Source organism: Lagenorhynchus albirostris, chromosome X (genome assembly GCF_949774975.1).
Source record: "Lagenorhynchus albirostris chromosome X, mLagAlb1.1, whole genome shotgun sequence".
Taxonomy (NCBI): Eukaryota; Metazoa; Chordata; class Mammalia; order Artiodactyla; family Delphinidae; genus Lagenorhynchus; species Lagenorhynchus albirostris.
Genome location: NC_083116.1, coordinates 91,023,031 through 91,278,831, shown reverse-complemented (window position 1 = coordinate 91,278,831; position 255,801 = coordinate 91,023,031). Strand labels below are relative to the sequence as shown.

At 41.6% G+C, this 255,801-nt stretch overlaps 2 protein-coding genes across 4 annotated transcripts; one reads left to right on the top strand and one right to left on the bottom strand.

Annotated features, from left to right (window-relative positions):
• Positions 1–13,803: 13,803 nt before the first annotated feature.
• CHST7 (carbohydrate sulfotransferase 7) lies at positions 13,804–44,768 on the top strand. The gene is made up of 2 exons (XM_060137522.1): positions 13,804–15,583; positions 44,131–44,768. Exon 1 carries the CDS (start codon positions 14,089–14,091, stop codon positions 15,550–15,552), a length of 1,464 nt encoding a protein of 487 aa, XP_059993505.1. The 5' UTR covers positions 13,804–14,088; the 3' UTR covers positions 15,553–15,583; positions 44,131–44,768.
• SLC9A7 (solute carrier family 9 member A7) lies at positions 43,700–191,424 on the bottom strand. Of its 3 annotated transcripts, none has more exons than XM_060137519.1 (18): positions 191,025–191,424; positions 122,675–122,874; positions 120,657–120,734; positions 114,744–114,820; positions 111,696–111,808; positions 95,503–95,608; positions 95,023–95,169; positions 93,971–94,071; positions 92,623–92,711; positions 92,417–92,530; positions 90,103–90,214; positions 87,047–87,200; positions 78,972–79,031; positions 71,925–71,988; positions 62,861–62,943; positions 54,980–55,085; positions 50,989–51,255; positions 43,700–44,253 (listed from the first exon to the last, which is right to left on the bottom strand). In XM_060137519.1, the coding sequence occupies exons 1-17, from the start codon at positions 191,350–191,352 to the stop codon at positions 51,034–51,036; spliced, it is 2,154 nt and encodes a 717-aa protein (XP_059993502.1). In that variant the 5' UTR covers positions 191,353–191,424; the 3' UTR covers positions 43,700–44,253; positions 50,989–51,033. The 3 variants fall into 3 exon arrangements, with proteins under 3 accessions (XP_059993502.1, XP_059993503.1, XP_059993501.1); XM_060137518.1 differs by having other exon boundaries at positions 43,701–44,253; positions 51,006–51,255; XM_060137520.1 differs by lacking the exon at positions 78,972–79,031 and having other exon boundaries at positions 51,006–51,255.
• Positions 191,425–255,801: the final 64,377 nt, after the last annotated feature.

Here is a 255,801-nt window from a genome sequence, read left to right as displayed (position 1 = left end):
TATTTTTGGAAAGTCATTTCTGCTAATATTACTTACTCCCTCAATAAAAATAATCAGTGATTTGCTTTCAAAGACCAAATGCAAAAGCGCTTCCTGCAGCAGTCACCTATGTGCTTGACACCATGATAAGCTCTGGTATTCAACACCCCTAACCACACAATTTACAAGCTTTAATGATTTGAGTCTTTATCCAAAGGCCCATTGGAAGCCATGACAGACTCCAAGCCCAGGAATGACAGGACTGGAATAAATCACTGATTCAAAATCAGAGGGGACTTCCCTGGCGGCCCAGTGGTTAAGACTGTGCTTCCACTGCAGGGGTCGCGGGTTCCATCCCTGGTTGGGGAACTAAGATCCCGCATGCTGCAAGGCTCGGCCAAACTACGATTCAAAAAAAAAAAAACAGGGCTTCCCTGTTGGCGCAGTGGTTGAGAGTCCACCTGCCGATGCCGGGGACACGGGTTCGTGCCCAGGTCCGGGAGGATCCCACATGCCGCGGAGCAGCTGGGCCCGTGAGCCATGGCCACTGAGCCTGCGCGTCCGGAGCCTGTGCTCTGCAACGGGAGAGGCCACAACAGCGAGAGGCCCGAGTACCGCAAAAAAAAAAAAAAAAAAAAAAGGAGGAGAGCAGAGTGGAGACAGAGACCAGCTAAGCAGTTTTTACAGTGCTCCAGGGGACAGAGGTGCTCACCTGGGCTAGGCTGGTGGTAGTGGCAATGAAGAGACGTAAACAAATTAAAGGGATATGAGGAGGTAAAACCAACCTGTCTTGGTGATGGATTGGATTGAAGAAGGTGGGGCTGAGAAAGAGGGAGGTGCCAAGACCAACTCCTACATTTCTGACTGCATAATAAAATAGATGGTTTTCCCATTCACATATTAAACTTGAGATGACCAAGAGGGATTGTCAAGTAGGCAACTAGATTTCTAGGTCTGGAGCTCCAAGGAGGAATCTGGGCCAGAAATGTCGATCTGGGGTTATTGAAGAAACCACAGAGAAGAAAAAGGGCCTAGGGCTGAGCCTGAAGGAATTCTAAACATTCTAACATTGAATGACCAGGCAGAGGAGGGTGAGCTTCTCACAACAACGACAGTAACATAATCCTTGAATCTCACTCCACGTCATGCTCTGGGGTTCTATTTATATCTAGCTAGCTAGCTATCTGTATTATAAGATTTAATTCTTACAATAACCCTACAGGGTAGATACTATTAGGGTCACTGTTTTACAGAGCCCAGTCTCCCAAGCACTGTGCTGTGAAGGTGCAGCTATGAAACGGGAGGAGAGCTGAGCAAAGGGCATGTTGCCAAAGTTGAAAGAAGAGAGAGTTTGTAGGTGGGAGCTGTCAACAGTGTAAATGCTACTGCAAGGTCAAATAGGCGAGGCATTGAAAATGTCCTCTGGATTCAATAACACAGAAGCTATTAATAAGCTTAGAAAGAGCTGTTTAGGTAGCAATATGGGGTCAGAATCCAGACTGGACTGTGCTGAGAATGAGTAGGAGATGACAGCAGGGAGGGAACAAGTATAGACAACTCCACCGAGAAGCTGGGCTGTAAGGAGCGGGCAGAGAAACTGGTGACAGCAGGTCGAGGGTGTGGCGAGGATGCCGGGCAGGAGGATGCAAGTGCAGGCTGGAATCCAGCCAGGCTCTGCATCCAGCTGTCAACTTGGACCTGGGGCTGTGGCCTGAAGGCAGGGGTGCTTTTCTCACTGTGGTCAGTCCTCCTTTCTGCAATTCCTCTGTCTGGAGGGGGCACCTTCTGATCCCCATAAAGGTGCTGAATGTGTTAGCAGCAGCTGTGCTACATGAAACTGTGAATCAATGGGACTTTAAAAAGAAAAAGAGAGACATTTAACTATGTTGCATTCTCACATTGGTGAGAATAATCTGGTTGAGAGAATGTGGTTGAATTAACAGGAGGGAGAAGTGTTGACTCATGGGGAGAGGGGCCTACTCTATTATACCAGAAAGAAGAAAAAAGGGGTGGCAGGTTCACTAACTTAGGTGTGATAGAAGTCACTTTGTAGAAAACAACTTTATGGGTTTGTTAATTGACTGTTGGGGTGACAGACAAGTGACCTTGATGGTTCCTAGTGTTTCTCTACTCTTAGGGCTGTACAGTTAATCTGGGGTCTTAGGATCACTGGGTTTTGGTTCACATGATTGCCCCTGAGATGTCACCATCACTCTCTCTGTGACCCTTCTGCTGCCTCCCATCTGTAGCTGTCAAGATGAACCATGCAGCCACTCCTCCTTGAGTACTGCTCTTCCCTGATGCGTGGCCAGGAAGAAGAGCTCAGGTACTCTCTGCTCTGGGGGCGTAGACTTTCCTCTCTCCCTTCCCCCACCCCCAGCCTAGGGGAGGGGCCCATGGAGCGCTGCTCTTTCCTCTGCTTCTCCAAGATATTTTATCTAAGCCCTCACACCTTCTCTGTATCAGCTAGTTTTTGCTGTGTAACAACCCCCTAAAACTTAGTATCTTAAAATCCACAGCTGTTATTTCTCACAACTCTGTGGGTCAGCTTGGTGATTCTCCTGGTTTGGTTCAACTTGAATGGGGCTGGACAGTGTCACATCTTTTCAAAGCATGCTTCTCAGACCAGCAGTACCCAGGAGCTTATTAGAAATGTAGACTCTCTAGCCCCACCCTAGGCCTAATGAATCAGTTTTGGCATTTGGCAAAATCCCCAGGTGGGTTACGTATAAAGTTTGAGAAGCACTGATCTAAGATATCCTCCCTCACTTGTCAGGTGGTTGGCATGCTGGTTTGTCTGGGGGCCTCAGCTCGGATGGCTTACTCTTTGATCCATGAGGCTACCCAGGCTTCTTCACACGGTGATCTCAGGGTTCCCAAGAGCAGCAAGAGGGCAACCCCCAAAGTGGAAGCATTTTTCAAGCCTCTGCTCGTTTCATGTTTGCTACTGTCCCATTGGCCAATGCAAGTCACAAGGCAATCCTAGAGTCAGTGGAGGAAGGCACTACCAAAGGACATGGAGAGAGGAGGGGAAAACTTTGTGGTTATTTAAAAAACCTACCTACCACACTCTCCAGTACTGGAGTTTACGCTTTTGGAAAGAAACACCAGCGACCTTCTGCATTCTGCCCAGCCACATCCCTCCCTACAGGTGAGCACAGAGTCACTTACTTGCTTAAAAAAGGAGAGAAGGGAAAAGTGAAAACATAAGGAAGGAAAAAGTTATAGATTAATATTGGAAAATAATATCCTTGCAAAGGAGAAGATGGGTACAGAAGTAAGTGGATATATGGATCTGATAGTGGACAAGTGAGATTCTCCAACAATTTCATATTCTCTATGAAGTAAGAGGTAAGGTCACCTGTTGAGAATGGGGAGGGGGGGTGGAGGGCAAAGAGGGAAAACAGAGTAGACCTCTCCTCAGAGAAGAGGTTTGAAATAGTCACAGTTGAACTTGAGACTAGGAACTGACATGAAAAGCACAGGACTGGGACTTCCCTGGTGGTGCAGTGGTTAAGAATCCACCTGCAAATGCAGGGGACATGGGTTTGATCCCTGGTCTAGGAAGATCCCACATGCTGCGGGGCCACTAAGGCCATGCGCCACAACTACTGAGCCTGTACTGTAGGGCCTGTGAGCCACAACTACTGAGCCTGCGTGCCACAACTACTGAAGCCCACGCGCCAAGAGCCCATGCTCTGCAACAAAGAGAAGCCACCGCAATGAGAAGCCCTCGCACCACAACAAAGAGTAGCCCCCCCTTGTCACAACTAGAGAAAGCTCCCACTCACCGCAACTAGAGAAAGCCCCCGCGCAGCAATGAAGACCCAATGAGGCCAAAAATAAATAAATTTATTTATTAAAAAAAGAAAGAAAAGCACAGGATTTCAGGGACCACTTAGGTTGATACTTATGACTTTATCTTGATGCCAATCTGTCCTGTGGGGAAACTTTTTGCAACAGCGTTGGCAGGCACAGAGAAAGCCAAAATCAGGGACTGGGGGATGTTGCTAAGTGAGTAATAAAAAGACAGAGGGTCAGGGAACTCAGGTTATTGGTAGAAGCGTTACTAAAAATAATGGTCTGGAGCCTGGGAGACCTTCAAGATGGCAGAGGAGTAAGACGCGGAGATCACCTTCCTCTCCACAAATACATCATTAATACATCTACATGTGGAACAACAACTACAGAACACCCACTGAACGCTGGCAGAAGACCTCAGACCTCCCAAAAGGCAAGAAACTCCCCACGTACCTGGGTAAAGCAAAAGCAAAAAGAAACAACAGAGACAAAAGAATAGGGACGGGACCTGCACCAGTGGGAGGGAGCTGTGAAGGAGGAAAGGTTTCCACACACTAGGAAGCCCCTTCGTGGGCGGAGACTGTGGGTGGCGGAGGGGGGAAGCTTCAGAGCCACGGAGGAGAGCGCAGCCACAGGGGTGCAGAGGGCAAAGCGGAGAGATTCCCGCACAGAGGATCAGGGCCGACCAGCACTCACCAGTCCGAGAGGCTTGTCTGCTCACCCGCCGGCGTGGGCGGGGCTGGGAGTTGAGGCTCGGGCTTCGGTCGGAGCAGCGGGAGAGGACTGGCATCGAGAACACAGCCTGAAGGGGTTAGTGCACCATGGCTAGCCGGGAGGGAGTCCGGGGAAAAGTCTGGAGCTGCCGAAGAGGCAAGAGACTTTTTCTTCCCTCTTTGCTTCCTGGTGCATGAGGAGAGGTGATTAAGAGCACTGCTTAAAGGAGCTCCAGAGACGGGCGCAAGCCGCGGGTAACAGCGCAGACCCCAGAGATGGGCATGAGACGCTAAGGCTGCTGTTGCCGCCACCAAGAAGCCTGTGTGCAAGCACAGCTCACTATCCACACCTCCCCTCCAGGGAGCCTGTGCAACCCACCACTGCCAGGGTCCCGGGATCCAGGGACAACTTGCCCAGGAGAACACATGGTGCGCCTCAGGCTGGTGCAACGTCACACCAGCCTCTGCCGCCGTAGGCTCGTCCCGCATCCGCACCCCTCCCTCCCCCCGGCCTGAGTGAGCCAGAGCCCCCGAATCAGCTGCTCCTTTAATCCTGACCTGTCTGAGCGAAGAACAGACGCCCTCAGGCGACGTACACGCAGAGGCGGGGCCAATCCAAAGCTGAACCCCAGGAGCTGTGCGAACAAAGAAGACAAAGGGAAATCCCTCCCAGGAGCCTCAGGAGCAGAGGATTAAATCTCCACCATCAACCTGATGTACCCTGCAACTGTGGAATACCTGAATAGACAACGAACCATCCCAAAATTGAGGCAGTGGAGTTTGAGAGCAACTTTTGCTATATGCGACTGACTAGTTTCTGGTTTTATGTTTATCTCAGTTTAGTATTTAGTTTATTATCATTGGTAGATTTGTTTATTGATTTGGTTGATCTCTTCCTTATTTATATATATATATATTTTCCTTTTTCTCTTTCTGTGAGGGTGTATGTGTATGCTTCTTTGTGTGATTTTGTCTATATAGCTTTGCTTTTACCATTTGTCCTAGGGTTTGTCTGTCCGTTTTTTTTTGTTTTTTTTTTTTAAGTATACTTTTTAGCACTTGTTATCATTGGTGGATTTGTTTTTTGGTTTGGTTGTTCTCTTCTTTCTTTCTTTTTTTCTTAATTATTTTTTAATTTTTTTTATTTTTAATAATTTTTAAAATTTTTTATTTTAATAACTATTTCTTTTATTTTCTTTCTTTCTTTCTTTCTTTCTTTTTTTCTTTCTTTCTTTCTTTCTTTCTTTCTTTCTTCCTTCCTTCCTTCCTTCCTTTCTTCCTTGCTTTCTTTCTCCCTCCCTTTTCTTCTGATCTGTGTGGCTGACAGGGTCTTGGTGCTCCATCCAGGTGTCAGACCTGTGCCTCTGAGGTGGGAGAGCAGAATTCAGGACACTGGTCCACCAGAGACCTCCCATCTCCACATAATATCAAACAGTGAAAGCTTTCCCAGAGATCTCCATCTCAACACTAAGACCCAGCTCCACTCAACAGCCAGCAAGCTACAATGCTGGACACCCGATGCCAAACAACTAGCAAGACAGGAACACAAGACAGGAACACAATACCACCCATTAGCAGAGAGGCTGCCTAAAATCATAAGGTCACAGACACCCCAAAGCACACCACCGGACATGGTCCTGCCCAGAAGAAAGACAAGATCCAGTCTCATCCACCAGAACACAGGCACGAGTCCCTTCCACCAGGAAGCCTACACAACCCACTAAACCAACCTTAGCCACTGGGGGCAGACACCAAAAACAACGGGAACAACAAACCTGCAGCCTGTGAAAAGGAGACCCCAAACACAGTAAGTTAAACAAAATGAGAAGACAGAGAAACACAGAGCAGATGAAGGAGCAAAGTAAAAACCCACCAAACCAAACAAATGAAGAGGAAATAGGCAGTGTACCTGAAAAAGAATTCAGAGTAATGATAGTAAAGATGATACAAAATATTGGAAATAGAATGGAGAAAATACAAGAATCATTTAACAAGGACCTAGAAGAACTAAAGAGCAAACAAACAATGATGAACAACACAATAAATGAAATTATAAATTCTCTAGAGGGAATCAATTGTAGAATAACTGAGGCAGAAGAATGGATAAGTGACCTGAAAGATAAAATAGTGGAAATAACTACTGCAGAGCAAAATAAAGAAAAAACAATGAAAAGAATTGAGGACAGTCTCAGAGACCTCTGGGACAACATTAAACAAACCAACATTCGAATTATAGGGGTCCCACAGAAGAAGAGAAACAGAAAGGGACTGAGAAAATATTTGAAGAGATTATAGTTGAAAACTTCCCTAATATGGGAAAGGAAATAGTTGATAAAGTCCAGGAAGCACAGAGAGTCCCATACAGGATAAATCCAAAGAGAAACATGTGACAACACATACTAATCAAACTATCAATAATTAAATACAAAGAAAACATATTAAAAGCAGCAAGGGAAAAACAACAAATAACGTACAAGAGAATCCCCATCAGGTTAAGAGCTGATCTGTCAGCAAACTCTGCAAGTGAGAAAGGAGTGGCAGGACATATTTAAAGTGAGGAAAGGGAAAAACCTACAACCAAAATTACTCTACCTAGCAAGGATCTCATTCAGATTCAATGGAGAAATTAAAACCTTTACAGACAAGCAAAAGCTAAGAGAATTCAGCACCACCAAACCAGATTTACAACAAATGCTAAAGGAACTTCTCTAGGCAGGAAACACAGAGAAGGAAAAGACCTATAATAACGAACCCAAAACAATTAAGAAAATGGGAATAGGAACATACATATCGATAATTACCTTAAATGTAAATGGATTAAAAGCTCCAACCAAAAGACATAGACTGGCTGAATGGATAAAAAAACAAGACCCGTATATATGCTGTCTACAAGAGACCCACTTCAGAAATAGGGACACATACAGACAGAAAGTGAGGGGATGGAAAAAGATATTCCATGCAAATGGAAATCAAAAGAAAGCTGGAGTAGCAATTCTCATATCAGATAAAATAGACCTTAACATAAAGGCTAGTACAAGAGACAAAGAAGGACACTACATAATGATCAAAGGATCAAACCAAGAAAAAGATATAACAATTATAAATATTTATGCAACCAACATAGGAGCATCTCGATACATAAGGCAAATGCTAACAGCCATAAAAGGGGAAATCGACAGTAACACAATCATAGTAGGGGACTTTAACACCCCACTTTCACCAATGGACAGATCATCCAAAACGAAAATAAATAAGGAAACACAAGCTTTAAATGATAAATTAAACAAGATGGAGTTAATTGATATTTATAGGACATTCCATCGAAAAACAACAGAATACATATTTTTCTCAAGTGCTCATGGAATATTCTCCAGGATAGATCATATCTTGGGTCACAAATCAAGCCTTGGTAAATTTAAGAAAATTGAAATCATATCAAGTATCTTTTCTGACCACAATGCTTGAGACTACATATCAATTACAGGAAAAATTCTGTAAAAAATAAAAAACAAGAAGGCTAAACAATACTCTACTTAATAACCATGAGATCACTGAAGAAATCAAAGGGGACATCAAAAAATATCTAGAAACAAATAACAATAAACACACGATGACCCAAAACCTATAGGATGCAGCAAAAGCAGTTCTAAGAGGGAAGTTTATAGCAATACAATCCTACCTCAAGAAACAAGAAACATCTCAAATAAACAACCTAACCTTATACCTAAAGCAATTAGAGAAAGAAGAACAAAAAAACCCCAAAGTTAGCAGAAGGAAAGAAATCATAAAGATCAGATCAGAAATAAATGAAAAAGAAATGAAGCAAACAATAGCAAAGATAAACAAAACTAAAAGCTGGTTCTTTGAGAAGATAAACAAAATTGAGAAAAAATTAGCCAGACTCATCAAGAAAAAAAGGGAGAAGACTCAAATCAATAAAATTAGAAATGAAAAAGGAGAAGTAACAACTGACACTGCAGAAATACAAAGGATTATAAGAGATTACTACAAGCAACTATATGCCAATAAAATGGACAACCTGGAAGAAATGGAAAAATTCTTTAAAAGCACAACCTTCCAAGACTGAACAAGGAAGAAATAGAAAACATAAACATACCAATCACAAGCACTGAAATTGAGACTGTGATTAAAAACCTGCCAAGAAACAGGAGCCCAGGACCAGGTGGCTTCTCGGGAAAATTCTATCAAACATTTAGAGAAGAGCTAACACCTATCCTTCTCAAACTCTTCCAAAATATAGCACAGGGAGGAACACTCCCAAACTTATTCTACAAGGTCACCATCACCATGACACCAAAACCAAAGGAAGATGTCACAAAGAAAGATAACTACAGGCCAAAATCACTGATGAATATAGATGCAAAAATCCTCAACAAAATACTAGCAAACAGACTCCAACAGCACATTAAAAGGATCATACACCATGATCAAGTGGGGTTTATCCCAGGAATGCAAGGATTCTTCAATATACGCAAAGCAAGCAATGTGATACACCATATTAACAAATTGAAGGAGAAAAACCATATAATCATCTCAATAGATGCAGAAAAAGCTTTTGACAAAATTCAACACCCATTTATGATAAAAACCCTCCAGAAAGTAGGCATAGAGGGAACTTACCTCAACATAATAAAGGTCATATATGACAAACCCACAGCCAACATTATTCTCAACGGTGAAAAACTGAAACCATTTCCTCTAAGATCAGGAACAAGAGAAGGTTGTCCACTCTCACCACTCTTATTCAAAATTGTTTTGGAAGTTTTAGCCACAGTAATCAGAGAAGAAAAGGAAATAAAAGGAATCCAAATCGGAAAAGAAGAAGTAAAGCTGTCACTGTTTGCAGATGACCTGATACTATACGTACAGAATCCTAAAGATGCTACCAGAAAACTACTAGAGCTAATCAATGAATTTGGTAAAGTAGCAGGATACAAAATTAATGCACAGAAATCTCTTGCATTCCTATACACTAATGATGAAAAATCTGAAAGAGAAATTAAGGAAACACTCCCATTTACCACTGCAACAAAAAGAATGAAATACCTAGGAATAAACCTACCTAAGGAGACAAAAGACCTGTATGCAGAAAACTATAAGACACTAATGAAAGAAATTAAAGATGAAACAAACAGATGGAGATATATACCATGTTGTTGGATTGGAAGAATCAACATTCTGAAAATTACTATACTACCCAAAGCAATCTACAGATTCAATGCAATCCCTATCAAACTACCACTGGCATTTTTCACAGAACTAGAACAGAAAAATTCACAATTTGTATGGAAACACAAAAGACCCCGAGTAGCCAAAGCAACCTTGAGAAAGAAAAACGGAGCTGGAGGAATCAGGCTCCCACATGCCACGAAGCGGCTAGGCCTGTGAGCCATGGCCACTGAGCCTGCGCGTACGGAGACTGTGTTCCACAATGGGAGAGGCCACAACAGTGGGAGGCCCGTGTACCGCAAAAAAACAAAACAAAACATAATAATAATAAACTCAAAATGGCTTAAAGACCTTAATGTAAGGCCAGACACCATAAAACTCTTGGAGGAAAACATGGGCAGAACACTCTATGACATAAACCACAGGAAGATCCTCTTTGACCCACCTCCTAGAGAAATGGAAATAAAAACAAAATAAACAAATGGGACCTAATGAAACTTAAAAACTTTTGCACAGCAAAGGAAACCATAAACAAGATGAAAAGATAACCCTCAGAATGGGAGAAAATATTTGCAAATGAAGCAACTCACAAAGGATTAATCTCCAAAATTTACAAGCAGCTCATGCAGCTCAAAATGCAAAAAACAAACAACCCAATCCAAAAATGGGCAGAATACCCAAAGAAACATTTCTCCAAAGAAGATATACAGACTGCCAACAAACATGAAAGGATGCTCAACATCACTAATCATCAGAGAAATGCAAATCAAAACTACAATGCAATACCATCTCACACCGGTCAGAATGGCCAGCATCAAAAAATCTAGAATCAATAAATGCTGGAGAGGGTGTGGAGAAAAGGGAACACTCTTGCACTGCTGGTGGGAATGTGAATTGGTTCAGCCACTATGGAGAACAGTATGGAGGTTCCTTAAAAAACTACAAATAGAACTACCATATGACCCAGCAATCCCACTACTGGGCGTATACCCTGAGAAAACCAAAATTCAAAAAGAATCATGTACCAAAATGTTCACTGCAGCTCTATTTACAATAGCCAGGACATGGAAGCAACCTAAGTGTCCATCAACAGATGAATGGATAAAGAAGATCTATACAGATATATACAGATATATATATCTTTATATATAAAGATATATACAATGGAATATTACTCAGCCATAAAAAGAAACGAAATTGAGTTATTTGTAGTGAGGTGGATGGACCTAGAGTCTGTCATACAGAGTGAAGTAAGTCAGAAAGAGGAAAACAAATACCGTATGCTAACACATATATATGGAAACTAAAAAAAAAAAAAAGGTCATGAAGAACCTAGGGTCAAGATGGGAATAAAGACTCAGACTTAGTAGAGAATGGACTTGAGGATATGGGGAGGGGGAAAGGAAAGCTGGGACGAAGTGAGAGAGTGGCATGGACATATATACACTACCAAATGTAAAATAGATAGCTAGTGGGAAGCAGCCGCATAGCACAGGGAGATCAGCTCGGTGCTTTGTGACCACCTAGAGCGGTGGGATAGGGAGGGTGGGAGGGAGACGCAAGAGGGAGGGGATATGGGGATATATGTATACGTATAGCTGATTCACTTTGTTACACAGCAGAAACTAACACAGCATTGTAAAGCAATTATACTCCAATAAAAACGTTAAAAAAAAACCCCCACAAAACTAAAAATAGAACTACTGTACAACCCATCAATCCCCCTACTGGGCATACACCCTGAGAAAACCATAATTCAAAAAGAGTCATGTACAACAATGTTCACTGCAGTCTATTTACAATAGCCAGGACATGGAAGCAACCTAAGTGTCCATCGACAGATGAATTGCTGAAGATGATGTGGCACATATAAACAATGGAATATTACTCAGCCATAAAAGGAAACAAAATTGAGTTATTTGTAGTGAGGTGGATAGACCTAGAGATTGTCATACAGAGTGAAGTAAGTCAGAAAGAGAAAAATAAATACCGTATGCTAACACATATATATGGAATGTAAAAAAAAAAAGTTTGAAGAACCTAGGGGCAGGACTGGAATAAAGACGCAGACATAGAGAATGGACTCGAGGACACGGGGATGGGGCAGGGCAAGCTGGGACGAAGTGAGAGAGTGGCATGGACATATATACACTACCAAATATAAAATAGGTAGCTAGTGGGAAGCAGCCGCGTAGCACAGGGAGATCAGCTCAGTGCTTTGTGACCACCTAGAGGGGTGGGATAGGGAGGGTAGGAGGGAGATGCAAGAGGGAGGAGATATGGGGATATATGTATATGTATAGCTGATTCACTTTGTTATAAAGCAGAAACTAACACACCATTGTAAAGCAATTATATTCTAAAAAAGGTGTTAAGAAAAATATAATGGTCTGGGGGCTTCCCTGGTGGCGCAGTGGTTAAGAATCTGCCTGCCAGTGCAGGAGACACGGGTTCAATCCCTGGTCCAGGAAATCCCCCATGCCGCAGAGCAACTAAGCCCATGTGCCACAACTACTGAGCCTGCACTCTAAAGCCTGGGAGCCACAACTACTGAAGCCTGTGCACCCTAGAGCCCACGTGCCACAACTACTGAGCACACGTGCCACAACTACTGAAGCCCACACTCTCTAGGGCCCATGTGCTGCAAGTACTGAGCTGCACGCTGCAACTACTGAAGCCCGCACACCTAGAGCCGCCCTCCGCAGCAAAAGAAGCCACCACAATAAGCCTGTGCACCACAGCGAAGAGTAGCCCCTGCTCGCTGCAATTAGAGAAAAGCCCGTGCACAGCAACGAAAACCCAACGCAGCCAAAAAAATTAGTTGATTAATAAAATAAAAGTAATGGTCTGGGGTCTCTTAGCTGAATATGAAAAATTGAGAAGTAAGTGGGGGTAGTGGTCAATGAGGTTGGAAAATAGGGAGGATTTGAACCAGTGGCTGAAAGGAGAGGGAACTGTGGACAAAAAGCAGGATGCCTGAGCTAGTGATTTCAGAGGTGGAGTCGTTGCTGTGATGAAAAAGACTAGAGGAGAAGATCTTCGGAGATATTTCCACTTTTCCAGTTTGAACACCTTCCCCTGGTGGAGATGAGTACATTTGCTTTCTATCGTCATTAACCTTACAACACCTTCCCCAAGGGGGTGTTCATTATCCTCCCGAAACAGAGCAAAAATTAGCGTTTTTAGTTCTCTTGGATTTCAGGCACTCTGAGCTGCCTCTTGGACTTCCTGTCACTTTTTCATCCATCCTTGAGTACATGTTCCTCCTTATGGGTCCTTTTATTTTTTTTAACTTTTTATTTTATATTGGAGTATAGCCGATTAACTATGTTGTGATAGTTTCAGGTGCACAGCAGAGGGACTCAGCCATACATACACATGTATCCATTCTCCTTATGGGTCCTTGTAAACACTGAGCTCCTGAGAAATTCCACCATCCTACCACTCTGATTCTGTAAATGTCTTTTGCTCATGTGTGTCATAATAGGCTAGGTTATTCTGTGCTAACAAAGGACCCCAAAATCTCAGGCTGGAAGGTATGGAGGCACTAAAACTTATCCGCATTTTACAAATGAGTAAACTGATCTTCAGGGTGTCTGTAAAACGTGCATGGCCCTCAGCGGGCAAAACCCTAGGAAGACAACACTTATATTTCCGCAAAGGCTACACCTAAACAATTAAATGCTCTGAGTGAACGCAGTTGTGCTTCCAATTCCTCTGGACCACGATGCACTATGCAATCTGCGTCTTTATGCTAGTGGAGAAGTGCTCCCATCCAGAACTCAGTAACACCCACCCCGGGGCTGACGGGGGCACTGGATGTAGATAGTGACCAGGGGCCCCATTCTAAATAGTGTGGAGGCGAGTCTGCTTACGACAGAGATGGCCAAACAGGGGACATAAAACAGGAGAGACAGTGGAGTTCTCCGGGTGGGGTCCACGTTCTGTCACTGGGTACATTCTGTACACACGAGCCCCTCCCTTGCCTGCACTCAATTCATGAAGACTTGACTTCATCACAGAGGGGTTGGGGAAAGGTGGGGTCTGGCTCCGTGCGCCCCAGCCGGCGTCCCCCGCCCCGCGGCAACCCCTCCCAGATCAGGCAGAGCCCTGGACGAACCCCAGCGGGTAGAGAGGCGGGGAGAAGCTGCGGGGTGGAAGGCGGGGCGGGCCGCTGCCTAGCCGGCCAATAGGCGACTCTCCGGCGCGGAGCCTGGAGAGGGCAGGGGATTCGCCACTAGCACCACCGCCTCCAGAGTTTCCCTTGTGGATGCACAGCCCCAGTGACTCCGCTCCTCCCGGCGCAGAGGGGCTCCAAGAGGCCGGAGGAGCGCACTCGGGACGGGATTTCCGAGGAAAGGGAGAGGAAGGGCGCCCCACCCGCTCTGGAGGGGTTCAGTGAACGATGAAGGGCCGGCGGCGGCGGCGGCGCCGAGAGTACTGCAAGTTCGCGCTGCTGTTGGTGCTGTACACGCTGGTGCTGCTGCTCGTCCCCTCTGTCCTGGACGGCGGCCGCGACGGGGACAAGGGCGCTGGGCACTGCCCGGGCCTGCAGCGCAGCCTGGGAGTGTGGAGCCTGGAGGCGGCGGCGGCGGGCGAGCGCGAGCAGGGCGCCGAGGAGCGGCCCGCCGCGGAGGAGGACGCGGGCCGGTACCCCAGGTCCCGGGGCAACCTCAACGGCGCCGTCGGGGAGGCGGCGTCTCGCGAAAAGCAACACATCTATGTGCACGCCACCTGGCGCACGGGCTCGTCGTTCCTGGGCGAGCTCTTTAACCAGCACCCGGACGTTTTCTACTTGTATGAGCCCATGTGGCATCTGTGGCAGGCGCTGTATCCGGGAGACGCCGAGAGCCTGCAGGGCGCGCTGCGCGACATGCTGCGCTCGCTCTTCCGCTGCGACTTCTCGGTGCTGCAGCTGTACGCGCCGCCGGGGGATTCCGCCGCGCGCGCCCCGGACGCGGCCAATCTCACCACGGCCGCCCTCTTTCGCTGGCGGACCAACAAGGTCATCTGCTCGCCGCCGCTGTGCCCCGGCGCGCCCCGGGCCCGCGCCGAGGTCGGCCTCGTTGAGGACGCCGCCTGCGAGCGCAGCTGCCCACCCGTGGCTCTCCGCGCCCTGGAGGCCGAGTGCCGCAAGTATCCGGTGGTGGTCATCAAGGACGTGCGCCTCCTCGACCTGGGCGTGCTGGTGCCCCTGCTGCGCGACCCCGGCCTCAACCTGAAGGTGGTGCAGCTTTTCCGCGACCCGCGGGCCGTGCACAACTCGCGCCTCAAGTCTCGGCAGGGGCTGCTGCGCGAGAGCATCCAAGTGCTGCGCACCCGCCAGAGGGGCGACCGCTTCCACCGCGTGCTGCTGGCGCACGGCATGGGAGCTCGACCCGGGGGCCCGTCCCGCGCACTGCCCGCCGCCCCGCGCGCCGACTTCTTCCTGACCGGCGCGCTCGAGGTGATCTGCGAAGCCTGGTTGCGCGACCTGCTGTTCGCGCGCGGCGCGCCAGCCTGGCTACGGCGCCGCTACCTGAGGCTGCGCTACGAGGACCTGGTGCGGCAGCCGCGCGCCCAGCTGCGTCGCCTGCAGCGCTTCGCCGGGCTGCGCGCGCTCGCCGCGCTCGACGCCTTCGCGCTCAACATGACGCGCGGCGCGGCCTACGGCGCGGACCGGCCCTTCCACCTGTCGGCGCGCGATGCCCGCGAGGCCGTGCACGCCTGGCGCGAGCGCCTGAGCCGAGAGCAGGTGCGCCAGGTGGAGGCCGCATGCGCCCCAGCCATGCGCCTGCTGGCTTACCCTCGCAGCTGGGAAGACGGCAACGCCGAGCCGGCCGAGGACGAGGAGACGCCGCCGGAGACGGGGGCCGAAGGCGCCACGTAGCCCCGCTCCCGCGCGCCCGGGACGGATCCGGGTAAGGTGGCCCCCGGCAGGGTAGGGTCAGGAAAGGGTCTTGGGGAACTTGGATCAGCCTTCAGGGGGAGGGGAGGGATGCCGTCTCAGATTGATCTCACCTGATGAAAATAGATCCGAGCAGTAGGGGAAGTCCAGCTGGGAGCATTTGGGAGAGTCATTGGGATCTCTAGCATAGCCCCCTGCCTTCTCAGAGGAAGACCCAGAGAAGCGAGAGGTTAATTATGGCTAAGGCGGAACGCAGGTCTCCACACTACCAGTTTCCCCTATGAAGTAAAAGGTAGGATCGTCTGTGGAGAATGAGGAATGGGGGAAGGAGAGGGAAGAGGGATATCACGGGTCTGAGCAGAGTAGAGAAGGTTTGAAAGTCACAATGAAACTTGAGACTGGGAATTGACATGAAAAGTACAGGATTTCGGGGACCATATGAGGTCCATGATTATGACTTTATCTTGATGCCACTAGGTCCTGTGGGGAAACCTTTTGCAGCAGTGTTTGCAGGCACAGGGAAAACCAAAAGCAAAAATTTGGGGGAAAGTTATTGACTCTTATCCTACCTACCCCTAATCTGTTTCATATTTCTCTGCCTCTGCCTCTCTGACGTGTGCAGACTCCGAGGCGTTCTTTCAGATTTACCAAACATACAGTCATAGGCCTCTCTTGCAACAGCTTTTGCACATGTGTGTGCCTCAGGCTCTGGTATACTGGCGTGGAATGGACTTTGCTTTCCCCTGGCTCGAGGGGTGGCTCCCCCCACCTCCCACCTCCACCCCCAATGGCTGGCGCTCCCAGGATATTTGACCATATTCCGTTCACATCAGGTCACAAAAGCTGCCTGGTCTGCTTCCTCTAGTGCAGACAGAACCTCAGGGCTGGGCTTCCCTCACTCTGCCCGATCCACTTGAGAGATGGAACCTTGGATCGGCAGTAGCAGCTTTGGCTGTGACAGCTGAAGGAGCTTTGTGAAAAGACATTCCCTTTCTGCCTCCCCGCTCATTTTTTTCTTTCTCTGTAAAGCATATATCCTAAGGTATCCTAAGATGCCAAAATGGGGCTTAAATGATCTCAAAATGTGTTCAGTGTCTGGGTCGGTCTATGGCCTGTTCATTGGGATGAGGGAAGTTTGTTCTACGTGACGTTGACCTCAGGAGTCTAGTTAGTGGCATGGGAATGCGATTTCCCAAACTTTGTGTGAGCTGGAAGAGTGCAGCCTTCTGCACTGTGCAGTCCAGAGGAGGAAAAGCAGTGCCGGGTGGGCGGAAATGACTTAAGTTTCCATTCATTAGTTTATAGTGTAATTCAGTATTCCTCTGGGATGAAGCTCTGAGGACAATAGTCGAAGACGTTAATGAAGATGGATTTTGTTGTTGTGAATAGAGCCAGGGTTTCAGAGTGATTTCGGAAGCTGATTTTCCTCCTAGTGATCAAGTCGTTTTCTTAGTTTCTGTAATTGCTTAGGAAGTCTGTGTTCTTTCCTGATTTCCAGAGTGAAGGTAAAAGGAACAGGGTGACTTGTCACATTTTAACAAAAACATCCTTTCATCTGCTAATCCTGTATTTACAGATGTAACAAAATGGGTCTCCAATCCTCCTTCACCGGTCTGAGGGAATGCCTCTCGAGGACAAATGGCTGCAGCATTTTATGGTTTTAAGAATTGACAATCTCCCAGAAACTCTGACTCTTTTTTTTTTTTCATTTTTACTAACATTTGGCACTGACTGGGGTGAGGTAAGAAAGTGAATAGAGAGGAGGGTTAGAGGACACAGTCTTCATCCTCTAGGAGGTTAGAGTCTGTGCACGTGACAGTGACTATGGGGCCAGACATCGGTGCTGCTGTTTGGAAGAGCCAATGGGGCTTCCTTTGCAGGGCTGCAGGGACATCTGGGAACAAGCTTTAGGCTCTTTCAAACTCTGGTGACTGAGCTCTTCCTCCCACATATCTGCTGGAATTATCGGGCACTTACCGTGTCACCACCAACTAGTGGATTTATCAAAATGCTTGTATTCCTGGTTCCGAGAAAGGTAATGTTACCAACCAACTGATGAGTTTCCAAAAGTCTGTCACACTCCACTCTAGGAATGGAAAGGGGATGGATCCTCAGGTGCGATGTGTTGAGTTAGGCATTGTGGATATATCATTACTGTGACTGTCGATGAAAATAAGCAATAAACAATCTATAATAAGAATAGGAAAGAGTTTCATTTGAGCCAAACTGAAGACTATAGCCCCGAAGACCGGAAGACAGTCAGATAACTCTGAGGAACTGCTCCAGAGAAGCTTGGTTTTCAGACCAGTTTGACATCTTGTCAGAACAAAGAACACTAAGCAACTCAGGGATCCGTTCCTTCAAGGTTTCCAAAAACAAACAGACAAACAAAACAAAACAAAACAGATCAGCACATACACCGCGAGCCAGTATGTCCTCAGCACCTGGGAAGGGAGTCTTATCATTGAAGGAGTACCAGCATGAGCGTCCCAGGAAGGAAGGCATTTAATCTTTATTTTTAACACAGACATTCTTTACTTCTGGTCAATGCGCCCTTTTCTTTAATAATTAAAGTAGAAGTACCGTGTACGTTTGATAGGCCACAAACAGGCTGTTTTAGTTAGCATCACATTCGGGTTAAATCAGGTATAAGCCAGAATGACTTCCCCATACCTCCACATGTGAACATTTCTTTCATCATGACATATTATCGGTTTTACAGATGAGAAATCAGAGATTCAGAGAAGTCAGGTACCTTGCCCAAAGTCACACCTGGGCTGCTGGGCTGCTGAGCCGAGTGTTAGACCCCAGAGCTCAGAATCTCTCCATTATAACACACCCTCACCTGCCCCCCCCCTTTACCGTCCCCTGGCACCCTTTTGGCACTGCAGCCAGGCATAGTGGCTACTCTAGGGTGAGAACCACACTTAGCTTTATTACTAACAAACACTGAACAAACGAATAAAATATCCCTGAGCGCTGCCAACAGCACCTACACGGGAGAGCCCCTGACTCTATAGCCGGGCTCCTCATGGCTGTCCTTCGCTCGGGGCACCTGAGCACCCTTGGGGCACCCTCGGCTCAGCAGTGAAGAGGGACTGCACGTGAATTAACCTGAGCGACTTCTGGATGCTCCAGACCTGACAGCCAGGATTTGGCAGGGAGGGAGTCAGTGCACTTTTTTCAGGGCTGGGTGGGGACCGCAGCACCAAACCAAGTCACCGAGGACCCCAGGCCCTTTCCATCTTTTCCATCTTCTTGGCTTTCGTTCACCAACTTATCTTCCCACTGTCACAAGATGGTAGCCTCAACAAGAAGCATCATTCCTCACCCAACCACACAGGGTTGTGAAAATGAAGAAAGGAAGGAAGGTGGTTACTAAGGGGTAGCGTTTTCCCTCATGTATCTCTCTTTCCTCCAATCTGGTTATAAAACCATCCCCAGAAACCCCTACCCCAGTCGACTTCCTTTTATGTCTCACCGGCTAGAACTGGGTCACGTGTTCTGCCCTAGCCCAGTAATTGGTGAAGGGGAAGGGGGTTGTCATGATTGGCTTAGACCAGTGCGTTCTCAGCCCTGGCTGAACATTACAGTCACCTGAGGAGCTTTTTTTTTCTTATGTCAATATTAAAAATACTCCATCCTCAGAGATTCTGATTTAATTGGTCTGGGGTGGGATCCAGCTATATAATTACTGTATAATCCCCCAGGGGATTGTATAGTGCAGCCAAAGTTGAGAGCCACCTACCTGGACCCGTCATGCTTCATCCCCTGGGCTGAGCCCTTGCCCCTGGAACAGGATGAGGATGCAGACTAAAGTTGATGAGCAGCGAACTGCCTGCCATAGTCATTTATGTGAAAGAACTTGGAGCTGTGAAATACCAAGCAGCTGTAGGGTGTTAATATGGAAACGTCTTAAATTATTCACGGCTCCATTTATCACCCTCTCACATTCCTTCAAATGCTTCGTTGTCTGTATCTCCTTATCTCTAATCCATCATGGTACACTATCCACTACCATTCTGAACAGACTCATGTGCTGTCCTATCCTTTTCAGCAGGTATCCGTTTGACCTCTGCCCTTGGTAGGACCCAAGATTTCATTTCATTAGGCATTTAAGACATCTTGGTCTTTGTTCTTCACAAGATAGATGGACCCTCTGATTGAAATTAGGAAGGGAGGTAAGTGCGTAACCGAAACCCCAACAATCAGAAAGTGTTCTTTCTAAGGAAACCATCCAAACAAAAAGAAATGAGCAGCCATCACCAAATCCCTAACAAAGCATTTTGAAAGTCATTCGATTTTAGTAAAGCCAAATGGCTTATGTATAAAAATCACTGAAAGGGAAATCTCTTGCTTAAACAGTAGTCTGTACTGCTAAAGAATAGGCATTTGTTAAACATTGTTCCTACCTAGAATTTCTCATTCAACAAAATTTGTTCAAATCCCTAATTGTAGTAAAAGAATGAAGCTAGAACACTCCCTAACACCATGCACAGAAATAAACTCCCAATGGATTAAAGACCTAAATGTAAGGCCAGACGCTATCAAACTCTTGGAGGAAGACATAGGCAGAACACTCTATGACATAAATCACAGCAAGATCCTTTTTGACCCACCTCCTAGAGAAATGGAAATAAAAACAAAAATAAACAAATGGGACCTAATGAAACTTCAAAGCTTTTGCACTGCAAAGGAAACCATAAACAAGACGAAAAGACAACCCTCAGAATGGGAGAAAATATTTGCAAATGAAGCAACTGACAAAGGATTAATCTTCAAAATTTACAAGCAGCTTATGCAGCTCAATATCAAAAAACAAACAACCCAATCCAAAAATGGGCAGAAGACCTAAATAGACATTTCTCCAAAGAAGATATACAGATTGCCAAAAAACACATGAAAGAATGCTCAACATCATCATTAGAGAAATGCAAATCAAAACTACACTGAGGTATCACCTCACACCAGTCAGAATGGCCATCATCAAAAAATCTAGAAACAATAAATGCTGGAGAGGGTGTGGAGAAAAGGGAACCCTCTCGCACTGTTGGTGGGAATGTAAATTGATACAGCCACTATGGAGAACTGTATGGAGGTTCCTTAAAAAACTAAAAATAGAACTACCATATGACCCGGCAATCCCACTACTGGGCATATACCCTGAGAAAACCATAATTCAAAAAGAGTCATGTACCAAAATGTTCATTGCAGCTCTATTTACAATAGCCCGGAGATGGAAACAACCTAAGTGCCCAGCATTGGATGAATGGATAAAGAAGATGTGGCACATATATACAATGGAATATTACTCAGCCATAAAAAGAAACGAAATTGAGTTATTTGTCGTGAGGTGGATGGACCTAGAGTCTGTCATACAGAGTGAAGTAAGTCAGAAAGAGAAAAACAAATACCATATGCTAACACATAATATATGGAATCTTAAAAAAAAAAAGGTTCTGAAGAACCTAGGGTAAGGACAGGAATAAAGACACAGACGTAGAGAATGGACTTGAGAACACGGGGAGGGGGAAGGGTAAGCTGGGACGAAGTGAGAGAGTGGCATGGCCATATATACACTACCAAATGTAAAATAGATAGCTAGTGGGAAGCAGCCGCATAGCACAGGGAGATCAGCCCGGTGCTTTGTGACCACCTAGAGGGGTGGAATAGGGAGGGTGGGAGGGAGACGCAAGAGGGAGGAGATATGGGGATGTATGTATATGTATAGTTGCTTCACTTTGTTATAAAGCAGAAACTAACACACCATTGTAAAGCAGTTATACTCCAATAAAGATGTTAAAAAAATTCCTAATTGTAAATTAATGTAGGTACTGTGTTCGAGCCAGAGGGCTAGAAGTTAGGATGGGGCGTGTGTGTGTGTGTGTGTGTGTGTGTGTGTGTGTGTGTGTGTGTGTGGCAGGGATGCAGTAAGGTGCGAGCAATTTTTAAAAACACATCCACATCCAAATTATTATTGCCCCCTTGTGAGGCTAGTGCTGCCTTTGACCAAGACATTCTTGGAGCTCCCCCTTGGGGCTGCCTTCCCAGGCAGGACCCCCTCAGTTGATGGTGGATTTAGTGTTTAGGAAAAATCACAGCTCATCAAATGTGGTGAGTGAAGCAGGGGAGGAGGCTGGTCCTGCGAACTGAGGTGTGGCCATAGAGTAGTAGCAGAGTCATTCCTTGGCTCATATGAAATCAGGCTTTATATTAGAGTACAGGAACCCAGGCATCAGAGCCTGGCTTTCCTGGTTACTGCATGATTGACCTTGGCAAGTCCCTAAACCATTTTGGCTTTAGTGTTCTACCAGTAAGAAGATGAGGTTGAATTAAGAGGATTTACGAGTTTTCTTGGCACTAAGTGGGGGTGTGTGTGACATTTATCGAGTGCCTATTTTGTGTACTGTGTTACTAGCTTAGTGCATGTTGTCCGAGTTAGTCCTCATCTTAGCTTTATGAGGTACGTAGTATCCCCATTGTATGGATGGTGAAACAAGCTCAGAGAGGTTGGGTAATTGCTAAGGATAACACAGCCAGAGGATTAAAATCAGGTGCTCTCTATTTTGAAACTAGTGTTAAAAAATTTTTAGGAATAATATAAGCACATGGCGAAAAAAGAGTTCAATAGTTTAGGAGGATATAAAATACCTGCCAGGCTCACTTCATAGAAGTAACCACTACGTTTCTTGTGATATATGTCTAGAAATACTTTATGCAAATTCAAACAGAAGTATGTAGGCTTTTGGTACTTAAATCTTTTTAATTCCTTAAAATTTAAAAATTGAGATCTGACATAACATTATATTAGTTTCAGGTGTACAACGTAATGGTTCACTCTTTGTATATATTGCAGTAGATCTCCACAGTTAGTCTAGTTACTATCCATCACCACACAAAGTTACGTAGTTGTTTTCCTTATGATGAGAAATTTTAAGATCCCCTTTCTTAATAACTTTAAAATATATGGGAATTCCCTGGCGGTCTAGTGGTTAGGACTCCGTGCTCTCACTGCTGAGGGCCCGGGTTTGATCCCTGGTTGAGGAACTGAGATCCCACAAGCCGTGCAGCACGGCCAAAAAAATAATAATAATACACACACACACACAGCATTATTAACTGTAGTCACCATGCTGTATATTACATATCCCTGACGTATTTATTTTATACCTGGGATTTTATACCTTTTGACCCCTTCACCCAGTGCCTCTGGCAACTACCAGTCTGTTCTTTGCATCTGCAAGTTCATGGGTTTTGGGGTGGGAGGCGGAGGGCTAGATTCCACATATAAGTGACAGCATACAGTATTTGTCTTTCTCTTTCTGACTTATTTCACTTAGCATAATGTCCTCAAGGTCCATCCATGTTGTCACAAGTGGTGATATTTCATTCTTTTTTTATGGCTGAATAATAGTCCCTTGTACACGTATATACCACATTTGCTTTATCCATTCATCCACTGATGAACGCATAGGGCATTTCCGTATCTTGGCTATTGTAAATAATGCTGCAGTGACCATGGGGGTACAGGTATCTTTTTGAGTTAGTGTTTTCATTTCCGTTGGGTAAATACCCAGCAGTGGAATTGCTAGATCATATGATGGCTCTATGTTTAACTTTTTGAGGCGCTTCCATCCCATCTTCCATAGTGGCTGCACCAATTCACATTCCCACAATTCTTGGGTGACAGGGAGGGGCACTTTGTTGTACTGGATTTCTGCTGTCATCTACTTAAAGTCCAGAAACATGATGGCGAAGATGAAGTTATGAAAACCGTGCCTTTGAGGAAGATGGTGGAGAGAATTCGAATTCGCAAGTCCCAGATTCTAAATGATGAGGTAATCACTATCTTGGATAAGTACTTGAAGTTGTGCTATGGAGAGAACATGGCCATGGGGCACGTTCACCGCTCTCAGCCACCCATCTACCAGTCCTTGGCCAGCAGCTGGGGGCACGTATATCACCTGGGTTTTTTTAATAAGTAAATAAATAAATTTATTTATTTTTGGCTAAGTTGGGTCTTTGTTGCTGCGCGCGGGCTTTCTCTAGTTGCGGCGAGCGGGGGTCTACTCTTCGTTAGGTGCGCGGGCTTCTTGTTGCGGTGGCTTCTCTTGTTGCGGAGCACAGGCTCTAGGCCCGCGGGCTTCAGTAGTTGTGGCTCGTGGGCTCGAGAACCCAGGCTCAGTAGTTGTGGTGCACGGGCTTCGTTGCTCCTCGGCATGTGGGATCTTCCCAGACCAGGGCTCGAACCCGTGTCCCCTACATTGGCAGGCGGACTCCCAAACGCTGTGCCACCAGGGAAACCCTATCACCTGTTTTTGAAAAGTCCCAATACTGACTACATTTAATAACTAAGGGCATATTTTTCGTTCTATAAATTTAGTGAGAATTTTAGGGACTATTTTTCAGTATCTTTTTGCCAGTTAAAGTGGGATGCTTTTTTTTTTTTGGCTGTACGGCTTGCGGAATCTTAGTTCCCCCACCGAGGATCGAACCTGGGCCCCCTGCAGTGGAAGCGCAGAGTCCTAACCACTGGACCACCGGGGAATTTCCTAAAGCGGCATGCTCTTCAATCTAAAAAGCTTAATTTTATAAAATTGACTTACTTTTCTAGACTAAAATTGTATATGCTTTTGGTAATTGGAAACTCTGAGAATATTGGCTGCTGATTGTTGCCGTCATGTTCTTACAAAATTATTTTCCATTTTTTATAGAATGTTCCCACAGCTAGCTGTGTCATAAGGTACTGCTCAGTTCATCCATTTATCCTTTGGCAAAGGGTCAGTAATGTTTAGAGAAAGATTTGTGGGCTTAAACAAGAAACTTAATGCCAGCGAATTGATTTAAAATCCTTTACCGATTAGCATTAAACTTAATGATTAAGTATTTCACTTTTGTTTAGGGATTTTTCTGAGGGTCTTTTGTGAAGAATCTTTTCTAAGTAATTCTTTCCTTTCCTTTTCTGTGTCAGTGTTTCAGAAAATAGTGAACTCGAGTCCTCTGCTTTCTCTAAATCCACTTGTGACAAAAGCTAATTTGTGAGGTATGATTTAAAGGTCAGAGATAAAACTAATGAAACCTTAAAAAGACAAAAAGTTCCTATATCTTCTTTTCAGTGACTGTCTAGTATTTCATTGTAGGAATGTATTGTAACATATTTAACCAGTTCCTAGTCCCAACATTTCATTGCTGCATTTTTAATAGCATCTTTTGCATACATGTAAGTACATCTGTAAGAAAAATTTCTGTAGTAGGGTGATGGTATAGAGCAAAAGGTATACAGGCTTTTTTACATTTTGAGAGGTTAAGTTGTTCAACGTTGCACCAACATCTGCCCCCACCGGCTGTTTCTTGGAGTGTCTGCTTCCTAGACTTTCAACAACAAGCATTTTATCTATTTATTTTTTCAGCATGGCTAGTGTGATAGGTGGAAAACCCTTTCTCCCAGTGCCCTGGCCCTCTCTGACCCTACAGTTCATCTCAGGCGGTGAATAAATGCCTCCCACCTCAGGTTGTGATAACCAGATGCCAAGATGAAATTCATTCCTTAGTCCTTCTTCGACGCACCTGGGTTGCAAAGTGTCACTTCTGTGGTTCTTTTGAAGGACTGGACACATCTTGAAATCAAAGTGATCATCCCTTTATAAAACCACACTTACACAGGACATCAGATTGTAGCAAGCTTCTTACTAAGCTGAACTTCTCCTACTGCTGCTGCAGGGGATTGTACCTAGTGACTTGAACTTCAGCTATTTCGGGACACTATCAGTGGGGAACTGAGGCTGATTTTAAATGAGGTTGAACTCTATACATTTCCTCTCTAGTCCTGAGAGCCCTCTTTATTGGGGGCGGGTGGAGGGCAGAAGTGCCCATTTACAGTTGTTGAGGCAGGATTCAGAGGATTTTCAAAGAGGCTTTTTTAGTCTGGGCAGGGATTTGTTTCCCATGAATATTAATGTAATATAAATAATTGGGAGTGATGCTTTTAAAAAACATTTATAAGCAGCTGGCTTAAAATTCCTCAGTCCAAACAGTACAGAAAAGACTGAAACTGAAAAAAAGCCTGGCCCCTCATCCTCTCACTTCGTAATGGAACCTGAGGAACTTGCTCTATTGAAAGAACCATTTCTGCTCAGGTGCAGTATAAAATAAGAACAGTAGGGACTAAGAAACAGCTCTGGCCCAAGTTCAAGAACACAGGGAAGTGGAGAACTACTGGGGAGTTGAACAGGAAGCAGTTTCAGTCGGAGCAAAGTTGCTGAGCTCAGTGATGTCTGCATGGGAATGGGAAGCCTTCAGCTCTGCTCCAGCCCACAGGCGCCAAGCCAGAGCCCATCAGTCCACTGGATGCTGAGAAGACATTGGAACGGCAGCTGGCAGTGAATGTTTTGAAATCTGGGGGGTTAAGGGGTGGTGGAAGACGACCACCACGTTTGACTTCAATGATGACCGCAGTGAGCAAATTTCTCCTCCCCTGAAATGGATGCAGCAGGGGGCTTGGCTATAGAGTCACATTCTAAAAATAGCCACTGAGGTAGTAGACTTGTGTTCTTCTTTTTTCTTTTTTTTTTTGTCATCATTATTTTTTTTACATCTTTATTAGAGTATAATTGCTTTACAATTGTGTGTTAGTTTCTGCTTTATAACAAAGTGAAGCAACTATACATATACATACATCCCCATATCTCCTCCCTCTTGCGTCTCCCTCCCTCCCACCCTCCCTATCCCACCCCTCCAGGCGGTCACAAAGCGCGGAGCTGATCTCCCTGTGCTATGCGGCTGCTTCCCACTAGCTATCTACCTTACGTTTGGTAGTGTATATATGTCCATGCCTCTCTCTCGCTTTGTCACAGCTCACCCTTCCCCCTCCCCGTGTCCTCAAGTCCATTCTCGTAGGTCTGTGTCTTTATTCCTGTCTTACCCCTAGGTTCTTCATGACATTTTTTTTCTTAAATTCCATATATATGTGTTAGCATACGGTATTTGTCTTTCTCTTTCTGACTTACTTCACTCTGTATGACAGACTCTAGGTCTATCCACCTCATTACAAATAGCTCTTGTGTTTTTCACTCGTGGAATGGAAGCCCTTTCTTTTAAGTGTTACCTTCAGGCAGAGGTGTTAGAAGGAGCCCCGAAGGCACAGGGAGAGTTGTCAGAATGCGGGGCAGTCTCTGGGCCCTGCCAGCAAGAAGCCTCAAATCTGGCCTGAAATCCAAACGCTTAGAGGGCCAGCTTGGACAGATTAATCTTGTGTGATTAAGATGGTTTGGTCACAGTAACCAGCAGGCTGGAAACAGCAGCCTAACTGAAAGGCTGAAGTCGAACATTACAGAAGCGTTTGTAAGCTATGGGGAGTGGGTGGGGACTCGAGACTCTGAGTTCTTTTGTAAAGATGATGAACTGGGGAAAGTTAGGAACAGCACAACTGGGAGGCTGGCTGAAGCAGTCCTGACATACATACAGATCAAGTGAACATCAAGGAAAAAATGTCCCAGGGCTTTGAGGGTCACTTTCCCCATGACTGAGACCAGACATTCCCAAAAAGGACTCATTACTGCCTCGGAGAGCTTATGGGAACAGTAAGCCAAAAATACTAAAACCAAGATAATGTTTTAAAAATAGGACTTCCTTTCAAACAGCCTAGAGCTGGCGTATGTTAAATATACAGATTTTAGAAGGAATAAAATAGATGCTGTCTCTTCCTGTTAAATAAAGGATATTGCTAACAGGGATGTGAGAAGGGAAAACAATACATTTTTCAGGTTCTGCAAACAACAAAAAAGTTAAACTTTGTTGCCTTTCTGTGCACTCCCCTCCCCCACCCCATCCCCCCCAGCTGGGAATTGCCAAGGAGACTATTTTACAAAAAGGAGATGGTTGGCTAAAAATAAACACACAGCCCTACCGAAGACCAACAAAACTCCCAGCATTATCGAATGCCTTTTAGATTTATTTTTATTTCTCAGCAGTCAAAGAGAAGGAGAAATCATTCTGAGCTCAGGAAAAATCCATGTCCTGCTCCTAAGTATGGCAATCTCTGGCAATCCTACAGGCCCAGGAGAAGACTGGTGTACGGCTCGCCAGTGTCCTGTGAGAACGTGAACCTGCTGTTGGCCATGGGGCCATTTCATCCCTGCCAGACTGTGCACAGTGCTAGGAAAGGGTGGCACAGACACAGTGCCTCGCTCCGCAGGGAGAGAGAACCAGAAGTGATGGGCTAGACTTGGGGTGACACACAAACTCTGTAACCTGACTAGCCATCCTAACCTGTGAATCCTGAAGCTGATCGGGAGTGGCCCTAGTGCCCCCCACTCCATTTGGCCCCCTGTAGAGGCCAAAGGGCTGCCTGAATGGTAGGTCCAAGCTTCCCAACCCTGTGCCCTCACTAACCTCTGCCAACCCCACTTGGTAGTTGGCAAACATCTACAAGTGGGCGGTCAAATATATATTATAAAATACTGACTCCGTTCCTTTATTTGAGTTGGGAACGACTTTACTCACAAAAGCAAGTAGGTACACCAATTAAAATTGTATCTTGGAGCAGCTCAATGAAAGGAAAAAACAAAAGTCAACTAGCCAAACTCACGTCTTTCCAAGTTTTATTAACACTGGTTTGGAGCGCATTCCTTTTGTTCTGAAGTGAGCTCAAAAATTTAGGAAAGTTTTAGCTGGGCGTGGGTATGATAAAATTGGAAACGTGTTATTATTTTATTCTCTTCTATTGGGGAAATGTAATGGCCATTCCGTTTTTGCACTGGCTGACTCTGGGTCTTGACTAATGAGTCCCATGGAATGAGGTTTTATTCTGAGTTCCGGAGCAGAGAAGTGAGTCCTCTTCTCCCACTGGAGGCAGGGAGGGATGGAGATGCAGCTCAGCTCTGGACATGGGCTGCCCAGGGTCAGGCAAGTGGCTTCTCCCCTAGTTTCCCCCTTTACTCCCCAGGCAAGAGTTTTGTTTGTTAGTGGGTTTATTTTTAAAGATTTCTTTGAATGTGGACCATTTTTAAAGTCTTTATTAAATTTGTGACAATATTGCTTCTGTTTTATGTTTTCGTTTTTGGGCGGCAAGGCACGTGGGATCTTAGCTCCCGGACCAGGGATCGAACCCACACGCCCTGCATTGGAAGGCGAAGTCTTAACCACTGGACGGCCAGGGAAGTTCCTTATTTTTCTTTTAAACTCAGTCTCTGTTTTCACCTAAAGGGAGAGTTGTTTCATGTATTAAATAGGACTGAAACTAGTATTGACTAATGCAAAGATACTGGTGCCCCCTACCACTGCTACTTAATTTTTCAGATTGAAAGTCTGGAAACGATTTATAACATGTATGCTGCTTCAAGTACATTTCTAGGCTATTTGGGGGGTGTGGTTGTATTAGCAAACTCCATGTTTCCTGTTCCATTTTGCTTTAGAGTCACAGGGAGGGAACGCTTGCACTTTGACATTTCTGGTATTTCAAGTATTATTTTAACATTATCCCTAGGCAGCTCCCTTAAAAAAAAAAGACAACTTAATGGCTCTATTGTCACAAACTTTGTCAGTTATTTCCGTTTTCCTTGGCACTGCATTTCACTAATTTGAGGTGAAAACAGGAAGGTGAAGAAAGCTTAACCAAGGTTAACATAAACTTAGATGGTAACATCACTCACAAGGGGGCTGTTCCAGAGTAGGATATTGGGAGATGACCCCTCACACACACACACACAAAACACGTCACCCTTGAAAAGGAGGCTAATGCCTGTCCTCGGCCCATTTGTTCTGCAGCGGTCCGAGAGGAAGGCTGTTACAATAGGCTGGAAAGTAATTCCCCCATGATAACGGGACCCACTGAATACCCGGAAACCTCAGCTCCCGCAGCCAAAATGCCAGGTCCCTGCACCAACTTTTAGCATCTGTGAAGTGGCTTCTGGTGGAGAACCTGGGGCACCTCACCTGGCACAAGTGTGTGTGCAGGGACAGGTGAAACCAAGAAAACTGGAAGGAAAGAGGGTCTAGTAGAAATCTACAAGTGCAATTCAAGGAGGGGAGGGAGGTGCCCATGCCGGTTCGCAGAGCCACCGGGGACGCCCAGGGATCGGTATCTGACTTGAAACGGGCCAGGAAGGCCACTGAAAGAGGCAAGTTCATTTGGCCGAATCTTCTGTTCTCAACCTTGAAAGCCGGCAGGAAGTTGATTCTTCCTCCTCCCCCATCCCAGCTTCAAACGTTGAAAAAAGTTTGATTAAAATGCTAAGAGTGTGTCTTCCTGGGTTATTCCGCCCGGAGAGCCGCAGCCAAGCCAACTGCAGGCAATCACAGCCTGGAATGACGTTTCCCTTTGATGATGGCAATGAGGCTATTAGTAGGTCAACCAGCTGCAGTTAGGGCCCGGCTGGTCATTTAAGTACTCAGGGGAACTGTAGCAAAGGAGATAAAATACACCCAACTCATGGGAGTATGACTTTGAATCTTTAAGTAAACAATCCATTTTTTAAAAGTGCAAGTGAATTAATTTGAGTATTAATTAAGCCATTAAGGAATGACTTCACACTTCAATGCCACATATTAAAAAAAAGCCTTTTATACATGCTTCACAAAACAATATACAGAAATCTCTGTAATTCTGGAAATTAATTGCACCAAGACAGTTTTTAAAATTATCTATTCTCTATTATCATACAGGATAGGTCTTGAAATAGTTTTGACTTCAGAATGACCAGAAGGGTCTACACCATTTCAGGTGGTTCAGGCAGTAGTAAACATTCTCCCCAGACGCTGGACAAGCGGAAACAATTTTAACCAAGAAGTTTAGTAGCTTAAAATTTACTTCTACGTTGTTAAACATCTAGCAGTTGTAAAAGGGCAAAGCTGGCTACTTGGTAACTGTAGCTGGCTGATAACCTGAGCGTTCACTTTTAAACTATGCATGCAAACTTGAATACTTCATTGCTCCAAATGAATCAGGCCCCATAGTATTAAGAAGAGTGGGGTCTGGAGTTAATTAAATTCTTAATCCTATATCTAAGGAGCTTAAGAATTTGGGGGATCATCACACTAAGAATTCATGGACATGTTAGTGTTTTAAACACAACCAAAAGTAATTAAAATGGGAGGAAATTAACTGATAGTTTTTGTAGGGTCTACTTGGAGGTGAAGTGAGAACTGGAAGGTATTTGAGCATCCCTGCCCTGGTGCGGTGACATTCAGGAACTGAGACCAAACCAGAAGAACAGGAATCCATTTCTGATGTGAAGAAAGGGCCTTGTGGGGTTGCTGCCTGGGCCCAGCCTGGCTTAGCAGGACTTCAGAATTGTTCTTCAAATACCCCAGAGGCAGTAATAGATCTTTGAGAGCACCTGTTTCTCCTCTCCTCCCACCTTGTACTGCTGGGTGATTTGATAAAAAGAAAATTTGGAGTGCCTGGGGCTAGGCCTCTGAGCCCCGCGCCCTCTGAGCAAGGGAAACCGGGTGAAGCACAAAGGAAAAAAAAGCAGTGGAACAACCAGCAAATCTTCTTGGAATTCAGACATGGTGGCAAGAGATGAGAAGAAGTATTTCCTGGGGGCCCAACAGTGGCACCATGCTAAGATTATGTGGTAATAAATATCTATTGTTTTCAAATTCACATAACTAAGTCAAACAGATTAAGAAATAAAAACATATCACCCGAGACTTCCGGGAAGATGGCGGAAGAGTAAGACGCGGAGATCACCTTCCTCTCCACAGATACACCAGAAGTACATCTACGCGTGGAACAACTCCTACGGAGCACCTACTGAACGCTGGCAGAAGACCTCAGACCTCCCAAAAGGCAAGGAACCCCCCACGTACCTGGTTAGGGCAAAAGAAAAAACTAAACAGAGACAAAAGGATAGGGACGGGTCCTGCACCAGCAGGAGAGAGCTGTGAAGGAGGAAAAGTGTCCACACACTAGGAAGCCCCTTCGCGGGTGGAGACTTCGGGAGGCGGAGTGGGGGAGCTTGGGAGCCGCGGAGGAGAACACAGCAACAGGGGTGCGGAGGGCAAAGCGGACAGATTCCAGCGCAGAGGATCGGGCCGACCGGCACTCACCAGCCGAGAGGCTTGTCTGCTCGCCCGCCGGGGCGGGCGGGACTGGGAGCTGAGGCTCCGGCTTTTGTCGGAGCGCCGGGAGAGGACTGAGGTTGGCGGCGTGAACACAGCCTGCAGGGCGTTGGTGCGCCGCGGCTGGCCGGGAGAGAGTCCGGGGAGGGGTCTGGACCTGCCGAAGAGGCAAGAGACTTTTACGTCCCTCTTTGTTTCCTGGTGCGCGAGGAGAGGGGATTAAGAGCGCTGCTTGAGAGGGCTCCAGGGACGGGCGCGAGCCGCGGCTAAGATTGCGGAGCCCAGAGACGGACATGGGACGCTGAGGCCGCTGCTGCTGCCGCCAGGAGGCCTGTGTGCGAGCACAGGTCACTAGCCACACGCCCTTCCGGGGAGCCTGTGCAGCCCGCCACTGCCAGGGTCCCGGGATCCAGGGACGGCTCCCCCGGGAGAGCGCACGGCGCCCTCAGGCTGCAGCGTCACGCCGGCCTCTGCCGCTGCAGGCCCGCCCCGCACTCCGTGACCCTCCCTACCCCCCGGCCTGGGTGAGCCAGAGCCTCCGAATCAGCGGCTCCTTTAACCCCGTCCTGTCTGAGCAAAGAACACACGCCCTCCGGCGACCTACACGCACAGGCGGGGCCAAATCCAAAGCTGAGCCCCTGGGAACTGTTAGAACAAAGAAGAGAAAGGGAAATCTCTCCCAGCAGCCTCAGAAGCAGCGGATTAAAGCTCCACAATCAACTTGATATACCCTGCATCTGTGGAATACCTGAATAGACAACGAATCATCCCAAATTAAGGAGCCCTGTGGATGAAAGGCTCTTGGTGCTGCAGCCAGGAGTCAGTGCTGTGCCTCTGAGGTGGGAGAGCCAACTTCAGGACACTGGTCCACAAGAGGCCTCCCAGCTGCACATAATATCAAACAGCAAAAACCTCCGAGAGATCTCCATCTCAACGCCAGCACCCAGCTTCACTCAACGACCAGCAAGCTACAGTGCTGGACATCCTATGCCAAACAACTAGCAAGACAGGAACACAACCCCACCCATTAGCAGAGAGGCTGCCCAAAATCATAGTAAGTCTACAGACACCCCAAAACACACCACCAGACGTGGACCTGCCCACCAGAAAGACAAGATCCAGCCTCATACACCAGAACACAGGCACTAGTACCCTCCACCAGGAAGCCTACACAACCCACTGAACCAACCTTAGCCACTGGGGACAGACACAAAAAACAACAGGAACTACGAACCTTCAGCCTGCAAAAAAGGAGACCCCAAACACAGTAAGATAAGCAAAATGAAAAGACAGAAAAACACACAGCAGATGAAGGAGCAAGATAAAAAACCACCAGACCTAACAAATGAAGAGGAAATAGGCAGTCTACCTGAAAAAGAATTCAGAATAATGATAGTAAGGTTGATCCGAAATCTTGGAGATAGAATGGACAATAGAATGGACAAATTACAAGAATCAGTTAACAAGGACCTAGAAGAACTAAAGATGAAACAAGCAACGATGAACAACACAATAAATGAAATTAAAAGTACTCTAGATGGGATCAATAGCAGAATAACTGAGGCAGAAGAACGGATAAGTGACCTGGAAGATAAAATAGTGGAAATAACTACTGCAGAGCAGAAAAAAGAAAAAAGAATGAAAAGAACTGAGGACAGTCTCAGAGACCTCTGGGACAACATTAAACGCACCAACATTCGAATTATAGGGGTTCCAGAAGAAGAAGAGAAAAAGAAAGGGACTGAGAAAATATTTGAAGAGATTATAGTTGAAAACTTCCCTAATATGGGAAAAGAAATAGTTAATCAAGTCCAGGAAGCACAGAGAGTCCCATACAGGATAAATCCAAGGAGAAATACGCCAAGACACATATTAATCAAACTGTCAAAAATTAAATACAAAGAAAACATATTAAAAGCAGCAAGGGAAAAACAACAAATAACACACAAGGGAATCCCCATAAGGTTAACAGCTGATCTTTCAGCAGAAACTCTGCAAGCCAGAAGGGAGTGGCAGGACATATTGAAAGTGTTGAAGGAGAAAAACCTGCAACCAAGATTACTTTACCCAGCAAGGATCTCATTCAGATTTGATGGAGAAATTAAAACCTTTACAGACAAGCAAAAGCTGAGAGAGTTCAGCACCACCAAACCAGCTCTACAACAACTGCTAAAGGAACTTCTCTAGGCAAGAAACACAAAAGAAGGAAAGGACCTACAATAATGAACCCAAAACAATTAAGAAAATGGGAATAGGAACACACATATCGATAATTACCTTAAATGTAAATGGACTAAATGCTCCCACCAAAAGACACAGATTGGCTGAATGGATACAAAAACAAGACCCATATATTTGCTGTCTACAAGAGACCCACTTCAGACCTAGAGACACATACAGACTGAAAGTAAGGGGATGGAAAAAGGTATTTCATGCAAATGGAAACCAAAAGAAAGCTGGAGTAGCAATTCTCATATCAGACAAAATAGACTTTAAAACAAAGACTATTAGAAGAGACAAAGAAGGACACTACATAATGATCAAGGGATCGATCCAAGAGGAAGATATAACAATTGTAAATATTTATGCACCCAACTTAGGTGCACCTCAATACATAAGGCAAATACTGACAACCATAAAAGGGGAAATCGACAGTAACACATTCATAGTAGGGGACTTTAACACCCCACTTTCACCAATGGACAGATCATCCAAAATGAAAATAAATAAGGAAACACAAGCTTTAAATGATACATTAAACGAGATGGAGTTAATTGATATTTATAGGACATTCCATCCAAAAACAACAGAATACACATTTTTCTCAAGTGCTCATGGAACATTCTCCAGGATAGATCATATCTTGGGTCACAAATCAAGCCTTGGTAAATTTAAGAAAATTGAAATTGTATCAAGTATCTTTTCTGACCACAACGCCATGAGACTAGATATCAATTACAGGAAAAGATCTGTAAAAAATACAAACACATGGAGGCTAAACAATACACTACTTAATAATGAAGTGACCACTGAAGAAATCAAAGAGGAAATCAAAAAATACCTAGAAACAAACGACAATGGAGACACAACGACGCAAAACCTGTGGGATGCAGCAAAAGCAGTTCTAAGGGGGAAGTTTATAGCAATACAAGCCCACCTTAAGAAGCAGGAAACATCTCGAATAAACAACCTAACCTTGCACCTCAAGCAATTAGAGAAAGAAGAACAAAAAAACCCCAAAGCTAGCAGAAGGAAAGAAATCATAAAAATCAGATCAGAAATAAATGAAAAAGAAATGAAGGAAACAATAGCAAAGATCAATAAAACTAAAAGCTGGTTCTTTGAGAAGATAAACAAAATAGATAAACCACTAGCCAGACTCATCAAGAAAAAAAGGGAGACGACTCAAATCAATAGAATTAGAAATGAAAAAGGAGAGGTAACAACTGACACTGCAGAAATAAAAGAGATCATGAGAGATTACTACAAGCAACTCTATGCCAATAAAATGGACAATCTGGAAGAAATGGACAAATTCTTGGAAATGCACAACCTGCCAAGACTGAATCAGGAAGAAATAGAAAATATGAACAGACCAATCACAAGCACTGAAATTGAAACTGTGATTAAAAATCTTCCAACAAAGAAAAGCCCAGGACCAGATGGCTTCACAGGCGAATTCTATCAAACATTTAGAGAAGAGCTAACACCTATCCTTCTCAAACTCTTCCAAAATATAGCAGAGGGAGGAACACTCCCAAACTCCTTCTACGAGGCCACCATCACCTTGATACCAAAACCAGACAAGGATGTCACAAAGAAAGAAAACTACAGGCCAATATCACTGATGAACATAGATGCAAAAATCCTCAACAAAATACTAGCAAACAGAATCCAACAGCACATTAAAAGGATCATACACCATGATCAAGTGGGGTTTATTCCAGGAATGCAAGGATTCTTCAATATACGCAAATCTATCAATGTGATAAACCATATTAACAAACTGAAGGAGAAAAACCATATGATCATCTCAATAGATGCAGAGAAAGCTTTTGACAAAATTCAACACCCATTTATGATAAAAACCCTGCAGAAAGTAGGCATAGAGGGAACTTTCCTCAACATAATAAAGGCCATATATGACAAGCCCACAGCAAACATCATCCTCAATGGTGAAAAACTGAAAGCATTTCCACTAAGATCAGGAACAAGACAAGGTTGCCCACTCTCACCACTCTTATTCAACATAGTTTTGGAAGTTTTAGCCACAGCGATCAGAGAAGAAAAGGAAATAAAAGGAATCCAAATCGGAAAAGAAGAAGTAAAGCTGTCACTGTTTGCAGATGACATGATCCTATACATAGAGAACCCTAAAGATGCTACCAGAAAACTACTAGAGCTAATCAATGAATTTGGTAAAGTGGCAGGATACAAAATTAATGCACAGAAATCTCTGGCATTCCTATATACTAATGATGAAAAATCTGAAAGTGAAATCAAGAAAACACTCCCATTTACCATTGCAACAAAAAGAATAAAATATCTAGGAATAAACCTACCTAAGGAGACAAAAGATCTGTATGCAGAAAATTATAAGACACTGATGAAAGAAATTAAAGACGATACAAATAGATGGAGAGATATACCATGTTCTTGGATTGGAAGAATCAACATTGTGAAAATGACTCTACTACCGAAAGCAATCTATAGATTCAATGCAATCCCTATCAAACTACCACTGGCATTTTTCACAGAACTAGAACAAAAAATTTTGCAATTTGTATGGAAACACAAAAGACCCCGAATAGCCAAAGCAATTTTGAGAACGAAAGAAGGAACTGGAGGAATCAGGCTCCCAGACTTCAGACTATACTACAAAGCTACAGTTATCAAGACGGTATGGTACTGGCATAAAAACAGAAAGATAGATCAATGGAACAGGATAGAAAGCCCAGAGATAAACCCACGCACATATGGTCACCTTATCTTTGACAAAGGAGGCAGAAATGTACAGTGGAGAAAGGACAGCCTATTCAATAAGTGGTGCTGGGAAAACTGGACAGCTACATGTAAAGGTATGAAATTAGATCACTCCCTAACACCATACACAAAAATAAGCTCAAAATGGATTAAAGACCTAAATGTAAGGCCAGAAACTATCAAATTCTTAGAGGAAAACATAGGCAGAACACTCTATGACATAAATCACAGCAAGGTTCTTTTTGACCCACCTCCTAGAGAAATGGAAATAAAAACAAGAGTAAACAAATGGGACCTAATGAAACTTAAAAGCTTTTGCGCAGCAGAGGAAACCATAAAGAAGACCAAAAGACAACCCTCAGAATGGGAGAAAATATTTGCAAATGAAGCAACTGACAAAGGATTGATCTCCAAAATTTATAAGCAGCTCATGCAGCTTAATAACAAAAAAACAAACAACCCAATCCAAAAATGGGCAGAAGACCTAAATAGACATTTCTCCAAAGAAGATATACAGAGTGCCAACAAACACATGAAAGAATGCTCAACATCACTAATCATGAGAGAAATGCAAATCAAAACTACAATGAGATATCATCTCACACCAGTCAGAATGGCCATCATCAAAAAATCTAGAAACAATAAATGCTGGAGAGGGTGTGGAGAAAAGGGAACCCTCTTACACTGTTGGTGGGAATGTAAATTGATACAGCCACTGTGGAGAACAGTATGGAGGTTCCTTAAAAAGCTACAAATAGAACTACCATATGACCCAGCAATCCCACTACTGGGCATATACCCTGAGAAAACCATAATTCAAAAAGAGTCATGTACCAAAATGTTCATTGCAGCTCTATTTACAATAGCCCGGAGATGGAAACAACCTAAGTGTCCATCATCGGATGAATGGATAAAGAAGATGTGGCACATATATACAATGGAATATTACTCAGCCATAAAAAGAGACGAAATTGAGCTATTTGTAATGAGATGGATAGACCTAGAGTCTGTCATACAGAGTGAAGTAAGTCAGAAAGAGAGAGACAAATACCGTATGCTAACACATATATATGGAATTTAAAAAAAAAATGTCATGAAAAACCTAGGGGTGAAACAGGAATAAAGACACAGACTTACTAGGGAATGGACTTGAGGTTATGGGGAGGGGGAAGGGTAAACGGTGACAAAGCGATAAAGAGGCATGGACATATATACACTACCAAACGTAAGGTAAATAGCTAGTGGGAAGCAGCCGCATAGCACAGGGAGATCAGCTCGGTGCTTTGTGACCGCCTGGAGGGGTGGGATAGGGAGGGTGGGAGGGAGGGAGACGCAAGCGGGAAGAGATATGGGAATATATGTATGTATATAACTGATTCATTTTGTTGTGAAGCTGAAGCTAACATACCATTGTAAAGCAATTATACTCCAATAAAGATGTTTAAAAAAAAAAAAAAAAAAAAAAAAAAAAAGAAAATTTGGACTTACAAAAAGCAGCTTTTCAGGTAGATTTTTAAAAATTTTTTAAAGAAGGTTTTTAATAAAAGGACTTAAAGAGTGCTTACGGGTCCACAGGTTGGGCTGATAGTATCTCCATAAACATCTGTCAGGACATGGGATATGATCAGGCAACATTTAGCACTTGGTTAGTTTTTGACAGAAAGCCACCCTGAGTTACTGCCAAGTGTTCTCAGTCTTTAAAATGACCCAAATGGAGAGCTGAATGCATTGTACAAAGAAAGAGTGACAGAGGAAAACTTTTTATTTTGAAATAACTATAGACTCATGGGAGGTTGCAAAAATGGTACAAAGAGGTCCAGTGTACCCTTCACCCAGCTTCTCCCAAAGGTAACATGTTACACATCTTACACATAGATCAATATCAACACCATGAAATTGACATTGGTACAATCTACAGGCCTTATTCAGTTTTTAACAGTTTTTACGTGCACTCATTTTGTGTGTATGTGTGTGCATAGATCTGTGTGATTTTATCACATATACGTAAACATCACCACAATCGAGATACAGAACTGTTCCATCAGCAAAAAGAAACTCTTATGCTATCCCTTTATAGTTGCATACCCTACCTCATCCCACCCCTTTCCCTGGCAAACACCAATCTGTACCCCATCTCTGTAATTGTGTTATTTCAAGATTGTTATACAAATGGAATCATACAATATATAACCTTTTGAGATTGTCTGTTTTCATTGAGCGTAATTCTCTGGATATCCATCCAGGTTGTTGCATTCCTTTTCATTGCTGAGTAGTTTTCCATGGTATGGATGTACCACAGTTTGTTTAACCATTAACCCATTTGAAGGGCATTCGGATTGTTTCCAGTTTTGGACTATTACAAATAAAGCTGCAATGCATATTTGGGTATAGGTTTTTGTGTGGATGTAAACTTTCATTTCCCTGAGATGAATGCCCAGGAGTGGAATTGCTGGTTTGTGTGGTATATTATGTTTAGTTTTATAAGAAACTACCAAACTGTTTTTCAGGGTGGCTGTACCATTTTGCATTCCCACCAGCAATGTATGAGAGAGAAATTTCTGTGCAGCCTCGCCAGCATTTGGTATTGTTGCTATGTTGTATCTTAGCTGTCCTAATAGGTATGAAGTGGTATGTTATTGTACTCATTTGCATTTTCCTAGTGGCTAGTGATGTTGAACATCTTTTTGTGTGCTTATTTGCCATCCATATCTCCTCTTTGGTGAAATGTTGGTTCAGGTGTTTTGCCCATTTACTAACTGGATTGGTTTTTACTCTTGAATTTTGAGAGTGATTGGTATATTCTAGATAAAAGCCCTTTGTCAGATATGTGGTTGCAGATATTTTCTCTCAGACTGTATCTTGTCTTTTCATCCTAACAAGATCTTTGGCAGAGCAGAAGTTTTAAAATTTTGATGAAATCCAATTTATCATTTTTTCTTTTGTAGATTGTGCATTTGATGTCATGTCTAAGAACTGCCTGTCCCTCACCAGTATCACACTGTTGTGATTAATGTCGTTAGATGTAGCTTAATATTGAATAGAGTGACTATTCCTACTCTATTCTTTTCCAGAAAGGTTTTAGCTATTCTAGTTTTTTTGCCTTTCCATATAAATTTTAGAATAAGCTTCTCTGTATGTATAAAAGGCATTGATAGAATTTGGTAGGAATATTGTTAAAACTATAAATCAATTTGGGGAAAAAATGACATCTTTACTTGAGTCTTCCAATCCATGAACATAGTTATATCTCTCTATTGATTTAGATTGTTTGATTTCTTTTATTGGTGTTTTGTAGTTTTTGGCATACGGGTCCTTTATTGTTTTGTTAGATTTATACCTAAGTATTTAATTTGAGCGATCATAAATAGCATGAGTTTTAAAATTTGGTTTTAAGATGTTCATTTCTAGTATATATAAAGTTGATTTTTAAATATTGATCTTGTACCTGCAAATCTGCTGAATTCACTTATTAGTTCTAGGAGTTTGTTTTGTATTCCTTGGGATTTTCTATGTACATAATCATATAAACACAAATAAGGACTGTTTTCTTTCTTTCCAATCAATATGGCTTTTCTTTTTCTTGCCTTATTTCATTGGCTAGAACCTCTAGCACTATGTTGAATAAGAATGGTAAGTGCAGACACCTTTGTGTTCTTCCTGATCTTAAGGGGGAAGTATTCAGTCTTTCACCATAAATAATGAGGTTAGATGTCGGTTTACGTAGATTTTTTTAAACATCTTTATTGGAGTATAATTGCTTTACAATGGTGTGTTAGTTTCTGCTTTATAACAAAGTGAATCAGCTATATATATATATATATATATACATATATCCCCATATCTCCTCCCTCTTGCATCTCCCTCCCACCCTCCCTATCCCACCCCTTTAAGTGGCCACAAAGCACCCAGCTGATCTCCCTGTGCTATGCGACTGCTTCCCAGTAGCTATTTTACATTTGGTAGTAAATATAAGTCCATGCCACTCTCTCACTTCGTCCCAGCTTACCCTTCCCCCTCCCCATGTCCTCAAGTCCATTCTCTACGTCTGTGTCTTTATTCCTGTCCTGCCCCTGTGTTCTTCAGAACCATTTTTTTTTCTTTTTAGATTCCATATATACGTGTTAGCATACAGTATTTTGTTTTTCTCTTTCTGATTTACTTCACTCTGTACAGACTCTAGGTCCATCCACCTCACTACAAATAGCTCAAATTTCATTTCTTTTTATGGCTGAGTAATATTCCATTGTATATATGTACCACATCTTATTTATGCATTCCTCTGTCGATGGACATTTAGGTTGCTTCCATGTCCTGGCTATTGTAAATAGTGCTACAATGAACATTGGGGTGCATGTGTCTTTTTGAATTATGGTTTTCTCTGGGTATATGCCCAGTAGTGGAATTGCTGGGTCATATGGTAGTTCTATTTTTAGTTTTTTAAGGAACCTCCCTACTGTTCCATGTAGTGGCTGTACCAATTTACATTCCTACCAACAGGGTAGGAGGGTTCCTTTTCCTTGACACCCTCTCCAGCATTTATTATTTGTAGACTTTTTGATGATGGCCATTCTGACCAGAGTGAGGTGATGCCTCATTGTAGTTTTGATTTGCATTTCTCTAATAATTAGCAATGTTGAACATTTTTTCATGTGCCTGTTGGCCACTGTATGTCTTCTTTGGAGAAATGTCCATTAGATCTTCAGCCCCTTTTTTGATTGGGTTGTTTTTTTTTGATATTGAGCTGTATGAGCTGTTTGTATATTTTGGAAATTAATCCCTTGTTGGTTGCATCATTAGCAAATATTTTCTCCCATTCTGTTGGCTGTCTTTTCGTTTTGTTTATGGTTTTCTTTGCTGCACAAAAAAGTGGCTTCTTTAGGTTACACGTATGTAACTAATCACAACCTACTGGTCTCAACATTTTACTACCACCTCAAGTGAAGTGTAGAAACTTTATGTCCATTTAGGTTCCATTATCCTGTGCCCTTTATAATTCTCTTATAATATTTTCTCTCTGTATATTGAGAACTACATCATACAATGTTATAATTTTTGCCTCAACTGTCAAACATAATTTTTTAAACTCAAGAGAATAGTCTATTAAATTTACTTCTATTTTATCCTTTCTGTTCATTCTTCATGATGTTTCAAGTTTCCTTCTTTTATCCTTTCTTTTCTGCTGGAAAAACTTCCTTTAGCAGTTCTTTTACAGCAGTTCTATTGGCAATAAGTTCTCTTAGCTTCCTTCATCTGAGAATGTCTTTATTTCACATTCATTCCTGAAGGATATTATCATGGAATATAGAAGTCTGAGTTGACAGTTATTTTCTTTCAGCTCTTGAAAAATGTCATGCCACTTCCTTCTGGCCTCCATGGTTTCAGATATGAAATCCACTGGCATTCAAATCATTGTTTCCATAAGTAGTGCATCATTTCTCTCTAGTTGCTTTCAAGATTTTTTCTTTGTCTTTACTTTCCCGAAATTTGATTATGCTGTATCTTGGTGTAGATTTCTTTGGGGTTTTGTTGGGGTTCACCCAACCTCTTGAATCTGTAGGTCTTTTGCCGAATGTGGGAAATTTTTAGCCGTATTTATTCAAGTACTTTTTCAGCCTCAATCGCTATCCCCTCTTTCTGGAACTCTGATTTTAAAAAAATGAACACTAGATCATTTATTGTAGTACCACAGGTCCCTGATGCCCTGTTCATCTTTTTTCACTCTACTTTCTCTCTTTTGTTCAGATTGGGTAATTTCTATAGTTATATTTTCAGACTCACTAATTCTTTACTGTCATCTGTAATCTGCAATTTGGCCCATCCAGTGAGCTTTTAAAATTTTGGTTATTGTATTTTACAGTTCTAAATTTTCCATTTGGTTCCTCTTTCGTTTTTATATTATATTTCTTTGCCAGGAATTTTTTTTTTTTGCTTCAAGTGTGTAACTGCTAATTGAAGTATTTTTACGATGGTAGCTTAAAATCCTTCTTGGATAATTTCAGTATCTGTGTTGTTTCAGTGTTGGCATCTGTCAGGTGTCTTCTCTCATTCAAGTCAAAAATCTCCCTGGTTCTTGGTTTGACAAGTGATTTTTTTTTATTGTATCCTAAACATTTGGCATACATTTGAACATATATTATGAATCTCTGAATTTTATTTATTTTAGCAGGCCTCCACTGACAATGTGCTGGTAGAAGAAGGGGTGCATCACCTGGTTATTGCCAGATGGGGGTGGTAGTCCAGAAGCCCTGGCTTCCCCTAGGCCTCTGCTGACAGGAGGGGGGATTTTTTTTTTTTGAGGTGCTTGGGTTCTTTCTAGGCTGACCCTTTCCCTGCCCTTTGGCTAGAGATAACAGGCTTTTCATGGGGCTTTTATGGTCTATGGCCATTGGTATTTCTGGCCTGCTGGTTCTTCAGCATCCATCCTAGGATATTGAGGAGGCAAAAAGAAAACCCAGGCAACTCACACCTGTGTTGTTCCTCAACTCCCAAGGTCCCTAGTCAGTCCAGCTTGTTTTTCCTATCCTTCAGAGTCTTATCTTCATCTTATAAATATATTTGGGAATTTTAGTTACACTTTGTGGGAGGAATAAGGAGCAATGCATCTATTCTACCTTACCTGGAACCACAGTCAGCCTGTCTGGAAATTGGTTTTTATTAAACTAAATTCAACTGAAATTTGACATGCTGGCTCTTTCTTTATGTAAATAACCAGTACTAACAGAATGCTAAAGGTCATGAGACAGGCCTCAAGGCATTTATGAAATCAGTTCTTGTCTAATGCTTAATGTGAATCTTTATTGCACATTTTTAATCACCTTGAAAGTGCTCCTTACCCAAACTCTGCTGCATCAGTAGTTCTATCAAGTTTTACTACATTAGAAAATGATGTCAAATTTGGCACATATCCGGGGTCAGAGGAAGGATCACAAGAAAGCCAGAAACCGGTGGCAGAACTAGCATGAACATCGTCAGTTCACCCTTTGCCGCTCCCATAAAGTGATGCAGCAATGTGTTTTAATGGAAGATGGAAAAAGCCCAGATCCCACAGAGGTAGGAAGCTGGACTCGTTGCTTATATACAGCCTCAGTTTTACAGAACAGCTGATCGTTGTTGGCATGATTTATTTCGCACATACGAACCAGTACACAAGTGAAAGGTGGATGGTTACATGGTCGGTGCCTAAAGGTACAGCTTCAGTCCCAGCCCTTACCCCACTCTACCCAGCAGGTCTCAGAAAGTTTTCTTCTCAACAGGCGCCCCACAGCAGCAGCTGCGGAAAGCACAGTCACACTAAGAGAGGTGCCCCCATCTTTATCCTCACCAAACACCTCTTGGGTCACAAGCAGAAATGATAGATACTGATTCTGTATGGGTCTACAGCATTGGATAATGCAGCTTAGGTAGGGAAGATTATAGGTTTCATATTTAAGAGGCCTTATGTCATCAAGGTTCAACAGGCTTTCCGTGGATTTCTGTGTTGTGAAGTTCAAACATCCTTTGTTCCTTCCCTTCCAGGTCAGTCACCACGAACCAGGCCACTCAGCACGTTGTCCCAGCATTGGAGAAGCCATGCTGTGGAGGCAGTCTATCACACTGTCAGAGACTGGGGCTTGACTTGGTACCAACTGCTGTGCTATTCTGCGGAGCAGGAATATTATGAGCTGTTAAATAATGACTGACACATTGGTTGAGATGAAGTTTCCAGTAAGGAAGTGACAGTGCAATGTGGATAATTATGGCAATAAAATAGGAAGAGCTTTAGTTCCCAGCCTGACCCTGCCTCTGCTGGAGCCATGTCAACAAGGCGTTCTCAGAACAAAGAAGAGACGTGATTTGGTACCATTTCCCATCAGCAGGTGTCTGGACAAAACATCAATGTGAATAAGGTTCAAGTGCAGTCCTGTGTATCTTGATTAAATTACTTAATATTAAATAAAAGGTCTGGGTGGTATTTTTTAAAATCTGACTCATCCAGCTCTAATTCAAATAGCTCCCCTCACCCCGACCCTTGAATGGATTTTTAAAAAGTAATTTCTCTCCCTGGGGTGGGAGAACCCTAATGAACTGAAAGAAATTTTTGCTTTTAAATTGTTCTATATGATGTTTTTGTAAATTATATTATTAAATGACTCTGGAGTCACTGTTAATGACAAGATTTAGTTTTGCTCTGTTATGATGTAGTTCAATTGCATGGTTTAGGGAAAAGCTAGTCTACATACAAAAGAACACAAAGACTATGAAGGAAACCATAGCGAGCTCAATAATCTTAGCAACTAGCCAACACTCAAAGCCTGTTAAAGATGATTGCAGGCCAGGAGAAGTCACAGGCAGAGACCAGGTTTAAAGTGTTTCTTTTCATCCTAAGGCACATTTTTAACATCTAAAAAAAAAATCTGTTGCTGTGATTTTTAGATCTAATTTTAAAACTAAAAAGTTTCAAGCATCTCAATTCGGGGTCAGCAAAAAACTTTTCTGTAAAGACCCTGATAGTACATAGTTCAGGCTTTATGAGCAGCTAGTTGTTCACTGCTGTTACAACTCCTCAGCTCTGCGTGAAAGCAGTCACAGACAGTATGCAAATGAGTGAGTGGAGTGTGTGCCAATAAAACTTTATTTACAAAAACAAGCAGTAGGCTGGATTTGGTCCAGGGGCTGCCGTAATTTGTCAATCTCTGTTCTAAATGAAGTTGGAGAGGAATAGCTTCCACCCAGAACAGAACCTCTCTGTGAGGGAAAGAAACAGACTAAGAACAGGATCATACTGCATTCTTCTACTAACGGACAATACTTTTAGAAATACAAAGCAAGATGAGCTCACCCAGTTAATCTTTTTATTTTGAGTTTTGTTAAAAAAAAAAGCTTTGAGAAAAATGTGTTAAATATCAGTAAAGGCAGGAAAACATGTAGCTAGCTTTATAATATCAATCTAAACATATACACAAAGGCAAACATTAAGTAAAATGCTAGGGAAAGGGAGCACTTTGGGGGCCTAACTCCAGTTTTTCTTATTGCACATAAATAAAGGTTGCCGATAACTCCAAGTCTTCACTTTTTCACAGTTAGACATACTTTAATATTATTTTATATAACATGTTTATATAACATCCTATGTTAATTTTATAAAGCCACCAGTTTGCTACTGTTGAATGGAAGTAAAAGACAAAAATTTCCCCAATTACAGTATGTAAGCTCTCTATAAAAAAATTCCCCAGAAGGTCACATCAGCCCATATTAAATTCATCCTATTCTATTTAAAAAACTGCTTTTCAGCTATTAAATGAATCTTGGTGGCCTTCCCATTTAATCATTTTAATAGACATAGTAAAACTTCCTAAGTAAGAAGTACCAGATGTATTTTATGTAAAAAATAAAAAACCTAGGAGGTGACCCTACCATGAAGTCATACTTCGAATGAGTGATTTCAGGGACAAATTCCAAATCCATAGACTTAACACCCGCATGACTGAAAATCATCCCACTGCTTCTCCAAAGCCCAAAGCTGGAATAATCACAACTAAAGTCAACCCCCAAATGTCCATGCAGCTAGATACTCAGCCAGTAACACTGGGATCTTAACTTTTTTGAAGTGCTTTAGACAGCAGATGTAGAGTTCTTCACGCTGTTTCCAAGTCCTTTTCCACCTGAGTTCCCCCAACACATACAGGCCCAGATAATTTTCCACTGGCCAAGAGTTGAGCTGACCATGACATGTGGCAGTTCTGTGAACCCATTTGAAAAGGTGGCCATCAGGATGAGAAGGTAACCTCTCCCTCTCCCGAGCACTCTCATGTCTGGTACACACCTTTACAAAGGGCAGCAGAACAGGCAGCCCTCCCTTCTCATCTTTTCCAAGGTTCATGTAGCAGAAAACTGGCTGCCTGTGTGTGCCATGTGGGCCATGGTTAGACTATACCCTGCTTACAAAAATAAAACTGACATCAAAAACTTTGGTTTTGCTCTTTACAATTTCTGCTAGCACTGGCTGACAAGATGGGTTTGTTAATTTATAAAAACTCTGCTTATGAAACTTGGAACTGGAAAAAAATGGTTTCTTTCTAGGTCTCGTTTTGAAAGGCTTGTCAAAGAGCCTACTTGCTTTTCCTCGTTAGACACTAGCATTGGTTTCCAGAATATTTCTCTGTAGATTGTTCTTATTAGGTTTTAGAAAGAGGGAAGGTCTTTTGAGGTATCCACATGGTGAAAGCAGCATTCAGGTGGGTCGTTTCTAAACTCTAACTCTTGGCCACTAGATGCCCTCAATTTACTGTATCAGAACGCAGCAATTGACACTGGTGAGCCAGATTCTCATTTAAAAAAACAACAGAAGAGATCAGAATTCAATGATACCAGTCTACTGTATTTGACAGACTAGCTCCTACACTAATTCACCTACAGAAGCAACATCAAAAAGCAGGCACGAAACCTGTCAAGTGTCCCATTTCTGAAGTGGAATAAGGAGTCATATACTTACTGAATCAGAAAGCTGACTTTCCAGATGCTCTCAGTCCAGATTGCATTTTATAGCAGATGGGAAAATCAGCTTTCTGATCTACCTCTTAGAACTCGCAATGGGTACCAAGGTAGGTTTCCAAGCGGATGATTTTCCCCTCTGATGAGTTGCTTGTTTGCCCTGCCAGCAACCTCCCCTGAGCGCATCAGCGGTGTTTCTACATTTAGCAATCATTTTGTTCACATTAAATAGCTGACATGATAACATTAACTTCCACTCTGGACATAGAAAGGGAGAGCTATGATGGGGGGTGGGAGGTGTGTGCGTGAAACAGACTTCTGTTTTGGAAAGAACCATTACTTCTTTGCCCGAGACTGAAATGTTCGCGGATAGCTGAGATAACGTTTTTTCAGGTTTTCTAAAGAGATTTTGTCAACTGAACCATGAAGGACATTTTCAGGTCTAGAGAACACGGCGTAAAGAGCGCCTTGCTGTTTGCTTGATGAAACATTTGATGTCGCAGCGTGATTTTGGGCTGCAGGGCATCAATGCTTTGTCTGGTCACTCTGAGTCCTGATGGTCAGAGTCCACTTAATCACATATGCCCTTCCTATACCTGTTTCCTAGGAAGAAATACCAAATTTCTTTAAATTCCAAATTTCCTTCTTTAGTTCAGTTCTCCTTGTAGTCCCCCAAAAGAGTATGAAAAGGAATTGCAGGCGTTTTTGTCTTTCCTGTGTCAGTGCTACACAAAAGTTTGCATCTCCTTAATCACCTGCTACCGACACCACCCCCACGTGACAGCAAAGTGATCACAACTTTCCACTTAATACGGGGCCTCTGCTCAGGCAATAAATGGGCCCATCCTTACCCTGAGGAGTCCATCGTGGATGCAGGCATGGGGACAAGCAAAGTGTGAAGAGAAAGAAAGTTCACTTGACTGCAATGGGGACTATTAATATAATCTCAGGTTAAACTGCAAAGATACCATCTCAGAAACCTTCACATTTGATTAGTCTGCAGCTCAGTTAAGACAAAACCCCTTTTTTCCCACAGATGGGGGCAAACATGACAGGTTTTTAATCCCCCCCCGCCAAACATACACTCAAGTTGCCCATCTCTCCTTCTCACGCTCTAAGGTTTTCAAAAGTGACCTTTTAGGTTGCACTTTTTTGTGTGTGTGTGTGGTATGCGGGCCTCTCACTGTTGTGGCCTCTCCCGTTGTGGAGCACAGGCTCCAGACGCGCAGGCTCAGCGGCCATGGCTCACGGGCCCAGCTGCTCCGCGGCATGTGGGATCTTCCCGGACCGGGGCACGAACCCGCGTCCCCTGCATCGGCAGGCGGACTCTCAACCACTGCACCACCAGGGAAGCCCTAGGTTGCACTTTAAGAGGTACATTCCTGACTTCTGCAAAGATTAGCATGAAACTCTCACAGCTGCCCAGTCTGTATTACCGATCAACAACTGTTTGTTCCACATGACTAACAACTAAAATAAAACGTTCATTGCTAGGCCATTCTTTAAGGTTCCAAATAGGGTCCACTGCAAGTTCTAGACTAGAGGCTCTCAACCCTAGCTGTGTATTAGAATCCTTGAGGATCTAGAACAAAGCATGGCAGCCAGGCCCCACCCCAAACCTACTGAATCTGAATCTCTGAGGGTAGGGCCCTAGCATCAATAGTTTTAAAAACTGGCCAGGTAATCCTAATGTGCAGCCAGGGTTGAGAACCTGTGCTCTAGAGCATTCGACTACTGAACTGTCATCCCCTTAACCCAGAACAAACATGTTTATAAGATGACTTGGGATTACTCTCTCAGGGGAACTTTCTTCAGCTGGATGTACCATTACTTAGCAGTTTCGATCTGATTTCTGCCAGACTGGCAACACACACTCAGCCTTGAGTGAGGTGATTTCAGGCCTACTTTTTTGCCACTCAGCACAGGCATGATGCTTCTGAGAGGTGGAAGCATGTTGATGAGTGGACTCACTTCCCATGACCCCTGGTAAGGTCAGGATTAATCTCCACATCTTGCAAACCAAAATTAGGACGACAGGTCAGTGATTCACTCTGATCCACTGAATAAAAAATCCAACCACATAATTACAAACCTAGCTAACTTTTAGCCTTAGCAAATCTCCATTTACTTATATTTAAGTAGGTTAGAATAAAATGTTTGCAGTGAAGAGGACAAAGCCCATGGATGACCATAAAATCAAAATGGACTTTAGTGTAGATACGAAGGAAAGAGGGGAATAAAAATGATTCAATTATATTATATTGAACCATATGAAATTGCCCTATTTTTTTTAAATGGTTGAATGTCAGCAATTTCATATGGCTTAACCTAATAATAAAATTTTCCTGGTTTGCATAAATTATCAATTCAAAAACAAAGTATCAAGTAATGTCTTATTTAAAAATTAACCATTAAAAATGCGAGTCAAGAAGATTAAATGACTGACTTCATTATGGGTGTCCTAGACTGAACTGGGCCACTATTTTGTCTGCCATAATAAGAAAAATGCCCACATTTTATGAAAGCATTTTTTAGAAATTGGGTTTTCAAATATACTAGCACTGAAGCATAGAGACATGGGGAGAATCTCAAACTTGGTTTCCAAGAGTTCTCTCAGTATTTCACCTACTGCAGGTGCGGGCAGGTGGAACAGCTCATCCACAAAGAACCCAAGCTAAAAACCTAAATTTTAAAGCACACTTACACATTAAGCTGGTGCAAGGCTCCCCAGATACCAAGAAAATGGCCCTTCTCTACATGGCATTCAATGTCAAGACATCTGGATTCTTAATCTGTCTACAGTAGACAGAACCTTCCATCAAGGTGAATAATGCTGAACTTTTCATTGACTTGCCTCTGATTCCCCACGTGGCCACTGAAATCTCATGTATTTATTAGCTCAAAGTTTGGAATTCTACTCAGTCGTAAGAATACTATCTTGTATTTTTTTTGCAGTTAGTTTTGTTTGCAGTGAGATTTCTTCCCTCCGAATACTAGCTTGTTCCCTCTTAGGCTTCTTACTGCCTTCTCTTCCCTAGGTAAAATTGCACCCCACAAATTGTGGTGTTATTTCTAAATCCACAATAGAACCCAGTCCTATTAATCGTTTTCCAGGCAGTCAGCTCATATGGGAGCCTTCAAGAACTGACTGATTTTTGCGGTGATATCACCATCAGTTTCTAAACAGTTTCTCCTGTCCTCAGATTAATTAAAAACAACAGTATAACACTATTTTGCCTTTGGTTTCAAACATTTCAGTAACTTCTTCTTTATGGAGATTTCCAGAGAAGGAATTGGAATTCGTTCCCCCATGTTGAAATGTTCATGGACATATTTTCCAACCTTCAGTCTAGAGGAAACACAGGTAGCCAAAAAGGGCAGGAATCCTGATAGGAGGGTGCAGTCACGCAGCCTCGCTGCTGGAGCCTCCACTCAAATTGCTTTTTCATGTTTTCTGGCCCGTTTAACACCAGCTTCTCACAATCCTTGGAGGTCCAATCTCAACTGCCTTCCTTCACGGTCTTTTTCTAGCCTGTTCCCCCCCTTGCTATTCCTACAACCAGCTAGACCTGCATCTCTGTATCTGGATATGAAGCCTCTCCTGGGAAGAACCCCCAGGAGTTCTTCAACCTGCCACATCTTGTTCAGATCTGCAGGTGAATGAGTGAAGAGAGCATTAAAGCATGCTATTAGTTTGTTTGTTTGTTTAACTCCGAACAGCGCACTACTATGTGAACAAAGTGGGAATAGGTCTGCATTTGTCTTGATTTAGAGACACTTTAGCCCCACTAGCTGCGTCTTGGGTTAAGTTTTAAATGTGAAGATATCTTCAGACCCCAATAAAATAGAAGTGTTTAGTTCCATTCAGTCAAGGCCCCACGTCAAGCTCGCAGCTATCCTCACCCCGCCAGTGGGCCTACCCTGTCACTCAGGGCTCGGGGCGGGGAGTCACGCGTTATCCTCCAGGGGAAACACCAGGCGGGTGCCCCGGCTGGAAACCTTCTGCTCTCCCATTCCCAGGTCTCGTTCCAGCACCTCCTCGGCGTTCGTGGGGGCTGCGTGGGAGCTTGAGGAGCCGTTCGCAGTCACTGTGCTGTCCCCGTAGGTCAAGGTGAGGTCGCCCTCGGTCAGGATGAAATCAGAGTCTTCCTCTCTCAGCGGCTCTTGGTTCTGAAACGTGCAACAAACACCACAAACATCAACAACAAATGGAAGACCACTATTTTCCTGGGCTGAAGCCAACCCCAACCTCAGCTCCTCATCTGAAAAGAGGGATCATAAAACTTGCCTGCCTTGAGCCTCTAGCATGATAACTGGATGCAAACTGTAGAGTGCTAGGCAATGTAAGGCTGTTGCTGAACCAGCACTTCAAACACCAGAAAGCAGTTCTGATTTTAAATGCCTGACAGCTTGGGGACAAAAAGTGACAAAAGGGAAGAAAGGGAGATCAGCTCCAATTTTCGGCTTCCCAACCCACAAAGGTAGGAAGGAGTAAGGTCCCTGGGCAAACCTACAAATAGGTTTCAGGTCCTCTCTTCTTTGGGAAGGTCTTCCGGGGCTGGAGGCGGCCTCCTGCCCTGTACAAACCACCGTAAACCCACCTGGTTTACAGTTGAACTACTCTTTGTCCTAGTCAGCAATTCAGGGAAGAGGATAAGCCATAATTAGGATTTCCTTCCTGTCCCCACAGAAACACCCTGATGGGAAGGAAGCCCTCAGGTGGATGAAGCAAGGGACAGAGAGGGAGGGGACGTTTTCTCGAGCATCTATTATACGTCTGCCAGGAACGTCACAGAAGGTCTCATTTGATCCTCACCCCTTCCCTATGAAGGGCACAAACACTCGGGTCACAGAGAAGAAAACCTGAGAGAACCCATGGAATTTGCCTGTGGCTGTCCAGCTGCTTGGAAGCAGAGTTAGGATTTATGCTGTCCCTAGACTGGTTCTACCCACATAAAAAATGTGAAAAATCACCCCGTCGGGAAGAGGACTGGTGGGGCATCTCATGCTAGGCAGCGGTGGTAGCAGAACAGACAAGGCTGAGCAAAGCAGGCTAAGTGGCAGCCACTTGAAACTATGGGACTACGGGGAGAGTGTCAGGAAGCAGCGTAAAGTCAGGCACAACCTTTCACCCTCCGATGGTTTAACAAGCAAAGCAAGGGGCCCCCTGCATGGCCGTCAAACACGGGGAGCTTCTTCCTTGAATGGCAAACATATGCTTCCCAGCCGCTCCACGTAAACGGTTCTTTCTCTCCTACTTCCCATCTCCCTTCAAAGTGCATTTGCGGTCCTTCAGCCTCTACACGACAGGGTCTCCTTGGTGTGGGATGCTGAGCCTACCTCCCTGACAGCCATGTGGCCCCCACTCAGTCTCGCTGCCCGAGTTTGGGGTAGATTCTCCCGTGTCCGGGCCGGGGATCCCCATCTACGTGAGAAACCACCGAAGAGCAGTGATCTCCTCCTCTTCCTGGCGCCCTTGCTTGCGCTGCTGACCTCTTAGGAGGTGCTAGACCAACGCCTGTTAAATGCACTGACCTAGGGAGGACCCGTGGGTTCTGGCCCATCTCTGGGCACGTAAGAGTGACAAGCACATGCTTGTTTTCCGCATTGTTTCTCAGTGACGTCGGCTTCTCCACTCTCCACAGTGTGACTCCACTTAATCAGGGCTCCGGCTTTTTTAACAGGCAAGCACGCAAGTCCTCTTGATTGCTGCCTCCATCCCTCACCGGAATGAGGCAGGGAGCAAATGTACAGTTCAATAAACATCCTTGACTCGGGCAGAGCATAATTCTAAAGCTCAGTCCAAACTCCCCAATTTCCTCCTCCCCATTAGTAGTTCTGAAAGTCCTGAAACTCCATCTGCTCCATGATGGTTTTCTTAACAACAGATGACATCATGTTCCCTGTTTTAGCACGTTCCATTTCTGCTGTTCATACATGTGCTAAGTAATGTTTTTGTTCATCTCTGTCAAAATCTCTCTCCCAGGGCTCCTTAGCTCCCAATGTTTAGGAGAAGACTCTCCTGGCACGTATTTTGCTGTTTCGAGGTTAGGAGCCACACGGGGACACAGAGGAATACAGAACAACTGCATGTGTGGGGAATTCTGCAAATGGAGCCAAGTCCCTCCTTCCCCAGCAGCACAGAGGAACCCCCAGATGGAAGCTCCGGTGTGGCCCACTCTGACCCCTCGCAGTGGGAAGCAGGGCCACAATTCACTGACAGGAGAAAACAAGACTGGATATTGTCCCATTCCATGATGAAACTCACAAGCCCAGACAAATAGTACCCCAGGAAAGGTCACTCAGAAACAAGGACGTAGTAAAACCCAGTGGAGAGGGAGTTCCAGATGGAAGCTTAAGAAATGTTCTACGCTGACGACAAAACTATCCCACACCCTTGAATTCCAGATGACAGGATTGACAAAAGTTTTGTTCAGCTGAAGGTTTGTGTAGTTACATAACTAGCTGTCCAGTGAGGGCTGCTATGGAAATGGAGTGAAATAACCCTGCAAACACCTGCAAGCAAGAGTGTCGTGGGAATGTGTGCATTTAAATAGCCACAGATCATTTTCGTTAGGTGGAAGAACACTGTTTTCTAGGCGGTTCTCAAACCTAAATTTCATTTACAGTTAGTGGAAATGAGGAATAACGAACATCTTCCATATCTCCCAAAGAATCCTGGTGAAGTATAAAACGCCCTCCAGGTGATGGGAGGGCCCACCCAAAAGTGTGTCAAACAGCCCAGAGAATGGCTCATCTGATGCCCTCACCCGGCACTAGACTCCACATGGATCCCCCTCCATTCTCTCACCTCTGGCTTCCTCAGTTAAACTTCCAAAGACTCTCTGCTCTCACTCTCTCAGCAGCAGGCCTCTCCGTGTCTGGAGGTGGCTGGGACCCCAGTCAGGACCCCAGCCCAAGGCAGTAACGGCAGAATAGAGGGTGGTTCTTGCCTGTAGCCCAAGTCACCGCATCTTGGGTTGGCTGTGGGGAGTCCACAGCCCAAACATTACCCCAGGAAGCAAACCTTGGGCAGGCTCTGGAAGTGGTCAGGGGAGCACTTTCAATTTAAGTCCCTGGAAGTATATTGAGTTTATGCTGAGTTCAAAGTAGGCCAGATACCCCTAACTGATGTGTGAGGAATAGTTGGTAAGCTTCCGATTAGGTAAGGTTTTTATAAAGTTTTCATAGTGGGTTAGTTACTTTACTATTACAGAGACATGAAAAGTGACCCTTGTAAAACCTAAGTAAGAAGGAAGGCTTTAGAAATTGGTTAAAGGAGACTAGAGCTAGAAGGCAAAGAAACACGTAAGCCCAGTGAAACAAAATCAAACAGTGTAATCAGTTGGAGCTTCTTTAGCGGGAGAAGTGACGATTCCGAGTCACTACCCTTTGTTTCTGATGATAAAACACATCCAAATGGCCCACACTGTCACTTTACACAGAGGTCCAAACTGAGCAAACTATTTAGCATTCAAAATAAGACAGATTTATTAAATAAAATGGGATGGGAAATTATAAAAGTAACTTTTTAATCTATTGGTCTGTATCCTTCCAACATAAAAGGAAAGGTAATTAGCATTATTACCTAGGCTCATATTCCACTAAAAACTCACCATAAGCATTAAAAATCACTTTACAAAACCGGGAGCAGTTCTAAGGAAATGGTGTTCTTGGCATCTGACCCATTTTTTGTAATTTAAAAACAGTTTGTCAGAGGTGGCACGGGAATTCCATTTGTATATGGGGAGGGGCTGGGGAGGCTGGAAGCCTCAACTATCTTTAAGAGAAGGAGACATTGATGCTGTTCTCTGTCACGTTTGGTAGAAATTCAAAGCAAAGGCCATAGCAGAACTGCAGTGTTACCATAGCAACCTGGCCATGCTGTACTTACGTCGTACACCTGGGGACTGGTCAGACATCGAGCGAGCAAGCCACACCAGGCTGGGAGAGTGGTGGTTAATGGGGGGCCACTGTGTGTGAGGATGGGCTTCAAGTAACTTTAAAAAGAGAATTAAGGAAAAGTGCCTGCAAAGAAAACACACACCCAACAAAATGTGTTTAGAAATCCCAAAGAGTAAATCATCTGGCATTCTACCCCCAAAAAGCCTCTTTTCCCCCATTTTACCAGTACAATACAGAAAGTACCTGTAGTCTGCAACAGTCTGAATCCAAGATTAAACTATGCCCCAACAGCCTTAAATGTTACCTGTTAACTTTCAGGTTGGCGGTTCCTCATTTTCAGTTAAAAAGAATATCTGATTAATTCGAACACCCTTCTGCCTTCTTTGTTATGCTGAATGAGAATTTTGGTTTTGATCAGCCTTCCAGCTTTTGACACACAACCAGCTCATGTTTTGGAAACAGGAAATCGTGTAGCGGGAGTGGAGATGTTACAGCCCCTGGGTCCCCTCCCCCCAGAGGTCACATGGTGGAAAAGTTCGAGGTGGACAGGACCTGAAAGGACTTGGCAAAAGGCAAAACGGTTTCACGAAGGTCACTCAGACCTCAACCTCCCACCTTCCCATACAGGACTACTCTTCCCTCTACCTGCTGCCTGTCTCCCAGACTCTCCAGCACAGTTTCTCCACCTCGACACTAGTGGCATTGTGGGCCAGATCACCCTTTGTCGTAGGGGGCTGTCCTGCGTTGTAGGATGCCTAGCAGCATCTCTGGCCTCTGCCCACTAGAGTACCCCCAACACTTCCCTCAGGTGTGACAACAAAAATGTCTCCTGACATGGCCCAGTGTCCCCTGAGAAGCAAACCTGCCCTAAATTGAGCCCCCTGTTCTAACATGAAGGTCAACTGTTCTGTGGAGACCGGCTCAGGGTTTGCCAATCTACGGATATTTGTGCTGGCAAATGTGCAGCCCTGTGTCACATTACGATGGAGCTGGGACCATTTCTGATACCCAGAGCCAAAGCAATGTGGAAAAGGTGGAGACCTACAGGGCCACCTCAAATGCAGGAAAGGCCAAGAGACTTTAAAGGCAGGTGAGAAGGAGTCACAGCTGTCTGTACCCAAGCTGATGACTGCTCCGAGCACCATCACTTCCTGTCTTCATTCAGAGCAGCATGAGAGAGAAAAGGCTTCTCTACAGGAGGAGATGGAAGGGTGAGCCCTGGGTAAAATTCTGACTGGGAATTATTCATCAAAGGAGGATGTGCGGGCTCTGCTGGGCCTCTATAAGCAGAACAAGCCCACTCTGACTGCTGTCCTCATTCCTAGAAACAGCCCCTACAGGCCTATCAGTTTCCTTGTGTCTTCAGCTCAGAAGCTGACAGCAGCTGGATTTGCAGAATGACTAATACAAAAGAGTTCCGGTGAACCCAGAGGCTACCTTTTAGTTCCCTGTCTTGGGCAGTTCAAAGACAAGCTCGCTCTTCCCAAATACAGAAGGCCCTCTAACAACTTCTTTAAAAGAGAAAAAATATTTACAGATAGATTTTAAATATTCAGATTGTTGGAAGGGCAAAATTGAAATATCAAGCCTCCCTCCCACCCAGTCTTTCTGGTAATTTACCATTACAACTTTATAGAATACAGTTTTTTTCACCTATTTCCTGATTTATAAACTGTAGTCAGCTTTTAGCTCCCTCTTATGAAGGATGGTAAATTTAATTCATTTACATTCCTGCCTCTTTTCAAGTTTTTTCCTTTCTAATTTTTATTTATAATTAATTTTATACTGTAGATATATAACATTTGCATTCTGTAACTAATAAGCAAATATCTGCTTTGTCTATGGATTGAGCCTAATGTTAAAGACCAATAAGCAGCACTTGTAATAATGTAATTTATGAATATTATTCACTGTAACCAAGCAGAGTGGTTGGAATACTATTAAAGGAAATGTAATACAATGTCATTTAAACTTTGTTAGAAAAGAACATTTGAGTATCTTGCAAAAAAAAAAGATCTTTTAATTTCTTTTTGATCTTGTTCACTTCTGGGTTATAACAAATCACTGTCCCCTTAGTTGGATTTTGTTTTGTTTAATCCTTATGTTATTTTCCCCCCTTCTTATAGAGTCTGCATGGTGCTAAACTTTCTGAATTCTTGCATGTCTGAAAGCCACCCTCCTTTTTTTTGCTCTTTTTTTTTTTTTGTGGAGCACAGGCTCCGGACACATAGGCTCAGCAGCCATGGCTCACGGGCCCAGCCACTCCGCGGCACGTGGGATCCTCCCGGACCGGGGCACGAACCTGCGCCGCCTGCATCGGCAGGTGGACTCACAACCACTGCGCCACCAGGGAAGCCCTGCTCATTTCTGATTAACAGTTTGGGTATAGAATTCTAAGCTCAGAAAAATTTTTTTCATCCTAGGACTTTCATTTTGTTGATGGTTTCCTTTGCTTTGCAGAAATTTTTTAGTTTGATGTAAAAAATTTTACACGTGTTTATTTTTGCTTTTGTTGCCTGCGCTTTTGGTGTCAAACACAACAACAACAACAAAAAATCAGGGCCAAGACCAATGTCAAGGAGCTTTTCCCCTCTGTTTTCATCTAGGGGTTTTATGGTTTCAGGTCTTACATTTAAGTTTTTAATCCATTTTGAGTTGATTTTTATGAGTGGTATAAGATGAGGTCCAGTTTCATTCTTTTGCATGTGGCTGTCCAGTTTTCCTAACACCATTTATTAAAGAGACTTCCCTTTCCCCATTGTGTTTCCTTGGCATGTTGGTCTTGACTCTATATGCAAGGGTTTATTTCTGGACTTCTTATTCTGTTCCTTTGATCTGTGTGTCTGTTTTTATGCCAATGCCATACTTTTTTGATTACAGTACCTTTGTAATATAATTTGAAATCAGGAAGTGTGATGCCTCCACCTCTGTTCTTTTCCCTCAAGATGGCTTTAGCTATTTAGGTTCTTTCGTGGTTCCATATAAATTTTAGGATGGTTTTTCTTTTTCTGTGAAAAATACCATCAGAGTTTTGATAGAGATTGTACTGAACCTGTAGGTCGCTTTCGGCAGTGTGGACATTTTAACAATATTAATTCTTCCAATCCATGAACACAGGTATCTTTCCGTTTACTTGTGTCTTTTTCAATTTCTTTTGTCAATGTTCTTTAATTTTCAGTATATAGATCTTCACTCCTTGGTTAAATTTATTCCTAAGTATTTTATTGTGTTTTTTTTTGCTTTTTTTTTTTTTGCAGTACACAGGTCTCTCACTTTTGTGGCCTCTCCCGTTGCAGAGCACAGGCTCCGGACGCACAGGCTCAGCGGCCATGGCTCACGGGCCCAGCTGCTCTGCGGCATGTGGGATCTTCCCGGATCGGGGCATGAACCCATGTCCCCTGCATCGGCAGGAGGACTCTCAACCACTGCACCACCAGGGAAGCCGTATTTTATTGTTTTTGATGCTACTGTAATGGATTTGTTTTCTTAATTTCTTTTTTGGATAGTTCATTGTTAGTATATAGAAATGCAACTGATTTTTGTATGCTGATATTATCTCCTGTAACTTTAGTGATTTAGTTTAAAAGCTTCAAGCAATTTCTTGGTAGAATCTTTAGGGTTTTCTATATGTGAGATCATGTCATCTGCAGAGACAATTTTACTTCTACCTTTCTGATTTGTATGCCTTTTATTTCTTTTTCTTGCCTAACTGCTCTGGTTAGGATTTCCAGTACTGTGTTGAATAGACGTGGCAAGAGTGTACACCCTTGCCTTGCTCCAGATCTGACAGGAAAAGCTTTCAGCTTTTCACCATTGAGTATCATGTTAGCTGTGGGTTTGTCATATGTGGCATTTATTATGTTGAGGTACATTCCATCTATACCTAAGTTGTTGAGAGTTTTTATCATAAAAGAATGCTGGATTTTGTCAAATGCTTTTTCTGCATCTATTGAGACAATCACATGATTTTTATTTTGTTACTGTGGTGTTCACATTGATTATGTGGCATCCCCCAAGGATAAATCCCACTTGATTATGATGTCTGATCCTTTTAATGTGCTATAGAATTCAGATTTTTAGTATTTTGTTGAAGATTTTTACATCTATGTTCACCAGGGATACTGGCTTGTAATTTTCTTTTCTTGTAGTGTCCTTGGTGGGCTTTAATATCAGGGCCATGCTGGCCTCAAAAAATGAATTTGGGAGTATTCCCCCATCTTCAATTTTTTGGAAGAGTTTGAGAAGGGTTAATTCTTTCTTTCTTTTTTCTTTTTTTTGGCTGCACTGCACGGCTTGTGGGATCTTAGTTCCCCCACCAGGGATTGAACCTGGGCCCTCAGCAGTGAGAGCCCAGAGTCCTAACCACTGGACCTCCAGGGAATTCCCGGATTAATTCTTCTTTAAATGGTTGGTAGAATTCACCAGAGAAGCCATATAGTCCTGGGCTTTTCTTTGCTGTGAGGTTTTAAATTACTAATTCAATGTCCTTGCTTGTATTGGTCTGTTCAGATTTTCTATTTCTTCATGATCCAGTCTTGGTAAGTTGCATGTTTCTAGGAATTTATCCATTTCTTTTAGGTTATACAATTTTTGGTGAATAATTGTTCAGAGTAGTCTCTTAGCCTATATATTTCTGTGGTATTAGTTGTAATGTCTCCTCTTTCATTTGATGTTATTTATTTGAGTCTTCTCTTTTTCTTAGTCTAACTAAATGCTTATCAATTTTGTTCATCTTTTCAAAAAACCAACTCTTAGTTTCGTTGATCTTTTCTATTGTTTTCTGAGTCTCTATTTTATTTATTTCTGCTCTGGCCTTTGTTATTTCCTTCCTTCTACTAATTTTGGGCTTTGTTCTTCTTTTTCTAGTTCCTTGAGGAGTAAAGTTAGGTTGTTTGAGATCTTTCTTTTTTCTTAACGTATCACTTAATGTATCACTTATCACTATGAACTTCCCTCTCAAAACTGCTTTTGTTGCATCCCATAAGTTTTCCTGTGTTGTGTTTCCATTTTCATTAGTCTCAAGATAATTTTTAAATTTCTCTTCTGATTTCTCCATTGACCCATTGATTGTTTAGGAGTGTGTTGTTTAATGTCCACATATTGGTGAACTTTCCAGTTTTTCTCCTGTTACTGATTTCTAGTTTCATACTATTGTGGTCAGAAAAGATACTTGGTATGATTTCAATTTTCATAAATTTGCTAAGACTTGTTTTGTGACCCAACATATGATCTATCCTGGAGAATGTTCCATGTGCACTTGAGGAGAATGTATATTCTGTTGTTGGATGGAATGTTCTGTATATGCCTAAATGTCATTTAGTCTAAAATGTAGTTCAAGCCCAATGTTTCCTTATTCATTTACTGTCCAAATGATCTATCACTTTAGCATTTTGTCACTCTCCTATGAACTCTCTCCAATTTTCTCTACATCCTTTCCAAGCCCAGTGAGTAACATGCATTCTGAATTACAATGTAGACAAAGTTCATATAACTTAAAAAATCCCTGGGGGGTTCTATTTTAGTTAATAGCAAACAAGGTAATTTGAACCATCTTTGCAACTGAGGCTAACTAGAAAAGCTGGGAAAATAAAACACAACAAAATTTTCTGCTTAATGGCATCAGAAAGCTACCATGGCAGTGAAGAGGGCCAGAGTCTGGAAAAGGAAATCCAAGAGGTGAGCCCTGCACACGGTGAGCCACGTTTTCCCTAAAAGCACCTGAGAAGCTAAGCAGAGCATCTGGCAGACTCACAAAAACAGAGTGAATCTGACAAAAACTGGAGTCCAGGGTCTTCTGAGGAAGTCTACATAAATACTCTAGGCTCTAGGTTAGAACCCTAGAAGAAAGGGCACACAGAAAACAGACTAACCCTCACAGGAACTGAAGCCCAGATTCATATCACCTTTATTCCCGATTGGATTAAAGTGATCTGGAATTGCTCATTCCCCTAAACTTGCCACTGACCAGATGCAAGGTAAATCACCTCTGAAAGATGGAAGATGATAACCTCATCTAGAGCATCTCAAATTTTCTCTATACTTTTTCATTGCTCATGTCTGTCACTTATTTAAAAAAAAAACAAACACAGATGTACAGAAGGTAAACAATAAAGCTCCTAGAAGATATCATAGGAAATTGGCTTTATGACTTTGGAGTAGACAAAGATTTCTAAAACAGAACACAAACAATAATAACCGAACAGATAAGATCAAGAAATTGGATTGGACCTTTTGTTCATCAAAAGATTCTATCTAAAAGTGAAAAGGCAAGTCACAAGTAGAGAAGATATTTTTTATCACATATAACTAGCAAAATACTAATATCTAGAATACAAAGGAACTCTTAAAATCGGTAATAAAAAGGCCAATGACCCAAGAGAAAAATGGGCAAGAGACTTGAACAGGCACTTCACAAAGGAACATACCAAAGGGTCAGTAAATATATGGTAAGGTGCTCAACCTCATTAGTCACTAGGTAAACGCAAATTAAAACCACAAAGGAGTATAATCTATAAAAATATTGAATCACTGTGTTGTACACCTGAAACTAATATAATATGTAAATCAACTATACTTCCATTTAAAAAAACCACAATGAAATACCACTATAAATCCACTAGAAGGGCTAAAATTAACAAGACTGGCAATACCAACCATCAGTGAGGATGTGGAGCAAATGGAACTCTCATATGCTAGAGGTAAGTGTGAAAAGTGGTACCACCATTTTATAAAACTGTTTGACACCATCTTCTAAAGTTGAACCTTTGCATGTCCTATGACTCAGCAATTTCACTCCTGGGTATATTCCCAAAAAAATGTATGTAAACATGCGCCAAAAGACATGTATAAGAATGTTCACGGCGGTATTTTTCATCATAGCTCCAAATTAGAAACAATCTACATGTTCATCAACAGGATGATAAATAAATTATGATATAGTCATACAATGAAATACTATACAGCAATGAAAATAGATGAACATGGATGAATCGCACAAATAATGTCAAGCCAAACAAACCAGATACTAAAATATAAACACTCTATAATCACATTTATACAAAGTTCAGAAACAGGTAATATTATTAAGTGTTGCTAGAAGTCAGGAGAGTGGTTATGTTTGGGGAGGAGAAAGGGGCAGTAATTGGGTTACGGCATGAGGGGAACTGGTAATTTTGTGTTTCATGACCCGTTTGGTATTGAGTGTACTTATTTTGCAATAACTCGCAGAGCAATTATGATTTATGTACTTTCCTATACGTATTCTTTACGTCAATAAAAAAATTTTAAACACTTTCAAAGTCTCCAAAGACCATATATAAGCTACCTACCCATTTGACCGCTATGTCAACCTAAGAAACCATGAAAGTGTAACTTTTTGGTTTTTAATTTTTCACCTGGGACCAAGTGAATCTACTAGAACAGAGTCTGCCTTGCATGTGGTCCAGTTAAGGCCAGGATCAGACTTGGCCAGACTCGGTTCAGCCAATAGGAATCATCCTCTCCACATGGATTAACTGGCCAACCTCCACTTCCCTTCCTGACCACAGCATGGTTCAAGTGGAATTTTAACTAATTCACCTACACAGGCATATTTCCCTTGGACACAAAGCTCTGAAGTGCCACGTGAGTCTACCAGGCTGTGGACTGGCTACCCTAATGATGTGCAAACATTCTTCTTGGCCAGAGAGATGCTAGTTATGACTGCCTGTGGTTGAATGATCATTGCATGTGTCCCAAGAGAGGACTGACTACACCTGTAGCAGCAAGCACACATCTTTCCTTGCTCATCAGAAGTCATTCACTGACAACTCAACAAGAGGATTTCATCATTGATGTTGCACAAATACAGGGAATCCTCTTAAAAGGATACTTGTGGTCAAAGCCGTACCACAGCCTGAATAGCCATGCACTCTCCTGCTTTGTCCGGTTTCCTCTGGCAGTATCTGGACCATCCTAGGAACAAACAAGAAGAAAGATACTTAGTTGCAGAAAAGGGATTGAAATAGGGGGAAAAGCTTCCCTTTTAACCATAACCTTTAGAGATTTTGAGTTCAGAGTCAAACACCCTGTATCACCAAAATTTCAAAGATTTATCGGGAGGTAATATTTTAAAAGAAATCAAATAAGTCCAAAAGGCAGACAAATCAATCCCCAAAGAAACAGGCTTGGTTATGTCTGAGAGTAGACCAACTCAATGTAGTACAAAATTTCTTTTGGCATTTTTACTGTAATTTTCCTCAGAGTGCCTTTTAGCAGGTTAATTACCCTAAAGTAGTCTAGATCCTAACAGGCCAAAATTGATTTATAGAGAAGATTAAAGAAAGCATCTGTAAAACCAACTTTCCAGGTCCCCCACAGCTGGCCTGGGGAAATCACGCTTGGTTGAGTTTCCTGACAAACCAGCCAAGGGCTCTTTGTGGTCCTTACCCAGGCACCTGCATTGTGTTCCAGGCAGTTAGTAACTTGCCCTCCCAGCTTTAGGAAGGGGGGGTGGTGGGCAGGGGAAAGGGAGCCAGAATCAGCATCTCTGTTATTTTCTCTGCCCTCAAGTAGTACGTTCCTTTACTACTCTTCGCATGCCTTTCCAACTCAAACATCCCCATCATTTCATTTTCAAAGTAACTGGCACAATCAAACATTCATTTGTGGTTTAGGAAATCTGTTCTGTGTGAGTAGGATAAGCAGCACAATTAATATTAAAAAGTGGACTGATGGCAGCAGTCTGAGGGCAGTGCTGGGGTTCTATGTTGCTGGATGACAAGCTCTGAAAGTACAGGCTGCTTGTGAAGTGCAGCCATTTTTATCATCCTCCTCTTGAATGTTCTAGGGAGAGGCAGCTCTACAAGTAAGGGGCAATCAAGAATAGCCAAATAGGGCTTCCCTGGTGGCGCAGTGGTTGAGAGTCCGCCTGCCAATGCAGGGGACACGGGTTCGTGCCCCGGTCCGGGAAGATCCCACATGCGTGGAGCGGCTAGGCCCGTGAGCCATGGCCGTTGAGCATGCGCGTCCCGAGCCTGTGCTCCGCAGCGGGAGAGGCCACAACAGTGAGAGGCCCATGTACCGCAAAAAAAAAAAAAAAAAAGAATAACCAAATAAAAGTTGAGTCAACGATTACAAGTATGTAGTTCCAAATCTCAGTGGGTGTAAATGCTACCTGTAGTAGAGATGCCAAGAATGAGTCAGAAATCTCCGAGAAGGTAAGATACAGACAAGCTTAGGGAGGGAAGTTAGCAAGCACTATTTAAATTCCTAATATTTCCAACGGCAAAGATGACTTTTAAAAACAGGGTCCCCCACGGTCTTTGAGGAATGTTTAGTGACATATATGCAAATGGCTTAGTTAAATGGGCCCTCCTGTGGATGAGGAAATAAAAAGGAGAGACCCCAGAGACCAACTTTATTTCACATTTTAATAAATCACATAGGGAAAAGGGGGCACAGAAATGTCTCTATTTGCAGATAACAATCATTCCTTCAGGTAATTAATTGCTAGCCCAATGACAACTCTAGGGAGATTTCAAAATGCCACACGACTGAGTGGAAAAGCGGTAGATGACTTTTTTGAGAGATGACCATTTTACGAAAAAAATTAAACGCTTCTTTATAAAGTGATAGGCTCTAAGCTCTTGGTTCTAAGTGTCTGTAGAATCTTACTAAAGAAAAAACTAGCAAGATGATAAACATCTTCTGGAAGGATGCTATAAACCATTGGGCATAAGACAAGTTCCCCAAAGTCACTTGTCTGCTCTTCCACTAAAATAACAATAAAAATGGCAAACCCCTATTCTGTCATCCTAACCTCTGCATTATCAAATCACAGTGCATTCTCATCACCTGCAACACTTAAGTTCTTGCCATCCCACCTTAAGGAAGCTACAGGAGACTGACCTATATAAGCCCCAAGAGGGACAATGAAAATGAGTAAAGCAAGGGAAAGGCTGTTTTCTGAAGGCAAATTAAGAAAAGGTCTTCTCAGGCTACAAAGAGATATGCCTACAGTCCACAAATAAGATAAAGCGACCTTAGAAATGTAAGACACTAAGAGCCAACCCTGAAGGGTTACAAATTCAGGGCAAATAAAAAGTGCAACTCTGTAACGGGGGTGTTAAACAACTTCTTATTCTAAGAGATGGGGCCAGAAGCATGATTATGTACAGGAAGAACTTGGATAAATCCACATATAGAGGCTTTGGGGAAATCGGGGAGGGTCTGTGGAACAGGACTGATTTTTTTAAGCTGACCCAGAAGACAACCAACAACTGCTTCCTAGCATGATTTGGGCGGCTACCACTCACAAGCCAGCCAGCCATTCCTGCAGGCTCCAAGCAGGGGTCAGTGTGGGTGCAGGTGATCCTACAGTAGGTGGGCCGCCTGCCTGGGCTGCCCAGAGAAAAAGCGGGGACTTGGCTCTCCCACCATGCCCTCCTCAAAACCTCCATCCCCACCAGGACGGTTCACACCCCCATGTCTTTAGTTCAGGCTGCTTCTAGAATCCAGAACACCCTTGCATATTCTCACCTTCTTCCACCCACAACACCTACCTGGCTGATCCCTATTCATCTTTCAAGGCTGTGCACAAGGATGACATCTCTGAGAAATGTTTCAAAGGCAATGGAGTGCTCCAAGAGGCGTAGGTGTAACCATCACAGGCTTTCTCAACAGACTACCTGGGCCCAAGTCCTAGCTCTACTCCTGACTGTGCCTTTGCCCTGCTGTGTGACTCTGGGCAAGTTTAAATTGAGACATAATCGACATATAACATTGCGTATGTTTAAGGTGTACACCAGTGTTGGTTTGATATGTTTATATATTGCAGTTTGATTACCACGGTAGGTGAGCTAATGCCTCTATCCTGTCACATAATTACCATTTCTATTTTGTGGTGAGCACAATTAAGATCTAGTCTCTTAGCAACTTTATAGTTTATAATATAGTATTGTTGACTACATTCACTATGCTGTACATTAGCTCTCCAGAACTTGTTTATCTACTAGTTGCAAGTTTGTGCCCTTAAACATCTCCCCAAATCTCCCCCTCCCCCATCCCCCAGCCCCTGGTAACGACCATTCTGCTCTCTGTCCTTATGAGTTACACAAGGGATTTTAAAACATTTTACTGAAATTGTTAATAGAGAAGCCCCTTCAGGAAAATAAATACCACTAGCTCTGCTTATCACCAATTTTTGAGCATGAAACAATGAACGGCTATTTCTCCTGCATTCATTAAGCACCTACTGTGTGCCAGGTACCATGCTGGGTGCTGGAAACACAAAGAGGAATGAGACCCAGCACCTGCCACTTGAGGAGCACATTTCCAGAGGGGGAGACAGACAGATACATATGGGGTGAAGAAAAAGAAAGCAGATTGAAGACCTGGGGAGTGGCAAAAAGGTCCTATTTTGAAATAATTTTTCTAGAACTAATGAATAATGATTTCTGGGTAGAGTTATATTTCATTCCATTCTTATTGTTAAGAGATGTATTTTTTATGTTAAGGTCATTACAATAATGAGAACAGCTTATTTTTTTTTTCAGAGATGGAGCAGAATACTGCCCCTGCCCCCCAAAGATTTCTACATCCTAATCCCTGGAGCCTGAGTCTGTTAACGTTACACGGCTAAAGGAGCTTTGTGGGTGGACTTAAGGTTTTCCAGGTAGGCCCAGTATAATCACATGGGCCCTGAAAAGTGGACAAGGCGGGCAAGAGAGTCAGAGAGATGCAGTGGGAGAAGAGGCAGGAGAGATTCAGAGCATGAAGTTTTCATAGTTGGAAGTGGAGGGGGTCAAGAGCCAGGAAACGCGGGTGCTTCTAGGACCTGAGCCTGACTCCCGGCCAATGGCCAGCAAGGAAACAGGACCTCAGTCCTACAAGCACATGGAAGGGAATTCTACCAACAACCTGAAGGAGACTGGAAGTGGCTTCTCCCCCAGAGCCCAACCCCACTGACACCTTGATTTTGGCCTTAAGAGACCTAAAAGAGAGAAACCAGTAGAACCCACCAGACTTCTGACCTACAGAACTATAAGACTGTGTTGTTTTAAGCCACTGAGTTTGTGGTAATTTGTTACAGCAACGATATGAAACTAATGCAGAGCAAAAGAGTACGTAATTGATGCAACCCGATTTGGGTCTTTCTCATGTCCCTGGGATGATGGGGCCAAGATTTCTCAGAAGCGGGTAACACAGGGTTTAAAAACAGGGAATTAAGAGCTCCACACTGCCTCCACCAGGGCTTCTCAAATTGTAAAGTGCACACAACCCTCCTGGGCACCCTGTTAAAGTGAACATTCTGATTCTGTGGGTTCAGGTGGGGCCTGAGAGTCTGCATTTCTAACTAGCTCTCTGGTGATGCCCAGGCTGCTGTCCACGGGGACACTCGGAACAGCAGGGGGGAGGTTCGCGGTCCCTCTTGGAGAAGCAGACAAGGCCCTCCGCCATCTCATCTCTGCCACTCTCCACCCTTATCCTTCATCACATTGTCACCAAACCCTTAAGGACAGAGATTCATCTGTCGTGTTTGCAAATGTATTCCCAGAGCCTGCAAGAATGTTTGAAATATAACAGATGCTCCATAAATATTTGTCAAATGAATGAATAAATGTTAATTTTGAACTTCTAAGACAAAAAAAAAAAAAAGAATAGCAGAAAGGGAAATCAGGGGCCAAGGGAGGCCATCAGAAAACCAAAAAAGTGTGGTGGGGAAGGCAGTCAGAGAGTAGTCATCTGAGGAAAGGCACTTCAGCAACTGTTTGAAGTTAAAGATTTAAGGGACTGGATGTTAGATTTTAGCCTGGAAGGAAACTGGGGGAGGACCCAGGAACAAACAAATCCAACTTGCTCAGAAAGGTATATGTGAATGCAACTATAAACAGCTGAGTTTCTGCAGTTTTCAGGTACGTACACACACACACACACACACACACCACGAGCACAGTGGTTCCCTTCCCCCACATTCCACTAATATCCTGCTTGTGACCTTGTCCTGCTGAGATGACAGAGGCGGGATACATTCAGATTCGTGTTCCTGCCTACTCCAAAGCGGCCTCATCAATGAGCGCGCTTCTGTAAACTTGGGGAAGGAAGTGCATGATGTGTCTGCGTGTCCGGCCAACATAAATCTCAGCTGCATCTGGCATGAAAAATGCCCCCTTGAATGGGTTGGGAGGCCACCCCCAGGCCCAGGCAGCTTGCCTCCAGCTGGGCTTGTTTTTGTTTTGGTTGCAAAGTCACCAAGACCTCCACAGAAACAAAGCAGCTGAGTCTTTTGTTTTGTTTTGTTGTAATGAGTCAAACTTGCCAGGGACATGAAGCTTAAGTCTATCCACAATATTCTTATGCTTCCCTCACATAGAGCCAAAAGTTCTGGCCAACAGCTCCCTTCTTTCGCCCACATGAGCTAATATTCTGTGGCTCTGTAGCCATGACTCTGTTTATAACCTTGGGCTTCTAGGACCGGTGAGGAAAATCGTGCTCCTTGTAAATTGTGCTTTCCCATCAAATATCACTTTTTTGTTTGTTTGTTTGCTTTTAGCAAGATGGGGAACAAACATCTGGACTTCCCCCACCTCTGATTTCAGTTTCATGGCAACATTGAGCATGTGATCTGGATCCATTTCAGCGGAAGCTGCGAGGAACCCAGGGTTTCACCCAAAACTGAGAAGCCCATTTAGTTCTCTGTTTTACTGGTTTCTCATGACCACTGAGTGCTCCCAGCCCTGTTGTTAATGGCTTACTGGATCAAGAAGTCAGGCCAGAAGGACTTGGAAAAATGAGGCCCTTTCTGCATGAGGGCATGAGTCATTTCTCAGAAGGTGTCCCGAAGAACTGAACTTGAAGTTCGCCTTTTTTTTTTCCAGTCTGACAGCAATCTTTTTTTTTTAACATCTTTATTGGAGTATAATTGCTTTACAGTGGTGTGTTAGTTTCTCCTTTATAACAAAGTGAATCAGTTATACATATACATATGTTCCCATATCTCTTCCCTCTGACAGCAATCTTGAAAGACTTTCAAAATGCCAACAGAACTGCCTTTGAGGGCCCTCTGCACGACTGCGTATGAGGTTTGGAAGGAGGGCGGTTAAAGCAAAGGTGTGACACAGCTCCTGACCAGGGCCGGCCAAAGGGGCGCCACTGGGAGTGCAGCGGAAGTGGCTACCACCTGCCTGGTCAAAATTGGCCCAAAGGGCGGTTTCCAATGTTTGCCCTGCCTGAGGCTGGGGGCGCTACCTGAACTATCACTGCATGGACTAAATGTACCGCCAGAACCCATAGCATTTAGGACCCACTGCTTTTCAAACATTTCCACAGCAAGTTTGTTACTAAGTCTAGTTACAAGCCCACTGTCTCTGAGACATAGTAAGTTCAGCTACATGAAACCAACCAAACCATTTCATGTATTTCCTTTCACAGATGCTTGAGTCCAGAGGCAGGAGCAATGGAAAACAGCAAAATGGCCGGGGGGAGGGGGTCGGTGTTGACCAACTTGGAACTGTCAAGATGAAATTGCCCCAAACCCTTGATATCCACCTGGCAGTGACCTGTTTTTCTTACAAAATTAACTTGACAGGCCACAGGTCTATGGAGGATGTGTATCCTACCAGAGCCATTATTTTCCCTTCGGTGAAATGAGGATGTCCATCATGAATTTCACCCAGGTTTCCTCAGATCCCAGTTTGGGGGAACCCAAACTGTCAGACTCTAAATTGGCTGCTAGGTGCACAGTTCCTGAACCCCTGTTTTCTAAAGTCCTTAATCAAAGCTTAAGTCAAATAGCAACTTTTCAAAAAGAGCTTCTCATTGAAGCCACATGTCCCCACTGGCACAATGGCCGATTCTAATATAGCCGCAAAGGTCTTCTGGAGCACCGTTAAAGTGGGCACCAAATCTCCAAGTGAGCTCACTGAAAGCTCTTCCCAAAATGCCTAGAGGTCTTTCAGAGGTCATGGCTTTGTGTCCCTTAAGGGGCATCAACCCAAGAATGGCTCATCAGGCTGTAGCCACCCTCAGAGAAGGCTGTGGTGGCAGCCCTGGGCCCCACACGGCCCCACAGTTTGCAAGATGTGTTAAATCAGATTCGGTAGCTGGAGTCATTTAGAAGATCCTAGGGAATCTAAGACGTGCAAACTGGATTTGGGATTAAGTGCAATGATGAGTGTGATGCAAAGCGGACTGAAAGAAAAAGAAACACTCAACATGGCTTTGTGGACAACACATGCACGTGGTGAGTGAAGCTTCCCATGCCCTGTGCTGCTCTCGCTCCCCCATCTTCCCATCAAATACCGATCAGGCCCCCCCATGGACCAGGCACTGTGCTCAGCACTGGGTATTCTATGCTGAACAAAACAGTTCTTCACTCCCAAGGCCAAATAATAACATTTTGGAAACACATCTCTGCTCCTGTTGTGCCTTTCCCTTCCCCCACCTTGCCTGCCCAGGAAATGCTGGTCTGGGGAAGGAGCAAAACCTGGAGGCAGGGCTTCCCTGGTGGCGCAGTGGTTGGGAGTCCGCCTGCCGATGCAGGGGACACGGGTTCGTGCCCCGGTCCAGGAGGATCCCACGTGCCGTGGAGCAGCTGGGCCCGTGAGCCGTGGCCGCTGGGCCTGCACGTCCGGAGCCTGTGCTCCGCAACGGGAGAGGCCACAACAGTGAGAGGTCCGCGTACAGCAAAAAGAAAAAAAAAAAAACCTGGAGGCAGAATGAGCCCACCAGCCCCACAACAGGGCTGATACAGCAGCTTTAGAACATGGCTGCCACTTCGCTTATGCTCCTCCCATCCAGAGGTGATGGTCTCTATCTCCTCCCACTGAATCTGGGCTGGCCCTAGCAACTTGTTGTAACCAAGAGCAAGTCACGGAAGTGATGCTGTGTGACTCCCAAGGTTAGGCCAGAAAGGGCCACATAGTCTCCACCCTGCTTGCTGGGACACGGGCTTTTGGAAGCCTGAGCCATCACATAAGAAGTCCCATACCCTGAGGCCATGGAGAAGCCATCACAGGCATTCTAGTCGCAGGTCCTAGTCTGAGTCCTCCCAGCCCAGGCGCCAGACATATGAGTGAATGAGCCTTTGGATGATTCCAGCTCCCAGCTGTTGAGTTTCCCCCAGGTTTCTTCATGGAGCAAAGGCAAGCTGTCCCGACTATGCCCTTTCCAAACCTAGAGAATGCATGTGGATACGAAATTGTTGTTCACTTTCCTTCCTATGTTTGGGGCAGTGCATTATGCTGCAAGAGTGACCGGAGCAGATGGCAAAACCAAGGACCAGCACGCGCCTCTTCCCCCACCATCCCCACCCCCGCCCCACCCCGGTCTCCATCAGAATTCTCTGTGGCAGCAGGAACTCTTCCCTGCTGTCACACGAGATGCGGCCATAGCACTCTTGCCCTCACCTGCTTCTACAGCTTCCACTCCAGGCTGTCACTGCCACCACGATCCTGCCCAAACCTTAACCGTTAGCCTTGCTGTGACCTTCATCGCCTATGGGGCTGAGGGCTGCTGCTCTGCTACTGCCGCGCCATCACCCAGCGTCCCTCCTCTCTTGCTCAGATTCCCTGGGCTGCAGAGTTGATCACATCCCTCTCCTTCCCAGAACCAGTTACCGTGAGCCAATCACCGATGTATCCATATATCCATTCTTGGAAGGTAGGGATTCAGCTTAAACACACTTTTTGGCCCCTTAATATGTTAAGAACAGGGACTTTGGACTCAAATCCTGCCTCCATCATTTTCAAATTCTCTGACCTTAGATGACTCACTTCAACTCTCAAACTTCAGCTTCTAATCTGTAAACTGGGGATAACAGTTCCTACTTCATAAGGTTGTTGTCAAGACCACAATGAGGGAATCCACGTAAACTGCTTGGCGTGTAGTAAACGTTCAATAAATTTTAGCTATTTTTAATAACACCTCCCTGGGAAGAAGCATCTCTTGTGACTTACCCCTTGTAAGACTTGGAAGCTGTCATTGTTGGGTGGTGGGTCTTGATCTGGATCAACACCAACTCTATAAGTCATCAGAGAGAAAGACAAGGAGAAAAACAGAGAGTATTAGCTTGGACCATAGCGGCCAGGCTGGCTCAAAGTAGCCAAGAGGCTGACCATCTTCCCAAGGTGGAAGGAGTGGTTAGCTAAAAGAAGGGAAAGGCTGTCATGCAAAAGTCGTGCGAAAGAGGTCATACACCACATCAGATCCCAGGGGTAGGCCGGGCAATCAACCTGTGTGCTGACACCTTAAGCAAGACCTCTGGAGAACGGCAGCAGCGGGCAAACTGTCTGCCTGCCCTCCTGCACCAGATGGCCCCAGGTAGCAAAAGGTGGGTTCCTGCCGTCCCAGGCCTCTTCCTCTCTGCTGCTTCCTTACTCCCCTCTGACCTGCTTTTATTTCCTAACCTTTTGTTATGGAATTTTTCATATATCCAGGTAAGTTTTGAAAGAATTTATAGTGAATACCTGTATACCCCTCACCCAGATTCTACCATTAACATTTTGCTGTATTTTCTTTATTACATACCTAGCCCTCTCTCTATCATCCACCTTATTTTTTGGATGAATTCAAATAAAGTCGCAGACATCCATACACTCCCCCTAAATATTTCAGCATGCATATCATTAACTTTCTATCCTGGTGGCCCCGCATCCCCCTGCAGCACAGATGACCTGAGAACTCACACGTTTGAGATCAGCAACTGAAGACAGAAAGAAAAAGCAAGGTGGCACAATCCACTTATAACAAAATCCATGAAAGCACTAGGGTAAGCTGACTTGGCTTAGCAACATACCAACCATTGCCCTATGTATCTGTTAATTCTTTATCCTTGAACCTTCCTCATTGTAAGGCAGAGAACCGTGGCACTGATGACACGGATAACATGGGGCAGCGGAGGAGGAGACAAAGATGCCAGGAAAATTCTCTACTTTCCTTGTTCCCTCCAATATTGCAAAGAGTGGCTGGGATCATAAAAGCCAAATAGAAAACACAGCTTTCAGCAGGTCTGATTTGAGCTTGAAGAGAGGTGCTGAATGGCCTTGACCATGTGTGTTATTTGCTGTCTGGCACCAGGGCGCTGACTCCGATGAGCACACAGTGGATGTGCAAAGCCCCACGTGTGCCTCATTTTTCCTCCTCTCCCTCCCGCTTCTCCACCTGTGATGCCCAGGATATATCTTGAGAAAAGAGACTAATGGAAAGGAAGAATAGAAGACAACACAGACATACTGGCAGCCTCCACTCTGTTTTACTCCAGGCTTGCCGAGCACTAAGCTAAGGTGCGTGCCCCCTGGATGGGGGTGAGGAGATACAGAAGGAAAGGGAACAGTCACACCATATTTTGCTGAAGGCAAAGTTTAAAACCCACGAGATGAATTCATGCATTCAGCAAATATTTACTGAGTGCCTACCAAGCCAGGCCCTGTTCTGAGCACTCTGTTAAAACCTATAGTGTACCTGGCACCAGATTTCCTCCCCACAGGTCTGAGGTTTGATGGAATCTTTGTAGTGAATTAGATTGACTTCACTGTGTCTAGAGGTCAATTTCTGGCAGGAGTTTCTGAGGCCTGGAGGCTTGACCTCATAGCTGGACATTATCCAGGGACTTTTTTTTTTTTTTTTTTTTTTTGCGGTACGCGGACCTCTCACTGTTGTGGCCTACTCCCGTTGCGGAGCACAGTCTCCGGACGCGCAGGCTCAGCGGCCATGGCTCATGGGTCCAGCCGCTCCACGGCACGTGGGACCTTCCCGGACCGGGGCACAAACCCGTGTCCTCTGCAACAGCAGGCGGACTCTCAACCACTGCACCACCAGGGAAGCCCCTATCCAGGAACTTTTGAGCAACAAACCTCACAGAGATTTTTTTGGAAATGAAATATTCTGGGGTCCCAGGACTACCCACAGAGGTCACACGAGAGCCTCAGTGCTTCCAAAGTGTCTAACATACTGCAGTGGTAGAGGAGAGGTCACACTGAATTCCTAGCTGTTCATCTTTAACTCTCACCTGATTTGAGAGTCTCTAATGTACGTTCCATAGAGAAATGTCCTCTATATGGTGTCAGATCTGTAAGACCAACAGCTATAGGAATCCAACATTAGGTCTTGTTCTGTGGATTCTACAGCCGCATGGAGCCACTTCATGGCAGACTAATTTGCATAGATGAGCTCCCCAGTAAAGCCTCAGAGAGAGGAGCAGAGCACTGGTTACCAGTCTGTCTCCCAGACAGCCTACCGGAAAGCCTGGTGACACAGCAGCCTTCTGCCTAACCACAGAGAGGCTATTGTGGGGCAGGAGCAACGAGATGATGTGATCTGAAGGGCATGGCGGGCAGGATGGCGAAGAGCACAGCAGCTCATACCTGCCACGGACAGTCTCTCCTTTCTCTACTGTGAATTTTGAAACAGGTGTATTGCCTTTGTAAGTGGCTTCCATGCAGTAAAGATAAAACATATGGATTTTATCAGCCTAGGTGAAATAGGAACCCTATGGGTAAGAGAAAAGGCTTAAGTGTGCCTTGTCCTACAATGAAGAAAATAAAGCCAAACATAATAAAAGCTTCCAAATGAAGTCTAGCCCCCTCTATTCTTTCAACTAACCTCTGCTAGGAGAAAAAAAAATTGTTTAACAAGAATTAAAATAAATCCTGTTTAACAAGAACTGCTTATAAAGACTAGGTTTTGACTATTTTCATTCAAGTCCTGGAAACATAAGAGGAATTCATCTATTATCCTCGGCCCACATGGCCAGGCCAGAATTCAAACAATGGAGTACGAAACACTGGAATAACCTGATAAACTCACAAAATCAGGGCCACCCTAACCTCATCCCAAACTGGTTCGACATTTTGCTTGGGGGAACTTGAGGATGATTCTAGATGCACATCATCCAACAGAACTTTCCGCAGTGATGGCAGTATTCTAGATCTGCACTGTCCAATGTGGTAGCCACCAGCCACATGTGGCCACTGTGCACTTGAAATGTAGTTAATATGACTGAGGAACTGCATTTTAAGTTTTATTTCATTTTAGTTAATTTAAATTTAAACAGCCACATGTGTCTAGTGGCTACCAAATTGCACAGTGCAGATTCTAGAAAGTACTAATTCCAGCCATGTCTCTCTAGCATCACTTTTTTCTCTGCCAAAAAAAATGACAACTATCTGCTTCCTTCTGCCTTCTCAGTGATAATACCCAAGATTCCTGCTGGGATCCTGTGGAGACGCAACTCTGTAGTCCCACACATATTAAGTAAAAATTTGCTTGAACTGATTACTTAGACAATGGAGAGATTTCTCACTTCCTCGGTATAGAAAATAAGATTGAAAACCCGCTGAAAGCTCTTCTATACAGATACTTGTCATAAACATGAAAGGAATGACAGGATTAGAAAATCACCACTTGCCCCTCACAGTGTAATAATTGTTCTGAGACAATTTTACCAGTGGGTAAAAGGTTGTTGGGAATCTGACTATTCATATGATGTTAAAGGATCACTCTACAGGTAACTTCTTAGTTACAAAGGGAAAACAGTGCTTTTATGGAGAGACCTGGCGTCTAAAGTGATCAAATTTAACATCACTAATAAAAGGACAGCCTGACAACATGCACCACCTGATATGATGCAACAAGAAAGTATAACATCACTTTTACATTATTTTTGCGCCCCCCAAAATGATTATCTATCTCTACTCAAGAGGAAAACAAATTTAAAAAATCCACTTTGTAGGGCATTATGCAAGACAATTATCCTGAAAATCCTGACTCCTTAAAAAAAAAACAACCCTCAATGTCATAAGAGACAAAAAGAAGGAGGGGAGGATTGTTCTAGATTAAAAGAGACTAAAGGGGCTTCCCTGGTGGCACAGAGGTTAAGAGTCCGCCTGCCAATGCAGGGGACACGGGTTCAAGCCCTGGTCCTGGAAGATCCCACATGCCGCGGAGCAACTAAGCCCACATGCCACAACCACTGAGCCTGCGCTCTAGAACCTGTGAGCCACAGCTGCTGAGCCTGAGCGCCTAGAGCCCGTGCTCCGCAACAAGAGATGCCACCGCAATGAGCAACGAAGACCCAAGGCAACCAAAAATAAATTAATTAAAAAAAAGAAAAAAGAGACTACAGAGGTGACAACCAGGTCAGTCAGAGCACACAGTGACAAGGAGCGGGGGGAGGGGCACGGAGCCACCACGGGCCTGAATTTAAAAAAAGATGACAGCCAAAGGAAACTTTGATTGGATCCTGGATGCTGTGTGTGTGTATAAAATTCATGTTGCTTTCTCAGGTGTGATAAATATACTGTGATTATGTAGAAGACTAGATTCCTAGGGGATACATGCTGAAGTATTTAGGGGTAGAAAGTCATGATGTTTATAACGTACTCTGAGGCACTCAGAAATGGTTGAGAGAGAGAGAGAAAGAGAAAATGACGCAAAAATGTATGACAAAATGTTAACAATTGGCACATCCAGGTTAGAACTTGGATATTCATTGCTCCATTCTTTCAGCTTCTTTTACAGATTTAAAATTTTTCACAACTTAAAAACAATATTTAATTATATCTTTGGTGAAAATGTTTCACAAATACGTGAGTACAATTTCCTGTCTCTATAATTTAATCTAATTTACTAATAATGATGATTCGGGATCCTCATATTACTCCAGGGTCTGAAAAATCACAAATTGTGAAGATTCATGGACATAGGGTGCTATAATAGGTAAATAGGTAGATACAGTCTAATAATTACACGGGTTTTTTAATCCCAGATAAATCTTAGAATATTCTGTTGAGGTTTTCCTCCTAAAAGTGAAGGGCAAGGAGAAAAATGCTAGTTAACTGAAACATATGGTTAACTAAATTCCAACCAAGACAGCCATCCTCAGAGCTGGTTGTGCACATCCCCTGGAAACCCACAGTTCTGAGCACAGGCCTACCCAGAGTAACTTGGGAGGGCCCCTTGGAGGGTCTCGGAGGTCCCTGCTACTGACATAAGTGCTGAATAGGAGAAAGTAAACCTGCTTCCCAGCTTGCTACTGGGTTTTAAATGCCAAAAGAAAACAGACCAGGGGACTTGCGACACAGACCGTGTTCTGCGATTTCTTTCCCCATTCAAGGCTGTTTACTTCAGGACAATTGAATGATTACTTTTCTGGCAGAGTTGAGGGTCTCTTGGACCAATTCGCAAGGATGATAATGGACCCCTACAAAGGGCCTCACCCTTGGGGCAGGGTGTGTGGTGGTGTGCTGGGCAGCAAGAAATACCAGGTACAGTATTTTAAGTACAGTGCTTCAGAAGACTTAGGGTTCGTTAACTTTCTGAAATTCCTGGTTTTAGGAAACTGTCCACAATATATATTTCCCTCCTGACCTGTTATAACGCTTTTGATCTAGACTACCATATAAATCTAAAACTTCTGTGCTGTTTCATTACATCATATTTTAGCACTCCCCTGATACATCAGGGTTGAGCTCATCTAAGCACATACAAAAGTCTTTTCTTCCAGAATGAACTGAATTATCCTTACTTTCATTAAGAATAAGACAAATGTGGTAATCCCATACCAAATGAGAAAATAAAGCTATCACACTGATGTGCTCATTCTGGAATGAATACAAAAAGTGAATCATTTCCCTTTTGATATAGTATGTACATTCTGATTAACCACCATATAAAATGCCATGAAATCTCAGAAATTTTAGAAGCTAGATTTAATCAACAGGTTTTTACTTTTTAATTGGAATGGCTGAGGTCCTAAATTATTTGGGGAATATGAGACACACATGTTCACATAAAACATTGAACAACAAACAGATCATTATCAGAATTCTCTCATGTCCCAAGTGTAATAACTTGCACTTTGCCTGAGGGACCTTCCTTCTTGAAGGTTGAGGGAAGGTTGAAGGAAGGTTGATACCTTCCTTCTTGAAGATATTTCAAAGGAAAGGATTTCCCCTGCTACTTAACTGGTAGTTACAGTCAGGTCTCTGAAAATGAATTTGTGTGTGTGTGTGTGTGTGTGTGTGTGTGTGTGTGTGTGTGTGCGCGTGTGTGTGTGTGTGTGTGCGTGTGTGTGTATTTTAAGCAAGAGAAAAAAGTGTGAATCCAGGGAACTTAAATGCTTCAATTAACTGTATGCATGTCATTATAGTTTACATTGGGGCCTGGCAATATCCCAAGATTCATGCTCCATGACAGGTACTGCTGCTTTTACCACTGTCCTCAGAGAGTAAAACACTTTCGCAATGAGAGAAGAACAGAGTTCAAGCCTGTTTTGTGTCTGATTTATCTACCAGCACCCAGAATCAGATCAGGAAGAAAGCATGCCAGTTAAAGATATGGAAAGGAAAGAAGAAACACTAAAGTCTTTACTCCGATAGCCCCAAATCACCACCCTTAGGCATAATCAAATGATAAACTTGGATGGACACTGAGAAACAAATTGCATTAGAAGAGTCTTTCATTATCTTCTGATTTAAAGAAAAATCTGTGTTTTGTATTTTCTGATTCACCATGATAAGGTACAAGTACACAAATTCATACTTAAAAGTAAAACGGCATTGGTGCTTAATTACAATGGTATAAACCATAGCCCAGTCATGGCTGAAATACAAAATTCGAGTTCTCTTTATGACTTAAAAGCCTTGTTTACTAGATCACAAGCAGAATTTTGTGGGGAAAGCATTTGTGGCTCTGAAAATGGGCTGCTCTTAACACTAAGCTCAGCTGTACACGGAGAGACTCGCCAACTCCAGCTTTGGTGCCACACACTGTCCAAAATGGGGCGAGGGGGGACAGACTCTCAAGAACACCAACACATTAATCAGCCCAGAGGAGGGTAGAATAATGATTAACCGGACCTCCTGCCCCTTTTCGAAAAGGGGCAGACGGTTGGCGCACACGGGGAAGGAAGAAAGAGACAAACAGCATAAAGAGAAACATCTCAGGTTAGAAAGAGGAGAAAAGCCAGGCCCAGTTAATTTGTTTCTGAGGACGCCCTGTGTCACCTGAAGTACTGCCAGCGGTGTTCATTCTGGTCCTCTTCGGAGGGCTCCTCGACGCCAACTCTGGGCAGCAGAAGAAGGGAACGTGAGTGTGACGGGGACAACAGGGGAACTAGGAGCTCTGGGCACATGACCTGGACCACGTCCATCAAAGAATAAAATCCGCACCCCCTCTTAAACTGTCCCCCTGTTCTCTAAAGCCCAGAGAGGCTGCTAAATTTACATCAAAAGCAACAATGTTAGCAGCCACGTCAAATGAGGATTGATTAGGAATGAAGACAAGCCTCTCAAAATATAACGTAATGAAATCAGAGTAATAAATGCAACTCATAGAAAATGACTTCATACAATTTTTCAGGAATTCATCTGTTTTATAAAGCAAGACACATCCATACAAAAACTAGAAAACAGAAAGTTGTTATTAAACGTATATTTGAAGTGTTTACATGCAGTTTTACACATATTTGACAGAAAGAACACTGTATCACTGAAAACAGCAAAAACAGAAGATAAAATGGCCTTTTTTTCTAGACAAGTAATCACACTGTCCATGGGTTGTACCCGAAGGTCAGGAACCCAACTTCTGCTATTCTCTTTACCTTATGGCTTCAAGAGTTGACACGGTCTATTTTCACCTCCCTTAATAACTGCTGGCTTATTCAGACTACAATTTGAATTACACCATCATACTAAGAGCAGGGTTTCACAACCTCAGCACTACTGACTGACATTTTGGGCCCTGGCCTCTACCTGCAATATACCACCAGTAGCACCCCGCTCCAGCTGGAGCAACCAAAAATGTCTCCTGACATTGCCAATGTCCCGAGAGGGCAAAACTGCCCATAGCTGAGAACCTCTACTCTTAAGTCCTGCATTCTCAGTGGGGGGTGAAAATTGGTTCTTATGGGACAAAAAATTGTTTTAGATATTACAGTGGTTTGTAGCCCTCTAAAGCACCACAGTACATAAACAGATACATAGATCTGTGGTATGAAAATTTCAGTGGAAGAGGTAGATAAAAAGAACATTTTTAAAGGCTCTTATTCAGAGGGGCAGTGATGGAAAAAAAAAGGTTGAGAAACACTGTGCTAGATAATGCCCAAATACTCATGCTACTAATATGCCCTGAAAAAAGCAAGTGAGAACATGATGCTTCTTAAGGTGGTACTTTTAATTAGGTATATGTTCAGAATGTGACTTAAACCAGACTACAGTATTGAAAAATTGTAACAAATTCCAGAAAAGCAAGCTGGATTCCATTAATGTAAGATTCACTAGTAATAATAATAGTAATAGCAGCAGTATTAAGGTTATGATTAGCAATGATAATGTCATAGCTAAAATACACTAAATGCTTTCCATGTGCCAGATGGTACATTTAATGGCAGAATTCTTTATCATGTTTATTTGGTATCACATTTTATCTTCACACTGTTGTCATCCCCATTTACCCAGACAGGAAACTGAGAGCAAGAGAGGTTAAATAAGTTGCCCAAGGTCACAAAGGTAGAAAATGATGGAACCAAGATTGCAACTGAAGCTGTTAGATCCCAGAGCCCTAGGTCTACCCCTTACAGGATATTGCCTTTGACTACAAGGTGGCGTCTTTAAATTCTTTTAAAATATCCAGTAACAAATGCTATTACATAAAGATCTCAGGGCTTCTCCCTGCCTTTATTCCTTAATTTATCTTTAAAGAGCTTTATCTTAAACTCTCAATGTGACAGGATTATACCTAGCAGAGTGACCTTACTTGTCCTTGAGTGACTGTATTGCTGCACTCTGGAGTATGAAGGTTATCCTGTTCATGTGGCTGCCTGGGTGTATGCCATTAACCCTCCACAATCACCACCACTTCATTGGTGTGTCACTTGAAGCTGGGCCTTCCAAGAGGACAGCCACCATGCCACCAAAATGTGCTCAGGACATAGATGAGGCTCATCTGCTGAATCTGCTCATCTGCTGAATCTGCGCATCTGATGGTTTTTTCAAGTTGCCAAAATTACAACCTTTGTGAATAACAACAACTTGCTCAAGAGACTAAGAAAAATAGTATGTAGTTTGTATATTACCAGAAGGCAATTTGAAGTTTGTATATTACCAGAAAGCAATTTGAGCATTTTGCCATTATGTTTTAAAATAGCAATCACATGCTCAACATCACTAATTATTAGAGAAATGCAAATCAAAACTACAATGAGGTATTACCTCATGCCAGTCAGAATGGCCATCATTAAAAAGTCTACAAATAATAAATGCTGGAGAGGGTGTGGAGAAAAGGGAACCCTCCTCCACTGTTGGTGGGAATGTAAATTGGTGCAGCCACTATGGAGAACAGTATGGAAGTTCCTTAAAAACTAAAAGTAGAATTACCGTATGATCTAGCAATCCCACTCCTGGGCATATATCAGGAGAAAACTATAATTTGAAAAGATATATGCGGGAGTTCCCTGGTGGCCCCCGTGGTTAGGATTCCGGGCTTTCACTGCTGTGACCCCAGTTCAATCCCTGGTTGGGAAACTGAGATTCCACAAGCCGTGTGGTGTGGCCAAAAAACAAAACAAACAAAAAAAATACACATGCACCCCAATGTTCATTGCAGCACTATTTACAATAGCCAAGACATGGAAGCAACCTAAATGTCCATCAACAGAGGAATGGATAAAGAAGATGTGATATACGAACACACCACACACACACACACATATACACACACACACACACACACACACATGAGATGCAATATTACTCAGCCATGAAAAAGAATGAAATAATATTTGCAGCAACATGGATGGTGAATCACTTTGCTGTACTCCTGAAACTAACACAACATTGTAATAAATTAACTATACTTCAGTTTTTTTAATGGTTAAAGAAATAATAAAAAAACAAAATAGCAATCACAAAATTTCAATTTAAAAAGATAAGTTGGATTTCTGGAAAGCAGTGACCTGGCTTTGGATTTGTGGTTATATTCATTTTATATTATACACAGACTAGAAATTAGCCATGGTTAAAAGTCATAGCTGGGCTTCCCTGGTGGCACAGTGGTTGGGAGTCCGTCTGCCGATGCAGGGGACACGGGTTCGTGCCCCGGTCCGGGAAGATCCCACATGCCGCTGAGCGGCTGGGCCCGTGAGCCATGGCCACTGAGCCCGCGCGTCCGGAGCCTGTGCTCCGCGACGGGAGAGGCCACAACAGTGAGAGGCCTGCGTACCGCAAAAAAGAAAAAAAAAAAAGTCATAGCTAACTCCTAATTATTTATGGAGGAACTCCAAGTCCTACCCTGGGCTTCTGACTTCTGGGCAGCCACTTAGCAGCTGATCAGGACCTCTGTCAGCAGCCTGGAGAAGTAAGAAACAACTAGGTACTGATCTTACTGAGGTCACAGATGTCAAAACACCACACTGAACTTCAGGGGGTTTCCGAATCATTTTAGAATAAGAACCTGGTCCACATAAATGATCCGTGGCCATTAAGTAACACCATAAGCCCAAGCCACAAAAACCAATCAGTCTCATTACCTTATTTCTGAGGGAATTTCTTTTAATGTAATCTCCGTAAATGTCAGTTTCTACCTCTAACATATCACTATTTATACACATCTGAAAAAAACGCAATGAACTGACACCATATGTATTTTTCACCAATGGCACACTTTGCTTCATTACACTATCTGGGTAGAGTTGGACAGAAAGAAGGAACTAATATAGAAGCAGATTGAAATTGAAAACAGAGAAACAATACAGAAAATCAATGAAATAAAAAGCTAGTTCTTTGAAAAGATCATTAAAATTGACAAACCTCTAGTAAGAGTGAAAGAAAAAAAAAGAGAGAAGATGCAAATTACCAATACTGTGTCATGAATGAAACATGGGATATCACTACAGATCTCACAGACATAAAAACAATAATAAGGTTATGCTATGAACAACATAAACATGACACTTAGATGAAAATGACCAATTTCACAAACTGCCACAACTCACCAATATGAGATATAGCTGTTAAAGAAACTGGCTTCATAATTTATACAATAAAACTCCTGGAAAAGAAGACTCCAGGACCAGTCGGTTTCACTGGAGGATTCCATAAAACCTTCAGGAAGAATTAACACCAATTCTAAACAACCTCTTCCAGAAAACAGAAGAGTAGGAAACATGTCCCAACTCATTTTGAGAGGCCAGATTACCCTGATACCAAATCAAAGGCAGTATGAAAAAAGAACACTACAGACCGGTATCCCAAATCCTTAACAACATATTAGTTAATAGAATTCAGCAGTATGTAAAACATTTATTTATACACCACAACCAAGTGGGGTTTAACAAGCAAGGGTGGTTCCGTATTTGAAAATTACTCAATGTAACCTATCATATCAACAGGCTAAACAAGAAAAATCATATGATCATATCAATTGATACAGAAAAGCATTTGATAAAATTCAACATCTGTTCATGATAAAACTCTCAGAAAACTAGCAATAGATGGGAACTTCCTCAACTTGATGATGAACATCTACAAAAACCCTACAGCTAACATCACACTTACTGGCGAAAGACTGAATGCTTTCCCCTTTAAGATCGGGAACAAAGCAAGGATGTCTGCTCACATCACTCTTATTTAACATAGTACTGATGGTCCTAGCCAGAGCAATAAGTTAAGAGAAGGAAATAGCACACTGGTTGGAAAGGAAAAAATGAAACTGTCTCTATTTGCAAATGATCTGATGGTCTACACAGAAAGTCCCAAAGAATTTATAAAAACAAAAACAAACTCTCCTAGAACTAATAAGTGAAATTGGCAAGGTGTCAGGATACAAGGTCAACCTACAAAAACCAGCAGTATTTCTATATCCTGGCAATGAACACACAGAAAGTGAAACTGAAGACAGAATAACATTTAAGATAGCTCAAAACCAAGAAGAAATACTCAAGACGTAACTCTAACACACACAGGCATTCTATACTGAAAACTATAAAATACTGCTAAAAGAAATCAAAGAAGACATAAATAAGTAGAGAAACGTGCCATTTTCATGGATTGGAAGACTGAATGAGGTAAAGATGTCAATTCTCCCCAAATTGATATACAGGTTTAACACAATTCCTATGAAAATCCCAGCACAAGTTTTTTTTTAAGATGTAGTCAAGCTTATTTTAAAATGTATATAGAAAGGCATTAGAAGAGCTATGACAATTTTGAAAAAGAATAAAGTGGGAGGACCCACTCTGCCTGATGCTCAAGCTTATTATATAACCATAGTTATCAAAAGTGTGGTACTGGTGGAGGTACAGACACATAAATCAACAGAACAGAAGAGAAACAGACCCGAATGCATACAGCGAACCGATTTCTGGCAAAGGAGAAAAAGTAATTCAAAGGACAGTCTCTCTTACAAATTGTGCTGGAACAACTGGATAGCCATAGTCAAAAAAAATAAAATAAAACCTCAACCTAAACCTCATGTCTAATATAAAAATTAACTTAAGATGGATCACAGATTTAAATGTAAAGCATAAAACTAAAAAACTTTCAGAAGATAACACAGAAGAAAATCTTTGGGACCTAGGGCTTGATGAAGAGTCCTTAGACATAACACCAAAACCATGATGTTAAAAATAAATAAGTTGCATTTCATTAAAATTAAAAGTTCTGCTCTACGACAGACTGTTAAAAGGGTTAAAAGACAAGCTACAGACTAGGAGAAAATATTTGCAAACCACATATCTGATAACAGACTAGTATCTAGAACAAATAAAGAATTGACAAAACTCAATTAAAAAAACAAATAATCCAATTAGAAAATGGACAAAAACCTTGAACAGATATTTCACCATTGCTTATTTGAATGGCAAATAAGCACATGAAGAGATATTCAACATCATCAGCCATGAGAAATGCAAATTAAGACCACAATGAGGTAGCCCCACATACCTATTAGAACTAAAATAAAAAAGTGTCAACACCAAATGCTGACAAGGATATGGGAGAAACTGGATCCCTCATGCGCAGTCATTTCCTGACCTCTCACCATGTGCTAGCTGTTATGTTCTAAGTGCTATATATATCCCATTAATATTTTCACAATCCAATTATTATATGTGTACATATACAGCTTGCACACATCAGGGAAAGTAGCCCCCACTCCCGGCTCTGGGTAGGACTACTTCAATGGCCCATTTTTTGAAAAGGGTTATGAGAAGTGCAAAATGTCACAAGTCAACTGTCTACTCTCAGTGGAAAGTTATTTGGTCCTGTATGTGTTGTGGGGCGGGGGGGCGGTCAGAAAAGAACTTATGAAATAGCCTGAAAAACAAACACGATTTAACCAGGCTCTAAGCATCCAGGGCACCTACTGGGTAACCAGAAAAATAGGAGCAGGAAGTAATTCAGAGAGGTCACCAAATGCAAAGGTTCTCAACTCTGTGCAGGGTAAACCTCCTTTCTTGCTCTTATTCTGCTACACAGAACAAAGATGATACCATCTTATGTCTCAAGTTTAAAGCCAAAAATCTGTACATTTTCCAGATTTCTACTTCCACAGATGAATTATCTTCCTTAATATGACTCGAGATTCACGCCAGGAAACTGAAATTTTAATCATCCTGAATTTTACAACATGAAAACGGTCCCTAACACAGCAAGCCTTTCGGGCAGTATAGCACAGTAGCTAAGAGTGTGCCTGGGTTCAAATCCCAGCTTGCCCACTTAAAGCTTTGTGACCTTGGGCAAGTTATTGCTCTGTGCCTCAGTTTCCTCAGCTCTAAAATGAAAATAATAGTAGTAGCTCCCTTATAGGAATGCTATGAGGATTATCTTAATGTACGTGTTGGCATCTCAACCAACAACTGTGCACAAACATTAGCTACTGTAAGACTCTTACTGATAAGCTCACCCAGGTTCTGCAGACCCACTCAGATCTGAGGCTGAGACCCACTAACCCAGAAATGGTGCAGCCGGCAGTGGCCACGCTCAGGAATCCCTGCCTCCCATCAATATAAAAGTTCCAGAAGAGGGAGACTATTCTCTCAAATCCCAGTTTTCTCCCTGACCCCAAGGATGACTGCAAGATCCTTGTCGGTTTCTCCCTCCTTCAAGCTAGGTGTACTCCGCAGTTGTCAGCCCTGAGCAAACTAACAGCCAGCAGAGAAAGAACAAAAAACATTGCCATCTTGTGGCTTTTCAGAGAATTCTTCACACCTATGCGCCACCCAAGTCTTCTCATTCCCAGCATGTTCACCCTTTGCAGATCTGAAACTGAGGCAAGTGGCAAGAGCACTTTCGATGACGCAGAGGACACACTTAGAGCTGCAGGGACCTGGAGAAAAGGTGACAGCACGCTTTTATTTAACGTGAAGGAATACAGAGGCTGAAAAGACATGAGGAGCTTGTCTTAAACCAGGGTCAGAGTTAGGCTGTGGGTCTCCTGACCCCTGTTCCAATGTCCTCTTTACTGTAAGGTGCTGGAGCTCACAAGCACAGTTTGCAATTCAAATGCTCTTAAAAAAAATCAAACTTGGGTCAATGACCTTCCATGCTGACACAGCTACAAAACCACAGGCCGGGGATGTCCATGAGGCTGCAAGAAGCGAGGGTTATGCAGGAAATGTCACCTCTTCTGTGCACTAAAGCAAGAAGAGACGGCGGCATACAGTTTCCTCCTAAAACAAAACTCTAATGGCCTCCCTTTATTTCCAGCTGATGAGCTTATTTTTCAAGGCCTTAGGTTTGATTTCAAAGGAATGTGAAATGCCAGACATTGCCAGCAGCTATGTCTATTCTCTCTCCTGCAGCTTTAAGACTTTTTGAATTCTTGCCCTAATGTCGTGGCACTAGCAAGGTCCAGGTGTTTCTAATTCCTTGTGTTTTTGTACCCACAAACAGTTTAATGATTTTTTTTTCTCGTGGAAAATTCAATACTCTGAATTTTTATTTATTGTTTTTAAATTTTTAATCTTTCCCCAAACAAAACAAGAAACTATAAAAGCCTTCCATGCACTAAGCTATATGTAGCACCCCCTGCACGGGAATAGTGACATAGTTAGACACAAAACTGGCCTTGGTTTCAAACCAACCTTATATTAAGCCATGACAACATGGGCGTCGTGCCTCCACCAATGATCCAGACGGTGAAGAAGACAATGAGGAGGGTGGTTGTGAACATCATCTGGCGTGCGTAAGATGCCGTGTCTCGAATAGCCAGTGCAAATGCCATCGCTCCCCTGAGGCCTGCAGGGACCAAAGAGGAAGCTGTCCTGTCATAAGGATAAATAACAATGTGTCCTCAAATCCACTGCTGCCACCTGGGGCTAATAAATTGTATCTGCTTATGCTTCAGAAGTCGAGTTGTTTTATACAGAAAATAACTTTAAAGGAATAGGATTTCCTCCTATTTGAAGTTTTCTTTTGCAAAATGCCCAAATGCAATGAGAAAAACACTGCACCGCTTTGTATAGCACATTTTAGAATAATACTCTTTTATTACTGAAATAATTCTCCTGCTAATAACATGAACCAAAAAGAAATATAAATAAGAAATAATCATATAAGCTCTCTAAGTCTGTGATCCAAGTACTACCCCAGCACTATACAGTCATTATAAACTTAAGAAGCAGGCTAGGTATGAGTATGTGAAATGCACAAAACAGCTCAGCATTTCCTGAGCAAAGCCAAGCAGAGAAGTAACAATATAACCTGATCTATATCAGGAGTTGGTGAGTTTTCTGTAAAGTGTCAGATAATATTTTAGGCTTTGTGGGCCAAGAGGAAAAACCAAGGATGTTATGTAGGTACTTACATAAAAGAGAGAAAACAAATTTCCACAAAATTTTATTGACAAAAACCAAGAGCATAATAAGTACTATAAGTATAATATATAAGTGCCATGTTATAAAACTATAATAAGTAATTATAATAAGTAATAATAATTATTATAATAATGAGTTCAATTTATTGTAATCCAGGTCTACTAGTGAAAAGAATGGAATTCTTCTGGGGGTGGGAGATTTCAGTTAATTGGGTTTCAAAGTTAGTGTCCCCTATCATCAAATAGGTTGCAAATATTCATCTGTAAAAGCCATTCTTAGCCCGTGGGGTAGATGAAAACAGGCAGCAACCAAATTTGCTGACCCCTGGTCTACAGCCACATTTTTATGTTCTAGAGCTTCTCTCTCTAAGCTCTTTTGTTCCTTCCCCATACCATGCTCCTAATTTGTTCTATAGTAAAGACTTAATCCATGGTCTTTAATAGCTATCTAGTATAAATTCCTATTCACCATGCGTAAGACTGTGTGTATATTATGAGAATGAAAAATTAACACTCATTATATTTCTTCACATATTTTCCCACCTTTTCCAATAATTTCACAATTTCATTAACCTGAGAACTTCACAACAATTCACTAAAGAAGAGTGATTCAGCAAAATATACATTAAAAAATAGAGCAAAGTTGATGTTCTCTATTAATCTGTCCTAGTCAAATATTGACACACATCTAGACCATCCTACAGCCAGCTATGACACCACTTAATATTTAAACCTTTAAATGGACGTTGTCTCAAAGAAGAAAACTTGAGGGCCAGAGAGAGACAACGCATGCTCCATTTTTCTTTATTAGGTAAACACTGTAAGCAATACGAAGGTGAAACCTCAGGTATTTCTTTCATAGCCTTGAAGAATGAGTTCCTTTTGAAAGCCAGATTTCTCCCAGCAGAAAATAATTTTGATAGGAGATATCTTTAACAGCACTGTGTACTTCTCAGTCTTTCAGCACAGAAGATAATGAACACACTTAAAAGTTTGTCTAGGTGACTGAGCTATCTCCAATTAATCTTTCTCTTTCCACTGGCATTTTTCTAATACGTATGGACGATCTGGTCTGTCATTGCCCTCCTCAGAAACCTCTAACGTTTCCCAGCTGCTCTTGGATAAAAGGCCAACTCTTTGGCATAGCACTGGAGCTTCTCCGTGATCTAGACTCCAGCAATGATTCTTGAAGTGTGGTCCTCAAACCAGCTGCAGCAGCAGCAGCAGCCGAGAAGATGTTAGAGATGCAAATTCTCGGGGCTCACCCCGTACCCTCAGAATCACACTCTGGTGGTGGGGCCCAGCAATCTGCTATTAACCGGCCCAACAGGTGATTCAGATGCAACCTGAAGGCTTGCACCAGTTTACATGCAATTTCCCTTTCCAACCTCACTCTCGTTCTGCATTATCCCATGTGTCTCACATTTAAACCAGACTGCTACCCTTCCCTGAAAAAGCCACACACAGCAATGCTTTCCTGCCCTTCCAACCTGCCACCTCCTGAAATGCCACTGCATCCAAGTCCAGTTCGAAGGCTACCCCTTGGCGAAGATGGCCCTGGGCCCTGCTTTTCTTTTGTGCAATTCACTAGCCTCTCTTGTGCAATTCACCAGCCTCTCTTGGGAGAAACTTAGCTCTTTGTACACCTGTCTCCCCACAGTGGACTGTGAGCTCCTGGAAGGAGGTGGGTTTCTGTATCCTCCACAACCTTGAAGTGTGACTTATATAACAAGGATGCTCAACAAATGTGTGTCAGAGTGAAAGGAAATCATTAAGGCGGGCTGTGTACTTAAGTGCAGATGCAAGCAAGGACTAGACAAAGCAACTGCTTTGCTGAGCAGTGCCTGCTGGTGTGATTTCAGTATGACTCTCTGAGGCCTCCAAGAACTACTGTGTGGCAGTAAAGGGCTGCTACTCACGTTGCCTCTTGTACAGCCTCTCCCCCTTCCCGGACAGAGGCACCTTTAAGGGTCACGGTGGCCTTTTGCCTATCTCCTCCCTCTGCCCTATAGAGGTGCTCTTACTTGGGTCTCGTCTATAAAGTCGGATGCTTTCCACTCTCACTGCACCATCTACCTCATGCCAATTGCTCTCTCCTTTCTTTATCTCTACATATTTCTTTATTGTCCTTTGTCCCCTCAGTGGCTTCTCCACTCTTCTCAGCTTTGTAGTGAAGAGGAAGCATTTGGGAGACAGTGTAAGTCAAGCAGAACTATCACAGCTGTTATCTTCCAGTTTGGGGCTCATCTTGCTAATGTGAGTATATTTTATTTCTTTTACTCCATAGAAAGTTAATAAAACTCATTTTATTTACATTTTTTTTACCTGAAAACATCATCATGTGTTGAAAATTCCAGCCAATCTTGTGCCTTCTGCCCAAGTTGAGGAAGAAGGAGAGCGGGTAGATGTGTGCAGCTCTTCCCAGGAAGATGGCAACCTGGCCGCCAGGTGGAGGTTAAGGGCCCAACAGGTTTCCAGGATAGCACTTTCACACAACCTGTGACTGAGCAGAGAGTTTTAGGAATGCCATGACACCTTGCTGTGATCAGGAGAGTTGCACAGAGAAGGCAGGCTGTCTCATTTCCCACCAAACAAGTCTCAGCAGCAAGTGGGATTCCACTGGCCAATTTTCCCAACCTCCTGGCTCACAGAGACAATTTTTGGCCTGTTAAACACACTGTTGTAACTTCTTGATTTGATTAAACTGATATGGACCAAGTCTCCGACCTACCTAAAAATGAGTCCAGAAATAAGCTAAGGTGCCGTGGCTGGGGTGGGGAGTTAAGAGAAGCAAACAGCGTGCTGGACTCTATTGGAAGAAAAAAAATCACAAGAAGAAAAAATTACTAACCCCTGAGTCAAACTATAAAGAGAAAGCTTGGTGGGTGAGCTTGTAAGCTTTGGTTGGAAGTAAACATCAGGGGTTTGTATGACCAGGAAGATACTACAAATAAGAGGTGGGGAAACTTACAGTATTCCTACCATGAAGACATATTCATATTCCTCACAAGGATCACCCTGGGGAGATTTATCTGCCTAAGTGGCTAACATATCTTTGGGGAGGTAAGAGATGGAAACGGAGGAGTGTGGAAGAGGAACTCTTACTGTGCAAACCAAAGAATTCAGGGAAACCGGTCATTCGTCACTTGCTGAGTTTAGAACAGAGCCCAGCAGAGAGATGCACACTGCCCTGGTCATAGGAGGAAACCACTGTGGGAGCCAGAGGAACAGGGAGCTTCCGTTTCGACCAGCCGGAGCTGCAGCTGTTTCAGACAGAAGCGAGGGCGGGACTGTCTTCTGCCTTCTCTAGCATAAAATACTAACTACTTTTCTTCTTTTCTCGCTCTCTTTTTTCCCCCTTTCTGCTATTGTTTTGTTTTCTTTTTCACAGAAGGAAAGAGGTCGTGCTTATAACATTCTATCCCAGGAGCCACGCATAAGTCCGCAAGTGGAAGCGGCCTTCAGGATTCACAGAGGCCCCGGCTCCCCCTTGAACAAGGCCCCCTCGCTGTAAACAAGGCAGCACTCTCACTATCTCTCACAGGATGCCGCGCTAAGAATGCAAATCAAAATGACATGCCAGGTCTTTCTTAAGAATAAAAACACTGATCCGCTGGATCTTTAGCTCGTGGTCTGTTGAGTGTGTAAATCTAAGAAATGAGCCCCAGTTGAAGCAGATAACACTCTAACTGGCAGGACTCTGGCATGGCATTAGGCCACTGTCACTCTCTAGCTGCTTGGTGAGTATCATTTATACCTGCACAATAAATGAGAAGCCCAGAAGAGAAAAATACTCCTTTTTGGGGGGGCCAGCATCCCAAGATCTAAGGATACCCATGAGACCTCAGAAAAGGCAATAGTGGACTCCTGCTATAGTTCCAAGGCCCAGAAGAGTTCACTTTAACGAAAACAATAAGGATCTGAGGCCAACTGAGCAAAGCCCTCAGCTGTCCACGTACTGCTGGGCATTTGTATCTCTCCTCACTTGAGAGGAGCCAACCCCCAAAACTGTGTCTCTCTTCCAAAAACTGCTCTCACGATGGGACTAAATCAAAGAACCCAGTATTTCTCCATTTAATCTGCCCTTCCTCTCCATTTCTTTTTTTTTTTTTTTGCGTTAAAGAAAAGGGTCACCATACGGAAGCTTGGGTGAAAGCGTGCACACTGCCTGTGGGCTGCCCTGGGCGGTGAGAGGAAGGGCTGCTTGCAACCACGTGCAGCTGAGAGCAAGAGACACAGAACCTTCAGGTCTTCCAAACGGGGAAGCTCCTGGATTGGAATTCACGTGGCAATGAGAAAAAAACAATTTGGGGGACTGATACCGGTTGCTGATTTTTAGCTCTTCTAGGAAGGGTGCTTTAAAAAACAAACTACCACCTGCCAATCACCAGTGTAACAGAAAGGCCACCTTACACAGAAAACGCAGAAAGGGCAACCCTAGAATCAACACCGGTCCTTGAAATCAAATACACTTAGCTTTATATTTACCACTTAAGCCTTCTTTTTCTCATCATAAAAATACCATGAACCAGTGCTGGCTCAGTCACCTCCCCGCCAAACTAGAAATTATTGTTGTTACAGCTTCCGCAGCAGTGGTTGTCTTTCCGTGTAGAAAATGGGGGAACCAAAAAAAGGATACAAAAGCTCCAATGATGAAAACGGGGCTGAAAACGTGCTTCTGGAAGGTAAACAGCGCCAGGCCCATGTAGGAGAAGATGAAGTTCTCTGCCAGGAAGTGTAACACCTCAAAGAGCTGCACAAAAAGGGAAAAGGAAGCCGTAAACCCTGTGGGTCCCCTCCCTTGTATTCGCAGGTCACTTGTGGGGACACAGGCCTCTCCCTCACCTGCTTCGTTCGACTTCTTGATTCCACCGACAGATTGTTGTAGGTGTAATGAGCTTGTGTGATTCCACAGAAAAGGACAGCTACAACGCCTGGCAAGAGAGTTTAAAAAAAAAAAATCAATGGAGGGAAAAAAAGAAGCAGAAAAAAATCCTACCTGAAACAAAAAGTTAAGGTAGTCAAGCCCAGCATACCCAACTTCCTGAAAGTTTTTGAAAATTTCCTATTACTGAAAGCTCCCTCTGCCCACACTTCTCATATCAACCTTTGCTTCTCCCAACCCTGCCCTCCTTCAAAGACAAGGCCACTGATTTACCTCTTGTTCCAGATTTAAGAGCATTCTCTCCCCTCTTCTAAACTCCTACTGAATTGGCCATCTCTATATGGCATGGCATTTAGCATTCATTCCCTCAAAGAGACTGTGAAGTGTGCGCCCATCACACGCTTTTGTCATATTCCTCTCTGTTCACTGAATGAATGCATTTAATTTCAAACCAATGCTTTATATTTTTGCATGGTCTAGGGCTTCAGACAAAATGGATCCAGAGTACTAGCCCAATTATCCTGGCCCTGATAATCTAGATTTCTGGTTAACGGTGACTATTTTGTTGTGTAAGACAATTAACACACCTGGGACTTTGCCTATATATTTACAGATGATTGTCAAGTTTTAAAGGAAGTGGGGCATATAAAGATATGCTGCAATATTTTGAAAAGACGATAAAAAGGACTTCTGAATTACCTGGATTATGTATATATAGTAACTGTACTTGAGTTTTCTAATAGAAAAATCCAATGATTTATTTTTTTTAATGAGGGCATGTGAGGAACTAAAACCACATGATCACTCCCACTAATAATCTATGAAACGGGCACCATAAAAACACAGTATTGAAAAGCAATGATTAAACAGACCAAAAACAAAACAAGGAAAAATTGTGCTCACACTCATCTGAGTAAAAGCAAAATTACCTTTAAAAGGATATATATTTTGCTTGTTATTGCTACTGTTTGTAAAATAACGAAGCAATCCAGGGGAGGATACAAATAAGGTGTTAATATATTCAGTAACTTTTGCAGCTAAGTATCTACTTATAGTTAGAACGAGTACTCAAAGATGTAACTGAGTTTGAAACAATAAAGCTTATCCTTTAAAAAATATGTAGCTCTGGGAAACTAAATTATTCATAAGGCGGAACACCAGCCTTGCTCAGCAGTCCTCCATATGGACACTCCGTGAGTGGTTTATCAACTCCGGGCAGCAGCTATTTAAGAATTCTTCGCTCCCCTCAAGCTCCCACAGCCTCCGCCACAGTGAGGGGAAGGGTGGCCAAGGGCAGAGGAAACCCACCGGTAAACCCACAGGCTTCTGCCAAGAGGAAGGTGCTCCACGACATCAGGAAGAAGAGCGCCGTCTCCAGCAGGGGGAAGCAGTGCAGCTTGGTAAACTTGGTCACGTCAGCTCCAGTCAAGGAACTGTCTCCAGCAACAAGCATCAGGGTCACCGAGAACCACACTCTCTTAGCCCAGGACCCCTCCCTAAGGGCTACCCTTTCCCTTCGGCTCTTCCTTTGGGGCCCCAGAGCTGCTGCTTGGTTTTGAAAGTAAAGAAAATGAAGCTTCCCAGTAGAATAGAGGTTTCCAAGGGCTGGGAGAGGGGAGGATATAGGGATCATATTGTTTAATGGGCACACACTTTCTGTTGGGGATGACGAAGAAGGTTCGGGAAACAGTGGGGATGGTTACACAACATTGTGGATGTACCTAAGGCCACTGAATTGTACACTTAAAATGATTAAATCTTAACCTGTGGAAGGCTTGCCTGCTCATTCTGCACTTTGCTTTTATGTTGGTTGGTTTGTTGGTTGGTTGGTTTTTAAGGCAATATTGTGCAGTCCTCGGCTTAAGGAAGGCCACCTTGCTGTAATTCCCCCAGATAGTCCCTGGCTACTTACGGCCACGTTAGTCCCATATGGCCTGGAACAGTTGACAACAGCAGTCAGGCTGCGGCTGAAGTACTTCACAGCCTGCTTCCTCCCAGCCTCCTGAGAGGTGGTCCCTGATTCCCAGCCTCCTCCTGGCTCTTCCACTCTTTCAGCCCCCCCCCCCAAAAAAACTGACACTTCCCCCAAGCTCCTATCTCCGACAGGTTTATAGGGAGGACAGAAAACACAAAGGTGAGGACAGAGCTAAGCCAAGAGCTACACTCTCAAACATTTTCTCAAACTCTTAGCTAGGCCATCGACTGTCATGTTTCACCAAAGGGTGACATTTCAGGAGCCCCCAGCCCCCAGTGGAACAATTAATTTAAGATTCATTTCTGAAAGGAAGAACTGAGAACTTTCTTTTCCCAAGTGCAATGCCACATAGTCATACTTAGGCAGGGGCAGAAACTACAAAAAGGATATTAGAGCAGTCACAACACCAGTCACAGCTCCCATGGTAAAAGAGCCACTAAATATACCTAGAAAAATGCCAACTGACTTAAAAAAGGCAGCAGCATCAAAGGCGTGAGTGTTCAGCCCCGCTGGCTGGTAGGCAACAATAGACCTGGAGTTTAAAGAGAGAGTTAAAAAACACTAAGCTGGTTTTACACCATGGTACTTAACAAATATCGACAAACATAGGCATCTACACTCTGCAGAGCACTCCCCATGGTGTATTCATTTAATTTAATCTGCAGTCACCATGTTATGATGGTATCGGCATTCCAACCGCTGCCAACTGGACAAAGCAACGTAACTTTATCAACTAAGTCGATAAACCTCATTTAGAAGAGCACCCAATTCAAAATTTAACACTTTTAAGATGGGCCTCTGATTTTAGCCCAGAGCATTCAGGAAGCCAGAGTCTCTCTTCCCAGGCAGAAATATTGTTACTTACGAGGACAGTACAATGGCAACAGCATCATTTAGGACACTTTCTCCAAACAGAAGTGCGTAAAGGTCCACATCTGCATGCAATTCATTAAATATCGCCAGGACAGTCACTAAAACATGGGACAAAAGCATACAAGTTAGTTTCGGTTTCTGACTTTAAGCCACTGATAACAAATTCATAGAAGCAATTCTTATCTTTGGTGGGACAGGGTGGTTTGGGAGACAGGAAGGGAGTCAAAGATGGGTCGTCTGTCTATGGCAGAAATGAAAATGGCAACCTTCCTAATCTTAATGAGGAGTGATATGATGCTTGATTCTAATAACACTGTGCTCTCAACTGTAATCTCATCACACTTTGAAAACACTTCTATTACAGAACGTAAAAAATAATCACAATTAATGTGACTTGGCTCTACTGGTGGGGTGAAATCTCTTTGAAGGCAGAAACCCTATTTTATTTTTTATTTTATTGAAGTATAGTTGATTTACAAAGTTGTGTTAGTTTCAGGTTACAGCAAAGTGATATCTGAATACACACACACACACATACACACTCTTTTTCGTATTCTTTTCTATTACGGTTTATCACAGATACTGAATATAGTTCCCTGTGCTAGTTTATCCATTCTATTGATATATATAACAGTTTGCATCTGCTAATCCAAATCTCCCATTCCATCCCTCCCCCACCCTCCTCTCCTTTGGCAACCACAAGTCTGTTCTCTATGTCTGTGAGTCTCTTTCTGTTTCATAGATAGGTTCGTTCACGTCATATTTTAGATTCCAAATTAAGTGATATCATATGGTATTTGTCTTTCTCTTTCTGACTTACTTCACTTAGTATGATAGTCTCTAGGTCCATCCATGTTGCTGCAAAGAAACCCTATTTTATTTTATTTTTCATTTTAGTTTTTAAATTAATTAACTAATTTATTTTTGGCTGTGTTGGGTCTTTGCTGCTGCGTGTGGGTTTTCTCTAGTTGTGGGGAGCTGGGACTACTCTTTGTTGCGGTGTGCAGGCTTCTCATTGTGGTGGCTTCTCTTGTTGTGGAGCACAGGCTCTCGGCGCGCGGGCTCAGTAGTTGTGGCGCACAGGCTTAGTTGCTCCACGGCATGGGGGATCCTCCCAGACCAGGGATCGAACCCATGTCCCCTGCATTGGCAGGTGGATGCTTAACCACTGCACCATCAGGGAAGTCCATAAGCACCATTTTAATCTCAAAATCTTAGTGGTAAAGCATTGGAAAAAGGACTCCGCACATGGAAAGATCATAAACCTGGGCTCGCTGGGGATCTGAACAGCATGTAAACTTGGTGCTAGCTGGCTCTGCCATGCTCCCAAACTAGAAGATAAAAGTGCAGGTTCAATTTCCTGGTAATTTGTCATCGGCCCAGACTTACATCTTTTAAGATCCAAAAGATACAACAAAAAGTTTATTCAAAAATTTGTAATATAAGAGAATGGACTTGAGGATATGGGGAGGGGGAAGGGTAAGCTGTGACAAAGCGAGAGAGTGGCATGGACATATATACACTACCAAACGTAAAATAGATAGCTAGTGGGAAGCAGCCGCATAGCACAGGGAGATCAGCTCGGTGCTTTGTGACCACCTAGAGGGGTGGGATAGGGAGAGTGGGAGGGACGGAGACGCAAGAGGGAAGAGATATGGGAACATATGTATATGTATAACTGATACACTTTGTTATAAAGCAGAAACTAACACACCACTGTAAAGCAATTATATTCCAGTAAAGATGTTAAAAAAAAAGAATATAATCTGGAAAAAAATAACGTAATACTTTGCTGTACACGTAAAACTAATGTAACATTACATATTAACTACAATAATTAAAAATTTTTAAATTAAAAATAAAAAAAACATAATGGGGGCAAAATGCCTATTTCTGGTCATTCAAGTTTGAGTTTAGAGCTAACAAAATCAATTTCTCTTTAAATGTCTGTTAATGACCACTAGGAATAAAAAGAAAGAACATGGAAATAGAAACCCTATTTTATTGATCACTGTGCTCCAGCATAGGGTCGGGGTACAGTGAAGGTTTAATAAAGGATTACAAAATAATGAAGTCTTCATTTATAACAGAGTATACATAATTACACTTCTCACAGTTTTCACATTTCATAGACATTTAAAAATCAGCTATTTTCCATTATGAACCAAGATGGCGGAGTAGAAGGACGTGCTCTCACTCCCTCTTGCGAAAACACCAGAATCACAACTAGCTGCTGGACAATCATCCACAGGAAGACACTGGAGCTCACCAAAAAAGATACCCCATATCCAAAGACAAAGGAGAAGCCACAGTGAGAAGGTAGGAGGGGTGCAATCACAGTAAAATCAAATCCCATAACGGGTGGGTGGGTGACTCACAGACTGGGGAACACTTATACCACAGAAGTCCACCCACTGGAGTGAAGGTTCTCAGCCCCATGTCAGGCTTCCCATCCTGGGGGTCCAGCAATGGGAGGAGGAATTCCTAGAGAATAAGACTTTGAAGCCTAGCGGGATTTGATTGCAGGACTTTGACAGGACTGGGGGAGACAGAGACTCCACTCTTGGAGGGTGCACACAAAGTAGTGTGCACATCAGAAACCGGGGGAAGGAGCAGTGACCCTGGGGACGACTGAACCAGACCTACCTCCTAGTGTTGGAGGGTCTCCTGCAGAGGCGGGGGGTGGCTGTGGCTCACCATGAGGACAAGGACACTGGCAGCAGAAGTTCTGGGAAGTACTCCTTGGCGTGAACCCTCCCAGAGTCTGCCATTAGCCCCACCAAAGAGCCCAGGTAGGCTCCAGTGTTGGGTTGCCTCAGGACAAACAATCAACAGGGAGGGAACCCAGCCCCACCCATCAGCAGACAAGCAGATTAAAGATCTACTGAGCTCTGCCCACCAGAGCAACACCCAGCTCTACCCACCACCAGTCCCTCCCATCAGGAAACTTGCACAAGCAACTTAGATAGCCTCATCCACCAGAGGGCAGACAGCAGAAGCAAAAACTACAATCCTGCAGCCTGTGGAACAAAAACCACATTCACAGAAAGAGAGACAAGATGAAAAGGCAGAGGGCTATGTACCAGATGAAGGAAGAAGATAAAACCCCAGAAAAACAACTAAATGAAGTGGAGATAGGCAACCTTCCAGAAAAAGAATTCAGAGTAATGATAGTGAAGATGATCCAGGACATCGGAAAAAGAATGGAGGCAAAGATCAAGAAGATGCAAGAAATGTTTAACAAAGACCTAGAAGAATGAAATAACAAACAAACAGAGATGAACAACACAATAACTGAAATGAAAACTACACTACAAGGAATCAATAGCGGAATAACTGAGGCAGAAGAACGCATAAGTGACCGGAAGACAGAATGGTGGAATTCACTGCTGCAGAACAGAATAAAGAAAAAAGAATGAAAAGAAATGAAGACAACCTAAGAGACCTCTGGGACAACATTAAACGCAACAACATTCGCATTATAGGGGTCCCAGAAGTAGAAGAGAAAGAGAAAGGACCCAAGAAAATATTAGAAGAGATTATAGTCGAAATCTTCCCTAACATGGGAAAGGAAATAGCCACCCAAGTCCAGGAAGCACAGAGAGTCCCACACAGGATAAACCCAAGGAGAAACACACGGAGACACATAGTAATCAAATTGGCAAAAATTAAAGACAAAGAAAAATTATTGAAAGCAGCAAAGGAAAAACGACAAATAACATACAAGGGAACTCCCATAAGGTTAACAGCTGATTTCTCAGCAGAAACTCTACAAGCCAGAAGGGAGTAGCATGATATACTTAAAGTGATGAGAGGGAAGAACCTACAACCAAGATTACTCTACCCAGCAAGGATCTCATTCAGCTTCCATGGAGAAATCAAAAGCTTTACAGACAAGCAAAAGCTAAGAGAATTCAGCATCACCAAACCAGCTCTACAGCAAATGCTAAAGGAACTTCTCTAAGTGGGAAACACAAGAGAAGAAAAGGACCTACAAAAACAAACCCCAAACAATTAAGAAAATGGTCATAGGAACATACATATCGATAATTACCTTAAACGTGAATGGATTAAATGCTCCAAGCAAAAGACACAGCCTTGCTGGATGGATACAAAAACAAGACCCCTATATATGCTGTCTACAAGGGACCCACTTCAGACCTAGGGACACATACAGACTGAAAGTGAGGGGATGGAAAAAGATATTCCATGCAAATGGAAATCAAAAGAAAGCTGGAGTAGCAATATTCATATAAGATAAAATAGATTTTAAAATAAAGAATGTTACAAGAGACAAGGAAGGACACCACATAATCATCAAGGGATCAATCCAAGAAGAAGATATACAATTATAAATATATATGCACGCAACATAGGAACACCTCAATACATAAGGTAACTGCTAACAGCTATAAAAGAGGAAATCGACAGTAACACAATAATAGTGGGTGACTTTAACACCTCACTTATACCTATGGACAGATCATCCAAAAAGAAAACAAATAAGGAAACAGAAGCTTTAAATGACACAATAGACTAGATATATTTAATTGATATTTATATGACATTCCATCCAAAAACAGCAGATTACACTTTCTTCTCAAGTGCGCACGGAACATTCTCCAGGATAAATCATATCTTGGGTCACAAATAAAGCCACAGTAAATTTAAGAAAATTGAAATCATATCAAGCATCTTTTCTGACCACAACGCTATGAGATTAGAAATGAATTACAGGGGAAAAAACGTAAAAAACACAAACACATGGAGGCTAAACAATACGTTACTAAATAACCAAGAGACCACTGAAGAAATCAAAGAGGAAATCAAAAAATACCTGGAGACAAATGACAATGAAAACACGACAATCCAAAACCTATGGGATGCAGCAAAAGCAGTTCTAAGAGGGAGGTTTATAGCTATAAAAGCCTACCTAAAGAAACAAGAAAAATCTCAAATAAACAATCTAATCTTACACCTAAAGGAACTAGAGAAAGAAGGAAAAACAAAACCCAAAGTTAGCAGAAGGAAAGAAATCATAAAGATCAGAGCAGAAATAAATGAAATAGAAACAAAGAAAACAATAGCAAAGATCAATAAAACTAAAAGCTGGTTCTTTGAGAAGATAAACAAAATTGATAAACCATTAGCCAGACTCATCAAGAAAAAGAGGGAGAGGACTCAAATCAATAAAATTAGACATGAAAAAGGAGAAGTTACAAGAGACACCACAGAAATACATAGCATCCTAAGAGACTACTACAAGCAACTCTATGCCAATAAAATGGACAACCTGGAAGAAATAGACAAATTCTTAGAAAGGTATAAGCTTCCAAGACTGAACCAGGAAGAAATAGAAAATATGAACAGACCAATCACAAGTAATGAACATGAAACTGTGATTAAAAATCTTCCAACAAACAAAAGTCCAGGACCGGATGGCTTCACAGGTGAATTCTATCAAACATTTAGAGAAGAACTAACACCCATTCTTCTCAAACTCTTCCAAAAAATTGAGGAGGAAGGAACACTCGCAAACTCATTCTATGAGGCCACCATCACCCTGATACCAAAACCAGACAAAGATACTACAAAAAAAGAAAATTACAGACCAATATCACTGACGAATACAGATGCAAAAAGCCTCAGCAAAATACTAGCAAACAGAATCCAACAACACATTGAAAGGATCATACATCATGATCAAGTGGGATTTATCCCAGGGATGCAAGGTTTCTTCAATATATGCAAATCAATCAATGTGATACACCATATTAACAAACTGAAGAATAAAAACCATATGATCATCTCAATAGATTCAGAAAAAGCTTTTGACAAAATTCAACACTCATTTATGATAAAAACTCTCTAGAAAGTGGGCACAGAGGGAAACTACCTCAACATAATAAAGGCCATATACGACAAACCCACAGCAAACATCATTCTCAATAGTGAAAAACTGAAAGCATTTCCTCTACGATCAGGAGCAAGACAAGGATGTCCACTCTCGCCACTATTATTCAACATAGTTTTGGAAGTCCTAGCCACGGCAATCAGAGAAGAAAAAGAAATAAAAGGAATACAAATTGGAAAAGAAGAACTAAAACTGTCACTGTTTGCGGATGACATGATACTGTACATAGGGAATCCTAAAGATGCCACCAGAAAACTACTAGAGCTAATCAGTGAATTTGGTAAAGTTGCAGGATACAAAATTAATGCACAGAAATCTCTTGCATTCCTATACACTAATGATGAAAAATCTGAAAGAGAAATTAAGGAAACACTCCCCTTTACCACTGCAACAATAAGAATAAAATACCTAGGAATAAACCTACCTAGGGAGACAAAAGACCTGTATGCAGAAAACTATAAGAAACTGATGAAAGAAATTAAAGATGATACCAACAGATGGAGAGGTATATCATGTTCTTGGATTGGAAGAATCAATATTGTTAAAATGACTATACTACCCAAAGCAATCTACAGATTCAATGCAATCCCTATCAAATTACCAATGGCACTTTTTACGGAACTAGAACAAAAAATCTTAAAATTTGTATGGAGATACAAAAGACGCCGAATAGCCAAAGCAGTCTTAAGGGAAAAAAACGGAGCTGGAGGAATCAGACTCCCTGACTTCAGACTATACTACAAAGCTACAGTAATCAAGACAACATGGTACTGGCACAAAAACAGAAACATAGATCAATGGAACAAGATAGAAGGCCCAGAGATAAACCCACGCACCTATGGTCAACTAATTTATGACAAAGGAGGCAAGGATACACAATGGAGAAAAGACAGTCTCTTCAATAAGTGGTGCTGGGAAAACTGGACAGGTACATGTAAAAGAATGAAATCAGAACATTCCCTAACACCATACACAAAACTAAACTCAAAATGGATTAGAGACCTAAATGTAAGACCACACACTATAAAACTCTTAGAGGAAAACATAGGAAGGACACTCTTTGACATAAATCACAGCAAGATCTTTTTTGATCCACCTCCTAGAGTAATGGAAATAAAAACACAATAAACAAATGGGACCTAATGAAACTTCAAAGCTTTTGCACAGCAAAGGATACCATAAACAAGACAAAAAGACAACCCTCAGAATGGGAGAAAATATTTGCAGACGAATCAACGGACAAAGGATTAATCTTCAAAATATATAAACAGCTCATGCAGCTCAATATGAAAGCAACAAACAACCCAATCCAAAAATGGGGAGAAGACCAAAACAGACATTTCTCCGAAGAAGACATACAGATGGCCAAGAAGTACATGAGAAGCTGCTCAACATCACTAATTATTAGAGAAATGCAAATAAAATCTACAATGAGGTATCACCTCACACCAGGTTGAATGGGCATCATCAGAAAATCTACAAACAACAAATGCTGGAGAGGGTGTGGAGAAAAGGGAACCCTCTTGCACTGTTGGTGGGAATGTAAATTGATACAGCCACTATGGAGAACAGTATGGAGGTTCCTTAAAAAACTAAAAATAGAATTACCATATGATCCAGCAGTCCCACTACTGGGCATATACCCAGAGAAAACCATAATTCAAAAAGACACATGCACCCCAATATTCATTGCAGCACTATTTACAATAGCCAGGTCATGGAAGCAACCTAAATGCCCATCGACAGATGAATGGATAAGGAAGATGTGGTCCATATATACAATGGAATATTACTCAGCCATAAAAAGGAACGAAATTGGGTCATTTGTTGAGACGTGGAGGGACCTAGAGACTGTCATACAGATTGAAGTAAGTCAGAAAGAGAAAAACAAATATCATACGTTAACGTATATATGTGGAACCTAGAAAATCGTACAGGTGAACCGGTTTGCAGCGCAGAAATTGAGACACAGATGTAAAGAACAAATGTATGGACACCAAGGGGGGAAAGCGGCAGGGGGGTGGGGATGGTGGTGTGATGAATTGGGCAATTGGGATTGACATGTATACACTGATGTGTATAAAATTGATGACTAATAAGAATCTGCTATATAAAAAGATAAAATGATATTAAAATTTTTTTTAAAAAATCAGCTATTTTCCAGACCAGCAGCTCTCATACTTTTGATCTCAGGACTTCTTTACACCCTTAGAAAATTTTGAGGCCCCAAAGAGCTTTAGTTTCGTGGGCTATAGGTATCAATATTTACTGTATTGAATAAAACAAAAAATTAAATATTTATTCATTTAAATTACTAGTAAAACCATTATATGTTAACATATTTTTAATGAAAAATAATTATATTTTCCAAAACAAACAAAAAAAATTGTGAGAAGAGAGCCACTGTTTTACATTTTCTCAGATCTCTTTAACATGTGAAGTAATGGAAGATAGATGGTTCTCATATCTGTTTCTGCATTCGATCAACAGAGAGTCAGTATCACACATTATATAGCCCCCGGAAAACTCCACTCAATGGTACACTTGTGAAAGAACATAAGTAAAAAAGACAAATGATGTACTACTATTATTATTAAATCAGTTTTGACTTTATGGACCCACCCGAAAGGGCTTTGGAGTTTCTCAACTTCAGTTCTACTGATATTCGGGGCCATATAACTCTGTCGTGGGGGCTGTCCTGTGCCTCATAAGACAGTTTAGCAGCATCCCTGACCTCTACCCACAAGATACCAGTAGCACTGCACATTCTCCCCTGCCAAGTTGTGACAACTAAAAATGTCTCCAGACATTGCCAAATGTCTGCTGGGCAGGGGGGTGGGGGGAGGGGTGTGGCACAGAATCACCCCCGGTTGAGAACCACTGCTCTAAATGTACACATGCAGGCGGGGTTCTCTTTCAACACTCACACCCAACTACCTTCTGCTTTGTTAGTTTCTGCCATAAGGACCTGAAAAACTAAACTCACTTCTTCAGCTTCCCTTGTGGTGAGTGCCACTTTTGCTGCCTGGAAGAGGGAGGAGACTGGACGCAGTGCCGTCATCTTGCCTCCATGGGGCAACTAAGGTGTGTCTGAAACCCAAGGGTAATGACCTAGAAAGACTGAGTGCCTGGATGCCTGACTGTAGTGGCAGCCATGGCACCAGCTCGGAGCCGTTAGCCAAGTTAAATAGCTCTCTGTTTAAGCTAGTATTAGCCAGATTTTTCTGTTATTTGCAGCCAAGTGCATTACTAACTGATACTATTGGAAAACAAAACGAAACAAATATTTAGCACTATTATAAGCCAACCACTCTTGTAACCATCATCCAGTTCAAGAAATGGAACTTTGCCAACCCCCACAGAAGCCCCCCACAATATGTTCCATCCCACTCTCAAGCCCCTTCCTTCACTCAAAAGTAACCAGTAACATGATTTATAGGAATCATTTCCTTGCATTTCCTTATAGTTTGGCCACTGATGTATATTCCTTGACACTATCATTCGGGGTTTACCCATTTTCAAATTTATTGTTTTAATACTTTACATCTCTTTTTCTCCATGGGTTCCCCCTCCATTCCTTTCTGTCAGCTCTCTTTTCATAACGCCCTATTGTGTAGTCCTCTCATTTCTGAATTTTCCAATCCTGATGTATACAGTTCTTTTATAACTTCTATCATTTTCTTAACTTACTTTAGCTTCTGTTGGAATGTTAATAAAGTTTCATCTGCTTTGGGACCCTCTTCTTCTGGTATGACTTCATTATCTGTAACTTTATTATTCATAGGGGTTATCCCCATTTTTTCTTATATTTACATGAAGTTCAACCTCAATCCATTTCTGCTGCCCATATTAAGTGAGGTGGGTAGGGGGTAGAAGGCCCAGAACAGCTTTTCCAGTTTCATGGCTCTAGGGCTCCCTCTTCTGGTTTTACATTGAAGTATTAAAAATATGGTCCAGAGGTGTAGCCACCCAGAGGTGTAGCCAATACTCAGATCGACTTCCTCTGGCCTTCTCCACCATTACTATCTGAGCTTTCTTTCTCCTTTAATGCCCAATCAATCAAGGTCTGTGCTCCGAGCAGGTCATTTTTAGGCAGTGGCTCTGTCCTTGCAGAGAGATCTTCTACAAGGAACTTCCTGAGAGGTCTGAGGGCCCAGGTCACTCCAGCAGCCTCACGCCTCCTCCAGTCTCCTTGCCCTCCCCCACAAATTAGAGCCTGAAAAGCCTCCTCTCAATATTCACTGATGTTATCCAATACAACCATAAAATTCTTTGCTCCCAGTGGGGATCCCTCCTTTTGACTGTGAATACTTGTGGGAAATTTCTAGGTTCCCTGACAATCAAAATGACCAGCAGCCCCTCTTTCCTTTGCTTCCTCCAGCACAGTTGCTGTTCTTATTCCTAAGGCTCACTGCTACAGGTAGTTTGACCCCCCCAGTTGATAACTGGGGATTCATGGAGATACTCTGTCAGCTAGTAGAGTCTGTGTTTTCTTTTTTGCTTGTCTTGCTTTCTCTATTTTTGTTAGGGATTAAGGGAGATTCTGAAACCACTTCCCATCACGCCTTTCTCTTCGAAAAGTTCAACTCATTTATTGAGAGTAAACAAAAAATAATTTGGAGTTGAAAAATGTCAGCTATATCATGAGGCTGCTCCAGATAATCGTAAATCTAGGCACTAAAACCACTACTCTAAGCTTTCAGATGCTAACCAGACATCAACAGGGGGCATCACCAGCAGGCATACTTCCTAAAGGACAGACATGTCATCTGCATAAAACAAGACACAAACAAGGTCAATCTCTTTCTTCCACCCTTGAAAACAGTTTGTCAAGTTACACAACAGGAAAAATCTTCAGGGATTAGGCTAAAAAAAGTTCTTGTTTTCTGGATTATTTATTACATTAACGATATGTGTGGCTCCTTACATAAAACCTGTGATGGTTAATTTTACTTGTCAACTTGACTGGACCATGGGGTGCCCAGATATTCGATTAAACATTATTCTGGATGTGTCTGTGAGGTTCTGGATGAGATTAACATTTGAGTCAGTAGACTGAGTAAAGCAGATGGCCCCCCTCAATGAGGGTGGGACTCATGTGGTCTGTTGAAGGTTTCACTAGAACAAAAAAGGCAGAGTAAGGGAGAATTCACTTTCTCTGCCTGTCTTTGGACCCAGACTGGAACTACAGCATTGGATCTCCTGGTTCTCAAGCCTTTGCACTGCAGATCTTGAGACTTCTTAGCCTCCATAATCACATAAGCCAATTCGTTACAATCAAGCAGTCAATCAATCAATATGTCTCTTTCCCTCGCCCCCTCACACACACATATGTCTCCTATTTATTCTGTTTCTTTGAAGAAACCTGACTAATACAAAACCTCTACTCTTAGTTTATCGTTATATGACACAAGAATTGTCTTGTTTTGAACCCAATGTTGAAGAAAAATTAACAATGATAATAATAACAATGGTTAAGGTCTTACCGGGAAGCAGGCACTATGCTAAACATTTTACAATCTCATTTAGTCCTCATAAAAACCCTAGGAAGGTAGTAGTATCATATCTCCCAATTTAGAGATGAGAAAACAGGCCCTGTGTGGTGGGCTACTTTCTGCTGCTGTAACAAACTTCCCAAAATCTCAGTGGTCAAACCCGAGAGAAATTTTATCTATTACTCATACAGTACGTCCACTGGGGGTTGGCACCAGAGGCCTCTGTTCACATCAGTCAGTCAGTCAGTCAGGGACTCAAGACTGGTGGAGGCTAATCTCAACGAACAGAGCACAGGGCTGGCAGCCCAGGACACCTGGGTCCCAGGACTTTATCAGCGAGGGTTCTGGCAGGAAACAGATGAGTAATTTGAGAAGTGTTTATAAAGGCATTATTTATAGAAGTGTGTAGAGAGCACGGGAGAGGGGGAGGGCAGTACCTGTGGCTGAAAACAGGGAGCTTTTATACCATCCCTAGGCTCAAAGAGTCCAGGGAAGGAGTGGTTGCCAGAACCAGGAGCTGTGTGGAGAGGGTCACCCAACAGGAGCCGTGACCTTTGTTCAAGGGACACAGCCAGCCCACAGGGACCCTGCATGTCTAGCCTCCTCCCAGTCTCCCACTGGTGCTCTCCCCGCGGACAAATCCAATGGGAAAGTAGAAGGCAAAGGAACCTTTGCAATCTTCCATACCAGTCAGCCTCCCAGTGCCAAGAAGAGAGTGGGGAAGGGTAGTGTGGAAATGTGGAGGGGCAAACGGAAGCCATCCAATAGTGCACAGCAAAGTCCAAAGGCAGAGTAAAGCGAAGCCTTGAGTACATGATTTTCAAAAGCCCCTTTGACTTTTAAACACTATTTTCCTAAAATACTACTGTACCAGTAGTAAAAAAAAAAATAATGTGTAGTTAACTCATTTATTTACGACAATAAACACTAGCTCTGCATAATTAATAATTAACACTTTGTACTGGTCTGAATTTGGCTGTTCTGAATTTCAATTTCTCATTCTCCCTGCCCATCACCTTAGAAAGCAAGGCAGGAAGTCGGCCATGTCCCTCCTGGGCAAGCCTGTGCCCAACCAAGATGAGGACTACGGGTGTGGACAACCAGAAGATGATGCAGGGGTGGGGGTAGGAAGGGGATGACAGACTGGGTGAGTGGCTCCCCCCACAGCTGGACCCTTGCAATCAGAGAGAACAAGGTCACAGCAGCTGTTTCCAACTGGACATGGACTGAGAAATTACAATTCACTGACTGAAGACTGCTGGTACAGGTATCTAAAAAGCAGTGGGAAAAATGAAAGAACGGTGGAAAGAGAAAGAAGGAAAAATCAAGAACCTGACTTTGTTCCTTCAACTAACTTTCCCTGAACACTCCATCTGTGTACTAAAGAGTACTTAGCACTTGCAAACGCTCAGCACAAAGCGGCAAGTAATGTTATGTAGAAAATAGACCTGACTCAAGAGCTGTGGGAGCTACTGACTGAAGCAGTAAAGGAAGAATAACCAGGCAGGTGGCAGATTTGAACTCAGTCTCAAAGACTAAGCAAAAGACTGACCAGCCTGGGTGGTGCAACTAGAGAATTACTCTCTGACAACACAGATCACAGCTTTTGAAACCTGTGAGTGGGTCTGACTGACTCGAGGGGTATAAAAGTGACAGGATTCCAGTGAGAGGAATCACTGCATAATGGCTCACAAGAAGGAATGGCGCTCATTTTCTCTGGTAGCTGCTTATGAATGTAGCAATACTACAGGTTGGAAACTTATATTTTCTTTCCTGAATTGTGGATCCATTTAAGTAACAGTCCACAAAGATGGCACGTGGCACCCATGACACATAACCACGGAATGGAGAGGGCTCCTGGTCACAGAGCAGCCTATAGCATACCACGCACAGGCTGCCCCCATCAACGGAAAGACCAAACACAAGAGCCAAGTACAGTGAAATCAGGGACAAGGACTCTTACTCTTTGATATCCATCAATACCACTACATATCCCAATACCAGAATTTCTGTTTGATGCACCAGGCACAAGAAGTCAATTTGGTCTTATGGTTCCCCTCTAACTCTGCACTTAAAGTTTTTATTTCTTTTATGGCCCAAGTTCTCAAACAACAGATTTTTAGGAAGCTGGTAAAACACTTTTTTTTTTTTTTTGGTAAAACACTTTTAATTTACAAAAACATTTTACATTTCAGAAAGATTTCCATTAAAAAGCAGTTAAAGTTAATGTCCTGATGTTTAACAAGTTTAAAGTTTCAATTTTCTAGAACTTTCATTTCTATAAAACCTTTACTGTGCCAATCTTCACAGGACAAATAAGAATGGTGTGTCATGGTAATGCCTTCCATTATTTTCTACCACAGCATGGACACATTAAAGTGAAGTAAACAATTACAAAGATAATCTGGAAAAATAAGCCTTTCTATCCAATTAAATGAAGCGACACTATGGCTCAGAAAACAGTATCAGTAATCTTTATGTTACACTAACTTCCCTTTGCTTATTGGTGGTACTAATAAGATTTTAGTAATAAAGTTATAGATGAGTATAGTTAGTAATATATTTTCAGAGACACTAAACACCTTTCTTAAACTTATATAGAATCATTTCTCAACAGACACACATTTGGAGATGTCACAGACATTGTAGTGTTAGAATAATAAAGCTACTTTTCACAGTGCTTAGGTTAAGTGCTAACCTGTTATTACACACACACACACACACACACACACACACACACACACACACACAAAGAGGTAAAACAGAGAAATCTCTGCCTGAGTCAGAAGATGTTGATAGAGACCAACATAATCAGCCGATGCTATGCTCAACACTTTACATGCATTATCTCATTTAATCTTCACAGTAGCCCTTCACAATAGGAAACAGGTACCATTATTCCTACTTCATAAATGAGGAAACTGATGCTCAGGAGATAAAGTGTGCCCAGGCCACCCGCTTACTGACTGGCAGGGCTAGAACTCAAACCACCACCTGCAACTCCACATCCCACATTCTTCTCACAAACAAGGGTGCTTCAACCAGCCAAGTCTTCAGTATCAATTTACTTAGAGTGTTTGTAAGAAAACAGGGGGGTGAGAGGGACTTCCCTGGTGGCCCAGTGGTTAGGACTTCACACTTCCACTGCAGGGGGCATGGGTTCGATCCCTGGTCAGGGAACTAAGATCCCACATGCCTCGTGGTGCGGCCAAAAAAAAAAAAAAGGAAAAAAATTTTTTCAAAACATAAAAAAAAAAAAATAGGGGGGTGGTGAGAGAGATCAACGGTTTTTGGATCATCAAGGTTTTTCAGAGCTACACAACTGTCTAGAGCTGTGCTATCCAATGCGGTAGCCACTAGCCACATGTAGCCATTTAAACTTAAATTACTGAGCATAAAGTTCAAAAATCAGTTCTTCTTGCACTATCCCACATTTCAAGTGCTCATAGCCACACGTAGCTACTGGCTACCATAAAGGATTGGGAAGACTATAGAACATTTCTATCATCACAGAAAGGTCTACTGGGTAGCGCTGATCTAGAGGACCCCCCAAGAGGCACGGTGAAGTGGAGGTGGGGCATGGTGGGAATCTGTATATCTTAGAGATCATTACTGCCCAGAATGTTAGAGGACATCATAGACAATGAAAAGACCTTTCCATCTGTACTGTAAGAACAAGATCAGCTCTTTCTCCATAAATTCTTTCCCTGCAATGGCACTCTCAGTAGTTAACACTAGAGGAAAGAATAGCCGTAACTACTTTATGTGAACCGATTCAATTATGGGTTCCAACTTGGAGAGGAGAGCTTGTTTGTTTGTTTTGAGCTGCAGGGGAGGAAGGGTATATAATAATTCCACTTTTAAGAACTGGTTCAACTAACACTTGAAAAATACAAGGTAAGAGATTTATGAATAGGAACCACATCACAGTGTGCAGGAACATTGCACAAAAAGGACTTTACAAATTAAATTACATTCACTACAGGTACCGGTGTGCATTTCTACTAAGCAAAGGTATTATTTAAACCAAATGATAGGTTTCCCAAAAGAATGAAAAAGCACAACACTGAGAAAAAAGACAGTCTAAGTGTAAAAATTATGACTAAATTAGACATTCTAAAATGAAAGACAAAAGGGAAATACAGGTGGAAGCAACCCAAGGGCTTGTTGGCAGATGGATGGATAAACAAGATGCGGTATATTCATACAATGGAATATTATTCAGGTTTAAAAGGAAGGAAATTCTGACACGTTATAACATAGATGAATCTTGAGGACATTATGCTAATGAAATAAGCCAGACACAAAAAGACAACTTCTGATGATTCCACTTATATGAGGTATCTACAGTAGTCAAACTCATAGAGACAGAAAGTAGAACGGTGGTTGCCCAGGACTGGGGGGTGGGGTGGGGGGAGGATGGGGAGATGTTGCTTAATGGGTATAGAGTTTCAGTTTTGCAAGATGAAAAAATTCTGGAGATTGGTTGCACAACAATGTGAATATACTCAACACTGCTGAACTATACACCTGAAGATGATTAAGATGGTAAATTTTATGTTGTTTTTTTTTACAATAATAATAAGAAGAAGAAAAGGGAAATGCAGGCCCTTAGAAAAGCTATCTAAGTCTGTTAGACCACTTACTGGTCTCTTCCTCCACTGTTCCATGTTAATACTACAGTCTCCCTACTGTAATGAAAGTTAATGATTGCTCTGAACTTTTTAAGATTTAAATAATAAAACATCATAATGATAAGGCCAAATATGCAAATACCTGGGTCAGTAGCAGAGATAACTGCTCCAAAAAAGAGACAATCCGTGTAGTAAAATTTATCCGAGAGCTGCCCCACAATCTTCATGAGCTTCACCACACCATACATGAGATTTCTGTAAGAAGGGAAGGTAAACTATGTCAGAAGGAAAAAAAAAGAAAAGAAACCCATCTAATCGAGTAACCTGGCAAATGAGCAAGCAGAGGAGTACTAGAATACTGTACTTCCAGAGAGGTTTGTGAAAACATCGGGCAGCTGCCGTGCTTGGACACTTACCAGGAACATGTGCAAATAAGACTTTGGCACCAAGTAATGGTCTGCAGTTAATGTCATCTTGCTGAAATATCTGAACACTCCATTTTAAAGAACTGTGCTGATGTACAACTATAAAGTATGATCCTTAATTAGCAACAGTTAGGGCATTTTAAGCAACTGGGTAGTAGGGAAGAAAGGAAGAGAAAGAACCCTGCAAAATGGGTAATGAATTGCTACAAAACTCCCAGGATTCTAAGACAATGCATTTAAAGTCATGGAAATGAGTGGACTGGATGAAGCTGGAGAGAAAAAAAATGGGTTGGCCACAAAGATCCAACTGGTCAACCTTCTCTGCCAATAATTATTTCAAAGAAGGGAAGAGAGGCAAAGCTCTTTGAACATCCCATTAAAATATCAGCATACTCATGGACATACCTGGCTTCTCACTCTTTGAATGGGTTAGGCAGGCCAGCAGCAGCCCTCCTTATACTGTGCAGAATGTGATATGGCCCAAGAAGGACCACCAAGTTAATATTTCAACTTGGCCAGAGCACATTTCCTACAGGACAGCTGACAAATTGGGAGGAGTGAAAAGTGTTAAAAGGCCTAGTACATGTTATTAAGGGTGTGTGTGTGTGTGTGTGTGTGTGTGTGTGTGTGTGTGTGTGTGTGTGTGTGTGTGTGTGTGTGTGGGTGTGTGTGTGTTGGTAACAGCTGTAGGGATTAGGGGAATAAAAACAACCACAGAATAAAGAGAAATTAAGAAAATCCCATTTACAATGAAACTGAAAAAAATAAAATGCCAAAAATAAATAGCCACAGAATAGACTCATTGTACCCTACAGCCAACCCCCAATAATAAGATTCTTAAAGGTCAAGACCGTATCGTTGCTCATCTTTGTACCTTAGGTGTCTAGAACAGTAGATTGACAAAGCTAGAAGTTCAAGAACTATTTGCAGAATTGAATCCTTTTGAGAATAAATAGCTATAACTTAGTGTTTGCCTACTGTGTGCCAGACATTGACACTGTTCCAGACACCTAAACAGTTATATTTCAATTCATAGGAATTCTATGACACAGAGTTGATTTGCTCTTTGTTGCTTATCAAAGGCTTCTTTCACCTACTTTTTAAATATTTCTTGAAACTTAGACCTTCCTCTCCATTTCCTTCTATCATAAGCTTAGATCTGAGCAATAGACTTCTCCGTGGTAGCGTTTTCCCTATAGTCACCGATACCAGTTATCTAACCTGTCACTCTTCAGTGGCTTGTCTCTCTTAAAGGACGAAGTCCAAGCCCCTCCTGTTTTAGTGGCATAAAAGCCTCTGCTTTTATCTCCAGCTTTCCAGCTAATTTTTTTTTAATTAACTAAAGTTCACATTTCAGTCACATTTCCTTAGTTTTTACCTAATATCCCTTTTCTGTTCCAGGATTCCATCCAGGATACCACATTACATTTAGTCATCATATCTCTTTTGTCTCCTCTTGGCTGTGACAGTTTCTCAGACTTTGCTTGTTTTTGATGACCTTGGCAGTTGGGGAGGAATACTGGTCAGGTATTTTGCAGAATGTGGGACTTGTCTGATTTTTTTTTTCTCATGATTAGACTGAGGTAATGTGATTTTGGGAGGAAGACACAGCAGTAAGCGCCATTCTCATCACAGATATCAAAGGTACAGCGTATCAACATGATTTACCAATTTTGGTGTTAACCTTGATCATCTGGCTGAGGCAATGTTTGCCTGGTTTCTCCTCTGTAAAGCTACTCTTTCTTCTTCCTTTGCATGCTGTACTCTTTGGAAGGAAGTCACTATGCACAGCCCACAGTCAAAGGGGGGAAGGCCCAAGCTTCATCTCCTCGAGGGGGGTTGTATCTGCATAAATTATTTGGAATTCTTCTGCACAGATTTGTCACTTCCCCCCCATTTATTTATTCATCCAATCATTTATTTATATCACAGTATAGACTCAAATATATTTGTTTTATGCTTTGGGTGATGATCCAAAACAATGTTATTTCTTTTGTTGTTCTTTAGCCATTAGGGAGGGGGGGTTTCAGGCTGGCTCTGTGTCCCTTTGACATGCTCCATATCCTTTTTGTTTGTTTTCTGAGCACTTCCTTACTCTCTGACACTATAAGATGCTCCATTGTCATTTTGTATATTTGCTGCCCCAGCCCTAGAATCAGCCATTTCTGCAAGGGGTCCTGGTTCTTTTCATTGAAGAATGCTATTAGAAACTAAGATCTGGGGACTAGGTTTTATTTTATTTCAGTGTTAATGACTTAATTTCAATTTAAATAGCCACATGTGGCTCATAGCTACCACACTGGACAATGTAACTCTAGATCTTAATTACAATCATCATAAACATCAAAATACTGGAATCCGGCCCTTGCCAGGGGCTGGGGGAGTGGGGGAAATGGGGAGGTGTTGCTCAAAGGGTACGAACTTCCAGTAACAAGATTAATAAGTTTGGGGATCTAATGTACAACATAGTGATTATAGCTAATGATACTTTACCACATACTTGAATGTTGCTAACATGTTCTCACCACAAAAAAAGAAATGGTAACCATGTGACCGGATGAAGGTGGTAGCTAATACTATGGTGGTAATCATTTTGCAATTTATAAATGTGTCAAATCAACACACTGTATACCCTACACTTTCACAATGTTATGTGTCAATTATATCTCAATAAAGCTGGGGAAAATATTGGATTCTGTGGACCCATGTGGATCTCATCTCTTTGGAAGTGTGGTAATTTGGTTATATGACAAAGAGTCACTTACCCGATAATGAAGCAGGAAACGGCAGTCCCCAAGAAGGCATAGGCCAGAATAGACCCAAGGTTTCTGAAAAAGTGTCTCTGAATAAAACAAAAAAGCAGGAATCACATTGTGAATTTTGACAGTGAACATTAGAAACACTACAAGTCTCTAAAAAGTGAAACTTTACTTACTGCTTCCATTATATTAATTAACAACTGAAGTTACTCCTGAATAATGCTATTTAGCCTTAGAAAATCATGGTTTTAAGATATCCTTTGTCCTACCAATCAGTAAGCAAGCAAGCAAGGCCTTAGTAAATTTCATAAAAAACTACTCTGGCTGATTATATTAAATTACATTTTGTGTGTTTTGTGTGTGTGTGTGTGTGTGTGTGAGAGAGAGAGAGAGAGAGAGAGAGAGAGAGAGAGAGAGTATTATGTGTGTGTAAGTAGACCAATCATTTTCACAGATTTAACCCAAACTATTTTACCCTAGTGATTCAACTAGTCACTTCCAGTTCTGGTAGTACTTTAGAAGAACATTACAGATATAAGTTTGAAACTAATAAGCTATGAACGTGCTAAGGAGCTTTCTGGTTAACTCAGCATCGGAGGCGTCTTCTGATATTCATCTGAATTAATCTTTGGAGCCTGGGAAAGAGGAAAAATAGAGATAGGTGTGGAGAAACAAGAAACAGGTAGTTCATCTAAGATGGGCAAATTTAAAAGTATGTGTACACACACACACACACACACACACACGAATTTACTTCTCATAAATCACTGGGCCTGTGGATATTCTGATGGGGAAAATCCATGTTCTTGGGACCCTGAGACATGATCCTTACTTCTCAAGGCATAAAGCTGTTCACACTGGACAATCATAACTATTTAACAAAAACAGACAAACAAAATCCCCTAAACACCCTAATTAAACAGGAACCAGGAACACCTTATCTAGAAATTTTAAAAGGCAGGAGAGCCCCAGCATGTGAGCTAAGCACCATCGGGGAAAGAGAGGGCACAGAAGAAGCACTCAGCCTGGATCAAGCAGCCTTCACGAAGTCTGATCAGACAAAGGGCTCAGGCGACCACTGGCCTGCATTCCAGACAGAGGACCTAAGACCTTGGCTTCAGCTTTCCCCAATGCCTGCCCCTCTCTGAGGCTGTGAAGAAGGCATCAAAGAACCCCTAGTGGCCCTAAACCACCTGCTCAGAACAGAATCCTTCAAGGGCTTCCCACACTGACAGTCATCAAATGAAGGTACTGCCTGTACATATTATAGACACACTATGTTTGCCTCCTAAATCAGTCATTGTCCTCAGTCTTTTTTTAATGCTAATGCATTTATATGCCACTGTTTTGAAAAAAAAATTAGGCTTCAAAAAAAAACCAACAACTGTGACCTACTTGCCTTTAAAAGCTCCATCAAGTGCTTAAACCAGGGAGGGAGTGCATCAAGGACAAGACATGAGACCAATGAAACCCATGCGAAGTATCCAGGAGCAAAATTTTAACCCTAGATGTGCTTTCCCTTGCCACTCGGCTTTCTTTTGGGTAATCATTCCTATGGTTGGTTTGAATATATTAAGTAAATTTGTATTTATGATATTAGCCAAAGCAGAAAATTAGAAATGTAAATCTACCACCAAAAATGCATTCATGATATATTCTAAAATCACACACACACACACACACACACACACACACACACACAAATTACCCATCCCATTCATATCTGTTGATATGAACTGGAATTTTATTGCATCTTGAAAAGGTATAACATGCCACTTATTTGTATATTATTACACCTAGTATTTCATTATATACTTCATAGTTTACAGAGTACTTTCGCATATTAGCTCATCCAATTCTCACAACAACCTCATCATGAAGGTGTTTTTTGGACCATTTTATGAGAGACAACTAAGGCTCAAAAGTGTGATGTGAGCTGCCTGAAGTCACATGTCTACCAAACCGCAGCACCAGAACTGGAAAGCAGGTCTTCTGACCCCAAGGCATTGCACTCTCACCGCACAAGATGCCCTTCTTGATTCCCACCACATCCTTTTAGGGAAGAAGGACAGGAGGTGTCTAGTGGAATCCTGTATCTTTCATCATCTTCTTATTTGGCCTTAACAGTTCACAGTCACGTGTGGTTCACATGGCCATGACTGGTTCAGTCTCTCCCTTCTTTTCCCTTTCCATTATAGAATGGCAAAAAGAAACAAAAGGAGATGGCATGCCCTGGTAAAGCCTTTGAGAATACAAACCTAAAACAGATCAGGATGAGAAGGTTTGCATTCAATGGAAATCCACCCGGCATCCCAATTCCTAGTTGTACCATTCTAAGCCTTACATTCCTACTCCTTGGGAAACCTCATCATCGCCCATTCCCCTGACAAATTTGAACATGGTGTGTGTGTGTATGTGTGTGTGTATTGGGGGAAATGCACAAAACATGAAAGCTTCTATAGGTGAATTCTTTCCCTGCCAATGCCCTCTAAGCAAACTGAGTGGTAGCACAAAATCAGAGCTAAGACCATGGTACTTTTTTCAAGTTAGAAAAAAGAAGGCCCATGTCTGAATGACAACTACATGTACATAGGTCAAAGGGTATGAATCTGTTTACATACCAGAGGTTAAATGGTGAAACACTTATTACACATTTAATTGGGAACATTTAATCAGAGATGGCAACCACATAAGTACCAACTATTTAGGTGCCTGATTAAAAAGGAAAGAGACTAAACTAAGAGCTAATAATAACCTTTAAGACTAGCATTTCAAAAACAACTTAAGTTGGTAACTGGCAAAGCCTGTTATTTGTTTTTCTTCTGAGAAAATGAAGCTGACAAAGGGAAGGCTCTGCAAACACTAAGGGTTTTTTTAGCCATTAGAGTGGCTTTCACAACCAATGGTTTGGTTTCTTTTTTTTTTTTTTTTTTTTTTGTGGTATGCGGGCCTCTCACTGTTGTGGCCTCTCCCGTTGCGGAGCACAGGCTCTCGACACGCAGGCTCAGCAGCCATGACTCACGGGCCTAGCCGCTCTGCGGCATGTGGGATCTTCCCAGACTGGGGCACGAACCCGTGCCCCCTGCTTCGGCAGGCGGACCCTCAACCACTTGCGCCACCAGGGAAGCCCGGTTTGGTTTCATTTTAAAGCAACTATGACCTTGATTATACATTAAGTTTAGTTATTTAAAATACCAAATTATTCATCACCCATTTGATCTTAAGAGCAGCTCCCAAACTCTTTATTCAGATAAAGAATAACATTATTTATACCTGTAAGATCATCTACCATTTTTTACATGTCAATAGCTGACATATAGATTCAGATTACTCTGGCAACCTCATAAATAAGTCTGAAAAAGGATACTTTTTCGGTACAGAAAACCTATATCTGGAAAGAATGTAACACAGAGGAACAACTCTAGGCCCTCCAGTCAGACAGACAGGCATAACCTTGACTCAGTCCTGCACCACCTACATAACCTCAAACGTCACTTAATCGTTCTCAATTTGGCTTCATCATCAGTAAAATGCAGGACATTCTCTACATGTCTGTGAGTGTCCAGATGTGCGTTGGGCTGGTGTGCAGAAACACAGCCTCCTGCTCCTCAAGCATCCATTGTGGAGAGGGGACTTAAGTTCCATCCCTCCTCCCTTGAAGGTGATGCAGTAAGAAGGGGCCATGTGATCTCTGAAGGGCGAGATTGGCTTGACCCTGACTTGTAGCCTTGACTCTCTTACGGAAAGTGGGGGAGTGCTCTTGCTCCTATGGCCTCCATGCTACGAGCAAAAGAGGCAGCCTTTGGTAGGCCCAACAATTTCTACGATCTCTCCATTTCAGCCTCCGTATCTGTGACTGTGACCGACTTGGTGGCTAAAGGGCATCTGTCTTCAATTCATGAGGTCGGCAGTAAGGAGCCCCATTACCAAGGGCTAAACTATATCATCCAAGATGCGTCACCAGGGACTTTGGGTCATAAATTGATCATTCAGTTGCCAGTTAGCTCCTTGTGTCTGTTTATAAATGAGTTGGAAACCTGGGGGAGAAGGGGTGTGAGGTAATCTACCACGCTCACATTCTTACAGAGTTTCTGTGATGATCAGAAATAATGTATATAAAAACCGAAATAAAGGATATATGCAAAATTCTTTATATCATATGCTCCATAAATAACTATATTTGTGTGGGTTGGGAAGAGTTTAAAAACCTTCTGAAAACTGCAGATTTGCTTTGACAGAAGAACCAGCCTGATGGGCAGGCACCCTCTCATAAAATGAGTTGTAACTGTTCCCTCCTCTATGTTCTGAAAGATTTTGGGTAGGACTCATTATTTCTTCCTTAAATGCTAGATAGAATTCACCAGTGAAGCCATCTGGGCTTACATAAAGGTTTTTAACTATGAACTCAGTTTATTTCATTAATATAGGGCTGTTGAAGCTTTCCATCTCTTCTTGGGTCAGTTTTGGTAATTTGTGCCTTTCGAGAAATTTGTCCATTTCACCTGGGTTGTCAAATTTATTGGTACAAAGTTGTTCATATTATTCTCTTATTGTCCTTTTAATGTATGAAGGGTCTATACTGATGTCCCCTCTTTCATTCCTAATATAGGTAATTTGTTTCTTTCCTCTTTTTTTTTTTTACCTTGATTGATCTATCTAGAGGTTTATCAACTTTGAAGGCATTCTCTACTTCCTAAGGATGTTACTGAGTTTTATTGGCAGCCAAGATCTCTCTTCTCTAGGCTCACTGAAAAGGTTTCCTTTAGTCCCCTTTCAGAAAGACAGCTGAAACAAGGTCCTTGGCTGTTATCTGAAGTAGGCCCTTTTGAAGGCTAAATTTTCACAGAATAGTCCCACAATGGGGAGGAAGGGAGCCACTCACACTATTTATAAAGGTATTTGGTATTTTAAATATTTAGGGGCTTAGGCCCAACCTTGCTGCTGAACACAATGACCCTCCCTCAATAATGGTATTTTTTAAACTTTTTACTTTGGAGTAATTATAGATTCACAGAAGTTGCAAAAATAGTGCAGAGAGGTCCCATGGTACCTTCACACATTTTCCTCCACTGGTTATATCTCACATAATTGTAGTGCAATATCAAAACCAGGAAACTGAAATTGGTACAATGTGTGTGCATAGTTCTATGTCATTTTATCACACGTGTAGATTCTTGTAACCACCACTGCAATCAAGATGCAGAACTGTTCCACTGCCATGAAGATTTCTCTCATGCTACCCACTTTATAGTCACAGCCACCCCCTCCCCTTCTCATCCCCACCATCCCTAACCCCTGGCAACCAATAATTTGTTCTCCATCCCTATAATTTTGTCATTTCTAGAATGCTATATAAATGAAACCATATAGTATGTGACCTTTTGAGATTGGATTTTTTTTTCACTTAGCATAATGCCTTTGAGATCCATCCAGGCTGTTTTGTGTGTCAATAGTTTGTTCCATTTTATTGCTGAGTTGTATCCATGGCATGGATGCTTGTTTAACTATTCACCTATTGTAGGACATTTTGTCTGTTTCCAGTTTGGGGCTATTACAAATAAAGTTATTATGAACAACCATGTACAGTTTTTTGTGTAAACAGTAGTTTTCATTTCTCTGGGATAAATCCTCAGAAATAAAATCACTGGGTCATATGGTAATTTCAACTTTAGTTTTATAAGAAACTGCAAACATGTTTTCCAGAGTGGCCATACCATTTTACATTCCCACCAGCAATGGATAAGAGTTCTAGACTTTAAAACAGAAATGAGTCACTGATGATGAGTCAACTGTAGTCTCTGAGTGGGTATAGAACACAGTAATAAGCAATCTGAGAGAAGGAAAAAAACTAGAATATTGTACAGGAAAATTAAAGCAGAGATTCCCATGCTTTAAGAAATACTGGCAAAAATTCCTTACCTTCTTTAAACTGTATCCAGCATGGAAAATAATTGGAGGCAGCAGAATGTTGAAAAAGACCTCTGGATCAAATGTTACCTAAAAGTTTAAAAAGAAAAAAAGCCAATTTTTTTGCTGAATACCAATTGGTGCCATAATATTTGCTTAATATTTTAAGCCACTGACTAAAGTTTGAATATTTAAAACAAATGACATAAATGTGAAAAATCACAAACTCAGCACAGTAGAGAAGCCACAGCTCCCATGAGCACTGGCCTGTTCTTCTCCACACGGTACTTCTGCCTTCTACTCTTGGTGTGTTGTTGAATATGTATTAAGACACAACAATTCAATGCAATTTTGAGAACTCACAGAAAGCTTCTGGTCAATGTTCTTAAACAAGAAATGAAAGCATCTTGATTTTTATCAAACCTTTATAAAAGTTCAACTACAATAAAAGATGCAGTCGTGAGTCTTTATTAATTTTCTGTATCCTACCACATAATGATTTATAGACATAATCTTACTGAATTTAAGTCTCTTTTGAGTGACCAGCCATTTGTGATAGGTAATGTGGACTAGATCAAAGTCTCCAGTGGTGCTAGTGACTTCCTGAATATCAACATAAATTCATCAACTCTAAGGGGACTAAAACTACCTGTAGGCAATCAGGGAAATCACTCTGGAACTATGAGCAAAGCCTTATCACATCCAGAAAAGAATTAAACATTGTATAAAGCCTCCTAAACTTTTTTTTTTTTTTTTTTTTGCGGTATGCGGGCCTCTTACTGTTGTGGCCTCTCCCGTTGCGCAGCACAGGCTCCGGACGCGCAGGCTCAGCGGCCATGGCTCACGGGCCCAGCTGCTCCGCGGCATGTGGGATCTTCCCGGACCGGGGCACGAACCCATGTCCCCTGCATCGGCAGGCGGACTCTCAACCACTGCGCCACCAGGGAAGCCCCCTCCTAACCTTTTTAAAGAATTTGTTCACGTTGGTAGATTAACTGGCTCTTATTTCAATTAATTATTTTAAATCTCCATTCTAATTATTAAATGTAAACAGCCATTAGTGTGGTATTACACTGGGTATCTTTCTCAGTTGCATTTAATTTCACAAATGTTTATGGAAATTCCATGCATTCTTATGAAGGGTTGAGAGGACCGCCCTTAGGGACAGAGAGAAGATGGGCATGTTGAACACTCCAGGTTGAGAATAATTTTCTTTAAGGATTATGGCAGATCCTGAGAACAATAATAATTTAATTTTTGGAGCACAGGCTACACTCTTTGACTGCAAGCTTTCACATATTAAAGGGGTCTCACACAACTTGGATCCCCAGACTTTATACGGAAGCCCTCCTGCTGATAAGCCCGGGTCTATAAGGTACTAGAATGTATGTGGATAAATACAGATCTTGTGCTTATCCTGGAAATCACCCAAGTGAAATGAAGAGATATATAATCCCTTTTCCTGTGGAGTATTTTAGCTACCCCCAACATTAAATGAAAAACAACATGTGGGCTCAAATTCTAAGACAACAAGACATTTTTCCTCTGAAGACTCATTAAGCCTTTGGCACCAATCACCAATGAGAGTGGGAAACTCAATAAATGTTTGTAGAATATGGTAAAATAACCACGAAGAAGTAAGAATAACACTTCTGAACACTGATTATAACAAGCTAAAAAAAAATAAGAAACCAATCTTAATTTAAGAAAGAAACAATCTCATCCCTAAACCATAACAAGAGTAAGAGACATAATCAAAAAGAGATGGGAGTTGGACAGAGGAGCTGAGTGGGATGTACGAACCCACTGCACCATTGGTGGCCCACATCAGTCTGACAAAGCTAAAAGGCTCAAGTTCAAATATGGTTCCTTCTCCTCATCACAGTCCAAAAGCTTCCTAGCCAAACTGACAGCCAGGAATGTTACTGATGTTCCAGGAGTGTCAAAAGATTTCTGTTCACAAAGTTGAGACAGAATCGGAAAATCAAAAACCACGTCAGGACCAAAGTGGCTGAGCGGCCCGAGCTCACCTTCCTCAGCATGTCATTCTGCTCTACACTGTTGACCTTGCCAGGGCTGATTTCTCCTTTCAGGGTGTATTCGAAGAACTTCCCGCTGACATTCACTAATAAGGTGCTGAAGGCCCTGTCTTCCTGAGTGCAGCTGAGTGACTTGTCATGACCACTGGTGGCAGTGGTGCCGTACCTCAGGATCACCCCGACGATGAGCCCTGAAACAGAGTGGAAGAAAACATCAGGCCTGTGGAAGGACACAGAGAGCATGGGAATAATGGCAACAACTAAGAAACTCTGAAGTAATCTTAGAGACCAGGTAGGTGATGTGTATTTTAGGGACAACTACACAGTCCTTCAAAAGGGTTAAGAATCCATCTATTCTGGTTTGAGTCCCTCAGCCACCAAGAGGACAAGGTAGGACAGTACCTTTCGGGATTATGACAGTACTCCGAGTACTATGAACCACTGATCATGTCTCATTTCTCAGGTTTCTGCTGGAGGAAGATGGGGTGATAAGAGGCAAAGGTTTTTTCTGCCTAGCACAGCACAAAGCAGAACCACTGAGCTCTTTGATTTGCACCAGCAGCATTCCTCAGGCCATCCGCCAGTGAGGACAAGGCCTCGGGAATTTCTAGTTGTTACAAATGCAATTTGTTTTGCCACACACTAGAGGAAGGGAAAAAAAGAAAAGAAATGCTTTTGCTGAGGTCATTTCAAGTATTGGGTATCATGGAGAAAATAATTACATCCCTTAGGGAGCTAAACAGCACAGTGCCAATTTTCACAGTCATGATTCAGGGACTGGAGAGCTGGCTTCTTGGGGCTATGCCATTGACACAGCTAGCATAATTAGCTGCAAGTCTTTCCGTCTCATTCTGTTCTTAGCAGGGTTTTCCCTTTAGGAGGAAAAAACCAGCAAAATTGTGTGTCAGCATTTAATTCCATGAGTTATGAAGAAATGTTGCTCCCCTGGTCCCGGACATGAGTCACACATGCCCAAGTAAAAGTGAGGGAAATGTGAAAAAAAAGAAAACATAAATAACAACCAGACACTTTCCACAATTCTCTCTTAGGTGGAAAACTTCAGACCTCTCTCTATATTCAGTTCTTTGCTAGCAATATTAAGAGAGAGAATGGTAAAATGCTCCCCCATCTCATTTTGCCATTAATGGAGAAAGTTATATGAGAAAAAGAAAGAAAATGTTTATTATATCCTATGTATAATGTTCTACAATGTCTCTTATCACCAAGACATATGAGAACTCACAAGACATTGCTGAAGAACAAATAATATATAAAATCCAGAAAGATATAGTTTTTTAAGCCAAACTCTGTGCTCTGTGTCTGTATTGCTTTATTATTGTGGTGGTGGTGGTGGTTGTTAAATACCTGTACTAACATGCTTGAACTTTGTTGACTTTTGTGAACAAATAAAGTTGTAAAATTTTACTACAGATTAAAAATGAGGTTCTTAATAATCTCAATTTGAGAGCTTGGTCTCCGCGCTCTGGAAGGTACACACATGGTTTACATTTGGCAGCCAATAAAATAGACTGGGGTCCTGAGCAGTCTCTTTTTCTGGCTTGGCTGTGCCAGCTCTAAGGGAAATTTGTCATATGAGGTGCCCATAAGGGGCCTTTGTCATCCTCACCTTCGTTGTGTCAACCTGTACAACGAAGGTCCTTTACTCTCTTAAGACTATTTTGGGGAGTAAACTTTCTAGATCTTGTGAAGGCTGCATCCTTTGCACTCTCTTGTGGGGACGCCTCTAGCGCGTTATTCATTTGTGTCACTATTAACATATCTCATCAATGGCCAGACGATGGATCCTTTAAATTGGGGAAACGTCTAAATTGGTGAATTTTTAGAGCGCTCTCATAAACAGCCATTTTACTGGTACCTATGAAAAAACAAATTCGAAGGTGGTAAAAAAAAATAGCTAACCTAAGAACTCCCTCAGTTTAAAACAAAACAAAACAAAAAAACCAGTTTGGGAAGCCTCATTTGTGGTCTCAACTTACCCTCAATGGGTCTTACAGATGCTAATGAACAGGAGATTAATTGTTAATTAGGTTGATTAACAGGAAAATGAGAACCTGAGAGAAAGTCTATAGATTTCTTTCCAAAAAGGTGAAAAATTTAAAGGGACTCGTCCCAAAAGGATAAAAATCTTCAGATGGTTATTAAGAAATGGGATAAATAAAACAGATGTTAATGGGATTAAAACAAAAGGTTTTGATACAACACTACCTAAGGTTGGATGGGCCAAAGGGACCCCCTATGGTCCGCAACATTAAAGGGCCCCAAACAAGTCCACTCTATTTACCCCAGTTAAATATATATATGCTTTTTACCCAATTGTAACCCAATTTTTACCCAATGTGTAACCAGGCCTCTTGATGGCTAAACATCTTGAGATAGTAGATAGTAGATCATACATTTAACTCTATATAGAATTAATTGTAATAGTGCAACTCTAGATGTGGGAAGAAGCAACAAGGGAAAACATCCCCTGGATCATAACAGACTAGTAAAACAGAAGATCCAGAGAATTTTAGGTTACTAACAGGGCCTAATGCAAAATTTAGCACATTGAGTGGCCTATCAACACAATCCTCATCTGATCTAGGAATGAGCCTTCTTAGCACCTTGGGACAAATTGGTCAAGAAATGCCTCCCAAACCTTGGTCTAATTTATGACCAAGAGGGGGTGCTGTGGAAAAAAAAAATGTTGCCTGCCATTCCAGTAAACAAAGAATATTGCTGGCCATAAGCTGCCAATGTAACCGCGCCCCCCACAACCCAAGGTGTGCCCTGGGGAGAATTCAGATGGAGAAAAACATGATGTGAACATAGATAGTTAAAATGCATATCAAAGAAATAATTTCAATGAGCCAGACTCTTGCATCTTCGCAGACATAGAAAAGTGCTAAATTCATTAACTTGACAGGTCTGGTTTTTGTGATTCGTGGTAATCTTTTGATGTTCGACTACACATTTCGGTTTTTTTTTCCTGCAAAAACTCCTATATATCCTGGCTCCTCCCTTACCTCTTTGGAACAGATCCTCCGAGCTATCTGAGAGGCTGTTTCCTGGGCTGTATAGTACTCAGTAAGGTCCCTGAATAAAACACGTTTCGCTTCAGTTAACAGTGTCTTCATCAGGAAACCAAAGTAAAGTCATTTACAAAAGGCTATCCTTCTCCCAAATCAATAGCTGCTTTACATAACTCACTGTTTCTTTTCAGTACTAGCTTCAATATTTGCAGAGCTAACTAAAAAAATAAACCACAATAGCACAGGGTCTTCACAATGACAACTATTCTAACAAAAGAGGAGTTGTGATACTGTGATTTATAATAAGATATATTTGGTCTTTGTCCCAGTTTCCTGGTACAGAGCTCCTAACCCCCCCCCCGCCCCCCCAATCTCTGAAGTGCTAAGTGTCTTTTTGTATGCTAATGAGGTGGCTGGTGACTGGGGGTTCCCGGATTAGCCTCCGAATGAGGGCTGGTTGCCAGGGGAACCAACCAGGTGATTAGAGAGTTGGAACTTATTTATTTATTTATTTATTTATTTAGGCTGTGCACGGTCTTCATTGTGGCATGCGGGATCTTTTTAGTTGCGGCATGAGGACTTCTTAGTTGCGGCATGCAGACTCTTAGTTATGGCATGCGATCTCTTAGTTGCAGCATGCATGCGCGATCTAGTTCCCCAACCAGGGATTGAACCTGGGCCCCCTGCACTGGGAGCACGGAGTCTTACCCACTGGATGACCAGGGAAGTCCCCAGAGTTGGAACTTTTAATTCCACCCCACCCCCTGACCTCCATGCAGGGAAGAGGAGCTAGAGGTTAAGTGGATCACTAATGGCCAATGATTTAATTAATTACACCTATGTAATGAAGCCTCAATAAAAAGTCCCAAAGTACACAGGTTCAGAGAGGTTCTGGGTTGCTGCACACGTGGAGCGCCAGAGAGGGTAGCTCACCCGAAGAGGGCATGGAAGCTCCATGTCCCTTTCCACATAATTTACCTTATACATCTCTTCCATCTGGTGGTTCCTGAGTTATATCCTTTGATAATAAACCAGCAATATAGTAAGTAAATGGGCTTCCTGAGTTCTTTGAGCTATTTTAGCAAATGATCAAAGCTAAGGAGGGGAACATGAGAACCTCTTATTTATAGCCAGTTGGTCAGAAGTTCAGGTGATAACCTGGACTTGTGACTAACCTCTGAAGTGAGAGGGGCAGGGGTCTTATGAGGCCTGTGGGATCTGATGCTATTTCCAAGTAGACAGTGTCAGAGTTGAGTTAAATTGTGGGATACTCAGTTGGTATCCACTAGAGAGCTGGAGAACTGCTTAGGTGTGAGAAAACTCCCACACATGTGGTCACAGAAATGTCCAGTAAGAGTATTGAGAGCAGAAGGGAAACAGGAGATTTTTCCTTACAGGAGGCTTTTATTTGCAGACAAATTCCTCAACTACAGGAAATACCCTCGCAGTCTCTGTCCGTAATCATCACCATCATACCTAGAAGCATTATTAGATGACGAATATTAAAAATAATAATACATACTTATAAAATCTTTCCCTCCCTACCCGGGTCCAATGTGCCCATGCTAAAGATGTGATGGAGACAGTGAAGGTGATGATGCTGCCCCCTTGTGTTAAAATATGGCAACAAAGCCCCCTCACAGCAAAGATACAGGTTAAAACGTCCTGATTGATAGTTTTGACCAAAAATATACCAAGCAACAGGATTTGCTGCTAATTCAAGGTAGAGTTTGAGTAGCTCCTCAGACATTTAGATTCATATTTATTACCACTGGAGTCCATGGCACAAAAGGACAGTCATTGCTATATTAAGTTCACGTGTGGCATCTTCCACTTCAAGAAAGAATAAGACATTAGGACTGCAGAGGGGTATTTTAGTGAGAATATAACAAAGACTTGGAAAAAACATGAATGGCATATTTCCATCTTCTAGATATGGAAGACATCCTCTGACAGGGAACTATAAAGAGGTCTTAACTACAAGGAATTAGAATTTGACATTAGATATTTTGCAAAGCTCAGAAACTTCAGTATTCCCCAAAAAATGATGGAGAACAATAGAGGCATTAATGACTTTACTGGATCAACATCATAGTGTTCCAGATTACAAAGAGCAATAATCTACTGTGTGTGGGCCAGAAAAATATCACATGTCAACTGATGAAAAGAGACTCACTGATTTCACAGGTATATGACTAATGCTAGGAAAGAATTTAGTTTTGAACTTTTACAGAAAGCAAATATACATGAAATTCCTTTGACATCTGATGTGGCTTAAAGCAACATGGTGAACTCCAAAGGTGCAAAAATTCAAGACTTTTTCAGTAGAAAAAACTCAAGACTGTTGCAACTTTTGAGTATGAAAAAACTCCTGTATTTGCATATTGTGCTGATGGTATACAACTGCCAACTTTTCTAATGTTTAAAAGAAACACATAACCAAAAAAAGAACCCTATATACAATTTATGCATGTGCCCATTGGTGGTATGAGGAAGGAACTTAATTATGGACAAAGCATTGTTCAAAAATGCTATGAGGCCATTAAAGGAACTAGCCCCACTAGTCTGGTGCCAGTTTCCGCTTTTGTGACTCAGGTTGTTGGGAAGACAGTTGAACAAATCGACACTCAGCTGTAATTCTAGACAGCTATCCACCTGCTGCAATATTTAAATGTCTCTATTAATAAGCCTTTGTTAAGGAGTTGGGAACAGGTGCATGGATGCACTGTTCTCTAACGAGACTCCACCTTCCCTTATATGAGCTACTGGGAGCAGATGATCATCAGTTCGGTTTGGCCACCGCTATGGGGATTTTTACAGCACTGTAGGAGTTGTTCTGAGTTCTAAAGCTTCATCTGAAATTCTGAGAAAAGAAAGCGTCCCATTCCACATCCCATTACACAGTGTTTGAAGAGAGTGATAACTATTTCTAATTGAGCAAATAAAGAGGATGCAATGGGTGCCAGCAGTGACAATGATTTTTCAGGTTTCAGGGTCATTTAAGCGACTCTTGTATTAAGAATGTATGTTACAGCCTTTTCAATATCCTTTTCTACTTGTTCTATTACTTATTATGCAGCTGTGCTATTCATTGATATATTCGTTTCAAGGAGAATTCATTTAAAATATTTTTGTTACTTGTTTTGAATATGTAGTGAAATACTTTTTAAAAACAATTTTTGTGTGTGTATGTGGTACGCGGGCCTGTCACTGTTGTGGCCTCTCCGGTTGCGGAGCACAGGCTCCGGACGCGCAGGCTCAGCGGCCATGGCTCACGGGCCCAGCCGCTCCGCGGCATGTGGGATCTTCCCGGACCGGGGCACGAACCCATGTCCTCTGCATCGGCAGGCGGACTCTCAACCACTGCGCCACCAGGGAAGCCCTAAAAACAATTTTACTGAGGTACAATTCACATACCATAAAATTCCCCATTTTAAGTGTACAATTCAATGATTTTATTATATTCGCAGAGTTGTGCAATTATCACAATCTAATTTGGAACATTTCCTTTTGCAGTCACTCTCTGTTTCCCACTCCCAGCCCCAGGCAACTGATCTATTTTCTGTCTCTATAGATTTGCCTTTTCTGGACATTTCATATAAATCATACAATATGTACTCTTTTGTGTCTGGCTTCTTTGTCTTAGCATACTGTTTTCAAGGCTCACCCATTGTGGAAGAAAGGTATTAGTACTTCATTACTTTTTATTGTTGAATAGTATTCCATTGTATGGATATACCATATTTTGTTTATCCATTCACCAGTTGATGAGCATTTGCGTTGGTTCCACTTTTCTGCTATTATGAATAATGCTACTATGAACATTTGCATACAAGTCTGTATGGACATATGTTTTCATTTCTCTAGGGTTGAAACCTAGGAGCAGAACTGCTGTGTCATATGGTAAATCTATCTTTACTACTTTAAGAAACTGTTGAACTGTTTTCCATTTGGGAAACTGTATACCATTTTATACAATTTATACCCCCACCAGCAAAGTATGAGAGTTAAAGGTTGTTTACATGCTCTACAACACTTGTTATTGTCTTTTGATTGTATCTATTTCAGAGAGTGTTAAGTGATATCTCACTGTGGTTTTAATTTGCATTTCCCTAATGCCTAATGATGTCAAGCATACTTTTGGCTATCACAAATAAGGCTGCTATGAACATCCATAAAACAGGGTTTTATGTGAACATGTTTTCAATTCTCTAGGGCAAGTACCCAGCGTGGGATTGCTCAGTCATTGGACAAGTGTATGTTTAACTTTATAAGAATTGGTCAAATCATTTCCCAGAGTTACTATACCATTTTGCAACAATCTACCCAGTGCCAAGCAATGTATGAGAGTTCTAGCTGCTTCAAATCTGATAACTCTTGACAATACAACAGAAAATCTGTGAATCACCAATCAGCCAGCCAATGCTATTCTGATAAAGGTTGACTTTAATTAAAGAAATAAACTGAGTCTGTAGCCCTTCAAGACAAATGTTCTGTCTTGCTTCCATCAGTATATGAGATACTAAAATAGTGAAAATCAGGCCCATCAGCCAAGAGTTCAACCTCCTATCCAATGTTCCTCTTCTTCAACAGCTAAAATTCCAAAGATTTGATTAAAACCAACATGGAACAAGTTTATGTGAGTCAAAAAACACCGTAATTGCTAAGTAGTTTCCCTAAATATGGAATGTCACAGTTAAGAATAAGAGGAAGAAAATGACTTTAAGTCTTAGATATCTACTTGGGAAAACAAGATATGGAAAACTCATTATATTGTCCCATGAAGTTCTTGGGACACCAGGAACATCTTCTCATCATTGCTGTGCTGCACAGCATTTCTCTATGGGTGACCAGATACCACATACCTTCTGACAGTCTTTACAAAATGGAGATGCCCATTCTAGTATATAATGGAAGAGTGGGAGAGTCTTTCATTGAAAACTAGGAACCAAGGAGGCAGACTTGGACTCGATGACTGAACTTTTTAAAAAATAGATCTTTATTGGATTATAATTGCTTCACAATACTGTCTTAGTTTCTGTTGTACAACAAAGTGAATCAGCCATATGCATATATATATCCCCACATCCTCTCCCTCTTGAGCCTCCTCCCACCCTCCCTATCCCACCCCTCTAGGTCATCACAAAGCACCGAGTTGATTTCCCTGTGCTATACTGCTGCTTCCCGCTAGCTAACTATTTTACATTTGGTAGTGTAATACATGTCGATGCTATTCTCAGTTCACCCCAGCATCTCCCCCACCCCGCCCCCGTGTCCTCAAGTCCATTCTCTATGTCTATGTCTTTATTCCTGCCTGCCACTAGGTTCATCAGTACCATTTTTTTTTAGAGTCCATATATATGCGTTAGCATATGGTATTTGTTTTTCTCTTTCTGATTTACTTTACTCTGTATGACAGACTCTAGATCCATCCACCTCACTACAAATAACTCAAGTTCGTTTCTTTTTATGGCTCAGTAATATTCCATTGTATATACGTGCCACATCTTCTTCATCCATTCATCTGGATGACTGAACTTTTAACTAGAGTCCAATATGGTACCCAAGTACAAACTGATTACACTTGCCTCCTTCTAGGAGGGGCCTCTGCTGGCTCAACACCTCCAGGGCCCGGAGAGATTATTTCTGTCTAATCCAGGGCTACAGTCTCAGGAAGCCATTGTTGCCACACACCCAAACCACACTCTCCAAGCTCTATCTACCTGGCTCCTTTATCTCCCAATTGGTTCCAAATTTTGATAACAGAGAGAGTATCACTAATTCAACCCCTCAAATCCCAAGCAATATGGATGACCACTCAAATTCTTAAACATATTTTCTTTAAAATGCTTTTAAAATAAAATTCACAGATTTTGAGAAGATAATGGGGGGCTAGCAGATTCCTGGATAATGTCTAAGGACCTTAAGTCAGGTATTTGAATATTTGATTCTGCCTCACACTCTGACATTTCCCAAAATCAAGGACAGTGTACTTGTGGCTGAATCATCACTCAACACATTTTAATTGCTGTTTTGTGTATTCCCCCTTTAATTAAAACACACTAATCAAGTTCAAGTCAACTGCCAAAGGACTACAAATGTTACTACAGCAGTTTATCACACATTTTCCTGACCCATTTGCCACTCTTTAAAGGTCCAGGACAAGACTTTCAGCTAAACATCAGCTACCTTTTGAAATAAATTAATCAATCTTTCCTCTGAGCCTCTGCCTGGAACTCTCTTCCCACTCTCTGCTCCCTAACCGTCTTCAATGGGTTAACTCCTACTTGTCCTTCAAGTCACAATGTAGATATCACTTCTTCCAGGCAGGGAAGCCCTTCCTGATACCACAGGACCGGGTTGGATTCTCCACAATCAGGGCTGCCCTCACAGACTTCAACATGAAAGAGGCTCCCTGGAATTGTTCAGGGCACAATGTACACAACCATATGTGGCAACCCATCTCATCATGCATTTCCAGAACAGTCTCTGATAGTGACTACGTTATCAGAACAATGATTGCACTGCACTGTGACTGCCACTTAAGTGCCTGTCCCTCATCCCCAGGGCTAATTTTCCTGAAGGCAATGCTCAATGAGTACTCGCCACCCATCCCTGCATCTGACTACCACAACCACTCAGTAAACGACAATAGACTACGGAGACATTAGCCAGTAGCCATGTGTTAACAAGGAATTACCCCATTTGAGTTATAAGAAAAGAGCCTTAGTTCTGATGCCTAAGGAAGCAACTACATATTTTCAGCCTCTTACCTGCCATTAAATTCAAGGATGCCCACCTTTATCAGCCTTTATAATTTGGCCTAAATTAATAAATAAAATTCAAGTACTCTCATAGGGTAAAAAACTTCCAATAATTTTGAGGCATATTACAGAATCTACTCCCTAGAAGCCCTGAATTTAAACAACACTGCAAATAAACAAATGCACTAATCACAGTTATCTTAGAGAGCCATGAAACTGGAACACATAATAGTAACTACATTTGCTGCTCTACTTACTCCAATTACTAAGGGATGGTTGAGTCTTAAACTGAAATACATGCAAATATACAGATATACACAACTGAAAAGGGCAGGTTTGGAGAACACATGGTAAAATAAATGAACAAAACAGAGCTTGTGTGTACTTACCTCAATTTCTGATGGTATATATTTTTTTAAAAATCTATTTAAGAATTCACCTGAATTCAAAGACTATCAACCAAAATAAACTATCTGCAATGGACTGACTGTGTTCTCTCAAACTCAAACTCAAACTCTCAAATATATGCTGAAGCCCTAACCCCCAAAGTGATTGTATTTGGAGATCAAGGTTTTAGGAGGTAATTAAGGTTAGAGGAGGTCATATGGGTGGGGTCTTAATCCAATAGAATTAGTGGCCTTATAAGAATAGGAAGAGAGATCTCTCTCTCTCTGTGCACATGCACAGAGGAAAGGCCAAGTGAGCACACAGTGAAAAGGTGGCTTATCCAACAAGCCAGGAAGAAAGGCCTCACCAGAACCCAACCGTGGTGGCACCCAGATCTCAGACTTCCAGCCTGTGAGAAAATAAATTTCTACTGTTTAAGCCATCTAGTCTGTGGTATTTTGTTATGGCAGCCCATACAGACTAGCATACTATCTTTTTGAGAAACTGCAGATGGCTTCTCTGGACCATCAGCAATACCTCTACAGCTAATTCACATCCCACCTCCCAACCAGGAAACATTTCTTTTACAGATGAGAAGTTAAGCTCTCACTGCTGTAATACAGGGTCCCTAAACCCTACTCCAGAAATGTCTTTTGCTTATTTGTTTTGCTTTTCCCATACCACCATCATGAGTTTCCTTAATCTTCCAAAGGAGACTTACACCATGTTGACCTCCTGACATGAAGTCCCACTTTTGTAGAAAGTATTATCCTATGGCACTAACCAAGAAATTACCACACCTCTGTTCTCCCTGATCAAACCTGATAGGGCCAGACCCAAGTTTAATTTTCATTAATGCTTTTAAAACATCACACACTTGGGAAGATCCTGAAAATGTTTAGAAATTTAGTCATAGTCACACAATACATAATTTTTTACTTAGGTGACCAATACAACAATTCAGAAAAGGGGGACGGGACTTCCCTGTTGGCACAGTGGTTAAGAATCCACCTGCCAACGCAGGGGACACGGATTCGATCCCTGGTTCAGGGATCCCACATGCCACAGAGCAACTAAGCCTGTGCGCCACAACTACTGAGCCTGCGCTCTAGAGCCCACGAGCCACAACTACTGAAGCCCGCATGCTCTAGGGCCCACGTGCCGCAACTACGGAGCCCGTGAGCTGCAACTACTGAAGCCTGTGCACCTAGAGCCCGTGTTCTGCAACAAGAGAAGCCACCACAATGAGAAGCCTGCGCACCGCAACGAAGAGTAACCCCTGCTCGCCACAACTAGAGAAAGCCTGTGCGCAGCAACAAAGACCCAACGAAGCTAAAAATAAATAAAGAAAAGGCTGGGGGGGGGACAAAGGTTTAAGTTCAAATTGATTAATTACATATATTAGTAAGATAACTATAAAACTATAGGGCATCCTTTAAAAAAATTTTATTATGAATTATATCAGATACCTAAAAGTAGAGGTATAGTATATATAAGGGATAAAGAATAATATAATTGGGAAGGAATATACAAGGGGGTTCAAAGGTACAGGTAATTTTCTGTTTCATAAGCTGGACAGTAAACACAGGTGTTTATTCCATTTTTTATCGGTATATAAGTTATATATAGTATTTCAAATATTTACTATATTTCACAAGAATTTATTATGACAAGAATGGTCTGCCAGTCATCTACATAGCTTTCACTCAGCTTAATCAACAGTGCATTACCAAGAGAGCTAAGAACCTTCGTACTCTTCCCAATCAATCCCCCCACTTTCTCCCACTCCACTGCCTGGAAACCACTAACCTCAATCTGGTGTTTATTATGACCTTAGAGTTTAAATTACAGATAAATATATTGTTTAATTTTGCATGTCTTTGAATTATGTATGGTATGAGTTATCCTGGAACTTGCTTTTTTTCACCCCTTAGTATGCTTGTAAGCATCATCCATATTGACATGTGGCTCTGGTTCATGTGGTCTTGCTGCTGTGCAGTATTTCAGCATATGGGTACATTTTCCTTCTGCCTCTCTGTGCCCCTTCCTGGATAATGCTTCAGATACATCGTCTGGTTCACCAATTCTCTCTTCAGTTCTTTACCCTCTCCATTGCGTTTGTAGTTTCAATGACTATTTTCAATTTCTTGAAATTCTATTTGGTTCTTTACCAAATACACCTGACTTTCTGTGTGTTAACAGAATCTGGACTAAGAGTTGAAAACAGTATCTACAATCCTCAGCTCTGCACCCTGTGGCTGCTGCTCACTTATTCCCATCTACGTCATGGAATGGATAACAACACATTATTATAAAAGGCCTACATGTCTCCTCCAAAGGGTAATGGCTAAATAAAGTCTGACCCCCTCACAAAGTCGGGAACACGGTCATCACTCAATAAATGTTTGCTGAAAGAATGAGATAATGGGAATCAAAAACTATAATTTGACTACAAATAATATTAACAGATTATACACATAGGGAAGCATCAGTTCCCTAAATTATGAAGATAATGCCTTTTTCCCTTGTAATTTATGTCTGGGTTTTGGCAGGCAATGAAACAGTATCTGGAAAGATTAGATTTCTGTATTTTTGTTGCAATTTCTTGAGTCATGAAATTGGTGTCTGGGAAGTATCAAAGTCAACACTAATGACACAACAAGAAACACTTCACACCATATACCCAGCAAATTTCTTTATGTGTTTATGTGAGCAGAATAAAATGTAATTACTCACTGGGTTTAATTCAGTCCAGCTGAAAACTATACATTATTTAACAGCCTACTTGATAAAATTATTTTAAAACAAAACACAGAGTGGAGAAGAAAATCTGATTTTCTACCAGATTTTCTCTGATAGAAAATCTGTTGTTCATCCTTCTAAGAGTTGGTACCAAACAGATATACTCTGCATTCCAAGAGGGGAGGGCTCTGGGCTGGGTGCTGAGGAGACTGAGCTGGCTGGGACACAGCACCTCCCCCCTCAGCCCCCCACCAGCCCACCCTAGGGAACACATAATTAACAATGAATTCAGAGGCATAAAAAGGCGGCACAGTGAGGAACAGAATGAATAATTCTTTCAGGTGAAAAAATAGTTCAGGAAAACTTCACAGAAAAGGTGACTTCTCAGTTGGGCCTTTCAAGATGAGTCAGACTTATTTTGATGAAAGAAGAGGGGGGTGTGAACTATACTTCAGAGAAAGCCCTCAGCATGAGGTGGGAAAGTGAACACTGACTAGAACAGCAAGGCTGGGGAGAAGGGGGAAGGTGGAGACTGAGCATCAAGGAGTGAGGAAGATGGTGAGCCATCTCCTTAAGCCAAGCTCACAAGAGCAGACTTCAGCCCACAGGGCCACAGAGACTTCTGGGCTAAGAAGGGGCATGATCGGGCCTGACTTTTGGAAGATACCATAGTAGCAATACAGAGAATTAACTGCTGGAGAGAGAGGCTACAAGAACAAGAACTTCATCAGGCTTTCCTAAAAACATCTGCCTCTCAGGGGAAAAATATCAAAATCATTCCTCCAACTAAGAAGATCCCTACATTATCCCATCGGCCTCCACCTCTTTCTTTCATTCAAGTGCTGGTTATCATTCGGGTTCACACAAATAGGACCCAGAATGCTCTGAAAAGTTACCCACCCAAACCTACAGATTAAGACAGATTTAGGAGCTACAGAGACAAACCAACCAAATGTAGTTGTAGGGACCTTATTTGCATCTTAAATCAAATTGCAAAAAAAAAAAAAAAGAGTCAATTGGGGAAATGTGAACTCACCAGACATTTGGCAAATATTATGAAATTACTGTTATTTTTGAAGGGTGATAATGTATTGTGGCTATGTTTTTTAAAGATTCCTTATCTTTTGGAGATAAATGCAAAAATATTTACAAATAAAATTTGGAATTTTGTGTCAGTGACGTGGGGAGGGGTAGCCGTGGGGGATATAGATGAAACATGATTGACTATGAGCTGGTAATTAACAATGCTGGGTAATGGGGACATGGGGTTTGGTTTATTATACTTCTCTGTATGTGTGTGTTTTGCATACCACCAAGCAATTCTCCAATACCAGCTGGGTTTCCTATAATTCAACTCAATTCTGACACTATCTACCTAGAGATAGTATCAGATACCACAGGTTAAGGGCTCAGTCCCACGATACTCCCCCAAACCCACTTCAGATACCAATCACAAGTCCAGGTTATTCACCTGTCCTTCTGACCAACTAGCTATAGATCAGTGGCCTCCACAACACCCTCTCTGGGTTGGATTAATTTGCTAGAGAGACTCACAGAACTCAGAGGAACATTTTACTTACTAAATTACTGGCTTATCATAAAAGGATATAACTTAGAAATAGCCAGATGGAAGGGATGCTTAGGGCAAGGTATGTGGGAAGGGTTGCAGAGCTTCCATGCCCTCTCTGAGCACGACACCCTCCCAGCACCTCCACATATTCACCAACCCAGAAGCTCTACAACCTTGTCCTTCTGTTTTTTTAATGGAAGCTTCATTATATAGGCATGATTGACTAAATCATTGGCCATTGGTGACTGAACTTAATCTCCAGCCTCACTCCCCCTCCTCAGAAGTCAGGGGGTGGGACTGAAAGTCCCACCCCTATAATCACTAGCTGGTTTCCTTGGCAACCAGCACCCACCCTAAGGTGCTTTCCAAAAGTCACCTCATTAACATAAACTGAGGTGTGGTTGAAAGGGGCTTGTTATGAATATCAAGATGCCATTCTAGCTCTTATTACTTAGGAAATTCCAAGGCTTTTAGGCTCGGTGCCAGAAACAAAGAAACCAAATATATATTTCTTATTATAAATCACACTATCATAAGTTTTTGTTATATTGTGGTTTACTGTCTTGACATTTATGTGTGAAATTTTCCATAATAAAAACTGAAAAAAGTCATCCACCCAACTTGAAGCTTTAAAGCAATGACTCTAGCAACTATAGTTCTAAGACAGTCTTCTCCCCCATGCTCCAGAACCTTATCCAAACTTCTGCTCCACATCTCCCTAACACCTCTAACTCAATAGGTCCGAGAGGTGATTCTCACTCCTCCCTGTAAACATCACTTCTCGCCCCCATTCCCTGTCCCTGTGAGACCAGATACCTTCAAGTCATCCTCATCTCATTCATTCACAAGGCAGTCAACTAGTTCTGCACAAGTAGCAACAATTCTTCTCACATAAACTTTTTTTTTGACAACCTCCTCACCTCCCTGCACCCATCTCATGCTCCTCAGCAGTCCACCTCAAAACCACTGCAAGGATGGCAATTTTAAAATAAACATCTCTGCCAAGCTTCGAGCCTTCTGATGGCTCCCTGCCATCTACAGCACAAAAGTCTCCACTTCTGAGCAAAGCACACTCTGTTGATTTCTTTGTGTTTACAAGGTCCTGAGGTTTTCCTGATACCATCTTAGTGAATCCAGTTCTCACAAAGGACACGAAACCCATTTTAGAGCTCATTATCTGACTAGTGAGTGGCACAGCCTGTTCACCTCTGACAGCCACAGTCACAACGAGGGATCTCCTGAGGCGGAGTGGCCAGACAGCCCTTACCAGAAAGCCAGTGTCACCATTCATCCAGCAACCCCCCAGTTCTATATTCATGCCGTGGCCCCCCCGACTGCCCCCACGAGAGATGGGACCCAAAGCTCATATATTCACAGCGGCTGGCTGACTAGATAGGCAAAATGTGGCCACAAAACAGAATTTTGCTCTGTGTGACTAAATGATCTATTTAAGGTGCAAACTCAAACCCAATCAACTGTCCTCCTCCTTAATATCAGAGTGACAGCTCCTAAGCAAAGGAATCCAGATATTAACCATAAAAGGAGGAGAAAGTAAGCCACTAAAAAGGATATACTTTCTGGTAAGAATAACAAATAGGCGTATGAATCACCTTTATAAAAAGCACTCAAAATAGGTTAGCAAAATTCAAGTGGAGAGTGTTTGGAGAATATGCCAGCCACTGGAGAGCAGAGCCCAAGATGTCTTTTTCCAAGACCATCCACTATGTTGTCTATTTCTTCTTTCCATGTGCCTCTCAGTCACTCAGCCCCAAACTATAGCTTTTTTTTTTGTAGACAGATAAAAAATGTCTCCCTAGCCTCAAAGCATTGATACTAAGTAACACTGAACAGAATGAAGTGAAATCTACGATTGGTGACAATAATCAATTTAATGACAACACACACAATGGTACGTCTCCGGATTATACATAAAACAAATATTCATTGAGTAGCTTACCACATGCCAGGCACTGGGAGTACAGCATTGAACAAGAGTGACAAAAATCCTGCCCTCGTAGGGCTTACAGTCTACTAGGGGAAAGAATGTTTTAAAAACAAGATAAATAAGTTAAATAGTACATTGTAAGTACTGAGGAGGAAATAAAGGAGGGAAGGAGCACAGGTGGTGTTGTGGGTGGTCCTGGGGTAAGACAGTGATGCAATATTACAGAGCAAAGAAGAGGTGATAAACCGTCCTAAATATAAAAGGTTATCTGCTCTTCTCCTTGCCATTATATTCTCCACCAGTTATGTCTGTCCATGTTTTTAAAAACAAAATGCCCGCATCTTAATTACTGAAACTAACAAAAATAAAAGTGTTCATCTCATCATTTGACAAACACATATTGAGAACCCACTCTATGTATAAGACTGTGAAAAGCACTACAAGGGACAGACCAGAAACAGTACACAATGACTCCTGCCCTCTGAGAGTCCATAATCCATTTGAAGGCAAAATGCAGAAAAGAAAAAAAGCACTAGAGAGACAATGCATCTATCATCCTTCTAGTTATATTCCAGCAGTGGACGCTCATGGTTCTCAGAAGAATCATGAAGCAGTCAAATGCTGTGTGAGCAGGGAGGTAACCTCACTGTCTATCGGGGTGCCGATGGCAGCCTAGTGTAACAGAAAGGAAAGGCCTGCTGCAAAATACACCGTGAAGAATAAGTCAAAGGAATATGATGATTAAGAAGATATGAATGAGGCAAAAGGTCAAAAGGGAAATAAAAGAAAACACCAAGGCTTTGAGCTTAGGTGGCTGGTAAGATGTGGATACCATTTATAGAAATGAGAATGTACAGCGGGAAAGCTGGTATTAAAAAATGAAAGGTGCCCATCCTTCTCAAACTCTTCCAAAAAACTGTGGAGGAAGGAACACTCCCAAACTCATTCTATGAGGCCACCATCACCCTGATACCAAAACCAGACAAAGATACTACAAAAAAAGAAAATTACAGACCAGTATCACTGATGAATATAGATGCAAAAAGCCTCAGCAAAATACTAGCAAACAGAATCCAACAACACATTAAAAGGATCATACACCATGATCAAGTGGGATTTATCCCAGGGATGTAAGGATTCTTCAAGATACGCAAATCAACCAATGTGATACATCATATTAACAAACTGAAGGATAAAAACCATATGACCATCTCAATAGATGCAGAAAAAGCTTTTGACAAAATTCAACACCCATTTATGATAAAAACTCTCCAGAAAGTGGGCATAGAGGGAACCTACCTCAACATAATAAAGGCCGTATACGACAAAGCCACAGCAAACATCATTCTCAATGGTGAAAAACTGAAAGCAATTCCTCTAAGATCAGGAACAAGACAAGGATGTCCACTCTGGCCACTATTATTCAACATAGTTTTGGAAGTCCTAGCCACGGCAATCAGAGAAGAAAAAGAAATAAAAGGAATACAAATTGGAAAAGAAGAACTAAAACTGTCACTGTTTGCAGATGACATGATACTGTACATGGGAATCCTAAAGATGCCACCAGAAAGCTACTAGAGCTAATCAATGAATTTGGTAAAGTTGCAGGATACAAAATTAATGCACAGAAATCTCTTGCATTGCTATACACTAATGATGAAAAATCTGAAAGAGAAATTAAGGAAACACTCCCCTTTACCACTGCAACAATAAGAATAAAATACCTAGGAATAAACCTACCTAGGGAGACAAAAGACCTGTATGCAGAAAACTATAAGACACTGATGAAAGAAATTAAAGATGATACCAACAGATGGAGAGGTATACCATGTTCTTGGATTGGAAGAATCAATATTGTTAAAATGATTATACTACCCAAAGCAATCTACAGATTCAAGGCAATCCGTATCAAATTACCAATGGCACTTTTTACGGAACTAGAACAAAAAATCTTAAAATCTGTATGGAGACACAAAATACGCCGAATAGCCAAAGCAGTCTTGAGGGAAAAAAACGGAGCTGGAGGAATCAGACTCCCTGACTTCAGACTATACTACAAAGCTACAGTAATCAAGACAATATGGTACTGGCACAAAAACAGAAACATAGATCAATGGAACAAGATAGAAGGCCCAGAGATAAACCCACGCACCTATGGTCAACTAATCTATGACAAAGGAGGCAAGGATACACAATGGAGAAAAGACAGTCTCTTCAATAAGTGGTGCTAGGAAAACTGGACAGGTACATGTAAAAGAATGAAATCAGAACATTCTCTAACACCATACACAAAACTAAACTCAAAATGGATTAGAGACCTAAATGTAAGACCACACACTATAAAACTCTTAGAGGAAAACATAGGAAGGACACTCTTTGACATAAATCACAGCAAGATCTTTTTTGACCCACCTCCTAGAGTAATGGAAATAAAAACATAAATAAACAAATGGGACCTTATGAAACTTCAAAGCTTTTGCACAGCAAAGGAAACCATAAACAAGACCAAAAGACAACCCTCAGAATGGGAGAAAATATTTGCAAACGAATCAACGGACAAAGGTTTAATCTCCAAAATATATAAACAGCTCCTGCAGTTAAATATTAAAAAAATGAACAACCCAATCCAAAAATGGGCAGAAGACCTAAATAGACATTTCTCCAAAGAAGACATACAGATGGCCAAGATGCACATGAAAAGCTGTTCAACATCACTAATTATTAGAGAAATGCAAATCAAAACTACAATGAGGTATCGCCTCACACCAGGTAGAATGGGCATCATCAGAAAATCTACAAACAACAAATGCTAGAGAGGGTGTGGAGAACAGGGAACACTCCTGCACTGCTGGTGGAAAGGTGAATTGATACAGCCACTATGGAGAACAGTATGGAGGTTCCTTAAAAAACTACAAATAGAACTACCATATGACCCAGTAATCCCACTACTGGGCATATACCCAGAGAAAACCATAATTCAAAAAGACACATGCACCCCAATGTTCATTGCAGCACTATTTACAATAGCCAGGTCAGGGAAGCAACCTAAATGGCTATCAACAGACGAATGGATATACAATGGAATATTACTCAGCCATAAAACGGAACGAAATTGGGTCATTTATTGAGATGTGGATGGATCTAGAGACTGTCATACTGAGTAAAGTAAGTCAGAAAGAGAAAAACAAATAGCATATATTACCGCATATATGTGGAGCCTAGAAAAATGGTACAGATGAACCGGTTTGCAGGGCAGATATTGAGACACAGATGTAGAGAACAAACGTATGGACACCAAGTGGGGAAAGCGGCGGGGTGTGGGGGTGGTGGTGCAATGAACTGGGCGATTGGGATTGACATGTATACAATGATGTGTATAAAACTGATGACTAATAAGGACCTGCTGTATAAAAAAAAAATTAAATAAAATTCAAAAATTAAAAAGAAAAAAGGAAGGTGCCAACTCTGTCATCACATACACTGATTTCAGAGCATGGCACATTCAGGGGGAAATGGCCCAAATGAGGAGAGCATTTGCTTCCAAGGAAGAGAATGGGATACATTTCTGTCCAGCAACAAAGGGAGGCCTAGTTTTCAGCTGTCTTCTCTTGGAACTTTTGAATTTTGTACTATGATATATATTACCTTATCAAAAATTAATTTTAAAAAGTGGTGAGTGGGACTCCCCTGGTGGCACAGTGGTTAAGAATCTGCCTGCCAATGTAGGGGACACGGGTTCGAGCCCTGGTCCGGGAAGCTCCCACATGCCACGGAGCAACTAAGCCCATGCACCACAACTACTGATCCTGCACTCTAGAGTCCACGAGCCACAACTACTGAGCCCATGTGCTGCAACTACTGAAGCCTGCGTGCCTAGAGCCGTGCTCTACAACAAGAGGAGCCACCGCAATGAGAAGCCCGCACACCACAACGAAGAGTAGCCCCCGCTCACCATAACTAGAGAAAGCCTGCACACAGCCACGAAGACCCAATGCAGCCAAAAAAAAAAAAAAAAAGTGGTGAGTTTCAGGACTGTATTGTAGAAATTACATTTTTTCCTGATTTATTATTATTATATAAATCAGTTTTCCTATATGTACGTGTAAAGTAATACACATACATACACACATTTTTAAAAGACAGCAATATAAAATCGTAAAAAACAGAAAGCCAAATCCTATGTACTCCACCTTCCAAAATAACCTCTGTTAACATGTGGACTGAATACAAAGACCTGTAAGGCAGATATGCAAAAATGACATCTGAAGCCACAGATCAGAGAATGAAAGAAAGTTATCAGAACAAGGACTGGCCCTTGGGCACCTCCACATTTAGGCAAACAGAGTGAAAGGAGGGACAACTGGGCAGACAAAAGATCCTCCTCTGTGACGGGAAGAACCTCATTCGAAAATACTACTGAAAGCATCATGAATACCTGGAATAGGGGAGCAGAAGTGAAGGCCCCCACAGATGTAAAGGTAAGAGAATGAAGGCTTTCCTCTGAGTTAGCCAACAACTGCCATACATCGGATGTGACTAGCAAATTAGATGTTCATGTGCCCTGAAGAGCCTGGGAATCCCCAAACCACAAGGTGACCTAATCTGAGATTCACTGGAGGGAAATCCAGTCCATCATGTGGTATCTAGTATGGAAAAATAACATGGAAAAAAAAAGAAAAGCAAACCTCCAAAAGTCAGATGGTGAGACCATCCATGCAACCACTGGCTGATGGAAAGGATACAGTGCCTGCACTGGACTGGCAGCGGGGTCAGGGGGTAGGCGACAAGTCTATCCCTAGCAAGGCATGGGTTCATGAGCCTTTTCTAGTCTGCATATAAACATAGCATAATGCCTCTGTTCTTATTCTGTCCTAAACAACCTTCTGACGACAACCCAGGGTCCCCTGCTGCTGGTCTACGCAGAGAAAACGCTCCGCTCTGCCTCAATGTACATTCTGCTATGCTGCACAGTCAACTCCCTTACCATAAATTAATAACCTGGCACTCTGGTTTAGGTACAGGCTCTCTGAGCCTGACCAACATAAGCCTGGCCCTGAGAGACAGAGTCACTCAGGCTGCTGATGATTGCAGCTTTTGAGCAGGCAACGTCCTTATCCAGAGTCTGGACCAAGATACATGCTACCAGTGTGACTTCTTGCAGCCTGCCAGCCTTCTCCTAGCAACATCTGTGCCACAGGCCTTAACATCAAACTGCAAAAGTGTCTATTCTCCCAGTTATATTTCGCAGCTCACTCCTCTCATGACAACGGCAGCTGTGTTCTCCATGTCTGTTTTAAGGGTGATTAGATAACACCAATATTTTCTGCTAACCCAGTCACTTTATACAGGGGTAAAAGTCACTGTTAACAGCCATCAGAAAACAGCATGGTATACAGCAATCGCAAAAATCTCAAATATACAGACTCTTCATCCTTCATTACTGAATTAACTGTCCTACTCGGACATGGCTGACTGAGCAGCACACACAGAAGAGAGAGAACCCCTTATGGCTTAGTGTATACAGAGCAAGCAGGATGTATTCCCCACCCAAGTCCCATTCTCTCCTTTCTGCCTCCAAGATAACCATCGCTCATGTTAGTTTATGTCCCGTCCAAGGTTTACTAAATATCCATAAATATATAATATTCTTCTGCTTCTTTTAACTTGTATAAATAGTATCATATAGAATTAGGAAACAGGTTCAGCTGCTGGAACAAAGACCCAAATAATAGTGGCTTAATTGAGACAAGAGTTTATTTTTCTCTCACATAAGAGTCAGAGTATAAATATTTCTGGGATAAAATAGTGGCTCCCCAGTCTTACTGCTCTACCATCCACGGGGTATTGCCCTCACCATCAGGCCCACATTTCAGGGGGAGAGAACTGAGACCAGGACAAGGAAAGGTTCTCCCTTTCTCTTTACAGGGACAGCCTCTAAACTGCACACACTACTTCCACTCACACCCTTACACCCCGCTGGCCAGGACCTGGTCACGTGGTCACATCTGGCTGTAAGAGAGGTTAGAAAACAAAGTCTTCTTTCTGGGAAGCCATTTCTCCTTCTAAAATTCCATGTATATGGAAGAAACAGAAAGCAGATACTTGGGGACAAGTAGCATTCTCTACCACAGTTACTGGATGGATTCTGCTGCATCTCCCTTTTTTCGCTCAAATATGACTTTTTTTGATGTTTTTGAGAGTTACCCATGTTCGAAACATATAAGTTCATGCACATTCACTGCTGTTCAGTTGTATGTCGTGCACCTTATAAGGGCTCACGTGACAGATCTGCTTTACAATTTAGGATCTATGAATCCTAAATTAGGATTTATGAATAAACCACATTTATTAAACTTTTCCCCTATTGCTAAGCACCTGGGTCTTTTAAACACTTAAATTACAGTGTTTGGATCACATCAGGGGAAATGTTATGTCAGTTAAATGCTAAACTATATGGAGTATAGTAGTTAAGTATGTACTCAAGTACACTCTGATTGCTTCTAAAGCCTTTAAGGTACCCTACAGCAAGCCAATTAAAATAGAAACTGATAATATTAACTATACTGTACATAAAAGGAAGAATTAAATGAATGGTCTTCCTTGACTTTCTGTTGCTGTAGTCAAGCATTACATGGTTTCTGGGTTTCTTAACAACTGAAATAAAAAGGAAACTTGTGTTCTGTTTGATTCCCATCATCTGATAAAAGGAAATAAACCAGTTAAGTAAAACAGATGTTTGCTTAATCTTAATTCTAAAACAAATACGTCACAAGAGCCCTTATCCAAGGCTCAAATAGCACGAAAGGATAATGTCTTTCACAACCAGTTATACAAAAAATAAATGCACAAGGCTTCTCCAGGAGAATGTTTCCTTGGTTGACCCTTAACAGAAGACTTAACATTAAAATTTTTTCCGCAGAGGGTCAGGGTAGTGCCTCAGGTTCAACATGAGATTCCTGCCTGGAGGGGGACATCCATGAGGACCTGACCACTCAGGAAAGGCCAATTCTCCCCCAGAGCCTGGTGGCTTCCCTGTGGTTTGGTACTTTTGGAGATCATACTATTAGTGACTCTGGTATAATTAGGGGATTTTCTCTCTCCTGTAATTTACTCAAGGTTTCAAACCATTTTGGAGAAGTGAAAGGATACTGGTTACTTCTGTGTGTTTTTTTCATGACTGTAAAACACCCAAATATAGTATCTTTCTTTTCATTTTTACTCATATTAAGTAGTTACTTTTTTCTAAACCACAGTTACAACACACTACCCCAACGTTGTTTGCTTCTCCTTATTACTCTAATTTGCCCCAAACAGAAAAGGTACATTTTAGTATGTTAAAACAGTTTCAAATCAATTAGTGCAGGATAAGAAATACTTATTGAATACCCACTTTGTACTAAGGATTTTACTTAACAACATTCTCTCTTAATTTTCACCATAACTTTATGAAGTAGGGATCATTAACACTACTTTACAGTTAAGAAAACTAGATCTTCAAGAGTAAATAATTTGCCTAAGGTCACAAAGCTGGTCTGGTCACAAAAATTATAGAACTAGGATTCAAACTCATATACTTCAATTCCAAAGCCAGAATTCTTTCTGCTGTTTCCTGATGCCTCCCAGATGACAAATGAATTGTATGAAAAATTTTGCTCAACTTTATAAATAATATATTACCTATTTTATTGAACCCCTAAACCTCCCCTCAACACAGGCTACTCTCTATAATCTGGCCATAATGACTGTCCCCCCCCCCCAATCTTATTTCCTACTATGCTCTACACGGATCTCTTCCCTCAATCTGACCTGACAGGTTTCATCATTGCCTCCGCATTTACAGACCACACATTCATTCAGCAAATATTTTTTGAGCTTCTACTATGTCCTATGCACTGTTCTAGTCTTTGGGGACACGTATCAGTGAACAAAACAAAGAGAAAGTCCTGCTCTCATGGAACGTTACTTCTAGTAGAGGGAGAAACACAAGAAACAAACTTAGTATATTACATAAGTAAAGAACATGGTAAGTGCTATGGCAAAAAATAAAGCAGAGAAAGGGTTAAAGAGAGTAGTGTGGGGTGGAAGATTGTAATTTTAGAAAGAACCAAGAGAAACTCCAGAAGAGAAAAACATAATCTTAGAATTTTTGTTTCATTTTCAAGTTCAACAGCAGACTAGACACAGTGGCAGAGAGAACTGGCAAACTGGAAGATAAATGTGTTGAAAGAGATTCATTCATCAAGCAAATTAATATTTATTGAACATCTACCATATATCAGACATTGTGCTAGATGCAATTACTCCACCTTTATACCTTCACAAACTTTCTTTTCACCTGGATTACATTCCCAGGTTAAACCTCAACTTTCTAAAGTCTACTCAAGTTTCTTGTTCATGTTGATATTTTATTTCTCTAAACAATTACTCTACTTATCATTTTAAAATAATAAATATTTGGGAATTCCCTGGCGGTCCAGTGGGTAGGACTCCGTGCTTCCACTGCAGGGGGTATGGGTTCGATCCCTGCTCGGGAAACTAATATCCCCCGCAAGCTGCACGATGCAGCCAAAACAAAAAAAATTTATTTGTATGACAGATCAGACCAGTTCTTAAATTATTCCATATCCCTAACTAGACTGTAAACTCCTTAAGGATTAGTTCTATAGATAAGATTTCTTTTACATCTCCCACATGGAACAGCTCAGTACATACAGTAGGCATTCAATAAACACTTGACTGTCCAATCACTACTAATTAGCTAGTTAACCTTGGGCATATTGCTTGAACCCTCCTGGGCCTCAATTTTCCCTCCTGTCAGCCAAGGTTAAGTGAGCTCTATTTGCAAAGCCAGAACTGACAGGCAGCTCTGCTTAAGCAAGGTTAAGTAGGTGAATTTTGGCCTCAACCTGACTGAGTTCAAATCTCTGCTTCTCAATTACTTCTCAATTACGTCTCAACTGATGGTTTTGGGTAAACTACTTATCATACCTTGGCTTCCTCATTTGTAAAGTAGATGTGTTAATAACAGTACCTGCCTCATAATGTTGAGGTAATATTTGTAACCAAGGACACTGTCTGTGACTGGAAAATGTAAGAATTGTGCTCAGAATACACTCATATCAAGGAAACAACACCAGAAACTCTGAGATAAGTGTGGACAATAAAGAATCAATGGGATCAGGGCTTCCCTGGTGGCGCAGTGCTTGAGAGTCCTCCTAACGATGCAGGGGACACGGGTTCGTGCCCCGGCCTGGGAAGATCCCACGTGCCGCGGAGCGGCTGGGCCCGTGAGCCATGGCCTGCGCGTCCGGAGCCTGTGCTCCGCAACGGGAGGGGCCGCACAGTGAGAGGCCCGCGTACCGCGGAAAAAAAGAACCAATGGGATCAAATGTCTGAGAGCCCGCGCACTCTGGAACCTGCGTGCCACAACTAGAGAGAAGCCTGCACGCCATAAGGAAGAGCCCGCGTGCCTCAACAACCCGATGCAGCCAAAAAAAAAAAAAAAGTCAATTAAGATAAAATTCCTTAATATTATCTTTAAATTACTGTCATTACAACTGTCTAATTTTCTAAAGTTTAATTGTATATTCTATCAGCTACATCATGGACTAAATCTATTTGGATGATGGCTGGGGATTAACCACAGTATATATTATTTCTAGGTTCTCATTTTTGTCAAAGTATGAACTTCAAAGAGTTAAAAACAAGATTCTCATTAAAATGCATAGTGAACAAATGTCAAAAATATTTAACTACTTAATTAGGGAACAGGCAGAATGGTAAAAAGCTGGTTTCGAGGAGGAAAGGAAAGATCAGTATATTCAGAGTCAATGGAAGAAAGAATGCAGAAAAAAAGATTGGTAAACTAGATTTTAAAATACTGATTTCTATGGTCTGAATGTGTGTGTCCCTCTCCTTTGCTCCCACAATTCATATGTTGAAATCCTAACCCCCAAAGGTGATACAGTAGATGAGGGTTTTGGAAGGTGCTTAAGTCATAAGGGTAGAACCCTCATGAATCAGATTAGTGTTTTCTAAAAGAGGTTCCAGAGAGATCCCTGCCACCGTGTGACTTGACTGAACAGCTTCTTCTCTATAATGGCTCAAGTGCAGTTAGCTCCTGGAAATGGCCGCAAAATTGTTAATAACTATACTGTGGTTCATTGATCCTAAAATTAAAATATGAGTCCATTAATATAAGTTGTGGATCTAATCAAATTTCTGTGAGGGCACCATCATCCCTGGTTAGTTAAGAATGACAAATGCCACATATGGTCTATTTTTCAGTTTTGAGAAGTCTTTACATATACATTACTTAATATTATTCCTGGCAAAAGCACTCCAAGGTAGGCAGTGCACATATTAGCCTTATTTTGTAAATCAAGATGCTGGAATCTACAAATAGTAAGTGGTCTGCTCAAGTACAGGTGGGTATTGAAGAGTGAAGCAATGACTCAGACCCAGGACTTCTGACTCCTAAGCCAGTGCTCATATGTATAGAAGTGGATGCACGATACATCTCCAAGTGGCTAACTGGTTAAGTGAACATTTGCAGGGCCTTAAAGGGCTCTGCCTTCCAGTAACTTCTGGTAACATATGCTTATTTTTAGAGTACTTAAGCTCATAACAAATGGAAATCAGTCAAGAAAGGACTCCCTGTTGCCTGCATTACTCAGCCACTAGATGCTGAAAGCCCTGAGATGACTAAGGCTGGATCCTACTCAGTAAGACAAGAAGCCTAGCACAGAGCAGGAGTGCGGCAGTACAGGCAAGTGCTAAGGAAGCACAGAGGAGGGGAAGTAAATACCTTTCCCAAATCTGCTCTCAAACTCCCCAGTGACTCACCCTGAAAAACACTTGAAATATTGAACTGTAAGAGATCTAAGCCTATTGTGAAGGCACTAATTCTTCTCATTCAAAATAGCAGCAGGAAATTGGAGGTCTAACTGACTTACACCCAAACAGGAAGGGTTGACTCTGATATCAATAAGCAAATAATTCCCAAATGACTTTCAAACCCTATTTGAAGCTGTTTTGATCATGCTTTAGTTTTTCTTAATTTTTTTCTTTTTTTTTTTCTGTTTCTCATTCCAGTTCCTTGCTGTTTGGGAAAGGGAGGACCACCCTGTCCTGAAGTCAGTTGGCTTCCAGATAAAGCCAGAACTCTGACCAAAAAGATATGGGCTGCCCAGGACAAAAACAAAACAAAAACCCTAGGTCTGTATTCCCTACACTGTACATTTCATCCGTGTGGCTCATTTATTTTGCAAATGGAAATCTGTACCTCTTAATCTCCCTCACCTATTTCTCTTCTCCCCTCACCCTCATACATATACCACATCTTCTCTATCCATCAGTAATTATACAATATCTCCATAGGGTGACAGATGGTAACTAGATTTATCCTGGTGATCATTTTGAAATGTACAAAAATATCAAATCGCTACACTGTATAACAAGAACTAACATAGTGGTGTAGGTCAATTACACTTCAAAAACAAACAAACTCATAGAGAAAGAGATCAGATTTGTGGTTACCAGAGGAGGGCGTGGTCAGGAGGGAGGAGGAGGAACTGGATGAAAGTAGTCAGAAGGTACAAATTTCCAGGTATAAGATAAATAAGTACTAGGGATATAATGTACAACATGATAAATGTAATTAACACTGCTGTATGTTATATATGAACGTTAGTAAGGGAGTAAATCCCAAGAGTTCTCATTACAAGGAAAAAAAAGTTTTTCTATTTCTCCAATTTTGTATCTGTATGAGATGACGAATGTTCACTAATCATTTCATGATGTATATAAGTCAAATCATTAAGCTGTACACCTTAAACTTATACAGCATTGTGTATCAATTTTCTCTCAATAAAACTGGAAGAAAAAAGAGCTTAAAGCAACAAAAAAGAGAATAAACTTTAAAGACACTTAATGTGGATGTAATATTTAACTCTTTATGTAATTATAAAATAAACAAATGATAACTTAAAAAAACCTAGTCCTGGTTCTTCATCCTGGACATTTGGTCACATGAGTTATGCCAAAGCAGTCACTAGAATAATCTAATTGCATTTCCCCCCCAAATAATGAAATAATTGGGAAGGGGGTGTCACATTCTTGAGCATTGCAGACAGGAGCTATGTCATAAAAAGCAAAGTTGCAGCTACAGTCTATATTCCTGGAAAATACTCCAAAGGTGCTCCAAGTAATATAAAATGGTCATATATAGTATAGACATTAATTATACAAAGGGTCAAGTGACTAGAAATCCCACTTAGTATCACAAAAATTGCCCTAATATTTCTCTTGTTAATTTATATTATGTTTGGGTAATAAAGTGTTAAAGTCACTGAGAAAAAAATTCTGTTCAAGGAAGTCTAAGCAGTCCTCTTCTTAAATATCCTAATAAATACTGACATAGGGTATTCAAAATCTTCATTCTCCTTAGAAACATACTTTAATATATATCCAAATAATTAAAATGACTTAAAGTAAAAACACAAATCTAGTTAAAAGATTAATGAATACAGTAAGAAAAAGAACAGAAAAAAATCCATAATCGAAAAAAAGAAAAAAGTTATCTGAGGAAAACCATAGAAAATAAGCTTAAAATTCTGTACTTTTTGCTGACAAGAGCAAAGTGAAAACACAAGAATAAACATGAGTTTCGTTTTCTAGCCTAAGGGTTAATAAATTTTTTAATTGTTGTTATAGTTACTAACTTTTTTTATTTTTTAGATTCCACATATAAGTGATATCATACAGTATTTGTCTTTCTGTGCCTGACTTGTTTTACTAAACATTATACCCTCCAAGTCCACACATGTTGTTGCTAATGTCAGTGTTGATGGACACCTAGGTTGCTTCCATATCTTGGCTATTGTAAATAATGCTGCCATGAATGTTGGGGTGCACGTATCTTTTTGAATTAGTGTTTTCGTTTTCTTCAGATATATACCCAGGAATGGAACTGCTGGATCATACGGTAGTTCTAGTTTTCGTTTCTTTTCTTTTTTAACTTTTTATTTTCTATTGGAGTATAGCCGATTAACAATGTTGTGATAGTTTCAGGTGCACAGTAAAGCAACTCAGCCATAGATACTAAGGGTTGATTAAATTAAAAAATTATTTTGTTGGTCCTGTGCTCTAAGAAGAATCTGTCTCAGGGTCTTTGTGGAAATTGAGGGAAAGAGGACCACTAAGGTCAATAGCCTTAATAACATTTTTCTCCAAAACGCAAAGGTATTCCATATATACGTAGCCCTCAGAGAAAACTAAAGACATGATGTCAGTTTGATTCTATAAGGACAACTCTGGGGGTGGAACACTGGAGGGCAAAATACTATGGTCCAATCTTTCATTTCCTGGTGTTGTAGGCTGAAATTATTTTTTAAAGAATTAATAAGTAATATATTCCTTAAGAACATTCTCAAATTCTAAAATTTTCAGCCAGGCTTCTGACACAAGCAGGATAAATGACCAACATGACTAAGATCATTACTGAGGACCTCAATAGCTGTTTATTTAAAAGCTCTATAAGCTACAGTTTCCAAGTGTATCTTCTTGCCTGCTAAAGAAAGGTTCTAAAATCACAAAAAAGATTTCCTCAGAAAGCAACTCTGGTTCAAGCACTTGAGCAATTACTTGATTCAAGCACAAAAGCTTGGTACCACTGAGGGGCACTGCATCACCTCCACATCCTATCATTTCCCAGTCCTGTCAACCCTGCTTCTTAAGTACTCACTCTTCCTGCTCATCATAGCGAGTTAGTAGTTCAACTTACTAACATTACTTTGGTTCAGTCTCCTGCCTGGACTTTACACAATAATTTCTTAACTTTCCTCTCCGCTTCTAACCTGGTTCCCTAATCATCCATTCTCCAACCACCACCAGACTAACTTCTCTGAATCACAAATAAGGCTAGTCATGCCATAGCCCTGCTTAAAATTCTTCAGTGACTTCACTGCCCCTGGAAAAGAAACCCAAGCTTCTTAACATGGCATTCAAGGCCCACAAAGACCTGGCATCTGCCACCTCTCCAGTTTCACTTTCTACCACCATCTGGCCCTCACACATAAACACTCGTCCTATTCAACACCTCAGAGACGGACTTCCCTGGCTGTCCAGTGGTTAAGACTCTGCACCTTCCAATGCAGGGGATGCAGGTTTGACCCCTGGTCGGGGAACTAAGATCCCACATGCCACGCAGCGTGGCTAAAAAATAAAATAAAATAAAATAAAAAACAAAATACACCTCAGAGTGCCCCTCACTCACCTTGCTATCATCCTGACAATGATGTCCTCCAAGCCCTTCCTCACAGCATTGGCAGAGAGGAGAAAAGGAAAAAAAAAGACAGAGAGAAAAAAAGGAAGACAAGAAAAATAGAGAAGAAGGGAATCTCAGCTAAGGGGGCCTCTCATCCAAATAAACCCTGGGGATCTCTGAGATGACGTATCAAAGCAAAACCACCTACACATACAGACTGCCAAGACTATATCCTGAATTCCCAGAGCAAAATCTCTCCAAAAAGTGATAAAGCATCATATGAGTGGATGTTAAAGATGAAGTCTCTTGATACACGAAAACCCAAACTTAGGAACAAACAGATTGAAGAAAGGACTTCAAATCGCATTCCCACAAGATGATTAGCTCTGGTCCAAATACATATGATGATGTTAATAGTGCTTTTAAAATATATTTCCTGTGTTGGTTATCTTACTGATCCTATTTGAAGATATAATTTGATTTAACTTTGAGTTGATCTTACAAAATTCTAGTAAATATTTTTATTCTTAAATGAGCTTAATATAACAGCCTGCTTAGGTTCTTGTGTTCCAACAGATAATGTTCTTTTCACTTCTAAAATTAAATTACTCGATGAGAACTGCCAGAAAGAGACTTTATTAATAATTCTCCAGAATGATAGAGAACACACAAGATATGTTTCCATTTTACCACTCTAATCAGCTAGCAGAAGAGTGGAATTTTCAAAGATGCAAATAGTTCACCTAGGTCATGTTACCCTGGATAGAAATCAGAGCTGCAAGAGAATAGGAGACTGAGGGAAAAGAGCACATCCCTCAGCCTCTGGTTTCTCTGGCTTACAAATCTAGAGCAAATGGTCCTCTTCCTTTAAATTCATCCATTCTGCTTCCAAGAAATAAGTAAGTTAGCTGTGAAATTCAGTTTCCTGTAAAGTCATCTTCAGATGCTTCACAGTTTTAAATTATTATAAGTATCACAACACAGCTTGGATTCCAAAGTGAAGGGCCAGGATTGAGAAAAGACCCTCCCCTCCATGCATCACCATCCAACCCACTGCAGACTATGGAGATTCTCAGTCAGCCAGTATTGGAGCCATCACGAAGAAGGCCATCATGGGCCTTGCCTTTATGGACCTTGTGGTCTAGTGCAGGTAGGGAGGAGTAGCCAATAAAAAAGTAAATCAAGGGCTTCCCTGGTGGTGCAGTGGTTGAGAGTCTGCCTGCCGATGCAGGGGACACGGGTTCGTGCTCCGGTCCGGGAAGATCCCACGTGCCACGGAGCGGCTGGGCCCGCGAGCCATGGCCGCTGAGCCTGTGCGTCCGGAGCCTGTGCTCTGCAACGGGAGATGCCACAACAGTGAGAGGCCCGCGTACCGCAAAAAAAAATAAAATAAAAAAGTAAATCAAGAGAAGAGATGATTATGTATTGTGCTAAGTGCTGTCAGTGAAAGCAGTTGGTGACATGCACCAACAAGGGGCACTTTTTTTTCCATTTTGCTTCCTACATTCTCAATAAACGTATAACTTCATGGTTTGGACTATTAATTGCACAAACACTAGAACAAACATGGATTTTCTATTCTAGTCTAAGGGTTGATAAACCAAAAATCTATTTTGATGATCCTGTGCTCTATGAAAAATTGCCTCTGGTTTTTTGTGGAGGGGTGGGTGACTGGGTACCAGGATCAGCAACGGTCTTAGTGGTACTTCGTTACAAAATGCAAAGGTGTTCCACACATGAGTAGCCTATGAACACAGGTTTCAAAATAAGCATAAAGCCTTAACTTAGAGTTTAATTATACTTTAGAGTCATCACTACCTTAATGTTTAAACATCTGTTTAAGTCCTCCTAATAAGGGAGAAATGCCTGTTTGTTTATGGCTTTTCTAAATATAAATGCAGTGATCTATGGCTTTAAAAAACACTTTGTTACAATGTTAGTTAATCTAGCTAATAAGAGTTATTTGCAGAAAATGGAACATAAGAGAGAGTAATAGAGGTTTTTCATGTACAAGTAAAAACTGTTTCCTTCCCAAATCTTAGTTACCCGAATTATTCTCAGATTATTTGTAAAAACTAAAGTTCGGTGAGGCAATAAAAGAGTTTTATCAACCCCACTTATGACATTTAATTTAAGCATTTCACACAAAGAATTGGAGTATTAAAGAAAGTAACCAAAAAAGAGATAGATGCTGATCACAAAGTCTTTTCACAGGCACGTATACCAATAAAACCATGAAAAAGAGGATTAAATAAGTGATCTGAGTGCTCCAAAACTTTATATACAAAGGTACTCCTTTGTGTCTGTGGGTCATTGTAACAATGAGACTGCAATTGACTAGATGCCATTCACAAGTTCTGCTGTGGGCTCAAAGCAGAGGTATGGGGGGGGGAACCTCCAGAAGATTCTTCCACAGTAAGCAGTAACCTTCTGTCATTTTAGGCCACCACACAGAAATAACTGTCACTCACAGCTTCAGTCACAGAGTGGGATGTATCATGCTTCATTCAGTACAAAATAGGACAATGAAAATACCAATAACTTGATCAATACTGTGGACAAAAAAATTGTTGCCTGCCATTTCAGTAAACAAAGAATGTTGCCTGCCATTCAGGTACCCAAATGTTGCCGGCCACCCTGAGGGGAATTCAGGATGGGGGAAAAACAGGATACTGGCCCTAAATAGTTAAGACGCATATCAAAGGAATAATTTGATATTATCAATATTATCAATAAGCATAGACTCCGACATCTTCCCACACATAGAAAAGCACACTAAAACCTCAAGTTAAAACATAACTTGAGGGCTTCCCTGGTGGCGCAGGGGTTCAGAGTCTGCCTGCCGCTGCAGGGGACACGGGTTCGTGCCCCGGTCTGGGAAGATCCCATATGCCACGGAGCGGCTGGGCCCGTGAGCCATGGCTGCTGAGCCTGCACGTCCGGAGCCTGTGCTCCGCAAAGGGAGAGGCCACAACAGTGAGAGGTCTGCGTACCGGAAAAAAAAAAAAAACATAACTTGAGGTGTCTGTTTTTTGTGATCAGCAGTAATCTTTTGATGTTTGACTACATGGTTTTTTTGGTTGGTTTGTTTGGGTTTTTCTGTTTTTTGTTTTTTTAGCAAAAACTCCTATATATATATCCTGGCTCCTCCCTTACCTCTTTGTATCAGTTCTTCAGAGAGCCTGTGAGAGGCTGTCTCCCAGTAAGGTCTCGAAATAAAACATAACTCTCAATTCTTAGGTTCTATGGGGTTTTTTCAGTTGATAATATATTTCAGCAACCCCTGGTCAGCCAGCAGTGAGAGGAAGCTGAAGTGCTGTGATAAAACATCAGGCTGCTTGCAATGTCGACCTAGAAACCAAATCACTGCTTTGTAGCAAAGAATAAAAATCATGATACAAAAGCCACATTCAATCTACCCACCTAGCAAAAGAAAGATGAATAAAATACATAAATCACTACCACACATAACTGGAGGACTTGATATGAGAAGTAATATATTACATTGGGTTGGCCAAAAAGTTCGTTCAGGTTTTTGGTAGCATCTTCCAGAAAAACCCAAACGAACTTTTTGGCCAACCCAATAAAATAATATAATGTGGTATTATAAGGCTCATCTTGGAAAAGGAACAATTTGCTTTCTTTGCTGTGACTAAAGGGCCTGGGTTGGGCAGTCCATATATTAACAATGAGATTTCTCATAAGAAAAGGCAAAAAACCTCAACAGAGCAATGTCTGAAGCCCTGAGCCAGCCCCAAGTGCACACCCATTGCTCAGACCTTGCCTGGGTTTCCTCCCAAAGCAAACTCCCTCGCTCTCCTATGAAGAGGCGAAGCAGGAGACTGCAAAAGCATCACAGCCGTGAGCCCTGCAAAAGATGCCAAGAGGAACTTTGAGGAATGGGCTGCCTCAATAGCAGAGGGCGTCAACAGATGCGAAGTGAGGCCCTATAACTGTAGCATAAGCCTTCCCTTGGCTTGTACAGGGGTACAATCCAAGGGGTAGGTGCTCTCCTCACCCATGTAAGGAATCTGTGCTCCCCAGAAACTGCCCAATGACATAACTGTACAGCTGTAACCTGCATGAGCATTCTGACTCAGTCATCAACGATAACCTTAAAAAAAACAACTACTAATTCCATTCTTTTGCTATGATGAAGAATGCAGAAGAGAAGCTAGAGGAATTGGAATGGTTCAAAGCAGGGATTCTGGAGCCAGACTGCCCGGGTTCAAATCTCAGCTTAAGGGACTTCCCTGGTGGTCCAGTGGTTAAGAATCTGCCTTCTAATGCAGGGGACGCGGGTTCAATCCCTGGTCAGGGAACTGGAATACCACATGCCTTGGGGCAACTAAGCCTATGCGCTGTAACTACTGAGCCCATGAGCCACAACTAGAGAAAGAAGCCCGTGCACCACAACGAAAGATCCCGCATGCTGCAAAGAAGATCCTGTGTGCTGCAACTAAGACCCGATGCAGCCAAATAAATTAATTAATTAAATATTTTTTAAAATCTCAGCTTCACCGTTTACTAAGCTGGATGACCTCAGCCAAGTTACTTCTTTTTGCCTCAATTTTCTCATCAGTAAATGGTAAATGGCATTGCGTTGTTATGAGGAACTGAGTTCATATTTATAAAGTGCCCGGAATAGTACTTGGCACATATTGAGAGCACTGTTTATTAAATTTTTAATTAAATTTTAAAAAATAAAATAAAATAATGAAATAAAATAGTTTACACAGCTAGGAAGAACCCCTGACCCCATTCAGACCTCTCATCAGAGCTGTAGTTGGAGTTCTGTTCTCTCTTCTGCCCCAGACCACTTAACAGAACTGCTAACAGGAGTCTCAGTGCCATGATGGGTACAGATATTCACTATTCTCACCTTCTCGTTGCTATAACCCTGATTCAGGTCCTCCTCATCCCCAACACAACCACTCTCAAGGCATCTCCCCAGCTGGTATCACTAACCTCTCATTCCCAGGCAGCAGTGCAGTTGCAGTGATGGGTTCAAGCTTGCAATCAGACTCCCAAGACCCAAACAGGTTTTCAGTTAATATAACATTTACTTCGCTTTAGAGTAGGACACGGACAGGAAATACATCAGGGACAGCAGCTTCATCTCCATGGGAAGCCCAGAAGCCATCCCAGTACACAGTTCTTCTGTCCCCTCACCCACACCGGTGGTGAATGACTGCCACAGTGGGAGCCAAGATGTTCAGGGGTCTTGTTGAGACACCACAGTCCCTTTTCCCATCAGTCTTTTATACCATCCTCTGCAGGCTAAAGGTCCACACTCCAACTGACACCTCCCCAAGCCAGGTGCAGCTCCATACAACAACCGAGGCAGACACAATATCCCCCAATTATCTTAACTCGACTGTTTCCAAAGACACAGAGTATGGGAGACCAAGATCATTCTTAAGGCAGGTCTAAATCAACCCAAACCTTTGCTCACAAATGCCAACCCATCTTTTAACAGAACACAGCCTCAAAACTCCAAAAGGGCAAATGAGGTCCACAAAGGATTCTGTTCCCTGAATCCTATGTTTCCTGTGTTATGCCCTACAGTGATCCCCACATGCCCTAACCTCAGCCACACAGCCTGACCTGGCTTTCGGTGCACCATAGACAGTTGTGTTCAATTCAGTGTCAACTCCTTGGGTGCAGAACCTTTTCTTTATTTCCTCTTCCCACCACTCGGCACTGCAGCATAGTCTCTTAAACCTGAAAAACTCAGCAAAACATTAACTGCATTTAAGCAACTAATAAAGCTGGGTCATCCAAAGAAGACATACAGATGACCAAGAGGCACACGAAAAGCTGCTCAACATCACTAATTATTAGAGAAATGCAAATCAAAACTACAATGAGGTATCACCTCATACCGGTTAGAATGGGCATCATCAGGAAACCTACAAACAACAAATGAGGGAGAGGGTGTGGAGAAAAGGGAACCCTCTTGCACTGTTGGTGGGAATGTAAATTGATACAGCCACTATCTGTATCAACTGAAGAACAGTATGGAGGTTCCTTAAAAAACTAAAAATAGAACTACCATATGACCCAGCAGTCCCACTACTGGGCATATACCCAGAGAAAACCATAATTCAAAAAGACACATGCAAAAAAAAAAAACAGACACATGCACCCCAATGTTCATTGCAGCACTATTTAAAAGCCAGGACATGGAAGCAACCTAAATGCCCATCGACAGACGAATGGATAAAGAAGATGTAGTACATATATACAGTGGAATATTACTCAGCCATAAAAAGGAACGACATTGGGTCATTTGTAGAGACGTGGATGGACCTAGAGACTGTCATACATAGTGAAGTAAGTCAGAAAGAGAAAAACAAATATCGTATGTTAACGCATATTTGTGGAATCTAGAAAAATGGTACAGATGAACCAGTTTGCAAGGCAGAAATAGAGACACAGATGTAGAGAACAAACGTATGGACACCAAGGGGGGAAAGTGAGGGTGGGGTGGTGGTGGTGGGATGAATTGGGAGATTGGGATTGACATTTATATACCAATATGTATAAAATAGATAACTAATAAGAACCTGCTGCATAAAATAAAACTCAAATAAATAAAATAAAGCTGGGTCACAATTATTCTGCTACAGTGAAGGAATGCTACGTCATTTTCTCAGTGTCTGAATGACAGTGAGGACACACATGAAATGTTAAAGACCGAAAGCCTAATCCAAACCACTCTCTCGATTTTTCTGTTTCTCTTGCTGGAAGAAGCAGCTCCAGAGGGATCATAAAGCTAATTTCTTAATAACCTCCTCCACATAGCACTCCCATAGCAGTCCTTGTGAGAAGGGTCTGTGTCCCTGTACAATAAATAGCCACAAATACTTGGGTAGTCAACATACGACTTAATTTTGTGAAAATCATGGTTGGGCTTACTTGGGTCTCTTTATGGAAAGATTGAAATCTGTAATTAATAAACAATATGAAAATAAACACAAAGAACTAATCAATATAAATGAGGGATGTCCCAAAGTTTGACTCAGGCACAAATCAGCTTCAGTCTTCAGAAGTAACTGAACGTCTCCCTCAATGGCATTTTGGGTATTCCTTAACTGTTAGTGATCAACAACCATGTGATAGCAAGATATAGAATGTCATCACATGTGACCAGCATATCAACATGAGTAATATAAACAAGGCATGCCTTTTGTATTTATTATAAAGTCTATTTGTAATTTGGAGTACAGATTGCCTTATGTGTTTTACATGTAGAAATTCTACCAGTCTCTTGAGTGATATATTCATCTTTATTATTGTAAAAATAAATGTTGATAAATGACTAGGAGAGCTGTTGATTTTATATACAAAACAGTTAACTTATTAATAATGCATTAAAGGGACGCGGGTTCGTGCCCCGGTCCGGAAGGATCCCACATGCCGTGGAGCGGCTGGGCCCGTGAGCCATGGCCGCTGAGCCTGCACGTCCGGAGCCTGTGCTCCGCAACGGGAGAGGCCACAACAGTGAGAGGCCTGCGTACCGCAAAAAAAAAAAAAAGTGCATTAAGATGGACACAAAGAGTACAAACCATAAAGGGAAAAACTGACAAATTGGACTTTATCAAAATCTAAAACTTCTACTCTTCAAAAGGCACTGCTAAGGAAATGAAAAAAACAAGCCACAGACAGGGAGAAAACACTGCAAACCCCTTATCTGATAAAGAATTTGCACCGAAAAAATATAAAAGCACAACTCAAGAAGACCAAAAGAAAAAAGAAGATTAAAAATGGGCCAAAAAATATGAACAGAGCACAACAAGGTACACAGACTGCAAATAAGCACAAGAAAAGAAGTTCCACATCATTGATCATTAGGAAGATGCAAATTAAAACAACAATAAGATACCACTTCACACTAGAATGGCTAAAATTAAAAATTCCTAAATAAGAAAAATTGGTAAGGCTGTGGAGCAATCTTCCACACTGCTGCTGGGAATGCAAAATGTTCAGTCCCTTTGAAAAAGGTTGCCAGGTTTTTCTAAAGTTAAACATACACTTACCATACAACCCAGAAATCTCACACTTGGGTGTTTATCCAACAGAAATGAAAACACATGCCCACACAAAGACGTGTAGGCAAATGTTCAGAGCAGCTTTATTTATAATACCCAGAACTGAAAACAACCCAAATGTTCAACGAATGGTGAATGTGCAAGTAAACCATGATGCATCCATGCAATGGAATACTGCTCAGTAATAACAAAGAAACAGACTACTGATACACACAACAACATGAATGAATTGCAGAAGTATTTTGCTAGGTGAAAGAAGCTAGACACAAAAGGGTACCTAATATATGACTTCATTCACTTGAAGTTTTAGAAAAGGCTAAACTATAGGGACAGAAAACAGACCAGTAGTTGCCGAGGGCTCTGCAAAGATGCACAAGGACTTTCTGGGGGGATAGATGTTCTACATATTGATTTTGGTGGTGGTCACACAAGTGTATGTGTATGGGAAGACTCACCAAACTCTATACATAAAAAGAACGAATCTTATCATATGAAAGTATATCTCAATAAACCTGACTTTTAAAAAGGAATACATTAAGAAATAAACAGGTAAACAGTGAAGGTTGAATGAACAGTGCAATCACTAAATAACTTAAGGAAAAACAATATATCTGGTTAAGTCAAAAAATATCTAAAAGTTTAAGTAACAACACAAGATACAATAATAGACATTAGGTTATAATTCTAATCTTTGTAGAATTGTTTGGTACCATTAACATCACAAAACAAACTTCTGGAGTTGCATTTAATTTCTAGCTATCTCTTCGGTATCACACAAATAGGACCTAATGAACTCCCCCATGCAATCTAGCAGCTGACAGTGCTGAGAAATTACACTCTGTAATGTCAAACTTTGAAAACATGACAACTGACATTTTTAATAAAATTGCAATAATAACGCATCCCTGAGTAAAATATAGATTTAGTAAACTCAGAGATTCATTTTAAGTTGGTGATACTTTGGTTTGGTGTTGGCCAAATACGAATTTTCAACACTTGCCATTCAACAATTAGCCAAAATAGTTATTCAGTGTTATGTCTAATACAAGTGATCAATCTGTTAACTTTAAGGATGCCAAGTTTTTGGTTCATGACAAGCCAGCCTCCACCAAACCGATATCAAAATACACTCTGGGTTTTGCCTTCTCTGCCTTCAAGCACTTATGCTAACATCTACACTAGAAACCCTAAGCCACTTTCAGTACTTTGATTTGTTTACATTAATTTTCAAGATACTTCATTTCAAGGTAGAAATGTAGTAAAAAGCATTTGACAATTTTCAGGAAATATCCTGGGCTGTGAAAATGAGAGTAAAGAAAATGAAAAATAATGTGGCTAAGCCAATTTAAATGAAAAGTATTCCAGAACAACAATACAATTTAAAGATATAATGGACAAGAAGACCTCATTTATAATATTAACAAAAACATAAAATATCTAGGTTTAATGTTAACAAGAAAGGTGCAAAACTTAAGAGGAAAACTCAAAAATACTCCTGAAGAACACAAGAGTCTTGGAAAATAGAAAGGCATAGGAGGTCCTTGAATAGGAAGAATCAACACGGTAAAAATTATTCTTCCCACACTGATTCATAAATTCAATGCTATCCCAATAAAAATACCAATAGGCATTTGGGAACTAGAGAATTCTAGAGTCATATGCCAAACTAAACAGACAAGAACCGGGAAAACTCAAGGGGAAAAATGAGCAATGAGGGACATTAGCCCTAACATATTTTAAAATATTCTAAGGGCTGAAACCATTGGAACTATTTAATACTGGTACAGTAATAATATTGATGGCATTAATTCATGAATAGAATCATACCAATGGAACAGAATAGAAATTTAGGATATGATAGAGAAGGCATCTCAAATCAGCAGGGTCGATATGAACTTTTTAGTAACTGGTGATGGTACAACTAAGTAGATATTTGGGGAGCATCTTTCTAACGATGAAGTCCAGACATCTTAAGAGGAAAAACTGAAAACTTTGACTACTTGATAGCAAAAACAACAAACTTCTAAGAGGAGGAAAACACATAATCAAGGTTTTTAAAAAAAAAGATAAACTGAAAAAAATAGTTGCAACCCATCACAGATAAGGGGGCTAATCTCCCTAATATATTAAAAAGGTCCTACATGGAAGCAACCTAAGTGTCCGTTGACAGATGAATGGATAAAGAAGATGTGGCACATATATACAATGGAATATTACTCAGCTATAAAAAGAAATGAAATTGAGTTATTTGTAGTGAGATGGATGGACCTAGAGTCTGTCATACAGAGTGAAGTAAGTCAGAAAGAGAAAAACAAATACGGTATGCTAACACATATACATGGAATCTGAAAAATAAAAAAGGTCTGAAGAACCTAGGGGCAGGACAGGAATAAAGACACAGACATAGAGAATGGACTTGAGGACATGGGGAGTCAGAAGGGTAAGCTGGGACAAAGTGAGAGAGTGGCATGGACATATATACACTACCAAATGTAAAATAGCTAGCTAGTGGGAAGCAGCTGCATAGCACACGGGAGACCAGCTCGGTGCTTTGTGACCACCTAGAGGGGCAGGATAGGGAGGGTGGGAGGGAGACGCGAGAGGGAGGAGATATGGGGTTATATGTATATGTATAGTTGATTCACTTTGTTATAAAGCAGAAACACACCATTATAAAGCAATTATACTCCAATAAAGATGTTAAAAAAAGTCCTAGAATCAAGAAAGAGACAAGTCCATAAGGAAAAAGTATGTAAAGAATATAAATAGGCAATTCACAAGAAAAAAATATAAATGGCTCTTAACCTTTTGAAAAGATATTCATCATTATTTATAAGAGAAATGCAAATTAAATGACACTGAGATACCATTCTTATCTCTCAAATTGACAAAAATCCAGAAGTTTGACAACACATTCTTTTGGCAAGACTGGGAAAATGGGCACTTTCATTGCTGGTAAGAGTGAAAAATAGTACAACTTCTAATGAAAAGAATCTGGCAATATCACCCAAAATTGCAAATGTATTTACCTTTTGAGCCAGCAATCTTACTTCTAGGAATCTATCCCACAGATACAACCACACGTGTACAAGATGTTCAAGGTTATCCAGTTCAGTATTGCTTGGTGACAGTAAGCCTGGAAACCATCCTAGCGTCCAACACCAAAGGACTAAATTATGGTACAGCCACACAATAGAATACCTTGCAGCTATAAAAGAAACAAATGGGGAAGACTTTTTTGTTCTAATATGGCAACATCTCTAGGATAACTTAAATGAAAAACACAAGTTGCACTACAGGACACATGGTATATACTACCTTTTATGGAGGAAGGGTGGAAATCAGAACATATATTTGTTATTTGCTTATATTTACGTGAAGAAATACAGGAAAGAAAAACAAAAGTGGTTACTACAATGTCAAGGAGAAATGAATATAGAGGGACGCAGCATACATTTTCTTTTTTTTAATATCTTTATTGGAGCATAACTGCTTTACAATGTTGTATTGGTTTCTGCTGTATAACAAAGTGAATCAGCTATACATATACATATATCCCCATATCTCCTCCCTCTTGCATCTCCCTCCCAGTTTCCCAATCCCACCCCTCTAAGTGGTCACAAAGCACCAAGCTGATCTCCCTGTGCTATGTGGCTGCTTCCCACTAGCTATCTATTTTACATTTGGTAGTATATATAAGTCCATGCCACTCTCTCACTTCGTCCCAGTTTACCCTTCCCCCTCCCCATGTCCTCAAGTCCCTTCTCTAAGTCTGTGTCTTTATTCTTGTCCTGCCCCTAGGTTTATCAGAACCAACTTTCTTTTTTTTTAGATTCCATATATATGTGTTAGCATATGGTATTTGTTTTTCTATTTCTGACTTACTTCATTCTGTATGACAGACTCTAGGTCCATGGACCTCACTACAAATAACTCAGTTTCATTTCCTTTTATGGCTGAGTAATATTCCATTGTATGTATGTGCCACATCTTTATCCATTCATCTGTCGATGGACACTTAGGTTGCTTCCATGTCCTGGCGATTGTAAATGGTGCTGCAATGAACATTGTGGTACATGACACTTGTTGAATTATGGTTTTCTCAGGGTATATGCACAGTAGTGGGATTGCTGGGTCATATGGTAGTTCTATTTGTAGTTTTCTAAGGAACTTCCACACTATTCTCCATAGCGGCTGTATCAATTTACATTCCCACCAACAGTGAAAGAGGGTTACCTTTTCTCCAAGCCCTCTCCAGCATTTACTGTTTCTAGATTTTTTGATGATGGCCATTCTAACCGGTGTGAGGTGATACCTCATTGTAGTTTTGACTTCATTTCTCTAATGATTAGTGATGTTCAGCATCCTTTCATGTGTTTGTTGGCAATCTGTATATCTTCCTTGCAGAAATGTCTATTTAGGTCTTCTGCCCATTTTTGGATTGGGTTGTTTGTTTTTTGCTACTGAGCTGCTTGTAAATTTTGGAGATGAATCCTTTGTCAGTTGCTTCATTTGCAAATATCTTCTCCCATTCTGAGGGTTGTCTTTTGGTCTTGTTTATGGTTTCCTTTGCTGTGCAAAAGCTTTGAAGTTTCATTAGGTGCCATTTGTTTATTTTTGCTTTTACTTCCATTTCTCTAGGAGGTGGGTCAAAAAGGATCTTGCTGTGATTTATGTCATAGAGTGTTCTATGTTTTCCTCTAAGAGTTTTACAGTGTCTACCCTTACATATAGGCCTTAATCCATTTTGAGTTTATTTTTGTGTATGGTGTCAGGAGGTGTTCTAATTTCATTCTTTTACATGTAGCTGTCCAGTGCTCCCAGCACCACTTACTGAAGAGGCTGTCATTTCTCCCTTGTATATTCTCTCCTCCATTAGCAAAGATAAGGTGACCATATGTGCGTGGGTTTATCTCTGGGCTTTCTATCCTGTTCCATTGATCTATATTTCTGTTTTGTGCCAATACCACACTGTCTTGATTACTGCAGCTTTGTATTATAGTCTGAAGTCAGGGAGCCTGATTCCTCCAGCTCCATTTTCCTTTCTCAAGATTGCTTTGGCTATTTGGGGTCTTTTGTGTTTCCATACAAATTGTGAATTTTTTTGTTCTAGTTCTGTGAAAAATGCCACTGAATCTATAGATAGCTTTGGGTACTATAGTCATTTTCACAATGTTGATTCTTCCAATCCAAGAACATGGTATATCTCTGCATCTATTTGTATCATCTTTAATTTCTTTCATCAGTGTCTTATAATTTTCTGCATACAGATCTTTTGTCTCCTTAGATAGGTTTATTCCTAGATATTTTATTCTTTTTGTTGCAGTGGTAAATGGGAGTATTTCCTTAATTTCTCTTTCAGATATTATACCATTAGTGTATGGGAATGCAAGGGATTTCTGTGCATTAATTTTGTATCCTTCAACTTTACCAAATTCATTGATTAGCTGTAATAGTTTTCTGGTAGCATCTTTAGGATTCTCTATGTACCGTATCATGTCATCTGCAAACAGTGACAGTTTTACTTCTTCTTTTCTGATTTGGATTCCTTTTATTTCTTTTCTTCTCTGATTGCTGTGGCTAAAACTTCCAAAACTATGTTGAATAATAGCAGTGAAAGTGGGCAACCTTGTCTTGTTCCTGATCTTAGAGAAAATGGTTTCAGTTTTTCACCACTGAGAACAATGTTGGCTGTGGGTTTGTCATATATGGCCTTTAATATGTTGAGGAAAGTTCCTTCTATGCCTACTTTCTGCAGGGTTTTTATCATAAATGGGTGTTGAATTTTGTCGAAAGCTTTCTCTGCATCTATTGAGATGATCATATGGTTTTTCTCCTTCAATTTGTTAATATGGTTTATCACATTGATTGATTTGCAGATATTGAAGAATCCTTGCATTCCTGGGATAAGTCCCACTTGATCATGGTATATGATCCTTTTAATGTGCTGTTGGATTCTGTTTGCTAGTATTTTGTTGAGGATTTTTGCATCTATGTTCATCAGTGATATTAGCCTGTAGTTTTCTTTCTTTGTGACATCCTTGCCTGGTTGTGGTATCAGGGTGATGGTGGCCTCGTAGAATGAGTTTGGGAGTGTTCCTCCCTCTGCTATATTTTGAAAGAGTTTGAGAAGGATAGGTGTTAGCTCTTCTCTAAATGTTTGATAGAATTCACCTGTGAAGCCATCTGGTCCTGGGCTTTTGTTTGTTGGAAGATTTTTAATCACAGTCTCAATTTCAGTGCTTGTGATTGGTCTGTTCATATTTTCTATTTCTTCCTGATTCAGTCTTGGAAGGTTGTGCTTTTCTAAGAATTTGTCCATTTCTTCCAGGTTGTCCATTTTATTGGCATATAGTTGCTTGTAGTAATCTCTCATGATCGTTTGTATTTCTGCGGTGTCAGTTGTTACTTCTTTTTCATTTCTAATTCTGTTGATTTGAGGCTTCTCCCTTTTTTTCTTGATGAGTCTGGCTAATGCTTTATCAATTTTGTTTACCTTTTCAAAGAACCAGCTTTTAGTTTTATTGATATTTGCTATTGTTTCCTTCATTTCTTTTTCATTTATTTCTGATCTGATCTTTAAGATTTCTTTCCTTCTCCTAACCTCGGGGTTATTTTTGTTCTTCTTTCTCTAATTGCTTTAGGTATAAGGTTAGGTATCTGTTCCCCGCCCAGACAGCAGGGCGTTAAAACAGTGGCTGATTAGGGGGCTCTTGCTCATTCAGGCCTGGGGGAGGGAGGGGTATTGTGGTTATAATTGGAATGCGGGGCGGGCCTGCAGTGGCAGAGACCAGCATGACGTTGCAACAGCCCGAGGCACGGCGTTTTTTCTCCTGGGGAAGTTGTCCCTGGATCACGGGACCCTGGCAGTGGCGGGCTGCACAGGCTCCCGAGAGGGAAGGTGTGGATAGTGACCTGAGCTCGCACACAGGCTTCTTGGTGGCGGCAGCAGCAGCCTTAGCGTCCCATGCTCGTCTCTGGGGTCCGCGCTGATAGCCGTATCTCACGCCCATCTCTGGAGCTCATTTAGGCAGTGCTCTGAATCCCCTCTCCTCACGCACCCCAAAACAACAGTCTCTTGCCTCTTTGGCAGGTCCAGACTCTTTCCCAGACTCCCTCACGGCTAGCTGTGGCGCACTAGCCCCCTTCAGGCTGTGTTCACGCAGCCAACCCCAGTCCTCTCCCTGGGATCTGACCTCCGAAGCCCGAGCCTCAGCTCCCAACCCTCGCCCATCCCAGCGGGTGAGCAGACAAGCCTCTCAGGCTGGTGAGTGCTAGTCGGCACGGATCCTTTGTGCAAGAATGTCTCTGCTTTGCCCTCTGCACTCCTGTTGCTGCGCTCTCCTTCGTGGCTCCGAAGCTTCCACCTGCCCATCCCCCGTCTCCACCAGTGAAGGGGCTTCCTAATGTGTGGAAACTTTTCCTCCTTCACAGCTCCCTCCCAGAGGTGCAGTCCCCATCCCTATTCTTTTGTCTGTTTTTTCTTTTTTCTTTTGCCCTACCCAGGTACATGGGAATTTTCTTGCCTTTTGGGAAGTCTGCAGTCTTCTACCAGCACTCAGCAGTTGTTCTGTAGGAGTTGTTCTACATGTAGATTTATTTTTGATGTATTTGTGGGGAGGAAGGTGATCTCCACGTCTTACTCCTCCGCCATCTTGAAGGTCCCACTGGGGCATACATTTTCAATGTGTCCCCTTTAAGTTTCTTTTCTATTTGGACCGTGTAAATGTATTGCCTATTCAAAATTTTTTAAATATTTGCAAAAGAGAGTCAGGAAGGGCAAAAAATAACAATAAAATTATTAAGAGCTACATATACTTGTTATAAAACTATATAGACTATTTAAATTATAACTAAATTTCTTTTGCTGTCGTTGAGTCCAACTTCAATTACTTTTTGGTCAGAGAACGTTCTTTATGATTTCAATCTTGTAAAATTTAATAAGACTTGTTTTATGGCCAAGCATATGACCTATTCTGTAGAATGTTCCATGTCTGCTTAAAAAGGATGTGTGTTTTACTGTTGCTCGGTAGACTGTTCTATAAATGCCAGTTAAGTCAAGTAGGTTGATGGTGTTGTTTAAATCTTCTGTAACCTTGCTAACTTTTTATGCAGGTGCTCTTTCAATTATTGAAAGGTATAGAAGTCCCTACCCATTATTGTTGAATTGCATCTCTCTTTTCAAGTCTGTCCATTTTTGCTTCATGTGTTTTGGAACTGTTTTTAGGTGTGTACACATTCATAATTTTTATATCTTCCTGAGGGCATTATGAAGTGTCACTCTTTATCTACAATACTATTTCTTATCTTAAAGTCTATCTTGTCTGATAACATAGCTACTCCACTGCTTTTATGATTAGCGTTAGCCAGAATGTATTGCCATCCTTTTACTTTCAACCTCTGTGTGCATGTGCGTGTGTGTGTGTGTGAATCTAAAGCGTAGTTCTCAGCAGGGAGCAATTTTGTCCCCCGAGTGACACCTGGCAATAGCTGGAGAAATTTATGTTTATCACAACTGCATGGCTACTACTGACATGTAATGGATAAAGACCAGGGATGCTACTAAATATCCTACAATGCACAGGATAGCCCCCATAACCAAGAAGTATCCAGTCCAAAATTTCAATGGTACAAGGTTGATAAACCTCATCTAAAGTATGTCTTTTAGACAGCATAGAGTTGAATCTCAGTTTTTTTCCCTAGTGTGACAATGTCTGCCTTTTGATTGCAGTGTTTAGTCATCACATTTAATGGTTGGGTTTATGACTGCCACATTTGCTATTTATTTTCTATGTTTCATGCCATTTTGGTTCTTTCTTACTTTCTCACTGCTTTCTTGTGTGCATGCGCATGCTTTCTCTGTCTGTCTGTCTGTCTGTCTGTCTGTCTCTCTCTCTCTCTCTCTCTCTCTCTCTATATATATATATATATAATTTGTGTGTATGTGGAATTTCAATTCCTTTTTTTACTATATTTTTGAATTATTTTTTATTTCCATAGTGGGTGTTCCAGGGATTACAATAGTCATCTTGATCGCAATCTACTTCAGTGTGATGCTAATTTAATTCCAGTAAAATATTGAAACTTTCTTTGATTGTAGCTCCATTTCCATGTGATTCTCTACTGAAACGTAATGAAAACATTCCATTTTTAAGACGAATTGTGATGGGCAATGAAAAGTGGATACTGTACAATAATGTGGAACGGAAGAGATCATGGGGCAAGCGAAATGAACCACCATCAACCACACCAAATGCTGGTCTTCATCCAAAGAAGGTTAAGGTGTATATGGTGGGATTGGAAGGGAGTCCTCTATTATAAGTTCCTTCCGGAAAACCAAATGATTAATTCTACAAGTACTGCTCCCATTCAGACCAACTGAAAGCAGCACTCGACAAAAAGCATCCGGAATTAGTCAAAAGAAAATGTATAATCTTCCATCAGGATAACACAAGGCTGCATGTTTCTTTGATGACCAGGCAAAAACTGTTACAGCTTAGCTGGGAAGTCCTGATTCATCTGCCATATTCACCAGACATTGTACCTTCAGATTTCCATTTATTTCAGTCTTTACAAAATTCTCTTAATGGGAAAAATTTCAATTCCCTGGAAGATTGTAAAAGGCACCTGGACCAGTTCTTTGCTCAAAAAGATAAAAAGTTTTGGGAAGATGGAATTATGAAGTTGCCTGAAAAACGGCAGAAGGTAGTGGAACAAAATGGTGAATACATTGTTCAATAAAGTTCTTGGTGAAAATGAAAAATGTCTTTTATTTTTACTTAAAAACCGAAGGAACTTTTTGGCCACCCCAGTATTTTCTGTTTCTATACATTTGCCTTTTCTAAACATTTCATGTAAATGGAATCACACAGTAGGCAACCTTTGTGCATGACTTCTTCCATTTAGCATAATGTTGAGGTTCATTCATGTTTTAGCATGAATCACTACTTCATTCTTTTTAATCTCTAAATAGTATAAACAGTCCTGCATGGTAGTGGGAACTGCAAAAATGACTATGCAAGCTAAAAGCAAGAAAAGCAATCTTAATAATCAATGGGGAAAATATAATCATTCAATGATCTTTAAAAAATGTCATCAAAACATTAAGGACTCTTACTCTTGGCTATAAATGTAAAGAGAAATGAAAAGATAGTAAAACTTATATTTATTTAGTACCCTGTAAGTTAAAACACCAAAAATATTAAGAATTAAAGGGTTTTTTCTTGGGATTTCCCTGGTGGACCAGTGGGTAAGACTCCATGCTCCCAATGCAGGGGGCCCAGGTTCGATCCCTGGTTGGGAAACTAGATCCCACATGCATGCCACAACTAAGAGTCCGCATGCCGCAACTAAGGGTCCGCATGCCACAACTAAGACCTGGTGTAGCCAAAATAAATAAATAAAAATTTTTAAAGGGGTTATTTCTTTGTAGAAAACTTATCAAAAGTAGTTTGAACAGTGTTTGCTTTCTTTCTCTCACTGTATAACTTACTGTACAACACAGAGGGATACAGAGCAAGCGTCTTCTCTATGCCTTGGTGACCTGTCACACTCCTTTCTAGGTTAGGATCAGTTTTCACATTATAGCCTTAGCACTTTCCATGTCTTGAAATCTCTCCAACAGCTCCTTCAATATGAAGATTTTTTGCTGGCATCACTTCCTCTGGATCGTCATCCTTTTCATCACAACCACTTTGCTCATTTACATCAGTAAGTTCTTCACTAAGTTCATCTGGCTGTACATTTAGAGTACAGCCAGAATACATCTCGAATGGTGGCAGTGTCGAATACATCTCGAATGGTGGCAGTGTCGACATTTCTGCTATCGGCCCTTTCTTCTATTATTCCACTTACGTTTGATACAAATTTCAGTGTTGTTACTTTTCATTTCTCTGCTGCACTTTCATCTTTCTTGGCCAATTCCCTCTTTCAGCTACCCATTTTTGTAAAATGTCACATGGATTTATCACTGGCAGACAAGGAGGCAACCCAACTGCATGCTTTGCTGTCTGTGTGTGAACTGAATAACAGGTGGGCAGTGAGCACGGACAGACTTTGAAAGACTGGTCACTCATCTCGATGTCCATTTGTTATTTATGTAATACAAAGAGCTAGCAGGAAAGTCTGAACTTTATGCAGTTACTCACAGTTAATATACCATGGTACCAGAAATTTGAACTGTGTTGTTAGGGACTGATGTTATTTAACTAAACCATGGTAACTGAAATTCATACATATCAGACTGATGCAAAGTAAGGACTACCTATGTTTTGGGTGGGTAGGACTTCTACGTTGCTTCTAACCAAAAGAATATGGCAAAGGTGATGGGATATCATTCCTGCAATTACATTACATTATATGAAAAAGGTGAAATGATTTTTCAGATAAAATTCAAGTCCCTAATCTTCCTTGTTACGAAGTCTACTTTATTTGAGATTAACCTAGCTACTTCAGCTTTCTTTTGTTTAGCATTTGCATGGTGTATCTTTATCCTTCCTTTTACTTTGAATCTATGTCTTTATATTTAAAGTGGGTTTCAGGACTTCCCTAGTGGTCCAGTGGGTAAAACTCCAAGCTCCCAATGCAGGGGGAGCCTGGGTTCAATCCCTAGTCGGGGAACTAGATCCTGCATGCATGCAGCAACTAAGGAGTCTGCATGCTGCAACTAAAAAAAGATCCCGCGTGCCACAACAAAGATCCTGAGTGCCGCAACTAAGACCCTGTGCAGCCATAATTAATTAATTAGTTAGTTAGTTAAAGTGGGTTTCTTGTAAACAGCATACATGTTATGTCTTTTTTTTTTTAATCCGATCTGACAATCTCTTTTAGACCATTCACATTTAAAGTGATTACTGATATGGTGGGGTTAAAATCTATCTTGTTAGCTGTTTTCTATTTGTTCCGTTTGTTCTTCATTTCTTTTTTTCCTCTCTTTCTTCTTTCTCTAGGCCTTATTTAGTATTTTTTATGATTCCATTTTATCAGTTCTATTGCTATGTTTACTTAATGCTTGTTAGCTTGGTAGTGGGGAGGTGGGAGATGGGGGCAGTCTCTTCTGTTCCGGTCAATCATCAATATTAGATAGGTACTGTGGCCCCAGGTCTTGGGGTTGCGGCCTCCATAAGCATGTGATCCTCTTCCAAGCAAAATTCTGTGCCCAGAATTATGGTATTCCTTTCCTTCCCTAAGAGTAGAGCTTCTTTGTTTTTCCTGTTCTTTCTCAGCTGCAGTGGGTTTCTACCAGTTTTTGTTCCCCTTCTTCCTGCAGATTAAGACTTTTGTTCCTTTAGGAGATGAGGAGACATGTCTAGGCAGATTTTGGCAGTGGCTGTTGTTCTGCTATCCTAGCCAGCACATGGGGGACACTTTCTCAGGAGTCTCCCTGATCCTCCCTGTGAGCACCTGGTGGGGATCCTGAAGGAAAAGTCTGCAAGACAGAACCTTCTATACCTATGGCCCCCAACCTTTAGTAACTCATTAACAATTTAATATTATTGGCTTATATGACATTGGCAGTGTCTATCCCAGGTAAGCAAATGCTCACGTGCTATTTCTCCCTGCAGTGCCACCTGCATCACTCCTGATTTGGGGTTAGGTGTAAGCCCGGAAACCTTAGTTTTCCATTGGGTTCAAGAAAAGTCATTAATTTGCAATTTGTCCAGCTTTTTTCTTGTTGTAAGGATGGGAACTCTACACTCCACATCTCTGAACTGAAACCAGAAGGCTGTTGATTAGTTTTTCAAGCGTAGTTATATCTTGTATGCAGCCTTTTCTCACAGTCTAGATATTTGAAATATTAAAAGACTGTGTCAAGCAAAGTATAATGTACTAACAATTCGCTGAACATTTTGTTAATCCAACAGACTGGATATTCTTATAGCGTTAATACCTAATCAAGGATTCTGATCAGTTTGAAATAACTAATATTCTTGCCTGGGTTGCAATAATTTCAATTAAAAACAGAACTGGGCTTCCCTGGTGGTGCAGTGGTTGAGAGTCCACCTGCCAATGCAGGGGACACGGGTTCGTGCCCCGGTCTGGGAAGATCTCACATGCCGCAGAGTGGCTGGGCCCGTGAGCCATGGCCGCTGAGCCTGCATGTCCGGAGCCTGTGCTCTGCAAAGGGAGAGGCCACAACAGTGAGAGGCCCACGTATCGCAAAAAAAAAAAAAAAACTTATTGGGAATTCCCTGGTAGTTCAGTGGTTAGGACTTGGCACTTTCACTGCCGTGGCCCAGGTTCAGTCCCTGGTCAGGGAACTAAGATCCTGCAAGCCGTGTGGCACGGCCAAATAAAAACTAAAAATAAAAAAAAATAAAAAGGGTCCTCCCGTCTCTCCTCATATCTACCACCACCTCCTCTCCCTAAATAATATATAATAACTCAATCAAACAGCATCAGTAGATAAGCTTGAAAAATAGCTGATGTGGGGTTTGTTAATGCATAAACTTAACATTTCAAATGTGAACAACTGTTTATCATAATTACCTCATCTCATCCTTTAAGCAGATATTAAATGGCTTTGAGCAGATATTAAATGGCTTTTAAGCAGATATTACATGGCTTTAAAAGGTGTTGTGCCTCAACACCTAGCTTCCTTTCCCCCAGACTGCTGATAGGAATACTGGCTCTTTTGATCCTGACCATGCAGCTTTCCTCTTCCCTTCTGGACCATATCTAGGTATTGGACATACTGTATATCAGAATAGGCATTCGATTTGAGGAAGGACCTTCACACCAGTCCTGGGCTGATGTGCCCTCAGATCCACTTTCTGCCCTTTGCTGCTCTGCTATGTGTTGCAGGGGACGGGAAAAGAGGGGGGACTCCTGTAAACTACTTTTCCAGGCCCCCTTGCAAGTGGCTTCCAGTTAAATTAATCCAATGGGTGGCACTGATAAGAGACTAGAGGGTGAGAGGAATGAAGTCAGGGTATCTCAGGCGACCTCACTCCCGGGCTCTGGTAACACCACCTTCTCCCTATGTCCGCCCCTGGGGTGACAGTGGCTTCCTGCTGTTCCTTATCTCTAGGTCGCTTCAATGCACGCTGGTTGGCTTCTCAGCTCTTCCAATGCCTTGGTTCACAGTTGTCTCCTACTGTACTACTTGCCTCTTTTTTCCTGAGTGGACTGGGATTGGGACTTCATCTGCCACATCAGAGCTTCACTCTTTACCAGATTTCCCCACAATGAATAAAAATCACTACTGCAAAGAAAAAAAAATGTTGCCTGCCATTCCAATTCTGCAAGGATCAAGCCATTAGCCACTGCTGTCGCCCACCAGTTCATACATATTCTAGCTCCTCCATTACCTCTTAGGAGCAGCTCCTCAGAGCTATCTGAGAGGCTGTCTCTCAGGCTAAAGTCCCCGAATAAAACTTAACTCACAACTTTCACGTCGTGCATTTTTCTTTCAGGCAACACTACAGTATTACCATCTTGTCTGTGTCTCTCTCCAGTGCCATCATAAACACTCTGCACAACACTGCCATTGAAAAGAGACAATTCTCTCATTCATGTCACTGAAGAGAATCACTCTGGCCCATTCATAGCCTACTCTGTTAATGAATGCAATTGTTTCCTTCCCCAGTTCTCTCAACAGCAAAAATGTACAGTAGCCAACAGATTCCTAGACTAGAATAAGATCATCCACGGTAGGCTTGTTTTAAATGTGTGTCTATGTGTACATAAAAATGCATAACTGCATAAAAACACAGACACACACATGAAGTCCACAGTTCAAGAAAAATAAAACAAAAAGAGTCTGTATGGGGGTTACCATGACAAAAAAGAAAGACCAAAACTCCTTCATGGAATTAAGGCTTCCACTTCCAGACAAGAAAGAGAAAGAGGGACTGGAATTATCTTCATGCCTGAAACAAACACAAACATAAATACATGAAATAATGGTTTTCAAGGCACTGGCCATCAGGCAATGAAGAAAAGTGATCCCTGAGAGACGCGGGGAAATGAGGTAAAGCCCTTGATTGCTCCAGCTTACTGCCTTAAGAGCGTTTCCAAGCCACAAAACAGGGAGGGGAAACAGAGACAAAGTCTAGCCAACTCCTGAAACTGAAAAGGCTGGGATTCTGGATACAAAAGCAGCTAAGGTTCCCAGGACTGAGCACCAGAAAGGAGACCTAAACAGAGAAAGAATCCTGGAGATCCACAGGGGGTCTCTACCTCAGGTATTCAGAAGAGATCAACATATGCATATGAGGGGAAAGAATAACCTGAAAGGATTATGGATACAGGGTTCCTTTGCGGGGGGAGTGATAAAAATGCCCTAAAATTGTGGTGAATAATGGATAGATCTACATAGGAAATCATTAAGAATATAGAGGTAAAACAATTTTGTAAAAGAATAAAATTGGAGGACTCACACTACCCAATTTTAAGATGTACTACAGAGCTGCAGCAAGCAAGACAGTATGGAACTGGCACAAAGCTAGACACAGGTATCAGTGGAACACAGGAGAAAGTCCAGAAAAACATCCATACAGATATGGGCAATTGAGGGTATTCCCTGGTAGTCCAGTGGTTAGAACTCTGCACTTTCACTACCAAGGGCCCGGGTTCAATCCCTGGTCAGGGAACTAAGATCCTGCAAGCTGCGTGGCATGGCCCCCCCCTCAAATATATATGTATTTCATATTACATATCCAACAAAAAGCTTGATGCCAGAATATATAAAAAACTCTCAAAAATTCAAAGAAAACAATACAATTAGAAAATGGGCAAAAGACTTGAACAGTCACTTCACCAAAAAGAATATGTGAATGGCAAATAAGCAGATGAAAAGATGTTCAGCATCAGGGAAATGCAAATTAAAACCACGATGAGATACCACTACACATTTATTAGAATGGCTAAAATTAAAAATACTAACAATACTAAGTGCTGAAGAGAATGTGGAGCAACTGGAACGCTTACATATTGCTAGTTGGAACGTACAGCTACTCCAGAAAACAGTTTGGCAGTTTCCTTATAAAGTTAAACATATGCTTACCCTATGACCCATCAATCCCACTCCTGGGTATTTACCATAGAAAAATGGAAACTTATATTCACACAAAAACCTGTATGCTAATATTTATAGTAGCTCTATTCATAATCACAAAAAAACTGGAAACAACCTAAATGTCCCTCAACTTGCAAACAAATAAACTATGGTATATCCATAAAATGGAAGCAATAAAAATAAACTAATTATAGACACATGCAACAACATGGATAAATCTCAAAGGCCTTATGCTGAGTAAAAAAGCTAATCCCAGAAGGTTACATACTGAAAGATTCCATTTATGTTGACATTTGAAAAGACAAAACAAGAGTGATGGAGAACAGATCAGTGGTTGTCAGAGTAGGGTGGTAACATGGGTTTTTTAGGGTGAAGGAACTAATATTCACCTCAATTGTGGTGATGGCTATACATATCTATATATATTGTAAAATTCATAAAACTGTATGTCAAAAGTCAATATTACTTATGAAATTTTTTTAAATAAAATTAATAAATCTAAAAAAGTAATGATTTTTAAAATAAAAGTGGGACTTCCCTGGTGGTCCAGTGATTAAGACTCCACGCTTCCAGTGCAGGGGGCACGGGTTTGATTCCTGATCAGGAAACTAAGATCCTACATGCTGTGAGGCACGGCCAAAAAACAAAAAAAGTGTCTTGAAACCAAAGAACCCCCAGGAACCCAAAAAGCTAACAGTCAATTGATAACACAGGAAAAAGTTAACATAATAGGCCTGATGTTGCTATTTCTAGGAGGCCCTGCTTGTATGACTGATCCGTGCAATAGCTCCTGGGAACTTGGCCTGTAAAATATCCCCTATGCTACTAATTGATAAGGTTGTTTTATGTGCCTGGAATGCTGAATATGGCCATACAAGCCCTGCTAGATAGTTTCTGCAAATGTAATTCATAGAGAACACCTGCTTTCTTCTGGGAATCAGAAATTTCAGTAACAGTACCTAATCAGTCCCCAATTAAAAAAAAAAAAAACTCCGAGTCTTGAGCAAGCTTCCCTAGGCAGAAACACTGTGCAGGCACTGCTGTATTTAATTGCTGGAGGAAGCAGCTTGTTCTGTGAAACCCCACCCCTTTGGAAGCCCACATCTAGACTCTTCCAGACTCCACCCATTATGTCTTTTTCCCTTGCTGATCCTGCTGTGTATCCTTTCGCTGTAACAAACCATAGTGGTGACTACAAATGTCTCTAAATCCCATGAGTCTTTCTAGCAAATCACCAAATGTGTGGGTGATCGTCAAATGCCCAAAACAGTTCCAAAATATAAGTGGTACTTTAAATCTTAACCCTTTCCTCAAACCTTTTTTTTGGATCTGTACTGCCTACTCTTTAGCCTCTCCTAGAATCCCAAGCAGTGCCATATCCACTGTAGTCTTGAACATCTGCATTAGGCCCTTGAAAGAGCCTCATATGTGACACCCAAGTTCCAAGTGGAACTCAGAGCCTGGTGTAAATGTTACAATTAGGTTCAGCAGCAAATAACAAAGATCCATTTCTCTCTCACTTACAAGGAGTCCAAAAGTATGTAGTCCAAGCCTGACATGGCAGCTCTATGCTATCAGAGACCTCAGCTCCATCTAACTGTATTGCCAGAAATGCCTTCCATTCCCAAGGTTACCTCTTGATCCAACATGGCTGCTGGAGATCTAGCCATAACATCCACATTCAAGATGACAGAAGTCATGGCAGAAGAAGGGCATGCTCCCTTCCTTTTAAGGACACTTTGCACTAACCCCAAACAACACTTCTTCTAGTCTTTAAGCCAGAACTTGGTCATATGACCATACCTAACTGCAAGAGAGGCCAGGAAATGCAGTGCTTTCATTACACAGAAATATGCTGAGCTAAAAATCAGGGTTCCATTAGAAAGATGAAAGGGAGAATGGATATTGGGAGGTAACTGGAGTCTCTGCTACACCTAGTTAGTTCTACACTCAACACAAAGTAATCTGTGAATCAACTGTTTTAATAACCTAAGATAATTTGAGGTCAACGTGTCTTTACCTAAAATGTGTTACAGAGGTAGACATGGAGAAGAGTGATAAGAAAAGATTTGTTGAGTATAAACCTAAACTGCTACTTCTTTCTTCTGCCTGCTCAAATATACTGTTGATCCCCTCAGGAGGAAATGAACAGATTCCTAGAAAGACACAAACTGTCAAAAACTGACTCAAAAAGAAACAGAAAATCTGAATAGATCTATAACAAGGAGATTGAATCAATAATCAAAAACCTCCCCCAAAAGAAAAGCTCAGAACCACATGGCTTCACTGTTGAATTCTACCAAACATTTAAAGAAAAACTAACACCAATCCTTCTCATACTTCCCAAAAGTTGAAAAAGAGTGAACATTTCCTGACTCTAGGAGGCCAGCATTACCCTGATACCAAAGCCAGACAAACACATGACAAGGACAGCTACAGACCAACAGTCCCTACGAATATAGATGCAAAAATCCTCAACAGAATACTAGCAAACAGAATTCAGCAGCATATTAAAAGAATTATACACCATGACCCAATGTAATTTATCCCAGGAATGCAAAGGTGGCTCAATATATGAAAGTCAATCAATGTAATATACCATATTAATAGAATGAAGGGAAAAACCCACATCATCACCTCAACTGATGCAGAAAAAGCATCTGACAAATCTAACACCTTTTCATTATAAAACACCCAATAAACTAGAAATAAAAAGGAATTTTCAATATGATAAAGGTCATATGTGAAAAAAACACATCTAACATCATACTCAATGATGAAAGACTGAAACCTTTTCCCCTAAAATCAAGAACAAGACAAAGATGCCTGCTTTCACCACTTCTATTCAACATAGTACTGGATGTTCTAACCAGAGCAATTAGGCGAGAAAGGGAAATAAAAGGCATCCAAATTGGAAAGGAAGAAGTAAAACTATCTCCATTAGCAGATGACATGATCTTACACACATAAAACCCTAAAGAATAGACACACACACACACACTGTTAGAGATAATAAATTCAACAAAGCTGCAGGATATAAAATCAATACCAAAAAAAAAGCAGTCATACTTCTATATATTAGTAATGAACAATCCAAAAAGGAAATTAAGAAAATAACACCATATATAAAAATTAACTAAAAACAGATCAAAGATCTAAATTTAAAAGCTAAAACAGGGAATTCCCTGGCTGTCCAGTGGTTAGGGCTCGGCGCTTTCACTGCCAGGGCCAGGTTTGATCCCTGGTCGGGGAACTAAGATCTTGTAAGCCGCGTGGTATGGCCAAAATAAATAAATAAAAGCTAAAACTATAAAACTCTTGGAAGAAAATATAGGAGGAAAGCTTCATGGCACTGGATTTTGCAATGAATATGATACCAAAAGCACAAGGAACAAAAGAAAAAATAGATAAACTGAACTTCATCAAAATTAAAACTTTTGCACATCAAAGGACACTATCATAGAGTGAAAAGGTAACCCAATGGATAGGAGAAAATATTTACAAATCATATATCTGATAAGAGAATAATATCCAGAATATGTAGAGAACTACAACTCAACAACAAAAAATAATCAAATTTTTAAAATAGAGGCTTGAATGAACATTTCTCCAAAGGAGATATACAAATAGCCAACGAGCACATGAAAAGATGCTCAACATTATTAGTCCTTAGGGAAGCATCAATCAAACCCATAATAAACTACCACTTCACAACTACTAGGGTGACTATTAAAAAAACAAACAGAAAATAAGTAGGAAAGGATGTGGCAATATTGGAACCCTTGTGCATTGTGGTGGGGATGTAAAATACTGCAGCCACTTTGGAAAACAGTTCAGTGGTTCCTCAAAAATTTAAACACAGACTTACCCTAGACCCAGGAATTCCACTTCTAGGTATATACTCAAAAGAACTGAAAATAGAAACTCAAACAGACACTTGTATGCAAATGTTCATAGCAGTATTATACCACCAATAGCCAAAAGGTGGAAACAACCCAAGTGTCTCTGAACTGATGGATGGATACACAAAATGTAGCGTATATATACAATGGGATACTATTCAGCCACAGAAAGGAATGAAGTTCATGTACCTGCTACAACATGGATGAACCTTGAAAATATTATTTTAAGTGAAACAGATAAAATATTGTATGAATACACTTATATGAAATCTCTAGAATAAGCAAATTCATAGAGACAGAAAGTAGATTAAAGGTTATCAGGGGCTAGGGTGAGGGAGGAATGGGGCATTATTATTTAATGAGTACAAGGTTTCTATTTGGGGTGATGAAAAAATTTTGGAAATAGTGGTGATGGTCACACAATTTTATGAATGTTATTAATGCTAGTGAATTATACAGTTAAAATAATTTAAATGACATTTTATGTTATATATATTTTACCACAATAAAAAAAGAAAGAAAAACCCACCATGTGGCTTATTAGCTAAATATACAATTTTCTGCAAACACATACTCACCTATCCCTTCATTCTCCTTTCTCAAACAGTTCGCTGTGATTCAAGCAGATGTTTTCACAAAGGTTTCCTTCTCAGAAACTTCACTCTCAGTGTAAATCCGGGGCACAACAACTTGAAGGAAGGACCTTTAATGCTAAGCGGTATTACAGCATCTCATTTTTTGTTAGACAAAGTAGAATCCATTAAACAAATATTCCCATAGCACCTACTATGGGTTAGGCACTGTTCTAGGGGCAGAGACAGAGCAAACAAAAGAGATATTCCTGCCTGCACCAGGCTTCTTTCTCACGTATTGTGTTTTGGAAAATCTCTCCAGGAGACTATGATATGCCTGTGACAACTAGCACAGTAAGAGCAGAGAGACCCGAGCGCTTGACAGACCCAGTTCTACCCGCTTCCCCACCTCTGTGATAGCGATGTCTAGAGATGAGAAAACTTTTAAGCAACTGCTCCCACCTGAGAAGGCCTAGTGCAGCCACTCTGATCACCATTTGACTACATTCCTCCATAACACTGGGAGACTTCTGTCATACTGTCTTAGTTCGGGCTGCTATAACAAAGTACCATAGACTGTGCAGCCTATAAACCAGAGAAATTTATTTCTCCCAGTTCTGGAGGCTGAAGTCCAAGATCAGGGTACCAGTATGTTCGGGTTCTGGTGAGAGTCCTCTTCTGGGTTGTACACTGGCGACTTCTCGTTGTATCCTCACATGGTGGAGAGTTCTCTGGGGCCTCTTTTTAAGGGCACTAATCCCATTCATGAGGGCTCCACCTTCATGACCTAATTACTTCCCAAATGCCAAATGTCCCAATACCATCATCACCCTGGGAGTTAGGACTTCAACATATGATTTTTGAGAGGCCACAAATGTTCAGTCCATAACACATATCAATGGAGTAACACCTGGAATGTGGCCTTTGGGGTACAAATGAGCAGGTATCTTGGCTTTACTTGGATTCAAGGGCCCCAGACAGATCTAGCACAGGAAAATTGATTCTTCCAAACTGGCCAGCCTCACCCCTTGCAGCTGTACACTGGAGTTTGGAGACAAAGTCCCAGCTAATAATAAAGGGTCACTTTACTTTGTTTTATACTCTGGGCATGGATTTCCCTCAAAGACCTCCTGGAACCAGGTAATCAGGGCACGATTCAGGTTCTGCTCTATCCTGGCTAAACACATCCTCAATCTATTGATCTCATCCTTTAATAGATCCCCATTTACCAATCTCAAACATGTGACTCTAAACAAATGAGGTACTAAGCCTAACTTCCAATTTCTTCATCTCGCAGAATGGGGCCAATAATACGGTCTTCATACATTTGATGTGAAGGTTAAATGGCTTAAAGTATGCAAAATACTTATTATGGTGCTTGACTATTATAGCAGGTGCTCAATAAACAGCTGCTATTCTTTTCCTTCATTTATTTAATTACAAGCAACATAGTGAATGTATTTAAGGGGTGAAAACTTAAATATTCTATAGCAGTGAGTTTCAAACTTCAGTATTTAAAAGAAAAAAACCTTGGTAGTGTATTGAATCACAGATTTCTGGGCCCCACTGAGACATTCTCAGTCAGTCTGGGGCCAGACATGCTATTTTTAACAAGCTCCCAGGTAATGCTGATAGGTCTATTGAAACAACTTCATAAACTGAAGATGAATGCCCTCTTCAAACTGGATCACTTAAAATACAAAATTTAGTTTATCAACAGCTGACAACAACAAGAAATATGCATGCAAATCCTACTACTTCTCTTTTCTGGATTATGTATTACAAAGTACTCATCAAATACTTCAGAGATTGGCTAGCTGCTTTCCAAACCTGTTCCTCTTACTCCAACTAGACAATATTTCCCTGCCTCCCTTCCAGTTAGATGTGGCCTCGTGACCAAATTCTGTCCAACAGAAGCTGTGAAGCAATGTGCAACACTTCCAGGCTTAGTGTCTAAGCCTTCCCCATATGATCTTCTTTTTCTTGCCTCATTCGTTGGCTGGAGGGAGAGGATTTCAAAGCCCCAAGGGATGGGGAAGCCACAAGATGGAAGACACCTGGTCCCTGAATCACCACATGGAGAGCCACCTGCCAGACCCTTGCACTGGCCCATTACATGAGTAAAAAATGAACTTTTCTCTGGTTAGGCCGGAAATTTGGGGTTGGTCTATTATAACAGCTAGCATTACCCTAATACAAATATCCACATTGATTAAAAGAGAGGGATCATGGGCTTCCCTGGTGGCGCAGTGGTTGAGAGTCCGCCTGCCGATGCAGGGGACATGGGTTCGTGCCCCGGTCTGGGAAGATCCCACATGCCGCGGAGCGGCTAGGCCCTGTGAGCCATGGCCACTGCGCTTGAGCGTCCGGAGCCTGTGCTCTGCAACGGGAGAGGCCACAACAGTGAGAGGCCCGCGTACCGCAAAAAAAAAAAAGAGAGGGAGCATGATTTAACCAAAGGAGAAAAGTCTCCTAATATATACTCTCTTCTAAGTGGAACAGAGGCAGTTTTTCAAAAAACATGTGAACCTAAAAATCAAACCAAAAAACTGAAATGAAAAAGAAGTTACTGATTCTTAAGTCACGTAAGCCTAACATCACCTCATGCAACCTAAAGTCAGTGTTACACAGTGTCAGAAAGAGTTTAATGAGAGTAACAGATGGGTTGTAGACAGCCTCACCTGTACAACATTTTAGACAGAAGAGTAAACAAAGTTACCAGCTAAGAAGTTACAGGGAGGTTAACATCTCCCCCAATCTTCTATTTTAATGAAAATTTCAAAACAGACAAAAAGTTGACAGAATATAAAGCACACCTTTTCATCCACCACCTAGATTTAACAATTGCTAGTATTTTGCCATATTTTTCCTCTACGTATGTGGTGAATATTTTTCGACTGAACTTTTTGAAAGTTGCATACATTAGGACTCATACACTTCACCCCTAAATACTTCAGCCTACATCTCCAAATAAGGACATTCTCCTATATAAATAACCTTAATTATCACACCTAAGAAAATAACAGTAATTTCCTAATCATCTAATACCAAGTCCACATTCAAATATCCCCAACTGTCCCCAAAACATTTTTATAGCTCATTTTCATAAACCAGGAGCCAATCAACTGTCCTGTGCTACATTTGGTTATGTCTCTTTGGTCTCCATTAACTCAGAACACTGTCTTAGTCTGCTCAGGCTGCTAGAACAAAATACCACAGACTGGACGGCTTAAACAGTATTTCTCACAGTTGTGGAGGCTGAGAAGTCCAAGATCAAGGTGCTGGCAGATTCGGTGTCTGGTTAAGATGCTCTTCCTGGCTTGTGGATTGCTGCCTTCTTGCTGTATCCTCACATGGCAGAAGAGAGAGGGCACTGATCCCATCATGGAGAGTCCGCCCTCATGACCCCATCTAAACCTAATCTCCTCCCAAAGGCCCCACTTTCAAAGACCATCACATTGGGGATTGGGACTTCAACATATGAATTTTGAGAGGACACAATTCAGTCACTTATCTTGCCTTTCTGTTTCCCTTGACATAGGCTTTTTGAAGAAACCAGGACCAACTGTCTTGTAGACTGTCCCATATTTTGGATATGCCCATTTTCACAGGTATTTTATAACTTATTTCTCTATCCCCTATATTTCCTATAAACTGGAATATGTGCCTAAACCTCGATTAGATTCAGATGAAACATTCTGAGGACGAATACTACATAGGTAAAGCTGCATGCTTCCTCTTGCAACACATCAAGAGGCATATAATACCAGATAGTTCCACAAGGACCAAGGATAAATTTGACGACTTGAGTATAAGATGGTGACTGCCAGACCTCTCCACTGTAAAGGTACCTTCTTTCCTTTGTGATAGGTAAGTAATCTGTGGGGTGATACTCGGGACCATGCAAGTACCATGTTCCCCAACAACCTCTCACCTATGGCTCTGGAATTCACTGAAAATCCTTGTCTAAATCAACTGTCCTTGCGAGCTGTGAAATGGTGATTTCTAATTACATCATTCCAAAAAGGTTCTAAGAAATGCTTTCAGGAAATGTCATTTTTCTAATTTTAAGACACATTTTACTTCCATTTCTAATTTTTAAATAACTAATGTTATCGAACCACACAACTTATAATCTATTTCTAATGCATTTTTGCTACAAAAAAGGTGTTTGCTTTATTTTTTTAATTTTTATTTTATATTGGAGTATAGTTGATTAACAATGTTGTGTTAGTTTTGGGTGTACAGCAAAGTGATTCAGTTATACATATACATGTATCTATTCTTTGTTTGCTTTATTTTTAAATGTTTCAATTGCAAAAGTAATGTGTAAGTGTTATAGAAATTTCAGGCCATTCAGAAGAGTACAAAAGGAAAAGTAACATCTCCCCTCTCTCCCTCCCAACAACAGGTCCCACTGTCAAAGGATAACCACTGCTAAGTTTGTGCATCCTTCCAGAGCACACATATCATATATAAATGTATATGCATCATGTTTATGTATATACATCATATGACTTTCAAAAAATAAATGAGATACTATACATACTGCTCTGTGCCTTGTTTTTTCCCACAAAACTATGTGTGGGCAGCTGCCCTAAAAGGACATCTCAAAACACCTCTTTTTCCCAGCTGCATAGTATTCCTTAGTGGGAATGTGCTGTAGTTTAACCAGTTCCTTCTTAATGAGTATTGCAACTTGTTTCTGCTGCAACAAATATTGCCATCTATATAACGTAACATGCTAGTGCATGTATTTCTGAAAAATAAAGTCCAAGAATGGAGACTGCTGGATAAAAGAGTAGAATAGCTACCCTGTAAATTTTTTTCTAAGTATTAACAAATAGCCCACCAAAAATTACGATTCTCATCACTCCCACTAACTGTATCCTAATGCATTTTAAAATTACAGCAGGTCTCTGCTCAAGTAGCAATGCTGGCCAAAGAATCACAAATCTAAGTTGAAAATGAGAACTAATATTTACCAAGTAAGTACCAGACACTGCACTTGACCTTTACAGTATCACAATAATACAAAAATTCTGTGAGGTGAGTGGCATTGTCTCCATTTTTGAAAAGAGGGATCTAAGGCTCAGAGAGCTTGCCCAATGTTACACAGCTTTATAAGTAACAGGGCCAACATTTGAACCCAGGGGATCTGGTACCCAACTGAGACTATACAGAGCTTCCCCAAACTAGGGCCAAAGTGAAGGGCTCTTAAAAATAAATAAATAAATAAGGGCTCCGGATTAACCAGGAAGAGGGTGGTTCTGAAATGTTTGCTCACAGGCTCAAATGTTAATTTCATGCTACTGCAAAAAGCCATATTTCCTCTTTCAGACTTTGGCTTTGAACCCACCCTCAGCCTGTGCTTAGGAATTCAGCTTCAACAAAACAACAATGAGCCCACCGTCCACAGAACCTGGAGGGGCTGACCAACATGTACTTGGAAAGTTGACAGGCGTGGAGGAGGGGGAAGCCAGAAGCAGGCGGTGGGCTAGCATGGCAAAGTTAGATATTCTGGACCCATATCAGTTGTCACACAAACATTATGGGGGAAGTGGAACCACTGTACACACGAGAGAGAACCACAATTAACTGACACAGTCTGTTTATGACACCTTTCCCTGTCTCAAACACTCGCTGTTTCTGCTGCACAGACATGCGGGGCTTAGTAACTTCAGGATGGCACTTAATCACGTACTGAGCCAGACAGCTGGGAGCTCCCTGCCCTGACAAAACAGGTTAGACTGGTGCCAGGCAAGCACCTTACCCACTGCCCTGCAGCTCCCATCGCAGGGTCTGGGGGCTGCCTTCAACGTCCCTGGAGAGCCTAGTCTTTGGTCACCTTCCCTTGTAGCTGCCTGGACCAGTGGCCAGGGGGGAGGAGTGCTTCTAACTGTCCCTTGGTGAGTAGGGGAATTCCTTTCAATTTAAATGCTAAGCATTCTCAGCGTGTCTCTTCTTGTCCTTAGGTCCTTTGGGATCTATCTGTACACACCGCTCCTAAAGTAACATCAACTCTTTTGGGGGGATAGTGGGGTAAAAGGAGCGAGGAAGAGGAGGGAAAATCTCTTCCCCTTTCCCTGTCTTGTCTCCCTTCCAAACACAGGGTTCCAAAAGTTTCATGGGTAGTCAACAATTGAAAGATCACAGAAAATTGATAACAATGTGATTTGAATAGGGAGAAGCGGGCATCAAACTGGGTGATTTGAGGAGCATCTTAAAATGCCACAACAATGCCACAGAATGGAGGCATGGACATGCTATTAGGTGATTCCACTTCCAAAGTTAAAAAGAAAGCACAAAAGGGTATAAAGTGATGTCTCCCTCCCACCCCTATGTCCCACCCACCTAGTTCCTCCCCCACAAGGAAACCAATGGTACTAGTCTATTGCATGTCCTTCCAGAGATATTTTACAACTACACCAGCAAATACATATATTATCACATTTTAATATTACTATATATTAATACATTGTATCATATATGTATATATCACAACTTATTTTAAATATTAAAGCCTTCCCTCTCAAAGTACCACTTAAATATTTTTAAAGTGGCAGGGATTAGATTTTTTAAATTTCAAAGTAAAGAATTGAAATTCGCAGCTGAACTCTTTTCACTCATGAAAACTTACCAACATTTAAAAGTTAAATTGGTCACCTCCATAAATTAAGTTGGGCACCCAGCACACAGCAGATACTTAACAAATGTTTCCTTAGATCTTTTTGTCCTTTATTACTCAGAGGCAACAGGACACTTACTCATTTCCTCTATTGATATCAAGAAATGAAATCTGATTTCTTACTATTAAGAAAGAGAAGTCCTGAAATTTGCACTGCATTCACATAAGTATTCAAAGATTTTCATACCGAATTTTAATCAGAATCCCTATCCCAATAGTCTAAGTATACATTGGCTAGTTAGCTTATCAAATGACATTAGAATTCAGAATTGGGGGCGGGGGAGACTTGAAACAGTAGACTAAATATCCCTGAGAAAAAGAGAAATATTTTCTCTCAATTATAGGCAACCCACACCAAAATATTAATATTTGGCAGAACCTAGGACAACTCACATTGACAAACAAATTTCTTAATGCATTTCAAAGTAAGATTAAAAAACCCAAAGACACAGAACAAAATTACAGAGAATGCTATGAGAGGATGTTGCCTTTTCTGAACATCATCAATTAAACCAGATTTCCGCAAGACAAAATGAAACAGTACACTGGTAGCACAATCCCAATAACTAAAAGATTGAGATGAGTTTAAAAGGTACATATCCACAAAGGAAAATTCCACTGTTGTTTTCAAGCCTTAAGATAAAGGTGACTGAGCTGCTAAGAACATGGAGTACTCCTCAGAAAATCCATTTTTAAATCCCATTTCCATGCACTTGAGCATGTATTTATGAGCCTGTCAAATCTACCTTCTAAAAGTATTTCACACTGTACTTTAATGAATTGGATCTAAGGGCTATAAAATAAAAATATTTTCATGGCTATCTATATACATATAAAGGCAACGTTCATTTGCACTATGGCAGAGTCAATCGCCTGAAATGACAACATGCTTCAACTCCCCACTCTGCTACCTGCTCAGGAAACCTTCGAGCTTACCTGCAGCCTGGGCATCAGTCGTCACCGACTGACACAAACCACAAAGCTAAAGAATGGCCAGGTTTGTGTTCACACCTATAATTTGCAATAACCAAACTCAGTTTTAGATCTGGTCCTGTTTCAACTCAAGTCCTGTTTAGGCCACTACCTCTTTAAAACTAGAGGGCTCCCTGACAGCACTTCATAACCTTGGTGGCCATGAGCCTGGGCTGTCAACAGTCAAGAACCATGAGAAGCAAGGCCCAGGGCCAAGGGTAATTGTCACATTAAAGATTAAGGTGTCTGCTTTCCATTCTCTATCAGGGAACCCTGAATGGAAATTGAGTGGAGAGATCCCTCCAGTATAAGTGATGAAGTCAAATGTTCCCTACTGAGAACAGTCGTGAAGTGGGCTCATCTATTTCACATGAGGATGCCAACCCGGGCCTTAACTCCATTGAATTAAATTCAAAAAGAGAATACTTGGTTCCAGTTTGGAGTCATGTCATGGTGGGCGGGGGTGGGGGCGGAGTGGGGGCATGGCGGGGGGGAAGAGGGATGATTCAGATTGTGGCTGACATCCATGTAGTAACGGAAGATTTGTGCTGACCGCTGTGCATGTAAAACACCGTGTGCCATTAAATCCAGAAAAGGATGGTGGCATTAGCCCACCTTTCACAACAAAAGAAGGCTGACTCCAGAATTAAAACCACTACTTTTCCTCTTCATACACCCTTAAATGTATCTTCGAAGCCGTGTTCTTCTTACAATCTGAGGAATAGGAAAGCTCCTCTTAGCTTAGAGAAGGCAAGTAACTGGGTAAAACTTCCCACCTGGACATAAGAGTGGGAGGCGTGCCCATCTCCCCGACTAGGCCCGCCATGGCGGTGCACCACTCTTAAGTCCTGGACCACGCTCACCTTTCACAGTGCTTCAAGCTTCGACTTTATTCACAAGAGATCCGGGAACACAGATGTCAGAAGTGGGCGCCCACCCAGGTTGACCATGGACGCGGCGGCATCCACCAAGCCCCGTCAGCCGCAACCCAAGCCGAGGAACGCTCAGTCCTCGCCCCACCCTCACGGTGGCCTGCTTCCTGGGGCGGTGCGGTTCCTGGGAGGTCACCCACTTCCCGCCACCGCACACACCCTGTGGAGCTGAACTGGGGCGGGGGCGCGAGAGGGGGCAAAGCTGAGACAGAACCGATCGGACAGAACCAGGCCACCCAGGTGCCTTTCATTTTCCCGGTTCCCCTTGAAGAAACGTCGAAATGGAGTGGAATTCTCTTTCATGGTAATAGGGAGCCCGAAAATGCAGACAGTTGACCTTGGGAACCAAGACCGTCGCAGCGGGAAACGGAAAAGAAACGAAACACGTCGGCAAGTGAAGGGGGAGCACAAGGCGACGACGGGGGGCGGGGGGGAGCGCAGCAGCCCGGGCGGCCGAGGGGAGTCGGGGACGGTGGGCGCGGGTGCAGGGTGCTCACCGTAGATCATGGCCAGCCCGGTCTCGTGCAGGAAGCGCACCCGGCGGTGCTTGAAGAGCCAGATGGTGAGGATGGTGAGCGTGAGCAGCAGGATGAAGGTGAGCAGGCTCACGCTGTCCTGCCGGTGGCTCTCCTCCGCCTCCTTCTCCGTGGCGAGCTCCTCCATGGCGCTGCTGTCCTCGGCCGCCGCCCCAGAGGAGGAGGCCGAGGCCGCCGCGCGCAGCCCCCGACCCAGCAGCAGTGGGAGCAGCGGCAGCAGCAGCAGCCGCGGTGGCAGCGCCCGAACCACCCGCTCCGGGCCGAGGCGTGCCGCGTCACCAGGCTCCATGGCCCCAGCGCCGCCCGCGCGCCTCCTGCGCGCTGGGACAGGCAGCCCGCGCCGTCGGCGGCTTCCCGTGGCGCCGCCGACCTGCCCGAGTGGCCGCTGAAGCCGCAGCTCCTCCTCCCGCTCGCGCCGGGGCCGGGGCCGCGCCGGGAGCCGCGCTGGGGGAGGGGCGCGCGCAGTGCGCAGGATCCCCAAGCACCGCCCCCCGCCCGCGCACCTGTCCGGCCCCCGGCCGCGCCGCGGGCCCGCCCCGTCGCCCCCCCAGCGGGGTCGCCGGTCGCCTTCCAGCCTGCGGGCGGGACCGCTGGCCCCTCGCCTTCTGCGCTCCTCGCCTGGTCCCGGCGTACCTGGCCAGGCCGTCTGGGCTCGCGGGGCCACTTCCTGGGCACTCGCCGCCGCGCTTCGTAAACGGGACGCCAGAGGTCGCCCGTGCCTGGCAGGAGCATCCTCTTGGATGTGCGGTCTCGAGTCCCGTGTCTGGGACCACTCGAAGTATTTGATCTCCGGCCAGTGTGTAGCCGCCCTGGGCCCAGTAAAGTGGGGACTCTGGAGAAGCCGAGGAGCCTCGAAGCCACGTTACCCCCTACACCTCTCTTCCCACGTCTCTCAGAGTGCCTTCCAGCATTCATGGCTTCCCAGAATCCGCCAGGCTTCATTCAAACCTCGGCTTTAGCCTGACCCAAAGTGAGGACCGATAAGGGATTGAAATGAGGGAAGAGCGTTAAAATAGCACCTTTACCACTTGGCAAGTAGACTGACTTCTTATTCTGGACTGTGTAACTAACCCTCAGGGGGAAGCGGGTTGAACCAGAAGGAACTGGACACTTGCCATTCCAGGTAGATAAGCAGCAGGTGGTTGGGGAGGGGCAGTTACCCTAGTGGCCCTTTTATGTTGACCTGTTGGTAGCCCAGGGAGTTTTTGGTGATTCTTAAGACCGGGCCCAGGTCTGGAAAAAAATCGTAAAGTGGACTCTAAATGATAAAGCCTCTTGGAACAAATCCTCAGGAACAAGAATTTTCAATCTACCTTGTTCCTCTGGTCAAGGAAGAAAAGAGAGATTGAGTTAATCACTGAATTCCCAGCGCCTAGCACTGTGCTCATAAGCCTTTACTGAACCACTCTGAAATCCGTACCAACTGTCCAAGTTTTGTCTCCCAGAGGAGTCTGCATTTTTAAGAGGATTCATTGAAGAGAGCAATGCTTAACTAAAAGGAGTAGTAATAGGGTAGAGATAGTATTAGGTAGGAAAGATATGTGAACCAGACTTTCTGGTTCCCCTCTAGGTGAGCACGCTGCCAAGGCTGCCCAGTACCTTCTTTGCAGCAGGGGAATCTCTTCATCTAGATTTTAGCTAGCATCTCTCCCTGTTCTTCCAGACTGTCACACAGCCCCTACAAAATCAATATACCTTGAAGTTCCATGCAGCTTCCCAATGAAACTGCAAACACTAAAAATGTGGATAGTCACAGAGAAAGTTAACCAATGGGAAAACTTGATCTAAGTTCTGGAGACTCACTAAAAGCCATGTTTGCTGAAAATCTAATTTCTGGAGAGTCACTAAAAGCCATGTTCACTGAGCATAATATTTAATATCACAGCCTCTTAGATTCCCAAAAGTCAAGGGAAAAGCTTCTCTCTATAGGTAACACTGAGGGCAACTCAAGAGCTACCTTAAAAGTACAGATTTCTGGACTTCCCTGGTGGCGCAGTGGTTGAGAGTCCGCCTGCCGAAAAAGTACAGATTTCTTAGTACTTACGGCAGATCGTGTTTTCCAAAAGCGCCAGAAACCGGGTTTCCAATCCCACATGCTCTTCCATAACTTTGCCACTCCTGCATTAAGAGGTGGCAGCTATGTTCACCCCCCCTTGAACCTCGGTAGACCCTTACTGCCTCAAAGAATAGAATGTGGTAACTTGTAAAGCTACGTCGTAAAAGGCAATCGGGTTCCTGCCTGGCTCACTCTTTTTTTTTTTTTTTTTTGCGGTACGCGGGCCTCTCGCTGTTGTGGCCTCTCCCGTTGCAGAGCACAGGCTCCGGACGTACAGGCTCAGCGGCCATGGCTCACGGGCCCAGCCGCTCCGCGGCATGTGGGGTCTTCCCGGACCGGGGCACGAACCCGTGTCCCCTGCATCGGCAGGCGGACTCTCAACCACTGCGCCACCAGAGAAGCCCCTGGCTCACTCTTAATGCTCTTGCTCTCCACTCACTTTGGAGCCCTGAGCTTCCATGTAAGAAATCTAGACCATAATGAGATATCACCTCACACCTGTCAGAATGGCTATTATCAAAAAGACAAGAGATAATTATTGCTGGTGAGGATGTGGAGAAAAGGGAACCCTTGTGCACTGTTGGTGGGAATGTAAATTGGTGCTGCTACTATGAAAAACAGTACTGAGGGTCCTCAAAAAACTAAAAATAGGACTATCATATGATCCAGCAATCCCACTCCTGGGTATATATCCAAAGAAATTGAAATCAGGATCTCATCGAGATATCTGTGCTCCCATGTTCATTGCAGCATTACTCACAATAGCCAAGATATAGAAACAACTTAGGTGTCTGTCAACAGATGAATGGATAAAGAAGACGTGGTATATACATACACCATGGAATATTATTCAGCCATGAGAAAGAAGGAAATCCTGCCATTTGCAACAGCATGGATGGACCTTGAGGGTGTTATGCTAACTGAAATAAGTCAGACAGAAAAACAGATACTGTATGATCTTACTTATATGTAGTATCTAAAAAAACCAAATTGATAGAAACAGAGAGTAGAGTGGTAGTTACCAGGGGCTGGGGGTGGAAGAGATGGAGAGATGTTGGTCAAAGAGTACATACTTCCAGTTATAAGATAAACAAGTTCTGGGAATCTAATGTACAGCATGGTGATTATAGATAATAATACTGTACTATATACTTGAAAGTTGTTAAAAGGGTAGAGCTTAAATGTTCTCACCACAAAAAAAGAAATGGTAATTATGTGACAGGATGGAGGCATTAGCTAATGCTATGGTGGTAATCATATTGCAATATATATGTGTATCAAATCAACATGTTGTATTCCTTAAACTTACACAATGTTATATGTCAATCATACCTCAATAAAGCTGGGTAAAAAAGAAATCTATCTTGAAGGTTCCATGCTGGAGAAACCATGGAGAGACCACATAGCAGTAGAGACAGACACCGCAGAAACCAAACTTTTTGAATGTTCCCAGACCAAATGCCACACACATGAATGAGTGAGCCTTCAGATATTTCATTCCCAGATACCATTTTACTGTAAACATATGAGAGACTGCCCCCCACAAGGAAGAACCACCTAGCTGAGCCTAATCGATACCTGAATCTATGAGATAATAATAACATAATTTATGTTATTTTAAGCTACTAAGTTTGAGGGTGATTTCTCCCATAGCAATAGATAACCAGAAGAGTATTTATAGTATAAAGTGGTTGCCTCAGGTAGAGTATGAAAAGATTAGTCCCAGCTATTCACAAATATACACCAAAGAAAACACTCCATTATCTATATATATTTATATATGAAAACTAATGTATATGATACAAGGGTTCTGATTCCAGTTAACACAGAATAATCACACTCAACCCATTCTCTCCCACTGAATGCAACTATAAAACCTGAACAGAATGCATGGAGCAGCTATTTGAGGACTCTAAAAAATACATTGTACCAGGTGATTTGAGGAAAAACACCCAAATTTGAAGTAAAACAACTGGCAGCGAGTTTACAATTTTTTTCCCTCCAGTAGCCACTGGACTGGACTCAAGGCAGCCCAAAACCCAGTAGGGGGCATTGACATGGACAGAAAGCACAACAGGATGAGCAAGAAATAGATCTCCTAATGTTCAGAGAAAATAGGGAAGTACCATTTTTTCTTTTCTCCAATCTCTCACACCCTAGCCAATAGGCAATCCCCCTATGACAGCTGAGTCAACCATGACAATGGAGGGAGCAGTGCTCTCAAGTGCCTAAAATGACAAGGGAGGGGAGATCTTTCCTCTGATTGGAGTAGCTATGGTCCCAAACCAGTGGGGCAACACCCTATTTATATATATTTTTTCTCTCTCTGCCCTCCTACTACTTGGCCCCAGACATGAGTGAAGTTGCAGGAAGTGCACGGCAGAGAGGAGTAAATAAAGACTCAGATTTCTTGCCAAAGAATTGAAAAGGGGGACTCCAAGGAGTAGCAAAGTAACAGGGAGATTATGCAGAGGGAGTTGCTTAGGAAAACAACCCTATCACATTGTTTTATGAGCTCCTAGATTCACCCCAACCTGCATGTGGATCTGATCTTACATAGCATACCAAAGACTGTGGTAACTGAACTAAGAAACAGATCGCCACCCAGATCCTAGACTAGCCACTGGTTAAAACACATGTGGGACAGATCTAAATAGCACTGTAAAACTTTTGAAAACTGAATTGACTTTGGAGCCATGATCCACAAAAGGCAGGTCAGAACTTACGATCTGGACCCTACCAGGTTGACTATAAGCTAAAACAAAAATATGAATATTCCTCCATGCGATTAAAACAAGATATAAAGCCCCATAACATAATATTTTAAATGTCCAGACTACAGCCCAAAATTATTTGGCACATGAAGAACCTTAAGAATCTCAACTATTGATTGCCTATTGAAAAGGCGTTCAATAGACACCAGTGCTGAGATGACACATGACATAGCTATTGGAATTATCTAAAAAAGACTTTAAAGCAGCTATTATAAAAATACTCCAACAATCGCTTCTCCACTTTTTGGCTAAGATCAGGTGTAAAAACGCTCCAACAATTTAAAGCAAACAGTCTTGAAATGAATATAAAGACAGAAAATCTCAGCAAAGGAGTAAACAATAAGGGAAGAACCAAACTGAAATGTTATAACTAAAAAATATAATAACTGAAATTTTAAAGGTGACTAAATGGGCTCAGTAGCAGAATGAAGATGAGTCAGTAAATTTGAAGACAGATCAATAGAAATTATCCAAATTGAACAACAGAGGAAAAATTGAGAAATAAATTAATATAGCCACAAAGACCTGTAGGATAATAAGAAAAGGTCTAATATTCACGTGTTTGGAGTCCCAGGACAGGAAAAAGAGTGTGATACAGAAAAAAAAATATGTGAGCATATAATAACTAAAAACATTCCAAAGTTAGCAAAAGAAATAAACCTGCAGATTCAAGAACCCCAGCAAAGTCCAAACAGGGAAAACTCAAAAGAACCAATGTCCACAATATTATATTCAAACTGTTGAAAAGAAAGACAAAGAAAATACATTGAAAGCAGAAAAATAACAAATTACATTTAGAATAATGACAATTCAAATGATTATGGATTTCTCATCAGAAACCAAGGTGGTCATAAGGAAGTGCACAACATTTTTTTTTAACATCTTTATTGGAGTATAATTGCTTTACAATGGTATGTTAGTTTCAGCTTCACAACAAAATGAATCAGTTATATATATACATATATTCCCATATCTCTTCCCGCTTGCGTCTCCCTCCCTCCCACCCTGCCTATCCCACCCCTCCAGGCGGTCACAAAGCACCGAGCTGATCTCTCTGTGCTATGCGGCTGCTTCCCACTAGCTAACTACCTTACTTTTGGTAGTGTATATATGTCCATGCCTCTTTATCGCTTTGTCACCGTTTACCCTTCCCCCTCCCCATAGCCTCAAGTCCATTCTCTAGTAAGTCTGTGTCTTTATTCCTGTTTCACCCCTAGGTTTTTCATGACATTTTTTTTTAAATTCCATATATATGTGTTAGCATACGGTATTTGTCTCTCTCTTTCTGACTTACTTCACTCTGTATGACAGACTCTAGGTCTATCCACCTCATTACAAATAGCTCAATTTCGTCTCTTTTTATGGCTGAATAATATTCCATTGTATATATGTGCCACATCTTCTTTATCCATTCATCCGATGATGGACATTTAGGTTGTTTCCATCTCTGGGCTATTGTAAATAGAGCTGCAGTGAACATTTTGGTACATGACTATTTTTGAATTATGGTTTTCTCAGGGTATATGCCCAGTAGTGGGAATGCTGGGTCATATGGTAGTTCTATTTGTAGCTTTTTAAGGAACCTCCATACTGTTCTCCACAGTGGCTGTATCAATTTACATTCCCACCAACAGTGTAAGAGGGTTCCCTTTTCTCCACACCCTCTCCAGCATTTATTGTTTCTAGATTTTTTGATGATGGCCATTCTGACTGGTGTGAGATGATACCTCATTGTAGTTTTGATTTGCATTTCTCTAATGATTAGTGATGTTGAGCATTCTTTCATGTGTTTGTTGGCACTCTGTATATCTTCTTTGGAGAAATGTCTATTTAGGTCTTCTGCCCATTTTTGGATTGGGTTGTTTGTTTTTTTGTTATTAAGGTGCATGAGCTGCTTATAAATTTTGGAGATTAATCCTTTGTCCGTTGCTTCATTTGCAAATATTTTCTCCCATTCTGAGGGTTGTCTTTTGGTCTTCTTTATGGTTTCCTTTGCTGTGCAAAAGCTTTTAAGTTTCATTAGGTCCCATTTGTTTACTTTTGTTTTTATTTCCATTTCTCTAGGAGGTGGGTCAAAAAGGACCTTGCTGTGATTTATGTCATAGAGTGTTCTGCCTATGTTTTCCTCTAAGAGTTTGATAGTTTCTGGCCTTACATTTAGGTCTTTAATGCATTTTGAGCTTATTTTTGTGTATGGTGTTAGGGAGTGATCTAATCTCATACTTTTACATGTAGCTGTCCAGTTTTCCCAGCACCACTTATTGAATAGGCTGTCCTTTCTCCACTGTACATTTCTGCCTCCTTTGTCAAAGATAAGGTGACCATATGTGCGTGGGTTTATCTCTGGGCTTTCTATCCTGTTCCATTGATCTATCTTTCTGTTTTTGTGCCAGTACCATACCGTCTTGATAACTGTAGCTTTGTAGTATAGTCTGAAGTCTGGGAGCCTGATTCCTCCAGTTCCTTCTTTCGTTCTCAAGATTGCTTTGGCTATTCGGGGTCTTTTGTGTTTCCATACAAATTGTGAAATTTTTTGTTCTAGTTCTGTGAAAAATGCCAGTGGTAGTTTGATAGGGATTGCATTGAATCTATAGATTGCTTTGGGTAGTAGAGTCATTTTCACAATGTTGATTCTTCCAATCCAAGAACATGGTATATCTCTCCATCTATTTGTATCATCTTTAATTTCTTTCATCAGTGTCTTATAATTTTCTGCATACAGATCTTTTGTCTCCTTAGATAGGTTTATTCCTAGATATTTTATTCTTTTTGTTGCAATGGTAAATGGGAGTGTTTTCTTGATTTCACTTTCAGATTTTTCATCATTAGTGTATAGGAATGCCAGAGATTTCTGTGCATTAATTTTCTATCCTGCCACTTTACCAAATTCATTGATTAGCTCTAGTAGTTTTCTGGTAGCATCTTTAGGGTTCTCTATGTATAGGATCATGTCATCTGCAAACAGTGATAGCTTTACTTCTTCTTTTCCGATTTGGATTCCTTTTATTTCCTTTTCTTCTCTGATTGCTGTGGCTAAAACTTCCAAAACTATGTTGAATAAGAGTGGTGAGAGTGGGCAACCTTGTCTTGTTCCTGATCTTAGTGGAAATGCTTTCAGTTTTTCACCATTGAGGATGATGTTTGCTGTGGGCTTGTCATATATGGCCTTTATTATGTTGAGGAAAGTTCCCTCTATGCCTACTTTCTGCAGGGTTTTTATCATAAATGGGTGTTGAATTTTGTCAAAAGCTTTCTCTGCATCTATTGAGATGATCATATGGTTTTTCTCCAGTTTCTTAATATGGTTTATCACATTGATAGATTTGCGTATATTGAAGAATCCTTGCATTCCTGGAATAAACCCCACTTGATCATGGTGTATGATCCTTTTAATGTGCTGTTGGATTCTGTTTGCTAGTATTTTGTTGAGGATTTTTGCATCTATGTTCATCAGTGATATTGGCCTGTAGTTTTCTTTCTTTGTGACATCCTTGTCTGGTTTTGGTATCAAGGTGATGGTGGCCTTGTAGAAGGAGTTTGGGAGTTTTCCTCCCTCTGATATATTTTGGAAGAGTTTCAGAAGGATAGGTGTTAGCTCTTCTCTAAATGTTTGATAGAATTCGCCTGTGAAGCCATCTGGTCCTGGGCTTTTCTTTGTTGGAAGATTTTTAATCACAGTTTCAATTTCAGTGCTTGTGATTGGTCTGTTCATATTTTCTATTTCTTCCTGATTCAGTCTTGGCAGGTTGTGCATTTCTAAGAATTTGTCCATTTCTTCCAGATTGTCCATTTTATTGGCATAGAGTTGCTTGTAGTAATCTCTCATGATCTCTTTTATTTCTGCAGTGTCAGTTGTTACCTCTACTTTTTCATTTCTAATTCTATTGATTTGAGTCTTCTCCCTTTTTTTCTTGATGAGTCTGGCTAATGGTTTATCTATTTTGTTTATCTTCTCAAAGAACCAGCTTTTAGTTTCATTGATCTTTGCTATTGTTTCTTTCATTTCTTTTTCATTTATTTCTGATCTGATTTTTATGATTTCTTTCCTTCTGCTAGCTTTGGGGGTTTTTTGTTCTTCTTTCTCTAATTGCTTTAGGTGCAAGGTTAGGTTGTTTATTTGAGATGTTTCCTGCTTCTTAAGGTGGGCTTGTATTGCTATAAACTTCCCCCTTAGAACTGCTTTTGCTGCATCCCACTGGTTTTGGGTCGTTGTGTCTCCATTGTCATTTGTTTCTAGGTATTCTTTGATTTTCTCTTTGATTTCTTCAGTGATCACTTCATTATTAAGTAGTGTATTGTTTAGCCTCCATGTGTTTGTATTTTTTACAGATCTTTTCCTGTAATTGATATCTAGTCTCATGGCGTTGTGGTCAGAAAAGATACTTGATACAATTTCAATTTTCTTAAATTTACCAAGGCTTGATTTGTGGCCCAAGATATGATCTATCCTGGAGAATGTTCCATGAGCACTTGAGAAAAATGTGTATTCTGTTGTTTTTGGATGGAATGTCCTATAAATATCAATTAACTCCATCTCGTTTAATGTATCATTTAAAGCTTGTGTTTCCTTATTTATTTTCATTTTGGATGATCTGTCCATTGGTGAAAGTGGGGTGTTAAAGTCCCCTACTATGAATGTGTTACTGTCGATTTCCCCTTTTATGGTTGTCAGTATTTGCCTTATGTATTGAGGTGCACCTATGTTGGGTGCATAAATATTTACAATTGTTATATCTTCCTCTTGGATCAATCCCTTGATCATTATGTAGTGTCCTTCTTTGTCTCTTCTAATAGTCTTTATTTTAAAGTCTATTTTGTCTGATATGAGAATTGCTACTCCAGCTTTCTTTTGGTTTCCATTTGCATGAAATACCTTTTTCCATCCCCTTACTTTCAGTCTGTATGTGTCTCTAGGTCTGAAGTGGGTCTCTTGTAGACAGCAAATATATGGGTCTTGTTTTTGTATCCATTCAGCCAATCTGTGTCTTTTGGTGGGAGCATTTAGTCCATTTACATTTAAGGTAATTATCGATATGTGTGTTCCTATTCCCATTTTCTTAATTGTTTTGGGTTTGTTATTGTAGGTTCTTTCCTTCTTTTGTGTTTCTTGCCTAGAGAAGTTCCTTTAGCAGTTGTTGTAGAGCTGGTTTGGTGGTGCTGAACTCTCTCAGCTTTTGCTTGTCTGTAAAGGTTTTAATTTCTCCATCAAATCTGAATGAGATCCTTGCTGGGTAGAGTAATCTTGGTTGCAGGTTTTTCTCCTTCATCACTTGCAATATGTCCTGCCACTCCCTTCTGGCTTGCAGAGTTTCTGCTGAAAGATCAGCTGTTAACCTTATGGGGATTCCCTTGTGTGTTATTTGTTGTTTTTCCCTTGCTGCTTTTAATATGTTTTCTTGGTATTTAATTTTTGACAGTTTGATTAATATGTGTCTTGGCGTATTTCTCCTTGGATTTTTCCCGTATGGGACTCTCTGTGCTTCCTGGACTTGATTAACTATTTCCTTTCCCATATTAGGGAAGTTTTCAACTATAATCTCTTCAAATATTTTCTCAGTCCCTTTCTTTTTCTCTTCTTCTTCTGGAACCCCTATAATTCGAATGTTGGTGCGTTTAATGTTGTCCCAGAGGTCTCTGAGACTGTCCTCAGTTCTTTTCATTCCTTTTTCTTTATTCTGCTCTGCAGTAGTTATTTCCACTATTTTATCTTCCAGGTCACTTATCCGTTCTTCTGCCTCAGTTATTCTGCTATTGATCCCATCTAGAGTACTTTTAATTTCATTTATTGTGTTGTTCATCGTTGCTTGTTTCATGTTTAGTTCTTCTAGGTCCTTGTTAACTGATTCTTGCAATTTGTCCATTCTATTGTCCATTCTATCTCCAAGATTTCGGATCAACCTTACTATCATTATTCTGAATTCTTTTTCAGGTAGACTGCCTATTTCCTCTTCATTTGTTAGGTCTGGTGGGTTTTTATCTTGCTCCTTCATCTGCTGTGTGTTTTGCTGTCTTTTCATTTTGCTTATCTTACTGTGTTTGGGGTCTCCTTTTTTGCAGGCTGAAGGTTCGTAGTTCCTGTTGTTTTTTGTGTCTGTCCCCAGTGGCTAAGGTTGGTTCAGTGGGTTGTGTAGGCTTCCTGGTGGAGGGGACTAGTGCCTGTGTTCTGGTGGATGAGGCTGGATCTTGTCTTTCTGGTGGGCAGGTCCACGTCTGGTGGTGTGTTTTGGGGTGTCTGTAGACTTATTATGATTTTGGGCAGCCTCTCTGCTAATGGGTGGGGTTGTGTTCCTGTCTTGCTAGTTGTTTGGCATAGGATGTCCAGCACTGTAGCTTGCTGGTCGTTGAGTGAAGCTGGGTGCTGGCGTTGAGATGGAGATCTCTCCGAGATTTTTGCTTTTGATATTATGTGCAGCTGGGAGGCCTCTTGTGGACCAGTGTCCTGAAGTTGGCTCTCCCACCTCAGAGGCACAGCACTGACTCCTGGCTGCAGCACCAAGAGCCTTTCATCCACAGGGCTCCTTAATTTGGGATGATTCGTTGTCTATTCGAGTATTCCACAGATGCAGGGTATATCGTGTTGATTGTGGAGCTTTAATCCGCTGCTTCTGAGGCTGCTGGGAGAGATTTCCCTTTCTCTTCTTTGTTCTCACAGTTCCCAGGGGCTCAGCTTTAGATTTGGCCCCGCCTGTGCGTGTAGGTCGCCGGAGGGCGTCTGTTCTTTGCTCAGACAGGACGGGGTTAAAGGAGCCGCTGATTCGGAGGCTCTGGCTCACCCAGGCCGGGGGGTAGGGAGGGTCATGGAGTGCGGGGCGGGCCTGCAGCGGCAGAGGCCGGCGTGACGCTGCAGCCTGAGGCGAGCCGAGCGCTCTCCCGGGGGAGCCGTCCCCGGATCCCGGGACCCTGGCAGTGGCGGGCTGCACAGGCTCCCCAGAAGGGCGGCACAACATTTTTAAAGTGCCGAAAGAACTGTCAACCCCAAATAATATATCCAGCAAAAATAGCTTTCAGGAATAACAGTGAAATAAAGACATTCTCCAAAGCAGGAAAACTGAGAGAATCCATTGACAGCAGACCTGCTATAAAAGGATGGCTAAGAGAAGTTCTTCTCTTTATAATAGTTCTTTAAAATAGGCTTTTTGAAAACAAAAATTATAACATGATCTAATGGGATTTTCAATATATGTAGATGTAATACACAAACAACCATAATATAAAGGGCTAGGGGGATAAAGGGACCTATATGTTAGTATGGTTTCTATATTCCACTTGAATTGGTAAAATATTGATTCTAGGTAGATTGTAAAAACTTAAGTATGTATGTTGTATTCCCTAGAATATACAAAGAGATAAAAATTTTAATAACACAATAGATGAATTAAATGGAATACTAAAACGTGTTCAAAGGAATCTAAAAATAGGCAGAAAAGGGGAAATGGAGGAACAAAAATCAGACAGAACAAAAGAAAACAAATAATAAAATGGTAGACATAAATCCAAACATATGAATAACTACATTAAATGTAAATGGTCTATACAAATCAATTAAGAGAGAATGTCATAATGGATAAAAAACAAGACCCCAAAACAAGTGCCTAGAAATTCACTTCAAGTGCAGAAGCCAGCAAAGAGCAAGACAGTGGCGGCCTTGGAGTGGAATCGGGCCCGAGGAAGGGCCAGTGGTTTATCACACCCTAGAAGGCAAGCGTGGTGCAGCAGCAAAAGCTTGAGTAAAACCTAGTGGTCAGGATCTGGAAGAACATCAAACATGATGTGATGAAAGCCAGCACCAGCCTGCCCGAGAACCTGGCACTGTTGAAGACCCTCACCAAGAAGGTGGCAGCCTTCTTCTCCACCAAGACACCTTCCTAAGGATGCTGCCTCAGTAGAGGCCATCACCACAGCCCCCTCCTCTGTGCTCAGACCTATGCAGGTAACTCCATACGGAGGAGGGGGCTTGCTAGGCAGAGCCTTGGGTTGCGCCTTGAACTTTAGTGGGGGCCTGGCCCGTGAGCAAGTGATCAGCAGGTCCGAAGTACACTGGTTGGCTTCCCAAAGTGCTGAGGACTCCACACAGGCCGAGGTCATGAGGATGCCTTCAGCCACTTCCTGTGTCCACCCTCCCCCTCCCCGCATCCTTTCTCCACTGGTTTAACCCAGGGCAATAAACCTGACTCTGTCATTCAAAAAAGAAAGGAAGAAGTTCACTTCAAATATCCTGACATAGGTAGGTTTAAAGTAAAAGGATGGAAACATATATACCATGTAAACATGAGTAACAGAAAGCTGGAGTGACTTTATTAATATCAGACTTAGACTTCCCAGCAAAGAAAATTACTAGGAATAAAGAGGGACATTATATAACAATAACTGATCTATGCACCAAGAAGACATTACAATCTGCACTAGTTTTCTATTGCTGTGTAACAAATTACCCACAAACTGAGTGACTTAAAACAATGCACATCTGTTATCTGACAGTTTTTGTAGGTCAGAAATCAGGGCACAGCTTAACTAGGTTCTCTGCTTCAGGTGCCTGCAATCTAGGTATCAGCTAGGGATGCAGTCTCATCATAAGCTTGACTGGGGAAAAATCCCCTTCCAAACTCATCCAGGTTTGGGGAAGAATTCATTTCCTTGCAACAGTATAACTAACTAAGGGCCCTAGATTTTTCTTGACTGTCCTTTGGAAACCACCCTCAGATATGAGAGGCCACCTGCAGTTCCTAGAGGCTAGCTGAAGCTCCTTGCCATGTGGGTTTCCTCAACATGGCTGCTTACTTCATCAGTCCAACAAAGATAATCTCTCACTCCAGTTTGCTAAAAAGGAGTCTTACATAATGTGAAATAATTATGGGAGTGACATTTCATCATCTTTGCCATATAACATGACAATCAAGAGAGTGACATACCATAACCTTTGCCATATTCTACCCATTAGAAGCAAGTCCCTGGTCCTGCCCCTGCTCAGTGGGAGGGTATTACAAAGGCATGAACGTCAACAGGTTATTTCATTTGCACGCACCTTCTTAGGGACTGCCTACCACACAGTTCTAGCTATGTGTGTGCATCAAATACCAGAGCTTTAATATACATGAGGCAAAAGATGACAGAACTGAAAGGAGAAATAAACATGTCCACAATTAGAGTTGGAGATTTCAATACTCCTCTTTCTGTTATAGAACTAAGAGAAAATCTTCAAGGATACAGAAGATCTGAACAACAGAATCAACCAACTGGATGTAATTGACATTTATGGAACGCTCCAACCAACAACAGCAGAATATACATTATCTTTAAGTGCACATGGAACAAAAGTCTGCAATCAGTTTCACTGGGCTAAATTCACCAGGCGAAATTCAGCAAGGCTGGTTCCTTTTGGAGGCTCAAGGGGAAAATCCATTTCCTTGCCTCTTCCAGCTAATGGAGCTTCATTACCTGCCTCATGGTCCTTTCCTCCGTCTTCAAAATGAGCAGTGTAGCATCTTACTTCCATTACCACATCTCCTAATTCCTCCTTTGACTTTCTTGTCTCCCTTTTTATTTTTTATTTTTTTTAACATCTTTATTGGGGTATAATTGTTTTACAATGGTGTGTAAGTTTCTGCTTTATAACAAAGTGAATAAGTTATACATATATACATGTTCCCATATCTCTTCCCTCTTGCGTCTCCCTCCCTCCCACCCTCCCTATCCCACCCCTCCAGGCGGTCATAAAGCAACGAGCTGATCTCCCTGTGCTATGCGGCTGCTTACCACTAGCTATCTACCTTGCGTTTGGTAGTGTATATATGTCCATGCCTCTCTCTCGCTTTGTCACAACTCACCCTTCCCCCTCCCCATATCCTCAAGTCCGTTCTCTAATAGGTCTGTGTCTTTATTCCTGTCTCACCCCTAGGTTCTTCATGACATTTTTTTCCCTTAATTTCCATATATATGTATTAGCATACAGTATTTGTCTCTCTCTTTCTGACTTACTTCACTCTGTATGACACACTCTAGGTATATCCACCTCATTACAAATAGCTCAATTTCGTTTCTTTTTATGGCTGAGTAATATTCCATTGTATATATGTGCCACATCTTCTTTATCCATTCATCCAATGATGGGCACTTAGGTTGTTTCCATCTCTGGGCTATTGTAAATAGAGCTGCAATGAACATTTTGGTACATGACTCTTTTTGAATTACGGTTTTCTCGGGGTATATGCCCAGTAGTGGGATTGCTGGGTCATATGGTAGTTCTATTTGTAGATTTTTAAGGAACCTCCATACTGTTCTCCATAGTGGCTGTACCAATTCACATTCCCACCAGCAGTGCAAGAGTGTTCCCTTTTCTCCACACCCTCTCCAGCATTTATTGTTTGTAGATTTTTTGATGATGGCCATTCTGACCGGTGTGAGATGATATCTCATTGTAGTTTTGATTTGCCTTTCTCTAATGATTAATGATGTTGAGCATTCTTTCATGTGTTTGTTGGCAGTTTGTATATCTTCTTTGGAGAAATGTCTATTTACGTCTTCTGCCCATTTTTTGATTGGTTTGTTTGTTTCTTTGATATTGAGCTGCATGAGCTGCTTGCAAATTTTGGAGATTAATCCTTTGTCAGTTGTTTCATTTGCAAATATTTTCTCCCATTCTGAGGGTTGTCTTTTCGTCCTGTTTATGGTTTCCCTTGTTGTGCAAAAGCTTTGAAGTTTCATTAGGTCCCATTTGTTTATTTTTGTTTTTATTTCCATTTCTCTAGGAGGTGGGCCAAAAAGGACCTTGCTGTGATTTATGTCATAGAGTGTTCTGCCTATGTTTTCCTCTAAGAGTTTGATGGCTTATGGCCTTACATTTAGGTCTTTAATGCATTTTGAGCTTATTTTTGTGTATGGTGTTAGGGAGTGATCTAATCTCATACTTTTACATGTAGCTGTCCAGTTTTCCCAGCACCACTTATTGAAGAGGCTGTCCTTTCTCCACTGTACATTCCTGCCTCCTTTATAAAAGACAAGGTGACCATATGTGCGTGGGTTTATCTTTGGGCTTTCTATCCTGTTCTGTGGATCTATCTTTCTGTTTTTGTGCCAGCACCATACTGTCTTGATTACTGTAGCTCTGTAGTATAGCCTGAAGTCAGGGAGCCTGATTCTTCCAGCTCCGCTTTTTGTTCTCAAGATTGCTTTTGCTCTTCGGGGTCTTTTGTGTTTCCATACAAATTGTGAAATTTTTTGTTCTACTTCTGTGAAAAATGCCAGTGGTAGTTTGATAGGGATTGCATTGAATCTGTAGATTGCTTTGGGTAGTAGAGTCATTTTCACAATGTTGATTCTTCCAATCCAAGAACATGGTATATCTCTCCATCTATTTGTATCATCTTTAATTTCTTTCATCACTGTCTTATACTTTTCTGCATACAGGTTTTTGTCTCCTTAGGTAGGTTTATTCCTAGATATTTTATTGTTTTTGTTGCAAAGGTAAATGGGAGTGTTTTCTTGATTTCACTTTCAGATTTCTCATCATTAGTGTATAGGAATACCAGAGATTTCTGTGCATTAATTTTGTATCCTGCAACGTTACCAAATTCATTGATTAGCTCTAGTAGTTTTCAGGTAGCAGCTTTAGGATTCTCTATGTATAGTATCATGTCATCTGCAAACAGTGACAGCTTTACTTCTTCTTTTCTGATTTGGATTCCTTTTATTTCCTTTTCTTCTCTGATTGCTGTGGCTAAAACTTCCAAAACTATGTTGAATAAGAGTGGTGAGAGTGGGCAACCTTGTCTTGTTGCTGATCTTAGTGGAAATGCTTTCAGTTTTTCACCATTGAGGATGATGTTGGCTGTGGGTTTGTCATATATGGCCTTTATTATGTTGAGGAAAGTTCCCTCTATGCCTACTTTCTGCAGGGTTTTTATCATAAATTTGTATTGAATTTTGTCAAAAGCTTTCTCTGCATCTATTGAGATGATCATATGGCTTTTCTCCTCAGTTTGTTAATATGCTGTATCACGTTGATTGATTTGCATATATTGAAGAATCCTTGCATTCCTGGAATAAACCCCACTTGATCATGGTGTATGATCTGTTTAATGTGCTGTTGGATTGTGTTTGCTAGTATTTTTTGAGGATTTTTGCCTCTCTGTTCATCAGTGATATTGGCCTGTAGTTTTATTTCTTTTTGACATCTTTGTCTGGTTTTGGTATCAAGGTGATGGTGGCCTCATAGAAGGAATTTGGGAGTGTTCCTCCCTCTGCTATATTTTGTAAAGTTTGAGAAGGATAGGTGTTAGCTCTTCCCCAATTGTTTTATAGAATTCGCCTGTGAAGCCACCTGGTCCTGGGCTTTTGTTTGTCGGAAGATTTTTAATTACAGTTTCAATTTCAGTGCTTGTGATTGGTCTGTTCATATTTTCTATCTCTTCCTGATTCAATCTTGGCAGGTTGTGCATTTCTAAGAATTTGTCCATTTCTCCCAGGTTGTCCATTTTATTAGCATAGAGTTGCTTGTAGTAATCTCTTATGATCTTTTGTATTTTTACAGTGTCAATTGTTACTTCTCCTTTTTCATTTCTAATTCTATTGATTTGAGTCTTCTCCCCTTTTTTCTTGGTGCGTCTGGCTAATGGTTTATCTATTTTATTTATCTTCTCAAAGAACCAGCTTTTAGTTTTATTGATCTTTGCTATCGTTTCCTTCATTTCTTTTTCATTTATTTCTGATCTGTTTTTTATGATTTCTTTCCTTCTGCTAACTTTGGTGGTTTTTTTTGTTCTTCTTTCTCTAAGTGCTTTAGGTGCAAGGTTAGGTTGTTTATTCGAGATGTTTCCTGTTTCTTAAGGTGGGCTTGTACTGCTATAAACTTCCCTCTTAGAACTGCTTTTGCTGCATCCCATAGGTTTTGGGTTGTCATGTCTCCATTGTCAGTTGTTTCTAGGTACTTTTTGATTACCTCTTTCATTTCTTCAGTGATCACTTCGTTATTAAGTAGTGTAGTGTTTAGCCTCCATATGTTTGTATTTTTTACAGATCTTTTCCTGTAATTGACATCTAGTCTCATAGCATTGTGGTTGGAAAAGATACTTGATATAATTTCAATTATCCAAGGCTTGATTTGTGACTCAAGATATGATCTATCCTGGAGAATATTCCATGAGCACTTGAAAAAAATGTGTATTCTGTTGTTTTTGGATGGAATGTCCTATAAATATCAATTAACTCCATCTCGTTTAATGTATCATTTAAAGCTTGTGTTTCCTTATTTATTTTCATTTTGGATGATCTCTCCATTGGTGAAAATGGGGTGTTAAAGTCCCCTACTATGAATGTGTTACTGTGGATTTCCATTTTTATGGTTGTTAGTATTTGCCTTATGTATTGAGGTGCTCCTATGTTGGGTGCATAAATATTTACAATTGTTATATCTTCTTCTTGGATCAATCCCTTGAGCATTATGTAGTGTCCTTCTTTGTCTCTTCTAATAGTCTTTATTTTAAAGTCTATTTTGTCTGATATGAGAATTGCTACTCCAGCTTTTTTTTCGGTTCCCATTTGCATGGAATATCTTTTTCCATCCCCTTACTTTCAGTCTGTATGTATCTCTAGGTCTGAAGTGGGTCTCTTGCAGACAGCATATATATGGGTCTTGTTTTTGTATCCATTCAGCCAATCTGTGTCTTTTGGTGGGAGCATTTAGTCCATTTACATTTAAGGTAATTATCGATATGTATGTTCTTATTCCCATTTTCTTAATTGTTTTGGGTTCGTTATTGTAGGTCTTTTCCTTCTCTTGTGGTTCTTGCTTACAGAAGTTCCTTTAGCATTTGTTGTAAAGCTGGTTTGGTGGTGCTGAACTCTCTCAGCTTTTGCTTGTCTGTAAAGGTTTTAATTTCTCCATCACATCTGAATGAGATCCTTGCTGGGTAGAGTAATCTTGGTTGCAGGTTTTTGTCCTTCATCACTTTAAATATGTCCTGCCACTCCCTTCTGGCTTGCACAGTTTCTGCTGAAAGATCAGCTGTTAACCTTATGGGGATTCCCTTGTGTGTTATTTGTTGTTTTTCCTTTGCTGCTTTTAATATGTTTTCTTTGTATTTAATTTTTGACAGTTTGATTAATATGTGTCTTGGCGTATTTCTCCTTGGATTTATCCTTTATGGGACTCTCTGTGCTTCCTGGACTTGAGTAACTATTTCCTTTCCCATATTAGGGAAGCTTTCAACTATAATCTCTTCAAATATTATCTCAGTCCCTTTCTTTTTCTCTTCTTCTTCTGGAACCCCTATAGTTCGAATGTTGGTCCATTTCATGTTGTCCCAAATGTCTCTGAGACTGTCCTTAGTTCTTTTCATCTTTTTTTTATTCTGCTCTGCAGTAGTTATTTCCACTATTTTATCTTCCAGGTCACTTATCCATTCTTCTGCCTCAGTTATTCTGCTATTGTTCCCATCTAGAGTATTTTTCATTTCATTTATTGTGTTGTTCATCGTTGTTTGTTTCATCTTCAGTTCTTTGAGGTCCTTGTTAAATGTTTCTTGCATTTTGTCTAATCTGTTTCCAAGATTTTGGATCATCTTTATTATCATTATTCTGAATTCTTTTTCAGGTAGACTGCCCATTTCCTCTTCATTTGTTAGGTCTGGTGGGTTTTTATCTTGCTCCTTCATCTGCTGTGTGTTTTGCTGTCTTCTCATTTTGCTTATCTTACTATGTTTGAAGTCTCTTTGAAGGCTGCAGTTTCGTAATTCCCGTTGTTTTTGGTGTCTGTCCCCAGTGGCTAAGGTTGGTTCAGTGGGTTGTGTAGGCTTCCTGGTGGAGGGGACTAGTGTCTGTGTTCTTGTGGATGAGGCTGGATCTTGTGTTTCTGGTGGGCAGGTCCACGTCTAGTGGTGTGTTTTGGGGTGTCTGTAGACTTATTATGATTTTAGGCAGCCTCTCTGCTAATGGGTGGGGTTGTGTTCCTGTCTTGCTAGTTGTTTGGCATAGGATGTCCAGCACTGTATCTTGCTGGTCGATGAGTGAAGCTGGGTGCTGGTGTTGAGATGGAGATCTCTGGGAGATTTTCTCCATTTGATATTATGTGGAGCTGGGAGGTCTCTTGTGGACCAGTGTCCTGAAGTTGGCTCTCCCACCTCAGAGGCACAGCACTGACTCCTGGCTGCAGCACCAAGAGCCTTTCATCCACCCAGCTCAGAATAGAAGGGAGAAAATGTAGAGAGAAAGAATTAGTAGAAGTAGGAAGAAAGAAAGTAAGAAAGGAAGCAAGGAAGGATGGAGGGAAGGAAGGAAAAAGGAAGGAAAGAAGGAAGATAAGGTAAAATAAAATAAACTTATTAAATTCAACATAATTATTAAGAAAAAAATTTTAAAAATTTAAAAAAACTGACGGATAGAACCTTAGGACAAATTGTGGAAGCAAAGCTATACAGACAAACTCTCATACAGAAGCATACACATACACACTCACAAAAAGAGGAAAAGAGGAAAAAATCATAAATCTTGCTCTCAAAGTCCACCTCTTCAATTTGCAATGATTGGTTGTCTAAAGGAGGGAAGGAAGGAAGGAAAGAAAAAAGAAAGAAAGGAAGAAAAAAAGACAGAAAGAAAGAAGACAAAGTAAAATAAAATAAAGTGATTAAAATTAAAATTAATTATTAAGAAAAACAATTAAAAAAAAAACATGGACGGATAGAACCCTACGACAAATGGTGGAAGCAAAACTATACAGACAAAATCTCACACAGAAGCATACATATACCCACTCAGAAAAAGAGGAAAAGGGGAAAAAATCATAAATCTTGCTCTCAAAGTCCACCTCCTCAATTTGGGATGATTCGTTGTCTATTCATGTATTCCACAGATGCAGGGTACTTCAAGTTGATTGTGGAGCTTTAATCCGCTGCTTCTGAGGCTGCTGGGAGAGATTTCCCTTTCTCTTCTTTCTTCTCACAGCTCCCAGGGGCTCAGCTTTGGATTTGGCCCCGCCTCTGCGTGTAGGTCGCCGGAGGGCGTCTGTTCTTCGCTCAGAGAGGACGGGGTTAAAGGAGCGGCTGATTCGGGGGCTCTGGTTCACTCAGGCCGGGGGAGGGAGGGGCACGGAATGCGGGGCGAGCCTGCGGCGGCAGAGGCCAGCACGACATTGCACCAGCCTGAGGCTCGCCGTGCGTTCTCCCTGGGAAGTTGTCCCTGGATCCCGGGACCCTGGAAGAGGCGGGCTGCACAGGCTCCCCAGAAGGGAGGTGTGGATAGTGGCCTGTGCTTGCACACAGGCTTCTTGGTGGTGGCAGCAGCAGCCTTAGCGTCTCCTGCCCGTCTCTTTGGTCCGCAATTTTAGCCGCGGGTCACGCACGTCTCTGGACCTCCTTTAAGCAGTGTTCTTAATCCCCTCTCCTCGTGCAGCAGGAAACAAAGCTGGAATAAAAAGTCTCTTGCCTCTTCGGCAGCTCCAGACCTTTTCTCGAACTCCATCCCGGCTAGCCGAGGTGCACTAACCCCTTCAGGCTGTGTTCACGCAGCCAACTGAAGTCCTCTCCCTGTGCTCCTACCAAAGCCCGAGCCTCAGCTCGCAGCCCCGCCCGCCCCGGCGGGTGAGCAGACCAGCCTCTCAGGCTGGTGAGTGCCGGTCGGCACCAATCCTCTGTGCGGGAATCTCCCCGCTTTGCCCTCCACACCCCGGTTGCTGCACTCTCCTCCGCAGCTTCGAAGCTCCCCCCCTCCGCCACCCACAGTCTCCACCCGTGAAGGGGCTTCCTAGTGTGTGGAAACCTTTCCTCCTTCACAGCTCCCTCCCACTGGTGCAGGTCCCGTCCCTATCCTTTTGTCTTGGTTTTTTCTTTTGCCCTACCCAGCTACTTAGGGGGTTTCTTGCCTTTTAGGAGGTCTGAGGTCTTCTGCCAGCGTTCAGTAGGTGTTCTGTAGGAGTTGTTCCACGTGTAGATGTATTTCTGGTGTATCTGTGGGGAGGAAGGTGATCTCCGCATCTTACTCTTCTGCCATCTTCCCCTCCTGTCTCTTGTCTCCCCTTTTAAGGACTCTTGTGAGTATATTTGGGGCCCATTCAGGCAATCCAGGTAATCTCCCCATCTCTAGATCTTTAACTTGATCACGTTTGCAGGGTCCCTTTTGCCAGTAGGGTAATATAGCCACAGGTTCTGGAAACTAGGACATATATATAGGAGGCCATAATTCAGCATACCACATATACTTGTTGAATAAATTGAACTTGTAGTAAGAAACATTTCAAAGAAGAATTCTACAGGCCCAGGTGGTTTCACTGGTAAATTCCACTGAAAATTTTTACGAAGAATTAACACCAATACTACACAATCCCTCAGAGAAAATATGAGAGGACTGAACTCTTCTCATTTTATGAGGCCAACATTACCCTGATACCAAACCCGACAGACAGTTCAAGAAAAGAAAGCTGCAGAACACTATCTCTCATGAACTTAGACATAAAACTCCCCAACAAAGTATTAGCAAATTGAATCTAACAGAAAAAAGAAGTATACGTCATAACCAAGTGGTGTTTTTCCTGGGATTGTAAGCCTGGTTTAACATGAGACAACTAATCAATGAAATCTACCATATTAACTATCTAAAGAAAAACCACATGATCATATTGGTGCAGAGAAAGTATTTGACAAAATTGTTGACTTGTCCATTCATGATAACAACTTTCAGCAAAACAGGCATAAAAGGGAACTTCCTCAACTTGATAAAGACCATGTATAAAAACAAAAAACAAACAAAAAACCACTACTGCTAACATCATTCTTAATGTTGAAGACTGAATTATTTCCCCCTAAGATGAGGAAAGAGGCAGGAAGGTCCACTATCACCACTCCTATTCAACAGTGAAGTGAAAGTCTTAGTCAGTGCAATAAGGCAGAAAAAAATAACAAAAGGCATACAGATATTGCAAAAATCACAATATATAAATTTAAGTCGAATACTGAGGAAACAGAAGAACAAAAAACCCAGAAAAAACAAAATGAAAAGGAAGGGGGATAAAAGTTATCAAAGGATATTAGAAAATTTCTCCTATTCACAGATGGATATAATTGTCTACTTAGAAGATCCCAAGGAATCCATAAAATCCTAGAACTATTGCTATGTACTAGCCATGTGCAATTTGAGGTAACAATTTTTAAAATATATCATTCACAATAGTAGAAAATAAAAGAAAATACTTAGATTTAACAAAACATGTTCAGGATCTATATGCTGAAAACTACAAAACGCTGATGAAAGAAGGCCTCAATAAATGGAGAGACATACCATGTTTATGTATCAGAAACCTAGCAAAGATGTTAATTCCCTCCAAACTGATGTACAGACTTAATGCAATTCCAGCCAACATCTATGAAGAAATTTTTGTAAATATAGACAAGGAAAATCTAAAATTAATAGGAACATCAAAGTAACTAGAATAGCCAAAACAAATTTTTAAAAGAAGAATAAAACTGGAGACCCCATACTACCCAATTTAAGATGACTTATAAAGCTACTATACTAAGTAATAAGGCATAAAGCAATCAAGGCAAGGTATTATTGGCGAAAGAATAGATGTATAGATCAATGGAATGGAATAGAGTCCAGACATAGGTCTACACACTAATATGGTGAACTGATTTTTGACAAAAGTACATACGCAACTCAATGGAGAAAGTACATTCTTTTCAACAAATGGTTTGAAATAATTGGATATTCATATGCCCAAAAAAATGAACTCAATTTAAAAATGGGCAAAAGACTTTGACACTTCACAAAAGAGGATATGTGGAGGACAAATAATGACATGAAAAGATGTTTAACATCTGTAGCCATTAGAGAAATAAAAATTAATGCCATGATTACTACCTATTAGAATGTCTTAAGTACAAAATGCTGACAATACCAAATAAAGGTGAGAAAGCAAACTACCTAGAACCCTTGTACACTGCAGGTGGAAATGCAAACTGGTATAACCACTCTGGAAAATAGTTCGGCAGTTCCTTATAAAATTAATATATATTTACCCATAAGAGCAAGCAATCCCACTCCTAGGTATATATCCAAGAGGAATGAAACTTATGTTCATAAAAAAACCTATATAAAGGCTTCCGGGAAGATGGCAGAAGAGTAAGACGCAGAGATCACGTTCCTCGCCACAGATACACCAGAAATACATCTACACAGATACACCAGAAATACATCTACACCTACAGAACACCTACTGAACGTTGGCAGAAGACCTCAGACCTCCCAAAAGGCAAGAAACTCCCCACGTACCTGGGTAGGGCAAAAGAAAAAAGAATAAACAGAGACAAAAGAATAGGGACGGGACCTGCACCAGTGGGAGGGAGCTGTGAAGGAGGAAAGGTTTCCACACACTAGGAAACCCCTTCCCGGGCGGAGACTGTGGGTGGCGGAGTGGGGGAGCTTCTGGGCCACGGAGGAGAGCGCAGCCAGAGGGGTGTGGAGGGCAAAGCAGAGAGATTCCAGCACAGAGGATCGGAGCCGACCAGCACTCACCAGCCCGAGAGGCTGGTCTGCTCACCCGCCGGGGCGGGCGGGGCTGGGAGCTGAGGCTCGGGCTTCGGTCAGAGCGCAGGGAGAGGACTGGGGTTGGCGGCGTGAACACAGCCTGCGGGGTTAGTGCACCACGGCTAACCAGGAGGGAGTCCCGGGAAAAGTCTGGACCTGCCAAAGGGGCAAGAGACTTTTTCTTCCCTCTTTGTTTCCTGGTGCGTGAGGAGAGGGGATTAAGAACGCTGCTTTAAGGAGGTCCAGAGATGGGCGCGAGCCACGGCTAAAAGCTTGGGCCACAGAGACAGGCATGAGACGCTAAGGCTGCTGCTTCCGCCACCAAGAAGCCTATGTGTGAGCACAGGTCACTATCCACACCTCCCTTCCGGGGAGCCTGTGCAGCCCGCCACTGCCAGGGTCCCGGGATCCAGGGACAACTTTCCCAGGAGAACGCACGGTGCGCCTCAGGCTGGTGCAACGTCACGCCGGCCTCTGCCACCGCAGGCTCACCCCGCACTCCGTGCCCCTCCCTCCCCCTGGCCTGCGTGAGCCACAGCCCCCGAGTCAGCAGCTCCTTTAACCCCGTCCTGTCTGAGCGAAGAAAAGACGCCCTCCGGCGACCTACGCACAGAGGCGGGGCCAAATCCAAAGCTGAGCCCCTGGGAGCTGTGAGAAAAAAGAAGAGAAAGGGAAATCTCTACCAGCAGCCTCAGAAGCAGTGGATTAAAGCTCCACAATCAACTGGATGTACCATGCATCTGTGGAATACATGAATAGACAACGAATCATCCCAAATTGAGGAGGTGGAATTTGGGAGCAAGATTTATGATTTTTTCCCCTTTTCCTCTTTTTGCGAGTGTGTATGTGTATGGTTCTGTGTGAAATTTTGTCTGTATAGCTTTACTTCCACCATTTGTCATAGGGTTCTATCCATCCATTTTTTGTTCTCTTAATAACTATTTTTTTATTTTAAAAATTTATTATATTTTACCTTACTTTATTTTATTTTACTTTATATTCTTCCTTTCTTTTTTCCTTCCATCCCGCCTTCCTTCTTTACTCCCTCCCTCCCTCCCTCCCTCCCTCCTTTCTTTCTTTCTTTCTTTCTTTCTACTTCTACTAATTCTTTCTTTCTAATTTTTCTCCCTTTTATTCTGAGCCGTGTGGATGAGAGGCTCTTGGTGCTTCAACCAGGCATCAGTGCTGTGCCTCTGAGGTGGGAGAGCCAACTTCAGGAAACTGGTCCACAAGAGACTTCCCAGCTCCACATAATATCAAACGGTAAAAATCTCACAGAGATCTCCATCTCAACACCAGCACCCAGCTTCACTCAACGACCAGCAAGCTACAGTGCTGGACATCCTATGCCAAACAACTAGCAAGACAGGAACACAACCCCACCCATTAGCAGAGAGGCTGCCTAAAATCATAATAAGTCCACAGATGCCCCAAAACACACCACCAGATGTGGACCTGCCCACCAGAAACACAAGATCCAGCCTCATCCACCAGAACACAGGCATTAGTCCCCTCCACAAGGAAACCTACACAACCCACTGAACCAACCTTAGCCACTGGGGACAGACACCAAAAACAACAGGAATTACGAACCTTCAGCCTGCAAAAAGGAGACCCCAAACACAGTAAGATAAGCAAAATGAGAAGACAGCAAAACACACAGCAGATGAAGGAGCAAGATAAAAACCCACCAGACCTAAAAAATGAAGAGGAAATAGGCAGTCTACCTGAAAAAGAATTCAGAATAATGATAATAAAGATGATCCAAAATCCTGGAAATAGAATAGACAAAATGCAAGAAACATTTAACAAGGACCTCAAAGAACTGAAGATGAAACAAACAACGATGAACAACACAATAAATGAAATTAAAAATACTCTAGATGGGATGAATAGCAGAATAACTGAGGCAGAAGGACAGATAAGTGACCTGGAAGATAAAATAGTGGAAATAACTCCTGCACAGCAAAATTTAAAAAAGGAATGAAAAGAACTGAGGACAGTCTCAGAGACCTCTGGGACAACATTAAACGCACCAACATTCGAATTATAGGGGTTTCAGAAGAAGAAGAGAAAAGAAAGGGACTGAGATAATATTTGAAGAGATTATAGTTGAAAACTTCCCTAATATAGGAAAGGAAATAGTTAATCAAGTCCAGGAAGCACAGAGAGTCCCATACAGGATAAATCCAAGGAGAAATACGACAAGGCACATATTAATCAAACTGTCAAAAATTAAATACAAAAAAAACATATTAAAAGCAGCAAGGGAAAAACAACAAATAACACACAAGGGAATCCCCATAAGGTCAACAGCTGATCTTTCAGCAGAAACTGTGCAAGCCAGAAGGGAGTGGCAGGACATATTTAAAGTGATGAAGGAGAATAACCTGCAACCAAGATTACTCTACCCAGCAAGGATCTCATTCAGACTTGATGGAGAAATTAAAACCTTTACAGACAAGCAAAAGCTGAGAGAGTTCAGCATCACCAAACCAGCTCTACAACAAATGCTAAGAAACTTCTCCAGGCAAGAAACACAAGAGAAGGAAAAGACCTACAATAAGGAACCCAAAACAATTAAGAAAATTGGAATAGGAACATACATATTGATAATTACCTTAAATGTAAATGGACTAAATGCTCCCACCAAAAGACACAGATTGGCTGAATGGATACAAAAACAAGACCCATATAATTGCTGTCCACAAGAGACCCACTTGAGACCTAGAGACACATACAGACTGAAAGTAAGGGAATGGAAAAAGGTATTCCATGCAAATGGAAACGAAAAAAAAGCTGGAGTAGCAATTCTCATATCAGACAAAATAGACTTTAAAATAAAGACTATGAGAAGAGATAAAGAAGGACACTGCATAATGATCAAGTGATCGATCCAAGAAGAACATATAACAATTGTAAATATTTATGCACCCAACATAGGAGCACCTCAATACATAAGGCAAATACTAACAACCATAAAAGGGGAAATTGACAGTAACACATTCATAGTAGGGGACTTTAACACCCCACTTTCACCCATGGACAGATCATCCAAAATAAAAATAAATAAGGAAACACAAGCTTTAAATGATACATTAAACAACATGGACTTAATTGATATTTATAGGACATTCCATCCAAAAACAACAGAATACACATTTTTCTCAAGTGCTCATGGAACACTCTCTAGGATAGATCATATCTTGGGTCACAAATCAAGCCTTGGTAAATTTAAGAAAATTGAAATTGTATCAAGTATCTTTTCTGACCACAATACCATGAGACTAGATATCAATTACAGGAAAAGATCTGTAAACAATACAAACACATGGAGGCTAAACAATACACTACTTAATAACGAAGTGATCACTGAAGAAATCAAAGAGGAAATCAAAAAATACCTAGAAACAAATGACAATGGAGACACAACGACCCAAAATCTATGGGATGCAGCAAAAGCAGTTCTAAGAGGGAAGTTTATAGCAATACAATCCTACCTTAAGAAACAGGAAACATCTTGATTAAACAACCTAACCTTGCACCTAAAGCAATTAGAGAAAGAAGAACAAAAAAAACCCCAAAGTTAGCAGAAGGAAAGAAATCATAAAGATCAAATCAGAAATAAATGAAAAAGAAATGAAGGAAACGATAGCAAAGATCAATAAAACTAAAAGCTGGTTCTTTGAGAAGATAAACAAAATAGATAAACCACTAGCCAGACTCATCAAGAAAAAAAGGGAGAAGACTCAAATCAATAGAATTAGAAATGGAAAAGGAGAAGTAACAATTGACACTGTAGAAATACAAAAGATCATGAAAGATTACTACAAGCAACTCTATGCCTAAAAAATGGAAAACCTGGAAGCAATGGACAAATTCTTAGAAATGCACAACCTGCCAAGACTGAATCAGGAAGAAATAGAAACTATGAACAGACCAATCACAAGCCATGAAATTGAAACTGTAATTAAAAATCTTCTGACAAACAAAAGCTCAGGACCAGATGGCTTCACAGGAATATTCTATCAAACATTTAGAGAAGAGCTAACACCTATACTTCTCAAAATCTTCCAAAATATAGCATAGGGAAGAGCACTCCCAAACTCATTCTACGAGGCCACCATCACCCTGATATGCAAACCAGACAATGATGTCACAAAGAAAGAAAACTACAGGCCAATATCACTGATGATCATAGACGCAAAAATCCTCAACAAAATACTAGCAAACACAATCCAACAGCACATTAAATGGATCATACACCATGATCAAGTGGGGTTTATTCCAGGAATGCAAGGATTCTTCAACATATGCAAATCAATCAATGTGGTACACCATATTAACAAATTGAAGGAGAAAACCATATGATCATCTCAATAGATGCAGAGAAAGTTTTTGACAAAATTCAACACATATTTATGATAAAAACCCTGCAGAAAGTAGGCATAGAGGGAACTTTCCTCAACATAAAGGCCATATATGACAAACCCACAGCCAACATCATCCTCAATGGTGAAAAACTGAAAACATTTCCACTAAGATCAGGAACAAGACAAGGTTGCCCACTCTCATCACTCTTATGCAACATAGTTTTGGAAGTTTTAGCCACAGCAATCAGAGAAGAAAAGGAAATAAAAGGAGTTCAAATCGGAAAAGAAGAAGTAAAGCTGTCACTGTTTGCAGAAGACATGATGCTATACATAGAGAATCCTAGAGATATTACGAGAAAACTACTAGAGCTAATCAATGAATTTGGTAAAGTAGCAGGATACAAAATTCATGCACAGAAATCTCTGGCATTCCTATACACTAATGATGAAAAATCTGAAAGTGAAATCAAGAAAACACTCCCATTTACCATTGCAACAAAAAGAATAAAATATCTAGGAATTAACCTACCTAAGGAGACAAAAGACCTATATGCAGAAAATTATAAGACACTGATGAAAGAATTTAAAGATGATACAAATAAATGGAGAGATTTACCATGTTCTTGGATTGGAAGAATCAACATTGTGAAAATGACTCTACTACCCAAAGCAATCTACAGATTCAATGCAATCCCTATCAAACTACCACTGGCATTTTTCACAGAAGTAGAACAAAAAATTTCACAATTTGTATGGAAACACAAAAGACCCCGAATAGCCAAAGCAATCTTGAGAACGAAAAACGGAGCTGGAAGAATCAGGCTCCCTGACTTCAGAGTATACTACAAAGCTACAGTAATGAAGACAGTATGGTACTGGCACAAAAACAGTAAGATAGCACAATGGAACAGGAAAGAAATCCCAGAGATAAACCCATGCACATATGATCACCTAATCTTTGATATTGATGCAGGAATGTACAGTGGAAAAAGGACAGCCTCTTCAATAAGTGGTGCTGGGAAAACTGGATAAGTACATGTAAAAGTATGAGATTAGATCACTCCCTAACACCATACACAAAAATAAGTTCAAAATGGATTAAAGACCTAAATGTAAGGCCAGAAACTATCAAACTCTTAGAGGAAAACATAGGCAGAACCCTCTATGACATAAATCACAGCAAGATCCTTTTTGACCCACCTCCTAGAGAAACAAAAATAAAAACAAAAATAAACAAATGGGACCTAATGAAACTTCAAAGCTTTTGCACAGCAAAGGAAATCATAAAGAAGACCAAAAGACAACCCTCAGAATGGGAGAAAATATTTGCAAATGAAGCAACTGACAAAGGATTAATCTCCAAAATTTGTAAGCAGCTCATGCAGCTTAATATCAAAAAAACAAACAACCCAATCCAAAAATGGGCAGAAGACCTAAATAGACATTTCTCCAAAGAAGATGTACTGACTGCCAACGAACGCATGAAAGAATGCTCAACATCACTAATCATTAGAGAAATGCAAATCAAAACTACAATGAGGTATCATCTCACACCAGTCAGAATGGCCATCATCAAAAAATCTAGAAACAATATAAATGCTGGAGAGGGTGTGGAGAAAAGGGAACACTCTTGCACTGCTGGTGGGAATGTAAATTGATATAGCCACTGTGTAGAACAGTATGGAGGTACCTAAAAAAACTACAAATAGAACTACCATATGACCCAGCAATCCCATTACTGGGCATATACCCTGAGAGAACCATAATTCAAAAAAAGTCATGTACCAAAATGTTCATTGCAGCTCTATTTACAATAGCCCAGAGATGGAAACAACCTAAGTGTCCATCATAGGATGAATGGATAAAGAAGATGTGGCACATATATACAATGGAATATTACTCAGCCATATAAGGAAACGAAATTGAGCTATTTGTAATGAGGTCGATAGACCTAGAGTCTGTCATACAGAGTGAAGTAAGTCAGAAAGAGAGAGACAAATACCATATGCTAACACATATATATGGAATTTAGGGGGGAAAATGTCATGAAGAATCTAGGTGTAAGACAGGAATAAAGACACAGACCTACTAGAGAATGGACTTGAGGATATGGGGAGGGGGAAGGGTGAGCTGTGACAAAGCGAGGGAGAGGCATGGACATATATACACTACCAAACGTAAGGTAGATAGCTAGTGGGAAGCAGCCGCATAGCACAGGGAGATCAGCTCGGTGCTTTGTGACTGCCTGGAGGGGTGGGATAGGGAGTGTGGGAGGGAGGGAGATGCAAGAGGGAAGAGATATCGGAACATATGTATATACATAACTGATTCATTTTGTTGTAAAGCAGAAACTAACACACCATTGTAAAGCAATTATACTCCAATAAAGATGTTAAGAAAAACCCTATATATTTATATAGTTAATCACCACTTTATTTGTAATACCCCCCAAATTGGAAACAACCCATATGTCCTTCAATGCGTGAATAAACTCTAGTACATCACACAATGGAATACTACTCAACAATAAAAAGGACTAAACAATTGATATACCTGATAACTTGAATGAATCTCAGAGGCATTATGATGAGTGGCAGTCTCAAAGGTTGCATACTATAAGAATCTATTTTTATGACATTCTCTTTTTCCCCAGCTTTGAGATATAATCAACACATAACATTGTAAGTTGAAGTGTACAATATGTTGATTTGATACATTTATAAATTACAAAATGATTATCACCATAGTGTTAGCTACCACCCCCAACCCTTCACATAGTTTTTAGGACATTCTTGAAAAGATAAAACTATAGTTATGGAGAACAGATCAGTACTTGCCAGGAGTTAGTAGGAGAGGAAGAGTGTAATTATAAACAGATAGCACAAGGGAGGTTTTGGGGGTGACAGAATTGCTCTGTATCCTGATTGTTGTAGTGGTTATATGAATCTGTACACATGTTAAACTCATACAAGTGTATATTAAAAAATACATTTTACTGTGTGTTGATCTAAATAATTCCTCCACACCATGTGTTAACAAATCCTTTTGTTACCCTTGGACATTCTCCAATTTTATATTGGTTTAAGTAGGTCATTAAGGCTTCAAGAAGTCCCCTAAACATTTCACAATATAAGTCAAGCCTTTTTGCTGTACACTTGAAACTCAGTGATGTATGTCAATTAGATCTCAATGAAACTGGAAACAAATAAAAAGTAAAATAAAAACCATGATTTGGAAAAAAAAAAGAAAAGTCCACTAGAGATATATCCTAAGTTCAGTTACCCTGAAATGTGGCAGGACGTGGCAGGAAAGGAAAGCTGAACCCTTAAGTCCAGGCACATCCATAGGGTACTATGAAGTCTAAGGGCATAAATCTTAGCATCATGGTGAGGGACCTGTTTTCTAGAATTGGAAATCAAGTGTCCAAAATTAATTCTCTGATAGGTTTTCACAGATAAGCTGGAGAGTTACTAATTTACTGAGGATTTAATTAAAAAGAAAAAACCACTTCGAATATTTTCAACTAAGGACCCCAATCTGGTGGAGGATGGTAACTTCAGGCTGAGCACGAGATTCCTGGAGCACCACCCTGTTTCCTCACCACCAATCAATCAGGAGAAAGTCACACACCCTGCAGCCCTCACCTCGAATTTGGCCTATAAAAGCTTCTCCCTGGGTCTTCCCTGGTGGTGCAGTGGTTGAGAGTCCACCTGCCAATGCAGGGGACATGGGTTCATGCCCCGGTACAGGAAGATTCCACATGCCGCAGAGCGGCTGGGCCCGTGAGCCATGGCCGCTGAGCCTGTGCATCCGGAGCCTGTGCTCCGCAACGGGAGAGGCCACAACAGTGAGAGGCCCACGTACCACAAAAAAAAAAGCTTCTCCCTGAAAACCATCAGGGAGTTTGGAGGGTTTTGAGCATGAGTCACCCATTCTCCTTGCTTGGCCCTGCAATAAATCTTTCTCTGCTCCAAACTCCGACCTTTTGGTTTTTTGGCCTCACTGTGCATCAGACACACAAACTTTCACTCAATAACATTACCACAGGGGACTTCCCTGGTGGTCCGGTGGTAAAGAATCTGCCTTACAATGCAGGGGATGTGGGTTTGATCCCTGGTCAGGGAACTAAGACCCCACATGCCATGGGACAACTAAGCCTGTGCCACAACTATTGAGCTCAGGCACGTCAACTAGAGAGCCTACATGCTGCAAACTACAGAGCCCACACACTCTGGAACCCGCATGCCACAACTACAGAGCCCACGCACCCTGGAGCCTCCACACCACATCTAGAGAGGGAAAGCCCGCACTCCACAACTAGAGAGAAGCCCATGTGCCACAATGAAGAGCCCGCATACCGCAATGAAAGATCCCACATGCCTCAAGAAAGATCCTGCATGCTGCAACTAAGATCTGACGCAGCCAAAAATAAATTTAAAAATAAATAATAAAATTTAAAAATAAAACAGAATAAAATAAATTAAATTACCACAGTAAAATCTAGCCTGTACTGACAAATACATTTGTGATTTGTCCCCTGCCCACCTCTCTAGATTCATCTCTAGCTGTGGCCCCTACTCTCTTACTCTTCCCTAAGTGCATCAGAATGGACTTGAGGTTATGGGGAGGGGGAAGGGTGAGCTGTGACAGGGTGAGAGAGAGTCATGGGCATATACACACTAACAAACGTAGTAAGGTAGATAGCTAGTGGGAAGCAGCCGCATGGCACAGGGATATTGGCTCGGTGCTTTGCGACAGCCTGGAGGGGTGGGATAGGGAGGGTGGGAGGGAGGGAGACGCAAGAGGGAAGACATATGGGAACATATGTTTATGTATGACTGATTCACTTTGTTATAGAGCAGAAACTAACACACCATTGTAAAGCAATTATACCCCAATAAAGATGTTAAAAAAAAAAAAAAGAAAGCTTAATGCCTCTGGGATGCTGTATATGCTCCTCTGTCTGCCTTATAATCATTTTGACCTGACACCTGCTGCCAGTAGTTGAAAGCCCAGTTCAGATGCTACCTATTCCAGGAAGCCTTGTTAATAAAGGTTAGGTCTATTTCCTAATATAGGTTAGGTCTATTTCCTATATTTTCCCCTAATACCTTGTGATTAATTGTAATATGACCCTTTCCATGTTGTATCACATTATCTAATTATTTGTTGATATCCCACTTTACATTAAGCTCTTTAGAGGCAGAAATTGAGTCTTTTTTGTTGTTGTATTTTTTATTGTTGCTTTTTATATTTATCTCTAGCTAAATAATGCATTGAGCACAATGCCTGGTACATAGTAGATGTTCAAAAACATTTGCTGAATAAATGATTAAACATACATAAATAAAGCAGAGGATTTTTTTTAATGTTTAGCTATATACATATAATACAATTTAACTGCAAGTCATTTTGTGAATTCTATATTTTTCCAAGGTACCTCATGTGGCTTTTTGATCATCTACTTTATTTAGAGTTCATATCTTTTTAGTTATCACTTGCTTTTGTCTAATATATTTTCTGCCCCCTTCTTACTTTCATTGATCTATTTCTACGGAATCCACTTACTTGATTTGTGTCAGTAAATATGTATAGTTAAAATTCAGTGCAGTCTTGGAAAACTGAAAGCATTTAAATATATTTTATGTATTTAATGCTATAATTTTCTTGTAACATATTTCAAATTAAAGTTACTTTTAAATATAAAAAAAGTTTTGGGGGGTTTTTTTCAGCAATTTTATCATCCCCAAATCACAGTGCTCCATTTTTTCTTCTATTTCCAAGGGCCAAAAATCCCTCCCAATTCAAATTCAGTCTCAGTTCAGATTCTCTTGAAAAAAGGCAAAGTCATTTCTAGATACTCATAGTTTTGTTTCTTATTAAACACACTGAAATTCCTTTAAATGTGAATCAGTTAAGCAAAGCCTTGGGAAACCTCCAGATTCCTTTTAATTATCTTAAAGTAATCTGAAGATAGTTAAGCAAATGCTGGAGAGAATGCCCTTATTATCAAGATGTTTTAAAATTTTTAAAAAGAGCCTATTATGAGCTAAAAATACTCCTCAAAGCTTTTATTAACAGTTCAGGTTTGTCCCTTATATCTGCCTGCTCCTGTCTCACTACATTAAGCAAAATGTTGGTATTGCATTTTTTAAGCTCCTTTTAGCATCCTGCAAATTTGGGCTTCCACCCAGAGATGGCTGCAGTGCACCACTCTGTGAGTTGATGACAGCTAAGGTCGAATAGCCCCTGGGGAACTTCTGTGGATGTGTTGACTACCACAAGTATAAACAGATGATCCTGTGGATGTGTTGACTACCACAAGTATAAATAGATTATCCTTTTCGTAATGCAAGATGGGCAAAAAGACACAGGGAAGACCCAGGTACCATTACCTGCATGCCTGCATGAAACCACACAGACTACATGTTTATGATTCGATAGCCATATTAGAAAAGTGCTGCCTCAGACTCTAGTCAGAGGTTAGCCACAGTATACCTTAGGAGTCCCCTCCATAGACGTTATCCTTCTTCCCATGGTGGCTGTAAACTTTTGCCTCTGACATGTACAGGAAAACTCATCAGTTAAAAGGAACTCATCAGGTTTATTAGAAATACTTTTGCTATAAGTAGCAGAAAACCTGTCTCCCAATGGCTAAAGCAAATAGGAGTTTATCTTACTCATATAACAGGAGTTTTCTCTGTAGGAAGCTGCTAGTACAGGTTTAGTGCCTCAAGGATATAAGGACTGCATTTTCACATAGCCCAGCCTTTATGACTGAGAGACAAATACTGCAGCTAAAACCGAGTCCCCTCTAAAACTGAGTTCCCCTGCCAATTTTATGATTAACTTTTGTATCCAAAACTTTATTCCCTTTCTTGTCCCATCCCTGTTCCCCTTAGGATTAAGGAGTATCAAAGAAAAAGGGGGATTGAAACTGAGCAGGACCCTTCAGGGCCTTTCCGGGAACAAAAGCCCCTCTGTATCCCCTATTTCTTGTTTGTAGGAAAAAGGTTTTTGTCTCCTAGGTCTTCCCCAAGTTCCAAAGAGCGACTTAAGCAGTTACAAATTAAGGAAATGAGGGAATGCAGAAACAAAGAAAAAGAAGTTAAAAAAGAAAAGTAGCAGCTCCAGGAAGATGGAGGAAGAGTAAGACGTGGAGATCACCTTCCTCCCCACAGATACACCAGAAATACATCTACACGTGGAACAACTCCTATAGAACACCTACTGAACGCTGGCAGAAGACATCAAACCTCCCAAAAGGCAAACCCCCCACCCACGTACCTGCATAGGGCAAAAGAAAAAAGAATAAACAGAGACAAAAGGATAGGGACGAGACCTGCACCAGTGGGAGGGAGCTGTGAAGGTGGAAAGGTTTCCACACACTAGGAAGCCCCTTCGCGGGTGGAGACTGCGGGTGGCGGAGGGAGAAAGCTTCGCTGCCATGGAGCAGAGCACAGCCACAGGGGTGCGGAGAGCAAAGCGGAGAGATTCCCGCACAGAGGATCAGCACTGACCGGCACTCACCAGCACGAGAGGCTTGTCTGCTCACCCGCCGGGGCGGACGAGGCTGGGAGTTGAGGCTCGGGCTTTGGTCGGAGCACAGGGAGAGGACTGGGGTTGGCGGCGTGAACACAGCCTGAAGGGGTTAGTGCACCACGGCTTGCCGGGAGGGAGTCCGGAGAAAATTCTGGACCTGCCGAAGAGGCAAGAGACTTTTTCTTCCCTCTTTGTTTCCTGGTGCGCGAAGACAGGGGATTAAGAGCACTGCTTAAAGGAGCACCAGAGACGGGCCCAAGCCGCGGCTAACAGCATGGACCCCAGAGACTGACATGAGACGCTAAGGCTGCTGTTGCTGCTGCCGCCACCAAGAAGCCTGTGTGGGAGCACAGGTCACTATCCACACCCCCCTTCCGGGGAGCCTGTGCAGCCCGCCACTGCCAGGGTCCCGGGATCCAGGGACAACTTTCCCAGGAGAACGCACGGCGTGCCTCAGGCTGGTACAACGTCACATTGGCCTCTGCCACTGCAGGCTCACCCCGAACTCCGTGCCCCTCCTTCCCCTGGCCTGAGTGAGCCAGAGCCCCCGAATCAGCCGCTCCTTTAACCCCGTCCTGTCTGAGCGAAGAACAGACACCCTCTGGCAACCTACGCACAGAGGCGGGGCCAAATCCAAAGCTGAGCCCCTGGGAGCTGTGAGAACAAAGAAGAGAAAGGGAAATCTCTCCCAGCAGCCTCAGAAGCAGTGGATTAAAGCTCCACAAACAACTCAATGTACCCTGCATCTGTGGAATACCTGAACAGACAACGAATCATCCCAAATTGAGGAGGTGGACTGTGAGAGCAAGATTTATGAATTTTTCCCCCTTTTCCTCTTTTTGTGAGTGTGTATGTGTATGCTGCTGTGTGAGATTTTGTCTGTATAGTTTTGCTTCCACCATTGGTCCTAGAGTTCTATCCGTCCTTTAAAAAATTTTTTTGTTAATAATTATTTTTTATTTTAATAACTTTATTATATTTGATCTTACTTTATTTTACTTTATCTTCTTTCTTTCTTTTTTTCCTTCCTTCCCTCTTTCCTCTCTTCCTCACTCCCTCCCTCCTTCCCTCCTTTCTTTCTTTCTATCTTTCTTTCTTTCTATTTCTATTAATTCTTTCATTCTACCTTTTCTCACTTTTATTCTGTGCCGTGTGGATGAAAGGCTCTTGGTGCTGCAGCCGGGAGTCAGTGTTGTGCCTCTGAGGTGGGAGGGCCAACTTCAGTACACTGGTCAACAAGAGACCTCCCAGCTCCACATAATATCAAATGGTGAAAATCTCACAGAGATCTCCATCTCAACACCAGCACCCAGCTTCACTCAACGACCAGCAAGCTACAGTGCTGGGAACCCTATGCCAAACAACTAGCAAGACAGGAACACAACCCCACCCATTAGCAGAGAGGCTGCCTAAAATCATAATAAGTCCACAGACGCCCCAAAACACACCACCAGATGTGGACCTGCCCACCAGAAACACAAGATCCAGCCTCATCCACCAGAACACAGGCACTAGTCCCCTCCACCAGGAAGCCTACACAACCCACTGAACCAACCTTAGCCACTGGGGACAGACACCAAAAACAACAGGAATTACGAACCTGCAGCCTGCAAAAAGGAGACCCCAAACACAGTAAGATAAGCAAAACGGGAAGACAGCAAAACACACAGCAGATGAAGGAGCAAGATAAAAACCCACCAGATCTAAAAAATGAAGAGGAAATAGGCAGTCTACCTGAAAAATAATTCAGAATAATGATAATAAAGATGATCCAAAAACTTGGAAATAGAATTGACAAAATGCAAGAAACATTTAACAAGGACCTAGAAGAACGAAAGATGAAACAAACAATGATGAACAACACAATAAATGAAATTAAAAATACTCTAGACGGGATCAATAGCAGAATAAGTCAGGCAGAAGAACAGATAAGTGACCTGGAAGATAAAATAATGGAAATAAGTACTGCAGAGCAGAATAAAGAAAAAAGAATGAAAAGAACTGAGGACAGTCTCAGAGACATCTGGGACAACATGAAATGGACCAGCATTCGAACTATAAGGACTCAAGAAGAAGAAGAGAAACAGAAAGGGACTGAGAAAATATTTGAAGAGATTATAGTTGAAAACTTCCCTAATACGGGAAAGGAAATAGTTAATCAAGTCCAGGAAGCACAGAGAGTCCCATACAGGATAAATCCAAGGAGACATACACCAAGACACATATTAATCAAACTGTCAAAAATTAAATACAAAGAAAACATATTAAAAGCAGCAAGGGCACAACAACAAATAACACACAAGGGAATTCCCATAAGGTCAACAGCTGATCTTTCAGCAGAAACTGTGCAAGCCAGAAGGGAGTGGCAGGACATATTTAAAGTGATGAAGGACAAAAACCTGCAACCAAGATTACTCTACCCAGCAAGGATCTCATTCAGATTTGATGGAGAAATTAAAACGTTTACAGACAAGCAAAAGCTGAGAGAGTTCAGCACCACCAAACCAGCTTTACAACTGCTAAAGGAACTTCTCCAGGCAAGAAACACAAGAGAAGGAAAAGACCTACAACAACGAACCCAGAACAATTAAGAAAATGGGAATAGGAGCATACATATCGATAATTACCTTAAATGTAAATGGACTAAATGCTCCCACCAAAATACACAGATTGGCTGAATGGATACAAAAACAAGACCCATATAATTGCTGTCTACAAGAGACCCACTTGAGACCTATAGACACATACAGACTGAAAGTAAGGGGATGGAAAAAGGTATTCCATGCAAATGGAAACCAACAGAAAGCTGGAGTAGCAATTCTCATATCACACAAAATAGACTTTAAAATAAAGACTATTAGAAGAGACAAAGAAGGACACTACATAATGATCAAGGGATCGATCCAAGAAGAAGCTATAACAATTGTATATATTTATGTACCCAACATAGGAGAACCTCAATATATAAGGCAAATAGTAACAGCCATAAAAACGGAAATCCACAGTAACACATTCATAGTAGGGGACTTTAACACCCCACTTTCACCAATGGACAGATCATCCAAAATGAAAATAAATAAGGAAACACAAGCTTTAAATGATACATTAAACAAGATGGACTTAATTGATATTTATAGGATATTCCATCCAAAAACTACAGAATAACATTTTTCTCAAGTGCTCATGGAACACTCTCTAGGATAGATCATATCTTGGGTCACAAATCAAGCCTTGGTAAATTTAAGAAAATTGAAATTGTATCAAGTATCTTTTCCGACCACAATGCTATTAGACTAGATATCAATTACAGGAAAAGATCTGTAAAAAGTACAAACACATGGAGGCTAAACAATACACTACTTAATAACGAAGTGATCACTGAAGAAATCAAAGAGGAAATCAAAAAATACCTAGAAACAAATGACAATGGAGACATGATGACCCAAAATCTATGGGATGCAGCAAAAGCAGTTCTAAGAGGGAAGTTTATAGCAATACAATCCTACCTTAAGAAACAGGAAACATCTTGAATAAACAACCTAACCTTGCACGTAGAGAAAGAAGAACAAAAAAAACCCCAAAGTTAGCAGAAGGAAAGAAATCATAAAAATCAGATCAGAAATAAATGAAAAAGAAATGAAGGAAACGATAGCAAAGATCAATAAAACTAAAAGCTGGTTCCTTGAGAAGATAAACAAAATAGATAAACCATTAGCCAGACTCATCAAGAAAAAATAGGGAGAAGACTCAAATCAATAGAATTAGAAATGAAAAAGAAGTAACAACTCACACTGCAGAAATACAAAAGATCATGAGAGATTACTACAAGCAACTCTATGCCAATAAAATGGACAACCTAGAAGAAATAGACAGATTCTTATAAATGCACAACCTGCTAAGACTGAATCAGGAAGAGATAGAAAATATGAACAGACCAATCACAAGCACTGATATTCAGACTGTGATTAAAAATCTTCCAACAAACAAAAGCCCAGGACCAGGTGACTTCACAGGCAAATTCTATAAAACATTTAGAGAAGAGCTAATACCAATCCTTCTCAAACTCTTCCAAAATATAGCATAGGGAAGAGCACTCCCAAACTCATTCTACGAGGCCACCATCACCCTGATACCAAAACCAGACAAGGATGTCACAAAGAAAGAAAACTACAGGCCAATATCACTGATGAACATAGATGCAAAAATCCTCAACAAAATACCAGCAAACAGAATCCAACAGCACATTAAACGGATCATACACCATGATTGAGTGGGGTTTATTCCAGGAATGCAAGGATTCTTCAATATACGCAAATCAATCAATGTAATACACCATATTAACAAATTGAAGGAGAAAAACCGTATGATCATCTCAATAGATGCAGAGAAAGCTTTCGACAAAATTCAACACACATTTATGATTAAAACCCCGCAGAAAGTAGGCATAGAGGGAACTTTCCTCAACATAATAAAGGCCATATATGACAAACCCACAGCCAACATCGTCCTCAATGGTGAAAACCTGCAAGCATTTCCACTAAGATCAGCAACAAGACAAAGTTTTCCACTCTCACCACTATTATTCAACATAGTTTTGGAAGTTTTAGCCACAGCAATCAGAGAAGAAAAGGAAATAAAAGGAATCCAAATCGGAAAAGAAGAAGTAAAGCTGTCACTGTTTGCAGATGACATGATACTATACATAGAGAATCCTAAAGCTGCTACCAGAAAACTACTAGAGCTAATCAATGAATTTGGTAAAGTAGCCGGATACAAAATTAATGCACAGAAATCTTTGGCATTCCTATACACTAATGGTGAAAAATCTGAAAGTGAAATCAAGAAAACACTCCCATTTACCACTGCAACAAAAAGAATAAAATATCTAGGAATAAACCTACCTAAGGAGCCAAAGACCTGTATGCAGAAAATTATAAGACACTGATGAAAGAAATTAAAGATGATACAAATAGATGGAGAGATATACCATGTTCTTGGACTGGAAGAATCAACATTGTGAAAATGACTCTACTACCCAAAGCAATCTACAGATTCAATGCAATCCCTATCAAACTACCACTGGCATTTTTCACAGAAGTAGAACAAAAAATTTCACAATTTGTATGGAAACACAAAAGACCCCAAATAGCCAAAGCAATCTTGAGAATGAAAAACAGAGCTGGAAGAATCAGGCTCCTTGACTTCAGACTATACTACAAAGCTACAGTAATGAAGACAGTATGGTACTGGCACAAAAACAGTAAGATAGCACAATGGAACAGGAAAGAAATCCCAGAGATAAACCCAGGCACATATGATCACCTAATCTTTGATATTGATGCAGGAATGTACAGTGGAGAAATGACAGCCTCTTCAATAAGTGGTGCTGGGAAAACTGGACAGGTACATGTAAAAGTATGAGATTAGATCATTCTCTAACACCATACAGAAAAATAAGTTCAAAATGGGTTAAAGACCTAAATGTAAGGCCAGAAACTATCAAACTCTTAGAGGAAAACATAGGTAGAACACTCTATGACATAAATCACAGCAAGGTCCTTTTTGACCCACCTCCTAGAGAAATGGAAATAAAAGCAAAAATAAACAAATGAGACCTAATGAAACTTCAAAGGTTTTGCACAGCAAAGGAAAACATAAACAAGACCAAAAGACAACCCTCAGAATGGGAGAAAATATTTGCAAATGAAGCAACTGACAAAGGATTAATCTCCAAAATTTATAAGCAGCTCATGCAGCTCAATAACAAGCAGACAAACAACCCAATCCAAAAATGGGCAGAAGACCTAAATAGACATTTCTCCAAAGAAGATATGCAGACTGCCAACAAACACATAAAAGAGTGCTCAACATCATTAATCATTAGAGAAATGTAAATCAAAACTACAATGAGATATCATCTCACACCAGTCAGAATGGCCATCATCAAAAAATCTAGAAACAATATAAATGCTGGAGAGGGTGTGGAGAAAAGGGAACACTCTTGCACTGCTGGTGGGAATGTAAATTGATATAGCCACTGTGTAGAACAGTATGGAGGTTCCTAAAGAAACTACAAATAGAACTACCATATGACCCAGCATTCCCACTACTGGGCATATACCCTGAGATAACCATAATTCAAAAAGAGTCATGTACCAAAATGTTCATTGCAGCTCTATTTACAATAGCCCAGAGATGGAAACAACCTAAGTGTCCATCATCAGATGAATGGATAAAGAAGATGTGGCACATATATACAATGGAATATTACTCAGCCATAAAAAGAAATGAAATTCAGCTAATTATAATGAGGTAGATAGACCTAGAGTCTGTCATACAGAGTGAAGTAAGTGAGAAAGAGAAAGACAAATACTGTATGCTAACACATATATATGGAATTTAAGAAAAAAAATGTCATGAAGAACCTAGGGGTAAGACAGGAATAAAGACACAGACCTACTAGAGAATGGACTTGAGGATATGGGGAGGGGGAAGGGTAAGCTGTGACAAAGCACGAGAGAGGCATGGACATATATACACTACCAAACGTAAGGTAGATAGCTAGTGGGAAGCAGCCGCATAGCACAGGGAGATCAGCTTTGTGCTTTGTGACTGCCTGGAGGGGTGGGATATGGAGGGTGGGAGGGAGGGAGACGCAAGAGGGAAGAGATATGGGAACATATGTATATGTATAACTGATTCACTTTGTTATAAAGCAGAAAGTAGCACACCATTGTAAAGCAATTATACTCCCATAAAGATGTGAAAAAAAATTTAAAAAAAAGAAAAAAAAGAAAATTATAATTTAAACCATAGTCAGCAATAAAACAGAGTCCTAGTTCCTCCTCAAGGAATATACATAGCAATCTGACACACGTTTTTGAGTTGCTCTGCAGGAACTAAGACCCCCCTACCCAGGTGGAGGATTATGACTCCGTGATGAGCACAAGCACGTATACCCCAGACTGATTGGAACCAGAAGGTTGATAATTGAAATTCCTGAAACATCACCCTGTTACCTCACCACCAACCAATCAGAAGGAAGTCCACAAGCTGCAACCCTCACCCCAAATATTGCCTTTAAAACCCCTTCTCTGAAAGCCATCAGGGAGTTCAGGCCTTTTGAGCATGAGCTGCCTGTTCTCCTTGCTTGGTGCCCTGCAAAAAAATGCTTGTACTTTCCTTCACCTCAACCTGGTGTCAGTAAATTGGCTGTGCTGTGCAGCGGGCAAGTGGACCCAAGTTCAGTTTGGAAAGACAGCTCCAACCATAGGGTCTAGGTTCAGAGTAGGAAGATGGGAGAAGGGCCCCCGCAGCCTCTCTCCTTTTATCAAGAAGGCAAAAGATTTTCTAGACCTATCTCTCTGAGTCCCAGCATACTTCAGCTTGGTCTCATCACCCGGAGCTTAAGTTACCACCTCTGGGTGCAAGAGAGGCTGACAAAACAAGGAGCGGGATTGTCATAATTGGCTTAGTGCAGTTGTGAGGCTGCTGCTTCATAGAAAATCAAGGATCCATTCATTAGCTACAAAGAGTGTACGTACACCAAGGTCTTGGGACTTGTACCAATGTCTGCCTCAGCAAGACTGTTCAGGAATATTATACCCAATTAAAAGGCCTTTGTTTAGAATGTGGCATGGAGTGGGGCAGGTACCGTACCTGCTAAAAGGATTCTCTTCTTGTGTTCAGCCATGAGAAAGGAACAAAGTACTTACACATGCTACAATATTCATGAACTTTGAAAACATGCTAAGTAAAGGAAGCCAGACACAAAAAGTCACATACTGTATGATTCTATTCATATGAAATATCCAGAATAGGTAAATCCGTAGAGACTGAATGCAGGTTGGTGGTTACCAGGGGTGGGGGAGAAGGGGGAATGACGGCAACTCCTTAATGGGTTCAGGTTCCACTGAGGTGATGAAAATGTTTTGGAACTAGAGAGATGATGTTTGCACAACATTGTGAATGTGCTAAATGCCACTGAATTGTTCATTTTAAAATGGTTAATTTTGTGTCTTGTGAATTTCACTCAATAAAGAAGAGTATTCTGTTGCCTTCTACTGAAAAAATGAAGACCAGCTTTTTGCAAATAATCTTTGTATAACATTTATTCTTCAGCTCCTACAAACTCATTTTGGCAGTAGTAGTTTCAATAAGAGCCACTGATTTGCAACCGAGGCAGAGATAACTAGTCAGCCTCCAATATCCCCTTCTTCTATCCTTTGCTCCTTAGTAACGGAAACCTAGTCAATGTGCCCAGCAAAAAAGCAAAAACAGAAAGCTATAATTTCCCAGCTTCCCTTGCAGCAAGCTATGGCTATAAGTTCTGTTCAGTGAAATGTGAATGGAAGCATTGGGTGGGTCTCCCAGTTGGATCCTTAACAGTGTATGACCATTTGTCCTACCTTTTTTTTTTTCTGTCTTCCAGCCTGCACAACAGACCTGATGGCTGAAGCATCACCTGCCAACTTGGACCATGAAATGACCTTGAAGATGGAAGCTGTGCTCTGAGTATGGTAGGGCAAAAAGAGAAGAGACTGAAGATACTATACCATTCGTGGACAGCCTACTTCCAGATTTCCTTTACCTGAGAGAAATGGGAGAGAAAGTTCTATCTTATTTTTTGTTAGGAGGAGGGGGTTGTTATTTACAAGCAAACTTAATTGTAACTGATACAGCAGCATAACATCCTTCAGACAATCCTTCATTCTCTAACTCATTTAAGATCGTACAGCCCAGGGCTTCCCTGGTGGCTCAGTGGTTAAGAATCTGCCTGCCAATGCAGGGGACACGGGTTCAAGCCCTGGTCCAGGAAGATCCCACATGCCGTGGAGCAACTAAGCCCATGCACCACAACTAGTGAGCCTGCGCTCTAGAGCCCACGAGCCACAACTACTGAGCCTGCATGCCACAACTACTGAAACCCGGGCGCATAGAGCCCGTGCTCCGCAACAAGAGAAGCCACCGCCATGAGAAGCCCACGCACCGCAATAAAGAGTAACCCAACTAGAGAAAGCCTGCGCACAGCAATGAAGACCCAACGCAGCCAAAAATTAAATAAATAAGTAAATAAATTTATTAAAGAAAAAAAATATCATACAGCCCAGAGCATGAGTAACATACTCCACTCCAAGGTAAGAATGGACCTGCCTACAGGGCTATACCCTGTTCTGTAACAGGCGTTGCTGCCATTTACCTGGTCTGTCTGATAAGAACACTAAGTATACATTTCTATTAATATACCTCAGAGGTCACAGGTTGGCCAAACCCATTCCGTAAGTACATTTTGTTTGGCCATCACATTTGTTTATTTTATTATTAATACTGTTATTATTTTTTTATTATTTTTGAATTATACTTGAACATGGTAAGGGGGCATGTGCTCTCCAGTTTCCCATAATCCCCTCACTGTATTTTCTCAAGCTGAGTGCTTCACATCTGTACAGAACCTACTGGGCTCCTGAAGGCATTAATGAGAACTATCCCTGGAAATGATTCATTCAACTTGGTACTTAAGAAATAAAGGAAGTGTCGAGAATTAGTCAAGATTGTCTCAGCTTGAAATGATTCACTAACAATGAACTGAAGTCTGAATGTATTGATAGCAGACAATACAAAATATACCCCATGGCTCCAATGTTAATTTCAAATTTCTCTCTATGAAGAGAATGCCTTAGGATGTGATTAGGGAAGCATTTTTGTCTTAGTCCTGTTGAACTTCAATTCCACCAGTGTCAGAGTCTGTTTTCTTGTATCTGGACTTCAAAGATTTTCAGTCTGTCTTTATCAACTGCAGGCAGTTCACATATCAACTACGTGTCCAGACTGCTAACTACTGCTGAATAGTTGCTGCTGAATGGATCATTCAACTCTGGAATGTAAGTTGGTCCTACTTGAATGTAAGTTCTTTGAGGCCAGAAATCATGTCTGCTTTCCTCACTGCAGTCTCCCCAGTGCCTAGCACACAGGGCCCGGTGCATAGCAGTCACCTAGGGCTTCGTGTATGGTTTTGCAGGTTGTTTCCTAGAGTGTGTGCCAAGAGGATAGCACATTAGCCAGGACTAAAATCCAGACCTCCCTGCTCACCAAACCTGCACCCTGGTGTGGGCTTCTTCCAATTGAGAAGATGAGGGTTTTTCTAACTTGCACAAAGGTCCTCTGGGCTCCCCAAGCTAAGTGAGAAGAGCTACACCTGCCCAGAAAGTGAGCATTTTTGTAATTCACACAGAGTTTTCTTGTGGAGTGGCAGCAGCTCTGGAGGCTCTCAAAAATAATTTTGATATGGTAAGGGAAATAAGTCAGAGAAAGACAAGTACTGTATGATGTCATTTATGTATGGAATCTAAAAAATAAAGCAAACTAGTGAATATAACAGAAAAGAAGCAGACTCACAGATGTAGAGAACAAACTAGTGGTTACCAGTGTCGGGGGAGCAATATAAGGGTGGGGGAGTGGGAAGTACAAACTACTGGGTATAATATAGGCTCAAGGATGTATTGTATAACACAGGGAATATATCCAATATTTTTTAATAACTGTAACTGGAATGTAACCTTTAAAATTGTATTAAAAACTTTTAAATTTTCTAAAAAATAAAATAAAATACAAATAACTTTTAAATAAATAAATGCCCTCCTTCTATGAGCACGTTGTAATTCTGGCCACAGCCCCAGGTGGCCCCAGGAAGGGCAGCATGGGGCTTCCCATTGTTGTGTTTCTGCTCATTCCTATGTGTTTCACTTAGCGGTGGAACAATTTTTAGACTGCATTATGTGGATCTACCATTGATAAACTTGTGAGATGGAAAAGAAAACTACTGAAAATCTATGTCCCAAAGGAACTTTCTGGGGTGATAATAATATTCTATATCTTGAATGTAGTTTGGGTTACACAGGTGTATGCTTTTTTCAAAACTCGTGAAATGGTCCACTTAAGATGCGTGCATTTTAATGTATGTAATTGTTATCCCAAAGGAAAAAATTAACCATCAACAATATTAAACTCCAGTTAACTTTATGCATACTTAAGTACTTAAGAGGAGATGTACTGATATATGCAATGCATCAAAAATAAGATCGATGGATGATGAAGAGATAGATAATGTGATAAATCAAATATAATGAAAAATTAATTATAGAATCTAGATGGAGAGTATATGGGTGTTCACTGTAAAATACTTTCAAATTTTCTGTGCTTGAAATTTTTCATAATAAAATATTGGGGAGAAAAAAGCTATGCCCCACAGTAGCAGATTGGATTATTGTGCTCAATCTTTACTCTCTCCCCTTATTAACATTATATCACCATACCCTTTGCTATGTGACTTTGCAGGGACTCCCAGTAAAGTAGGTAGAGTAAATTTCCTTGCCCTATGGGCTTCATCCTTGGTCATGTGACTTGCTTTGGCCAATGAGACAATAGCAAACACAGTATGAGCAGAGGCTCTAAATGTGTTTACTTGGCTTAGCCTGGCATCTTGTGCCTCTACCATCACCATGAAAAGAATATGACCCATGTCGCTGCTGTTATCAGATCTGAATTTGACCTGCAGCCTGAGGCAGAACTGCCCAAACTAACCCTGAGGCCCATGAATGAGAAATAACTGCTTGTGTAAGACACTGAACTTTGGGATTGTTTGTTACACAGCATTATCACAGCAGAAACCTAATTACACATTAGATCCATTCTGTCACAGAGGTTAAATGTTTCCATTGGAGAAATGGTTGTCCTTATCAAAATTCAGTGCCCTAATTTAGTGTCTGTGAGACCTATGGCTATACTGTCCTTGTGAGAGGCTGTGGTGGGGGAGGATTAAGGCTGACTTTGAAGTGTTCTGACCAGGACTGAGGCTAGGGCAGGGGCTTCTAACCAAGGCAAAGGGCACACCTAGAACAAGAGGGTAAATCAGGCCATATTCCCTCAGAATATGCTATATTATCTCTTTGGTTACATTTTTGAGACAAACTTACATTTTCAGTGAAACAAGTGCACAAGTGTAACCACTCTTTGAAACTGGGTTGTGGAGCTAGTTGGAGTCAGAAGAGACCTTAAGGAAGATCTGTATTTACCTAATTGTACAGATGAGAAAACTGAGGGATAAATGCAACTGACCTATGCTTACACAGGTAATTGGTGGCAAAGCAAGAATTAGAACCCAGGTCTCACTGTGTGATCCAGGTCCCAGACTGGCCTGGAAAAGCATTCAGCTAAATGATAGATTCTGCTTAAGAAAACAATAGGTTCTTGCTGAAAACTCAACTGCTGTTTCTTTGCTCACCACTTGAGCCTGATTTGATATTTTAATCCTTTCATTGAAAGGGGCAAAAGCTTCCTTCCTAACAACATTTATTACACACACACTCACCAAGGCAACAAGGATTGGCTTCTGAGTGACTGTGCTTGGTGGGGGGCAATCAGAAAGACACAGCTGACCAGCTTGAAGTTTGAATTTTCTTACACCCTTGCTACTCAAAGTGTGGTCCGAGGAACAGCAGCATTGGATCCCGCTATAGAATCTTGGGCTCTATCCCAGACCTGAATCAGAATGTGCATTTCAACAGGAATCCCAGAGGATTCAAATGCATATTAAAGTTGGAGAACCACTGCTCTGTAACCTTTGCGGTGGTTTTAAAACATGGCCCCAAATTATTTGACTTTCCTCCCATTGAGAGTTGGGGGGTGCTATGGTCTGAATGTTTGTGTCCTCCCCCCAAAGCTCATATGTTGAAATCCTAATGCCCCAAAATGATGCTATTAGGAGGTGAGGGCTTTGGGAGGTGCTTAAGTCATGAGGGTGGAGCCTTCATGAATGTAATTAGTGCCTTACAAAAGAGACCCCAGAGAGCTCCCTCACCCTTCCACCACATGAGGATACTACAGAAGGTGCCAGCTATGAACCAGAAAGCTGGCCCTTACCATAATGTGACTATGCTGGTGCCTTGATCTTGGACTTCCCAGTCTCCAGAACTGTGAGAAATAAAATTTTCTTTTGTTTATAAGAAAACCCAATCTGTGATATTTTGTTATAACAGCCTGAATGGACTAAGATAGGAGGGGTCTATGCCCCTCCCATTGATGCTGGATGAGCCAGTGACTGCTTTAACCAATAGAGTATAGCACAAGTGACGCTGTGTGACTTCCGAGGCTAAGTCATTGTCTACTTTATTCACGGTAATATTCTCTCTTAGAGCCCTGAGCAGACATGTTAGGAGTCCCTATCTTGAGGCCCCAGTGCTAGAGAGGCCACATGTAGATGCTCTAGTCAACAGTCCCAGCTGAGCCCAGACTCTGAAGAACCATTTCTGTCAAGGTATCAGGCACATGAGTAGATCTATCTTAGACCCTCCAGCCCATCTGCTTGCTGCACATCATAGAAGGATTGCTGTCAATGCCACGTGGAAGAGAAGAATCACCACAATAAACCGTAAGAAATGATTGTTGGGTTGTTGTTTTTGGCCACACCACGTGGCATGCAGGATCTTAGTTCCCTGAACCTGTGTCCCCTGCAGTGGAAGTGCAGAGTCTTAACCACTGGACTTCCAGGGAAGTCCAAGAAATGATTGTTGTTTTAAGGCAGAAAGTCCTGAGGTACTTTATTATTCCACAACAGGCAACACAGTCCTCAAGCTTAGCTACACTCCGAACATCCCCCCCTTGAGAATGAATGAATTGGTCAGGGGTACAGCCTGGGCATTGGGATTTTTAAAGCCTCCCCAGGTAATTCCATTCCTCAACCAAACTTGAGAATCCCTACTCTTTAAGGTATTGTCATATTATCTTAGATCACTTAACCTTTCTGCACTTAAGTCTCTTGGATTTCATCAACTGAAAATGAGCATAATCACTTTTACACTGAATCACCTGGGTGATTCCAGCTGTCTGCCTGCCCCCTTGGCAGGCAGCTACCTAATCAGCTATTTTTCTTTAAGCACATGTGTAACTTCTCAGTAATCCATGAGGGCCTAATAAATTTCGGTGTTGAGACAGGCATTATAGATTGGCTAACTCAAACTCTTTTTTCTCTTTGCCTACCTCTGCTATCAAGGCTATAAAAACTAAAAACTCCATTTCCCAATCTCCATTACAGTTAAGCCCTGTGACAAGTACAGATGATTCCTAGTTTCTCTTCTTCCTCTTCCTCCTTTTTACTGATGGAATGCAGATATGACGGTTAGAGGTACAGCAGTCATTTGCAGCCACAAGTCAAGGAGCATGAGGATGGAGGCCTGCATATTAAGGATACCAGGGCAGAAATCTGAGGATTGCATCTTGCTAATCCTACCAGATGGCTTTATCAGTCTGGGCTGGCTACTATTTATATGATGTAGTAGCCACATTTGACTGTTTAAATTTGAATTAATTAAAAGTCAATAAAATTAAATGTTCAGGCCCTCAATCACACGACAAATTTCAAATCCTCAATAGCTACATGGAGCTAGTGGCTAATGTATTGAACAGCTAGAATCTTAGAACATTTTCATCATCAAGAAAGCTCTACTTGACAGTGTTGACCTAAAGCATCCCTAACGGATACAGTGTGTTTTGAAGGGAGCTCAGAAAAGGAAAGACTGGTTTTAAAATCATCTTCCAAAGGCGAAATCATGTGCACTTCCCTACAAAGGCTAGGTTTGTTTCTGACTAAAACTGAAGCTACAGGGTTTTACTTGGTCCCTCTTTTTTCCCAAAAACAAACAGTGAGAATAAAATCATGCTATCCTTCCAAACCAATCATGTTCCATGATCTCTCAAAGCCAGGAGGAAAAAATATGTTTCTGCAATGATTTGAAGCAATAGTCAGAAATGGAAACAGGGAAATGCTGAAGAGACACAAGTAAAAAACAGAAAAGAATGAGCCAGAACAAAAGAGAGATGATCTCTATTCTGTTTTCTAATATCCATCCTTGAACAGCATATAATGGGCTTTCAGACCCACTGGATTTCAGGTGAAGCCAGGTAATGAAAGAGGATTTTTATAGCCTAGCGGCCTCAGGGATTTCTATGTAATAGGCAGAGGCTAACACAATTAACTGCTGTAGCTTTGCATTGTTATGGGTGTCATCTAAAAGGTTTTTTCTTATTACAATATTGTAAAAATAAATAAAGTCAAGAACAAAACAGAAAATCTCATATCCAAGCTATATTTGTTTGAATCTTTCCTTCTTTCAGTTTTGATTAAATTGACCGAGATAAACTACCTATTCTACCATCTGTGCATTAAAGTCAATGTCTAGGGCTTCCCTGGTGGTGCAGTGGTTGAGAATCTGCCTGCCAATGCAGGGGACACGGGTTCGAACCCTGGTCTGGGAAGATCCCACATGCCGCGGAGCAACTAGGCCCGTGAGCCACAACTACTGAGCCTGTGTGTCTGGAGCTTGTGCTCCGCAACAAGAGAGGCCGTGACAGTGAGAGGCCCGCACACCGCGATGAAGAGTGGCCCCCGCTCGCCACAACTTGAGAAAGCCCTCACACAGAAACGAAGACCCAACACAGCCAAAAAGAAAGAAAGAAGCTTTCATTAAAAAAAAAAAAGTCAATGTCTATTCTCCAGGTGGGACAAAGCCATGTTTACAATCAAATGCAGGCACACAGGTTCACATTCATCATCACTTCTTCATGTGCAGCCTTCTACTTGCTTATGCATGGGTGTTTGTCCACCTCACCTGTTAGGATGGCTATTAACAATAATACAAAAAGATATACGTGACAAGCATGCGACTATGTCTTCTGCCCAAGTTTCCTCCTTCCCCATATTCAGCCATACAGATCATAGAACTGTTATTAAAGTACTTCTCTCAACCCTTCATTTCACCAAATAGTGAAATATCCGGGGTCAATCATATACAAGCACTATAATTTATAGCAGGCATTGTAGCTTAATGGAATCAACTTCAGGAATTAAAGTCTTTTCTCTGAATATGGAGTATGTTGACAGTAAGTGCCCATATATCAAGGAAAAGTGACATTGATGAAAAATGCCAGAAGCTAACAAATGGAAAAGAAAGCTATAAACAATTGGTTTCCCTATATCTAATAATCACTAATATTTTTTCATTGACTTAGGAAATATTTAATGAATTCCTCCTGTGTACAATGCTCTGCAATCAAGTTAGTGAATTCACCAAGTCAGAGCCCTGCCGTCAAAGACCTTATCATTCTTTACAAGTCGAGGCTCTTCTGCTCCAGCCACAGATGTAGGCTTTTCACAGAGGTAATGGCAAGGCTGGAACATCACACTCAGAAAATGAGCAGACCAAGGTAAGCAAGGCAGCCAGAACAGACCAAACTGTGCCCCCAAACCATTCCAACAGAAGCACCCCTGCTGCTTCCTGTGACTCCTGGAGGCTGGAATGTAGACTGTGACCCTGAGGTCCTGGCATCTCAGTGGCACACTGCCCTGGAGATTGGGTGTCGCTGTTGCCATTGCCACCACCATGGGACACATTCCTCACTGTTGCTAATTCTTCACCTCTCCCGCTTTCGATACAAAGTACCAGGTGGATGTGTTTCATTGCCTCAGCCTAGATCATGTGCCAGCCCCCTAGCTGCAAGGAAGGCAGGCAAAGCAAGCACCAGCTTTTCGAGCCCTGGTCCGGGAAGATCCCACGTGCCGCAGAGCAACTAAGCCCGTGCGCCCCAACTACTGAGCCTGTGCTCTAGAGCCCGCAAGCCACAACTACTGAAGCCCTGCGCCTAGAACTACTGAGCCTGCGCCTAGAGCCTGTGCTCCCCAACAAAGAGAAGCCACCGCCATGAGAAGCCTGTGCACTGCAACGAAGAGTAGCCCCCGCTCGCCGCAGCTAGAGAAAGCCTGTGTGAAGCAACGAAGACCCAACACAGCTAAAAATAAATAAATAAATTTATGAAAAAAAATTTATAGGATGAGCAGCAGAGGTAGGGGGTTCAGATATTGGGCAACATACCAATGAAAAATACATTAAATGAGCTACATATAAAGTACAGTGGGCATTCAAATGAAAGGTAGATCACGTCTAGCTGGTGCAATCAGAAAAATTTCTCCAAAAGATGATTTTTAAGGTGAATTTTATAGGACAGTATGATTTGGACTTGGGAAGATGTGGAGAAGAGCATTACAAGTGAGGGGGCAGCATGAGAAAATAAATACACAGAGTTGGGAAAATGTGGAGGCAGGAAATGACAGGATTTTATTCCAACAAGCATTTATTAAACATATGATGTGTGCCAGGCACTCTGTTCAGCACTGGAGACTAAGAAGTGAAAGGCACACTCTTTGCCCTTAGGTGTTCACAGTCTAGTGGGCAGAGACCACATCAAACCAAAAAACGTCTGTACAGCAAAAGAAACCATCAACAAAGTGAAAAGGCAACTTATGGAGTGGGATAAAATATTTTCAAACTATCTATCTGCCAAGGAGTTAATATCCAAAATGTATGAAGAACTCCAACTCAACAGCAAAATAACAAATAATCCAATTTTAAAATGGGCAAAGGACTTAGACATTTCTCCAAAAAAAGACATATAAAATAGCCAACAGGTATATGAAAAGATGCTCAAAATCACTAATTATTGGGGAAATGCAAATCAAAATAATAATGAGATATCACTTTATACTTGTTAGGATGGTTATTAACAACAGCAAAAAAAGAGATAAGTATTGGCAAGGATGTGGAGAAACTGGAACATTTGTACCCTGTTGGTGTGAATGTAAGATGGTGCAGCCACTATGGAAAATGGTATGGAGGTTCCTCAAAAAATTAAAAATAGAACTACCATATGATACAACTATCCCACTTCTGGGTATTTATCGAGAAGAATTGAAATCAGGATCTCAGAGATATATCTGCATTCCCACATTCATTGCAGCATTAGCCAAGATGTGAAAACAACCTAAATGTCCATCAACAGATGAATGGATAAAGAGAATGTAATATAAACATACAATGTAATATTATTCAGCCTTAGAAAGGAATTAAATCCTGCCATATGTGACAACATGGGTGAACCCGAACATTATGCTAAGTGAAAAAAGCCAATAACAGAAGGACGAATACTGCACGATACCACTTACATGAGGTATCTAAAATAGTCAAACATATAGAAACAGAGAGTAGAATGGTAGTTGCCAGGGGCTGGGGGAAGGGAGAAATGGGGAGTTGCTGTTCAGTGGGTATAAAGTTTCAGTCAGGTAAGATGATTAAGTTATAGAGATCTGTTTTACAACATAGTGCCTATGGTTAAAATTACTGTATCGTAGACTTAAAATTGTATTAAGAATGTAGATCTCATGTTAAATGTTCTTACCACACACAAAAAATTTTTAATACACCAGGATAAGTGCACTATACAGTGGAGGAATCACAGACCAGGGTCACTTAACCAGCCTCAAGGGAATTAGGGAAGGCTTCCCCAAGGTAGTGGGCTAGATGTGAAAGACAAGTCAGAATTAGCCAGGTGAAGAAGTAGCAGGTATGGGTGTACTGAGGTTTGAAGGAATTCCTAGTAGAAGGAATAGCATTGTATTAGTTTGCTAGGGCTCCCGTAATAGAATACCACAAACTGGATGGTTTAACAACAGACATTTATTATCTCACAGTTCTGGAGGCTGGAAGTCCAAGATCAAGGTGTCGGCAGAGCTGGCTTCTCCTGAGGCCTCTCTCCTTGGCTCTCAGGTGGCTGCCTACACACTGCATCCTCACACTGCATGGTCAATGCTCTGTCTATGTTGTCTGTGTCCTAACTTCCTTTTCTTATCAGGACACCAGAAATATTGGATTAGGGCCCACTTATATGACCTCATTTTACATCAGTTGCCTCGTTAAAGGCTCTATCTCCAAATAAGCCACATTCTGAGGTCCTGAGGACTTTAACATATGAGTTTGGAGAGGGGACACAATTTTCAGCCCATGACAGGTATTCACAAAGTCATGGAGGTGAAAGGATGCATTGTATGCTTGGGCAACTGCAGGAAATTGGTATAGCCTGTGACTGAGTGGTGAATGATGAGGCACAACTGAGAAGTTTGGGTTTTACATGAAGGTGATGGGAAAATGTTGGGGAGCATCATGATTGGGTCGTGTTTTTGAAGGACCACTGATTGTGGTGGGACCAAAACCAGAAGCCAGGAAATGAGTTGTATCAGTTAGCTTTTTAAATTTTTTTTATTTTTTGCTGTGGCAGGAACTTAAGCCCAAACTTAATGGCTTAAAAAAAACCCATATTTATTTATCTCACTATTTTGTGCTTAGACAATTTGGGCTGGGCTCAGATGGGAAGTTCTGCTGATCTGGGCCAAGCTTGGCTGAACCTGGTTGGGCTCATGCATTTGCTGTGAGTGACTGGGTCAACTGGGTGCTGGCTGGTCCAGGATAGCTGAGATGGGATGGCTCATCTCTGTTCCACATGGTCTCTCAGCCTCCAGCAGGTTATTCTCGGTTTGCCCACATGGGAGTAGTGGTAGGGGTTCCCAGAGCAAGAGTGGAAGCACACAAGGTTCCATTAGCTTCTCACTTGAAATTCACACAATATTGCTTCAACTGCAAAGCAAGTGTCAGGGCCAGCCCAGAGTCAAGGACTGGAGAAAGAGATTCCATCTCTTGACGGAAGGAGCTGCAATTATTTGTGGCCATTTCTGCAATCCACTACAACAGCTGGGAGGTAACTTTTTGTAATTCAGAAGGAAATAAATGAGAAGAACCAAACCAAATTAATGACAGGATGGATGAGAGACTGACTTGGGACAAGTGACCAGACTTGGTGATTGAATGGGTCCCCTGGCTCTGACTTGAGCAGTGAAGAGATTGGTGACGTCATTTGGAGGACGAGTGTGAAGAGAGGGGCTGATGGTCAATTTGCCCAGATTATATCATTAAATGCATTCAGATTAACCTCTGTTACAGTTCTCAACTCTTGCTCTTGCATGCACAGTCTTTATAGTTTGCTGTAACCATGGAACAGTGTTATCTGCTCATGAATGAGATAAGAGTGTTAGTGGAAAGGATGGCTACCTCTGGGTAGCAGTTTTCTGTTCCTCCAGCAAGAGAGAACTTTTACTGTGTTAAGCTGTAGAGAAATACTAGAGGATATGTTTTCCCAGTTTCAGGGCTTGCATCTAGGACTTTGCACATGCTGTTCCTTTTCCTTGAAATGCCTTACCACTCATTTCTTTGCCTTTCCCTTGTGTCTGCTTTTTTCTCATCTACCAAGTTGCAGTTTACATGTCATTCTCTCAAAGAGACCTTTTCTGACGACCCTATCTAAATGCACACTACTCTTGCCAGTTACTTTCTATTACAGTGCCCTGTTTAATTCTTACTCAGCAAATTTCACAGTCTATTGCCATTTTGGTTTGGCTTATTTATGCATTTTGTGTCTCCCATTACTCTAAAATGCAAGATCTGAGATCAACAATATCGTTTTATTCACCCCACACAGAGCCTGGCACATTCTAAGTGCTCAATACATATTTGTTGAATGAAAACAGACTATTATCCTATGGCTGGAGTTCTTCTTTTTGAATTTGCTTTAATATGAGTTTAGAAACACACACTGAAAAGTAGAAGGAAGCTTTTGATATTGAAGATGTGATTAAACACTGGAGTGATTTACTAATATGGTATATATTGGGTTGGCCAAAAAGTTTGTTCGGGTTTTTCTGTAATCTTACAGAAAAACCCGAACGAACTTTTTGGCCAACCCAATATTTACTGAGTGTTTTCTATGTCCTTTGTATGCATTAAGTCATTTAGTTTTCATTACAAGACTGAGATAGTGACATAGGTGCTATCATTATGCCCACTTTACGAAAGTATTAAAATTCATGGTAGAGCCCACACTTAAAGCCAGGCCTGTGCTCTTAACCACTGTGCCATAGCTTCTTTAAAATTATTCTGCTAGTTCCTTTAAAAGGCCGGTTTTCTATCTGTCTAGTACAAGTCTGCTTAGAGATGGGCTAAATAAATATTCCATCAAGTTCCTTCCCAGGCCTATGAATCAGTAAATAAATGCATGGCCATCTGAAATGAATGTTAACATTAGTTCCTGTTTCTTTATATGGATAGCCTATTTGAGCTGAGCAGTGAAAATCAAAGCTCCAAGAATTTGACTACACTATCAAACCAAATGTTTGAATAAGTTAAAGCAGTCTTTTTGAAATATGCTATATCTGCTAAGACACCAAAAGCACAAGCAGCAAAAGCAAAAATAAATAAGTGGGATTACATCAAACTAAAAAGCTTCTGCACAGCAAAAGAAACAATCAACAAAGTGAAAAGGCAACCTAAGGCATAGGAGAAAATATTTACAAGTCATGTATCTGATAAGGGATTAATATCCAAAATATACAAAGAGCTCATACAACTCAATAACAGCAGAAACAAACAATCCAATTAAAAGATAGGCAGAGGACCTAAATACACATTTTTCCAAAGAAGACGTACAAATGGCCAACAGGTACATGAAGATGCTCAGCATCAAAAATCATCAAGGAAATGCACATCAAAACTACAGTGAGGGGCTTCCCTGGTGGTGCAGTGGTTAAGAATCCCCCTGCCAATGCAGGGGAAACGGGTTTGAGCCCTGGTCCGGGAAGATCCCACATGCTGCGGAGCAACTAAGCCCGTGCACCACAGCTACTGAGCCTGCGCTCTAGAGCCCACGAGCCACAACTACTGAGCCCACGTACCACAACAAATAAAGCCCGTGTGCCTAGAGCCCATGCTCTGCAACAAGAGAAGCCACCACAATGAGAAGCCCGTGCACCGCAATGAAGAGTAGCCCCCACTCGCCGCAACTAGAGAAAGCCTGTGCACAGCAATGAAGACCCAATGCAGCCAAAAATAATAAACATAAAATTAATTAATTAATTAAAAAACTACAGTGAGATATCACCTCACACCTGTTAGAATGGTTATTACCAAAAAAATAAGAGATAACAAGTGTTGGCGAGGATGCAGAGAAAAGGGAACTTTGTGCGCTGTTGGTGGGAATGTAAATTGGTGCAGCCACTGTGGAAAACAGTATGGAGTTTCATCAAAAAAATTAAAAATAGAACTACCATATGATCCGGCAATTCCACTTCTGTGTGTATATCCAAAGGAAATGAAATCAGGATCTTTTCGTGATATCTGCACTCCAGTGTTCAATGCAGCATTATTCACAATAGCCAAGATATGGAAAGATCTAAGTGTCTGTCAGTGGATAAATGGACAAAGAAGATGTTATCTATCTATCTATCTACACAATGGAATATTATTCAGCCATGAGAAGGAAGGAAATCCTGCCATTTGCAACAATATGGATGGAACTTGAGGGCATTATGCTATGCTAAATAAGTCAGATAGAAAAAGACAAATACTGTGTGATCTCACTTACATGTGGAATCTAAAAAAGCTGAACTCATAGAAACAGAGAGTAGAATGATGGTTACCAGGGGCTGTGGGTGGGGAAAATGGGGAGTTATTGGTCAAAGAGTACAAACTTCCAGTTAGAAAATGAATAAGTTCTGAGATCTAATGTACAGTGTGGTGACTATAGTTAACAATACTATATATACGTGAATGTTGCTAAGAGAGTAGAAGAAAAAGATAACTGTGAGATGATGGAGATGTTAACTAACCATACTGTGGTAACCAGTTCACCATATATGCATGTATCAAATCATCACGCTGTATCCCTTAAACTTACACAACGTTAAATGTCAATTATATCTCGATAAAACTGAAAGAAAAAGATTCCTAATCAAGGTGCTATCATGCAATCTAATTATTAAAAAAGGAATATGCTACAAACTATCAGCAGATAAGCTGATCTTCTTAATTCTCCTATAGGTCCAACCCTTTAATGAAAAAAATTAAAATGCTTATTCCTTTTGAAAAACAAAACTTGTCAGATGATCCTGTATCCACTATCTATTGTGGTGTAACAAACCATCCCAAAACTTAGTGGCTTAAAATAATTATTTACTCAACATGGATAAAACTTGTGGATATTATGCTAAGTGAAATAAGCTAGTCACAAAAAGGCAAATACTGTATGATTCCACTCACCTGATGTATCTAAAGTAGTTAGATTTATAGAAACAAAAAACAGAATGGGGATTGACAGGGGCTGGGAGGAAGGAGGACAGGGGAGTTGTTTAATGGGTACAGAGTTTCAGTTTTCAAAATGAAAAAGTTCTGGAGGTTGGTTGCACAGCAATGTGAATACACTTAACACTACTGAACTGTACACTTTAAGATGGTAAATTACGTGTTCGTGTTTATAACCACAATTAAAAATAAAAAGATAATTATTATAATTATTGCTTATTATCTCTCACAATTCTGTGGGATGGCTGGAATTCAGCTGTGTGGTTCTTTGGTTGGTCTTGGGATCTCTTATGCAGTTGTGTTCAGTTGGGATCTCTAAGGGTGGCTTGGGTTGGAACCTCTAAGATGACCTCTCAGGCTCCAGGACCTCTCCCCACATGGCCTCCAATCATTCAGCAATCTAGCCTGGACTACCTTATGTCATGGCAGCTGGACTCCAAGAGGAAGAAAGCAGAAGCTGTCATTCACTCTTAAGGCCTGGGCTCAGAAATCCCATAATAACACTTTCACCTTATTCCATTGGTCAAAGCAAGTCACAAGACCAGTCAAGATTCAAGGTGTGGGAAGACAGAGTCCAGCACTTGATGGGAGGATTGGCAAAGAATTTGTGGCCATCTTGAATATACCACAGGGCCCAACCATCAGATTGTTTGGGTCCTGGTGTATGTTTTTAATTATTTTTTATTGGAGTATAGTTGATTTACAATGTTGTGTCAGTTTCTGCCGTACAGCAAAGTGAATCAGTTATACATATACATATATCTATTCTTTTTCAGATTCTTTTCCCATATAGGCCATTACAGAGTATTGAGTAGAGTTCCCTGTGCTATACAGTAGGTTCCTATTAGTATATATATACAGTAGTGTGTGTATGTCAATCCCAATCTCCCAATTTACCCCTGCCCCCCTCCCCCACTTGGTAACCATACGTTTGTTTTCTACATCTGTGACTCTATTTCTGTTTTGCAAATAAGTTCATTTGTACCAGTTTTTAGATTCCAAATATAAGCGATATCATATGGTATTTGTCCTCCTCTGTCTGACTTACTTCACTCAGTATGAGATTCTCTGGGTCCTTGAATGAGTGATTATTTCACTGTAGGAGAATATCCCTTATTTTTGTGGAGGACATAGCCTCCATTCCAAATAATCAAGAATATTGACAGAGGGCTCCACTTCCAACATTCTGAAGCCAGATGTGGGCATAGAAGCATAAGAGAAGGATGCATGGGGACCATTTAAGCAAGAGCAACATTATTAGTCCCTGAATCCTAATGCCAGGTCAAGCTTCAGTGCTGATGTCTGCTCAACATCTCAAATGGAGATACTTAAATCCAAGTACTATTTGGGTCTGAGAGAACTGCCTCTATCACCTCACAGTGGGGCTTTAACTATCAAAATCATCACTGCATTAATTTGAAGGCTTTTGGCTGCAAGTGGCAGAAAATTCAGCTCAGACTGGTTTAGCATCATCATAGTAATAACAATAATGATAAGGCTTAAGTAACTGTGCTAGACACAGAGATGCACCCCCAGGTCTCCCTTAAGAGAGCTGTGATAGCCTCCAGTTGTCAGTTCCTTCCAGGGCTGCCTCAAGTGCAAAGGGCCACCTCCCTCAAGGTCACACCCTTCTGAGCCCATATCCAATGACAGAGCAAGGCAGAGGATCAAAAGCCCACCTTGAGACTTGAACTCTGACAGGAAATACTTGCTCTGGAGATCCCTGCTGTATTGGCTGAGGCTTTGTCAGACCTGCCTCACTGCTGCCCCATCCTGCTTCCTCCTCCTTTCACAGGTGTTGACCCCTTATAAACCTCTCGCTCCCCAAATTGCATTTCAGTGTCTGCTTTTGGAGACCCCAACCTGCAACAGTGGTCTGACCAGTGGTAAATTTGGCTTCAGGCATGGCCATACACAGGAATGCAGAGACTCAAAGATGTACTCAGGCCCTGTTTTCTATCTCTCAGTATAGCTCGGCTCATGTCCGTATGTTAGCTCATTCAGGAAAGGCAACCTCATGGCTGGAAGGTGGCAGCAAGGAACTTCTGGGGTAGCCTTCCAATTTCACAGCCAGCAGAAAGAAACAAGCATCTTTATTTATCCCAGCATTCCCAGAAGTCCTGAAGTTCATTCTAACTAGGTCTAGCTGGATCAAATGCCCCAAGTCTGAACCAATCACTATGGCTGGGAGAAGGCGATGCTGATTGGTTTAGGTCCAGGACACATGCTTCACACTGAGTTAGGGTGGGAGAGGAATAATTTGCCATATGGAAGCCATGGGAAGTGGGCAGAGATTGGGTAAAAGGATACTCACACATCCCCCACAATCACTCCTTGAGACACTCTTAATCTTATTCAGATTAAAACTTGGTAAAAATCTAAACTTTGATCAAGATAAAAGATATCAGTAAAACGGAGTCTAGATTGAGACTGGGAATATCTCAATTGAATGTTATACACCAAAAGCATTTCTAGAGTGCCTATCACGTGTGGAGCATAATACAAGGTATTGTTAGAAGATAGTCCCTACCCTCAAGGTACTTAAAATTGAATCAAATATTTACTCAGTCAATGACAAGAGGTACTTGCAGAATGGTATCAACACCTTTAAGGGAAGAGTAGACTTTCTAGGAATCTCACACATGTGGAATGGAGCAGGAAAACCAAGAAATCTGCTGATTGGCTGGAGAAGCCATTTCAAAACCCACATACGTGACTATGGTGATGTGAACTGCAGGCTTTCCTGAAGAGCCTATCCATTGTTACTTTTGCCTACAGTTTTAATAGTCATGGTAAACTCTTTCTCCTGCTCAGTTTAGAAGTCACAGATTATGAAAGGGAGGAGGAGTGGACAGTGTGATCCTAGAGACAGTAAGAAGGGATGACTAACAGGCTAAGAGACAGAGGAGAGAATGTGTGGCTGAACCACACTGACTCCATTTGTCAGCTCCATCTTGGGCCTGCACTCTTACCACCTCCCCTTTCCACATGACTGAGCTTTAGCTCAAGCCAGATAAGTTCCCTATCAACTTTTACCCTTGCCTTCAGCTGATATAAAAACTGGAAGAGTGGCTTTTGCTGACGTGGATGCTTAATGGTCATGAGCACCCTTGGGGAGGAAAAACCCTCAGTTCCCATCAATGTAGGCGGTGCTTCTCACTTGGTAGTCAGATTTTATTTTTAGCTTTGGCCCCTTTAAATTCCCCTGTACCCCTTTCATCAGTGTGGAGTGCAGCTTCGAATGCCTCTGGATTGTAGTCGTCCACCCAAGTCCTGCCTGTATGTAAGTTACTCACCACAAACTTCATAATTGCACTTTATAGAACAGCCTGCTTCGCTTTTTAGTCTCGAAGTTCCTTCTCAGTTTGGACAATATTATTCAATATCTCTGCCTCCCAACACAGAACCATCTGTGGAAGCTGTAAGAAACTGCAACTGAGTAGAATAAATAAGCTATACATAGAAAAATGTCTCAAAGAAATATTTTAAAAAGAGACCAGAAGGAAATACATCTAAATGTTTCTAAGTCTAAATGAGTAATTTTCTTTCTACTTCTTTCTATTTTTGAAATTTTCTATAATAAAGATGTAATATTTTTATACGAGGGGAAAAGCAAATGTTACTTTAAAACCCCAGCTGGTAGAACTATAAAAGCACACTGAGGTGAGCCATAGGGCAAACAGTCCTACACATCTTGGTAGCCATGGCACCATGGGACACAAAGGAAAGATCAAATTATACGTAATATACACTTTGAAAGAAGGCAGATAATTCTACAATCTATTTTAAGAAGTGTTCTACTGGGAATTCCCTGGCGGTCCAGTGGTTACGATTCCACACTTCCACTGCAAGAGGCACTGGTTCGATCCCTGGTCGGGGAACTAAGATTCTGCAAGCTGCGCGGCACGGCCAAAAAAAAAAAGTGTTCTATTAAGACTGTTCAATTTTAGAGAAAAAAATTTGGCACTAAAAGTGGTAAATTGAGTTGCATGGAAAATTCCCTTATGCAGAACAATGCTTGCCCCAGAAAGCTCATTTACTTGAGTAAACAAGGCATCACTGGAGCACATGGGAGGACCATGGTGAAAACGCCATCCTCATTAGATGTCTTCCACCTAGACCTTGAGAGTGGGCAACAGCATGGACGTGGGGCTAACAGGGGCTAAAGCATACAAAGGACTCTAGGAAGCACTGGAGCATCGTGGAGTTGTGCCAGGACAGGGTTGGAGATGCTTGCATGCTACGGCTGCAGCCAAACCCAAGTCAAGCAGACCTCCATTTCTGAGCTGTCACCCTCTACCCCCAACACATATACACTCTCACATTCTCTTTTTTAAAAAATATTTTATTTTCGGGCTTCCCTGGTGGCGCAGTGGTTGAGAGTCCGCCTGCCGATGCAGGGGACACGGGTTCGTGCCCCGGTCCAGGAGGACCCCACATGCCGCGGAGCGGCTGGGCCCGTGAGCCATGGCCGCTGAGCCTGCGCGTCTGGAGCCTGTGCTCCGCAACGGGAGAGGACACAAGAGTGAGAGGCCCGCGTACCGCAAAAAAAAAAAAAAAAAATATATATATATATATATATTTTTTTTATTTATCTATTTGGCTGCACCGGTTCCCAGTTGCGGCACACGGGACCCTCTAGCTGCAGCATGCGGGATCCAGCTCCCAGCCCAGGGATCAAACCTGGACCCCACCACACCCCACACAGGAGCGTAGAGGCCCAGCCACGGGACCACCAGGGAAGTCCCTCACTCTCACATTCTCAATCCCAGAAGGGCATAGGTCTGGTGAAGAAGGGTGAGTCCAGGCCTGGCCCAAAAGAGTTGATTTAAGTGTCAGAATGAGTATTTTCTTTTAATTTAATTTTATTTATTTTTTTATACAGCAGGTTCTTATTAGTCATCCATTTTATACACATCAGTGTATACATGTCAATCCCAATTGCCCAATTCATCACACCACCATCCCCACCCCACCCCACCCCCCGCCGCTTTCCCCCCTTGGTGTCCATACGTTTTTTCTCTGCATCTGTGTCTCTATTTCTACCCTGTAAACTGGTTCATCTGTACCATTTTTCTAGGTTCCACATATATGCGTTAATATACGCTATTTGTTTTTCTCTTTCTGACTTACTTCACTCAGTATGACAGTCTCTAGATCCATCCACGTCTCTACAAATGACCCAATTTCGTTCCTTTTTATGGCTGAGTAATATTCCATTGTGTATATGTACCACACCTTCTTTATCCATTCGTCTATTGATGGGCATTTAGGTTGTTTCCATGTCCTGGCTATTGTAAATAGTGCTGCAATGAACATTGGCATGCATGTCTCTTTTTGAATTATGGTTTTCTCTGGGTATATGCCCAGTAGTGGGATTCCTGGGTCATATAGTAATTCTATTTTTAGTTTTTTAAG

Bases quoted from the DNA above. Each gene is read 5' to 3' on its own strand.
- CHST7 (XM_060137522.1), top strand. From the start codon at position 14,089: ATGAAGGGCCGGCGGCGGCGGCGGCGCCGAGAGTACTGCAAGTTCGCG.
- SLC9A7 (XM_060137519.1), bottom strand. From the start codon at position 191,352: ATGGAGCCTGGTGACGCGGCACGCCTCGGCCCGGAGCGGGTGGTTCGG. The intron at 122,875-191,024 runs GTGAGCACCCTG...ACTCTGTTTCAG, and splicing joins CGGGCTGGCCATGATCTACG to GGCTCATCGTCGGGGTGATC. The intron at 79,032-87,046 runs GTTGGTTTGAAA...TCTGCTGCCCAG, and splicing joins TTGTCATGGCTTAATATAAG to AGTTGGCGTCGAGGAGCCCT.